The sequence below is a fragment of the Mauremys reevesii genome, linkage group 8 (assembly GCF_016161935.1).
Source record: "Mauremys reevesii isolate NIE-2019 linkage group 8, ASM1616193v1, whole genome shotgun sequence".
Taxonomy (NCBI): domain Eukaryota; kingdom Metazoa; phylum Chordata; order Testudines; family Geoemydidae; genus Mauremys; species Mauremys reevesii.
In genome coordinates this window covers 64,341,170-64,594,850 of record NC_052630.1, presented here as the reverse complement: position 1 = coordinate 64,594,850, position 253,681 = coordinate 64,341,170, and the positions used below count along the sequence as shown (strand labels likewise).

Genomic DNA, 253,681 nt, shown 5'->3' with positions numbered 1-253,681 from the left:
CAAAGAGGGTGTTTTCAAAAGAAGGTGCTTGCATCTAACCCCTGAGGCCATCAGTATGTCTGCTTATCTTTAATGAGCCCACTTGACAAGTTTCATTGTCCTTGGGTCTGGCTTCCACCCCCACTGCAAGGGTTGCAGCTGTCTGGGGGTGCTGCCTTCCCACCTTCCTCATTCACACCTCGTTCATTCAACAGGGCAATTGATTAAGGGAGTGTATGGGGGGGAAGATCTTATTCTACTTCTAGTGAAAATACATGTTTCTTCTACTTTAACTATCCTTAGGGGCTATGACATACCAAGGCTTAACACAAAGTTTCTACATAAGGCTCTGTGTGGCAGAGCTCTGACCTTGCTGCTGTGGGTCCTGCACTTCTAGGCGGTTTATGCTAGCCTCAGTGGCTCACTGTGACCCTCCATGTAGCCCTTCTCTCTCTAGGGCCAGGGTTACAGTCTACTGAGCCCTTTTCATCATAGGCCTGCAAGGAGGTTGGTGAGAGAACTCCCACAGTTTCTGTTCAGCCTCCTGTCCTGACAGGGACCTGACTTCCCCTTCCAGGAGCTGTTCCTGTAGTGGTGGGTTGGGGGGGGGAACCCGGGCCCGCCCTCTACTCCGGGTTCCAGCCCAGGGACCCTAATGGTAGCAGTTGTTGGCAGCCAACCTTTCACTGCCAGAGTTGCTACATTTCCCTGGGCCGCTTCCCCACAGCTCTCCTGCTTTTCCCTTCTTCACCCTTACCTTAGGGCTCCTTTAATGATGGTTTGAGGGTGTCTTCAGTAACCAGCCACGCTTCCTCTCCTCTGACTCCCTGACTTCCCTGCCTGACTGGAGTGAGCCCTTTTTATAGTAACAGTAGGGCCTTAATTAGAGTCAGGTAGTCACATTAACTGAATGGCCTCACCTGACTCTTTGCAGGTTAATTAGAGTCAGGTGTTCTCATTAGCCTGGAGCAGCCCCTGCTCTGGTCAGTCAGGGAACAGAAAACTGTTAATCCAGTGGCCAGTATATCTGCCTTCTGCTATTCTGCTGTACCCAACCGGCCTGGGTCTATCACACTCTGATACAAAGTTTCCATATACCAAGGCTCATCAGTGCAAGGTTTCTATGAGGCTTTGATACAAAGTCTCATGAAAACAGAGGTCACATGTGGGTAGACCCACTACAAGATTATAAGAAGAGGCACAATGTAAAGTCATATGAAAATTATCAGAGATTTATTCACACGTGCACACACATGCATAAGTAGAAACCTAAGTCCAAAGCCTGATGCAGAGCGGGGACATGAAGTCAGGTCACCCAGGTAATTCACTGATTACTAGGCAATAGGTTATTCTGGCATATGTCTTTCTCACCTCTCCAACTGTAACTGTTCCACTTTATGCCTAACTAATTAAAAAATTAATTAGACTTGAACTTGGGACTCCCACATCTGAGAGAGTCTCAGAAAACTGGGTAACTGGGCAACAAAATGGCAGACGGAATTCAATGCTGATAAATGCAAAGTAATGCACATTGGAAAGCATAATCCCACCTACACATAAAATGATGGGGTCTAAATTAGCTGTTACCACTCAAGAAAGATGTATAGTTCTCAACATCCACTCAAAGTGCAGTGGCAGTCAATAAAGCTAATGGAACATGGGGAATCATTAGGAAAGGGATAGAGAAGACAGAAAATATCATATTGCCTCTATATAAATCTATGGTACACCAAATCTTGAATACTGATGCAGATCTGGTCACCCTATCTCAAAAAAAATTTGGAAAAGGTACAGAAAGGGGCAACAAAAATGATTAGGGCTATGGAACAGCTTCTATATGAGAAGAGATTAATAAAACTGGGACTTTTCAGCTTGGAAAAGAAATGACTAAGGGGGGATATGATAGAGGTCTATGCAATCATGACTGATGTAGAGTAAGTAAATAAGGAAATGTTCTTTACTCCTCCTCATAACACCAGAACTAGGGGTCACCAAATGAATTTAATAGGTAGCAGGTTTAAAACAAACAAAAGGAACTATTTCTTCACACAACACACAGTCAACCTGTGGAACTCCTGCCAGAGGGTGGTGTGAAGACTAAGATTATAACAGGGTTCAAAATGGAACTAAATAAATTCATGGAGGATAAGGCCATCAATGCTATTAGCCAGGATGGGCACAGATGCAAAACCATGCTCTGAAGTGTCCCTAGTCGCTGTTTGCCAGAAGCTGGGAATAGCCTACAAGGGATGGGTTACTAGATGATTACCTGTTCTGTTCATTCCCTCTGAAGAATCTGGTATTGGCCATTGTTGGAAGACAGGAAACTGGACTAGATGGACCATTGGTCTGACCCAGTATGGCCGTTCTTATGTTCTCCTAACCACTGGGCCATAGAGACATTTGCAATGTCTCAGTGCAATGACAGTTTAATTATTTAATATAAAAGTGGAATGGGATCAACAGGCAAGGTTGAAAGAGAGCGAGAGAGAAATTATCGTAGAGGTCAGGGGCATGCTTATGAGAGGTAAAAGATTTGGGTTCAACTCCCTCTGCCATATCAGATGGGGGTTGTAGCGGGGTGGTTACCCACTCCAGCCCTGACAGGGTTATAACCAGCCCTGGGAGAATAGCCCAGGCTGAGTGGGAGGGAGGGGGGAGAAGTATAGTGGCAGCACGCTCAGGGGAGGAAGAGGAGGTGAGCTGGGGGGGGGGAGTGGTTCCTCTGCCCTCCCCAGGGTTACTTCCTGTGGCCCTCCTGGTGTCCCCCCACTGCCACAGCTCACCTACCTGCTCCCCTGAGCACGTCACCGCTCCTCTGCTTCTCCCCCTCCCTCCCAGACTTGCTGCAAAACAGCTGATTCGTGCAGCAAGCCTGGGAGAGATGGGGGAGAAGCGGAGTGGCGGCGCACATGGGGGAAGCAGGTGGCAGTGGAGCGGAGGTGAGCTGGGGGGGGGAGTGGTTCTTCTCCCCCCCAGGGTTACTTCCTGAGGCCCTCCCTCCACCCCAGCTCACCTCTGCTCAGGGCCAGCTCCAGGCTTTTTGCGCTCCAAGCCAAAAAAAAAAAAAAAAAGGGAGACAGAATGCCACCCCCTGGAAAGTGCTTCCCCAAGCACATGTTTGGAGCACTGGTGCCTAGAGCTGGCTCTGGTGAGTACTCGGCCAACAGGGCAAAAAGTTACAAGGTAAGGCAGCAGCAGCTCCTCCTCAGTTTTGTGTGAGAAACAGTTTCAGCATCTAATTACAGGACAAGAGTGTCAGCTGTGAATTCACAAGTGGCAAGAGATGCCTAATTTCCTTTGAGGGGTGGTATTAGGCCACACCCCACTACTTGGCATTACTATTGTTCATTGTGCTGCCTTTTTGCAAAGCCTATTCTTAGGCACCTAGTTCTCCCCATGCCTTGTATTGGAAGCCTGGATGTCTAACTCAGGCCTGTGGATTATGCTTGGTGTTGAAACTCTAAATCCCAATTATTGCTCTAAATCTGATGTGCTGCAATGAGACTGGAGTCCTCAGGCAGCTGAAAGAACAAGGTCATCTTGTGCCCTACGATAAACCATAGGGCTTGTCTTATCTTTCCCAGACCCATTGTATTGATTTAGATGGAATATATAGGCTAAAAGTATTAACATAACCCAGTCACTGTTTTTACATTAAATAATGTAAAACAATATTTGCAGTTTGGTATAAGTGTGTGTGTGAGAGGGGAGTCTCAGCTTGTTTAGTACTATGGCAAACACATTATTACAATCCTTTTAACCTTTCATTAAAGACACAGAAAAGGAAAGTGATTCAAGCATTAGAAATGTAAAGTGTTAAACCAGGTTTTCTGGTATTAAATGAGATGGACTGGAGCTGTTGTGTTGCTGTTGTTACAGTTCAATCCCATTTTGTCTCAGATTTTGGTTGAGATTCAGCTGGCACTAGTAGAGGGTTCTACTTCGAGTGGTTGTTCATGTCCATTCAAAGTAGGTGTGCGCGCGCCGCGTGCACGCCAGCCGGAAGATTTTCCCTAGCAGTGTCCGTAGGGTCGGCCCGGGCTCCGCCTGGAGTGGCGTCACCATGGCGCCCTATAAAGGGGCCTGCAGAAACTCCGCCCCCTCAGTTCCTTCTTACCACCGGTGATGGCTAGCGGTAGCAAGTCGGCAGTGTCCTATCGTTACCGTCTAGCGTATAAAGTTGTATGATAGTTAGTCATACAACTTTATATCTATAACTTTTAGATATATAGTTCTTAGTTGTTGGGGGGTCCCCCCTCCGAGCTGTCGTTGCCCACTGGGGCATCCCCGGGTTCAAGCTTTGCAAGGATTGTGGGAAATTCATGCCCAAGACTGACCCGCACTCGGCGTGCTTAAAGTGCCTCAGAGAGAGCCACCAAAAGGACCCGTGAACTCTTAAGGACAGGGCTCAGAGACTTAGAGTCCTCCTGATGGAGGCAGCACTGCAGCCACCCTCGGACCCGGAGCTGGCCAAGGCAGTGCCCAGCACGTCATCTTTGGTGTGGAGCACCCTGGCACCGACATCAAGACTTAGGGCTCAGCCCAAGTCGTCAAAGACCCGGCACCGGACAGAGTCGGGTCTAAGGAAGTCGGCCTCAGTGCGGCACCACTCGCCTTCGCCAGTGCCCGCCAAGAGAAGGAAGCCGGTGAGGTATAGGTCACCCCACCAGGATCCGAGGCCGACGCCGTCTGCGACCACAATCGGACAGGCTGGGCTACAGCCCTCGGCAGTTCCGTCAACTCCTGCACCGCAGAGAGGGCGGTCGAGTCCGGACCAGCCTAATTCTCCGGACCTCGGCGGAGACCTATGCCCACCTTCGACCCCAGAGGCGTTCGAGGCAGCTTCAGGTCTGATGGGACTCGCGGTGCCGGTCTCTCCGCACCGCAGGGAGTTGCCCACGGTGGTCCGTCCCCCAGTGCAGTTTAGGGGCAAACTGGCCATGCTGTCGCCTCCCTCCCCGCACCATGCCATGAGGTCGGCACCGGACCAGTTGAGAGGCCCGCCGCTGCCTCTGCACCGCTCTCCATCGGCACCGGGTGCCGCTCCCCCCCCAGGTCCTCATACTCAGAGGCAGACTCCTATCGCTCCAGCCGGTCATGGAGCAGGAGATCGGAGTCGGGGGCGAGCCGCCACCGTTACCCACAGTGGCAGCAACAATGGCAGCCACCATCGCAGTGGCTGTTTTGGACTCCCTGGGCCTACCACCAGTTGGTAGGCCAAGCGTTCGGCCCGTGATCAAGATCGGCTTCGGTTTCCTCTACTTCGGGAGCCCCAGCGCAGCTGCCTCCTCCACCAGCACCGTCGCCGAGCAGGGGTGTGCCTTTCTCAAACACAGCACCCCCTAGCAGGGCAGCGGCACCGGCGACGGCTTCAGAGCCGGCTCCGCAGGCACCGCATGATACGCCAAGCCGTTCGCTGGCGACCCCGGGACCGGTCGCGGTACCGCGTTTAGAGGAACCGGCACCGCAACCACGGTACCGTGTGCCGCAGGACCCTGAGGGACTGCACGCAATGCACGAAGGACCGCTCCAGGTGCTCTCTTTGTCGTCCTCCCCGGATGAAGCAGTTTCGGGCACGGCCGCGGCACGGGCCGTCGAGGACACGTGTATCCTCCAGCAACTGCTCTGCAGAGTGGCGCAGAGCCTCGTGATCCAGGTGGAGGAAATCGAGGTGGACGTGGACCCTGTGGTGGACAATCTGGGTCCCACGGGGCCGTCCAGGGTGGCCCTCCTGCTAATAAAGGCTATAACAGATACGTCCCGCACCCTATGGCAGACACCAGCCTCATTGGCCCCTACCGCCAAGAGGTCCGAGCGGCGCTATTTCGTCCCCTCGAAGGGGCATGAGCACCTGTACACCCACCCCCCTCTGGAATCCCTAGTAGTGGATGCGGCCAACCAGCGGGAGCATCAGGAGTTTCAGAGGGTCAGCACCAAAGAGCAGGGATGCAAAGAAACACGAGCTCTTTGGGCGAAAGGTGTACTCCATGAGGGGCCTCCAACTCCTCATTGCCAACCAACAGGCGGTTGTAAGCCGATATGGTCACAACATGTGTTCGGCCACGTCAAAGTTTGCGGAGCTCCTTCCCCAGGATTCGAGGCAGGAGTTTTCGGCCCTAGTGGAGGAGGGCAAACTGATTTCCCGAGCCTCCCTCCAGGCCGCCTTAGACGCGGCGGACTCAGCCTCACGCACCCTGGCCACAGGCTTGGTCATGCGGCGGGGAGCCTGGCTCCAGGTCTCGGGCCTGCCCTATGAGGTCCAGCAAACAATTCAGGACCTCCCCTTTCGAGGGGCAGATGTTATTTTCTGAAAAGAGAGATAAACACCTGCATAGCCTAAAGGACTCGAGGGCCACGCTTCGCTCACTAGGCCTGCATACCCCTGCGACCCAGTTTAGGCCGCAGGCGGCCCCCCGCCCGTACCAGCTACAGACTTGCCAGGAGCCGAGTCACAGGCGGGGCAGAAATGACAGGAGGCACCCCCAACGCCACCCATCCGGCCAGGCGTCAAACCAGTCGAGGCCATCATCGGGGCCTAGACCCCTATTTGATGGTACGGTCGAGGGAGACCTACCAACTGAGACTCTGGATCATTCCACCTCTACCTTTGGGTCACGTCTGTCCCCCTTCTACTATGCCTGGTCCCGCATCACGTCGGACGAATGGGTGCTCCGCACAGTAGAGAGGGGATACTCTATCCAGTTCTCCTCCCTCCTGCCCCACCAACCCCCCACCCCCGCCCTCTTCAGGGACCCATCTCACAAGCAACTTCTAACTCAAGAGGTGAAGTACCTCACGGAGGCAGGGGCGGTGGAGGAAGTCCCACAGGAGCTCAGGGGAACAGGCTTCTACTCCCGTTATTTCCTCATACCAAAGGCGAAAGGGGGCCTAAGGCCCATTTTAGACCTGCGGCAGCTGAACAAGTTTATACGAAAACTCAAGTTCCGCATGGTTTCCCTGTCCTCGATCATTCCCTCCCTGGATCCAGGGGATTGGTATGCCGCCCTCGACTTAAAGGACGCCTATTTCCACATTGCCATAATTCATCGACACCATCGATACCTCAGGTTCGTCATGGCCGGTACCCATCTGCAGTTCACGGTGCTCCCGTTCGGCCTGTCGGCCGCTCCCAGGGTCTTCACGAAGTGCATGGCAGTCATGGCCGCCTTTCTCCGCAGACTGGGCATCCAGGTGTTTCCCTACCTGGACGACTGGCTCATAAAAGGTCGTTCCAGGGGGCAGGTAGAGACACAGGTGTCGTTCATCAGGCAGACCTTTCTCGACCTCGGCCTCCTCTTAAACAAAGCCAAGTCGACCCTGTCTCCGACACAACAGATAGAGTTCATAGGCGCTGTTCTGGACTCCACTCACGCCAGAGCGTATCTGCCGGAATCCAGGTTCCGTGCGATTTCCGATCTCATCCTAGATCTGCACCATGCCCCGGTAACCACGGCGCAAGTGTGCCTTTGGCTGTTGGGCCACATGGCGGCATGCACCTATGTGGTGGCCCACACCAGACTCTGGCTTCGCCCGCTACAGTCCTGGTTGACGACAGTTTACTGCCCGGCCAGGGGCCCTCTGGACTTGGTGGTGTCCATTCCCATTTTGGTGCTCAGCTTACTGCGGTGGTGGCTCGACCCGTGGGACGTGTGCAAGGGTGTCCCCTTCGCTGCCCTGCAATCCTCCCTCTCCCTGGTGATGGACGCCTCGGATCGAGGTTGGGGAGCGCACCTGGGTCACCTCAGGACGCAGGGCTTGTGGTCGCTGGAGGACCTCGAGTTGCATATCAATGTCAGGGAGCTGAGGGCGGTCTGCCTGGCTTGTCTGACCTTCCGGTCCCACCTGGCCGGCAGATGTGTTTCAGTCCTTTTGGACAACATGGCGACAGTCTTCTATATCAACAAACAGGGGGGTGCACACTCCTCTCCCCTGTGCAGGGAAGCCCTCGCGCTGTGGGATTTCTGCGTTCTCAATGCCACCCACCTGATGGCGTTCTACCTCCCGGGGGAGCAGAACGGTTGAGCAGACACCCTCAGCCACTTGTTCCGGGGTCACGAGTGGTCCCTTCGAGTGGATGTTGTGTGCTCAATTTTCCAGCTCTGGGGTTTTCCCCGGTTAGACCTGTTTGCTTCAAGGGAGAACAGGAAGTGCCGACGGTTCTGCTCCCTCCTGGGGCACGGCCGGGGGTCTGTGTCAGATGCCTTCCTGCAGTCCTGGGTGGTCGGTCTCCTCTACGCCTTCCCTCCGTTTCCCCTGATACACAGGGTGCTCCTGAAAATTCGCAGGGACCACGCGAGGGTAATATTGATATCCCCGGCGTGGCCGCACCAGCATTGGTACACATCTCTCCTGCACATGTCAGTTCAGGCGCCCCTGTCGTTGCCCCTGCTACCGGACCTGATCACGCAGGACCGGGGCTCCCTCCGCCATCCGAACCTCGAATCCCTTCACCTCACAGCATGGATGCTCCATGGCTGAACCAGGCGGAGTTACAATGCTCCCAGAAAGTTAGGCAGGTGCTGCTGGGTAGCAGGGAACCATCCACTAGGGCTACCTACTTGGCAAAATGGAAGTGCTTCTCCATATGGTTGGGCCAGCGAGGTCACAACCTGCTGGTGGTCCCAATCCCAATTGTCCTAGACTATTTGCTTCACCTAAGACATCTGGGCCTCTCCCTTTCCTCCATTCGTGTTCACTTGGCGGCCATATTCGCCTTCCACCCAGGGGAAAGGGGTGCCTCGGTGTTTGTGAACCCGCTGGTTGGGCGTTTCCTTAAGGGTATGGACAGGCTCTTCCCGCATGTGAGTCCACCGACCCCTGCTTGGGACCTGAATCTGGTTCTCTCCGTCCTCTCAGGGCCTCCCTTTGAGCCTCTGACTTCGTGCTCCCTGCTATACCTGTCATACATGACCGCCTTCCTGGTGGTGATCACCTCGGCCAGACGGGTGTCGCAGCTTCGGGCACTAACATCTGAGCCCCCGTACACTGTCTTCTACAAAGACAAAGTCCAACTTAGACCTCACCTGGCCTTTCTACCTAAGGTCGTTTCCCAGTTCCACATGGGCCAAGATATATTTCTCCCGGTGTTTTACCCGAAACCACACTCCTCCATGAGCAGCGGAGGCTCCACTCCCTGGATGTCCGCTGGGCCTTGGCTTTTTACATAGAGTGTACCAAGCCCTTCAGATGCTCAGCTCTTCGTCACAGTGGCAGAGAAGATGAAGGGTCTCCCGGTGTCCTCTCAGTGTATCTCTTCATGGATTGCGATCTGCATCCGGGAATGCTACCATATAGCTAAGACCCCGGTCCCTCCGGTCACGGCCCACTCCACCAGGGCGCAGGACTCCTCTGCGGCATTCCTGGTTCAGGTCCCGACTCAGGAGATTTGTAGGGCGGCCACGTGGTCCTCCAGTCACACATTCTCGGCTCACTACGCCATCACGCAACAGGCGAGGGATGATGCAGCCTTCGGTTGTGCAGTCCTCCAGTCAGCAGTGATCTCTGACCCCTCCTCCTAAGGTTAGGCTTGTGAGTCACCTACTTTGAATGGACATGAGCAACCACTCGAAGAAGAAAAAATGGTTACCCACATTTTAGTAACTGTTGTTCTTCGAGATGTGTTGTTCATGTCCATTCCAATACCCACCCTCCTACCCCTCTGTCGGAGAGCCGGCAAGAAGGAACTGAGGGGGTGGAGCATCGGCAGGCCCCTATATAGGGCGCCATGGTGGTGCCACTCCAGGGGGCGCCTGGGCCGACCCTACGGACGCTGCTAGAGAAAATCTTCCGGCTGGCGTGCACGCGGCACGTGCACACCTAGTTTGAATGGACATGAACAACACATCTCGAAGAACAACAGTTACTAAAAGGTGGGTAACCGTTTTTTAGCTAATCATGTTACAGTATGTTAGGATTGGTTAGGTAAATTTTAGTAGAATAATTGGTTAAGGTATAGCTAAGAATATTACTATATAACAGTGGTCCCCAACCTTTTTTTGACCAGTAGCACATTCATGTTTTCAGAAGAGTGTGGCGGGCACCAACAATTTTTCGAGGCTTATTTTTTATTTGTATGTAACCCTTCTGCCGGGCTGAAACGATAGCAGCAAGGGCTGGGTTCAATACATAGGGGTCCCTTCCCCACAACATAATGCAAAACCAGCTCGAGCCCCCACCCAGTGACCTGGGAAAACCTTACACTCACCCCTGGGCGCCTCGAAGAGGCAATACTTCCCCTCTCGCAAGCACAGAGTCTTGGTGTAGCAGAAAAGGTTTAATTACATAAGATAAACAACAACAAGCATTAAATCTGGAAAATACCTTAACTAGAGATCATGGGTCAAACCGTGAGCAAAGACCCACCCCAGCAAATTGGGCCGTGTCCTTCTTTCTGGGCCCTTGAGTCCAGCAACCCCCCAAATCACCCACAGTCCCAAAAGTCCCACAATCCAACAGTCTCTGTCCCGGGTCAGTGCAGCCCCAGAGCTCAAGAGTCTCTTTGCAGAGGTCCCCTCCCAGCCTGGGTAGAAAAGGGGCACCTTACGTGGTTCGGGGCCAACTGCCCTGCCTCTTCGTGGGGTTCTGCTTCCACCAGCCGTCCCCGCAACCGCTCAGCTCCGCTGGCTCTGTGGGCTGCTCTGCTCTGCCAGCTGCTCTGGTCCACCAGCTGTCCTGTGATCTGCTCCGACCGTCCTCGCGAGCTGTTTGGTTCCACTCACCCAGGGCTGCACAAACTGCTCCACTCCGCTCTGCCAGCTGCTCTGCTCCACGGTATTGCTTCAGGCTCCCCCACTCATAAGCACAGTACTCAGTGCTCTCAGCTCAGCAAGTCCAGCTCAGCAAGTCCAGCTCTTTAGTGATTTCAGCTCTTAGAGATTCCAGCTCGTAGTAGAGGAGCCCCAGTGAGTTCAGCTCAGTAACCTGTATCTAGATTCTTAAGGGAATCAAACATTAACTCTGACATTCCACAGTGGAGAGAGGCACAGGTGGAACTGGTGCACCTGGCTCACACACAGAGCCTGCACCACCAAGTACAGATCTCTGTCCCCAGCCTCTCTCTTTCCAATGGGTTTTGGAACCCATGTGCCCCATCTAGCAAGCGCTATCCAGCTGACAATGAAACCCCCCATCACAAGACAATTTTGTAGTTCCCCATTTACCCAATCAGGGTGACAACATTTCATTCCTCCTGCCCCAATAACAACGAAATTGGGGCTCCCCACAGCTGTGAAAATAACCATCCCATGCTGCTTTGCGGTATGCTAAGTGGGGTGGGAGTGCCCATGCAAATAACTGAAATACCAATGCAACACTTTCCGCACTCCCCATAATTTACCACCAGATGTCAGGGTGGGGCTCATCCTGACTCTGCTTACATCCTCCCCCCAGCCGAGAATTTGTCGTCCCGATAAATCACATTCCCTACTGTACCAACTTACTGGCCCCCGTCAAACGGCCTCAGATAGCCCACTTTAGCTTCCACAAGCCTGTGTGCTAAATGTATTGGCTCCTCACTAGTCACCCCAGGTGCATCATAAGTTAACTGTTTCACTGGTCTTATTACCCTGTCTCGCCTATTGAGAATCTCTGTTGCTGTGGCAGGGGGGACATCCTCTTGAGTAGCGGATGGGGAAGTTTCCTGTGAGTCCCCCTCAGATACTGGCATAGGCCCCTGCATTTCTAGTTTTAACAGTGGAGGGTCGAAGGTGCTTGGGACATCTTCCATCTGTATGTCGCCACTGTCCAATAATCTGTGTAGGTCATCACACGGGGGTTCCACCAGTGGCTCAGGAGTGTCAGGAATGGGCCTAAATACTTCTGCCATAGGGTTTAGGGTGGAAGAGGAGGTACTCTCTGTTGATTCAGCTGATTGAGACTGCAATCTTGTCTTCATCCTAGGATACACCATGGTTGTGTCTTCCTCCTCAGACTCACTCTCAGATGTGCTGAGTAGGGGTAGGTTAGCTGCCGGGGGCTGGCTGTCCACGTTGGAAGGTGGCTTTGGTACAGCACCTTCGTTCTGCCCAGTTGCCCTGTTGTGGCCCATCTCATAAGGGCTGCCCACCAATTCCCCCACCGGGAGCAAAAGGTTTCTATGCACAGTCTTTGTCTGCCCTGGACCCTCTTCAGGTTTGATCTTGTAGACCGGCAGATCTCCTAGCTTTTCCATCACCAAGTAAGGTATTGCCTTCCATCTGTCAGCTATCTTGTGTTTGCCAGCAATACCCAAATTTCGCAGCAGGACTCTGTCCCCTGGCTGGAGCTCTTGCAGACGTACCCTAGCATCATATCGATGTTTGTTGCGGTCTGCATTCTTCCGAGCTGCAGATGCAGCTAAGTGATAAGCATCCCGCAGCTTTTCTCGTAGTCGGGATACATATTGCTGATGAGTTTCATAGCTATCTCCATCCTCAGATACGCCAAAGCACAGGTCTATGGGTAATCTTGGTTCTCGCCCAAACATCAAGAAATATGGGGTGACTCCCGTAACGTCGTTCTTGGTGGCGTTGTAGGCGTGCACCAGAAATGCAACATGTTGGCTCCAGGTTGCCTTCTGCTCTGGCCGCAAAGTCCCTAACATATCTAACAGAGTTCAGTTGAACCTCTCTGGCTGAGGGTCACCCTGCGGGTGATACAGCGTTGTCCTTGACTTTTTAATTCCTGCTATCCTTAGCACCTCCTTTAGAAGGTGACTCTCAAAGTCTCGTCCCTGATCCGAGTGTATCCGGGCTGGGAATCCATAAACTGAGAAATATTTTTCCCACAGTACTCGTGCGACAGTGGTGGCCCTCTGATCACGTGTTGGATATGCCTGCGCATATCGCGTATAATGGTCGGTCACTACTAGAATGTTCCCAATATTCCTCTTGTCCACTTCTAAAGACAAGAAATCAATGCAAACAAGCTCCAGAGGTTTGTTGCTGGTGATGTTCTTCAGATATGCAGCCCTCGTGGGCAGAGTTTTCCTTTGGACACATCGAGCACAGGTCTCACATTTCCTGCGAACATCTTCAGCCATCCGGGGCCAATAGAACCTACTACGGATAAGTTCCAGGGTCCTCTCCATCCCTAAATGTCCAAAGTCATCATGCAGGGCCCTCATGGCCAGGCCTCTGTACTCTTTCGGCAGCACTAGTTGGTTCCGTTGCCTTTGTAGAGAGTCTGTGGTCGCACGGTGTAGCACTCCCTGAATCAGTTTTAGCTTGGTCCATTCTCTCAACAGTAGTTTGCCCTCTGGGGTAGGTGGAACAACCGCAGCTGGGCCTCGCCCCTCCCTTTTGGCAAGTAGTGTATCACGAATGGAAATATCTTGCAGCTGGGCTTCCTGCCAGTCAGCCGCATTGAGCACGGGCAGGGGAGATTGGTCCAAAGCAATATAGTTCACTGAAGCAGAAGGCACGCATTCAGGGGGCAGGCCCAAAGCTTCAGCAACGCATCCATGAAGGCTCTCATGGGTCTCCGGCTCTCGGCGACTCACACTGCAAATAGCTCTCACTCCATCTGTGGGTATCACAGCAACTCCTGGTGCTTGTGGACGCCTGGACAATGCATCTGCATCTACATTGCTTCTCCCTGATCGGTATTGAATGCTGAAGTCATAGCTAGCCAAAGCGGCCACCCATCTTTGCCCTGTAGCATCCAGTTTAGCACTTGTTAACACATAAGTCAGTGGGTTGTTGTCTGTCCACACCTGGAACTGAGCACCATACAAGTAGTCTCGAAATTTCTCAGTGATGGCCCATTTCAAGGCCAAGAACTCCAGCTTGTGGGTGGGATAGCGGGTTTCACTATCAGACAGTCCTCGGCTGGCAAAGGCTACAGGCTTACGCTTGCCTTCCACCTCCTGGTACAGTACTGCTCCCAGACCCTCCAAACTGGCATCAGTATGCAGGATAAATGGCTTGCTTGGGTCAGCAAAGACTAGGACAGGGGCATGAGTTAGGCAAGTAATGATTTCTTGAAAAGCCTTTTCACATCTCTCATTCCACCGTGGCCCAAAGGGTTCGAAGGGGCCATAGTGTCTCTGCACAGAAGGCCCTTTATTCTTGGTCTTAGATTTGTTCTTGCTGGACTGATATCCCCTGGTAAGATCATTGAGGGGTTTTACAACTGTAGCATAGTTTTTCACGAATCTGCGGTAGTAGCCACTAAACCCAAGGAAAGTCTTGAGTTCTCTGTAGTTGCTTGGACGGGGCCATGTAGTGAGTGCTTCTATTTTATCAGGATCAGTACTCACACCCTCTTGGGACACGATGTGGACCACATACTTCACCGAGGTCCTGCAGAATTGGCATTTGTCAATGGAAAGCTTCAAACCATACTCCTCCAACCTATCAAGCACTTTAAGAAGTCTTTCCTCATGCTCTTCCAAAGTTCTTCCAAACACAATTAAGTCATCTAAATAAACTAACACTTGCAGTAAATTCATGTCTCCCACAACTTTCTCCATAAGACGTTGAAATGTGGCAGGTGCTCCAGAAATCCCTTGGGGCATGCGTTCGAACTGATAAAACCCTAATGGGCAGATGAAGGCTGTCTTCTCCTTATCTTCTTCACCCAGAGGGATCTGGTAGTATCCACTCCGAAGATCCAACACAGAGAACCACTGGCTTCCCAGCAAACAGTCTAAGGCATCTTGGACTCGAGGCATTGTGTACTGGTCAACCACAGTACGGCGGTTCAGGGTGCGGTAGTCAATACACATCCTGATTTTCCCATTCTTTTTACGTACCACCACAATGGGCGAGGCGTATGAGCTGCGGGACTCTGTAATGATGCCGTTTGCAACCAGCTCTTGAAGATGTTGTCGCACATCTTCCATCTCGGAGAGAGCAAGCCTCCTAGATCTCTCTCTGAAAGGTCGGGAGTCATGTAGTCTGATGTTGTGCTCTACTCCTTTTGCGCATCCCACATCCCACTCATGCAATGAGAACACCTTGGGTCTTTCACAAAGTTTCCTCCTCAGGCGATCTTTCCACTCCTCAGACAATGGTGAATCTCCAAAGTCAAACTTTGCTGGGTCTATTGTCGGAACTTGAGTCTCACACTGGGGTTTTACAATTGATTCAGGCTCGAAGAGATCTGCTATCTTTTGTCCTTGCTTCACAACAACATCTCTACTTGTTTCATTGGCAATCAGTATAGTCACCTTTTCCTGGGCTTCAGCAGGTAGGGTTATGACTCCACTGGGGACCAGCACTCCTTCCGGGAGCTCTCCTTCAACTGGCTGCTCTATCATTGCTAGTGCCCCTCTACTGCCTTTCAGCCTGGTACTCATGACAAGCACTTCTTGCTCTGTCCTTGCGGGCACTACTAAGGGGGTTGTGCCCATGTACTTCAGTGCCCCAATCGGTAGCTCAGATGTCTCCTTTTTAGCACTCTCAATTTTCCTATAGGCTTCAGCACAAAGCGTGTGGATCATCAGGGTACTCAGGTACTGGTCCCCAGCCCGTCGTCTGCAGTAATCCGCAAGCACCTTGAAGAGACTGGAGTTGGTCCCTATCAGCACAGACACATCAGAGGTCCCTTTAGGGTCAGGGCATATTAAGGCAGCTGTGTCTACCTCTTCCCTTACCCCAGCAACCTCCTCTGGGAATTCCAGGTGCACTATGACATACCCTTGGTAGGGGTATTCATCCATGCTGAGGCCACACAGACCAATGCCAGTCAGTGGCTGTATAGGCAGGTGCCTAAGCATCTGTTGATAGAATGACTGAAATATAATAGTCACTTGAGATCCAGTGTCAAGCACGGCTTTACACTCCGCCCCTTCAATCCTCACCATGACCTCTGCTCGCGGCCCTATCAGTCCTGCAGGGATCCCAGCTGGACGGTCTCTTTTGGGGGAATCTTCAAATCCTGTAGGTCTAGGTGGTCTCCGTCCCCAGACCTTCTGGCCGCTACTGGGTCTCTCCCAACTGCTCCTCAGCTTTTCATACACTAAGGAGGGGTTCTCTTCCTTATGGCAGTTAGCAGCACTGTGCCCATCCTGACCACACCGGTAGCAAAAGAATTGCCCTTTCCCCCTTTGCCAGGGTGGGACAGTGGCTCTAGATACTGACTTCTCCATTGTCACAGTCTGAGGCTCCTTATTCCTGGAAACCTTAGCTCGGTCAATGATGCCTTGCAGCTCAGCTATCCGTTTCGTCAGGACCTGCATTTGTTGGGCAAGTTCCTCTGTGGTGCTCACCATCAGTACACCGGCCATTTGCAGTGGCGTTGTGCTACCTGGTTCCAATGTTTGGGCTTCCCAACACTCGCTGGCAGTTTGCCTTTCTTCCTCTTCCCTGACCTCCTTTATCAGCTGGGAGTAACTTGGGGGATGTTCCTGCCGTTCTCTTAGTCGGAGATGAAGTAGGATCGGGTTCTGATATTGAGTCCCTCTTACAACTTGAGCCAGTCTGGTCTGATCCATCTGCTCAGCAGTCACTGCTCCCCTCATAACAGCTCTTTGAAGCAGTCTTTCCAGCCTCTGTATATAGGCTGAAATTTTCTCACCCCTTTGCTGTCGGGAACCAAGGAATTTACAGTAACTGTCTTCAGGGCTCTCTACGCTCCCAAAGGTATTATCAAGGGCCTTTAGGCAGTCCTGCACGCTAACCCCAGGGTCAATTAGCTTCAGGGTGTGAATTACATCTAGTGCTGGGCCACTAAGGCTCTCTATTAGACATCTTCGCTTTTCTAAATCGGGTACGGCCCACTCCCGCAGCATTTCAGTGGTATGCTCCAACCAGGGCTCAAACTCCTCTTTCCCATCAAATAACCTTAACTTACGACACGAGTTTGACGTAGCATATGCCAGCACAATCTTTTCCAATATATGCCCCAGTGCTTTTGCCCAATCATAGGCTGCGGCTGCTGCCCCTGAGCTAGAGGCTGCAGGACTGGGGCCCATCAGACCCGACATATTAGCCATTATACCAACAGTAATTTCCTCAAAATATAAACACAATTATTTCCCAATACAGTGGAACACTCAACATGTGCTTGCGAGGGGTACTGACCCAGGGATCCCGGACGAGCCCCCATAAATGTAACCCTTCTGCCGGGCTGAAACGATAGCAGCAAGGGCTGGGTTCAATACATAGGGGTCCCTTCCCCACAACATAATGCAAAACCAGCTCGAGCCCCCACCCAGTGACCTGGGAAAACCTTACACTCACCCCTGGGCGCCTCGAAGAGGCAATACTTCCCCTCTCGCAAGCACAGAGTCTTGGTGTAGCAGAAAAGGTTTAATTACATAAGATAAACAACAACAAGCATTAAATCTGGAAAATACCTTAACTAGAGATCATGGGTCAAACCGTGAGCAAAGACCCACCCCAGCAAATTGGGCCGTGTCCTTCTTTCTGGGCCCTTGAGTCCAGCAACCCCCCAAATCACCCACAGTCCCAAAAGTCCCACAATCCAACAGTCTCTGTCCCGGGTCAGTGCAGCCCCAGAGCTCAAGAGTCTCTTTGCAGAGGTCCCCCTCCCCAGCCTGGGTAGAAAAGGGGCACCTTACGTGGTTCGGGGCCAACTGCCCTGCCTCTTCGTGGGGTTCTGCTTCCACCAGCCGTCCCCGCAACCGCTCAGCTCCGCTGGCTCTGTGGGCTGCTCTGCTCTGCCAGCTGCTCGGGTCCACCAGCTGTCCTGTGATCTGCTCCGACCGTCCTCGCGAGCTGTTTGGTTCCACTCACCCAGGGCTGCACAAACTGCTCCACTCCGCTCTACCAGCTGCTCTGCTCCACGGTATTGCTTCAGGCTCCCCCACTCATAAGCACAGTACTCAGTGCTCTCAGCTCAGCAAGTCCAGCTCAGCAAGTGCAGCTCTTTAGTGATTTCAGCTCTTAGAGATTCCAGCTCATAGTAGAGGAGCCCCAGTGAGTTCAGCTCAGTAACCTGTATCTAGATTCTTAAGGGAATCAAACATTAACTCTGACATTCCACAGTGGAGAGAGGCACAGGTGGAACTGGTGCATCTGGCTCACACACAGAGCCTGCACCACCAAGTACAGATCTCTGTCCCCAGCCTCTCTCTTTCCAATGGGTTTTGGAACCCATGTGCCCCATCTAGCAAGCGCTATCCAGCTGACAATGAAACCCCCCATCACAAGACAATTTTGTAGTTCCCCATTTACCCAATCAGGGTGACAACATTTCATTCCTCCTGCCCCAATAACAACGAAATTGGGGCTCCCCACAGCTGTGAAAATAACCATCCCATGCTGCTTTGCGGTATGCTAAGTGGGGTGGGAGTGCCCATGCAAATAACTGAAATACCAATGCAACACTTTCCGCACTCCCCATAATTTACCACCAGATGTCAGGGTGGGGCTCATCCTGACTCTGCTTACATGTACATTAAATAATACAAAAAAAAATTTAATATTACATCATATATAAATCCAGAGAGAAGAGAGAAGCTGTGAGGACAGAGAACACTGGCGCCCGCAGCCCCGGAGTACCTCTGTCCCCAGCAGGCGCGGGGTCCTGGATTCTCTCCCCTGCTGGGCACTAGGCGGGTCCCGCGCCTGCCGGGCACCGAGAACACTGGCACCCTCAGCCTGCAGCCCCGGAGCTCTCTGTCGCTGGCAGACACGGGGACGCAGCTTCTGTCCCCTGTGGGGCACTAGGCAGGCCCCGCACCTGCCGGTAACACTGCGCCCGCAGCCTGAGTTCTCTGTCCCCGGCAGGCGAAGGGCCGCTGCTTCTCTCCCCTGCTGGGCACCAGGCGGGCACACGTAAATGCCCCAGAGGGTGCCATTGTGCCCGTGGGCACCACATTGGGGACCACTGCTATATAAATTAGGGGCAAACAGGAAGTAAGTTGGGATTTGAAAATAAGGAAAAAGGAACTTGGATTTAAGCTTGCTGGAAGTTCACTCCAATAAACATCGAATTGTTTGCACCTTCGGACTTCGGGTATTGTTGCTCTCTGTTCATGCAAGAAGGACCAGGGAAGTATGAGAGTGAAGGAATAAGCTCTCTAACATTATGCCCACCTACTTTAATCCAACGAATTAAGAAAAAAAACATTATCCTACCCAAGCACTTTGGTGGAGGTGTCCATTTTTCTCCATTGCATGTTATCCTTTCAGATCCTGCCAGAGTACATCCTGGGTAGCACCTGTACTGAACAACATCACCCTCCCGATATTCTGCTTTCTCCCCACTGACAATTTCTGCCAAATCGATGTCAGGTGGATGTGGACACTCTTGAACTGCAACACACACATGCAACACACACCTATTACTGATGGGGGTCGAGGGGGAACAGAATTGAAGAAGCAACAGTGTTACATCAATTTTATGTGTTAAGTTCTTTGGGGTAAAAATTGTCTCTTATGTTAGATGCTGTAGAAACACAATGAGGCCCTGATCTTGACTGGGGTCTTTGTGGTTAGAACAAAACAAATAATAATTAATGGGGGATATTTCCATCATCAAAATTGATTAAAATAAAAGTCTGACGTGTGAGAGCTTCATGAATGTTCGATGGGTAACTTGAAGAAACACTGCTCCTTGCATTTCCTGTGTTAGAACATTATTTCCACTGATGTATATCATAAGAAGCTCCAGTTAATTGACATAAGAAAAGAAGTAATATTGTTTCTGTTTGCAATTAATGTCTTGACCTTAAAGTTGATACATCATTAAGTGATGAGAATAGATGTAAGGGGATCTAAATACAAGTTTAAGCTAGGATATGGTGATCTAATTTACACCACCGTACAACATTATCTTTGAATATTCCTTATAAAGGGTCATGTTCTTTATAAGCTTTCCACATCACCACACTTTCTTATATTTCTAAGGCCCAGATCCGGCACCATTAGAGTCAGTGAGAGCTTTGACACTGACTTCAGTGAGTACAGGATCAAGCTCTGAATGAATAGCAGCTATATTTTAAGGTAGGAAGAATGCCTTCTTGCCTCTCAGTTTGGGATAATTGCTTAGAGAGGTAAGTCCTCCTCAGCACTTGTGTTGATCCAGAACACCAGTCTAACCCTTTTCTTGGGGGAGGCAGAATAGCATTCCAGTATTTCTGATAATTGAAAAGGAAACCAATGATTATTCATGCTAAAATATTGGAATTTTCATTGGAGTGCTAATTCCAGCTTTTTGCCAGCGTCAGTTTATCAAAAAGACACATGATAAATTGTCTAATTCATAAATATATAATGCTGTCAGAAAAAGGGTGTCAAAGTGTGTGAAGGCCTGGCTTGTCCATATGTGAAGAAGTGGCTTGCAAAGCATCGATCAGCAGAAGACACAAAATCATGGAAAAAGCTACCCGAAGAGACAGCACAAACAGCAAACTGATATCATATTTGGGTAGACAATGAAGAATATCTTTCAGGTGTGCAATAAAAACGTACATTACTATTATAAGATATTCTTGCTGTTGAAATTGTGTGTTCTGGCACTTTTTTTTTTTAGGATTCAAGCTCTGGTTCTCCTTCATTTTAGGTACTGTGAGAAATTTTACTTGGTTTTGTATTACCAACCTGGAGAGTTTGGTATCTGTTTTAAGAACACATTACATGCCACATTATTTATACAACTGAATGATTACATCGAAAGGTTGTTTTTTCTTCAACTTTGTCCACTATTTTCCCATTTTCTATCCTTCCACATTGTATTGCTGAACAAAAACAGAACAACATAATAAAAAAGACTATTGCAGATAATACACAGGAATACATGGTGTATTGTACACAACATATTGTACTACCATAATAGTTAGCACTGCATCATTAGTAGAGGTGGTCGATCTAGAAAAATAAGTGTTTGACATCTGTTTTCTCAAAAAGCACAAAATATTTTGTGAAAAAACTTGTGATTTTATGACAAGTTTAAATGAAATTTTTTGAAGTGTCACCCAATTTTTTGTTGTTGAAAACTTTAAGCATTTTTTGAACAGGGTTAAAACTTTTTAAAGCACCTGGACTTTCTACAGTGACTTACACACTCAGGACCCAGAGTCCCATTGGCTTTCAGTGGTAGTTAGGAGCTGTGGTGTTGAAGTCACTTTGAAATTGGGCCTTAGGCTTTAACTCATCTGGGTGTTTCTGAAAACATGACCCCAGATACTCTGGATCTAATTAAGTCACTGACAGAAAATCAAAGTTAATTATAGCTCATATGAAAGTACTGGAAACATGAGCTGACAAAAATTCTGTTGACTCTTAAAATACACCTATTGTCAGGGTCCTTGATTAAAACATGGTTGCTCTCTAAACTGAGTTGCAATTTATAGCATAAACTGGACGTTACCTGTCTCTTGACTAAACTTTGGCTTGACTAAGTGAAGGCAAAGTGAAAACTCTCACTAATGAGCAAATTCCCTTTTAAAAACAGGAAGAGCATCCAAATGTAACTACCAAGTACATTAAATTATTAGAGTTTGTTATCCTTCTACACGTTTCTACAGTGCCTAGCATAAAACAGCCCCGATTCTGAGTGGGGCTATCACAATACAAATAATAAACAATAATACTGATACAGTAAAGAGAAGGAGCTCTCTCCTCTAAAATTGTTGCTTGATTTATTCAAGTTTTTTTGACCGATTAGGATTGAATGTGTTCAATAATGCTAGATGAGGTAATGCTGCACATTACCTGTAGTACTTAAAGTTAAATACAATGACAATAGCATTCTAAAGTATGTTGTTTTTTCATTTAAAATCTCTGGTTGAGATTTGTCAAATCTAGACAGGTTTTAGCCATATAAACGTCCCATAAATTAATGGGAATGATGTGGCTAAATCCCCTCACTGGCTTTGAAAATTTCATTCATTATTTTGTTTTGTTTAATCCATTCTACAATATCTTGCTATCAACCTAATCACCAAAATGTAGGTGCTATATTAGTTTTATTTTTATAATAGCACTATTTTGTCTAATTTTGTACATTGTTGGCTAATTTTTGTGTAGTCCTAATTTTTCTTTTAGATTGTGTTTGTGATATTATTAGTGTACACATATATTGCATTATCCCTAAAAGGCATCAAAACCGGTTAAGAGACCTGTATGGCTTAAGAATGTAAATGTAATGTAAAGTCATACAAAATGAAGTGTAATGATATTCAAAGAATCACATATGTACAGAGTGCATATAATTTTCTGCTATCATTACTGTATCAGTTTTGGTCACTTTGTAATAGGTATTGTGACAATTTGGAGAAGTGGGTTGGATAATTTATGGGTTTTGGCTGATGTTATGAAATTATGAAATTGCCGTATCAGGGAATGCTTCCATATGGATGTGGAATCCACCATTTGCTGATAAGGCTGTAAGTGAGGAGTGTGGGAGGGGGCTCAGGGCAGGAGGTTGGGCTGCAGGAGGGGGTTGGGGTGTGGGCTCCGGCCTGGCACTGCTTACCTGGAGTGGCGCCGGGGTGGCACTGGCACCCACAGGGGCCAGTGCAGGCTCCCTGTCTGCCTTGGCCCCATGTTGCTCCCGAAAGCAGCCAGTGCCATGTCCCTGAGGCCGCTGGGAGGGGTGGGGGGCAGAAGGCTCCGCGTGCTGCCCTCGCCTGTGGGTACCTCCCCTGATGCTCCCATTGGCCGCTGTTCCCCATTCCTGGACAATTATTCAAAAAAGCGGCTTCCAGGGTGTGTCAAATGGTAATTACAGATTCAACCCAATCTCCTACACCTTCTGTATCTACAATGATAATTGATGTTGATAATGATGACGCTGAGACACTGCAAGATCCTGAAGTGCCTTCTGAATCATCAAAGATTAAATTATGTTCAGTATAGTTTTAGTATTAAGTGTATTTTTAGTGATCTGGGTGTACACAATGCGCTGCCCATAGTGATATATAGTGTCATAAGATAATACTTAACGCTAGGCAAATACCTAAGTGCTTCAAGAAGCCAAGTTGTCTGCAGTGCAGTACTACTACTACTATACTTTATCCATTTTATTGTATTCTAATTCTTTGAAAATTGGTATTCCATTGGTAAGTAGAGCGCTTAGTTAACCAGAATTTTTGATGAACTGGCACCCCCCATTCTCCCAACATGCCAGATAACAAAACTTTTACTGTATATTGTTCTTCATTTTCATGATGCAGATGATTTGGTGGGGGAGCTGTGGAAAACAGTAAGAGAATTTGCCCTCTACCTTCATCTCGTAATTACAGCTGATCTGTGTTGCAGAGTTGATTCCGGGGAACTTGGCATTGGTAGTTTGCTGAGAATTCCGGAAAAGGGGGTTGACTGAGTGTCCTTTGTGACTGCTCTGTTCCAAGACTGGTGTATATAATGAAAGTAAATAAGCAGCATACGGCCCATGTACAGTGGGTAAGTAGATCAGTACATCTTGTACTATAAAAACTGCAATGTATCTCTCTCTTTTGAAGGACAATATAGAGGAAATTAACCTTTTTTAAAGCTCACTTACGAATGCATCTGGGTACAGGAGACCATCCTGAAGAAGTACACTCAATTCTGTTGTTGTCATTTTCTGCTATATACCCGGCATTACATTCAAATGTTCTTTTTCTTCTCTGGAAGAAGAAACTTGGCTTTACCCTCCCATTTTCTATGTTACCACATGAAATAGCTGAAAGCAAAGTAAATACATAAACTCAGACATACTGCATGTAATCTGAAATCTCTGGTTGTATATTCTGCTGATATTACTTAGCACCGCTTAATACATTTAAAGAGAATGAAAAAGGATTTAAACTTGGTTGGAGCCATTTAGAAAAGCTGAGGAACGTCTTCTGGGTGAAACGAAATGAAAACTCTCCTAGTAAAGGTTTAAAATGAAAACACTCACATGGGTAACTAACACTGGAATTACTAACGAAAGTTAATTAAGACATAAAAATAGGCAAAGCAGTTTATATAGCATGACTTTTTTTAAATTGAGCTGTCACCATTGCTAATGAATCCTGCTTGCTGTCCTGATTTTCCCAAAATGCACTAATGCAAATATGGTTAGGCAGCATGCAACATATGGACAAACACACACAGTCGTGGTAGCAGAGAAGTTGCTGTCAGAGAAGTTGCTGTATGAACACTAGAGGTAAGGCAAATAATGGATTTTTCATCTTGGTGACAAAAAAATTTGAAGAAAAATGTTTTGGATTGAGCTAAAAATGTCCCCCCTCCCAAATTTGAAGCAAATAAAAATACCCCAATACTGTTTTGGGTTGAACAAAATGTTTCATTTCAATTTTGAGCATTTTGTAACACTTTTAATTTTTAAAGTAAAATGCAAGAAAAATTTGAAACAAGGTTTTATTTTTTTGGAATAAAAAATTGTAACAAAAAAAAAAGTCCAGAGAAATGATTAAATTTTTTTGAGAATCTTTAAAGGTTTTTTTATTGAAACAATTTGGCAAAATCAACACAAATTTATGAAATGTTGCAAGTTGCTAAATCTGCATATTTCACTGAAAGCGGTTTTGGTTGAATGATTTCACCCAGCTCTAATGAATAGAACTCACCTGTGGTTGGTGGAACTGGGTGAGATGAGCATGTCAAGACCATGTCACAATAACTTGGTGATGCTTAATCTATGTGAAATATTATGGAAAGGGGGCAGCAGTGATGCAAAGAATTGTGCATTTCTGGCATAGTCAGCTGGTATGAACTAACTAACAGCTAAATTTGGAGAGGAAGAATTTTCTGTACAGCTGTTACACATACAAAATGACAGTTACTCCGTTAGCATCTTCAAAACAGGCTCTGCCCTTGAAGCAGTGTCACTGCTTTACCTTGCCCCTCAGTTGTACTACTAAGTCACCATCAGCCTTTCCTACCCCAATAGGCCTAGGTGGTGGTATGTGCTCAAAATCTTTTCCTTTCAGTTATCTCTCTACCTTAACATGGTCTTTTTACAAGTCTATATTTTGTTTGTATCTGAACATCTTACCAAATGCAGTGGAGCACGCCCATAATACCAGAATGGCAGTATATCCAAGCTGCGTCATCTCTGTGCCTCAAAAGTTTGGCCTGCAATTTTAAAGTGCTGGTGTAGTGTAGTGCTGTGCCCTGGACTCTGTCCTTACCAATGTCTTTTAATGGCTGACCTCTTGTTTATAATCCCTTCACTGCTGGGCCCCACACTCTGTCAATATTGCATCACAGATGTATGCAAATTTTAATTTAAAAGGCAGTCTTAGTGGTTCAAAAAGATCAATATTATCCAGTAATTCCCCTCCCACATGTTTCCTTGAACAAGTGAGCCAACTGACTCCCATCCAGCTGTATGGGCTCCAGGTCAGTAAGGTTCCTAGGAGCTAGGACAGGTTTTAAATCTAAGTATTATGGTATCTGAACAAGACTGATCTGAACTAGAGTGAATACAATGATAGATCCCACTGCCCTTGATCTAATGCCTGTTGAAGTCAATGGCAGATCCTATTGATTTTAATGGCTTTTGGATCATGCCAACTAAGTGGAGAGTATCAGAGGGGTAGCCGTGTTAGTCTGGTTCTGTAGAAGCAGCAAAGAATCCTGGGGCACCTTATAGACTAACAGACTTTTTGCAGCATGAAAACTAAGTGGAGAGAAATTCAATGTAATGCAAAAGAAGCACTTACAATAATTTGGACTGTATTCTTCATAAAACTCACTTAAATTCTCTTTCTGTACCTTAATGTTTAAGGTGAGGTGGTGGAGAAGATTAATATTCAGTCTCCAAAAGCATTTGTTGAGAGCAATATCCAGAGCCAAGTGCAACAGTTCATTAGCCTCAAAGTCCTTGGTTTACTTTGTTGGGCACTGAAATGATATTGGTGAGCTTTAGTGTCATTCATGTATCCTAGATTTTCTGTACTGTGCACTAAAATGATTAAAATATTCAGTGGACCTAACTATATATAGTGAAACCTGTACTTATTAGGCAATCTCCTGTCTTAAGACCACCCTGAAGTATCTCCAGACATGTTGAGTGCAGTCATCTTGTACCTTCATTAGGACATCACCCCCTGTTGAGCAAATAATTTTTTGTCAGTTACTTGAACAGTTTTTTTAAAACAGGCTACACTGCAATTTGATACTGAGATCATGGGTTGGGACTGTCATCCTTTACTCAACCAAAAACAGCATGAAGAAACCACACAAGCACAGCGGGGATCCCAAATAGCCATGTTTACAAAAATTATAAAAGCATACAAGCCCTAACTACAAAGATACTGATGTTCTGACTGAATTCTGGTAGGTTCTAAAAGATAACAAAGTGAGCTCCACTAGAGAACTCACAAAGTATTTAAATGGATACTACACTGTACACTAGTGGGAGTGTGGGTTCAGTCCAGGATGGAGGCTCACCTTCATCTTTCAGCCTGATTTTTCCCATGCCCACTAGTACTATAATTTTTTTTTCAAATAGTGGGAGAGAGGAGAAGAAGGTTGATAGAGTAGGGAACAAAATGGAAATAGAGTAAAATTCTGGATCCAAGGAGGTTAATGAGAGTTTTTGGTCTGGATTTCTCATAACAATCAAGGCTTAAGGCCAGATTGCAAAGGTATTTAGGTACCTAGTTCTTTTTCAGTTTCAATGGGAATTAAGTGCCTATGTGCTTTGGAGTATTCAAGTAGGAATTTATCTGAATCTTTATTGACATAAGTCTCACTGAAACCAAAAGCAGTTAGATGCCTAAATACGTTTAAAAACTGGCTCTTAATTGCTCTTTGTGAAATAGTCACACTTATGAAATACTTAAAGCTAGGCAAATATTTTTGAAAGCTGATTCATTAATACTTTCTCAAATAAAATCGGAGTTCATGTTTGCTGTTGAATGTGTATTATTACATTTTTGGTAGACACTTTCTTTCTGAATATTTGTTATTTGTGAAAACATCTTAAAATCCTGCAAGCTTTACAAATTGCAACACAAATGGTTATGAAATTCACTTGATATGTGTTTTGTTAGTTTTTGCTATTTGTTACTCATTAACCTCCTTCTGAAATGTTTCAGTCATCAAATCGGTGAGCAGAAACAATATGGTGGTTTCCAAAAGGAGATTAGGAGTTGTCATGCATGATTTGACCAATAGTCCAGCTAGCGTAACATACTATTCCTGGCAGTGCTCAGTGCTTTAGGGGGAAGATTTAAGAAATCCCATAAAGGGCAATTACAGAATAATTTGCTCATAGGGGAAATTTCTTTCCAACCCCCTATAGTTGGATTTATGCCCTGAAGCATGTAGGTTTATATGTGCCCAATCTAATGTTCATTGACGGAAAGATTCCTTTTGACTTCAGTGGACATTGGAATAAGTAAAAACAAGGAGTCCTTGTGGCACCTTAGCAACTAATAAATTTATTTGGGAATAAACTTTTGTGGACTAAAACCACCTCATCAAATGCATGGAGTGAAAAAGACAGTAAGGAGCATATATATTCTAGCACATGAAAAGATGGGAGTTGCCTTACCAAGTGAGAGAGTCAGTGCTAATGAGCCAATTCAATTAAGGTGGAAGTGGCCTATTCTCAACAGTCGACAAGAAGGGGTGAATACCAAGGGAGGGAAAATTACTTTTGTAGTAAAAAAAACAGGAGTACATGTGGCACCTTAAAGACTAACAAATTTATTTAAGTATGAGCTTTCGTGAGCTAAAGCTCACTTCTTCGGATGCATAGAATGGAACACACAGACAGGAGATATTTATACATACAGAGAACATGAAAAGGTGGAAGTATGCATACCAACAGGCAGAGTCTAATCAATTGAGATGAGCTATCGTTAGCAGGAGGAAAAAAAACTTTTAGAAGTGATAATTAAGATGGCCCATAGAAGGTGTGAGGAGAACTTAACATAGGGAAATAGATTCAATTGGTGTAATGACCCAACCATTCCCAGTCTTTGTTTAAACCACAGTTAATTGTATCTAGTTTGCATATTAATTCAAGTTCAGCAGTCTCTCTTTGGAGTCTGTTTTTGAAGTTTTTTTGTTGCAAAATTGCCACCTTCAAGTCTGTCACTGTATGGTGTGCGGTTGCTGGTGAGTATTTGCTTCAGGTTGGGAGGCTGTCTATGCCACCTACTACAGGACAGGCCTAAAAAAGAAAATAACAGAACACCACTAGCCATCACCTACAGCCCCCAACTAAAACCTCTCCAGCGCATCATCAAAGATTTACAACCTATCCTTAAAGATGATCCCTCACTCTCACAGATCTTGGGAGACAGGCCAGTCCTCGCTTATAGACAGCCTCCCAACCTGAAGCAAATACTCACCAGCAACCGCACACCATACAACATAAACACTAACCCAGGAACCTATCCTTGCAATAAAGCCCGATGCCAGCTCTGTCCACATATCCATTCAAGTGACACCATCACAGGACCTAATCACATCAGACACACCATCAGGGGCTCGTACACCTGCACATCTACCAACGTGATATATGCCATCATGTGCCAGCAATGCCCCTCTGCCATGTACATTGGCCAAACCGGACAGTCTCTACGCAAAAGAATAAATGGACACAAATCTGACATCAGGAATCATAACATTCAAAAACCAGTGGGAGAACACTTCAACCTTTCTAACCACTCAGTGACAGACTTGAAGGTGGCAATTTTGCAACAAAAAAACTTCAAAAACAGACTCCAAAGAGAGACTGCTGAACTTGAATTAATATGCAAACTAGATACAATTAAAAGTGGTTTAAACAAAGACTGGGAATGGTTGGGTCATTACACCAATTGAATCTATTTCCCTATGTTAAGTTCTCCTCACACCTTCTATGGGCCATCTTAATTATCACTTCTAAAAGTTTTTTTTCCTCCTGCTAACGATAGCTCATCTCAATTGATTAGACTCTGCCTGTTGGTATGCATACTTCCACCTTTTCATGTTCTCTGTATGTATAAATATCTCCTGTCTGTGTGTTCCATTCTATGCATCCGAAGAAGTGAGCTTTAGCTCACGAAAGCTCATGCTTAAATAAATTTGTTAGTCTTTAAGGTGCCACAAGTACTCCTGTTTTTTTTGCGGATACAGACTAACACGGCTGCTACTCTGAAACCTGTCATTACTTTTGTAGTGTTAACGAGGCCAATGCAATCAAGATGGCCCATTTCCAATAGTTGACAAGAAGGTGTGAGTATCAGCAGTGGGAAAATTACTTTTTCTGGTGAGCCATCCACTCCCAGTCTTTATTCAGGCCTAATTTGATGGTGTTCAGTTTAGAATAAGTGTTAATCTAGCTAATAAAAAAAACCAAGGAGTCTGGTGGCACCTTAAAGACTAACAGATTTATTTGGGCATAAGCTTTTGTGGGTAAAAAACCTACTCCTTCAGATGCATGGAGTGAAAATTAAAGATGCAGGCATTATTATACTGACAAAAAGAAAAGGGAGTTACCTCACAAGCAGAGAACCCGTGTTGACAGAGTCAATTCAGTCAGGGTGAATCATAGAATATCAGGGTTGGGAGGGACCTCAGGAGGTCATCTAGTCTAACCCCCTGCTGAAAGCAGGACCAATCTCCAGACAGATTTTTACCCCAGTTCCCTAAATGACCCCCTTAAGGATTGAACTCACAACCCTGGGTTTAGCAAGCTAATGCTCAAACCACTGAGCCTTGGATGTAGTCCACTCCCAATAATTGATGAGGGGGTGTCAATTCCAGGAGAGGTAAAGTTGCTTTTGTAGTGAGCCAGCCACCCCAGACCCTATTCAGGCCCAAATTAATGGTGTTAAATTTGCAAATGAATTTTAGTTCTACAGTTTCTCTTTCAAGTCTGCTTCTGACATTTTTTTGTTCAAGTATGGCTACTTTTAAATCTGTTATAGAATGTCCAGGAAGATTGAAGTGTTCTCCTACTGGCTTTTGTATGTTACTATTCCTGATGTCTGATTTGTGTCCATTTATTCTTTTCCATATTCTTCGTCCGGTTTGGCCAATGTACGTGGCAGAGGGGCATTGCTGGCACATGATGGCATATATCACATTAGTAGATGTGCAGGTGAATGAGTCCCTGATGTGGCTGATGTGGTTGGGCCCTCTGATGATGTTGCTAGACAAGATATGGGGACAGAGTAGGCAACGAGGTTTGTTACAGGGATTGGTTCCTTGGTTAGTGTTTCTGTGATGTGGTGTGTAGTTGCTGGTGAGTATTTGCTTCAGGCTGGGGGGCTGTCTGTAAGTGAGGACTGGCCTGCCTCCCAAGGTCTATGAGAGTAGGGATTGTTTTCCAGGATACGTTGTAGATCATTGATGATGTGCTGGAGAGGGTTTAGCTGGGGACTGTACGTGATGGCCTGTGGTGTTCTGTTGTTTTCCTTGTTGGTCCTGTCCTGTAGTAGATGACTTCTGGGTACCTGTCTCACTCTGTCAATCTGTTTTCTCACTTCACCAAGTAGGTATTGTAGTTTTAAGAATTCTTGATAAAAATCTTGTAGGTGTTTGTCTTTGTCTGAGGGATTGAAGCAAATTTGGTTGTATCTTAGGTCTTGGCTGTACAGTGGATCATGTGATGTGTCCTGGATGGAAGCTGGAGGCATGTAGGTAAGTATAGCAGTCAGTAGGTTTCCAGTATAGGATGGTGTTTATGTGACCATCACTTATTTGTGCTGTAGTGTCCAGGAAGTGGATCTCTTGTGTGGACTGGTCCAGCTGAGGTTGATGGTGGGGTAGAAATTGTTGAAATTCAGGTGGAATTCTTCAAGGGCCTCCTTCCCGTGGGTCCGTATGATGAAGATGTCGTCAATGTAGTGCAAGTGGAGGAGGGGCGCTAGGGGATGAGAGCTGAGGAAGCGTTGTTCTAAATCAGCCATAAACATTTTGGCATACTGTGGAGCCATGTCGGTACCCATAGCAGTGCCTTTGTAACTGTTGGATGCTCTCGTTTTTATGGAAGTGCTGGTCATGGCTCCATAGTTAAGGTGGTGTTGGAATTTGTACTGAAAGCAGGACTAAACCGCCTTTGTTACATAGTTTAAATAGTTATTTTGCACTAAACGTGGCTCAGTTTTTCTTCATAGGTTAATTGAAATTTCTACATCATTTCCTTGACAACAGGTATTTTCAGGTTTATTTTGAAAGGCTTAATAGCTAAAATATTAGCAAGATTTTTTTTGCAAAGTTTGCATAATGTATCTGTGCAGATAAAAAGAGACTATTGCGTGTTGTAAGAGGACTAGGGGAAGTGATTACTGAAGTCAGGGAATAAAACTTTTTACAGGGACAGTTCCAGGAGGCATTTGTGAGTGAATGTAGCTTAGTGCAACAGAAAACACTGGCTACCATTGTAAATGTGTCTGGTCTGTTTCTGAGATGCTGATACAGCAGAGCTATCCTGTTCTGCTGCTACTATGGACACGTATTGCACAAAAAGGAAAGTTGTTAAAATGAAAGACATGCCCTTAGCTGATAGATAGTAAGTGTCTTGTAAAACTTATTGCTACAATATTTGACAAAGTATAAAGAAAAGTTTGATATAAATTATTTCAGAAGTCATCTTTAATAGGGAGTTCTGTGACTTAGAACCTAGAGGTCTGTTTATCTTGGGCCATCCAGCCAGCTTCTGACATCAAGATGCATCAATGTGATGCCATATTGTAGAAGTCAGTGAGCCCTAACTGAGACCTGATTTTCAGAGGTACTGAATGCTCACCATTCCTATTAAGTTTATCTGGAGCTCTGGAGACTCAGCACTTTTGAAAATTAGGCCCCTAGTTTAATAATTCCTGTCCATATTAGTTATGGAGAAAAATCCTTTCAAATAAGAACTTTGTGCTAGACTCAATAGCTTCATTCATCATTTTCTTGTATGACCTCCTTCTTCCCCCACAGATTAGTAAGAATTGCAGCAAATTGAACAAAAACCTTGTACATTGGGAGAGAGAGTCTTGGGGGTCTGACTCATTACTGAGTTATTCTAGTTTTGTGTACAGATAACTTCACAACCAATGAATTTATAATGGCATAAAACTGGAGTAGCCCAGTGGTGAATCAGCCCCTTCATATTAATTCATTATATTTGAAAACTTTATTTAAAATATGGAGTGCTATATATTTACTGGTACACTCCAACTGCCTTATGCTGGTCTGGCAATGAAAAGCAGCCATAAACCTGGTTTAATCTATCATTTAAACTGGGATTACAGATTATTTTTTGTCAATGGAGCAGTACAAAGCAACTGGTGATTCAGGCCCAGAATAAGTAGTGGTGTTGAAGTTGTTCTTCCTAATACTACGAGAGAACAATGATTCTTACTGGCTTTTATACAGAGTGCTGATCCAAAGTTTGGTATAAGCAGAGCTCCATAGTAAAGATATCTGTTTCAGAGCTTTATTACTATTATTTTTTGTTCCTGTGCAAAGCAATAGATAAGAAACTTAATAGGATGGGGAAAGAAAAAGCCACGGAGAAAATATTATTTCATTCTCTAGATTGAAGTTTTGGGTTATTCTGTGTATTGGAATAACAGGAAATCCCTTATATTGTTTCAACTTTAATAACATCACATATCCCATTGATGCAGAATACTGCTATGTTTTAACATTTTATATTTTGGTTACCACCTTTTGGTAAGATATCAGATGCTCAGCCAAACAAATGTTTGGGAGTGTTAGGCAGATGGATTGAGCAAAGAAATCCCTCCCTGTGTAGGTAAATGTTAATCTTTTCTCATACCAGTTTTTATTATATGACTCCCTATCTGGTATTATGAGAGAGAATAAATAGCAGATTACTTATCATTCATTATTTAAAATACATCAATCCCATTCCCTCTTATTCATCTCTCAAAATTAAAGTCCCAATTTTTCAATCTCTTCATATGGAAGCCTTTTCCATGGCCATCATCATTGTTGTTACTTCTCTCTAGACCTCTTCTTTCTTTCATATATAAAACTTCATATAACTATATATAACTACAGTTGAACCCTGTTATGTCGCCGGCCCAGGGGGTTGCCAAAAATAGTCGAGATAACCGATGATCGAGATAAACCCCTATCCACCCCTCCCACCCCTGAACTCCCCTGCCCTCTCTCCAACACCACCTCCCTGCCCCCTTACCGTGGTGCCTGCACGTGGCTGGATCCGGCAAAGCGGGACGGGGAAGTGGGGCCGGGCGGCCGTGGACGGGGACCCGGAGCCGGGCAGCCAAAGAAGCAGGACCCGGTAAGTGGGCGGGCGGCAGGCGAAGCGGGACCGGGTAAGCGGGGCCGGGCGGCAAGCGAAGCGGGGACTGGGTAAGCGGGGCCGGGCGGCAGCCGAAGCGGGGACCGGGTAAGTGGGCCGGGCGGGTGGGCGGCAGGCGAAGCAGGGACCAGGTATGCGGGGCCGGGCGGGGCCGGGCAGGGACCGGGTATGCGGGGCCGGGCGGGCGGCGAAGCGAAGCCGGGCGGAGGGGCGGGCGGCAAAGCGGGGACCGGCGAAGCGGAGCTGGGCGGGCAGGCGGCAGGCAAAGCGGGGACCAGGTATGCGGGGCCAGGCGGGGACGGGCAGGGACCGGGTATGCGGGGCCGGCCTGGCAGGGACGGGCAGGGACCGGGTATGCGGGGGCGGGCGGGCGGCTGGGGACGCGGGGAGCGGGCGGCTGGGGAACCGCGCGGCTGGAGAGCCAGGGAGCGGGCGGCTGGGGACGCGGGGAGCCAGGCTCGAGATATTAGGGTTGGGCAAATCGACATAACAGATGAGAAGCCCATAAGATAAAGAGGGAGTTTGGCGGTTCCACTTGTAAAACCTCGAGTTAATAGGATTGGCAAGTTAACCGAGGTCGAGATAAATGGGTTCGACTGTATATATATATAATTTCTGTTTGTTTATAAATGTGTGTATGTATGTGTACACATACACTCATGTCTATATATATAAAAAGATATCTGTTTATCTATCTCCTGAGGGAATTCTATGCTACTATGTGCATAATTAATGAGCCCCACAGACTTTTAATTTTTTGCACAGAAAAAAGCTTCTGCCAAAATGTTGCTGCAGTTCTGCCTTTTTCCCACCAGAGGGCACTGTAGGGATAGAACAAAGCAGCAGCTCCGGGACAGCTAAGGAAGAGAGAGCCTGACTTCTTCATAGCACCTGTCAGGCCAGGTCAGGAGACAGGGGCTATGGGGAGACAGACAGTGTGATGTGCTGGGGGGGTTAAACAGGGGCTCATAAGGGCCAGTGGGGGAGGACAGATTGGCGCAGGGGCTGAATGGGAGCGGAGGCACAGGGACATGGGGGGAGGGAGTGCAGAGCTACATAGGGACAGGGGGTGGCCGACTGGGGGCACAGACATTGGGGACAGGGGGAGGGAGTGCAGGGCCACATCAGGTTGGGGGGAGGGGGTGTCTGAGTGGGGGTGGAGGGACACATGTGGACAAAGGTGCAAGGACACATGGGAGTGCAGAACACATGGGGCCAGGAGCAGATGTGCCTGATTAAATGGGAGAGGCAAGGGGTCAGCCAGGGTCTGCACAGGGTATGCGCCCTAACAATTCCCCTCCCCCCCAAAAAAACCCTGGTCCATACTTTTCCCATCCATCCCCAACAACCCTCCAAGTTCACACCCAGGCTCCTTCCCAGCAATTTACGTCCCTCTCCCTCAGCTCCTCTGTTACCCCCAACTCCCCCAAGCCTTTGCACTGCTTCTGAGGGGTGCACAAAATACGGTTCTGTATTGTAGTTTACATGAATTATTACTCAGAGTTTTGCATTAGTATGCCTAGTAAGGAATCTATTTGTCAAAAAACATTTCCTGAATCTTTTTCTGGTCTGTATTGTTACAGACATACTTGCTAACAGATATTTTGAAATAAATGACCAAAATAATTGAAATTGTTGTGATTATATTGTGTCATTTTGACAAATAAAGTATGCAGTATTTTGCAGAATTTTAAAATATCGTGCACACAATTTTTAGTTTTTTGGTGCAGAATTTCCCCAGGAGTAATATCTATCTATGCACAATCAGTAAACAGAAAAACATATATATATATATACTTTTTTCTCCTTATGCATCATTGTGACAGCTAAGATCAGCTGGAGCACTGTTGCAGATAGTCGCTTGATGTGCACTTTTGATGGTTGGAGGCAGGACATTCTTGGATGTGGAGGGTGTACGACTATGGTGCTCACTCCCTGTGGTGATAAGTCAGTGCTCTGTTGCTGATGTTCAGTGAATGGTGCAAGGCTCATCAATTCAGCCCAAAGTGCTTTGTTTAATTGAAAGCACTTTTCTCCTTTTCTTTGCTCCCTTTTGCTGTCAGGTTATTTCAGTGACTGAGAGTTACATGTGTTTCTTGAGTAATGTTCCCTGGTACTGTGGTGATAGATGAAGTATCAATTATTAAAATAGATGAAGTATTCAAAGTCACAAGTAAGGCTTCTTCTTCGAGTGATTGCTCCTATGCATTCCAGTCAGGTGTGCGCGGCGCGCGTGCATGGCTCTTCGGAAGATTTTTACCCTAGCAACACCGGCGGGCCGGCTGGGTGCCCCCTGGAGTGGCGCCGCTATAGCGCTAGATATATACCAAAGCCGGCCCGTCCGCTTCTCAGTTCCTTCTTCCCACCCGTGACGGCCGTTGGAACAGTGGAGTGCTCGTTTGTCCTCCACATCCCTAGCTCACCTCGGTTCTAGTTTTGTAGTTAGTGTATATAGTAGTAGTTAGTTAAGTAAGTTGTTAGGTAGATTTAGGGGAATTAGGGGGGCTTAGCCCCTCTTTTCCCATCCGGTGCGGGCGTATGCCCAAGACACCGGGGTTTAAGCCCTGTGCGGCTTGCCAGCGGCACATGCCTATTGGGGACCCTCACGACGCCTGCCTGCGTTGTCTTGGTGAGGCCCATTGACCAGATAAGTGCCCTATTTGCAGATCGTTCAAGCCTAGAACGAAAAAGGAGCGTGACATTAGATTAAGGCAGCTCCTAATGGAATCGGTGCTTACCCCTGCGGTGCCGACACCATCGGCTCCGCCGTCGTCCTCGGCGCGGAGCGCTCCAGCGGTCCCCGACTGGTCCGGTACCGAGACTCTTAAGAAGCAACCGGCACTGAAGCCCCGGCACCATTCCCTCTCACCATCGGGGAAACGGAAGCCGCAGCCAAAGTCTGGGAAGACTGCTGCATCGAGACCGCTTGTCCAGCAGCCAGTGTCGACCCCCTCGGTACTGACCTCGACAGCGCACGGACCGTGCGCGGTACCGTCGACTCCGGCGCCAACAGGGCCATTGAGTCCGGTACCTCTGCACTCCCCGGTGCAAACCGTGGTCGAGCTGCCTCTCCCGTCCACGCCCGAGACGTTCTCGATGGCGAGGGAGCTCATAGAGCTAACAGAGGCACCTAGCCTCCGGCCCCCGGCACCGCCGGTGCGGGCTGTGCAGTCAGGGGGCAAGCCGGCCATGATACGGCCTCCTTCCCCTGACAGACGGGATAGAAGGCGATCCAGGTCCCGCTCCCGATCCCGATCTCGGAGACGGTCACCTTCACGCCGATCCAGGTCCCGGCACCGGTCACCATCCCGGTACCGCTCTCCGTCTCGGCGCCGGTCGCAGTCCCGGTACCGCTCCTCATCGCGGTACCGGTCGCACTCCCGGAGGCTATCCCGGTCCCGGTCTCTGGACCGTCGGCACCGAAGAAGGTCCGGATCCCGGCACCGCTCCTGTCGCCGTTCTCGGAGCCGCTCCCATCGACGACGGTCGAGATCGCGGTCGACCTCCCGGTACTCACGCGGTCGAAGGTCCCGCTCTAGCTCCCGGTACCACGACGATCGGCACCGGTCCCCGGCACCATACACGGACAGACTAGCGGCATCGACGGCGCAGTCCCTGAGCGCCTCTGCCCCCCCGTGGCCTTCCCGCCAACCGTCGGTCGCCTCGCACGAGGGCAGCGGTGGAGATCACCGGGCAGACCCCCAAGGACAGGACCACGGTCCACAGCAATGGGGCTTCTGGACCCCCTGGGCCTTTCACGAGGCTCAGGGCGCCCCCTCCCTCCAGCGACCCAGGCCCTCCGACCACAGGGTGCCTGAAGCCACTGTCAGCAGGCCACCTCCATCACCTCCGGTTGAGGTTCCGCCGCCACCTGTACCGGCGGAACATCCCGTAGAGGCGGAGGCTTCGCACCCCATGGATGAACCACAGCTACAAGCCATGGGTCAGGGCCATTCCTTGTCTTCCTCGCCAGATGAGGCAATGGCGGGGTCCTCATCATCGGACCCCCACCGATTGACTTGCGTGCCCATCAGGACCTCCTCCGTCGGGTGGCACAAGCCATCAACCTCCCGGTCACAGAGGTCACTGAGGACGAGGATCCGGTTACTAATGTGATTGGAGCTGAGGCCCCGATGTGAGTGGCACTGCCCTTCATTCGCACAATTCAGAAAAATGCCACTACAATCTGGCAATCACCTGCGTCCATCCCTCCCACTGCTCGAGGCGTGGAGCGAAAGTACTCAGTGCCCCCGACCGGGTACGAGTACCTGTATACGCACCCGACCCCAGACTCCCTCGTTGTGCAGTCGGTGAATGACCGGGAAAGAAATGGACAGCCCGCGCCAGCGCCGAAGTCCAAGGACGCGCGCAGGATGGACCTGTTGGGCCAGAAGGTCTATTTGGCTGGCGGCCTTCAACTACGGATATCCAATCAGTTGGCTCTCCTTAGCCGCTATGCCTACGACAACTTCGTGGCTCTAAGTTTACGGAGTTGATTCCCACAACCTCCAGGCAGGAGTTCTCTGCCCTGCTAGAAGAGGGCAAGAAAGCCTCCAGGTCCTCCATCCAGGCCTCACTGGACTCTGCAGATTCCGGAGCCAGGACTTTGGCATCAGGAGTGACCATGAGGAGGATCTCCTGGCTGCAATCGTCTACCTTGCCGCCAGAAGTCCAGTATACCTTGCAGGACCTGCCCTTCGATACCAAGGGCCTATTCTCGGAGAAGACAGACTCCAGAATCCAGACCCTTAAGGATGGCCGTATTGCCATCCGCACCCTGGGCATGCACACGCCTGCTACCCAGCGGAGGTCCTTCAGGCAGCAGCCCTATCGGCCATTTAATCAGTCCAGGTCGAGGCCTGATAATGGACGCAGAGGCAGACTGAACCGCCGTAGACCATCGGGCAATCGGCGTACCCAGTCCCAGGCGCCCTCTAAAGCCCTTCAAGGGCCGAAACAGGCATTTTGATGGGACGCCCGAGGACAGCCCATCAGTCTCATTACCGGATCCTTCCCCATTATTTTTCATCCGTCTTTCCCACTTCCTCCCGGCATGGTCCCAGATTACAACGGACAACTGGGTGCTACGCACGGTAGAGTCCGGTTACCGTCTTCAGTTTGTTTCGCCCCCTCCCTCTCACCCACCCACCCCGTCCCTCTTCAGGGACCCCTCTCACGAGCAAGTCCTCTTACAAGAGGTCAAGTCTCTGCTGAGCTTGGGTGCCATAGAGGAGGTGCCAAGCGATATGCGAGGCAGGGGATTTTATTCCCGATATTTCCTAATCCCCAAGGCGAAGGGAGGTCTACGACCCATACTCGACCTCCGAGAGCTCAACAGGTACCTGCTCAAGCTCAAGTTTCGCATGGTGACCCTGGGGACTATCATCCCCTCCCGGGATCCGGGAGACTGGTTTGCCGCCCTCGACATGAAGGACGCATATTTCCACGTCGCGATTTACCCTCCTCATCGACGCTACCTGCGTTTCGTTGTCAACAGCACGCACTACCAGTTTGCAGTGCTACCCTTCGGCCTCTCCACAGCGCCGAGGGTCTTCACCAAGTGTATGGCAGTGGTTGCCGCGGCCCTCCGCCGTCGTCGGATACACGTCTACCCGTATCTCGACGATTGGCTGGTCCGTGGACCATCCCGCCAACTGGTAGCGAGTCACATGACCACGATCCTAGCCCTGTTTCAGCGCCTAGGACTTATGATAAATGCCGAGAAGTCAACGTTGACTCCATCGCAAAGGGTGGAGTTCATCGGAGCGGTCCTGGATTCCAATTTGGCCAGGGCCTGCCTGCCCCAACCTCGGCATCAGTCTCTGGTCTCCCTAGTTCGGGGCCTACAACCCTTTCCAACTACAACGGTGCGTTCCTGCCTCCGCCTCCTGGGCCACATGGCTTCGTGCACGTTCGTCACTCCGTACGCGAGGTTGCACCTTCGCCCGTTTCAAACTTGGCTTGCGTCGGTGTACCGGCCCCACCGCAACTCCATGGATATGGTAGTCACGCCCACGAAGCCGGTCCTCGCTTCGCTCACCTGGTGGCTGGACCCAGAAGTGGTGTGTGCCGGAGTCCCATTCTACCATCCTCAACCATCCGTCACCCTGACCACGGATGCTTCAGAGCTAGGGTGGGGGGGCACACCTAGCCGACCTGCACACCCAAGGTCTCTGGTCGCCCCGAGAACTCTCCTTACATATCAATGTCAGGGAACTGCAGGCGATTCGCCTCGCGTGTCAAGCCTTCCGCTCCCGTCTCCAAGGGCATTGTGTCGCGGTGTTGACGGACAACACAACGGCGATGTTTTATGTCAACAAGCAGGGTGGGGCCCGATCCTCCCTACTTTGCACAGAAGCGATGCTCCTGTGGGACTTCTGCATAACCCACTCAATTCACCTGGTAGCGTCCTATCTTCCAGGAGTGCAGAACACGCTGGCCGACCGTCTCAGCAGGTCGTTCCTTTCACACGAGTGGTCGCTGCGTCCAGATGTGGTGTACATAATTTTCCGCAGGTGGGGGTTTCCCCAAATAGACCTGTTTGTCTCCAGAGAGAACAGGAAGTGCCACCAGTTCTGTTCTTACCAGGGTCGCGCCCCGGGCTCCCTGTCGGACGCATTCCTCTGCTCCTGGACGGGTCACCTCCTATATGCCTTCCCTCCATTCCCGCTCGTACATCGGGTGCTTCTCAAGCTTCGGAGGGACAAGACCCACCTCATACTCGTCGCTCCGGCCTGGCCGAGGCAGCACTGGTACACGCTGCTGCTCGAGCTCTCCGTTCGGGATCCCATTCCCCTCCCGTTGTGGCCGGATCTGATAATGCAGGACTTCGGCAGGCTCCGCCACCCGGACCTGCAGTCCCTCCATCTTACAGCCTGGTGCCTGAGTGGTTGACCCACGCGGAGTGTGTCTGTTCGGTGGCGGTCCAGCGAGTCTTGCTAGAGAGCAGGAAGCCCTCCAGTCTCTCGACTTACCTCGTGAAATGGAAGCGATTCGCAATCTGGTGCGATCAGAGAGACCTGAATCCGTTCGTCGTCCCTATACCAACGATCCTGGACTACCTCTGGTCACTTAGGGAGCAAGGTCTCATGGTCTCATCGTTGAAAGTGCACCTAGTGGCCATATCCACCTTTCGGCCGCCCGTTGGTCACCGGTCCATCTTCTCTGATCTGACGGTTTCCCGCTTCCTCAAAGGCCTAGATCGCTTGTTCCCGCCAGTACGGCGTCCTACTCCGTCCTGGGATCTGAATCTGGTTTTGACCAGGCTCATGAGAGCCCCCTTTGAGCCCTTGGCCACGTGTTCCCTGCTCCATCTGTCGTGGAAAACAGCATTCCTCGTCGCCATAACCTCAGCGAGGCGAGTTTCCGAGCTTCATGCCCTGACGGCTGGTCCACCGTACACCATCTTTCATGCAGACAAGGTTCAGCTTCGGCCACACCCGGCCTTCCTCCTTAAGGTGGTGTCGGCCTTCCATTTAAACCAGGACATTTTTCTTCCTGTTTTTTTCCCGAAGCCTCACGCCTCGAGTCGGGAACAACAGCTTCACACCCTGGACGTCCGCAGGGCCCTTGCTTTCTACATAGAGCGAACAAAATCCTTCCGGCGTTCGCCCCAACTATTCATAGCAGTTGCGGAGCGTATGAAAGGCAAGCCGGTCTCCTCTCAGAGGATTTCCTCCTGGGTCACTGCATGTATCTGAGCATGCTACGAGCTTGCTTGTGTACCAGCTAACCGTCTCACCGCTCACTCTGCGAGAGCTCAAGCCTCGTCTGCCGCCTTTCTGGCCCATGTCCCCATCCAGGACATCTGTAGAGCAGCCACCTGGTCTTCTGTCCACACCTTCGCTTCCCACTACGCGTTGGTGCAGCAGTCCAGAGACGATGCAGCCTTCGGCTTAGCAGTCTTACACTCTGCCACGTCTCATTCCGACCCCACTGCCTAGGTAAGGCTTGGGAATCACCTGACTGGAATGCATAGGAGCAATCACTCGAAGAAGAAAAGACGGTTACTCACCGTTGTAACTGTTGTTCTTCGAGATGTGTTGCTCCTATCCATTCCAGACCCGCCCGCCTTCCCCACTGTCGGAGTAGCCGGCAAGAAGGAACTGAGGAGCGGACGGGCCGGCTGGGGTATATATCTAGCGCTATAGCGGCACCACTCCAGGGGGCGCCCAGCCGGCCCGCCGGTGTTGCTAGGGTAAAAATCTTCCGAAGAGCCGTGCACGCGCGGCGCACACACCTGACTGGAATGGATTGGAGCAACACATCTCGAAGAACAACAGTTACAACGGTGAGTAACCGTCTTATTCATTAGTAAGCAGAATAATTTTACAAAATCTTAGAACTTTTCCCTACACCCAACAGTAACAATAATGTCTGTGCAGCTATTGAAACTCTAGCATGTGAAAAGCCACTTGCTGTTGATTTTGGAGGGATTGTTAGTGGTTAGCAATCAGTGTATTGCGAGAGTGACAAAGTGCAGTACAAGTGAAATCCTGGATACACCCTGATGGGACCTGAATGGATCACATGCAGTGGGAAAATCTGGACACCCACACCAAATGTCTGGGTAAGAGGAACTGTTCCTTTGTTCTTTCCAATAGATTGGATCTCTTTAGAGATGGACCCAAACCAAATTTCGAAATCTAAGCACTCTCAAAACTAGATGAGTGGTTCCTGAATTTGGATTTAAATGTCATGGCTGATCTCTAATGGACAAAACATGATCACTGCATCCAAATATCCCTGATCTGGATCTGCATTTTGTGGCTTGAAACCATGTCTAATCTCTAGGATTTTCTATTAACGAGATCTTTGCAGCTAATTTGAAAGTTCCAAATAGCATGAAATGATGAATTACAGAATGAACCCAGCATGCCAAACTCTGAATTAGGTGGGTCTGTGTTATACTCTTGTAATAATTTCTAGATTTAGTTTTTAACAATGCAACAGAATTTCCCTCATTTGATTAAATTCCATGAAACAAATGTTTGTTATCAATAACCCTAACAGTGTGTATTGACACAGAACTTGAATACTAGTTAAAAATAACCATGACAAGGAATGTGAAAAGGAAACTGCATTGTATCTATCAGAAGGGGATAGAGATTCAGCATTAGGGTCTGTGATGATTCCTTATGAGTCAGTGTCCCCTGCATAGCTGCATTTTTATGCACGCTATGTTCATATTATGTACATATTCACTGCTTTCCTTCCTGCATAGCAATGAAAAATCCAGTGATTGGGAGGGTCTGCTAACTACATATGCCTACATATAAATAGGATAGTACTATGCTGGGCATGCAACAAGATTAAAAACAGCAGCCAGTGGTATAAAGACGTGGGATATATACTGTATGTGAAAAGATGCATATAATCACCACTGTTTGGTTAAAAATTATAAAATGGCACTAGGAAGTCATATATTTTATAGAGCCACTAATGTTTGTATTAGAGTTATGTTGTGGATTATATATTTGATGCAATTCAGTAAGCTAATGAGTTTTGACCCCTATCCCTTGCCAGGCTAGCACTATAATATAAACTAGAATGAACACAGGTCCCCAATACATCAAACTTGCACACTAATGCACAACCTTAACAGTGATCTCCTATGCTCTTACATAAATTATACAAACAGACTGGCACATCTGACCATCAGACTTTCTTCCTCAACACTGCTAAGGTTTTGCGTTAAATGCAAGTTTGATGAAGCTGGGAAATGTAATGTTTTTGGTTCATGTTGGAGATGAAAGTGAAAGCCTTATGGAGAGCAGGAGCATATATCAATAGCACTGTAGGCAATATGAAAGTGGAAACATTAACAAATTTTCCACCTGAACTTATTCATGCTTCAGATTTTGGATGGATGGGGTGTGTTCTGCTGCCACCTTAACTGTAACTAAATGTAGGTTTGGCTCGCTAATTAATTTTCTGGATTTGTTATTGTTCATTGAAATCTGTGCTTGCCATGTGCACATATATTCTGTTAAATGATTAGGTTGTTACAATTTTTTATTTACTTTGAGGGCATTTTAAGGCCTCTTTTCATGTCATTTGCCTGATGCACATATTATTAGTGCAGAAGAGTGGAAGATGGAGGCCTTCCCATCAGTGAATGGCTAATTCAATAAGTATTGGAAAATATGAATCTATCTACAGGATGGAGAAACATATAGCCTTCCTTAGGTCTCAGTCTTGTTCCCACTGACTTCAAACAGGAACAAGAGTAGACCCTATATCCAAACTTGAGGTTCACTCCTGCAACTCTTACTCTCAGAAGTGTTCCTTTCATTTTCATCTTTCTTTTTCCTTGTCAGCTTTGTGAATTTTATAGCTGCATTTATAAATATTATTTAACTTAGACTTGAATTAAGATATTGGGTCTGATTCTCCAGTGTCATGCGCCTTACATAGCGCTTTACACCCTGCAGAGGGAGTACAATACAGAACTATTTTACATCCTTTGCACAGAGATAAATGGGCGTAGAAGGTACAAGGCACTGGAAAATCAGGTCCTGTCATTTTCAGATTTTTTTGGTTTAGCACCTTGTAGCCTCACTAAACAGCCACTGGAGGCAAAAAAATTGCTTCTCTCCAATGGCCGAAGATGTGCACAGCTGATTCAAGGCAACCACACAGTGGAATTTACATGCAGTGAAGGATACACCCTCACAACCCCTGCAGTCAGGAAGTGTGTTAATGGGCACATGGACTTACCTTCATGTATCTCTGGTAAATCTGCACCGTATTCTGATCATTTTAGTTTCTCAGTTGTATTTGATCTCTCATGTACAGTCATTTGTGTATGTAGCCTGTATTGTACTGTGTGTGTACTAGACTGTGGCCCCTACCCCTTCCATTAAAGATAGAAGTTCTGTCTGCATGCTAATCCTTATCATGCATATTCACTGTGATACCATCTTTAATTACGTTACCAGATATTGTATTTTCCACCGGGCTACTGCCTCATTCAGGGTGAAACTCATTGCTGTGCTGAGGGTCCTGCACAGGATAGGGCTTAAGCAATGAGCCTTATGCTTCTCCTCTGTACTGGAGTGACAGTAACCCTCAATGAGCAGATTATAGCTGAATGAGAATAGATTGTGTAGCAAATGAGTGCAGGGGTACACTAGACCACTGTAACTGTAGTAGTTGAATAATGTTAGTGAGCAAATCGGGGACCAATTACGCCCTTAATATTGTGCCTAATTCTAACACACGCACATACACTGCTCATGGGGTATCTTGTCATGACTTCAGTAACACTAGACAAGGAGGCCTGAGAATTTTTCATATGTCATAAAAAGCCAAAAATGAACCATTTTAACCTAAGATTATCATAATTGTCATTTTTTCTTTAGAAACAGGAAAAAAATGTATCCATCCATCTATTGTTGAGAATGGAGATGTAGCTACTTTATCTGAAAAAGAATACACATCTGGCTCCTCTATGGAATTCAAATGCCAAAAGGAAAGGACAGAACAGATCTTTCTGCAACAATGGAATCTGACAAAAGCACCAGTTTGTTTAGGTAAAACTTCATAATGTTTTCTTAGGCCTTGAGAGCTTTTTAGTGTTTCACTGGACCCAGTTCATCTCTTGTGTAAATCATAATTTCAGTGTGCTTACCTGGGGTTTACCAAGACCACTATTCTCTTTTGCTTATATAACATGCTGTTTAAATTCCTCATTTTCTGCAGAACTGCATTTCACAAGATTCTGTGGTGCAGTAGGATAAACATGTAAACTGCAGTATGTAACAATATTTTTCTTTTTCTTATTTTACAGCCATGTGCTATGTCAGTGAAAGAAATGGAAAACCGGATGGTAGAGTTGAATGGGAGAGCAAATGAGAACTTATTGCAATGTGTGTACCTAGAATGTCCTCTCCATGGATCATCACCTTGTAGTGGTGGAGAGGCTTGCGTGTCAATGACCCCGAGAGCAATGCTGCCTGGAGTGATATACTCCCTTAGGGTCACCGATGGCAGAATGGTCAAAGGCAGGGGTCCAAACAAGGTGTGATCCAAGAAGCCCCTAACAGCAGAGCAGACGGAGGATAACTGCACAATGGAGGTGAAACTATTGTGTAATGTTACAATGGCTGTGAAAGTGGATGAAGGCTGCAGCAGATAGAGGGTCTCCAATCATCATGGTGTCCATGCCATTGGTTTCAAATCTTCTATCTGTCAAGGGTAGTGTGGTGACTGTGGTGCACCAGTCTCCCTACTTTAAAATAAGTCCCGCACAGGCATCTTCCAGTTTTTGGGAAAATAACATTTGACTTGGGGAAAAGTACGGTGGCGATCAGCGAGTGGCAATGGGAACAGGACAGTGAAATCCAGAAGTTCATAGTCATACACCGACACATGGGAGGCGGGTGTGTGATACAGTCATCTTGCTCGAGGATTGAGGTGGGTCGAGCATCTTGGCAGCTGCACCAATGACTGAGCAGTCCTTTTTAGGATCCACTCTGCTCACCCCACATGAGGAGGGGGTTAGAAAAGGTACCCTAAAAACAGTCTTGCCTCTGTTTTTTCCTCGCTGGATAGCCGCATCCAGCAGGATCATTGGTTGGCCCTATCTGAGGTGGAAGAGTGGTTAACTCCACTCAAAACCCCAGGATAAGTTGCCCAAGAGGCCTCCATGATGACAATTTTTCTCTCTCTAGCCTTCAAAACATGATTTACCACACAGTGCTGCTTCTCGCCAGAATTCAAAGTGTCTGTTTGGCCAATGAACTTCTGATCAATGTTTGATAAACACTTGTGCTTGCATAATGCTATCCTCCAAAGCCAAAACGTATGTCTTAGGACTTGGCTTCGCTAGAGTTTTTTACTGCCAATTTACTCCAGGACTTAATACGAGCATAAAGGGTGGTTTGGACACTTCCCAAAGGTTTGTGGTTAACCAGAGGTAATGATGCCTAGACTGATGCCATGGTCAAATCATGTTAGTATTCTGGGACAAATTTTTGAGGAGAGTTCAGACTAGCTTTTACAGACTTTAACTAGCTTTAGTTAACTGGTAATGAATTGATTTGAGGTAAAAACTCTACTATAGATATACCATCACTGTTCTGTCTCCTGCACCTGCCAGCCCAGCTATACCTCATCCTGCTACCTTTTGAGGAGGGGAAAGCACTGGGGCCCATACAAGTGTATCCTGAAAATCCTGCCACCTTCAGAGAGAGAGAGACCCAGCAACTTGTTAATCAAAAATTGATGTATGTGTGTAGCGGGGCAGTAACCCCACTCCTGCCCTGAAGGGCTTAAAATAGCCCTGTGGGAGGGCTGTGGTGGGGAAATAATAAGCCTGGGATGATTGGGGAAGTAGCTGCATCTGGGCCACGCCCCAGTCAGGCTGCAGCTGGCCCTATAAAGGCGCTGCTATGCTGGAGCTTGGGAAGTCTCTCTCTCTCTCTCTCTCTTTCGCTGTTGAAGGAGATGGGCCTGGCTGCTGGGAGCCCAGCAGGGTACCTAAAGTGGAGCAGGGCTGGGGAAAGGCCAGAGGCTGGGGAGGGGAGGCTGGGGAGCTCCATCCTGGAAAACCTCCAGGCTGCAGGCCTTGTTAAAGGCCGAGAAGGTACAAGGGTAGGCAGAGTCAGCAGGTCCAAACCCTCCTTGCCAATGACGAATGGCAAATATACTGTAGTCCGCCTCAGTGAGCGGGGGCTAGATGGTGACTGGCAGTAGCGATTGAGGAGAGGTGGGGATAGGGGGTTGGGGGTTCCCCGGGGAGGGGAGACCCAGCGAGACTGAATAAGTCATGAACTCCCTTTCCAGCCTTTCAAAATGCCAGGTCTCTTCAGACCCACAGAAACTCTGCATGAACCCCTAGGTGAGCAGACTGTAGTATTTAAACCCTGGTGGTAAAGAATTAATTGCTCATTTTGCATAATGAAGCTTTCTGAAGACCAAAAATATATCTTAAGCAACCTGTGTTTATCAAAGATTTATACATGAGGGATGTCTCTGAACGCTGAGTATTTGATACCTTGCGTTTGTCTCAGCAGAAATATCTTTGACATCATACTGTGAGGGGAGAAATTCCATGTAATCAAAGAGAGCAATGGAAAAAAACAGATTGGACAGTAATCCCAGTGGAGTTTACATATGTTATCTCTGGTATCCTGATGTTGAAAGAGAGGTAATAGAGAGAGAGAGAGGTATTGAGTGGGAGTAGAACGCATGATCAGTCTTCAAAGCAGTTGCTGAGGACAGAATGCAGAGAAGCGCAGAACTCAACACCAGCCATTACAAGTATTGGATTTAATTGGTCAACCCTCAGAATGACTTTGCTGAGCTGTATCATCATTCAGATACTCTGGGCTTTCTCTGCTAAGGGACAAGGTAAGATGCAAAAGGAACCAAATATTCAACAACACTTTAACTTAACACTTCCCTGGTGTGGGGTGATATTAAATATGTTCAATGCTGCACATAGTCAAGTGCTTGTTACAGTGAACTCTCAAATACACAATTTGAGCTCATGTCATTTGACGGAGACATCCCCAACCCCTCTTTACAAGGACAAAACAATCCAATGTACAGTAAACAGGAGACAGCCATTAACAACAGAGTGAATGAAAATCTTTGAAGGCAGAAGTTGAGTTATTGACTCTCATTTTTGGGTAGTTCTAGAGAATATTTCCACTTGTTAGCGCTTCTGCCTGTTAAAACAGGGCTGAGTGCATCCCCCAAAATATAGCATCGTTCAGAGTGTAAAAGCTGAGTACATCTGTATGTGTTACTTCTGTTATCAGAACAGCTGATGAAATTCACTCGTATTCATATATCTCTTATTTATGCCACACTATATGAATTGTAATTATATTCATTGTGTTCTGGTCTGTTTAGAAATTGTGTTTTGTGCCACTCCCAGATTCAGTGTTATATGGATGGAAGAAAACACTCTGGCATGTGGGCTTGATTTATAGACACCATGGAGACAGGAACCTTACATATGTGTATAGAGTGAGTGGGCATTTTGATTTCTGACACCAGACATGCTTTGTCCATTCCCACAATGTCATATAGTAAAATATGTCTTGGAGTGATGACTTTCCAGGAGACTGTGGGGTTACTGAGCAGATAAGGGCTATTTATGTTTAGTGGCAGGAAAGGAGGATCCATCTGAAACCTAATTTTTAAAGGGAACATGCTCTGGGGATAAATCAGGGTTGAGCAGTGAAGGAGTCTTGTTTGTAAGATGCTTGTTTTATTTGACTACTAAGGATTATGTTCAGCATTTCTGACCTCAGGGTTAATCCTGCCAGGGTCTACTCTACTCACAATTAAACCAGCCTATCTGTTTAGAGGAAGGGGTAGACCTTCCACCTGGAATGAGCAGGGAGGGTTCTGCTCCCGGAACCCGCATATTGCGGGTGGTCTCCTGATCTTGATCACAAAGCCAGTAGTAGATCAGGTCCCAGCTACACTGGAAATCCCATCTGCATTTTTGACATGGCAAGACTGTTGCACTGCTCTGGGATAATGCCATCACCAGCCAAGGAGTGTGTGTGAGCGGGATATAAGGCACTTTTGGAGAAAGGGTTCCAGCTGTGGGATGAACTTCCAGAACAGATTAGACAAATAATATCTGTCCAACTTTTGGTGTCACTGCAAGACTCTCCTTTTTTGATAAAGCTTTTACATCCTAATCAGAATGATACTTATAACAACAACTACCTGCTCCCCACCTAAAAAATAAAATAAAATACCCTAAGCAGATCCTCCCAGCAGCAAAGATAGGAGAAGAGCTATAGACTTCATCAAGTCCACAGAGATCTCACTTTGACAGTCTTATGCAGAAAATGCTTCTATAATGCAATCCTTGGAGTTAGGGAAAAAAGGTTGGATATAAATAATGTTAATTGAAGGGAATTTACAGCCTAATGCCCTGTTTCCAGTTAAACTTGTTTGTCTTTTTTGTTTAGTAATTGCATGTGATCCTCTAGCAGTAAATAATGAAAACTACCACCTTGAAAAGAATGTTCAGAAAAGAGGATATAATCAGAGTAGAATCTAATTATAGATTTCACTTTGATTCGGACAACAGGGAAAAGACCACGGAATGCACAAAAAATGGCTGTTACCTATTCCAAGATGTGCCACAAGAAGCCTGCTCTAGCATCCTATCAGACAGGAGAAGTGTGTGCCTTATACTATCTGTTTGGGTGGTTGTAGCATGTTCCTCTGGGTGTTGTGAAGTGTGCTGAAGTGATGGCTCCGCCTTCCAATTTCTGTTATGCTGTAATTTCTAAAGCCGTCATTTCCTGACTGGTAGGAAAAGCTTATAGGGGTGAGAAATAAAATAACTCAGACCATCAGATTGTATATGTCCGGGAAATGGGCTAGTCACTAAATGTCACAATTTGGCTGGATTATAGATGGCTCAGGTAGTGACGCCTATTAATAGGATGCCCAACACTTTCCATTATAAGACCTAGTTTTCAGTTGCTTATAACTTTGTCAAACTTTAATCATTCTGGCTGAAATTGTTTATGCTGAGTGTCATCCTCAGTTTGAATTTTGTTTGGAAAGTTTCTGTTAAAATAGATATTTCAGCCATTTATAACAACGAAATGAGAGAAATATTTTGTTTTGCGTGTGTTAACGTATTCTTACAAATGTTTGGTTAAGGAGCTCTAGCACCCATGTTCTTTGGCGTAAGAAATTGAAATCTGGCTGGGATTTCCACCTGGTGTCAGGGATGTGACTTTTTCTATGCTTCCCAAATCTGGCCAAGTTATAAGCATAGGAAAATCTCAGTTTGCACAGTAGAGACTTGTTAGCGTTTGACGGATAAATTCTCTCAAGATTCTGTCTGCACTGCACATGCTCCAGGGCTGCAGGTGTTGCGCAGGACTTTCCTGATAATTGCTCCTCCCGATTTTTAAGGGCCACTTTTGTGCCAGGAGCCAAAACTGAGAGCAGGAGCACAGGGAGCAGAGATGGGGAGTGGAGTGGGGATAAGGAGAAACAGGTGCAGGCTGAGAATTATTACTGTTATTTATTGCACCCAAAAATACAACTGGCTCTTCACAGAAGATAAGAAAATACCTCATACCTGTTCCAAGGACTTTACAATCTAACTACTAGATATGACACAACCAGTGGGGGTGACAAACAACAGGAATGGACTGAGTGAGGAAGGGCAAATATCACAGCAACATGATCGCACAGTTGCTCATGTCAGAAAGGTACATGGCCATAACAAGTCTCCTGCTAGAATTGGTATTTTTGTGTTTTTCTTAGGCAGACCAAGATAGTAACATGTTTAGAGTTTTTAAACAGGAACACAGTAGAACATAAATGCTACTTACTGTTGTGGAGGCATCTTGGAGAAGGCAACCAGTTGTTTTTTGTGCATATAACTTTGGTGTGCAGATTTTCAGGACTATATTCATGAACACACACACACATGAAATTTCATCAATTTTGTAGTAATTTTCCCCATAGTTATATATAAATTTACCACCTTCCAAATGACTGACAACACTTTCCTAAAAACAAAAAGGTTAAGTGCATCTAGGAACTGGGCATCTTTTCTAGCAACTGGGCATTTTTTTCTTTAAAGTATCCTCTGACTGTTCTTGAAGCAATTCCATTCCCAACTCATCAGCTGTTACCCAAGGACGAAAACCAGACCACACAGAAGTCAATAGGAGTTTTGCCATTGACTTCCATGGCACCAGGATTTCATCCCAAGCTCCTAAGGCTTCATGCTAAGTCATTATTCACCCACTTATCACTGACTCTGAGGGTTTGGCTACACTTGCAGCTGTACAGCGCTGGGAGCTAAAGCTGTCTTCGTACAGCTGAGTAGGGAAAGCGCTGCAGTGTGGCCACACTGACAGCTACCAGCGCTGCAGTGTGGCCACTTTTGCAGCATTTGCAGCGGTGTTGGGAGTTGTGCATTATGGGCAGCTATCCCAGAGTTCAAGTGGCAGCAACGTGCTTTTCAAAAGAGGGGGGTGGGGTGGAGTGGAGTGTGACAGGGAGCGTGGGGGAGACAGAGAGAATGGATTTTTGGAGCTGACACTGTGTCAGCTCCCTGCCTTGCAAGTTCTAAGGACTTGAAGATACACAGCACCAACCTTCAATCATTTTAAAAGTTTTGACCCCTTCCCCCACCCCTCTCTCATTCACTAAATGCAAATAGTCTTCAGACCAGATAAGCAGCTGCTCCAAAACAGACCCCCCCATTCCCTCCCCTCCAGGCTGCTTCTCTCCTCAAGCAAACACTAGCTGTGGACATTCATCCCCCTGCCTGTCTCTGCTCGAGCAAACAGTAGCTGTGTTTCTTTTTAGATAAGCAACTCTGGGAGCCCCGAGTTCACAACAAAACAAAGAGAGGCATCACAACAAAACAAAGAGTGTTATCTTTACTTAAAAAGCATTATGGGAAGGTTCCAGAGGTCAGTTACAGTGTAGTAAGATTAATCACTGTTTACACTGGCACCCCAGCGCTGCAAGAGCAGCGCTGTTCTCTTTATTCCTCTCGTCGAGGCGGAGTACGGCCAGCACTGTAGCTAGGGAGATACAGCGCTGTATGTGCCTTGCCAGTGTGGATGGGGAGTAAGTTACAGCTCTGTAAAGCCACCACCAGCTCTGTAACTCTCAAGTGTAGCCAAGCCCTGACTCTAGGTCTGAAGATTTGCTACAGAGAAACACAAGTTGCTCCTTTCTGCCAAGATCCTAACCAAGAGCTAAGCATGCTGACTCCATAGCCTACCATGCCCCTTAGAGCTGGGATGCAAAGAACAAGGCTCAAGACCAAAATTCTGATCCCCTGAATATTTTTTAACCCTTTCTCACCCACCTGCATGAGTCATGAGTGGCAGGAAGGTGTGATTGTGATTGAAGCGTGAGATTCTTGTGGTTTTGTGCCTCCTATCAAGACAGTCCCAGTGAGAGAGCCAGCTACTCTGTGCAGAAAGGATCCTCTACTTCAGACCCCCTCCTTAGAATTCACCTCTTCTACTGTCACTTTCTTCATTATTTTAACCACCAATGTCTCTGAGTCTACTGTCCTGGTACTAGAACTGCTATCCTGTGCATTGTGATGGTCTGAATTTGACTGTAACACTTTGGAGAAGGGACCTTGTCCTTGTTTGAGCCCTGTAAAGTACTGTGCATACTCACAACTCTATTTCATTCAGACAGAATCCAGTTATAAGTATTGTTTTGACCCACTCCTCTCTTCTAAGTTTTCACAGGCAGTAGTGATTCCTGACAGCAACTTTATAATTAATCTAAGGGGGATTTTCAGGTAGTTTTTTAAATGTAGAAAAAAAACCTTTTCAAACATCCAGGCCTCAAAAAATGAGTCTTTTTCTAAAAGCAAAAGTAAGAAAAAAAACATATTTCTGCCATTTCTAGCTGTAAGACAGAATAGTTCATATGCTCAAAAATCCATACAGTGCCAATTATTGTACAGCCCCATGCCTAGTATAAGCAATTATAATTTCAGTTTTGAAATTAGAAAGTTATGATTGTCTGTGTAACCATTAGCCAGGCCACCCTAAATGCTGAAGTGCTCACTGGTTAAACTGTTCATCACTGAGGGCACAAAGCTATAAGTGCAAATCTCTTAGTATTTATCATTTTAACTACTACAGCATTGAACCGCATTCCAACCTGCTAAGAGTGTGGGGAGGCAGCGAGGTGGGGCATTGAATTAGGGGAGTGTGGAGCAGGCCAGGCAGAGGGGGAGAGGATGTGTGCTCAGTGCAGCTCCCAGCTCCAGTGTGGAGATACATTTTGGTGGCTGGTGGACCTGGTAAAGTCTCATGGAGGAAAGCAGGACCACTCTTCCTGCAGACTTTCAGCACCCTCAAAGGAGGTGATTTGTTCCCTCAGTGATTAACAGTGGAAGAGCTAGTGTAGATTTGGCATGACGGTATCGCAGGAGAAGGGCTGACTTGGGACTGGATTCAGACCTAGAATTAGGACATATACTGAGGTAGCTGAGGTGCAAGGCTGCAGAAGTGGGGGAGCAAGAACTGGCATGGGTCTGGGATCAGGCTGTGATGAGTGGTGATGGAAACAGGGCTGGAGACTTTCTGAAGGGCCAGGGAACAGGGCTGGCCAGACTGTAATACATTTATAGGTGCTCCATGAAACACTCTGAGTAGCAGACTGAGAAAACTTGGGTGTAGGTCACAGGTTTCTCCAACTGAAAATCAAAGCTTTCCACTTCATGCAGTAAGGCTCTAGCTTTATGAAAACTAGCCTGAGAAAGCTCTTTGGCTCTTTCTGTCTCCCCAATTAGTATCCATCCCAGAAGCAATCTTCCAGGTACCCAGCCTATATACATTATTTATGTGTGGTTTCAAGATGTTGATAGAGAATACGTGACCTTGAAGGGTGAGGTTGTGTGGGAATTGTGGGAGCAAGACTTCCTTTGCTTTAGATTATAACATTTTCAACATCACACAACTCTCTGGTGGTCTTTTGTGACCTCTCTTGGAGGTCACAACCCTCTGGCTGAGAAACACTGGTCTAATGAGTAGGACACAGGCATGGGAATCAGGAGACCTGGGTTTTACTCCTGACTCTGCCACTGACTTGTTGTGTGAACTTTGGAAGTCAGTTCACCTTTCTGTGAGACTTTTTTTCCTCCCCTTACAATGGAATATTCCCAAGCACTAAAGAGCCTCTACTCCTGTTAAGAAGATTTCTCAGCCTACCATACCCCTTCCCATGGGTCTCTACCCACGCAGGTTATGATTGATCATTCTAAACCTACCAGACCTGAGCTCCTCTCCGCAACTCTTACTCTCAGAGAATATCAAGTCCAACCTCATCCCCATCCCTTTGTTTCAGGGATGGAAATGCTGGTTGAGGGTCCAGCACTGGGGAGGAAGGAAAAGGAGAGAAAAAAACCCAACCCCTCTCCAAATCCCTCAACCTGTGTACGTAAGGTCTGTCCCCAGCCCTGGTTCCTTCTAATTCTGCTGCTCCAGGTATGAGGAGGAGTCTTTTAAAGAGATGCTCATGCTCCTGGATGACAACTTTGGCAGGGAAGTGTAGGTACCAGAATAGAGCAGTGTTGTAACACCCTGCCCTTCCCCCACCCCACCCCAGTCCTTGTTCCTGCCAATGCTGCTGCTGCTTTATGTAATTATTAGTATATATAGCACACTAAGACATTTAAGAAATTAAGGCAAATATACATTTACTTACTAAGGCATTTTGGCATTGGATCCCAGCCCTCTTTAGATTCCACCTGTCCTTGCTTTTAGATATGTAACCATCAAGATATCTGTAGTACATTGATACACCTAACCGTGCTGGAAAGGCTCATTCTTTGTAGTATTCATAATAGTTAATGCTCCATTTTCTAGATATGGGTAGCCACAGGGTCTCACTTCAAAAGAAAAGTTTAAAACATATAATATTCCAAAGTACATGCAAGAAATATTCCATTTGATAAATTCTGAATACTCACTCATCAGTTCTCACTTCAGCTTTAGTACTTTATTATTTGAATGTATGTTCCTTTCTTCTGTATGTAACCCTTCTGCCCCTCTGAGTTGGCAGCAACAAGGGCCGGGTTCAGTATCCAGGGGTTCCGTTTCAATAACACAATGCAAAACCGGCTCGAGCCCCCACCCAGTGACCTGGGACAATTACATACCACCCCCCCTGGGCGCCTCTAGGAGGCAATACTTCCCTACTCGCAAGCACAGAGTCCGAGTGTAGCAAAATCCTTTTAATAAAGGAGGGGAACAATGCGGCATCTCGTTGGAGAGACACCACAAACAGGACTATACACAAACCATAAGCAAAAAACCCACCTCCAAGTACATTTGGCACTGTCCTTTCCCCCTTAGGGTCTTAAGTCCAATCACCCCAAAGTCCAACAACCCAAAAGTCTCTGTCTCTGGTCAGTGCCACCCCAGAGTTCAAAAGTTTATCTGCAGAGTTTTACCCCTCCCAGCCTGGGTGGAAATGGGGGTAGGGCACACACAGAGAGTTAAGGGACACCTCACGTGGGCCGGGGCCGACTGCTCCGCCTCTCCGTGGAGTTCTGCTGCAGCCTTCACCACAACTGGCTCCACTCCTCCAGCTGTGCCGCTCCTCCAGCCGACCTGTGAACCGCTTCAGCCGTCCCCACAAACTGCTCCACACTGCTCACTGGGCTGCTCCAACGTGCTGCAGACTGCTCTGCTCTGCCAGCTGCTTAGCGATAAAGCTTCGGGCTCCCCCACTAGTTAACACAGCACTCAGTGATCTCAGCTCAGTAAGCTTAGCTCTTTTAGTGATTTCAGCTCTTAGTGGTTTCAGCTTGTAGTAGGGGATCCCCAGTGCCAGTGCAACATTGGCCCAATGTGAATTCAGGTCAGCAGCCTCTAGATGGAGTCCTAAAGGATTCAAAATTAGCTCTGCTCTTTAACAGTGGAGAGAGGAGGATGTGCAATTGGTCTTCCGGGCCCATCCCATTAGGTACACACACCAGTCCCCAGCCTCTCTCAATTTACTGGGTTTTGGAACCCATGTCCCTTGTCTAGCAAGTACTATTTAATATAGGTTGAGTCATTTCTGTCATAAAGCAATCTCATAGTTCCTCATTCACATAATTAGGGTGACAGCACTTTTTTTTCCTTCCTGCCCCAATAACAAAGAAATTGGGGATCCCAGCTGTCAAAATAACCATCCCATGCTGCCGTGGGCTATTGCAATGCAAATCCTTGCCACTCCTTGAAATTCTTTCCACACTCCCCATAATTCACCACCAGATGTCAGGGTAGAGCTCATCCTGACTATGCTTACATGTAGGGTGGAGAAAAGGGACCATAGGAAGAAACCCAAGATACCTAAGGCAACAATAGTGAGTAGAAAGAGTTCTGAAACTCTAGTGCTTTACATAAAATTTATGTCCTTATGATTTAAATAAAATCAGACACTGGCAGTAAGTTCTATTATTTATGATGCTGACACCTTCCCAAACAATAGATTGTGACTTGTCAAAGTAAGAAGAAACAATTAAAGAAAGATCCAGACATAATCCTAGGATCCCTCAGTGACGTACATTTCCCCATATGAACCTCAAACTTTGTCCCATACATGAGCACAATGCTCATCTGATGGCCAGGAAGAAAGGACCAGTGTGGCAAAGGTAGAGAGTTCTTCAACCATTACATACTCATGGAAACACTTTGGTAAAGGAGCCCATCCATCTTTAAGGCACTGTGTAATCCACCCTACAGAAGAAAGGACAGCATGTATCAATTTAGTTGGTAAACAAGGACCAGACCATCAAGTGGGATAAAAGAGGGGTCAATATTGGAGCCCACATTATATAATGCAGTGAGACCTCCATATTTATTGTTGTATGCTGCTTTCCACCCCAGCCCTGTTATACATATGAGACCCAATTCATCTCCTGCTCATCTACTTTTGACTGTAACCCAACATTAACTCCATTGGTTATATTTGTAATCCACAATCCATTTTTTTCTCCTACATTACAAGGACGTTTATGGAAGAATTGCAAAGGGGCTTTTACCCATTTCAGAGAATACTGTTGTGGGTCTGAACAAAGATCTTCTTTGGAGCAGGACCATGCAGCATATTAATAACGTCTTCATGGTCTCAATTTTCTGGCTCTTTTCATGCTCCTCATCATAGTTGCCTGTCTCTAGACCTCCTCTTTCTGCTATATATATATATATTTGCTGTATAGTGATCAGTTCCAGATGTTGGTTTTAGTCTATAAAACCATACATGGTGTGACACATGGGCGGCTCCTTCTGTCCTTATATACCATTGTGACAATTCAGATCAGCTGAGGCACTGCTGCAGACAGTCCCTTGAAGTGCACTCTTGGGGACTGGAGGCAGGACATTCTTGCATATGGAGGGTCCACAACTGTTGTGCTCGTTCCTGTGGTGATGAGTCAGTTCTGTGTTGCTGATGTTCAGTGCATGGTGCAAGGCTCATTAGTGCAGCCAAACTTTAGTCTAATGTAAAGCATCTCTCTCCTCTTTTCTGTCAGGTTATTGCAGTGACTGAGCGTTGTGTGTGTTTGTGCAGTAGTGTTCCCAGGTACCATGTTGATAGATGAATTATAAAATATTAAAATAAATGAATTGTGAAAGCCACCTGTAAGGTGTTCATTAGTAAGCCAAATGATCTTAGAACATTTCCCTACATCAAACAACAACAATAATGTCTGTGCATCTATTGCAGCTCCAGCATGTGAAGAGCCGCCTGCCATTGATTTTGCGGGTATTGTTAGTGATGACAAACTGGAGTATAGGAAAGGTGACAAAGTGCAATACAAGTGCAATCCTGGATACAGCCTGATGGGAACTGAATGGATCACATGCAGTGGGAAAACCTGGACACCTGCACCACAGTGTTTGGGTAAGGGGAACTGCTTCTTTGTTCTTTCCCACAGGCTGGTTCTTTAGTAAAGATGGACCCAGATCAAGCCTATGAATTCAAACGCTCCTCAACTATGGGGGACAGGGAAAGTGGTATCAGAATTCAGAGCTGATTCATGTCTCCGATGGACCACACTTGATCCTTGGATCCAGCTATCTCGTTTATGGCTCAAGCCATATCTGGTCCCTAGGAGTTTCCATTAATGAGATCTCTGCAGATCACCAAATAGTTTCAAATATGAAGTTTGAATTAGGTGGTTCTCTTTTATAATAAGACAACAGAACATCTAAATTTATTTATTTATATTACAGAAGAGAGAATTTTCTCCATTTTATCAAATTCCAAGATTTTTGTTGTTAACCCTAAATGCGAGCAATGACACAGGACCTGACTACTGGAGGCATGGTGTAAAAATATCCATAACAAAGAATATGGAGATGAAACACCATTGTATCATCATAAGAAAGAGAAGAGAGCTGCAACATTAGGAGAAATTGGCAAATAATATCAATCAAGATCCTTATTTCAGTGACCTCAAAGGAGTTGATGGGCCCCCTAAGGCTGTACCTTGGAGAGGGGTATAGAGGGGTGCATCTCTCCATTTATCATGGCCTGCTTCACTGCTAAAAGTCCTCCCCTGAAAGCAAGGAAAAAGCCACTGAGTGAGGGGGATGTTCTAACAGGATATGCCTAGATAAACCTGGGGATGTGCACTATATACATACTACAGCTACAGTGTGTAAAGAAGTGAAATATTCAACATACCTGCAAAGGTCCAATGCACTATTGTTTATTTTTTACATATGCATTATTGTAATAGGCATGGAAGTGATTAAAATTCCAAAATTCTATTAGAAAGTTAATGAATTCTATATTAGTTGTTGCAATTAAAGACAGGGTGTGGGTTGATTTTCTTTTAATGTAGTTTACTAAACAAATTAGCTGATATCCTGCTAGTTTAGCACTGTAATATTCAGGACACTGAACGTATGCGATATTTTTACTTACACTGTGTTATATCCTTGGGGACAGCCGGTTTAGGAAGAAATCACTTGAGGCCAGAGAGCAGACAGCTAACAAAACTACCATTTTATTTACAGACACAGAGCTCACTCAGCCGGCCGAAGCTGGCTGAGCTATCTCCTAATAATCTAACTCAGTTGCCATAGGAACAAAAACCATGACAACCAACTACACAACATATTGTGTAAGGGGGAGTCTTATTAAAAGCAAAGTATCCTAGAACTACTTGCTATTGTACAGGGGCTTCTCATCCTTTTAGGGGATATTCTAAGATTATACTGCTTGTTAGGACCTCAGATAATTGAAATCCTGGCTACTTGACTTAGACAAAGTTATATACAAACCAGATGGATGTGTATCTGGGTTATTCTTTGAGCGATTGCTCATGTGTATTCCACAATAGGTGTGCGTGCTCGCCATGTGCACCAGTGCTGGAAGTTTTTCCCCTAGCAGTACCCATAGTGGGGAGCGCCCCCCACAACCCCTGGAGTGGCGCCTGCTTGGTTCAGTATAAGGGGAGTTGTGCATGGGCGCCGACTTATATGGGCTCCTGGGGCTTTAGCCCCAGGAATATTCACAGACAGGGGCTCTGCTCCAGCAATATTTGGAGCTAGGTTTCTCCCCTGCTGTGCGCTGCCGGCAGCCCAGAGCCTTTTAAATCCCAGCCGGGGCAGGGAATCAGAGGGCTCTGGGCTGCCTGCCACGGCGGGGAGCCCAGAGCCCTCTGATTCCCGGCCGCGGCTGGGATTTAAAGGCTCTGGGCTGCCCGCGCGGGAGCCCAGAGCCTCTGATTCCCAGCCGCGGCTGGGATTTAAAGGCTCTGGGCTCCCGCGGTTGCAGGCAGCCCAGAGCCCTCTGATTCCCGGCCGCGGCTGGGAGTTAAAGGGCGCTGGGCTGCCCGCCGCAGCAGGCAGCCCAGAGCCCGCTGATTCCCCCCCGCGGCTGGGATTTAATGGGCTCTGGGCTCCCCGCGGTTGCAGGCAGCCCAGAGTCCTTTAAATCCCAGCCGCGGCTGAGATTTAAAGGGCTCTGGGCTCCCCGCCGCAGGGGGAAGCACAGAGCCCTCTGATTCCCAGCCACGGCTGGGATTTAAAAGGCTCTGGGCTCCGCGCGGTTGCAGGCAGCCCAGAGCCCTCTGATTCCCGGCCGCAGCTGGGATTTAAAAGGCGCTGGGCTGCCCGCCGCAGCAGGCAGCCCAGAGCCCTCTGATTCCTTAGCACCGTGTAGTCTCACAAAACAGCAACTGGAGACCAAAAATCTGCTTCTGTCCAATAGGCGAAGACATGCACAATTGATTCAGAGTGAGCACACACTGGAATTTATGTGCAGTGAAGGATATATCCTCACAATCCCTTCAGTCAGGAAGTGTGTTAATGGGCACATGGACTTGCCTTCATGTATCTCTGGTAAATCTGCACTATATTTTGATAATTCAGTTTCTCAGTTTTATTTTGAAGGACATAAATCCACACCATGTAGAGGTCAAACATAGGAATTTATTACACACAGCGCTGGCGGAGTGTCGTCTTGCTTGTTAGGCTCAGAGACACTGTCAATCAATTGATTACAATAGAATATGTAGATTTTCCATGGACGGGGGAAAATGATAGGGTAGGCAGTTCCACACCCCGGGATAGGTTTTGCAGCAAGACAAGATAGCACATTAACCAATGGTTAAAAGGTTACATAATGTCTCCGCCCATGGTCTCAAGTTAGCAAGTTAACATTTAATTAATACTTTGATGAAATGTTATTAGTATAAAATATATATGTTGAATTCTGATTTGGGGTCCATAAGAATGGAGCAACTCCTTTGATTGTCCAACAGGTACATTCCTAGGGGTTAAAGCAAAGAAACAGTGAAAGTATATGGCAATAAAGATTGTCCCCTTCATATCTTAAGGCAGGCATTGGTCCCTGGGAAGGGAGGTGAAAAGATGCCATATCTTATACTAACGTGCCAATTTTCATAAATTCAAGGTTAGATCTGTGGGAAGAACGTTCCCTACAGAAGAGACTGACACAATAAGAACAGAGATCCTTTGTTCTATTTGCAACTTTGCATACGAAACAATGATTTAGTTCTTAGCTCCAACGCCTGGCAATTTGCTGACCAGGCCTATTTTAGCAAAACCAGATTATCTGTTTACCCCAGCTTTCTCTTAGCTAATCACTATTTGCTAGGCCTCTGGTCTCTTGACCAAACTCTGGACTTTGGGTCTGAAAAAGCTGGCATAATCCATATACCAGATTGTTATATAAAATGCACATGGATTTTAACCCTTCAATTTGATTTCTTGTGTGCAGTCAAGTAGGTGCATGTAGTGTTCTGGACTGTGATACCTGCCCTTTCCATTAGACATAATCACTCATGAGGCACTGCACCACCCTCTGTAGGCATCACTTACATGATGGTATTATGTATTTTCCACAGGGCTCCTGCCTCATTCAGGGTGAATTAATTGTTGTTCAGAGGGCCAGCACAAGGTAGGGCATAAATGGTGTATAGACCTTGTGCTGCTCTTCTGTGCAGTGATGAATTTCTCCTTCAGTAAGCAGATTAGATGGTAAATGAGAAGGTTTTTTGACAGCATCCCCTGCCATTTGCCCACTTATCCATCTCCCTGGATCTGCTTCTAACAACTGAAAACACTGTGCAGCTTCACATTTAGTATCACTTGTTTGGGATGGCCTTCCTCCTGCCTTTGGCATTTGTGAGTAATGTGGCCAATAAGACAATGGGCTGTACGTAGAAAGATGAGGATGAAAAGTAATACTGAATAGTTATCTCATTCAGTGAGCACTGGCCAGCCTGTGCACTGAATGAGGCAGAGGTCCTGCAGGAAAAATAGGGTGTGATCAGGTGACTAAAGACTTCAGTGTAATCCATATGCATATTTTGAATGCTTCACTTTGCAATCTTAATAATCTTTTAACATAGATTTTTATGGTGTTTTGTATGTAATACAAATATGTATAATTGAGAGTGTGAAAGAGAAAGGTACATACAAAATACAAGATATACAATTAAATACATTGCTTGTATCTGAATTAAGTGAATAAAACCCAAGAAATTCAGAGCCCCATCCTCAGCTGGTGTAAACTGACATAGCCCCATTGTGTTCAGGTGAAGTAACACTAATCTACACCAGCTGAGGATGAGGCCCGTAGTATTTTGGTCATTGTGCCTACCTCAGCCACATGAGGTTTTTAGAAGTGGTTTCCCTAACATTGGACAAGGAGCCATTTTACACGTGCAGTATGAAAGCCAAAAAATTACATCATAACCATTTTTGCATAAGATTATTATAATTGTCATTTTTTCCCTTTAGAAACAGGAAAAACTGTAGCCGTCCACCTACTATTGAGAATGGAGACATAACTACTTTCTTGGAAAAAGGATACACATCTGGCTCCTTTGTAGAATTCAAATGCCAACTATTTTATGCAATGGAAGGACAGAACAGATCTTTTTGTGACAATGGGAATTGGACAAAAGCACCACTTTGTTTAGGTAAAAAAAAATACTGCTTTCTTAGGCTTTGAGGTTTATGTAGAAATTCACTGAATCAGACTCATCACTTGTGTAAACACAAGTGCTTACTTGGGGGGTTACCAAGACAACCACACCTTTTTCTTGTTTTAGAGCCATGTGCTATCTCAGTGGAAGAAATGGAAAACCAGAAGGTAGAGCTGAATGGGAGACCAAATGAGAATATATCGCAACGGGTGTACCTAAAACGTGGTGATTTTCTTGAGCTTCGCTGCAAACCAGGATATGTACTTGCAACTAATTTATCTCAATCTACTTTTATGGTGCAATGCAATGGAAATCCAATTGTCTATCCAGAATGCAAAGGTAGGTGAAGACGGGCTCTAGTGGGTATCTCAAATATCCTGCTTTCAGTAGAGGGCACTCTGCAATGACACGAATAAGTGAACGGGAAAGAGCTGCTTCTTTGCTCTCATCACTACAGTGCAGCGGGGAAAGCCTTCCAGACTGGACTTGTGTTAAGCTAATTACTTTTCAGGGGCTAATAGACACTGTGAGGCAGATTCTCCCTGGTCCACTCTGGCCCCTCGAGTTAATTTAATAACCAAGTGGCATTTATTTGTCATACAACAATTGTAAAAATGTAAATGAGTTACTATCTGTTACTAGGCATATCTAAGGCTATTTCAGTTGTTACTGAATCTATTCACGGAGTATTTAATGGCAGTACTCAGAGGCCTTCTCAGAAACACAGTGTTGGTAGCAGCTCTGCCCTCTTCTGATAACAGAACTGAGGTCTATAATGGGAAAACTGAGCTTGGTTTGTCGGTATTGGGTATGAAAGTGCTGGGAGTGGGAGCAGTGTACAGATGGTATGCAGTGGTGGATTAGTCACTGGGCCAATGGGGCCCATGCCCAGGGGCCCTGGACAATTGGGGCCCTGGAAAATGGGCACCCCTGTAGCCCGTCCCACTCTGTCCACCCAGCGCTCCTGCCTGAGGGGGAGCCCCATGCCCCACCTCTGGTCCCTGGCAGGAGCACTGGGTGGGCAGAGCTGGGCAAGCCCTGCGCCTGACCTTGCTCCCGGCAGGAGCACCTGGTTGGATGGGGGTGACTGCAGGTGGATGGGGTGACTGCCCACTTGCTCTAGCCCAGGGCTCCACAAAAGGATAATCTGCCTCTGATGCTATGGTCAACTGCTGGGTGTAACAGTTTGTAACTACAGGATAACACAATGTCCTTTAAATTTCTAAGCTACCAGCCCTGAGACAGCATATTTACCAGAGCTGGACTGAAAAATGGAGAAACAATTTTGTGAAAAGTGTTGACATCTGATGGTTTTACCATTTTGCAAGGTTTGAAATAGAGCAATTTTCATTTTAATGTTTTCCCCACAAAATATATACATTTTAACTTCAGTATATTTAATGTTATTTTTTCCCATCAATCCTCCCCATTTTTTTTTTTGCATCTTACTGCAAAGAAATGAATAATGTCCAGGGTTCTTCTTTGAGTGATTGCTCAGGTGTATTCCACAGTAGGTGTGTGTGTGCTCACCACGTGCACCGGTGTCGGAAGTTTTTCCCTTAGCAGTACCCATGTGGGGGGAGCAACACTGCGACCCCTGGAGTGGCGCCTCTATATTGCGCTATAAGGGGAGCTGTGTGCTCCCCCCACCCTCAGTTCCTTTTTGCTGCCAGTGAAGGTAGTCGGAACTTCTGCTCCAGCTTTGCTGCAGCCTTTCTAGTTGACCCTAGTGGTACTGTTAGTTTGGTTTTGTTAATAGTTTCAGTTGTTAAAGTGGGATCGGGGCATGCCCCAGGTTTCAAGTCCTGCAAGTCTTGTCTCCGTTCTATGCCAAGAAGTGATCCGCATGCTGAGTGTCTCTGCTGCTTGGGAGAGACTCACGTGAGTGAACGCTGCAAGATCTGCAGGTCATTCAAGCCACGGACTAAGAAGGAGAGGGACATCAGGCTTCTCGCTCTCCTGATGGAATCGGTGCTGGCCCCAACTCCGGCACGCCGACCGGACTCGGGGCGCCCGCACAGCGCCCTCAGTGCGAAGTGAGGTCCTCTCCACTAGCTGGCACCACTTCCCTTCCAAGAAGCAGGGGAAGACATCCACGTCGCAGTCGCGCCGAGAGAAAGAGAGGGGTGAGGCTGGTCCCATGCTGGGCAGCCCTTGGTTTCCCAAGCCCCTCCCGCCCCAGGCCCAAGGTCTCTGGCTCGTGTTGAGTGGAGCAGCCTGGTACCGTCCGCGTGTGCCTCTCCTGCCGTCAGGATGCCGTCGACACCAGAGGCCCTGCAGGCCACACGAGACATCATGAGCTTACCGGTACATGGGGTGCCTCAATGATAAGGTTAACTGTAAAGAAATAAGAAGTGATGGAATGGATAAGACATAGTCTGTCTGGGCAAAAATCACATTGGGAAAGAAAGCTACTAGAGCCTCCCCTGAGATAGTGCTTGGGGTGTGCTACAGACCGCCAGGATCTGATTTGGATATGGATAGAGACCTCTTTAATGTTTTTAATGAAGTAAACACTAATGGGAATTGTGTGATTATGGGAGACTTTAACTTCCCAGATATAGACTGGAGGACAAGTGCTAGTAATAATGATAGGGCTCAGATTTTTCTGGATGTGATAGCTGATGGATTTCTTCACGAAGTAGTTGAAGAACCAACAAGAGGGGATGCCATTTTAGATTTGGTTTTGGTGAGTAGTGAGGACCTCATAGAAAAAATTGTTGTAGGGGACAACCTTGGTTTGAGTGATCATGAGCTAATTCAGTTCAAACTAGATGGAAGGATAAACAAAAATAGATCTGGGACTAGGGTTTTTGATTTCAAAAGGGCTAACTTTAAAGAATTAAGGAAAATAGTTAGGGAAGTGGATTGGACTGAAGAACTTGTGGATCTAAAGGCGGAGTAGGCCTGGAATTACTTCAAGTCAAAGCTGCAGAAACTATCAGAAGCCTGCATCCCAAGAAAGGGGAAAAAATCATAGGCAGGAGTTGTAGACCAAGCTGGATGAGCAAGCATCTCAAAGAGGTGATTAAGAAAAAGCAGAAAGCCTACAAGGAGTGGAAGATGGGAGGGATTAGCAAGTAAAGCTACCTTATTGAGGTCAGAACATGTAGGGATAAAGTGAGAAAGGCCAAAAGCCATGTAGAGAGATGGACCTTGCAAAGGGAATTAAAACTAATAGTAAAAGGTTCTATAGCCATATAAATAAGAAGAAAACAAAGAAAGAAGAAGTGGGACTGCTAAACACTGAGGATGGAATGGAGGTTAAGGATAATCTAGGCATGGCCCATCTAAACAAATACTTTGCCTCAGTCTTTAATGAGGCTAATGAGGCGCTTAGGGACAATGGTAGGATGACAAATGTGAATGAGGATATGGAGGTAGATATCACCACATGCGAGTAGAAGCCAAACTCGAACAGCTTACTGGGACTAAATCGGAGGGCCCAGATAATCTTCATCCAAGAATATTAAAGGAACTGGCACATGAAATTGCAAGCCCATTAGCAAGAATTTTTAATGAATCGGTAAACTCAGGGGTTGTACCGTATGACTGGAGAATTGCTAACATAGTTCCTGTTTTTAAGAAAGGGAAAAAAAGTGATCCAAGTAACTAGGCCTGTTAGTTTGACATCTGTAGTATGTAAAGTCTTGGAAAAAATGTTGAAGGAGAAAGTAGTTAAGGACATTGAGGTCAATGGTAATTGGGACAAAATACAACATGGTTTTACAAAAGGTAGATCATGCCAAACCAACCTGATCTCCTTCTTTGAGAAGGTAACAGATTTTTTAGACAAAGAAAATGCAGTGGATCTAATTTACCTTGATTTCAGTAAGGCATTTGATACGGTTCCACATGAGGAATTATTAGTTAAATTGGAAAAGATGGGGATCAATATGAAAATTGAAAGGTGGATAAGGAACTGGTTAAAGGGGAGACTACAACGGGTCGTACTGAAAGGTAAACTGTCAGGCTGGAAGGAGGTTACTAGTGGAGTTCCTCAGGGATCAGTTTTGGGACCAATCTTATTTAATCTTTTTAGTACTGACCTTGGGACAAAAAGTAGGAATGTGCTAATAAAGTTTGTGGATGACACAAAGCTGGGAGGTATTGCTAACACAGAGAAGGACCGGGATATCCTATAGGAAGATCTGGATGACCTTGTAAACTGGAGTAATAGTAATAGGATGAAATTTAATAGTGAAAAGTGCAAGGTCATGCATTTAGGGATTAATAACAAGAATTTTAGTTATAAATTGGGGATACATCAGTTGGAAGTAACAGAGGAGGAGAAGGACCTCGGAGTATTGGTTGATCACAGGATGACTATGAGCCGCCAATGTGATATGGCTGTTAAAAAAGCTAATGTGGTTTTAGGATGCATCAGGCTAGGTATTTCCAGCAAAGATAAGGAGGTGTTAGTACCGTTATACAAGGCACTGGTGAGACCCCATCTGGAATACTGTGTGCAGTTCTGGTCTCCCATGTTTAAGAAGGATGAATTCAAACTGGAACAGGTTCAGAGAAGGGCTACTAGGATGATCCAAGGAATGGAAAATCTATTTTATCAAAGGGCTTGGCTTGTTTAGCCTAACCAAAAGAAGGCTGAGGGGAGATATGATTGCTCTTTATAAATATATCAGAGGGATAAATATTAGGGAGGGAGAGGAATTATTTAAGCTTAGTACCAATGTGGACACAAGAACAAATGAGTATAAACTGGACACTAGGACGTTTATACTTGAAATTAGACCAAGGTTTCTAACCATTAGAGGAGTGAAGTTCTGGAACAGCCTTCCAAGGGAGTAGTGGGGCAAAAGACATATCTGGCTTTAAGACTAAGCTTGATAAGTTTATGGAGGGAATGGTATGATGGGATAGCCTAATTTTGGCAATTAATTTGGCAATTGATCTTTGATTATCAGCAGGTAAGTATGCCCCGTGGTCTGTGATGGGATGTTAGATGGGGTGGGATCTGAGTTACTACAGAGAATTCTTTCCTGGGTGCTGGCTGGTGAGTCTTGCCCACATGCTCAGGGTTTAACTGATTGCCATATTTGGGGTCGGAAGGAATTTTCCTCCAGGGCAGATTGGCAGAGGCCCTGGAGGTTTTTCTCCTTCCTCTACAGCATGGGGCACGGGTCACTTGCTGGAGGATTCTCTGCAGCTTGAGGTCTTCAATCCACAATTTGAGGACTTCAATAACTCAGACATAGGTTAGGGGTTTGTTACAGGAGTGGATGGGTGAGATTCTGTGGTCTGCATTGTGCAGGAGGTCAGACTAGATGATCATAATGGTCCCTTCTGACCTTAAATTCTATGAGTCCCGCGACAAGCCACCGCTGGGTGCTCATCAGGCATCCCCGAACAGCACAGCCCTCACTCTGAGACCCTCTCCTTGCCTCATTTGGTGTGGTCATCTCACAGCTTGCGTCAACCATCCACACCTGTCAGGCCAACAGGCTCGCCACCAGAACGGTTGTCTCGAAGCCCCTCCATGCCACGTAGTGATGGGCACAGGCACTGAGACAGGCGCCGAGATGCTCCTCTTCACGTTGCAGCTACTGCAGCTGGTCCCGCCATCATTGACGTCGATGCTCACGTTCCAGTTCCTGCTCGGCCGGACGTTGCATGTGGGGCTCCCCTCACCATTCACCGGCACCAGATCGCCATAGCTCCAGACGGCGGGTCGAGTACCAGAGCAGCAAGTCTGCAGGGTACTTCTCCTCGACGTCGAGGTCCTGATCCCGTGGAAGGCACCGTAGCAGCCACCATCGTTCTCGCTACTCCTATGGGACCGTGGCTAGACGGTGACCTCAGCATCGGCAACCAACCACCCAACTCTGGGTTGTGCAGCTCAGCCGGAACAGCTGCTGCCACAAGGCTCCCAACTTGATCAGTGGTAAGGGGCACTGTGGCAGGGACAGTGGTGTCAATGGGCACTGTGGCCACAGATGCCCGCCCAGACGGGATTCCGTTCGGTGGTTGGGAATCCCAGGCTATGTCGGCTTTCCCTTCCCAACAGAGGGACGGGTCAGCAGGCCCTGGGTCGGCGGCTCCGTGCCCGGACTGTGACCTGGGACTTGACCCCCAGGTACTGCCCGAGGCCCTTGGCTCCATGCCGGCCCTTTTCCCGGTACCGGACGACACCACAGCGGCACCACAGCCCACTATTCCACAGGAAGATTTCAAGGTGAATCAAGACCTCCTGAAAAGAGTGGCATCCAACCTCCAACTCCAAGCTGAGGAGATGGAAGGTCCATCTGACTCGCTTTTTAATGTGCTGTCATTCTCGGCACTGGGCTGCCTGGCCCTATCCTTGCACCAGGGCGTGGCCAACATCTCTAATACCTTGTGGCAGACTCTTGCTTCCTTGGCTCCATGGGCGCCGACTTATATGGGCTCCTGGGGCTTTAGCCCAGGAATATTCACAGACAGGGGCTCTGCTCAGCAATATTTGGAGCTAGGTTTCTCCCTGCTGTGCGGTGCCGGCAGCCCAGAGCCTTTAAATCCCAGCCGAGCAGGGAATCAGAGGGCTCTGGGCTGCCTGCCACGGCGGGAGCCCAGAGCCCTCTGATTCCCGGCGGCTGGGATTTAAAGGCTCTGGGCTGCCCGCCGCGGCAGGGAGCCCAGAGCCCTCTGATTCCCAGCCGCGGCTGGGATTTACAAGGCACTGGGCTCCCCGCGGTTGCAGGCAGCCCAGAGCCCTCTGATTCCTGGCCGCAGCTGGGATTTAAAAGGCGCTGGGCTGCCCGCCGCAGCAGGCAGCCCAGAGGCCTCTGATTTCCCACCCGCGGCTGGGAGGTAAAGGGCTCTGGGCTCCTCAGGTTGCAGGCAGCCCAGAGTCCTTTAAATCCCAGCCGCGGCTGAGATTTAAAGGGCTCTGGGCTCCCCGCCGCAGCGGGAAGCCCAGAGCCCTCTGATTCCCGGCTGCGGCTGGGATTTAAAAGGCTCTGCGCTCCCCGCGGTTGCAGGCAGCCCAGAGCCCTTTAAATCCCAGCCGCGGCTGAGATTTAAAGGGCTCTGGGCTCCCCGCCGCAGCGGGAAGCCCAGAGCCCTCTGATTCCTGGCTGCGGCTGGGATTTAAAAGGCTCTGCGCTCCCCGCGGTTGCAGGCAGCCCAGAGTCCTTTAAATCCCAGCCGCGGCTGAGATTTAAAGGGCTCTGGGCTCCCTGCCGCAGCGGGAAGCCCAGAGCCCTCTGATTCCCGGCCACGGCTGGGATTTAAAAGGCTCTGGGCTGCCCGCCGCGGCGGGGAGCCCAGAGCCCTCTGATTCCCGGCCGCGGCTGGGATTTAAAAGGCTCTGGGCTCCCCGCGGTTGCAGGCAGCCCAGAGCCCTCTGATTCCCGGCCGCGGCTGGGATTTAAAAGGCTCTGCGCTCCCCGCGGTTGCAGGCAGCCCAGAGCCCTTTAAATCCCAGCCGCGGCTGAGATTTAAAGGGCTCTGGGCTCCCCGCCGCAGCGGGAAGCCCAGAGCCCTCTGATTCCCGGCTGCGGCTGGGATTTAAAAGGCTCTGCGCTCCCCGCGGTTGCAGGCAGCCCAGAGCCCTCTGATTCCCGGCCGCGGCTGGGATTTAAAAGGCTCTGGGCTGCCCGCCGCGGTGGGGAGCCCAGAGCCCTCTGATTCCCGGCCGCGGCTGGGATTTAAAAGGTTCTGGGCTCCCCGCGGTTGCAGGCAGCCCAGAGCTCTTAAATCCCAGCCGCGCTGAGATTTAAAGGGCTCTGGGCTCCCCGCAGCGGGAAGCCCAGAGCCCTCTGATTCCCGGCTGCGGCTGGGATTTAAAGGCTCTGGGCTCCCGCAGTTGCAGGCAGCCCAGAGCCCTTTAAATCCTGCCGCGGCTGAGTTTTTAGGGCTGCGGGCTCCCCGGTTGCAGGCAGCCCTGATCCTTTAAATCCCAGCCGCGGCTGAGATTTAAAGGGCTCTGGGCCTCGCCGCAGCGGGCAGCGCAGAGCCCTCTGATTCCCGGCCGGGGCTGGGATTTAAAGGCTCTGAGCTCCCACCGCGCGGGCAGCCCAGAGCTCTCTGGTTCCCGGCCGCGGCTGGGATTTAAAGGCTCTGGGCTCCCGCGGTTGCAGGCAGCCCAGAGCCCTTAAATCCCAGCAGCGGCTGAGATTTAGGTTCTGGGCTCGCCGCAGCGGGCAGCCCAGAGCCTCTGATTCCCGGCCCAGCCGGGATTTAAAGGCTCTGGGCTCCCGCGGTTGCAGGCAGCCCAGAGTCCTCTGACTCCCAGCCGGGCTGGGATTTAAAGGCTCTGGGATCCCCGCGGCTGCCAGCAGCCCAGAGCCCTTTGAATCCCAGCCTCTGTCCGCTGATTGCCCCCTCCCAGACCTCTGCCCCAACTGCCCCCAGAACCTCCACCCCTATCTAAGCCCCACTGGTCCTTGTTCCCCGATTACCCTCCCGATACCCCTGCCCCTAACTGCCCCTTGGGACCTCAGCCCCTATCTAAGCCTCCCTTCTCCTTGTCCCCAACTGCCCCCTCCTGAGACCCCACCCAACTTCCCCCCCCAGGACCGCACCCCCTACCTGTCCCCTGATAAACCTCTTAGACTCCCATGCCTATCCAATTGCTGCCTGTCCCCTGACTTCCCCTTCGAACCTCTGCCCCATCCCACTCCCCCTGCTCCGTGTCCCGTGACAGCCCCCGAACTCCCTACCTCTTCTCCAACCCCAAACCGCTTACTGTGCCACTCAGACCAGCGTGTCTGGCTCCGTGCAGCTCCAGACCGTTGCTGCCATGCTCCCCCATGGAACCCACAGCCCTCTCCCACCCCCAGCACCTGCCTTCCAGATTTGAACACCTCAAAATTCAGGAGTGCTCAAGCTCGGTTTGGGCAGCTTTTACTTCATTTCTCCCAAATCAGTTTCCTGCAAGGTGCCAACGGAAGGGGTTGGAGAACAGAGAGATCAGGTGGCCTCCTAATGCCTGGAAAAGAGACAAAGGCCGGAGGAGGGAGTGTCAGTGCCTGTGCGGACTTCTGGGAAGTGCACGGTGTGGAAGGAATGCTGTGATGCTTTGGAACATCTCCATACAAAGCCAGTCAGGACTCTGGGGAGCCTCCTCTCGGAGCATACTGTCTCCAGGGCAAGAAGCTTACACCTTCCTGGGTCTGACCTCGGAGCATTCAGCATGCCCTTCCATGTCATGCACTTTCCAAAGTGAGTCTGCCCAGGCTGGTCCTGGGGCAACCAGAGGTCGCTGCACCCCAACTCCGCAGTCAGATGTGACTCTCAGCCAGACAGTAAAACAGAAGGTTTATTAGATGACGGGAACACAGTTTAAACAGAGCTTGTTGGTACAGAAAACAGAACCCCTCTGTCAGGTCCATCTTGGGGGGTGGGGAGCCCAGAACCAAGTTCTGGGTCTCTCCCAATTTCCCCAGCCAGCTCCAAACTGACACTCCCTTCTCTGGCCTCTGTGTCTCTTCTGGACAAGGAGGCCACCTGATCTCTTTGTCCCCAACACCTTCAGTTGGCATCTTGCAGGGGAAACTGAGGCACCCACACAGTATTCAGAGAAAATATTAAGAACATTCCCACTTCATCACAACAGATGCAACAAAATATAATACTGTATATTGAAGTAGGCAAGTGCTGCTTCTGACTTTCCACTTTTAATTGACCCTTGTAATCTTGTGGCACTGACGCGTTGTAGCTTCATTTTATATCGGCTTACAGGGCGGGAGCGGGGGGGCACCACCATTTTGGGCCCCACCAAAAATTATACAAACCTGCCGCCTATGGAGTTGTGTGCTCCGCACTCCCCTCAGTTCCTTTTTGCTGCCAGTGAAGGTGCGTCGGAACTGCTCTGCTCCAGCTTTGCTATAGCTTGTCCCCAGAACTGTTCATTCATTCAACGTTACTACCTGTAGTTAGTTAGCTGTTTAGTTAGTTTAGGTAGTCAGTGAGCCCGCCCCGGGGTCTTGCAGGTATTCTATGCCAAGGAGTGACCCGCATGCAGACTGTTTGCGCTGCTTCGGAGAAACCCATATCAGTGAAAGGTGCAATATTTTCAAGTCGTTTAAGCCTTGGACCAAAAGAGAAAGGGACATTAGGCCATCCTAATGGAATCGGCGCTGACCCCAACCCCGGCATGCTGCTCCGAACCAATACCCAGCACCACAGCATCGGTACGCAGTGACCCTCTGGTACCATCGACCAATCAGCCCCACTCCCCATCCACAGGGTATTCCAAGAGGGCCAAGAAGACTACCTCTTTGCAGTGGCACTGTGGGAAATCTGGGACAGAGGACAGAAGGTGGGTGGGCTCCTAGGACTAGGAGTGATAGAGGCGGTGCCTGAGGAGTTCATGGGCAAGGGGTATTACATCTGTTATTTCCTTATCCCAAAGGCCCAAGAGGGGCTCAGGCCCGTCCTGGACCTCTGAGGCCTGAACCAGTACATCGTGTAGCTCAAGTTCCGCATGGTCGCCCTGGCCTCCATCATACCCTACCTGGATCCTGGGGACTGGTACTCTGCCCTCAAGCTACAGGACGGGTACTTCCACATCCACATATTCAAGGGGCACAGATGCTTCCTCCTTTTCGTGGTGGGACAGAATCATTACCAGTTCATGGTCCTCCCATTTGGTCTGTCCACTGCCCCCAGGGTGTTTACAAAATGCCTGTTGGTGGTAGCGGTTTACCTCAGATGGTGGAGGGTCCAGATATTCCCCTATCTGGATGATTGGCTTGTCAAGGGCACCTCCCGGTCGCTGGTGAGGGATCACGTGGTGGTCCTCCTGTCCACATGTACTGCCTTTGGCCTGTTGGTAAACAACACCAAGTCCACGTTAGTCCCAGTCCTACGCACAGAGTTTATTGGGGTGCTCCTGGACGCAGAATCAGCCAGGGCCTCTCTCATGTCGGCATGCACGTATGTGGTCTGTCACACCAGATTCAGGATGAGGCCCCTCCAGCTCTGGTTGGCCTCGAAGTTTTCCCAGGCCACGGACAGGATGGACAAGGTCCTCACCATGCTGGACTCTGTGATCGCCTCCCTACGGTGGTGGTCTGCCCCAAACAACAAGCCCCTGTTCAGGGGTCCTGTTCAGGGACCAGGGCCCCGTCATTGGAGCTGTTGTCCAATGCGTCGGACCTGGATTGGGGGGACCATGTGGGGAATTTTCAGACCCAAGGTCTGTGGTCAGCTCAAGACCTGATCCTACATATAAATGTCAAGGAACTCAGGGCTGCGTGGCTGGCATGTATGACCTTCCACTCGCACCTAGAGGGCAAGGTAGTCAGAGTCCTCACGGACAACATGGCCTTGATGTTCTATATCAACAGGCAAGGCAGAGCTCAATCCTCTGCCCTCTGCTGCAAAGCCCTCAGGCTGTGGGACTTCTGTATAGCCCATGCATCCACCTGAAGGCCTTCCACCTACTGGGTGCCCAGAACAAGAGCGCGGATCACTTGAGCAGGGACTTTTCTTTGCCACACGAGTGGTCCCTCCACCCGGAGATGGCCCACCGGCTCTTCCAAAGGTGGGGAACTCCCCAGGTGGACCTATTCGTGACTCGGCAGAATGGGCGTTGCCCCTGGTTCTGCTCCAAGGGGAGCCTGGGGAGGGGCACTATCTCTGATGCCTTTTTCCTGTCTTGGTCAGACTGGCTTCTCTACGCGTTTCCCTCATTCCCACTAATCATCAGGGTCCTGGAGAAGATAAAGTCAGACAAGGCCCGGGTCCTCCTGATTGCCCTGGTGTGGCCCAGGCAGCATTGTTACAGGACCCTCACAGGCCTGGCGATAGTTCCACCGTGGCCGTTGCCGCTCCACCTGGATCTGCTCTCTCAGGACCAGGGCCGCCTCCTCCATCCCAACCTAGCGTCTCTTCACCTCACGGCGTGGCTGCTCAGTGGTTTGGTGGAGAGGAAAGGACATGCTTGGACCAGGTTCAGCGCATCCTCCTCGAAAGTAGACGGCCTTCCACTCGCTGCACTTATTTGGCCAAGTGGTCCTGGTTTTCTAGGTGGGCAGCGGACCAGAGCATCTCCCAGTAACTGCCCTGATCCAGCTTATCCTTGATTATTTCCTCCACCTGAGGACCCAGGGTCTGGTGCCCTCATCGGTCAGAGTGCACCTGGCAGCCATATCAGCCTTCCATCTGCCGGTGCAAGGGCACACAGTATTTTCCCATGCTATGACTGGCTGATTCCTTAAGGGTTTGGGCCGTCTTTTTCCATATTCTAGACCCCCGGTCCCACAGTGGGACCTGAACCTGGTATTGGCTTGTCTCACGGGGCTCCCGTTAGAACCACTGGCCACGTGCTCCTGGTCTAACCTCTCATGGAAGGTGGCCTTCCTGATTGCAATCACATCGGCCAGGTGAGTCTAAAAGCTCAGGGCCCTGACCTCCAAGCTGCCGTACATGGTCTTTCAGAAGGACAAGGTCCAGCTCTGCCCACACCCCGCGTTCTTCCTGAAGGTGGTGTCTGCCTACTACATGGGTCAGGACATTTTTCTACCGGTCCTCTGCCCCAAGCACCACGCGTCCAGTGAGGAGCACCATCTCCACATGCTCGATGTGCAGCGGCATCTAAGCCATTCAGAAAGTCCTGGCAACTGTCCGTCACCTTGGCTGAGTGTGTGAGGGGCCAGCTGATTTCCACCCAGCTGATTTCCAATTGGATCACATTGTGCATCCGTTCCTGTTATGAGCTGCTGGGTGCTCCCCATGCCCCACGGCTAGTCGGCTGCCTTCATGACCCACGTCCCCATCCAGGACACTTTTAGAGCCGCCACGTAGTCTTCGGTTCACACGTTCACTTCACATTATGTGATCATCTCCCAGACCAGGGAAGACGCCGGGTTCGGCAGGGCTGTCCTCCATCCTGAGAACTTGTGAACTCCTACCTACCTCCAACAGATATAGCCCTTTTCATGTCCAAGTCTGTATATAAATTTTGTGCATGATGTAGGTAGGATTTTAGAACTTCTGTTTCTATCTGACAACTTTTTAGTGCCTCTTTTCATTCCACATAATTGATGCACCTTTTAGTAGTGTAGCAAGAGGAGGGCTGAGGCCTTTTCATCAAGAAATGGCTAATTTCAGCAAGTCCTGGACAATACCAGCTACAGTATAGAGGAACAAATGGACTTGCTTACAAAGTTTATACCTATCTTGTTCCCACTGACTTCACCAGCAGCAAGAGCAGGCCTTAGATGCACTCCTGCAATTCTTATTCACAAAAGTGCTCAGAATGTAAGTAGTCTCATCGGTCTCAGTGGGATCTCGTGCATGCGTCCGGTCTGCAGGAACAGGCCCTTGCTTGTCATTTGCAGAAAGAATAGACTTTGGCCAATAAACATACATCATCAGTTTCTCCTCTTTAGGGATTACTCTCTTTTATGGCTTATTTCCTTGTCAGCAATGTGAATTTTATAGTTGTTGTTAGAAATACATTTTAATCTATATATTGATGAAGATAATGGGTCTGATCCTCCACTGTCTTGCATCTTACAAAGCACTTTACAGAGAGAGAGAGAGCGTACAAAACTGAACGGACATGTTTTGCAGTCACTAACGACAGAGCAGGTAAATGGCTGCACAAGATGCAGGACACTGAAGAATCAGGCTCTATCATTTTCATTTTTTTCTGTTTTTTCCTTAGCACCGTGTAGTCTCACAAAACAGCAACTGGAGACCAAAAATCTGCTTCTGTCCAATAGGCGAAGACATGCACAATTGATTCAGAGTGAGCACACACTGGAATTTATGTGCAGTGAAGGATATATCCTCACAATCCCTTCAGTCAGGAAGTGTGTTAATGGGCACATGGACTTGCCTTCATGTATCTCTGGTAAATCTGCACTATATTTTGATAATTCAGTTTCTCAGTTTTATTTTGAAGGACATAAATCCACACCATGTAGAGGTCAAACATAGGAATTTATTACACACAGCGCTGGCGGAGTGTCGTCTTGCTTGTTAGGCTCAGAGACACTGTCAATCAATTGATTACAATAGAATATGTAGATTTTCCATGGACGGGGGAAAATGATAGGGTAGGCAGTTCCACACCCCGGGATAGGTTTTGCAGCAAGACAAGATAGCACATTAACCAATGGTTAAAAGGTTACATAATGTCTCCGCCCATGGTCTCAAGTTAGCAAGTTAACATTTAATTAATACTTTGATGAAATGTTATTAGTATAAAATATATATGTTGAATTCTGATTTGGGGTCCATAAGAATGGAGCAACTCCTTTGATTGTCCAACAGGTACATTCCTAGGGGTTAAAGCAAAGAAACAGTGAAAGTATATGGCAATAAAGATTGTCCCCTTCATATCTTAAGGCAGGCATTGGTCCCTGGGAAGGGAGGTGAAAAGATGCCATATCTTATACTAACGTGCCAATTTTCATAAATTCAAGGTTAGATCTGTGGGAAGAACGTTCCCTACAGAAGAGACTGACACAATAAGAACAGAGATCCTTTGTTCTATTTGCAACTTTGCATACGAAACAATGATTTAGTTCTTAGCTCCAACGCCTGGCAATTTGCTGACCAGGCCTATTTTAGCAAAACCAGATTATCTGTTTACCCCAGCTTTCTCTTAGCTAATCACTATTTGCTAGGCCTCTGGTCTCTTGACCAAACTCTGGACTTTGGGTCTGAAAAAAAGCTGGCATAATCCATATACCAGATTGTTATATAAAATGCACATGGATTTTAACCCTTCAATTTGATTTCTTGTGTGCAGTCAAGTAGGTGCATGTAGTGTTCTGGACTGTGATACCTGCCCTTTCCATTAGACATAATCACTCATGAGGCACTGCACCACCCTCTGTAGGCATCACTTACATGATGGTATTATGTATTTTCCACAGGGCTCCTGCCTCATTCAGGGTGAATTAATTGCTGTTCAGAGGGCCAGCACAAGGTAGGGCATAAATGGTGTATAGACCTTGTGCTGCTCTTCTGTGCAGTGATGAATTTCTCCTTCAGTAAGCAGATTAGATGGTAAATGAGAAGGTTTTTTGACAGCATCCCCTGCCATTTGCCCACTTATCCATCTCCCTGGATCTGCTTCTAACAACTGAAAACACTGTGCAGCTTCACATTTAGTATCACTTGTTTGGGATGGCCTTCCTCCTGCCTTTGGCATTTGTGAGTAATGTGGCCAATAAGACAATGGGCTGTACGTAGAAAGATGAGGATGAAAAGTAATACTGAATAGTTATCTCATTCAGTGAGCACTGGCCAGCCTGTGCACTGAATGAGGCAGAGGTCCTGCAGGAAAAATAGGGTGTGATCAGGTGACTAAAGACTTCAGTGTAATCCATATGCATATTTTGAATGCTTCACTTTGCAATCTTAATAATCTTTTAACATAGATTTTTATGGTGTTTTGTATGTAATACAAATATGTATAATTGAGAGTGTGAAAGAGAAAGGTACATACAAAATACAAGATATACAATTAAATACATTGCTTGTATCTGAATTAAGTGAATAAAGCCCAAGAAATTCAGAGCCCCATCCTCAGCTGGTGTAAACTGACATAGCCCCATTGTGTTCAGGTGAAGTAACACTAATCTACACCAGCTGAGGATGAGGCCCGTAGTATTTTGGTCATTGTGCCTACCTCAGCCCCATGAGGTTTTAGAAGTGGTTTCCCTAACATTGGACAAGGAGCCATTTTACACGTGCAGTATGAAAGCCAAAAAATTACATCATAACCATTTTTGCATAAGATTATTATAATTGTCATTTTTTCCCTTTAGAAACAGGAAAAAACTGTAGCCGTCCACCTACTATTGAGAATGGAGACATAACTACTTTCTTGGAAAAAGGATACACATCTGGCTCCTTTGTAGAATTCAAATGCCAACTATTTTATGCAATGGAAGGACAGAACAGATCTTTTTGTGACAATGGGAATTGGACAAAAGCACCACTTTGTTTAGGTAAAAAAAAATACTGCTTTCTTAGGCTTTGAGGTTTATGTAGAAATTCACTGAATCAGACTCATCACTTGTGTAAACACAAGTGCTTACTTGGGGGGTTACCAAGACAACCACACCTTTTTCTTGTTTTAGAGCCATGTGCTATCTCAGTGGAAGAAATGGAAAACCAGAAGGTAGAGCTGAATGGGAGACCAAATGAGAATATATCGCAACGGGTGTACCTAAAACGTGGTGATTTTCTTGAGCTTCGCTGCAAACCAGGATATGAACTTGCCACTAATTTATCTCAATCTACCTTTACGGTGCAATGCAATGGAAATCCAATTGTCTATCCGGAATGCAAAGGTAGGTGAAGATGGGCTCTAGTGGGTATCTCAAATATCCTGCTTTCTGTAGAGAGCACTCTGCAATGACAGGAATAAGTGAACGGGAAAGAGCTGCTTCTTTGCTCTCATCACTACAGTGCAGCGGGGAAAGCCTTCCAGACTGGACTTGTGTTAAGCTAATTACTTTTCAGGGGCTAATAGACACTGTGAGGCAGATTCTCCCTGGTCCACTCTGGCCCCTCGAGTTAATTTAATAACCAAGTGGCATTTATTTGTCATACAACAATTGTAAAAATGTAAATGAGTTACTATCTGTTACTAGGCATATCTAAGGCTATTTCAGTTGTTACTGAATCTATTCACGGAGTATTTAATGGCAGTACTCAGAGGCCTTCTCAGAAACACAGTGTTGGTAGCAGCTCTGCCCTCTTCTGATAACAGAACTGAGGTCTATAATGGGAAAACTGAGCTTGGTTTGTCGGTATTGGGTATGAAAGTGCTGGGAGTGGGAGCAGTGTACAGATGGTATGCAGTGGTGGATTAGTCACTGGGCCAATGGGGCCCATGCCCAGGGGCCCTGGACAATTGGGGGCCCTGGAAAAATGGGCACCCCTGTAGCCCGTCCCGCTCTGTCCACCCAGCGCTCCTGCCTGAGGGGGGGGCCCCCATGCCCCACCTCTGGTCCCTGGCAGGAGCACTGGGTGGGCAGAGCTGGGCAAGCCCCTGCGCCCTGACCTTGCTCCCCGGCAGGAGCAGGGGGTGACTGCAGGTGGATGGGGGTGACTGCCCACTTGCTCTAGCCCAGGGCTCCACAAAAGGATAATCTGCCTCTGATGCTATGGTCAACTGCTGGGTGTAACAGTTTGTAACTACAGGATAACACAATGTCCTTTAAATTTCTAAGCTACCAGCCCTGAGACAGCATATCTACCAGAGCTGGACTGAAAAATGGAGAAACAATTTTGTGAAAAGTGTTGACATCTGATGGTTTTACCATTTTGCAAGGTTTGAAATAGAGCAATTTTCATTTTAATGTTTTCCCCACAAAATATATACATTTTAACTTCAGTATATTTAATGTTATTTTTTCCCATCAATCCTCCCCATTTTTTTTTTGCATCTTACTGCAAAGAAATGAATAATGTCCAGGGTTCTTCTTCGAGTGATTGCTCAGGTGTATTCCACAGTAGGTGTGTGTGCTCACCACGTGCACCGGTGTCGGAAGTTATTCACTTAGCAGTACCCATGTGGGGGGAGCAACACTGCGACCCCTGGAGTGGCGCCTCTATATTGCGCTATAAGGGGAGCTGTGTGCTCCCCCCACCCTCAGTTCCTTTTTGCTGCCAGTGAAGGTAGTCGGAACTTCTGCTCCAGCTTTGCTGCAGCCTTTCTAGTTGACCCTAGTGGTACTGTTAGTTTGGTTTTGTTAATAGTTTCAGTTGTTAAAGTGGGATCGGGGCATGCCCCAGGTTTCAAGTCCTGCAAGTCTTGTCTCCGTTCTATGCCAAGAAGTGATCCGCATGCTGAGTGTCTCTGCTGCTTGGGAGAGACTCACGTGAGTGAACGCTGCAAGATCTGCAGGTCATTCAAGCCACGGACTAAGAAGGAGAGGGACATCAGGCTTCTCGCTCTCCTGATGGAATCGGTGCTGGCCCCAACTCCGGCACGCCGACCGGACTCGGGGCGCCCGGCACAGCGTCCCTCAGTGCGAAGTGAGGTCCTCTCCACTAGCTGGCACCACTTCCCTTCCAAGAAGCAGGGGAAGACATCCACGTCGCAGTCGCGCCGAGAGAAAGAGAGGGGTGAGGCTGGTCCCATGCTGGGCAGCCCTTGGTTTCCCCAAGCCCCTCCCGCCCCAGGCCCAAGGTCTCTGGCTCGTGTTGAGTGGAGCAGCCTGGTACCGTCCGCGTGTGCCTCTCCTGCCGTCAGGATGCCGTCGACACCAGAGGCCCTGCAGGCCACACGAGACATCATGAGCTTACCGGTACATGGGGTGCCTCAATGATAAGGTTAACTGTAAAGAAATAAGAAGTGATGGAATGGATAAGACATAGTCTGTCTGGGCAAAAATCACATTGGGAAAGAAAGCTACTAGAGCCTCCCCTGAGATAGTGCTTGGGGTGTGCTACAGACCGCCAGGATCTGATTTGGATATGGATAGAGACCTCTTTAATGTTTTTAATGAAGTAAACACTAATGGGAATTGTGTGATTATGGGAGACTTTAACTTCCCAGATATAGACTGGAGGACAAGTGCTAGTAATAATGATAGGGCTCAGATTTTTCTGGATGTGATAGCTGATGGATTTCTTCACGAAGTAGTTGAAGAACCAACAAGAGGGGATGCCATTTTAGATTTGGTTTTGGTGAGTAGTGAGGACCTCATAGAAAAAATTGTTGTAGGGGACAACCTTGGTTTGAGTGATCATGAGCTAATTCAGTTCAAACTAGATGGAAGGATAAACAAAAATAGATCTGGGACTAGGGTTTTTGATTTCAAAAGGGCTAACTTTAAAGAATTAAGGAAAATAGTTAGGGAAGTGGATTGGACTGAAGAACTTGTGGATCTAAAGGCGGAGTAGGCCTGGAATTACTTCAAGTCAAAGCTGCAGAAACTATCAGAAGCCTGCATCCCAAGAAAGGGGAAAAAATCATAGGCAGGAGTTGTAGACCAAGCTGGATGAGCAAGCATCTCAAAGAGGTGATTAAGAAAAAGCAGAAAGCCTACAAGGAGTGGAAGATGGGAGGGATTAGCAAGTAAAGCTACCTTATTGAGGTCAGAACATGTAGGGATAAAGTGAGAAAGGCCAAAAGCCATGTAGAGATGGACCTTGCAAAGGGAATTAAAACTAATAGTAAAAGGTTCTATAGCCATATAAATAAGAAGAAAACAAAGAAAGAAGAAGTGGGACTGCTAAACACTGAGGATGGAATGGAGGTTAAGGATAATCTAGGCATGGCCCATCTAAACAAATACTTTGCCTCAGTCTTTAATGAGGCTAATGAGGCGCTTAGGGACAATGGTAGGATGACAAATGTGAATGAGGATATGGAGGTAGATATCACCACATGCGAGTAGAAGCCAAACTCGAACAGCTTACTGGGACTAAATCGGAGGGCCCAGATAATCTTCATCCAAGAATATTAAAGGAACTGGCACATGAAATTGCAAGCCCATTAGCAAGAATTTTTAATGAATCGGTAAACTCAGGGGTTGTACCGTATGACTGGAGAATTGCTAACATAGTTCCTGTTTTTAAGAAAGGGAAAAAAAGTGATCCAAGTAACTAGGCCTGTTAGTTTGACATCTGTAGTATGTAAAGTCTTGGAAAAAATGTTGAAGGAGAAAGTAGTTAAGGACATTGAGGTCAATGGTAATTGGGACAAAATACAACATGGTTTTACAAAAGGTAGATCATGCCAAACCAACCTGATCTCCTTCTTTGAGAAGGTAACAGATTTTTAGACAAAGAAAATGCAGTGGATCTAATTTACCTTGATTTCAGTAAGGCATTTGATACGGTTCCACATGAGGAATTATTAGTTAAATTGGAAAAGATGGGGATCAATATGAAAATTGAAAGGTGGATAAGGAACTGGTTAAAGGGGAGACTACAACGGGTCGTACTGAAAGGTAAACTGTCAGGCTGGAAGGAGGTTACTAGTGGCGTTCCTCAGGATCAGTTTTGGGACCAATCTTATTTAATCTTTTAGTACTGACCTTGGGACAAAAAGTAGGAATGTGCTAATAAAGTTTGTGGATGACACAAAGCTGGGAGGTATTGCTAACACAGAGAAGGACCGGGATATCCTATAGGAAGATCTGGATGACCTTGTAAACTGGAGTAATAGTAATAGGATGAAATTTAATAGTGAAAAGTGCAAGGTCATGCATTTAGGGATTAATAACAAGAATTTTAGTTATAAATTGGGGATACATCAGTTGGAAGTAACAGAGGAGGAGAAGGACCTCAGGTATTGGTTGATCACAGGATGACTATGAGCCGCCAATGTGATATGGCTGTTAAAAAAGCTAATGTGGTTTTAGGATGCATCAGGCTAGGTATTTCCAGCAAAGATAAGGAGGTGTTAGTACCGTTATACAAGGCACTGGTGAGACCCCATCTGGAATACTGTGTGCAGTTCTGGTCTCCCATGTTTAAGAAGGATGAATTCAAACTGGAACAGGTTCAGAGAAGGGCTACTAGGATGATCCAAGGAATGGAAAATCTATTTTATCAAAGGGCTTGGCTTGTTTAGCCTAACCAAAAGAAGGCTGAGGGGAGATATGATTGCTCTTTATAAATATATCAGAGGGATAAATATTAGGGAGGGAGAGGAATTATTTAAGCTTAGTACCAATGTGGACACAAGAACAAATGAGTATAAACTGGACACTAGGACGTTTATACTTGAAATTAGACCAAGGTTTCTAACCATTAGAGGAGTGAAGTTCTGGAACAGCCTTCCAAGGGGAGTAGTGGGGGCAAAAGACATATCTGGCTTTAAGACTAAGCTTGATAAGTTTATGGAGGGAATGGTATGATGGGATAGCCTAATTTTGGCAATTAATTTGGCAATTGATCTTTGATTATCAGCAGGTAAGTATGCCCCGTGGTCTGTGATGGGATGTTAGATGGGGTGGGATCTGAGTTACTACAGAGAATTCTTTCCTGGGTGCTGGCTGGTGAGTCTTGCCCACATGCTCAGGGTTTAACTGATTGCCATATTTGGGGTCGGGAAGGAATTTTCCTCCAGGGCAGATTGGCAGAGGCCCTGGAGGTTTTTCTCCTTCCTCTACAGCATGGGGCACGGGTCACTTGCTGGAGGATTCTCTGCAGCTTGAGGTCTTCAATCCACAATTTGAGGACTTCAATAACTCAGACATAGGTTAGGGGTTTGTTACAGGAGTGGATGGGTGAGATTCTGTGGTCTGCATTGTGCAGGAGGTCAGACTAGATGATCATAATGGTCCCTTCTGACCTTAAATTCTATGAGTCCCGCGACAAGCCACCGCTGGGTGCTCATCAGGCATCCCCGGAACAGCACAGCCCTCACTCTGAGACCCTCTCCTTGCCTCATTTGGTGTGGTCATCTCACAGCTTGCGTCAACCATCCACACCTGTCAGGCCAACAGGCTCGCCACCAGAACGGTTGTCTCGAAGCCCCTCCATGCCACGTAGTGATGGGCACAGGCACTGAGACAGGCGCCGTAGATGCTCCTCTTCACGTTGCAGCTACTGCAGCTGGTCCCGCCATCATTGACGTCGATGCTCACGTTCCAGTTCCTGCTCGGCCGGACGTTGCATGTGGGGCTCCCCTCACCATTCACCGGCACCAGATCGCCATAGCTCCAGACGGCGGGTCGAGTACCAGAGCAGCAAGTCTGCAGGGTACTTCTCCTCGACGTCGAGGTCCTGATCCCGTGGAAGGCACCGTAGCAGCCACCATCGTTCTCGCTACTCCTATGGGACCGTGGCTAGATGGTGACCTCAGCATCGGCAACCAACCACCCAACTCTGGGTTGTGCAGCTCAGCCGGAACAGCTGCTGCCACAAGGCTCCCAACTTGATCAGTGGTAAGGGGCACTGTGGCAGGGACAGTGGTGTCAATGGGCACTGTGGCCACAGATGCCCGCCCAGACGGGATTCCGTTCGGTGGTTGGGGAATCCCAGGCTATGTCGGCTTTCCCTTCCCAACAGAGGGACGGGTCAGCAGGCCCTGGGTCGGCGGCTCCGTGCCCGGACTGTGACCTGGGACTTGACCCCCAGGTACTGCCCGAGGCCCTTGGCTCCATGCCGGCCCTTTTCCCGGTACCGGACGACACCACAGCGGCACCACAGCCCACTATTCCACAGGAAGATTTCAAGGTGAATCAAGACCTCCTGAAAAGAGTGGCATCCAACCTCCAACTCCAAGCTGAGGAGATGGAAGGTCCATCTGACTCGCTTTTTAATGTGCTGTCATTCTCGGCACTGGGCTGCCTGGCCCTATCCTTGCACCAGGGCGTGGCCAACATCTCTAATACCTTGTGGCAGACTCTTGCTTCCTTGGCTCCATGGGCGCCGACTTATATGGGCTCCTGGGGCTTTAGCCCCAGGAATATTCACAGACAGGGGCTCTGCTCCAGCAATATTTGGAGCTAGGTTTCTCCCCTGCTGTGCGGTGCCGGCAGCCCAGAGCCTTTTAAATCCCAGCCGGAGCAGGGAATCAGAGGGCTCTGGGCTGCCTGCCACGGCAGCCCGTCCCAGGCCTAGGAGAACTGGGAGGTTAGCCAGAGCTGGAGGGGCCTCATTCAGAGCCTGGCATGGCAGACCACATACGTGCCCCAGGATCTGAAGGCACGCTCTCTTGCCATTGTCACCAGGACAGCCGTGACCAAGGCGCTGAGACCTTTGAGGATCACGAACCTGCCCAGAGGGAGAGAGGCTGTGGCCCTTAGGGAGTCCAGCAGTGCCCCAATGAATTCTATGTGCTGCACTGGAACTAACATTGATTTGTTTTCGTTTACCACTAGGCCGAGATCTGCACATGCAGACAGGAGCAGTTCCACATAGGCCTGTACCTGGGACCGAGAATTGCCCTTGAGAAGCCAATTGTCCAGGTATGGGAAGATCTGCACACCTTCCCGTCGGAGATAGGCCGCTACAATCGCCATACATTTGGCAAAGACCTTGGCGCTGTGGACAAGCCAGACAAAAGGACCGTAAACTGGTAGTGGTCCAACCCTACCAGGTATCGGAGGAAGCATCTGTGCCCCTCAAATATATGGATGTGGAAAAATGCATCCTGGAAGTCCAAGGCCACGTACCAATGCCGCAGGTCCAGAGAGGGAATAATAGAGGCTAGTGACACCATGCGGAACTTGGAGCGGACCAGAAACCTGTTGAGGGCCCACAGGTCCAGGATGGGCCTGAGATTGCCCTTCGCCTTGGGGATCAGGAAATATCTGGAGTAGAAGCCTCTGCCCTGGAGTTCTACTGGTACTCTTTTGACCGCCCCCAGGTGCATCAGACGCGCCACCTCCTGCCCTAGGAGGTGGGCCTGCTCCAGGTCCCTGGGACCAGCTGGGATGGGGAGGTGGGAATTAACTGAACTGCAACATGTAGCCCTTTGAAACGGTGTTGAGGACCCATTGGTCCAACGTGACCTGGGACCATGCCACTCGGAAGGTAGACAATCGATTGCAGAACACAAACTTTATTAATCGGGGGGGTCTCCCTGGCAACAGGCCTGGTGCCCCCCTGCCGATAGTCATCACCGCCTCTTTCCCTGCCTCTTGCCCTTGGAGGGTCCGGGCTGCGGAATTGATAGTGAGGCTGATGCCTCTGGTCTCTCGGTCTCTTCGATGGGGGCTCATATCTGCTTCGCACAGGCGGAGCCAATGCTTGCGGCCTGGGCTAGTCCTTAGCTGGAGGAACATAGAGGCCCAAGGTTTGCAGGGAGGTACGGGAATCCTTCATCCCATGCAGATGGACATCCATCTGGTTGGCAAACAGTGCTTTCCCATCAAAGAGCAGGTCCCGCATAAGGGACTAGACCTTCGCCGACAGCCCGGACAGGAGGAGCCACAATGCCCTGCGCATGGAAATCATGGAAGCCATCGAACGGGCTGCTGTATCTGCAGCGTCCGATGCTACTTGAAGGGTCACTTTCACCGTCGCCGCCCCTTCCTCTACCAGAGCCTTGAAGTCCTTTTTGTCCCGCTCTGGGAGGAGAGGTTCAAACTTGGGTAGGGACCCCCATAAGTTAAAATCATACTGGCTCAGCAGGGACTGATGGTTGGCCACCCTGAGCTGGAAGCTTGCCAAAGAATAAACCTTCCTTCCAAATGCATCTAGTCTCCTGGCATCCTTATCCTCCCGATGGTTTACAGATTTCACCACAAGTGAGTTAGGTGCCAGGTGGGAATATAGGTACTCATGGTCCTTAGCCGGCACAAAGTACCTCCTCTCCACCTTTTTGGAAATAGGAGCCAAGCATAGGCGGCAGGTTTGTATAATTTTTGGTGGGGCCCAAAATGGTGGTGCCCCCCCGCTCCCGCCCTGTAAGCCGATATAAAATGAAGCTACAACGCGTCAGTGCCACAAGATTACAAGGGTCAATTAAAAGTGGAAAGTCAGAAGCAGCACTTGCCTACTTCAATATACAGTATTATATTTTGTTGCATCTGTTGTGATGAAGTGGGAATGTTCTTAATATTTTCTCTGAATACTGTGTGGGTGCCTCAGTTTCCCCTGCAAGATGCCAACTGAAGGTGTTGGGGACAAAGAGATCAGGTGGCCTCCTTGTCCAGAAGAGACACAGAGGCCAGAGAAGGGAGTGTCAGTTTGGAGCTGGCTGGGGAAATTGGGAGAGACCCAGAACTTGGTTCTGGGCTCCCCACCCCAAGATGGACCTGACAGAGGGTTCTGTTTTCTGTACCAACAAGCTCTGTTTAAACTGTGTTCCCGTCATCTAATAAACCTTCTGTTTTACTGTCTGGCTGAGAGTCACATCTGACTGCGGAGTTGGGGTGCAGCGACCTCTGGTTGCCCCAGGACCAGCCTGGGCAGACTCACTTTGGAAAGTGCATGACGTGGAAGGGCATGCTGAATGCTCGAGGTCAGACCCAGGAAGGTGTAAGCTCCTTGCCCTGGAGACAGTCTGCTCCGAGAGAGGAGGCTCCCCCAGAGTCCTGACTGGCTTTGTATGGAGATGTTCCAAAGCATCACAGCATTCCCTTCCACACCGTGCACTTCCCAGAAGTCCGCACAGGCACTGACACTCCCTCCTCCGGCCTTTGTCTCTTTTCCAGGCATTAGGAGACCACCTGATCTCTCTGTTCTCCAACACCTTCAGTTGGCACCTTGCAGGGGAAACTGATTTGGGAGAAATGAAGTAAAAGCTGCCCAAACCGAGCTTGAGCACTCCTGAATTTTGAGGTGTTCAAATCTGGAAGGCAGGTGCTGGGGGTGGGAGAGGGCTGTGGGCTCCATGGGGGAGCATGGCAGCAACTGTCTGGAGCTGCACGGAGCCAGACACGCTGGTCTGAGAGGCACAGTAAGCGGTTTGGGGGTTGGAGAAGAGGTAGGGAGTTCCGGGGCAGTCAAGGGACAAGGAGCAGGGGAGTTGGAGGGGGCCGAGGTTCGAAGGGGCAGTCAGGGGACAGGCAGCAATTGGATAGGCATGGGAGTCTAAGAGGTTTATCAGGGGACAGGTAGGGGGTGCGGTCCTGGGGAAGTTGGGTGGGGTCTCAGGAGAGGGCAGTTGGGGACAAGGAGAAGGGAGGCTTAGATAGGGGCTGAGGTCCCAAGGGGCAGTTAGGGGCAGGGGTCTCGGGAGGGGTAATTGGGGAACAAGGACCAGTGGGGCTTAGATAGGGGGTGGAGGTTCTGGGGGGCAGTTGGGGCAGAGGTCTGGGGAGGGGGCAATCAGCGGACAGAGGCTGGGATTCAAAGGGCTCTGGGCTGCTGGCAGCCGCGGGGATCCCAGAGCCCTTTAAATCCCAGCCCGGCTGGGAGTCAGAGGACTCTGGGCTGCCTGCAACGCGGGAGCCCAGAGCCTTTTAAATCCCGGCCGGGCCGGGAATCAGAGGGCTCTGGGCTGCCCGCTGCGGGGGGGAGCCCTGAACCCTTTAAATCCCAGGGGCGGCTGGGATTTACTGGGCTCTGGGCTGCCGGCCACCGGGGGGAGCGCAGAGCCTTTTAAATCCCAGCCGCGGCTGGGATTTAAAGGGCTCTGGGCTGCCTGCAACCGCGGGGAGCCCAGAGCCCTTTAAATACCAGCCGCGGCCGGGAATCAGAGGGCTCTGGGCTGCCTGCAACCGCGGGGAGCTCAGAGCCTTTTAAATCCCAGCCGCGGCCGGGAATCAGAGGGCTGAGATTTAAAGGACTCTGGGCTGCCCGCCGCAGCGGGAAGCCCAGAGCCCTCTGATTCCCGGCTGCGGCTGGGATTTAAAAGGCTCTGCGCTCCCCGCGGTTGCAGGCAGCCCAGAGTCCTTTAAAGCCCAGCCGCTGCTGAGATTTAAAGGGCTCTGGGCTCCCGCCGCAGCGGAAGCCCAGAGCCCTCTGATTCCCGGCCGCGGCTGGGATTTAAAGGCTCTGCGCTCCCGCGGTTGCAGGCAGCCCAGAGTCCTTTAAATCCCAGCCGCGGCTGAGATTTAAAGGGCTCTGGGCTCCCTGCCGCAGCGGGAAGCCCAGAGCCCTCTGATTCCCGGCCACGGCTGGGATTTAAAAGGCTCTGGGCTGCCCGCCGCGGCGGGGAGCCCAGGGCCCTCTGATTCCCGGCCGCGGCTGGGATTTAAAAGGCTCTGAGCTCCCCGCGGTTGCAGGCAGCCCAGAGCCCTCTGATTCCCGGCCGCGGCTGGTATTTAAAGGGCTCTGGGCTCCCCGCGGTTGCAGGCAGCCCAGAGCCCTTTAAATCCCAGCCGCGGCTGGGATTTAAAAGGCTCTGCGCTCCCCCCGGTTGCAGGCAGCCCAGAGCCCTTTAAATCCCAGCCGCGGCTGAGATTTAAAGGGTTCTGGGCTCCCCGCCGCAGCGGGCAGCCCAGAGCCCTCTGATTCCCGGCCCGGCCGGGATTTAAAAGGCTCTGGGCTCCCCGCGGTTGCAGGCAGCCCAGAGTCCTCTGACTCCCAGCCGGGGCTGGGATTTAAAGGGCTCTGGGATCCCCGCGGCTGCCAGCAGCCCAGAGCCCTTTGAATCCCAGCCTCTGTCCGCTGATTGCCCCCTCCCCAGACCTCTGCCCCAACTGCCCCCCAGAACCTCCACCCCCTATCTAAGCCCCACTGGTCCTTGTTCCCCGATTACCCCCTCCCGAGACCCCTGCCCCTAACTGCCCCTTGGGACCTCAGCCCCTATCTAAGCCTCCCTTCTCCTTGTCCCCAACTGCCCCCTCCTGAGACCCCACCCAACGTCCCCCCCCAGGACCGCACCCCCTACCTGTCCCCTGATAAACCTCTTAGACTCCCATGCCTATCCAATTGCTGCCTGTCCCCTGACTGCCCCTTCGAACCTCTGCCCCATCCAACTCCCCCTGCTCCTTGTCCCTTGACTGCCCCCCGGAACTCCCTACCTCTTCTCCAACCCCCAAACCGCTTACTGTGCCTCTCAGACCAGCGTGTCTGGCTCCGTGCAGCTCCAGACAGTTGCTGCCATGCTCCCCCATGGAGCCCACAGCCCTCTCCCACCCCCAGCACCTGCCTTCCAGATTTGAACACCTCAAAATTCAGGAGTGCTCAAGCTCGGTTTGGGCAGCTTTTACTTCATTTCTCCCAAATCAGTTTCCCCTGCAAGGTGCCAACTGAAGGTGTTGGAGAACAGAGAGATCAGGTGGTCTCCTAATGCCTGGAAAAGAGACAAAGGCCGGAGGAGGGAGTGTCAGTGCCTGTGCGGACTTCTGGGAAGTGCACGGTGTGGAAGGGAATGCTGTGATGCTTTGGAACATCTCCATACAAAGCCAGTCAGGACTCTGGGGGAGCCTCCTCTCTCGGAGCATACTGTCTCCAGGGCAAGAAGCTTACACCTTCCTGGGTCTGACCTCGGAGCATTCAGCATGCCCTTCCACGTCATGCACTTTCCAAAGTGAGTCTGCCCAGGCTGGTCCTGGGGCAACCAGAGGTCGCTGCACCCCAACTCCGCAGTCAGATGTGACTCTCAGCCAGACAGTAAAACAGAAGGTTTATTAGATGACGGGAACACAGTTTAAACAGAGCTTGTTGGTACAGAAAACAGAACCCCTCTGTCAGGTCCATCTTGGGGGGTGGGGAGCCCAGAACCAAGTTCTGGGTCTCTCCCAATTTCCCCAGCCAGCTCCAAACTGACACTCCCTTCTCTGGCCTCTGTGTCTCTTCTGGACAAGGAGGCCACCTGATCTCTTTGTCCCCAACACCTTCAGTTGGCATCTTGCAGGGGAAACTGAGGCACCCACACAGTATTCAGAGAAAATATTAAGAACATTCCCACTTCATCACAACAGATGCAACAAAATATAATACTGTATATTGAAGTAGGCAAGTGCTGCTTCTGACTTTCCACTTTTAATTGACCCTTGTAATCTTGTGGCACTGACGCGTTGTAGCTTCATTTTATATCGGCTTACAGGGCGGGAGCGGGGGGGCACCACCATTTTGGGCCCCACCAAAAATTATACAAACCTGCCGCCTATGCTTGGCTCCTATTTCCAAAAAGGTGGAGAGGAGGTACTTTGTGCCGGCTAAGGACCATGAGTACCTATATTCCCACCTGGCACCTAACTCACTTGTGGTGAAATCTGTAAACCATCGGGAGGATAAGGATGCCAGGAGACTAGATGCATTTGGAAGGAAGGTTTATTCTTTGGCAAGCTTCCAGCTCAGGGTGGCCAACCATCAGTCCCTGCTGAGCCAGTATGATTTTAACTTATGGGGGTCCCTACCCAAGTTTGAACCTCTCCTCCCAGAGCGGGACAAAAAGGACTTCAAGGCTCTGGTAGAGGAAGGCGGCGACGGTGAAAGTGACCCTTCAAGTAGCATCGGACGCTGCAGATACAGCAGCCCGTTCGATGGCTTCCATGATTTCCATGCGCAGGGCATTGTGGCTCCTCCTGTCCGGGCTGTCGGCGAAGGTCTAGTCCCTTATGCGGGACCTGCTCTTTGATGGGAAAGCACTGTTTGCCAACCAGATGGATGTCCATCTGCATGGGATGAAGGATTCCCGTACCTCCCTGCAAACCTTGGGCCTCTATGTTCCTCCAGCTAAGGACTAGCCCAGGCCGCAAGCATTGGCTCCGCCTGTGCGAAGCAGATATGAGCCCCCATCGAAGAGACCGAGAGACCAGAGGCATCAGCCTCACTATCAATTCCGCAGCCCGGACCCTCCAAGGGCAAGAGGCAGGGAAAGAGGCGGTGATGACTATCGGCAGGGGGCACCAGGCCTGTTGCCAGGAGACCCCGATTAATAAAGTTTGTGTTCTGCAATCGATTGTCTACCTTCCGAGTGGCATGGTCCCAGGTCACGTTGGACCAATGGGTCCTCAACACCGTTTCAAAGGGCTACATGTTGCAGTTCAGTTAATTCCCACCTCCCCATCCCAGCTGGTCCCAGGGACCTGGAGCAGGCCCACCTCCTAGGGCAGGAGGTGGCGCGTCTGATGCACCTGGGGGCGGTCAAAAGAGTACCAGTAGAACTCCAGGGCAGAGGCTTCTACTCCAGATATTTCCTGATCCCCAAGGCGAAGGGCAATCTCAGGCCCATCCTGGACCTGTGGGCCCTCAACAGGTTTCTGGTCCGCTCCAAGTTCCGCATGGTGTCACTAGCCTCTATTATTCCCTCTCTGGACCTGCGGCATTGGTACGTGGCCTTGGACTTCCAGGATGCATTTTTCCACATCCATATATTTGAGGGGCACAGATGCTTCCTCCGATACCTGGTAGGGTTGGACCACTACCAGTTTACGGTCCTTTTGTCTGGCTTGTCCACAGCGCCGAAGGTCTTTGCCAAATGTATGGCGATTGTAGCGGCCTATCTCCGACGGGAAGGTGTGCAGATCTTCCCATACCTGGACAATTGGCTTCTCAAGGGCAATTCTCGGTCCCAGGTACAGGCCTATGTGGAACTGCTCCTGTCTGCATGTGCAGATCTCGGCCTAGTGGTAAACGAAAACAAATCAATGTTAGTTCCAGTGCAGCACATAGAATTCATTGGGGCACTGCTGGACTCCCTAAGGGCCACAGCCTCTCTCCCTCTGGGCAGGTTCGTGATCCTCAAAGGTCTCAGCGCCTTGGTCACGGCTGTCCTGGTGACAATGGCAAGAGAGCGTGCCTTCAGATCCTGGGGCACGTATGTGGTCTGCCATGCCAGGCTCTGAATGAGGCCCCTCCAGCTCTGGCTAACCTCCCAGTTCTCCTAGGCCTGGGACGGGCTGGACAAAGTCCTCACAGTACCATCCCCGGTAGTTTCCTCCCTACAATTGTGGTTACACCTGAACAACATGCTGCGAGGGGTTCCCTTCCAGGAGGTGTCCCCGTCATTAGACCTGATGTCTAATGCATTGGACTTGAGCTGGGGAGCCTACATAGGGAACATGCAAACCCAGGGAAGATGGTCGGTCTCAATTTGTCCCTCCACATAAAGGTCAGAGAGCTCAGGGTGATACGCTTGGCATGCATAGTTTTCAGCACGCACCTTTGCGGGAAGGTGGTCAGAGTCCTCACGGGCAACACTGCCACGATGTACTATATCAACAGGCAAAGCGGGACTTGTTCCTTGGTCCTCTGCCTGGAAGCCCTGAGCCTATGGAAGTTCTGTATAGCCCAAGATATCTCCCTTTCGGCTTTTCACCTGCCCAGTGTACGCAATGTGCGAGCCGATCACCTCAGCAGGATTTTCTCCCACCAGTACAAGTGGTCGCTCCACTTGGAGGTCGCTCTCCAGCTCTTCCAAGGCTGCAGAGTTCCCCATGTCGACCTCTTTGCAACCCGTCAGAACTGGTGTTGTCCCCAGTTCTGCTCCAAGTGGGCGGAATAGAAAGGGGGATAATCTAGTCGCCTTCCTCCTGCAGTGGTCGGGATAGCTTTTCTACTCCTTCCCGCCCTTTCCCCCTCATCAGCAAGGTCCTGCAAAAAGGAAAAGCAGACAGGACGTGTGTCACCCTCACAGCCCTAGACTGGGCCCGCTAACATTGGTACGGGACCCTCCTGCACCTACTAGTGGTCCCCCCGTGGAGGTTACCGATTTGCCCGGACCTCCTCTCCCAGGACAGGGGCCGCCTACTCCATCCCAACCTAGCAGCACTCTATCTGATGGCATGGTTGCTCAGTGGCTAGACGAGGAGGAGGGGAGATGTTCAGAGGAAGTCAGACGGGTCCTGCTGGAAAGCAGGAAGCTGTCCACATGAAGGACGTACCTGGCTAAGTGGTCCAGGTTCTCTAGGTGGGCTGGGGAGTGGAGAATCTCCCCATTGCCCACACTGCTCCAGCTCATCCTCGAGTACTTCCTGTCCCTTAGACCCAAGGGCTGGCTCCTGCCTCTGTCAGGGTACATTTGGCGGCGATATCGGCCTTCCACCAGCCGGTGCAGGGCCAATTGGTCTTTTCCCATGCTATGACCTCCTGCTTTCTGAGAGGTCTGAACCGGTCATTCCTATATGCTAGGCCCCCTGTTCCACAATGGGACCTAAACCTAGTGTTGTCCTGTCTTATGGGACCTCCCTTCGAGCCCTTGGGCACGTGTTCCTGGTCTCACCTCTCATGGAATGTAGCATTCCTGGTAGCAATCACGTCAGCCCGATGTGTCTCGGAGCTGAGGGCCTTAACCTTGGAACCGCCATATACAGTATTCCACAAGGATAAGGTCCAGCTTCACCCACATCCCGCATTCCTCCTGAAATTGGTCTCCACCTCCCATATGGAACAGGACATTTTCCTTCTGGTACTCTTTCCCAAGCCCCATTCCTCCAACGAGGAACATCGTCTTCACAAGCTCGTTGTGTAGAGCACTGGCCTTCTATCTAGACGGGACCAAGCCATTCTGGAAATCTGCGCAACTCTTTGTTGCCTCGGCCGAGCATATGAAGGGGTAACCAATTTCTACCCAGCAACTTTCTCGCTGGATCACCACGTGCATACGTACGTGTTATAATCTGGCATGGGTTCCCCCTCCACCGATTATAAGGGCACACTCAACAAGGGCTCAAGCCTCATCGGCTGCTTATGTAGCCCACGTCCCTATCCAGGATGTTTGTAGGGCTGCCACACAGTCCTCTGTCCACACGTTTTCTTCACATTATGCAATCATCTCCCAGGCTAGGGATGACACCGCATTTGGGAGGGCAGTACTGCATCCCGGAAACCCCTAAACTCCTACCCACCTCCATCAGATATAGCTTGGAGGCACCTACTGTGGAATACACATGAGCAATCACTCGAAGAAAGGACAGTTACCTGTTCCGTAACTGGCGTTCTTCAAGATGTGTTGCTCAGGTGTATTCCACATCCTGCCCTCTTTCCCCTCTGTGCGGCAAGAAGGAACTGAGGGTGGGGGGAGTGCACAGCTCCCCTTATAGAGCAATATAGAGGCGCCACTCCAGGGGTCGCAGCAGTGCTCCCCCCATATGGGTACTGCTAAGGGAAAAACTTCTGACACTGGTGCAGGTGGCGAGCATGCACACCTACTGTGGAATACTCCTGAGCAACACATCTCGAAGAACGCCAGTTACGGAACAGGTAACTATCCTTTTCATCTCACTTTTTCCTTTTTCCACTCTGGAAATTTTGAAAACTTCCTTTGACAGTACATAGAACTGACAGGTACATTTGTATTATTTTGTCATTTACAAAATGGATTGGGTCTGTATTCAAGGTCATTTATTTTGTAAAATAACTTATTTTTCTTGCCTGTAAAATAAGGGATGTGACAAAAGCTATGGATGAAACTGGGGAGTGTATAAGCAAATGTAGATGTCTCCAATCAATATATATAGTAGGCTGCTGACTTGGTAAAATGCACTGGGATCAGTCAGATGGCAGGATGTCAGGCAAGATACAGCAACTTCCAAAACTGGAGGATGACCTTTCCTCTCCATGGCTTCACCCCACACCTTTCCACAACAACAACTGCTCCTTTTTCTGTGGGATGCTCTCCCTACATCGGCCTGAAAAACTCAGGAGGGTGCCTCCGACCACAGAGATCAAGTCCAATTCTGGCGATATCAGTACTATGGACCTGGTGCTGGGGCACAGGCAAGGAAGCAGGAGCATAATCATGTCAGTAAGTCTTCCTCCAGGCTACACAGGACCATGCGCTTTCCATGAATTCCAGCCATGGAGAAGCGGTGCATTCCAAGGCTCACAAACAGGATAAGAAATCATGTAGACTGGCAAACCTGCTGGTACCAAGCACCGAGCCGTGCACACCTTCCATATCAGGCCCTCCTTAAGTCAAGAGAACTGCCGGTTCTTCTTGGAGTAGTGTCCCTATGGGTGCTCCACTGTAGGTCTTTCTGTGTCCCTTTGCTGCTGATCGGAAAACTTTGGTAGCAGTGTCCGTTCAGTCCGCACATGAGCTGCTTCTCTCCTGCCATGAGGCTAGCCAGCATGAGTGGGCTAACCCTCCTCAGTTCCTTCCCAATTGCCACTGGCTAGAGATGGAGCTATAGCTGTCTTTTCACAGATTAACTCTTTTAGAATTTCTATTTTTTAGCTTCCCTTTAAGCCTTTTTTCTTTGTTTATTTCATTTATATTTAATTTTGGTTGCTGCCCTCCTCCCTCCCCCCCTGAAAAAAAAGAAAAAAGAAAAAGACTTTGTCTTCCTGTGTGTGGGGGGAATCCCCTGGAAAAGGGTATGCCTATCTCCCTGGGCTTCAAAAAGTGCCTCAGTTGTAAGGAAACTATCCTGGTGACTGATGGACACTCAGAGTGCGTTCGCTGCCTGGGAGAGAAACAAATTGCACAAAAATGTGGCTTGTGTCAGCAACTAACGTTCAGATCCAGGAATGACAGAGAATTGATGCTCAAACTCATACTCACAGAGTTATCCTTCCAACCTCTGGAGTTCTGACAGGAGCCCTCACCACAACCCTCTACTTCAAATGGAGGTGAGCCCAGGGAGATGTTGGTGAGCCAGTCTTGTAAAGCCTCTAAGTAAAGGTCCATGAGTCCCCATAGTGAGCCCTGATCAAGCTGAAAATGATCTCTGGCTCAATCAGTATCATCGGTAACAACGGCACGAAAACTATCTAAATCTGGTACCCAGGGTATGCTTGATACTGAACTGACAGAGGAAGTCAGGTTGCCTGAAGACCCAGTGGGCACAGGCAAGGAAGTACCGGTATCATGGGGGTGCAGAAAACATAGAAGATCCACCCCAAGGTAAGCTTCGTCAGTATGGATATTAACATCTGTACTACATGTGGTACGCCAGGCACCAACAGACCTCGCTATCAACCCCTTTGGTAGAAGCCTCTCGGCACTGACAACCACTGCCAGTACTTTGTCTGATGCACTGGACTTGCCCCTGCATAGTAGTGGGGTCCCAGTACTGAGATCACACAATGCCCTTGACTTTCCGATGACTTCCTGCCACATACCATCCTTTTTGTTGTCAGAGTCAGAAAGTGAGCAAGAGGACATGGTTTCCCGCCACTCTTCTCACCCACCATATAGGGCCTAGTGTCAATAGGACAGCAGGCATATCGCCCCTCTGATCCACAGCCTCCCTGGTTTGATCAGCCATGGTACTAACCATCAGGCCCCTGGGGTCAGTCCCTCCGGGACTGGGGTGACCCTGTGTCCTAGGGCACTCCCTCCCTCTACTGTAATTACTAGAGAAAGAATAAAGTATTTGATTTTGCTGCACCCAAAGAAAAAGCGAGAACTGAGTTTTTCTCTGACAATTTGGGGGCTCGTCCGGGATGGCAACGCCCACGGACCCACAGACGGCTACTACGGATCGTTCCCCTTCAAACCCCATGGCGCCACAATAGAGGTAAGAGACCTTTTGAAATCTCTATTGGGGTGTCGGAGGAGGACTGTCTGTGGGGACGTCTGTCTCTGTTGGGCTCACGCCATCTGAACTTATTGACTGTGCAGCAAGATCAGATGCAGAGTGGTATTGGGGAAAGGCCCCAAAAAGGTTAGTTTATAGCAGTATTGGGAACTGCTGAGTTGGCCAACAAGGTAATGCATAGGTAAATGCATTAGAATGCACCGGTGCTGAGGGGTTTTTTACTGCCTCAAGAGGAGTTGTCATACCGCCTCATGGTATTGGTCCGGACCAGGTAAAGATGCATCGTGGTTTAAAAAAAAAAAAAAAGAGGTTAAAAAAAAAGGGGGGAAAAAAAAAGAGGCCTTGGTGTGTGTGTGTATGTACACCAGTGTGAGTGACTGTTACCGGAAGACGCCCAGAGTACCCTGTGAAGCGAAAGCTCATGACCAGGACTACTCTAACGCAAGCCCGGTAACTAGTGGATCTTTAGGAGATCCGACCCACGGTGGGCTGACTCGGCCTGGCATAGTCCGGCAAGGAAACTACCTGGGTCTAGGAGTGTGTGAACCCATCTTCCCTTTCCCTTCCGTGTGGGCTACTGACAGTCTGATCATCTCACTGGATGAAATCAGAGTAAGCGGTGCCGTCTCCCAGAGACTAGCCAACGCTCTTTGCTGAAGGGAGGTGTAGGAGAGTCATGGTCTTCCTCGTTAGTCTCTCCTGTGTGAGTACCCTGTAGGGAGAGATCCTCAGTTTATGATCCGCTAGCGCGGACAGGGCACCCCCCCCCGGGTTTGTGTGATTGGAAAATGGGGGAGGGACAGTCTAAACATTCCACCTTACCCCCTAAGGGTACCCCAGCATATTACATGTACGTACATTATGGTCCTAAAACCTGCAGGTATTTAAATGATTGGAATCTGTACACGCGTGAAAATTCATTTAAACAATGCCCATTAGAAGGTACCTTTGAGATAGATAAACTTACATACCTCAGAGGAACCCTTACTTCACAAGCCTCTGATGCGCAGTGGGAGCAGTTTATGTATTGGTGGGAGGAAGCAACAAAGAGACTCCATGAGTCTCGGGTGAGGAGTCTAAAGGACTCCCAGGAAAAATTAAAAACTGAAGTACAGGATTTGAAACTTAAATGTAAGACATCCAAATGTCTTCCTGCTCGAGCGAATCCCTCTGCTTCTCTTTATCCCCAATTAGTTAAGGCTGAAAGTGAGGAGACTGCTGAGGACATAGTGGATTTTTTTAGCAGCATTCCACAGCCGCAGCCAGTACCTCCCACTGCCTTCCCTACTCAGGCTATGCCGGCGGTGGTAATATCGCCACCGCAAGTATCAACTGCACAAATTGTTCATTCTCCTTCTTCGGAAGAATTCTCTTCTTCACTACTGAGTGATTCCAGTAGCCCAATCAACCCTGATTCTTCTGATAATAATGCCCGCTACTTTCTTAGAAGCATGGCACAGACACTCCAGGCTCCTTTGAGAGACTTGCCTGGAGCTGTAGGGGGGTTAGTTAAGGTGCATGCCCCTTGGACACCTGGAGATCTTAGAAACGTGGTAAAAGAATTTCCTAAAATCAGGGAGGAGCCAGAAAAGTTTAGAGAAGAGCTCCAGACAGTGATTCAGTGCTATAATCCATCTTGGGCAGATATTAATCAACTTTGCGGCGGTACTGCCAGCTGAAGTTCAACAACGGCTTATCAGACAGGCAGCTTGGCCTGATACCAACCCTGGAATTGAGCGTGAATTGACAGAGGCAAGGAACCGTCTCTTAACCTCTATTACAGAGGTTTGTCCTAAGAAAACAGATTGGACATTACTAACTTTAAACAGAACAAAGGAGAGTCCCCTGCTGATTATCTAGATAGACTGACAAAGGTCTTTGAACAGCATTCGGGAATTGCTAATCCAGCTGAAAATGCCAGAGAAGTGGTAGGAGCTGCTTTTGTTCAGGGACTCTTACCAAAAGTTCAGCAACCATTAAGAACTATTTGTATTGGCTGGCAAACTAAACCCCTTTCAGAATTGGTGACAGTTGCCAATCATTGTACAGCTTGCATAGAGCAGAAAAAAGAAAATACTGAAACAAAACTTATGGCTTTGCAATTACAAACTTATCAAAACAGGGGCCGTGGGGGAATACAAAGAGGATGAGGATGAGGTCGTGGGCGAGGTATGGGAAGGGGTCCCTCGTATCCTGCCCAGAATCCTGCCCCCACTGGGAGCACTGCATGCCACTTTTGTGGTCAGGAGGGACACTGGAGAAATGAGTGTCCAAACCGACTATCTCAAAACCCTCCTCTGTTCCCAAATCCTGAAGTGCCTGCTTTTTCCCCACAGAATACCCCTTACTAGGACAGCCTGAGGGAACGTAACTGCATCATGAATCCTTTAATTCCTATTAATCAGGAAGGCCCATATGTTAATTGTAAAATTGCAGGAAAATCTGTTACTTGTCTTGTGGATACCGGAGCCAGTAAACCTGCTTTAAGATCCTCAGAGTTTCCCTCTGTTCCTTTGTCAGCGTTGTCTGTTAATGCTGTAAGCATTTCAAACTGTCCTGTTTTGCATCCTGTCACAAAACCCCTTGCTGTTTTGCTAGGGCCCCTCGCTGATGAGCACGCGTTTTTGCTCAGCCCCTCCTCTCCCGTGAATTTGCTGGGAAGGGATCTGTTGTGTAAATTAGGTTGTACCATTTATTGTACACCAGATGGCGTATTCTTACAAGTTCCTGATGAGAATACTAACCTGGTGTTGGCCACACTCCATATAGCAGAGCCAGCTAAATCAACAATACCTCTTAGCCCTGACCTTGTGCATTTGTTATCACAAGTGCCCCCCCATCTCTGGTCTCGTCATGCAAATGAAGTGGGACAGATTAGGACGGCCGAGCTGGTTAAAATTCTTATTGACCCTGCTAAAATTTTACCAAGAGTTCCACAATACCCACTGCGTCCTGAAGCAGAGGAAGTAATAGTTCCAGTCATAGAGTCTTTATTACAACAGGGTATTATTGTTCCCACGATTAGTTCTTGTAATACTCCTATCTTTCCTGTAAAGAAGCCAGGAAAGAACACCTATCGGTTTGTTCAAGACCTCCGCGCGATTAATGCTGTTGTTTTGCCTTCTTTTCCTGTGGTTCCAAATCCAGCTACAATTCTTTCTTGTATTCCACCGTCAGCCACTTATTTTACTGCTGTGGATTTGTGTTCAGCTTTTTTTTCTATTCCCATTTATCCAGATAGTCAGTATTTGTTTGCCTTCACTTACAAAGGATGTCAGTATACCTGGACCAGATTACCCCAAGGATATACTGAATCTCCATCCCTGTTTTCCCAGATCCTAAAGAAGGATCTGGATGATGTGGTTTTCCCCGGTAAATCAGTGCTTATACAGTATGTGGATGACCTTTTGCTGGCATCTTTCTCTTTTGAATCTTGTAAAACTGACACTCTGACACTTTTAACTGCTTTAGCTGCCAAAGGTCACAAAGCATCCCAGGAAAAACTCCAACTGTGTCAACCCAAGGTTCATTATCTTGGTCATGATATTTCTCATGGCACGCGTCATTTATCAAATTCTCGTATTTCAGCTGTTTTAAATATGCCTAGGTCTGGTACTATTTCTCAAATGCAGCAAAGAATCCTGTGGCACCTTATAGACTAACAGAAGTTTTGCAGCATGAGCTTTCGTGGGTGAATACCCACTTCTTCGGATGCAAGCAGTGGAAATTTCCAGGGACAGGTGTGTATATATAAGCAAGCAAGAAGCAAGCTAGAGATAACGAGGTTAGATCAATCAGGGAGGATGGGGCCCTGTTCCAGCAGCTGAGGTGTGAAAGCCAAGGGAGGAGAAACTGGTTCTGTAATTGGCAAGCCATTCACAGTCTTTGTTTAGTCCTAAACTGATGGTGTTAAATTTGCAGATGAATTGGAGCTCAGCAGTTTCTCTTTGAAGTCTGGTTCTAAAGTTTTTTTGTTGTAAGATGGCCACCTTAACATCTGCTATTGTATGGCCAGGGAGGTTGAAGTGTTCTCCTACAGGTTTTTGTATATTGCCATTCCTAATGTCTGATTTGTGTCCATTTATCCTTTTCCTTAGAGACTGTCCAGTTTGGCCGATGTACATAGCAGAGGGGCATTGCTGGCATATGATGGCATATATTACATTGGTGGACGTGCAGGTGAATGAACCGGTGATGGTGTGGCTGATCTGGTTAGGTCCTGTGATGGTGTTGCTGGTGTAGATATGTGGGCAGAGTTGGCATCGAGGTTTGTTGCATGGGTTGGTTCCTGAGCTAGAGTTACTATGGTGTGGTGTGCAGTTGTTGGTGAGAATATGCTTCAGGTTGGCAGGTTGTCTGTGGGAGAGGACTGGCCTGCCACCCAAGGCCTGTGAAAGTGTGGGATCATTGTCCAGGATGGCTTGTAGATCCCTGATGATGCGTTGGAGGGGTTTGAGCTGGGGACTGTATGTGATGGCCAGTGGAGTCCTGTTGGTTTCTTTCTTGGGTTTGTCTTGCAGAAGGAGGTTTCTGGGTACACATCTGGCTCTGTTGATCTGTTTCCTTATTTCCTCGTGTGGGTACTGTAGTCTTGAGAATGCTTGGTGGAGATTTTCTAGGTGTTGGTCTCTGTCTGCGGGGTTAGAGCAGATACGGTTGTACCTCAGTGCTTGGCTGTAGACAATGGATCTTGTGGTGTGCCCGGGATGGAAGCTGGAGGCATGAAGGTAGGCATAGCGGTCGGTAGGTTTTCGGTATAGGGTGGTGTTAATGTGACCACCACTTATTTGCACCGTGGTGTCTAGGAAGTGGACCTCCCGTGTAGATAGGTCCAGGCTGAGGTTGATGGAGGGGTGGAAGCTGTTGAAATCATGGTGGAATTTTTCCAGAGTCTCCTTCCCATGGGTCCAGATGATGAAGATGTCATCAATGTAGCGTAGGTAGAGAAGGGGCGTGAGTGGACGGGAGCTGAGGAAGCGTTGTTCCAGGTCGGCCATAAAAATATTGGTATATTGTGGGGCCATGCGGGTGCCCATAGCAGTGCCACTGATCTGGAGATATATATTGTCATTAAATTTGAAATAGTTGTGTTAATACTTTCTCTGATACTTTCTCAAATGCGTACTTTTCTGGGCATGACTGGGTACTGCAGACAGTGGATTTTAGGTTATGCAACAGTGATTAAACCCTTACAAGATCTGACTAAGTCAGGTACCCCTGAGCCACTTCCTTGGCCCCCAGAGGCTGAGAGAGCTTTTGTTGCTATCAAACAGAGACTATCCAGCGCACCGGCTCTGGGGCTTCCTGACTATACTAAACCATTTACTCTTTTCTGTCATGAACGTAATGGGTTTGCTTTGGCTGTACTAACGCAAAAGCACGGAGACAAACACCGTCCCATTGCTTATTACAGTACTACCCTAGACGCTGTGGCAGTTGGATTTCCTCCTTGTCTTCGGGCTGTGGTTGCAGCAGCCATTTCTGTTCAGGTGTCTGAATCTATTGTGTTAGGATCTCCTTTGATTGTTGCTGTTCCTCATGCTGTGGCTGCACTTTTGTTAAAATCTAAGACACAGCATTTATCCACTTCTCGTCTTACAAAATATGAGCTCATTTTGCTATCTTCATCTCATATTACTTTGGCTTGTTGCTCTGTTCTTAATCCAGCCTCTTTGTTGCCTAGGCCAGAAGATGGAGAACCACATGATTGTGTGTTTGTAACATCTGTCCTTACTCGTCCTAGAGATGATTTACTAGATGTGCCTTTGCAAAATCCTGATCTCCTTTATTTTGTGGATGGCTTGTGCTTGCGAGATTCTAAGGGTAAATTGGTTGCTGGTTATGCTGTATGTACTGTCTGTGCTGTTGTTGAAAGTGCTTTCCTTTCTTCAGTGTTTTCCTCTCAAGTAGCTGAACTTGTGGCTTTAACTCGAGCTTGCATTCTAGCTAAAGATCAAACAGTTACTATCTATACAGAGTCTCGTTATGCTTTTGGAGTGGTACATGATTATGGGTTGCTTTGGAAATATAGAGGTTTCCTTACATCCACTGGTTCTCCTATTAAGAATGGTTTTTATGTATCTGCTCTTTTTGTTGCCTAAAGCTATTGCTGTTGTTAAATGTACTGCTCACAAGACCCCTCATGATGAAGTTACCCATGGAAATGCTTTGGCAGACTCTGCAGCCAAAGCAGCGGCCCTTTCCGTACCTCAGGCTGAAAATACTTGTGTCCTGATAGAGCAGCCTTCACTAGCCTCCCTTGAGGATCTGGCTAAGATCCAGCAGGCAGCATCAAGAACCGAGAAACACTCTTGGAGTGCTGCTGGATGCATCTTTGGCATGCCCCGGATGGTCGCCTGGTGGCACCGAAGATGTTACTGCCCTATCTTGCTCGCATATACCATCGAATGGCACACGTGAGCAAAGGGGGGATGGTTGCTGCAATTAACCGAGATTGATGTGCACCCAGTTTCCCTTCTCTAGCACATTCCTACTGTCAACACTGTGTGATTTGTCAACAGCACAACATTGGTAAAGCTGTTAAAGCTAAGCGGGCAGCCCACCCTCCCCCTTGGGGACCTTTTGTAAATATTCAGATTGATTTTATTCAAATGTCTAAATGTTGTGGTTATGAATATGTATTAGTTTTAGTTGATGTATTTACCAATTGGGTTGAAGCTTTTCCCTGCAGGAAAGCAGATGCCAGGACTGTTGTGAAACTTCTGCTTAAAGATTTTGTACCATGTTTTGGCATCCCTGTGAGTATCAACAGTGATCGTGGAACTCACTTTACTGGACAGATTGTAAAAGAGTTATGTGCAGCTTTGCAGATCCAACACAACCTTCACTGCCCTCATCACCCACAGTCTGCTGGGACAGTGGAACGCCAGAACAGGATTTTAAAAAATAAACTGGCCAAGATTTGTGCTGAGACAAACTTAAAGTGGCCAGATGCCCTTCCTTTGGCACTGATGAGTATGAGAGCCATTCCCAATCGAAAGACTGGACTCAGCCCTCATGAGATTTTGACAGGACGCCCAATGCGACTACCAACTGCACCCCCACTAACCCTAGCTCAGATGGACATTCATTTGATGGATGACATAATGCTTAAGTATTGTCAGGCACTAATGAAATGTGTTAAGTCTTTTTATACACAAGTGAAGGAAGCATTACCGAAGGATCCTGTGCAACCTTGCCACTTGTTGGAACCAGGAGACTGGGTCTATATAAAGATCCATCAACGAAAGACTGCCTTGGCTCCACGCTGGAAAGGCCCTTTCCAAGTCCTGTTAACCACCAACACTGCTGTGAAGTGTCAAGGACTACCTGCCTGGACCCATGCATCTCACTGCAAAAAGACCCCTCCACCTCGGGAGGACACACATTACAATGGCCATACTGGGAACGTTGGCAGTTACCTCTAGTGTGACCTACCAGCAACCAAGTAAACACCATGCTTCAGCTGCTGCTTCAAGGGCTTCTGAACCCCCTGAACAGGCAAAGGAGGAACTGAAGGCCGAAGTTGAGGAGGAAGTTACTCCTCAAGCCCCCTTCTCATCGTTATTACCAGATAAGATGCTGATGCCCCCTCTGCCATCTATGGCAGATAATTTTAAACTTTTCCAGGACTTGGAACAGAGGGTGGCAGAAGCGCTACAAATACCTTTGCAAGAGATGACAGAGTCATATCACAAGTTGGTGGATATTTTACATTCCTCCATCTCCTCCAGAGTGGCCCTCCCTGTTAATGAGGCACTACTAAATCCCACCAAGGTCATATGGCAGACCTCCGCATCTGTCCCACCAACATACAAGCAGGCTGACCAGAAATTTACATGCCAGTGGAAGAAAGGGAATTTCTCTTCTCCTGCCTGTCTTCCAATTTGATCATTGTGGATGCAGTTAATGCTAAGGGCTGCCAATACCAGTTTAAATCCACTCCTTATGACCAGGACTGAAAGCGCTTGGACCTTTCTGGCGGGAAAGCATACTTCTTGGCCACCCTTCAGTTGCAAACTATGAAGCCTTATTGGCAAAATACGACTATCAGAACCATGCAAAACTCAATTCTTTTATTGAGTAGCTCTCCAATTCTCATAAGTAGCAATTTAAGTCCATAGTCAACAAAGGCCAATTGGTGGCTAAGACATCTTTCAGTTTGCACTTGATGCGGCTGACACGGCAGCACATTCAATGCCTACTGCCATTGTGATGAGAAGGGCCTCGTGGTTTCATCTGTCTGGCTTCCCAGAGGAGGTCCAATGACCATGGAGGATCTTCCTTTTGAAGGGATAAAGTTATTCACCAAGAAGACCGATGCCTCCCTGAACACATTAAAAGATTTCCAGAACCACTTGTCGGAGAAAAACTCAGTTCTCGCTTTTTCTTTGGGTGCAGCAAAATCAAATACTTTATTCTTTCTCTAGTAATTACAATAGAGGGAGGGAGTGCCCTAGGACACAGGGTCGCCCCAGTCCCAGACAGGTCTCTCAACTGGTAAACAATTACAGCAAGCCTTTATACCTTTGTTACAGACAATAACTAGCAATAATACAGACAATAATGGGCAACAACTGCATTTTGTTTATACATAAGCCATTCTGCTATCTTATTTGTCTCACTCCTAGAAAACGCAAGCCTGCATATTTGGTTACCAGTACAAGGTCGTAATAACTTTTTACACAGTTCTTTTCCTCTTGCCTCACACTATCCTTGCTTCTACAAGTCTCACGTCATTAGGGTTACAGCTAGCCTAACTCTTGCTAACTGACTGACATGCATTAAAATTCCCTTCAAATCCTTGTTAATTCTTTCCCTGCTTCCACACACTCTTTGATCCCTCGGGATCTATACACCTGGTTACAAAAGAAAATATAACTCTCAGCCACCATTCAAACCTCACTCATCACAATATTCATAACAGAAATCATATGAACCCCAGAGGAAGAAGCCCAGGTTCCCCAGGTGGAAGACATCAGGATCTCAGCTCACTTCCTCTCAACCCTCCACCTCAAAGCCACAGTTTTGACAGGTTGATCAAAGTGCCCATAGAACATTCTCCTCATCGTTATCTCATGCTAGAAAACCCCACCCATCCCTTCCAAGTCTGTATCACCCCATTCTGTAGCACCTGGGAATGGATAACCTCTGACAAATTGGTGCTGGAGATCATCCGGGATGGATACCACATCTATTTCTCCTCCCTCTCAAACACTCTTCCCTGTCCCTCTTCAGGAATCCTTCTCATGAGAGCCTGCTACATCAGGAGATAAACCATCACCTCAGCGTAGGAACTATAGAGCCAATGCCCACACATCTAAAGGTATGTCTACACTACAAGAGTAGTTCGATTTAACTTAGGTCGAATTTGTGGATTCGACCTTATGAATTCGAATTTGTGTATCCACACTAAGGACACTAATTCGACTTTGTGAGTCCACACTAACGGGGCAAGCGTTGACATTGGAAGCGGTGCATTCTGGGCAGCTATCCCACAGTTCCAGCAGTCCCCGCTTCCCATTGGAATGCTGGGTAGAGCCCCCAATGCCTGCTGGGGGAAAATGTGTCGAGGGTGGTTTTGGGTAACTGTTGTCATTCAACCGTCACTCCCGCCCTCTCTCCCTGAAAGCGCCGGCGGGAAATCTGTTACCGCACTTTTCTGGTCAGTGACAGCGCAGACGCCACAGCACTGCGAGCATGGAGACCGCTGCGATCATCGCTGCACTTATGGCCGTTGTCAACTCCTCGCACCTTATCGTCCACCTCTTCCACAGTCAGCTGCTGAGAAATCGGGCGAGGAGGCTCCGGCAGCGCGGTGAGGACATGAAGTGTCAGAGTGGCACAGACCTCTCACAAAGCACGGGATCCCGCGCCGCGGAGATCATGGTGGCAATGGGTCATGTTCATGCTGTGGGACGGCGATTCTGGGCCCGGGAAACAAGCACGGACTGGTGGGACCGCATAGTGCTGCAGGTCTGGGATGAATCACAGTGGCTGCGAAACTTCAGGATGCGTAAGGGCACTTTCCTTGAACTGTGTGACTTGCTGGCCCCTGCCCTGAAGCGCCAGGACACCCGGATGCGAGCAGCCCTGACTGTGCAGAAGTGAGTGGCCATAGCCCATTGGAAACTTGCCACGCCAGACAGCTACCGGTCAGTAGCGAACCACTTTGGCGTGGGCAAATCTACTGTGGGGGTTGCTGTGATGCAAGTAGCCCACACAATCGTTGACCTACTGCTCTCAAAGGTAGTGACCCTGGGAAACGTCCAGGTCGTCATAGATGGCTTCGCCGCGATGGGATTCCCAAACTGTGGTGGGGCTATAGATGGCACTCACATCCCTATCCTGGGACCGGCCCACCAGGCCAGCCAGTATATTAACCGAAAGGGCTACTTTTCAATGGTGCTGCAAGCACTGGTGGACCATAGGGGATGTTTTACCAACATCTACGTCAGGTGGCCGGGCAAGGTTCATCACGCGCGTGTTTCCAGGAACTCTGGTCTGTTTAGACGCCTGCAGGAAGGTAGTTTCTTCCCGGACCACAAAATAACTGTTGGGGATGTGGAGATGCCTACAGTGATCCTCGGGGACCCAGCCTACCTGCTAATGCCCTGGCTCATGAAGCCGTATACAGGCACCCTGGACAGTGACAAGGAGCTCTTCAACTACCGGCTGAGCAAGTGCAGAATGGTGGTGGAGTGTGCTTTCGGACGTCTCAAGGGGAGATGGAGGAGCTTACTGACTCGCTCGGATCTCAGCGAAACCAATATCCCCATTGTTATTGCAGCTTGCTGTGTGCTCCACAATCTCTGTGAGAGCAAGGGGGAGACCTTTATGGTGGGATGGGAGGTTGAGGCAAATCGCCTGGCTGCTGATTACGCTCAGCCAGACACCCGTGCGATTAGAAGAGCCCAGCGGGAAGCGCTGTGCATCCGGGAGGCTTTGAAAGCTAGGTTCCTCAGAGAGCAGGGTAACCTATGACTGTCCAGTCTCTTTACAGAGAAGCTGAACCTGCCCCTGTTTCAGTTACTATTGACTTTTTTCAGCGGTTACATACCCCGTTCACCAGGTTTCCCCCCTTCCAACAGACGTTTAAAAATAAAGTTATTGGAACATTTTTAATTAACAAAGTTTTCTTTACTAACGAATTCACGTTCAAGGGTTCAAACAGGGACGCAGACTGTGGTGGGTACGGTGTGCAGTGATGTACAGACCGCTTCTACACTCGAGGACTGACAGGCTCCTTCTCCTACAGCGGTCTCTGGGGGGAGAACGGTTACAGGAGGGTGTGCAGGAAGGGGTGGGTTTGCAGGAAGGGGTGAGGGGTGTGTGGGAAGGGTGAGTAGGTGTGGGGGTATGATGGCTCTAGCTGGGGCTCAGGGCATCGGAGAGGTTCATGGCTAGGGTGGAAGGGCATGGTAAGGGCAGCCTGCCTTGCCATTTGTGGATTCCAGGCGCTCGGAACCCTGGGGCAACATACACCTCCCAGACTGACCTGGGGCAGCAGACACCTCGCAGAGTGACCCGGGTGCCTAGTGACTGCACTCTGTGTGTGACCTGCTGTTGATCCTGCCCCCATGTCTGTACCCTGTTAATGGTGGCTGTCCTATGCAATTAACAAACCCCTCCCCCCCTTCACACAAAGTCTTCTGCAAAGAAACATGATGGAAACAGTAATGAACTGCAAACTATTTTTAATACTCAACTACACAGTTGGGGGATGAAACTGGGATTTGGGATCGGGTGAGCCAAGAAGGGAAGCAATTCTCATACTTTAGGGAATGAGAGCTGTTTGGTACATGAGCGCTCTGCTGGGGTGGAGTGACAGTTTTCACGGCCCCTAGCGCCCCTCCTTCTTGTGATTTTGGGTGAGGGGGGGACAGAACTTTGTGGCGGGGGAGGGCGGTTGCAGATACAGTTCAGGGGGGCTCTCTGCTCCTGCCTGCGGTCCTGCAGAACATCCACAAGGCGCCGGAGCGTGTCCGTTTGCTCCCTCATTAGTCCAAGCAGCATTTGAGTCGCCTGCTGGTCTTCCTGCCACCACCTGTCCTCCTGTTCGCTGTGTGAGCGCTGCTGCTGAGAGAGGGTCTCCCTCCACTGGCTCTGCTGGGCCGCCTCAGCTCTGGAGCAGGCCATCAGTTCAGCGAACATCTCATCCCAAGTCTTTTTCTTTCGCCGCCTAATCTGCGCCAGCCTCTGTGAGGGGGATGCCGGGGCAGTTCGGGAAAGAGCCGCAGCTGTGTGATGGGAAAAAGGAAGTGATTTCCTTGCAAAGATACATGTTTGCGAACACTGAACACCGTCTACTCAGTATCTGTGAACAAGACCATACAGGGCACCTAATCTCATGTGCTCTCAGGACAAGTTTGAATTTTCAGCATTCGCTTTCATTGCCTGGGGTCTTGCACTGGAGATCGGATAGGCGGGGCAGGACAGCAGAATCCGTGTAGCAGCCAGGCCTGGTAAGCCGTAAACTTTAGGCTGCTTAACAGTTAATGGATAGCAGTGCCCTCCTGCTGCAGGCAATCTGGAAAGCATAAAGTCTGACCCTGTTCCAGCCCCTCGCGGCTGTCCCCGGGAAAGATCCCTGTATGCTTTTCCTTTGCAGCCTCCAGCACGTGGCTGTTAAACGACGGTCATTGTTATGCAAAGGAAAAGTCAAGCATTCATAATAGTAACATTAAAGTAATTCCCCTAATTAGATGCAGCAGTCGCCGAGCGAGATCACCCTGAGGCGGGTCACCAGGAGAAACAGAGAGCGCATGCTGCGTGAATCCCTGCACAGACCAGGGCCCTATGCTGCCATGCTGGTCGAGGCAATTCTCCCACTATACCTCAGGATGGCCTGGCACGGAAGAGTGTGCTTCCACGGAGCACCCAATAAGGCATCTCTCCCCAGGAACCTCCTGCGGAGGCTTTTCGAGTACCTCTACGAGAGCTTCGTGGAACTGTCCCAAGAGGATTTCTGTTCGATCCCTATATGCATTGACCTTCTATTCATATAGTTTTTATTCCTGTTTTTAAAAAAAATAAATGTTTACATGTTTATAGCACTTACCGACTGATCCTTCCCCTGATTCACAGTCCGGGTTAACGGCCGGGGAGGGTTGGTAGGGGATCTCTGTGAGGGTGATGAAGAGATCCTGGCTGTCGGGGAGAGCAGTATTGTAAGCGCTGTCACCTGCCTCGTCCTCCACAAACCCTTCCTCATCTTCCCCATCCGTGAACATCGCCGAGGAACTGCCCGTCAACACTATCCCATCCTCAGAGTCCACGGTCACTGGTGGGGCAGTGGTGGCAGACCCACCGAGAATGGCATGCAGTGATTCGTAGAAGCGGCATGTCTGGGGCTGGGCTCCGGAGCGTCCGTTTGCCGCTTTGATTTTTTGGTAGCCTTGTCTCAGGTCCTTGATTTTCACGCGGCACTGCGTTGCATCCCGGCTGTATCCTCTGAGTGCCATGGCTTTGGAGACCTTCTCGTAGGTCTTTGCATTCCGTTTTTTGGAGCGCAGCTCTGAAAGCACAGACTCATCGCCCCACACAGATCCAAGACTTCCCGGTCAGTCCATGCTGGGGCCCTCTTTCTACTCTGAGATTGCATGGACTCCTCTGCTGGAGAGCTCTGCATCGCTGCCAGTGCTGCTGAGCTCGCCACGATGTCCAACCAGGAATTGAGATTCAAACTGGCCAGACAGGAAAAGGAATTCAAATTTTCCCGGGGATTTTCCTGTATGGCTGATCAGAACATCTGAGCTCGGACTGTTGTCCAGAGCATCAACACAGTGGTGCACTGTGGGATAGCTCCCGGAGCTACTAAGTTCGATTTGCATCCACACCTAGCCTAATTCGACATAGCCATGTCGAATTTAGCGCTACTCCCCTCGTCGGGGTGGAGTACCGAATTCGAACTAAAGAGCCCTCTAGGTCGAATTAATTAGCATCCTGGTGTGGACGGCTGCACGGTTAAATCGAATTAACGCTGCTAAATTCGAATTAAAGTCCTAGTGTAGACCAGGCCTAAGAGTCAGAGGCTTCTACTCTCGTTACTTCCTGATACCGAAGAAAAAAGTGGGTTGGAGACCCATACTGGACCTCGGAGTGCTCAACAAATTCATCAGGGCTCAGAAGTTCAAGATGGTCACTTTATCAATGATTATTCCAGCATTAGAGAAATGTGATTGGTTCTTGGCTCTTGGCCTCCAAGGTGCATACTTCCACATTTTGAATATACCGAGTCACTTACATTACCTCAGGTTCACGCTAGACCACTACCAGTACAGAGTACTCCCTTTTGGCCTCTCATTGGCTCCCAGAGTATTCTCCAAGGTCCTCTCAGTTGTGGCAGCCCACTTACACTCTCAGGGCATCATGATTTATCCTTACCTGGACGATTACCTTCTCAGGGCACATTACTTTGCCCAAGCCCAGCAAGTCACCCAGACCACACTGGACCTGTTCCAGAATCTGGACCTACAAATCAAAGCACAAAAATTGTCATTAAAACTAATTGACATTAATAGAGGTTAGAATTCATAGGAGCCAACCTCTAGTCCATCCAGGCGAGAGTGCTCCTTCTACATCACAGATTATTCAGTCTCTCTATGCTGATACAGTGCAATCCAGCCCCACAGTTTCAGCCAGATGTTATCTCCAGCTCGTGGGGCATATGTTATGGACACAATGTTATAGCTCATGCCAGACTGCGCATGAGATGCCTCCAAGCAGGGTTCTATTCAGTTCAGTTTGCAGGCTGAACAGAAACAACATAAACCACTATCGATGCCCACCAAGGTTAAGCAATCCTTGGACTGGTGGAAGGACCTAGTAAATGTCTGTATGGGAATCCCTTTTGTCCAGCCTTCCAACATCATTACTCCTGACCACTGATGCATCCCTCAGAGGATAGGGTGTGTATCTCAACAGTCTCACAGTGCAGGGCACAAATGATTTCCATCTGAGACGTGCCTTCACATCAACCTGCTCAAACTCAGAGCAGTCAGAAACACATGTACTCACTTCCTCCCACTGATCAAAGACACAAACACAAAAGTCACAATGGACAATATGGCCTGCATGTATTACATAAACTGAGAAGGAGGTGCTAGGTCACCCTCCCTGTGCATGGAAGCACTAAAATTATGGAACTGGTGCATTTCCCACAATGGCATGATATCAGCGGCCTACCTACCAGGAGTACACAACATGACAGCGGACAGTCTCAGCCGCAAATTTGTACACAACCATGAATTGGAAATGGATTCGGTGGTTCTCAACAACATATTCAGACAATAGACCTGTTTGCTGCTTACCAGAACAGGAAATGGTCACAGTACTGCACCAGAGTGTGGATCAGACAATACTCCATGGGAGACGCTCTCCTCCTTCCATGGGACAAGGATCTTCTTTATGCCTTTCCCCCATTCTCTCTAATACTGAAAATGCTGTTGAAAGTGAAAAGAGAAAAAGCAAACATCATACTGACTACTCCCACCTGGCCTAGACAGATGTGATACCCTTACCTGTCACAGCTGGTCCACTATGTCCACCAATGACTCTTCCAATCACTCCTTACCTTCTATTGCAGAACAAGAGATGCAAATTCTGCAGCTCAAAGCCTGGATCCTTCATGGTTCCAGCACATATAGACATCTTGCTCTAAAGAGGTACAAGAGGTGTTATTACACACTGAGAAAAGAGCTACTCTTACCCACCTACAAAAATGGAAAAGATTCCAAATCTGGTGCCAGCCCAAAGGTGTCACCCTGAATACAGCCACCCTACCAGTAATCTTGGACTACTTGTTGACTCCCAAGAAATTGGGACTCTGTTAGTTCACTAACAGTTCACCTAGCAGCAACTGCAACCTTCCACCAGCAGGTAGAAGGGTACTCAATCTTCTCCCATCTGACTATAAAGAGATTTCTCAAAGGCATAGCGAACATTTTCCCCAACCCACTCCTCAGTGGGATCTCAACCTAGTGTTAAAAGGACTGACCAGATTGCCATTTGAACCCCTGACAACTTGTTCATTAACTCACCTTCCCAAGAAGATGGTGTTCCTGATTGCCATCACCTCAGCAAGAAGGATAGGGGAGATAGCGGCTCTGGTGGTGCATCCTTGCTTCACTGTGTTCTTCCCTGACAAGGTCACTCTTATACCACATCCAACGTTCACTCCCAAGGTGACGTCCGCATTTCATATGAATCAGTTTATTCAGCTTCCAACCTTTTATCCCAAACCTCATCAGGATAATAGGGAAGCCATCCTCCATACACTTGACATGAGGAGAGCCTTGGATCTTCAAGACTCTTCCTCTCCATTGCGGATAGGTCAAAAGCTACAGTGATTTCAGCACAGACTCTCCAAATGAATTTTGACGTGTATCGAACTCTGTTACCAGATGTGCTGTAGAACAACCCCATCTTCAGTATGCATGCACTCTATGAGATTGGCCTCCTCTTCTGTCGCCTTCTCTAGGGTTATCCCTATGCCAGAAATGTGCAGGGCAGTTACCTGGGCATCTGCACACACATTTGCAGAACACTATGCCATCCTGGGGATTCAGCTGCAGATGCCATATTCAGTGCCACAGTACTATTACCCATAACAGATTCAACTCTGAAGCCCAGCCTCCAGTGGTGGGCACTGCTTGGGAGTCACCTGCAGTGGAGCACCCATAGGGATACTACTCAAAGAAGAATAAGAAGTTACTTGCCTTGTGCAGTAACGATGGTTCTTTGAGATGTGTGACCCTATTGGTCCTCCATGCCCCTCACACACACCCTAAACTTTGTAGTTCTTGTCTTTGACTCTGAAGTAGAGAAGGAACAGAGAACGGTTCACTCACGCATGCTGACTAGCCTCATGGCAGGTGAGGAGCAGCCCATGTGCAGGCTGAATGCACACTGCTACCAAAGTTCTCCAATTAGCAGCACAGGGATGCAAACATACCTACAGTGGAGAACCCATAGGGACACACATTTTGAAGAACCATCATTCTTGCACAAGGTCAGTAACTTTGTTTGGTACAGTTCTCCAGCTCCGGCTATGGAGCGTGTGCCACTAACACTGGGGAGGTTACAAATGGGCCCTGGAGCTACATGAACTCTTTGCCTTTGGAGAACCGAGTTCTCCATGCCTTCCTCTGCCATCTGTGCCTGGGGAAGTACAGGTCCAATCCAGAATTTGCCTCAGTCAAGTCGTGCTTCCAGCCATTCTCCTATGATTTATATGGTTTATATGGTGCTGCCATAAATACTGGGATCTGAGTTCTCATCATCTGAGGATTAGGATGGAGCGCAAGGGCAGCCCATCCCCTACTGCCACTACGTGTACCCTAAGGGACCACCCGCTTCATGGCAGTGTCCTCTTTTCTCTCAGCAGAGAAGCCACTGGTATCCCACTCCATGAGGCCCTCCACTGCGTCCGCTTGATCAGTCCTGTTGGCCGCACTAGGGATCCTGGCCTCAATATCCATCTTTGGAGCCTTCCTGTTCAGCACAAAAGGAATTCACCCCATCCCCACTTCGGGCATCATCAAAGTAGGCATTCAGAACCTGTTTTGGAGGATGAGCCACTTAGTTTGGTTCTGGTGGTACTGCCAGAACAGGAATGATTCCCGTCGTCCTCTCCAGATGCAGCTGTGACCTTGACTCCCCATTTGCCTCCAGATGACTTTTGCTAATTCCAGAACCCTCTTTGAAGGATGTCTGAGGACCTTCACATTCCACTGGAGGAAGTACAGGGCAAACAGCATCAGCTTCTGGACATCCTTCATGCCTCGGTACTGACCAGGATGGCTCTACTAATCAGCAATGCCACTCTTCAGCTGGCTTGAACTGTTTGACATACTGTGACCACTTGTTCACCTATTCCCAACCATCATAAAAGAGATACTACATCCCAGCTAAGGCATCTCAGTTTCTGTTCTCTCATCTCTACCCAATTCCCTCATGATCAAAGAAGCAATGGAGAGGGCCAGAGAGCAGCACCCACGCTCCATCCTGGTTGACAAGGAGGGCAAGGGGCTGGATTTCTGGGTTGCAAGGTCTTCTTCTCATTGGCTAGTCTTCAGTTCCGGATCTCGAACTACCAGGCCTTATTTGTCAAATATGACTTTTTCAGTTATAGTATAGGATTTTGCTGACAAATGCCCCCAGCAAGATTGGGCCTGTTTCAGGTTATCCTGAAGGAGAGAAAACTGGTTGTGAGAATGGTGCTTCCATCTGCTGTGGATGTGGCTAATACCTCTTCACGTACGATGTCTATGGGAATTGTCGCAAGGAAGGAATTGTAGCTGCTTTCTTCTCTTTTCCCCAGAAGGTACAAAAGACCATAGAGGACCTCCCTTTTGATGAGACTCACCTGTTTAACCAGAAGACTGATGATTCTCTCAACTCCCTCAATGTTTCCACAGCCACACTATGATACACTTGCACCCAAGTGAAAATTCTGCTGTCTGCAATCTGCCCAACTGTTCAGGGCTACCCAGTTCTTCCAGTGACCCTATAAACCACCTTGCAAGTGACAGAAGACCCTGTGATCACATCCCCCAGGACTGCCTTCAGTCTTCCCAGAAGTGATATTTCTGAATGCATCTAGAGAGCTGCCACTCACTTTGCCTCCTGCTGTACACCCGACCCACCCCCTTTGGGGGTCATCTAGCACTCTTTTTACCAGCTTGGTGTATGATAACAATGGAAAAGTGGGTCCTGAATGTCATTCAACACGGCTATACAATCAAGGTCAAAATGCTACCTCATTCACATCCCCCGTCCCAATCCCCCTCTCACAAGAGCATCTTTGCTCTTTAAGTAGACTCCTGCTGCAAAGGTGAGTGATAGGCTGGAGGAATGTGTTCTATTAGGGCACAGGGTTTTATTCAACTTATTTTCTGATACCCAAGAAGAAGGGCAGGTGGAGACCAATTCTGGACTTCCACAGCCTGAATTGCTTCATCTGCAAGCCCAAGTTTCATATGGTCACTTTAGCAGCCATCATACCATCACTAGAAAGAGGCATGTGGTTTATGACTCTCGATATGCAGAACACCTATTTTCCTATAGACATCCATCCACCCACCCACCCACAGAAGTTCTCCTGAGATTCACAGTAGGCCCTCAGCACTTCCAATGCAGAACCCATTTGTTTGGACTCACCATTGCTCCATGAGGAAGACCAAAGTTTTCTCGTTGTAGCAGCCCACCTACAGTGTCATGGGGTCCTTATATTCCCTTATCTTGCGTACTGGCTGTGATAGCAGCATGATCCAGGGATGAGGCTTGAACCTCGACCTCCATGCTACTTAGACTCCTTTTCTCCCTGGGGGTAAGTGTAAATATTGAAAAATCTATTTTGGTTCACACACAGTGTCTAGATTTCATAGGGGCCTCCATCGATGCAGTCTCAGCACAGGCTTACCTACCAAGGAACAGGTTCCAGACCCTACAGGAACTCATTGCCTGAGTGGTCAATAGTCTAATCAGGACTTGCCTATCCTTCCTGAGCCACATGGCACCTGCACATACATCACTGCCTTTGCTTGCTTCCACCTGTGCTGTCTTCAGATATGGCTTCAGAGTCTATTCACCCATGCAACATACCTTAGACTTTCTGTTGACAAACCCCCTAAGGTGCTCTCCTCCCTCCAGTGGTGGACAGACCGGAGACAGATTTGTGCTGGGATGCCTTTCCTCCCATCTTCCCTGATCACAGGTGCATCACTTGCCCTTCCCAAGCTCCTGCCCTGAGGCGCACCCCCCAGCAGCAGCTCCCCCCCTCCGCCCTGAGGCTCCCCCCCGCGGCAGCTCCCCACCCCCCACCCTGAGCCCTGAGGCGCGCCCCCGCCCCAGCTCACCCCTGCTCCGCCTCCACCCCCAGCACGCCATGGCGGCTTCCCGTCTCCCGCCTCCCAGGCGGGCGGGGCCGCAGCTGCTTGGCGCCGCAAGCCTGGGAGGGGGGAGAAGTGAAGCTGCTCACCCCTGCTCTGCCTCCTCCCGAGCATGCCAATCAGCTTAGGCGCGCAAGCCTGGGCGGTGGGACAAGTGACGCAGCCACAGCGTGCTTGGGGAGAGGTGGGGCAGGGGTGAGCTGGGGTGGGGAGTTCCCCTGCGTGCTGCCCCCACCCCGTACTTGCTGCAGGCGGCCATCCCCGTGCTCCACGGCTCCAGCTCCCTCCGCCGAAATGCTGGCGGCGACCAGGGCGGCGAAGATCCGGCGCGCGGTCGCTGCCGAAGAAAATGCCGCCCCAAATCCTAGCGCCCTGACGACCGCCTAGGTCGCCTAAATGATTGCACCGTCCTGTCTCCGCCACTGCATAAGATGTCCAGAAGAACAGAAGCAACTGTAAATGTTGGTCTCACACAGAGGCAGGAACTAAATGACATCAGCAACTGAACCCCTAGTATATTTAGCTCTGGTGTTTGTTTAATTTTTGGACAGATTTTTACCAGTACTCATGTTGTAAGTTTCATTGCCCACCTACATCTTACTGCATGTTTGTAGGTTCTGGTTTCAACCTTTATTTAAAATTAGTGATCTTTATCTGGTTATATACTGTGTTACAAAGGGCTTAATTACATAAGGTGGGTACGGATGTGTGTGTGTGTGAGGGGTTGGGCTCTGAGAGGAAGTTTGGGTGTGGGAGGGGGTGAGGACTCTGGGAGGGAGTTTGGCTGCAGAGTGCAGGCCAGTGGGAGCTGCGGAGTTGGTGCTCAAGGTGGGGGCAGCGTGCGGAGACCCCTCGCTCCCCTTCAGGGACCATAGGGCCATTCTGGATGCTTCCCAGAGTGGCGCAGAGTGAGGGCTGGCAGGAAGCCTGCTTAGCTGCACTGCATTGCCGGCAGTGGTGCCCTTTGTCCCCCCAGTCAGTGGACCTGCTCACTGGTGCTGGTATAAAGGGCCCAGCCAATCCCAAGTCCTCTCAGTTCCTTCTTATTGCCCAGGACTTTAACTGGAACTGTTCTTCTTGCTTTTGCAAATACTTTCATTGGACTGTGTTCTCTTGTATTTATTGTAAATAGTTTAGTATTATTAAGGTTATTAGTGTTAATTAGTGAGTTAAGTTTTACCCCATCTGAGGTTTTGGTTGATTCCCAGTGCCAAGCGATGCCTCAGTCAGCAGGCTTCAAGGCCTGCTTTTCCTGTAACAAGGTTATGTCCATGAGTGACCCACACTCAAGTTCCTGGAAGTGCCTTGGGGAAGCTCATACTGGGGAGTGTTACCAAATTTGCAGGGACTTTAAGCCGAGCATGAAGACTGATCATGAAGCCAGGCCTCATGAACTGTGAATGGAATGGTACAGGCCTGCACTCACATGCCTCAAGCCTGACCTTTAGGGACACCTCTACAAGTGAAAGGAATATTTTAGTTTATGTGCCCAATCCTTGGCCATTCTTCTTCATATGCTAACTAGTGTCAATTGTGATGCACTTTTATAAAATATAGGTACCTGTCCAGTAGGTGCCAAAGAAAGCCTAATTCTTTTCATCATCAACCAACCAGCCATGATATTATTACTTTTGGTAACTATCTAACTGGGTCATATTCAAACCAGAGGTGAAAGGATCTGTATTTCCTACAAATCTCCCAATCCTCCCGTCCTCTATGTGATGCATTCTTAATTTTTTAAAATTATCTACAAAACGAATGCTGTAGTTTCTATCCCATTCAGTTCCTACAAGCTTATGACGCTATGAAGAGGTGAAAAGCTCACAATCCTGTTTAACTCATCTCTCTAACTCTAGGGGATCCAGCTGCATCAATGACAATAAAATAAAATAAAATAAAATAAAATAATCTTGCATTACAGCTCATTAAAGCACTTTGCTTCCCCATCAGGACCACTCATAGCAATCTAGGCATCTATCACCTCCAGATTGGATCATTATGTTTTGCTGAATACAAAGCTAAATATGAAAATAATGCAAAGGTTACAGCCAAAGCATAATGTTGTAACCTGCCTTCTCTCTCATAAATATGTCAAGAGCACATAAAGCCAGCACTCTGGTTCTTTCCCTGGCTGCAAAATATTTCCAATCCCAGTTCAAGGCTTTGATCCTGATCACAAAGCCATTAATTGATCAAGTCCCAATTATAAAACAAATTTATGATCTGCTAAGAGAGTTGCATTGCTCTGGGAAAATGTCAATCACCAAGCCTAGGAAAAAGTGCATGTGAGCCAGATAGAAAGCATTTTTGCTGTAAGAAGTGTTGTAATAATTGAGCTCTAGCAGGCCTACCCCAATTGTAAGCTTAACTTTGAAAAAGTAGGAAAAAAGCTTATAAAATGATCCTATCACTCATTAAAAATATTGATGGGGAAAAATTACACACGGAAGACAAAAGACATATTGATGTAACTAAAGGATTGTGTTAAGATCATATCTGGTAAACAAGAGGAGTGTGGGAATGAAAATCATTGGGGAAAAAATTGGTGTGGCAGAAAGTAAGCCTACTTGATGGACAAAATAATGAGGGGATGGGCTAGTCAACCCTTTTCTCCTTTTTGGGGTCTGTGACAAAGTATTTAGCTGTAGCACTGTGGTCACTTGGGTATCTGTATAACAGAGAAGATTATGGTTTTATTGGAGTAAACCTGTTGTGGTGGGGACTGTTGACTTTGGTGGCAATGGTTGGGCTAATTAAGTTGCTAGCTCAATAAGGGGACAATATACACCTCTACCTCGATATAAAGCTGTCCTCAGGAGCCAAAAAATCTTACCGCATTATAGGTGAAACCGCATTATATCGAACTTGCTTTGATCCACTGGAGTGTGCAGGCTGCCCCCTCCCCCCGAGCACTGCTTTACCGTGTTATATCCAAATTCGTGTTATATCGGGTCACGTTATATCGGGGTAGAGGTGTATAATTGACAGGAACAGAAAGTAAGGAGGGAGAGATTGGAGAGTGAGCTGGGGTGTTGCAGAGAAAGTTGGGTGGTTGAGGATCTTCCTGACACATGCCTGTGCTATGTTCTGCAGTGCTTGGAATCTGAAAGATTAAAGGTACACATGGAGGAAGAAATGGACTGTGTATGTTCTAAGAGAACATACAAATGGGCCAGGCAGTCAGCACACTGGTAACTGAGAAAGCATCCTGTGACTGGGCCCATTTCCCCCCCTAAGACTCCCAGAGCGATTTCTGGCTGGGTGGGAGATGGGTGGACTGGAAGGAGTGAACTTCCATCGTCAGGTTTGCAACGCACACCATCTCCTGGGATACCATGACACCATTAGGCTTTCATCTTGATCCTGAAAGATGTCCTGACCAGACTGGGACAAGGAGACAGACCCAGAAGACACCGCCACCTTCACCATATCCCCCTAAATCCTGGGTTGTGAGAGACTTTGGTTCCTGCTCTCAGACTCATTCCCTCTTTCGTGTCATTTTCCACCCCGTCTTATTCTCTTTTCTGTCTGTCTCTCTCTCATTCTGCTTTCTGTTTTGTAAGTCTGGCTTAGCCAGTCAAGACTGTATATTGTGGAACAGTGCCGTGAGCCTGTGACCAAAAAGGCAGCTAAAAGCAACGCCCTAAATAGCCTGCTGCTGGCATAAGTTTGTGAGGTCTCTAATAAGCAAGTATGCAGTGCTTGTATTTCTCCAGCAGAAAAGTTGCAAGTAAGAGTCAGCACCAGAAACAAAAGGTGCATTTTCTATTCCTCTATTCTGTTCTCCCCTCTTTTGTGTGTGTTTTTCTTGTTTCATCTTAAAGGAAGCAGGATCAGACTTTAACAACAGCAGCAGTAAGGTCCAGCCCATCTCAAATAGCTCCTCTTTTCCTCATAAAGACCAGTTATTATCATCATTAATACTGTCTAAAAGACAGCCAAACAGAGGGGATTTCTTCTAAAATCTCCCTATAGCTAAAGGGAAAAGGAATAAAGGATATTGTTAAAGTAAAAGCCGTACTTACAACTTTACATTTCAAATGCTTTAACTGTGTGATCACCTTTAGGTCTCACTGCAAGGCTTCCTTTTTTTGGTAAAGTTTTTCTACAATAGTTAGAATGACACTTATAACAACAACTGACCCCTTCTCACCTCCAAAATAAAATAAACTACCCCAAGCAAGTACTCTGATCTCTAAAGATGGGTAAAAAACTGTAGACTTCACCAAATCCATAGGAATCTCACCATGCCAATTTTATGCAGATGATGTTCAAATGACAGTGCTAGTAAAGCTAGGGAAAAAGAGATAGATACAGGAAAACTTAATTAAAGGGAGGACTTACAGCCTAAAGTCCTTTTTACAGTTGTTAAACTTGTTCATATGTTTCTGTTTAGAAATTAGATGCGATCCTCCGACAGTGGCTAACGGAACCTACCACCCCAAAAAGAGTTTGTTCAGAGAATTGGAAGCAATCAGAGTAGACTGTAATCAAGGATTTCACTTTGAAACGGACAATAAGGACAGGAGAGCAGAATGCACAAAGAATGGTTGGTTACCTATTCCAAGATGTATCTGTAAGTTACTTTTATTTTAACACATTTTTAAAATATCAAAGCCTAAACTATTATATAATGATTATACAATTTCTGAAGCTGAGAATGTAAACAGAAATGAAACAGGTATATTTGCAGGAGTTTTCCTTTTACAAAGTTTAAGAACATAAGAATGGCCATACTGGGCCAGACCAAAGGTCCATCTAACACAGTATCCTGTCTTCTGACAGTGGCCAATGCCAGGTGACCCAGAGGGAATGAACAGAACAGGTAATCATCAAGTGATCCATGCCCTGTCGCCCATTCCCAGCGTCTGGCATACAGAGGCTAGGGACACCATCCCTGCCCATTCTGTCTAATAGCCATTGATGTACCTATTCTCCATTAATTTATCCAGTTCCTTTTTGAACCTTGTTATAATCTTGGCCTTCACAACATCCTCTGGCAAAGAGTTCCACAGGTCGACTGTGCGTTGTGTGAAGAAATACTTCCTTTTGTTCGTTTTAAACCTGCTGCCTTTTAATTTCATTTGGTGACTCCTAGCTCTTGTGTTATGAGGAGTAAATAACACTTATTTATTTATTTATTTTCCTTATTTACTTTGATGTGCTTGGATAAAGCACCTGTGAAAATAAGATGATATGGTATAAGTTAATGGCGCTATCAATAACTATACAACCAACATATACACCATGATTTCTTTGACAAAATGTGCTAGACTCAACCCTTCTACAGGGAAGATTTGTAGCTGTGTATTTTATCCATCCAAATAATAGCATGCCAAGCACAATACCATTACTATATGAATGGTATAAAAGAAAATGAAAACCTATTATCATAGTTGGATTCTGAGTTACTTACATATACCACAGCTCTAGATTTGTACTATCCATTTTTGTTTCCTCATTTATTCTGAACTGTCACAGTCTCTTCCTGAAGAAGAGCTCTGTGTAAGCTTGAAAGCTTGTCTCTCTCACAAACAGAAACTGGTCCAATAAAAGATATTACCACACCCACTTTGTCTCTCTAATATCCTGGGACTGACATGGCTACACCAACAATACATACAACAGATTCTTCCAGACAGTTCTTTTCTCTGTGCAAAATCAAGAAGTTCTTTCTCAAATGTTTACTCAATCTTTCTTCGGTAAAATCCCAGTGGCAGCAATGAGAGTAGGGACTGAGGAAAAACTTATCAAGGACTTCAGAATTTGGCTTTGATAATTAGAAACAAATGAAAGGTGTCTAAAACTGGAAGAGGTGTAAGTGGATTTGGAGTCCAGAAATGGTGTTATAAATTAATTCTTTGGTAATGGGACTCAGATGTCTTGGATAACATGAAGTTAATCCAAAGAGCTGGATCTTCACACAAAGAGAACCTTTAGTATGTGGATCATGTCCTGTCTTGTGTGGAGGAAATTCAGTCACCTCTGTGACATTATCTTGCCAACTGGGGGATGGCCCTGTATCATGAGGAGATCCCACACAACATGTGGGTTCTGGGGGCTGGAAACCCTGCCTACCAGGTGAAAGCTCTATCTCGTGCTCCAATGGAACAATTCGAGTAAACTCTGACTGTAACCTTGCAGGGCTCTTCTCTCCTTCCAGCTCTTCGCATGAGTGTACACAGAAGGAGGCAATTTTTCTTGCATGTACCTTGTAATATTATACATTTTAAACATTTTTTTTAAAGTGAGACCCTGTGACTACCCAAATATAGAAAATGGAGCATTAACTGAATATTATGAAACTTACAAAGAACGAGCCTTTCCAGCACAGTTAGGCGTGGGAATTTACTACAGATGTCTTGATGGTTACGTATCTGAAAGAGAGGAGAGGTGGCTTCTGATCAGATGTACTAAAGAGAGCTGGTCTCCTGCGCCAAAATGTCTTAGTAAGTAAACATGTTTGTATTATTTTCTTAAAAATTCAATTGTACTATAACTAATGATTATATACAGCAATGGACAGAACCAGGACCGTAAGGGAGGGTGGGTGTTACTACAACGCTGCTCCATTCTGGCCTCTTGACTCCCCCAGCAAATACTGTCACCCAAGGACATGAGTGTCTCTTTAAAAGGATTCAAAAGGATTAGTAGGAGCCAGTATTTGGAACAGGCCTTCGATAAACCGGTTGTATTTGCAGAGGGGTTGTTTGCATTTTGTTCTTTTTTTCCCCTTCTTTTTGCTTTCTTCTTATTGCTGATCCCTGAACCAGCATTTCTGTTTCTCTCACAAGGAAATAGGGTATGAATTGGTTTCCATCTGAGAGTGAGAGTGTTAGCAGAAGGTACTGAGATCTTGTGGATTTAGAAAGGGTGAGCAAAGATCAATAATAACCTGTGTGGAGAGAGACCTAAGAGGAGGGGTATTTTGTGTTGTGAAATTTTCTACATGAAGAGAGGCTTAGGTGGTTCTTTTGTCTTTGGGATGTTCAGTTGTAAGAAAACTGCCTGTGAGAGTGACAGAACTATAGGAATTCTTTTCTCTTTTGTGCCATTGCCCATGTGTGCACTTGCGTACACGCACACTCTCACCTCCTGCAGTGTGGGAATATATTGTTTCTTAGAAGACTTTTGCAGCTTGCCCTGGAGATTACTATTTGAGGCTGCATATCTTATCCCTTTTTCAGGGCTGCTCTTTGGTGGCAAAGAGAGTGAAGTGCCACTGCCAGATGCTCTGAATATGGAGACCTACAGTTGGTGATCCTGACATGTGCTAAGTCTGCTTTGCAACACTCTAGCCATACAAAGCAGATTTAAAGCTGACCTAAGTAGCCAGCTGAAGTCTCCTCTATATCATTCCACTTTGGAGTCTAAGGACATCCATCAAGTGTGATCCACTCCTTGAAGATTTTCATTCTTTTCACTCATGATACTTGTGTTATTGTATGACTAATCTCTGCAGTTTTCAATAGCATTGTTGTCATTTGCATCCAATAAACTGTTCATAGTCTGGAAGAGCAATTTGCCAATCTGGTTTTCAGTTGGTATAAACCTAATTAAGTCACCATGTAAGCAGTAGCATAAAATGACAGATAACTGATTTCCATGGGTGATATCAGGAGTTGAATCTACTATCAAAGAGTAGTATTTTGCCTATTTGACTTCAGTTACAATGAATTCCAAAATCTTATGTCCCAATAGCAGGGGTGGCTCCAGACCCTAGCACGCCAAATGCGTGCTTGGGGCAGCACGCCGTGGGAGGCGCTCTGCCGGTCGCCGGGAGGGCGGCAGGCGGCTCTGGTGGACCTCCCACAGACGTGCCTGCGGAGGGTCCGCTGGTCCCACGGCTTCGGTGGAGCATCCGCAGGCACGCCTGCGGGAGGTCCACCGGAGCCGCGGGACTCGCGACCGGCAGAGCGCCCCCCGCAGCGTGCTGCCGTGCTTGGGGCGGCAAAATGGCTAGAGCCGCTCCTGCCCAATAGCTCAATGAATTCATCACAGTTTGTTTTCGACAAGTAGGATGGGTGACCTTTCCCTTTGTTTCCATAGTATTTAATATGCTCTCTTACAAACTGGTCAAATTTGATGATGGCTTCAAGAATATCTAGATAATTTCCATTCTGAGGAAAGCCAATAATTTCCTCCCTTCCTCTAAATGCTAAACCACATTCCGCAAGAAGCTTAATAACTGTCACAATATGCCTTAAAATGTCTTCCCAGTAAGCAGTTTGTGTTAGATGCAGCTGTACCATCTCCCTGTCAATGTGATTCTTGCCTTGTGAATGTGCTAGCCATGCAACTATGGTGTTCCAATGTTCCACACTGTTTTCATGAGAACAACTCATCTTCTCTGCTTTTTTCCAGTTGGAAAAGCCTGGGGTTATGAAGGTGCTAAGATTATTAGGCAATGAAAAGAGTTTTCACATAAAATTCCTGTGGATTTAGAATGCTTCAACCAATGCCTCTAGTGGTGCTCTCCATTTGGTAGTTTTCATTCAAAAAGAAGAGGTGAAAGATACCATTTCTGATACTCAGAAACTATAACTTTGTCATTGCGATTCTGAAAATAGAGCAGATCTTTCTCAATACATGTAGTACAAAACTCTTCCATTATCAAAGAAGGCCATTTAACTGGATTTTGTTCAACAGTAACAGCAACATCATCCTCTTTATCACTACTGTTCATTCTACCTTCTGTATGGACAGGTGTTAGAAAAAGTGGATCATTTTCATCATTAGTTTTGTCCTTGATTTCAGGAATGCTTGCCTTTTCTTCTGAAGTCTCCTGAGGGAACAAGTTCATACTCATATCTTTGCTTTGATTATCATTTTCTAAGAAAGATGATCCACCATCATGGAAGATGATTCTGAAGCAGTACTAACAGAGAAATAGTTAGCAAGTTTGGGTAACTTGCTTACAATATTCTCTTTCTAACTTAGCTTTCCTTTTTGCTGCTCTGCTTTGCAATTGTCAACTGGACATCTTGTTTAAGCAAGGTTAAAACAGTACTGTAGTTCTGTAATTATCACCCAGCAATGGCAATTAACACTGCCAATTCACACCCTCATTACCAACAATTCAAAATCTAAAAACATTAATTAAACTTTAACTGTGAAAGCTTCAGAAATTGGGACAAAATCAATAGCAGGAGGGTGCATAAATTAGTTTTTTTGTTCTTTTCTTTTTAGTATTAGCACAAATATGATGAAAATCTCCCTTTTTATAATGTATATTTCAAGGATTGGCAGCCCCTCAGGAAAGCAGAGGATTGGGGCTGCATCCCCCTTACTCCTCACTCTCCAGTCCAGCTTCTGTGCTCAAACTACTAGGCTAGGATTTCTCAACCAGAGGGTCATCATGACTCCCCCCCCCACTCCCCGAAGGGTTGGGAAAGGCCATTAGGGCATTGTGAAGTATTGAATATGCTATTACAATCTAAAAGAGAAGACATCTTGTTCCCCCACTCCCTGCACACCCTTACTCTACCAGGTCAAATATTTTCTATCAAACTTTTGAAGCACACACACACACACAAATGATGTATATAGTCTGGGTAGCTGGAGACTGGTTCTGGCAGGTAGGGGTAACTAATTGGGGTAATGAGAGGTTGGTGAGCAGAGCTGGAGAGGCAGAGAATCCTTAGGGTATATCTACACTACAAAATTAGGTCGATTTAATATAAGTTGATTTTTTAGAAATCAATTTGATACAGTCGATAGTGTGTGTCCCCATTTAAGACCATTAAGTCGGCAGAGTGCATCCACAGTACCGAGGCTAGCATCGACTTTCGGAGCATTGCACTGTGGTAGCTATCCCACAGTTCCTGCAGTCTCCGTCGCCCATTGGAATTCTGGGTTGAGCTCCCAATGCCTGATGGGGCAAAAACATTGTCACGGGTGATTCTGGGTACATGTCATCAGCCCCCCCTTCCCCTCCCTCCATGAAAGCAACGGCAAAAAATCATTTCTCGCCTTTTTCCCTGGGTTATCTGTGCAGACGACATACCATGGCAAGCATGGAGCCCGCTCTGCTCACTGTCACCGTACGTCTTCTGGGTGCTGCTGGCAGATGCGGTATTGCAGTGCTACACAGCAGCAGCTCCTTGCCTTTGCAAGTTAGTGAAGATGGTTAGCAGCCCTAATGTACCGTCTGCTGCTGTCTCCTGGTACCTCCTGGCCGGCCTTGTTAAGGTCGGTCGGGGGCTCCTGGGCAGACATGGGTGCTCCTGACCCACCTCGCTGACACCACCTATCATCTTGATCCCGCCACCTGTCCTCTTGCGCGTCCCTCTTGTCCTCGTGTTCATTTTGTGCTTTCCTGCACTCTGACATTGTTTGCCTCCATGCATTCTGCTGGGCTCTTTCAGTGTGGGAGGACTGCATGAGCTCAGAGAACATTTAATCACGAGTGCGTTTTTTTCACCTTCTAATCTTCGCTAGCCTCTGGGATGGAGATGTTATGGGAAGCGTTGAAACATTTGGAGCTGCAGGAGGAAAAAAAAGGGAGAGTAGTATTTAAAAAGACACATTTTAGAGAACAATAGGTAGACTCTTTCACAGTGAACCAAGCTGTTAACATTACATAGCACGTGTGCTTTCTTTACAAGGTCGCATTTTGCCTCTTATATTGAGGGCCTCCTGGTTTGGTGTGAGAGATCAGACATGTAGGGCCAGCAGGCAACAGAATTCGGCTTGCAGGCAGCCATGGTAAGCAACAGTCTTTTGGCTTCTTTAACCTTCATACCATGTGGGAATGGTTTCAAACAGCAGTGCCCTCATGTCCCATACCAAGCAGCCGTTGGGTTGGCCATTTAAAAGGAGGGACTGCGGTTTTTGGGTTAACATGCAGCACAAACTCAACTAACCCCCCCCCACACTATTCTCTGGGATGATCGCTTCATCTCTCCCCCCAAGGCATGGCACACAGCAGGGATGATTTCTGTTCAGCCACAGGCAAACAGCCCAGCAGGAATGGCCACCTCTGAATGTCCCATTAATAAAATTCCCCATTTTAACCACGTGACCACGAATGATATCACTCTCCTGAGGATATCACAGAGAGATAAAGAACAGATGTTGCTTGAATGCCAGCAAACACCGGGACCATACACTGCCATGCTTTGTTGTGCAATGATTCCAGACTATGTGCTACTGGCCTGGCGTGGTAATGATGGATGGAATCAGTCTGCCCTCCTCAGAAACCTTCTGCAAAGGCTTTGGGAGTACATCCAGGAAGGCTTCATTGAGATGTGCCTGGAGGATTTACACTCCATCCCCATACACATTAATGGACTTTTCCAGTAGCTGTACTGGCCGCGAATGCATCCCAAATCTTCAGGGCAAATTAATCATTAAACACACTTGATTTTAAATCATGTACAATATTTACAAAGGAACACTCACCAGAGGTCCCTTCTCTGCCTTCTAGGTCTGGGAGCCTGCCTTGGGTGGGTTGGGAGGGTACTGGCTCCGGGGTGATAAACAGTTCCTGGCTGTCGGGGAAAATGGTTTATCTGCTTGCTTGCTGTGCGCTATCTTCAACCTCCTCCTCCTCCTCATCTCCCTCATTCCCAAAATCCGCATCCCTGTTGTGTGAGAATCCATTGACGGAGTCCATGCCCAGGGCTGGGGTAGTTGTAGGGGCACCCTCTAGCATGGCAAGCAGCTCATCATAAAAGCGGCATGTCAGGGGCTCTGACCCGGAGTGGCTGTTTACCTCTCTGGTTTTTTGGTAGGCTTGCCTCAGCTACTTAAGTTTCACACTGCACTGCTGTGGGCCCTGGCTGTAGCCTCTGTCCTTCATGCCCTTGGAGATTTTTTAAAATGTTTTGGCATTTCGTCTTTTAGAATGAAGTTCTGATAGCATGGATTTGTCTCCCCACACAGCGGTCAGATCCAGTACCTCCCATTCGGTCCATGCTGGAGCTTTTTTGCGATTCTGGGACTTCATGGTCACCTCTGCTAACGAGCTCTGCATGGTCACCTGTGCTGATCAGCTTGCCACAGTGGCCAAACAGGAAATTAAATTCAAAAGTTTGCGGGGCTTTTCCTGTCTACATGACCAGTGCATCTAATTGAGAGTGCTGTCCAGAGCGGTCACAATGGAACACTCTGAGGCCAATTGCATCCACACTATCCCAAATTCGACCCAGGAGGGTCAATTTCAGCGCTAATCACCTCGACTGGGAGGAGTACAGAAATCGATTTTAAGAGCCCTTTAAGATGACAAAAATGGCTTTGTCTTGTGGACAGGTGCAGGGTTAAATCGATCTAATGCTGCTAAATTTGACCTAAACTCATAGTGTAGACCAGGGCTATGAGTCCACAAAGTCTTTAGCTAATGCCCAGGCTTTCTCAGATTAGTGCACAAAGCTTTTTACAAAGCCAGATTCTTTCTACTTTAAGGGGAAAATGTTGAATGCCAGTTGAAGAAAATTTACGAATCTTATCTATTATGTAGAATTATTGTCTGACCAGCTGTTTTCATTGCCCCTTAAAAGATACATCTGCACAGTTCACGACAGAGAACCTCTGAGTTTATAACAAGAGATTTGGGCTTGCAGAGGTTGCAGTGCCACAGTAAAAATATCTGTATAGAGATTACAGCTGAGTCTGGAGTTTGGGTTCTGAAGCCCACCCTGCCCAAGGCATCAGAGCTCAAGTTCCAGCTCAAGTCACACTGTCTACACAGCTATTTTTAGCATGGTAGCAGGCGCACCATGAGCCTGAGTCTGTCAACCCAGGATTGGAGGCTTGTTGCCGCGGCCTTCCACTCATTGTGTAGATATACACAGAAAGGCTCCGGTTCTGTTGCCCCTACCAGTTGTCATAGCCTGACATGAGTTCTTGCTCCTCTTCTGTGCCCTTGCAGCTCAGTTGCAGTCCCCAGCATATGGCCTAATTCTAAACCTGACTCCAATCAGGGGCCAGCCCTTCTGCCTGGCTACTTCCATGCCAATCTACTCTTCCCCTTCCACCTCCTGTGAAGATGCTAAAGTTTGCCAGAGGAGAGATCTGCTTCCCTCCAACTTAGCAGGCTCACTAGCCACCAAACTGTGCTTTTATGCTGGAGTTGCACTGAATAGACATCCTATGACCAAAGCCTCTCCCTGATCTGCTCCAGATAGTTCAATGCACCCATATGACTCATCCCCTTCCCCCCGCGTTCCTAGTAGTTTAGAATGCAGTTCAGTAGTAGTTAAAACTATAAGTGCTAAGAAACTAGAAAGTACAATTTTATGCCCCAGTGATCATACTTTTATAGAGTGGTGTGATTGGTGTGAACACAATCAATTGACATTTTAGTTTGAAAACTGAAATTCTAATGAGTAGACATGAGGATGTATAAATATCTGCCTGTATGAATTTTTCAGTTTGTAGCTTATTCTATTTTCAAGTTAGAAGTGGCAGGAATATTATGAATGGGTTTTGTGTGGTTTTGGTCTGGTTTTATTTATTTATATAATTATTTATTTTTACTTTTCAGAAAGGGCTCACTTTTTTGGTCTAGGTGTTTGAAAATTGTTATTCAACACTTGGAGAGTTGGGGGGAGGGCAGGAAACCATCCCTTATATTAGTTATAAAATTGCTTCTTGAAAAAGCTACTTCCCATGAAAAGTTAAAAGAGAGGAGTGGGTCAAAACAATGCTTGTAATGGAAATATTTTTATCACAACCTTGAGTGTGGAATCGTGAATAAAATAGTGCTGTGAATGTGCATAGGACTTCCACAAAGCACAAAAAAGAACAGTTACTTTTCCAAACACCTTGCAGTTGAATTCAGACCAACATATTAAACAGGATGACAATTCTAGTACAAGGTCAAAAGACTGAGACTCTTGTGGCAAGTTATTTTTAATGAGGGATCTGAAGCAGAAGGACAGTTGGTTCACACAGTGGGAGGCTTTCCAAGTACAGTATAGACAGTGTCCTGACAGAAAATGCAAAGTCAGAAGTACTCCACAACTTCAATCACACTGTAATTGCCAGTCACACTTTCCTGGCATTCACAGCTCATGGAAGTGGTTGGAAAAAAAAAGTTAAAAAATATTCAGGGAATCAGAATTTTGATACCAAACCTTGTTCTTTGCTCCTAGGCTGTCAGGTGCTTAGTGAGCTGTGAAGGCAGCATCTTTAGCTCTTGGCGGGAGGGACCAACTTGTGCGGCTCTGTAGCAAAACTCCAGGCTTAATCTGAGTTAGTGGTAATGGGATCCACAGTAATTTACCATGAGGCCTTAAGGCTTTGATGGAAAATCCTGCCTCCACTGAGATCAATGACAAAACTGCCGTTGAATTCACCAGGTTCAGGGTTTTATCCTTAAGTGATAACTGAAGAGTGGGAAATGGTAGATCTCCCAGAGAGCTCAGAGGAAAGGGAAAAAATGCCACTGGCCAAGAGCACTATGTTATGCTGCTAGGTAATATTGGGAAGGGAAAAAACTCAGGTCTCATAATGTGACAGGAACAAGAGCTAGGATTGCCAACACTCCAGGAGTGCCCTGGGGTCTATAGGAATTAAAGATTAATTTTTAATTGAAGAGTATGTCATCTGATGAAACCTCAAGGAATTCACCCAACCAAAATTGGCAACCCTAACAAGATCCCAAACCCAAACCTGTCTGAATAATACATTTCAATCTGCTGCATGAAACAAACATTGTGAATTTAGTTTGGAGGGCTTAACACAGTTACCTTTACACTTCATCATATTTCTCCAGTGACTGAGCATGGGGAGAAGGAAAGTAAGAGGTGCTTCCTTTGGCTGTTGTCCGTCTCCTGTCACCTGGTTTATCCTGGGCTGATGATGTGATTGCCATTACAATGGCATGATTTAAACAGTCCCATTACACATGACTTTGGTTTTTATTTTGGATTAATGGAACTTTTCAGCTAGTGCCTGAGCCTGAACATAAACCCAATCAACAGAATGGTATCTACATGTTGGTGTTTCAATACCTGTATCATTTGGTTTGTGTAACGATGCTTTTTTGTTTTAATAATCAGATTCAATGAGCATCGTAGTGATATCTATACATAAAATAACTTGAGGGAATAATATGATTGATAACATCTTCTGGAGGCTAATGCTGTAAATGACTCTGTGCAGACACCACTACTTAAGAAACATATTGGGCAAGATTTTTTGGCGGGTGTAAATCAATGTAGTTCCATTGAGGTTGATGGAGCTTGCTGTTTTGCACCAATTGAGAATCTGGACCATGTGACCCAATGCTTTACTGCCTTGCATCTTGTGTAATTGTTTACACCTGTGCACAGTTGATATAACAAATTTCAGGCCGGTGGAAAAATCAAGCGCTTTGATTCGTATTTGAAAAAAAAGGTCTTTTCAGTATAAAGTACTACAGTACTATGCAGCAAGAAGATCATATTTGAAATATTTTTTTCAAATAAATAGCTAGTTTTGAAGAGGGTGGTTTGTTTTGTTTTTTCTTTGTTAAATGTCTGACTTCCATTTGCTAACCGAATGTAATCTTTTCTTTTTTCCTTTAGAAAAGTGTTCTCCTGGTCATTTGGAAAATGGTAGATTTCTGTATAGCTATTGGAAAACCTACAAAGAAGGTGATGAAATTTCATATGTGTGTTCTCCTCATAATCTGGAAACCAAAGTTACATGCACAAAGAATGGCTGGTCACCTACTCCAACATGTACTTCTACCAGTAAGGAACATTCATGTTCTATTGATCAGCTTGTTAAAAAACTTGTAGACATATTACTATCATCCTCTGCCTGAAATGAAAACAAAAATACCAGTCCTAGCAGGTGACTTGTCATGACAATGCACATTTCTGACCTGAGTAACTGTGTGATCATATTGCATTGACCTTCAAAGTTCTTCACCCACCCCTGCTTGTTGTATGTACTGTGACTAGGTGTCCGGTTTTTGACCAGAACACCTGGTCAAACAGGATCCTGGCAGCTTCAGTCAGCATCACTGACTGGGCTGTTAACTGTCCAGTTGGCGGTGCTGCACAGCCTTGGTGCTGTTCCCGGGAAGCAGACAGCATGGCCCCCTCAGGCTCCTATGCATAGGGGCATCCAGGGGGCTCTGCATACTGTCCCAGCCCCAAGCGCTATTCCCACAGCTCCCACTGGCTGGAAACCATAGCCAATGGGAGCTGCGGGAGTGGTGCCTACAGACAGGGCAGGCTGCAGAGCTGCCTGGCTGCACCTCTACGTAGGATCCTGAGGGGGGACATGCTGCTGCTCGAGGTAAGCACCACCCGAAGCTTGCACCCCTGAACTCCTCCTGGGCCCCAAACCCCTACCCCAGTCCTGACCACCCGATTGCCCTCTGAACCCCTTGGTCCCAGCCCGGAGCACACTCCTGCACCCCAAAACCCTCATCCCTGGCACCACCCCAGAGCCTGCACTCCCTCCCACACCCCTCCCTGCACCCCAACCCCCTGAACCAGCCCAGTGAAAATGAGTGAGTGAGGGTGGGGAGAATGAGTGACAGGGGGTGGGGGAGGAGTGTGTGAGAGGCCTTGGAGGAGGAGTGGGGCAGCGGGCAGTGCAAGGCTGTTTGGTATTGTGCCAGTGGAAAATTGGCAACCCTAGTTGTTTCATTTTTAAAAGTTAGATTGTTAACTCTTTCGGACAGGTACCAGGCATTTCTTTGTCTTCTGTGTAGAGATGAGCATATCTTTTTGTAATAAAATAATAATAATAGTCCCCAACCCCTCTGCCCAACCCTGTTCTTCCTTAACTCAACCCCATCCCCATTCTTATTCTCACCTCTCAGCACTAAAAATAAAAATGTAGCTGTGGCCACTTGAGCTGTGGGAGGAGCTAGCCTCCGCACATATGATCCTGTCAAAGATCATAGGTATGTACTGAGGTGGCTAGCCACTTGCATCACCGCAGCAGTACTCCTATTTTTAATGTGCTAGTTTGATTGGAGCTAAAGCTAAAATATGTCTCTTCATGCTAGAATGTACAAGTTTCCAACTCTTATGTAGACATACCCACAGTCTCAGTGCCTGGCATGAGTGTGGCCCCTAGGAAAGTTCTGCTCAGCCCCTGCCACCTTGGGCTTGAGCATGTTCAGTACAGATGGAATCTTCAGAGAATAATCAAGCTCCAAATCTGTACTTTCATAGGTTTATAACATGTTTCAATTTGGGTGCATTTTTCTGAGGACAAAAAAAGGTGAATCTTTGACAACAGATGGACACCACAGCCAAATGTTGAATCCCTGCTCCAAACCATGGAAGTGCTAGAGGTTCTCAACAAAAGAGCTCTAACAATAACTTAGCATCGACAAAACAGAATATTTTGCTCAAACATCAGTCTCCGAAACAGCGAAACCGTTTCAGTTTAAACTTTTCAAAACAAAACAAAAAATGATGCTGAGGCAGACACCAGACATGGAAAATTTCAATCCAAATGGTTAAAGTCTAACAAAGTTGCAAGCAATAAGAAATGGGATTTTATCATTCAGAGAATCAGGCAAATTTAATAAAAGATGTTACTATTAGCTCCACCTAATATTTATAAATTGTGACATTTAGCCACTGATTTGGCCTGTGTTTAGGGATAGTGTGGAGGCAAATTTCAGAGTGTTACCTGTGTTAGTCTGTATCAGCAAAAATGACAAGGAGTACTTGTGGCACCTTATAGACTAACAAGTTTGTTTGGGCATAAGCTTTTGTGGGCTAAAACCCACTTCATCAGATGTAAGGCAGATCCCGTCTTTTCATGTACTGCTATATATATCTTCCTACTGTATTTCCCCCTCCATGCATCTGATGAAGTGGGTTTTAGCCCACGAAAGCTTATGCCCAAATAAATTTGTTAGTCTATAAGGTGCCACAGGTATTTCTCATTTTTGTTGAGGCAAAGTAATCCAGGGAGCAGTTGTGCTCAAGGAAATCCTGTCTTTCTGTTCTTTACCAGGCATGAGTTGTGTGTGCATTACACCATCTTTTGGGATAATGCAGCTTGTTCCTCTGTCTATACCTGGTCAGCACTTCTGGGTGTTGCAAAGTGGGTTAAAGCCATGGTTCAACCTTGCCCCTCTGCCTCCCCTTCCTCCATGGAGTGGCTTGCACAGTTTGTCTGGTAGCTCTGGGTGCTTGAACATCAGTTAAGATATCATGTGTAAAATCAAGTCATCAACCTCCATAACAAAATTCAGACAAACACATCCTGCCTCAAAGCCTCATTCCCTCCCTATCTCTACTCTCCCCAAATGCCCAAGAAAGTAGATGGGCTGTGCAGTGTATCCTGGAAGTCAGCAAATTCAGGGAGAGAGTGAATTCCAAAATTGAATGCCTCTCCAGGATAATGCCCTGCTATAAACACCCTCTCCTTTAAACTGAGGGGGCCTAGCATGAATGCTCTATTGATCACAGCTGTGGAAATATTGCAGTGAGTGAGGCTGTCTCTGAAGAAGGCAGGTTAAGTGATGATTTCTGTGTGATGTTTTATCCCTGTCTTTCTCACTTATGAGCCCCTTATGATTTGAAGGTGCTTCACCAAATTACTTATACATACAGCACATACAATACAAAGAGAGAACTTTTCCCACAAAATAAGAGCTGGCAGTGTCAGACTCAAAATGACCATTTTCAGTTCAACCGTCTTTTAGATTGGCTTTGAGAAATCAGTATCAGGAATGATTGTGAGAGATAAGAAACACTGATATACACTATGATTTCTTACCTTCCCCTCCCACTCTCCAAAAGTATGAAGGAACTTCTTGTTCAAACATTTTTTAAGTAGTGTTCCTCCATTTCATTTCAGGTGTACCTCTTCTCGCGGTCACCCTATACCTATGAAAAGCATGTTAATTAACAGTGTTTATCTTGAGATAATGTCATACTCTCTCTATTTTAGAAATCTGTGAAAAAGTTGAGATACAGAATGGTTATTTCTCTGAAAGTAAGAGCAGATTTAATTTAAACGAGGAAGCAACATATGGGTGTCAGATTGGTTACATGACTCCAGAAGGAAAAGTGATGGGGAAGACACAGTGCCTTCAAGAAGGATGGACTCCTTTACCAAAGTGCATTAGTGAGTAATTTAATGATTGAAGAACTCTCTACTTTGCTCCTTTTTTCCCAAGTAGAGGGTGAGCACCATGTTCAGGTATGGAGAGAAGCTTGAAGCTTCATGTGGGGAAACTTACAAGGCTGAGGCTCCTTGGGTTATGCCTTACTATGACTGGACAAAATTGATCTATTATTTGGGGGAGGTATTACCATCATAAATAAAATAACTTACCATTGGCTGATCAGAATTCAAATCATAAAGACTTAAATTTTATGTAAAAGCATCAGAGCACAAAATTATAAAAACTTTCTTCCAATTGTTGTCACTTTAGGTATCTTAGTTATAGTGCTCTGGTTTCGGGAGTCCCTTCTCTCCAGATGAGAGGAAATATGGTGATTAAAGTGGACAATTAAATCTCCCACTTTTGTGGGACAATAACTCCAATATTAACCCAGTCCAAGTGGGGATCATCTCTTCCTTTTATATCAGGCTGCCTTATTTCCTGGCTATTCCTCTTTTTACCCTATTAGTATCCACATACACAGAACATAAAAGAACTTGCTTATAATTTGTCTTAAAATGAAGTCCATTCCATCAAAGAGTATTAAATAAACAGCATAGCTACCAAGACCTAGAAAATCCCATCTACATTATCTGACTGTGAAATACAGGGACTTTAAGTTGTTTGCAGTTCTGGCTCTGCAAAGTGGTGTCCCGTACGATAGCACCTGCAATAACTCTTGCACACTGGGATGTTTCACACAGAATAGTCTACAAAATTGGCTCAATAAATGAATAAACCTTCCTTTGGATGCATGGCTCTTTATAAAGTAGTCTCCCATATTTCCAGTCAAGAATAATTCTCATGTTTCTACAGGGACAAGATTCCCTGCAATTTGTGACTCATTTGGAAATTAGTAGGGACATGTTTGACTTTTGTGGTGTTCATGAATGTTTTGATTTGAAAATAAAGGCCGTGAAAATGACAGTGCCAGCGCATGGATTAGTTTGGTTGGTAAACAAGGACCAGACCCTCAAATGGGATAAAACAGGGCTAAGTATTAGGGACACATAATTGAATGCAGTGAGAACTCCTTATTTACTGTTGTATGCTGCTTTCCACCTTTGCCTTTTTATATGTATAAGGCCCAATTCTCCTCCTGTTCCATCTGCTTTGCATAGTTCTGACTGCAGAAAACAGCCAAAAAAATAGTTGGTTGGTTGGAATTCCCCCCAGATATAAAGGTGTGACTAAGGAAAAGGCATCATAACTGGGATGTCCTGGCTCTTCTGGCTGCTGAAATGACCCTTTGGGGCCATAGAGAACCAGCATAAAATAGCTTGAAGAAGGAGGAACAACCTGAGGATCTGGAAGGCAGAAAGTTGGCTTGAAGTTATGTTTGTTCTATCCCTTGATCCGGTTCCTTGCTCAGTATAGCTGGACCAGACCAGAGAATCTGTTCCCTGGCTTCCTTACACTGGAGCAGAATCTAACCCTTACAGATGATTCAAGGGATCATGACTACAACCTAATTGTAACTATCACAGTAACAATGGGTATGTCTACACTACGGGATTATTCCGATTTTACAGAAACCGGTATTTGGAAACAGATTGCATAAAGTCGAGTGTACGCTGCCACACTAAGCACGTTAATTCGGTGGTGTGCATCCATGTACCGAGGCTAGCATCGATTTCCGGAGCGTTGCACTGTGGGTAGCTATCCCATAGCTATCCCATAGTTCCCGCAGTATATCCCCCGCCCATTGGAATTCTGGGTTGAGATCCCAATGCATGATGGGGCAAAAACAGTGTCGCAGGTGATTCTGGGTAAATGTCGTCAGTTAATCCTCCCTCCGTGAAAGCAATGCCAGACAATCATTTTGCGCCCTTTCCCTGGGTTACCTTGGCAGACACCATAGCACAGCAACCATGGAGCCCGTTCAGACTTTTTTCACTGTCACTGTATGTCTATTATACTAGAGATACTATTATAGCAGTCATATTGTACTGTCTGCTGCTGTCATGGGTGCTCCTGGATGGCCTCGGTGAGGTCGGCCGGGGGCACATGAACAAAAATGGGAATGACTCCCCAGGTCATTCCCTTCTTTAAGTTTTGTCTAAAGGTAGAGTCAGTCCTGCCTAGAATATCAGGCAAGTCTACTTCAGAACCAGATACGCAAACGGCCGCTCCGGGTCAGAGCCTGAGACATTGCGCTGAAATGATGAGCTACTTGCCATTCTAGGAGGTGCCCCTGAAATAACCCCACCTATTGCTTCCCTCCTCCCCCACCCCTCCTGGGCTACTGTGGCAGTTATCCCCCCATTTTTGTGATGAAGTAATAAAGAATGCATGAATAAGAAACTGACTTTATTGCGTCTGCAATCAGAGATAAAACGGGGGGCAGCCTCCAGCTGCTATGATATTCCAGGCAGGACTGAATCTCCATTAGACAAAGCTTAAAGAAGGGAATGACTGGAAGTCATTCCCATTTTTGCCCAGGCGCCCCCAGCCGACCTCACCAAGGCCAGCCAGGAGCACTCACGGGATGATGATGACGAATATCAGTCATATTGCACCATCTGCCATCAGGAAGGGAAGGGAAGGGAAGGGGATGCTGCTGTTTAGCGCTGCAGCACCGTATCTGCCAGCAGCATCCAGTAAACATATGGTGACATTGAAAAAAGGCGAGAAACAATTTTTTCCCCTTTTCTTTCATGGGGGGGAGGGGCTGACGACCTATACCTTGAACCACCCGCAACAATGTTTTTGACCCTTCAGGCTTTGGGAGCTCAGTCAAGAATGAAAATGATTTTTGGAGAGTGTGGGAACTGTGGGATGGCTAGAGTCCTCTGTCTCCCCTCTCTCCCTCCCTCCCTTCCTCCGCGAGCGTCCATTTGATTCTTTGGCTTTCCGTTATGCTTGTCTCAGCTCCTTAAGCAGCACTGTGTTGAGTCCCTGTTGTGGCCTCTCTCTATCATAGCCTTGGATATTTTTTCAAATGCTTTGGCATTTCATTTATTGGAACGGAGTTCTGATAGAACAGATTCATCTCCTCATACAGAGATCAGATTCAGTATCTCCCGTATGGTCCATGCTGGAGCTCTTTTTTGATTCTGGGACTGCATGGTCACCCGTGCTAATCGGCGCTCCACGCTGGGCAAACAGGATATGAAATTCAAAAGTTCACGGGGCTTTTCCTGTCTACCTGGCCAGTGCATCCGAGTTCAGATTGCTGTCCAGAGCGGTCACAATGGTGCACTGTGGGATAGCGCCCGGGGGCCAATACCATCAAATTGCGGCCACACTAACCCTAATCCAAAATGGCAATACCGATTTCAGCGCTACTCCCCTCGTCGGGGAGGATTACAGATACCGATATTAAGAGCCCTTTATATTGATATAAAGGGCTTTGTTGTGTGAACGGGTGCATGGTTAATGCGATTTAATGCTGCTAAATTTGATATAAACTCATAGTGTAGACCAGGCCAATATGTAGTGAAGCACCTGAAAGAAGGAAATTATATTCAGTTTCAAATGGTAGGAAAAAGGCAATGGCCTGAATCCAAGGAAGGAAAATTTTTATGCTAGACATTAGGAAGATATTCTGAATTTTAAGAGCATTAGTGTTGACTCTCAAGGGAAAGGTTTGAGTCACTATTATCACTGTAGATTTTCAAAGACAAACATGTCTGGTAAACATTAGTGGGAATGATGTAAGAAGCAAGCATGCAAAATGCAGGTATATATTTATTTCCTAAATGTTTTGTTCTAGCCTTGCCTTCAAAATCTATGAACACTTTCTTTTCACCACCACATATTCCTAAAGAAAAATTAAGGAGATACAATGTGTGTAGAATTTTTCATTTTTTACTATACTGGGGCCCAAATTCACAAAGGTAGATATAATGAGAATGCTTTAGAATACCAGAGTTTCTAATTAAGAAAAAAACCTAAATTTCTCTGATTCTACAGAAACATGTGAAAAGCCTCGTTTCGAGCATATTAATTTCTGCACAACTCAAATGGTGTTTCTGCCTGAAGAAATACTGGAATATGAATGTGCGGATGGATACCAAACTGTAAATAAAATCACAACAGGTTATACAGTGTGTGGCGTAAATGGATGGACTCCTGAGCCCCAGTGTCTTGGTAAGGTGTTTTTGTTTTTTGTTTAATTAAACTACTACTCTGCAGAATGAATTCCCTTGACTGTTCTAGTTGCTATATTGATTACTAGTTTAAATAGCTCTGATGTAGGTGCAGGTTACATTGTGGATAATGACTGGGTGGGAAGTGTTCATGTCTGCTGGGACAGTCAAGAATCATTTATTGCATTCAGTGAGCAATCCCCAGGAAAGTGTGTTCTTCATAATCTTAACCTTTCCAGATTACTGTACATCTTTCAGGAATCAGATTTGTCTTGCAAACCTCCAAATTTCACCTCCTTGCAAAATCAGACATAAAAAGTCCACTATTACTGAAAAATGGCTAACTTTCTCATTTTTACCATATAATAATAAAATAAATCCATTGGAATATAAATATTGTACTTACATCTCAGCTCTACAGGGAGGGACTGGCTGTTTGTGCAGCGTCTGGTGCCGTGGGGTTCTCCACATGTACTGGACACCCCAGACACTACTGCAATACGGACAATAAATACTGTCCCCCTGGGTCAGGCTCTGAGGGAAGTCTGAGGAGGGTTGGAGGGGCTGGGGTATCTCTGCTCTGCACCCATCCAGATTCGCTGGTATTGAGAGCTTCGTGGTCTGCTCAGCAATAGCTGCATCTGTCTGTTCCAGACTCCGGATGGAGCAGCTCTGATTCAAACAGAGTCCAGATTAAATTAAAAATTAATGGAACCATTGGGAAATAAGAGGTAGTCAGAGCACTGGAAACTGCAGAATTATTATTGTACTATGAAAGTCAAACAAATCTTACAAAAATTTTGAACAAGTAATAGTTGTATTTTAAGTCATGACAAATAACAATCCAGGTTGAAAAGCCAGCATCATTAACTGATTATTTGGTGTATTCCAAGTGTGATTTTTCTGAGTAAGGATCTGTGGCTATGAAAACTACCAGTTTCTAAATTCCTTGCAAAATGTTTATAGTTAAATTAATAGAATGTGGGGGGAAGATTATGGAAAGTCACCCCTTCGTTTGGTTAAATGTCATCTTTGTTTTTCCTCCCAGTTATGTCCTATTGTGCTTGGTTTTTTTCCTACTTCCCATCTTTTCTTTCCCACCCTAGATGGAGTTCTTACTCTTTTGCAAATTCCCAGTTTTTTCAGCAAGATTCTTGTTCTTGGTGATAACCAAAGCCCTGATCGAAATCAATGGGTGCCTTTCCATGGTTTAAAACTGGTTTTTGATCAACCCCTTTTGTTCAAATCTTTTGTATTTTAAATACTTTCCCCTAGAAATATTTGCTATAATATATTTTCTTTCCTTTCCTCACCACCATCTTTAGCCATAGAATGTGAAATGTTGACATTGTCCAAAGGCTCAGTTTCCCCCCCGAAAGGTAAATACGATAATGGAGATGTGGTAACTTTTTCCTGTGCAAAAAGTCACAAAAGAGTGGGACCTGACTCCTCTCAATGCTATTACTTTGGATGGTTCCCAGCATCTCCGACATGTAAAGGTAACTATTTCTCTTAGGCTTATTTAAGTAGGATACCTATTAGTAAATCTGGCTCTTCAATACTCATAAACTCTTCTGTGGGCTCTTTCTGGATCCTAGTGTCTATCCCAAGGTGAACTACCCCATCTATCCTCATGCCAATCACCCACTGTGCCTTCATTTCCCATTTGAAACTGTGAATTTGTTTCCATCTATTTTGATTATAGTGAAACTGCCAGTTGTGTGAAGTGGTAGTAGGTTGAACTCAGGGCACTCATTTCCACTTGGGACCTAAAGTAAGATTTGAATCCAAATCTCCAGAAATAAGGTTAATTAATTCATTGGTCAGCTGTGCCATCTTTCTGCACTTGAAGCAGTGAATTTGGTTTTTTTCATTTTTTATTGTAGTCTACTTTTAATTGGAACAACTGTCTAGATATAATCTCTTTGTATTAGAGGAAACCAAAGCTTGTGGAGAACCACCCAGCATTACCAATGGGAATATTATCAGTGAACTTCATGAGAACTATCAGCATGGTGACTCAGTGGAATATGACTGTGACCTCAGCTTTAAAATTATTGGATCAAGAAAAATAGAATGTATTGATGGGGAATGGACATCTTTACCTTCTTGCACAGGTAAAATATGTGTTTTTCACACTCTTAGGATTAATATAGATTAATACTTTTCTATTTTAAACTTTTAGAGATTTTCCAAATCAAAACTATACCTACTTAAATGTAACATACTGGCCAGTGTACATAGTTTCTGTACCAGAGTCCTCTCTGAGATGGAATCAAACCCGTGCTAGTGTGTTTATTGACCTGACATCTAAAATACTTCCAACGGCCAGCTGTAATTTGCAGAGTCTGGAATCCTGGCTGATCAAAAGCACTGAAATTTCAATTTTGAGAGTCCATCCTGATAATTTACCTAACGCTGGAGAGCATCCCTTAGTATGCATATTAGCTAACATAGATTTAAAAAAATAAAATAAATGCATTATAATATCATCTTGTAGTTGCAGCATATTTAGAAATCAAACAGATATTTTTGGTTGTTCTTCGAGTGATTGCTCACATCCATTCCAGTTAGGTGTGCGCGCGCTGTGTGCATGTTCGTCGGAAGACTTTTACCCTAGCAACACTCGGTGGGTCGACTGGGCGCCCTCTAGAGTGGCGCCACTATGGCACCGGATATATACCCCAGCCGACCCATCCACCCCTCAGTTCCTTCTTATCGCCCGTGTCGGTCATTGGAACAGTGGAGCGCGGCTTAGCTGACCTCCACTTCCCTAGCTTACTTGTAGTTTCTCATTCGTTATTGTGTACATAGTTATAATTCTTCTATATTTATATCTAGTTAGTTATATTTACTGGTTTAACAGTATAGTTAGAGTAGTATTAGTTAGAGAGGTTCGGGGATTAGCCCCTTCCCCGCACCCGGTGCCGGAGCACATGCCCGGCTCCCCGGGTTTCAAGCCGTGCTCGGCCTGCCACAGGCCGATGCCGACAGGAGATCCACACGACTCCTGTTTGAAGTGCCTCGGGGAATCACACTTAACTGCTAAGTTAACTGCTTAACTGCCCCATTTGCCGAGCTTTCAAGCCTCAGACTAAAAAGGAGCGGGACATAAGACTTAGACAGCTCCTCATGGAGGCGGCTCTCACCTCTCCATCTTTGACACCGAGCGCTGCTCAGTCGGAGACCAGAAGCACCTCCTCAGCACCGGACCGTACCGGTCTGCCCAAAGCCTCTCGGCACCGGACGCCACGGGCACCGAAGTCGGCCCCGAGGCGCTCCCTCTCCCCGAGGGTAAAGAAAGTGACGAATGCTGCCGCTTCGGCACCACCCGCACCGAGGCCAGAGAGTGCGCCTAGGTTGAGCCGCCCGGCGCTGACACCCGCCGCGGCACCAACTAGGCCAGCACTGCCGACTCTGGTCCTGCAAGGGCCGTCGAGTCCGGCACCAGTGACCTCTCCAGCACCTGCCACAGTAGATCTCACCATACCGTCCACGCAGGAGGCGTTCGCAGCGGCGAGAGACCTGATTGCCTTGACAGACTCGGCATTGCCTCCACCCCTGGCACCGCCGGTGAGGGTAATTCAATCGATTGGCAAGCCAGCCCTGATTAGACCACCTTCTGTTGGCACAGCGGACTGGCACCGCTCACGATCGCGGTCTCGCAGATGCTCCAGGTCCAGGCAGCGCTCCCGCTCTCAACGCCGCTCTCAACGCCGCTCGCAGTCCCGGCACCGTTCCTTCGCACGGCACCGGTCAGACTCACGGCACTGATTGTTTTCACGTTCCCCGGCTCGCTACTCCCGGCACCGCTCCAGATCCCGGTACCACTCCAGGCACCGTACCTCCCGAAGCCACTCACGACGTCGGGATTCGAGATCTTGGTCGACCTCCCGGCACCGGTCCGGTCGCAGGTCCCGATCTCGCTCTTGGTACCGAGATGCTTCACGGCACCGATCCCCGGTGCATAGGGGAACCAGGTCTGTTGGGACATCGGCCCAAGGCTTCTCTGCTCCTCCCTGGCCATCCAGACGCACATCGGTGTCGTCTTGAGCAGACAGCTACTATGCTGAGGACTGTGATTCGGATGTGCCCGCCGGAGTTTTCCAAGAAGCCCGGCATCAAGACCAAGGTCCTCAACAATGGCCCTTTTGGACGCCTTGGGCATACCACCAGGCCCAAGCTGCTCCGTTGGCTCCCGCATGCGCTGCGTCGTCGGAGCACCGAGCATCAGAGGCCGCAGTTAACTGTCCCCCTCCAACCGGGACGGATGACCCGCTGACCCATCCTCCGAGTTCCCCGGTACCGCTGGAGCAGGAACCAGTTCAGGACCAGGAGGTCGTACAGGACCCGCTCGTCCCTGGCGTTTCATCCTCTTCCTCGCCAGATGAGGCAGTGGCAGGGACCTCCTCCTCTGGACCATCACCAATAGACCTAAGGGCCCATCAGGACCTCCTCAGGAGGAATGCACTGAATGCACCTACAGGTAGAGGAGGTCCCGGAGGTAGAAGACCCAGTGGTCAGCATCTTGTGGGCAGATATGCCCACCAGAGTGGCTCTGCCCTTTATCAGGACAATCCAAGCTAACGCTGACACCTTATGGCAGTCCCCGGCCTCCATTCCCCCTACAGCGAAGGGGGTTGAGCGTAAATACATGGTACCCTCTTGGGGGTACGAATACCTGTATGTCCACCCTCCTCCCTCCTCCTTAGTTGTCCAATCAGTCAACAAGAGGGAGCGCCATGGCCAGCAAGCACCAGCCCCAAAGTCTAAAGAGGCTAGGCAAATGGACCTACTCGGTCGCAAGGTATACTCCGCAGGCGCCCTACAACTCCTGGTAGGAAACCAGCAGGCTCTGCTGAGCCGGTATAGTCATAACACCTGGGCGGAGCTGGGTAGGTTCCAGGAGCTACTTCCACAGGACTCACACCAGGAATTTGCTGCTTTCCTGGAGGAAGGGAACCTCCCTTCAGACCTCTCTAGATGCGGCCGACTTGGCAGCCAGAACTCTGGCCTCCGGCATCACCATGAGATGCATCTCCTGGCTACAGGTCTCCAACCTCCTGCCGGAGTTAGAATATACGATCCAAGACTTGCCCTTTGATGGCAAAGGTCTGTTCTCAGAAAAGACGGACCCCAGGCTTCAAAGCTTAAAGGACAATAGGGTCATCATGCGTACCTTGGGCATGCATACACCTGTGACCCAACGCAGACCCTTCCGTCCCCAACCTTACCATCCGTACTTTGTGCCCAGGCACAGGCAAGACTTTTCTAGGCGACGCGGTCGAGGTGGGCGTAGGCATCAGTCAGAACCCCAGACGGGCCAAAACCATGGTCCCGCCAAACCTCCGGGGGGTCCAAAGTCTGCCTTTTGAAGGTTCGCCCGAGGACAGCGTACCAGTTTCTGGACAGGATCCTTTTCCTCCCTTCTCCAACCACCTTTCCTACTTCCTCCCGGCGTGGTCCCAGCTGACCTCAGACGTCTGGGTACTACGCACCATGAAACAAGGATACCACCTCCAATTTGTTTCAACCACGCCTTTCCACCTCCCATCCCAGTCCCTCTTCAGGGACCCCTCTCACGAGCAATTCCTCTTACAAGAGGTGCAGACACTCCTCACCATTGGAGCAATAGAGGAGGTACCAAAAGAGGAAAGGGACAAGGGGTTTTACTCTCGTTACTTCCTGATCCCCAAGTCAAAAGGGGGCCTTAGGCCTATCCTAGACCTGTGAGACCTCAACAAGTTCATAATAAAGTTGAAGTTCCGCATAGTCTCCCTGGGGACCATTATCCCGTCCTTGGATCCTGGAGACTGGTATGCTGCCCTCAATATGAAGGACGCATACTTTCCCATCGCCATTTTTCCTCCGCACAGGAGGTATCTTCGTTTTGTAGCTGACTATCGGCATTTCCAATTTGCGGTCCTTCCCTTCGGCCTCTCCACTGCCACAAGGGTGTTCCCAAAATGTATGGCAGTAGTTGCCGCACACCTCCGCCGTCAGGGGATTCATGTGTTCCCGTACCTGGACGACTGGCTCATCAGGGGGATCTCCGAGGCGCAAGTCATGCAGCACGTAGGCATCGTCAGGGACCTATTTACACGTTTAGGCCTGATGCTCAACACAGAAAAGTCCACTCTGGTGCCCACTCAGCGGCTAGACTTCATAGGAGCTACCCTGGACTCCACTCTAACCAAGGCCTCCCTGCCTCAGCCGCGATTCCAGGCAATGGCAGCAATCATTCGAGGTCTGCAGAACTTCCCCACGACCTCGGTTCGCACCTGTCTCGGTCTCCTAGGTCACATGGCTGCCTGCACTTATGTGACCAAATATGCCAGGCTCCGCCTTCGACCCTCCAAACGTGGCTCAATTCCGTGTATCGTCTGGGCAGGGACCCGATAGACACATTAGTCACCATTCCACAGAGCACCCTGCGCTCCCTCGACTGGTGGCTAAACCCCTCCCTGGTGTGTGCAGGATTATCGTTCCATCTGCCTCAACCCTCACTATCCCTGACGACAGATGCGTCATCCCTTGGATGGGGGGCTCACCTCGGACACCTTCTCACCCAGGGCCTTTGGTCATCCGAGGAACTGACGCTTCATATAAATGTTCAAGAGCTGAGAGCGGTCTGCCTGGCGTGCCAGGCATTCCAGAAGCATATGCACGGCCGTTGTGTCTCAGTGTTTACAGACAACACAACGGCCATGTATTATATAAACAAGCAGGGAGGGACTCGATCTTCCCCCCTCTGTCGGGAGACCATCCGACTCTGAGAATTCTGCATAGCCCACTCGATGGACCTGGTAGTGTCCTTTCTCCCAGGGGTTCGGAACACTCTGGCGGATCGGCTGAGCAGATCCTTCCTGTGTCACGAATGGTCACTGAGACCAGACATTACTCATGCGATTTTCCAGAAGTGGGGCTTTCCCCACGTAGACCTATTTGCGTCTCGCGTGAACAGGAAATGCCACGTGTTCTGCTCCTTCCAGGGTCTTTCACCGGATCTCAGACGCGTTCGTCATGTCATGGAAGCACCGACTGCTCTATGCCTTTCCACCATTCCCCCTGGTTCACAGAGTCCTGTTAAAACTCCGCCAGGACAAAGCGCATCTCATTATGATCGCGCCAGCGTGGCCCAGACTGCACTGGTACACCACACTGCTCAACCTCTCCATAGCCAGCCCAATTACTCTGCCATTCCACCTGGACCTCATAACCCAGGATCACAGCAATCTCCGCCACCCAGACCTGCAGGCCCTCCATCTCACGGCGTGGCTCCTGCGTGGCTAGACGAATCAGAGTTATGCTGCTTCGCTCCAGTACAGCATATTCTCTTGAGTAGCAGAAAACCTTCCACTCGGTCCACATATCTGGCAAAGTGGAAGCACTTCTCTTGCTGGTGTGAGGCGCGGAATGCTTCTCCCTCAGAGGTCTCCATCCCTACTATCTTGGACTACCTCTGGTCCCTCAAGCAGCAGGGCCTGGAGTTGTCTTCTTTGCGGGTGCACTTAGCGGCCATCTCCTCATTCCACCCAGGGGAGAGTGGCCACTCCGTGTTTTCACACCCCTTAGTTACTCAATTTCGTAAGGGCCTCGAGCGCCTCTACCCCCAGGCACGCCACCCTACCCCTACCTGGGATCTCAACCTAGTCCTAAACAGGCTTATGATTCCACCGTTTGAGCCATTGGCCACTTGCTCACTGCTATACCTGTCCTGGAAGACAGTTTTCCTGGTAGCCATTACATCAGCCAGGCGGGTCTCCAAACTTCAAGCGCTTATGGTGGACCCGCCATATACTGTTTTTCACAAGGACAAGGTGCAGTTGCGACCACATCCGGCATTCCTCCCGAAGGTGGTATCAGCTTTCCATACCAATCAGACAACTTCCTTCCGGTTTTCTTCCCGAAGCCTCATTCATCCCCACGGGAGCAGCAGCTACACTCCCTAGATGTCCGTAGGGCGCTCGCTTTTTATATTGATCAGACAAAGCCGTTCCGAAAGTCCCCCCAACTGTTCGTTGCAGTGGCCAACCAGATGAAAGGCCTGCCCATCTCCTCACAGAGGATCTCCTCTTGGTTGACGGCTCATGTTCCCTTGGGCCATCTCACCGCCCATTCTACCAGAGCTCAGGCTTCATCAGCCGCCTTCCTGGCCCATGTACCAATCCAGGAAATATGTCGAGCAGCTACCTGGTCATCGGTCCACACCTTCGCTTCGCACTATGCTCTGGTCCAACAATCTAGAGATGATGCAGCCTTTGGCTCAGCGGTTCTGCACTCCGCCACATCTCACTCCGACCTCACCGCCTAGGTAAGGCTTGGGAATCACCTAATTGGAATGGATATGAGCAATCACTTGAAGAAGAAAAGATGGTTACTCACCTTTGTAACTGTTGTTCTTCGAGATGTGTTGTTCATATCCATTCCAAAACCACCCTCCTTCCCCACTGTCGGAGTAGCCGGCAAGAAGGAACTGAGGGGCTGGGGTATATATCCGGTGCCATAGTGGCGCCACTCTAGGGGGCGCCCAGCCGACCCACCGAGTGTTGCTAGGGTAAAAGTCTTCCGACGAACGTGCACGTGGCGTGCGCACACCTAACTGGAATGGATATGAGCAACACATCTTGAAGAACAACAGTTACAAAGGTGAGTAACCGTCTTTTTTCATCTGAAATGAAAATGTGCATTTATAGGAAATAATTACAGATCTTTTTCTGGAATAAAAGGATATTGTGACCTAAAAAATAATAGATAAAATCCAAACTGTTAACAGATCTACTAGAGGTTCTATGATTGTCTTGGCAAGTCTAGTGATTTGGGCTTTGGCCCGCTGAAATCATCATTGGTTATGTTTCCATACTGATCAGGGGCGGCTCCAGGCCCTAGCACGCCAAGCGTGTGCTTGGGGCAGCATGCCGCGGGGGGTGCTCTGCCCGTCGCCGGGAGGGCGGCAGGCAGCTCCGGTGGACCTCCCGCAGGCATGCCTGTGGCGGGTCCGCTGGTCCCGCAGCTGGGGTGGAGCATCCGCCGGCGGATCCGCTGGTCCTGTGGCTGGGGTGGAGCATCCACAGGGACGTCTGCGGGAGGTCCACCGGAGCCGCGGGACTGGCGACCGGCAGAGTGCCCCCTGCGGCGTGCCGCCATGCTTGGGGCAGCGAAATTGGTAGAGCTGCCCCTGATACTGATCTATGAAAAATGTAAGGAAAGGGGTGTAGCTGCTGGCCTCACTTTAGCACTGTGTAAGCTGAAATTGTTTCCTAGATACTATTTTCTGTGCCTTGCCTTAAATACATGTAAGCAGAACTTTTGATGAATACCATTGGATAACAGGTCAGTTGACTATTTCACTATCATCCTAACATGCTGCTGAATGTTGTTTATTATTATTTATGGAGCACCATAGGTGCACATAGCAAGGTCCCTGTCCCAAGGAGTTATGTTAAAACACAAGTAAAATATTTCTATAGCAAGTGAAAGACAGAGAAGTATAGAAAAGGATGTTTAATGAAGGGAGAAAAAGCTGCATGCTGCCCAATCAGTGGGAAGCAATTCTATTTGTAGGGGCAATGTGAAATGAAGTACAAAGCCAAGAGTGGAATATACAATAGAGTGATTAGCAAAGAGATTTGGGATGGAGCAGTATAAGGAAATGTCATAGCCAGGGAAGTTATTCTCAGTCTTATAATTTATAGGGAGTTTCAATGTAATGCAGAAAAAGAGAGCAATAAAGGTTAGGTTTAATCAGGTACAGTGGGGTGACACGGTCGCAGCAGCGGGAGAGCAGAGGCTGCAAATTAGAAAGGGGAAAGTGTAGAATGTGGGGGTCAGGGAGCTTGCAGTTGTCAACATGGCAGCTGTGTGATTTTCACTTCTTGGGTGCGTGCACTGAAGGTGGCAGGATTTTATTTTCTTTAAATATAAAGTGAGTATTAGGGGGGTGTAGCTTTGTGTCATGATAGTAGTGAACTACTAGCAATTTGTAGTGTGGTATTGTGTTGAATGTGAGTATTGATTTGATTTAAGATTTCCTTGCATTTTAGTGTTTTCATTCTTGTGAGGGAATATAAATTAAGCATTGCTAAGTTAATGATATTTTGTATGTGGAAATAGAGAGGAATAAGAGACAACCCTTACAAAACTTAGCTGTGAGGAGAGAAAAGCTGAATACAGCTCTGGAAGATGTCGGATTCATAGAGAAGTGAGGGAGAGGAGTTTGGAAGAAAGACAAATGTTATTACAAACAAAGGGCCTAGTTCTGCGCCCATTTAAGTCAGTCAGAGTTTCACTTCTAACTTTAATGAGAGCGAGGTCAGGTCCTAAATATTTATTTTAAGTAAGGCTCTTTGATCATGTGTTTTATATATGCCAAAATTATAATATGGAATATTTATGCTCTTTTCCACAGAAGAGGAAAAAACCTGTGGACTACCACCCCTTATTACCAAAGGGAGAGCTGTCAATATAGACCGTCATCAGTACAGTCATGGAGATACAGTGGAATATGAATGTGAAAAAAACTATGTAATGGTTGGGCCAAATAAAGGGAAGTGTCTTAGTGGAGAATGGATATCTTTGCCTTCGTGTGCTGGTAAACTATTTAGATAATATTTTAAGCATTAAATTAACAACTTCATTTAAGGTTGACTAGAGATTATTCATCAATATTCAGGTAGATACAGTTTATATAGATATTTAGAACCATTCTTTACATACTACAGTATTTTCATAGTGTGTGCAAAGTTAAGCATGTGCATAAAAGCTTCCGTGGCTTTCAACAGGGTTTGCTTGACCCCACCTTTCAGTGTATCTTTCCAACAAAGGCAGCTCAGCATCTTTGAAAGCTTTACGATGTACACAAACTAAAAACATTTTTTTTCTTTGATTTCTTTCTCTTCTGGTAACTTTAGAGATCACTTATAACAATAGTAGACACAACATTCTCACATGGCCATGTATTTGCAAATTGAATGTCTGCCTTTAAATGGATATTTACTGGACACATCCTATGATTTATAGCATATTTTAATTTTTATGTTGGATTTTATTTAGATCAATCTGCTACATGTGAACTTCCAGACAATTTTGAGAATATAATCATTTTACAAACTCCCACCAACAAAAAGAGCTATAGGCACAGAGCACCTATAATGTACAAATGTAAAACAGATGGCACAAACTTTATACAAACAACTTGTAAATATGGGGAATGGACACCCAAAATTGACTGCATAGGTAAGCTTGTGTATTTATATATAAATTGTTCTTTTCTAATTATTATAATTACCAAGTATTACATCTACCTTTTAGTCTGAGTGAAGTTCAGTAGTTTTGAAAAAAACCAGCTGGTTTAATCTTTAAAACATATATCCATTTATATGCCTAAGCATAGGAAAGACAACTTGCTGCTTTGAAATTACTGGAATATTTTGACATTCTCTAAACCAGGGGTGCACAAACTTTTCGGGCTGAGGGCCATATCGGGGAATAGAAATTTTATGGTGGGCCATGAATGCTTAGTGGGTTGTGTCTATTAGGACAAGATGTTGATGATGGACATATTTCTTTGATGGAATCCTATTTATTCTCTGTCTCTCTCTCTCTGTATAAAGTGTGTGTGTATATATAGAAAGAGAGAGAGGGGGAGTCATTTTCCCCTGCATCCAGTCGGATCAAACAAAAGAAAGTTTATTTGCTCTAAGTTCCAAGCTTCTTCCAGCTTCCACTGTTCCCAAAAAGTACTATCTAGGCTTTCCCCCAAGACTGCTCCCTCCCCTAGTGCTTACTCTAGCTATCTCCTTGGCTTTCTGCACCTTCCTTCTTTGTGATGTTCCTTTTTCACACTCAGAGACATACAGCTCCCCCAGTAAATGCCCTAGCCCCTGCATTTACTTTATCAGTCCCCAGAGAAACACCTTGAGCCATGTGGTTCATCTTCTACTCAGGCCCTGCCATGTTGCCTGTGTTTTGAATGGTGCTCCTATTGTTTCAGCTATCTGGCTCCATGAAGGAGCTTAATTGTTCTTCACAGTGATCTGGAATGAAAGGTGGTTGTTTTACCCCCCAGTTTCAATGAGGTGTAACTCAATCCACAACAATAGGAATTATTAGGGTTGCTGTCTGTTTGACAAAAAGAGAATCCTGAAGACTGCTGGGGCTGCATGTTGTGTCATACCCTTACAAAGGCAACAAGTTTTGGGTTTTATTTCCTGACCTGATGCCTATTAAAGTCCAGAGCAAAGAATTTGTGTCCTCAAATGAGCATTTGGAGTAAGCAAGAGAGAGTGAGTTCTACTCAGTCTTAAATTTAATATTGCTCATGAGGAAAAAGTTAATTCTTTTGGGAGCACTAAAGTCCTGCTAGAAAATATCCATTCTGCATTGTTGTATGCTTTTTACTGTGATTTTTAAATTGGTTTGCACACCCAGTGAAGACACAGATGAATATTGTTATACCATCTGTGGTTCTCATTTTGTTTTATTCCTAGGACTTAACTGAGATATGGGTCAAATGTATTTAATTTTTTGTTTTGCTAATTTATCTTGAAGCTCAACAAAACTGAAATGTTTTAGTTGGTTGAAAGGTATTTGCAGTTTGAATTGCATCCCTGTCTATAAAGTGTCCACATACAGAGTGTGTGTGTGTGTGTGTGTGTGTGTGTGTGTATATGTATATGTATATGTATATGTATATATATTTATTGTGACAGACCCAAACCAGTGGGGTACAGGAGTCTGGTCCTATTAGTATCCAGGAAGTGGGCGGGCAAAGCCTGCCCACTGCTAAAGGACCTCCCCCCAGCCTAAGGGGAGGATCCACAGGTCCGGGACACTAAATAACTACGTGGGACAACCAATGAAAAAAACAGGATCGGGAGTGAGGTCATAGGGCTAAACGAAGGGAACCAGATGGGGACACCGAGCAGAGAACCCCGGACAACGCCCACTGCTCCTCAAAGGCGTCAAGGGAGCCAGTGGACTCCGCCCAGAGGAACTCTGCCCGGATGCGTGAACGGACAGAGGAGCGGAAATAGGCCCCACAGTCGCAGGAAATCCCGTCGGCCAACCTCCTCTCCCTGGTTTTATAGATGGCTAGTTTGGCCAGGGCCAAGAGGAGGTTGATAAGGAGATCCCGCGACTTTGTGGGGCCATGGATGGAGAGTGCATAGATAAACAGGTGAGGGGAAAAGTGCAACCAAAAACACAAGAGGAGATCCAAGAGGAGCCGGAACAGGGGCTGCAACCTGGCGCACTCTAAATAAACGTGCGCCAGGGTCTCCTTCACGCCACAAAAGGGGCAGGTGTTGGGAACAGGGGTAAACCGTGCCAAGTACACGCCCGTGCTCACGGCCCCATGAAGGAGCCGCCAACTGACATCCCCGGCAGGCCTCGGGACCAGGGCAGAATACAAGCTGGCCCACCGGGGCTCCTCACCCTCAAGAGGCGGCAGGAGGTCCCGCCATTTTGTATCGGGGCGGGACGCGAGGGTGAGGTGGTGAAGAGTGTGGAGCACGAGCGTGTACAGATGTTTTCTTGGCGCGGTCTGGAACAGAACCGGCTGCAGATCGGGCAGCCGGCTCGCAGCGAAAGGGCGAGGGGGCTGATTGGGTCCACGGGGCAGGGGCCCGATAAAAAGGTCCACGGGGTCTGGGGTGGAAGGTGGGCGGGGCGTGCCCTCTCGCAGGACCCGGTCGAGGTAGGCCTGAGCAACGGGCAGTAAAGCGGTCTTCACCTCCTGAAGTACGCGCCAGGGAGAACGAGGTCTGGAGAGCCCCATGCGCTGAGCGAGCGTCAGGGGATCCAGCCAGTCTCCCCGGTCGTAGTCCAGGAGGTCTCCGACCCTGGTGACTCCTGCCAAGACCAGCCTCTGGCGCACCGCGGGGGACTCCGCCACCTGCACACGCAGCTGGGAGTTGTGTAGCAGGGGCTCCGCGAGGAGACCAACCCCCACGGTGGCCGCCACGGACCTGGTAGTTGAAAAGAGCTTCCAGGTCCGGAGGAGGTCTTGGTAGAAGACCGGCAGCCCAGAGAGGTCTTGCAGAAGACCTCTCGGATGGAGATAAAAGAGCTGCCGGTTGTATCGGAGCCCTCGGAAGCGACGGAGGAAGGCGTGTGCCAATACACTCCACGCCGGACTACCAGCACCATACAGGAGCCTCTGCAGGGCCTGGAGGCGGAAGACGTGGACCTGAGTGCGCAAGCACTTCAGGCCCTGTCCCCCCTCCTCCAGGGGCAGGTGGAGGACCCCTGCAGAGACCCAGTGCGTTCCTGGCCAGAAGAACTCCAGAACCGCCGTCTGGAGGTTGGCCAGGAAATCCGGGGCCGGGACCAGGGTGTTCAGCCGGTACCAGAGCATGGACAGGACTAGTTGATTCAGCACCAGCGCCCTCCCTCGGAGAGAGAGGCACCGGAGTAGTCCTGTCCATTTCCGGAGCCGCACCCTCACCCCACCCTCTAAACCGTGCCAGTTCTCCGGCGGAGACGGATGTGTGGCAGAAAGGTAAATGCCGAGATAGAGCAGCGGACCCGCGCTCCACCGGATGGCCTGAAGCACGGGTGGGAGGGAGCTCGCCTGCCACCCGTCCCCGACCACCAGGCCAGAGCTCTTGACCCAGTTGACCTGGGCAGAGGAGGCCACCGAATAAATGGCCTGGCAAGCCTCCACCCACGCCAAGTCACCCAGGTCCTGGACCACAAGGAGCACATCGTCGGCGTATGCTGACAGGACCAGCCGCAGCTCTGGCTCTCGGAGCACCAACCCCGTCAGCCTCCGACGGAGGAGACAGAGGAAGGGCTCGATAGCCAGAGCGTACAGCTGACCCGAGAGGGGACACCCCTGCCGTACTCCTCGCCCGAAGCTGACCAGCTCGGTCAGGGTCCAGTTGAGCCTGACCAGACACTCCGTGGAAGCGTACAGCACCTGGAGAAAACCCACAAACTGGGGTCCGAGGCCAAACGCTTGCAGAGTGCCCAGGAGATATCCGTGGTCCATCCTGTCGAACGCCTTCTCCTGATCCAGGGACAAGAGGGCGAACGACAGACCATCCCTACACCCTAATTCCAGGAGGTCCCGGACCAGATACAGGTTATCAAAGATCGTGCGGCCCGGGAGGGTGTAGGTCTGGTCCGGGTGGACCACGTCCGCCAGCACGGACCCTAGCCGCATCGAGATGGCCTTCACAATGATTTTGTAGTCCGTGCTGAGGAGCGAGATGGGACGCCAATTCTGTAAATCGTGGAGGTCCCCCCTCTTCGGCAGTAAGGCGAGCATGGCTCGCCTGCACAAGAGAGGGAGGACCCCACCCCGCAAAGACTCGGCCCAGACGGTGACTAGGTCTGGGCCGAGGACGTCCCAGAACACGTGGTAGAACTCCACAGTCAGCCCGTCCATGCCCGGAGATTTATTGGTGGGCATGCGACGGAGGGCTTCCGAAAACTCGGCCAGAGTGAGAGACAGCTCCAGCCGGTCCCGGTTGCCCGCGCTGACCATCGGGAGTCTGTCCCAGAGCACTTTTCAAGCGTTAGGATAGGTCAGATCCGGGGAGAAAAGAGTCACGTAGAAGGCCCTGGCCCTCCCGCACATCTCCGCCGGATCCGTGAGGGGGGGTGCCGTCCTCCGCCAGAAGGCAGGTGCTTTTTGGCCCCCCTCCTTTTCTCTAGGGCGTAGAAGAAGCGGGAGCCGTGATCCATCTCCCGAAGGAGGCGGATGCGGGATCAAACAAAGGCACCCTGGGCACGATGATCCTCGAGGGCCTGGAGCTCCTCCCGCTTCTCCCAGCACGCTCAGCAGAGGGATGGACCCTCGGGGCTGGCGGCCAGATGCCTCTCCAGCTCCAAGACCTCCCATTCCAACTGCTCTATCGCCGCATCCCTCCGTCGGCTGGCGCCCCGGGTGTAGTCGCGGCAGAAGAGCCGGGCGCGCACCTTCCCCAGGTCCCACCACCGCCGCGCCGAGGGAAAGGCGTGCCTCTGCCCTCGCCAGGCCAGCCAGAACTCCCGGAAGGACGCCACAAAGCCCGCGTCCTCCAGCAAACTATTATTAAAGTGCCAATAGGCCGGCCCCGGGCTCTCCGCGCAGAGAGATGCCATCACGGTGGCAAGGTGGTGATCCGAAAAGGGGGCCGTCCGAACGCTGGAGGAGTGGGCTCATGAAAGGTGGAAACATGACAGGTAAATGTGGTCCAACCGGGAGTGGCGCGACCGATGGGCCTCCACCTGGACGAAGGTGAACGTCGAGACGTCGTCCGGGTGGTGGTTGTGCCAGACGTCCACCAGGAAGTGGCGTTCGACGATCTCCTGGAGGACATCTGCGGCGGCCAGGCACTGCTCGGTCCCTGAGCGGTCCCGTTCCTCCGAGGGTGGTGTTAAAATCCCCACCCAGGACCAGGCACTCACGAGGATCCAGGGAGCCGAGGAAGGCGGACGCCTGCTGATAAAAACGCAACTTCTCTGGGCCCGATGTCGGGGTGTAGATGTTGACGAGATTAACCACAAGCCCCTCCATGCGGACCCAGAGGTGCAGCAAGCGGCCCGGCACAGCCTCGGCAACCCCCAGCACCTCGGGCCGTAGGTCGGGGGAGAACAGGGTTGCCACTCCAGCCGAGCGAACCGAAAGGTGGCTAAAGTAGACCCTGTCCCTCCACTCCAGCCGCCAGCTAGCTTCAGCGGCCGGATCCGTATGGGTCTCCTGCAGGAATACCACAGAGTACCTCCCATCCCGAAGGAAGGAGAGCACCTGGCTCCTGCGGAGACCCATCCTACAGCCCCAGGTGTTTAAAGTGGCAAAGATGATCGGCGGCATGAGGAGGGCTGGGGGGGATCCTCGCCGGCAGACATGCCCACGGCCTCCATCGTGACCGCGCAGCAATCCGTGACCAACCCCATAGGTGAGTAGAGAGCTACGGAAGAGGCAGACCCACCGGTAGGCCGCGGCGGCCTGCTTCCCGGTCCTCTTACCCTCCCCCATGAGGGCCCCCACGGCCCAGAGGATCAGATGGAAATCCCCCCACCGCTGGAGCGCAAGTTGGACCTTGTTACAGGAGCCACGGACGTCCTCAAGGAACTCCCGCAGCTCCTCCCTCAGTGCATGGGGGGGCGGGGTAATGGACCGATGACCGTCCCCCAGCGGGGTCCCCGTCACAGCCCCGTGGCCCACTGAGGTGGGCAGGCAGGGGGCAGACCCTCGACGTGGCGTCCGATGGGCCGACGCCACGCATCCCGCCCCACTCCCCGGTTCAACAGGGGGCGGCGGAAGGAGAACAGCAGCCCCTGATGGGTCAGGGCAGGGAAAAACAACTAAGGCTGCTTCCTGGGGGGTTACCCCAGGGGCCCCAATGGCGTCATGGGAGGTGGAGGAGACATGGACGGAGCCGGCATCAGGGATAGGGCAGGAGTCAGGAGTAGGGGTGGGATCGGGAAGAGAATCGGGGAGAGGGGCAGAGGCAGGATCCTGAGCCTCAATAGTTAGGCCACAGGAAGGCGGCCCCTCTTGGTCAGGCTCAGGGATCATGGGAGCGGGAAGGGGACCCACAACGATGCCGGGTGCAGCCACGACATCTGGAATGACAGCCACGGCATCTGGAGATGGAAGGTCAACAACGGGGTCCCCGTCCGGGAAGGAGGTTGGTTGGCCCACAACCAAGAGGGGCCCCCCCTGGGAATTGGGTCCAGGCAGCGGGGCACCGGCCGTCGCCTCAATGGGCTCGGCGGCCATCAGTGAGGTGCCTCCTGCAGCCAGGCTGATGGAAGACCCCAGGGGACCCTCAGAGGCGGGAGCAGAAGCGGCAGTCAGGGGAAGGGAACCCAGGGACAGGGGGACCGAGGTGAGGTCACACAGATCGAGGCCCGCTAGCAAAGGGTCGTCCTCCCCCTGTGTAACCAGGGTCAGACCCAGGGCCTCAATCTCCTCGTAGATGGAGGGGAGATTGCCGTCCTCCACCCAGGGGCCCTCCCCGCCAACACCCGAAGTGACACCCACCTCAGTGCTCGCAGGGGCTCCGGATGGTGAGGGGGTGAGAGGGGCTCCCTTGGGAGCTTCCTCGAGAAGGGACCACGGAGCAGGGGCAGCATCACCGTCTGGTGCTGCCACGTCGTGCCCAGCCGGCACCACAAAACGGGCGTCATCAGGGGGCAAGGCGGAAGGCTCGTCATCGGCGTCCCCCTTCCTGCTCTTCTGGGGGGTCTCAGAATCCGAAGAACGTAACGGGGCCCGAGCCTTCCGCTTGCCCCGCTTCCCCTGCACTAAGGACCAGCCCTCCATGGCATCATCCGGGGACCGGCTAACAGGGGTCGGGTCTGGGGGCAAGGGCGGTGGCTCAGAGACTCGGTAAGGCAATGGAGGGGCAACAGGAATGAGGGAGGAGTCTCCCTGGGGCGGGCCCTCTCCCATGCCCGGCGTTATCTCCGCCACACCCTCCTCCACAGCGGTGGACTGAGAAGGAGGAGGGGCAGCTTCAGGTGCCGGGCAGCCAGGGGCACTGGCGGTGATAGGGCCGGCGCCATGCCGGGGCTCAGGGGTCCCGGATGCTCCTCCGTGCCGGGCCAAGGGGCAGTCCCTCCGGACGTGCCCCATCACCCGGCAGAGGTAGCACCAGGCCTCCCCCGTCAAGTAATGCACCTGGTAGCAGGCTCCCTGGTAGGGGACCACAAAGGACCCCTTGAGTGCCTCTCCGTCACGCACCGCCGGCGGCAGTTGAAGCTGCACTTGCCGGCGGAACGAGAGGATGTGACGGAGGGTGGGGTCCTTGCAGCCCAACGGGAGAGGGCTGATGACGGAGATAGGGCGCCCCAGGGCAGAAAGGGCGGGCAGCAGGGTGTCATTGGGCAGGAAGGGAGGGACGGAGGTCAGGATCAAGTGGACCCCCAGGTCTTCCAAGGGCTCTAGGGGCACGAAAACGCCCCCCACCGCCATACCCCTCTCTACCGCCTCCTGGGCGGTGGCCTCCGATGCCAGGAAGAAGACCACCCTCCCGTACATTTTGGAGGCCGCCACGATGGCCGTGGGCCCCACCACCCTCACCAACACCCGCATGTAGGTCTCCACGTGGGGCAAGGCAGGCACCAGGAGGCAACGGACGCCGTGCTTCCTGGTCAAGGCGGGGAAGGGGCCCCGGCCGCTATAGACGGTAACGGAAGCAGCAGTCGGAGGAGCAGCGGCAGGCGGGGGGGCCGCCGTCACCTGGGCATACGCCCTGGGGGCCAGGAGAGGGACACCTACGGAGCTGGTAGAGGGAACAGCGGGGAGGGATGCCGCGGCCGGTGGCGGGGCCGCGGCAGCGGGGGTAGTCCCCGCCATGGAGGGCTTGGTCTTTTTAGTGAGGCCCTTACCCTTCTTCCCACCCCGACCTTTCCCACCGGCTGGGGGGGCTCCCCCCGAATCGGAAGGGGCGAGGGACATGGCAGCAGCGGATGTCTCCCCGGTACTTGCCGCTGCAGGTGCCCCAGCGGGGGCGGTGACAGATAGACCGGCAGCGGCGGTCGAGGTAGAGGCTTGGGGAATGGACATGGGGGTGTCTGGAGGAGGGGCGGAGGGAGCATTGCGAGGAGTCTCCCCCGCCGCGTCCCCCACCATAACGAAAGCGGGGAGGGGGACAAACAGCGAGGGGAGGGGAGGGAAAGGAGGCGACCACCCCTCCCCACTAGGCTGCAGGCAGGGGAGGAGGGTGCCAGAAAGGGAAGGCTAAAGGGCGTGGGGAACAATCAAGGACCCAGGGGCGGTAGGGTGGCAGGTCACCGACCCAGAAGGGAATTCCGGCTCCTGTAGTTGCACTAGGGGATCAGGGGGGCTAACAGCATAGGGGCAAACTCAAATGGGGGAAGAGCACAAGCACATGGAAGGGGGCATGGGCGCACGAGGGGAGGGGCTAATGAGGGCTGGGGAAGCACAGAGATGGGGGGGAAAAGTTGAGCTAGGAGCGGGGCAGAGGGACCGCGGGGCAGAGGGACCACGGGGCTAGCTGCAGGGCTGGGGCAGGACAATCAGGGCCACAGAGGAAACGGGTGGGGCAGACAAATGTGGCAAAGGAGAGGGGGCCAGGCCAAGGAGGTGGGGGTGGCGGGTGCGCCCACGGGAACTTGTGCAAAAAGTCAATTGTAGCTGGCTGCTGCTGCAGGCCCAAATGGCGGAAGTGGGCGTGGCAAGCCAGGTGAGCAGCACAGTCCCAGAGGCAGGAGATTGAGGTAGAGAGAAAACAGCCAGCGGGGGTGGTGGAGGGGCAACGATGGTGGTGGGGGCGAAGGGGGACACGGATGGACCGGGGGCAGACTCCACGCCACACCCCCGGTGTCCCAACAGACACAGTCCAAACCCCCACCACAAGAACACAGTCCAAAAAATACTCAGTCCTCAAGTGCCCCTCCACAGTGGTCTTCAGAGCCTCTATGAGGTCCTCCAGCAGCAGGCGGTCTCCTCCTTCTCCTCCTCTTCGGGGCTCCAGCAGCTCCCCAGTAGCAAACACAGCAGCTCCAGGCGGTGGTCTGGTGGCCAGGCAGGAGGGACCCCGCTCAGAAGATGGCGGTGGTGGAGCCCTCAGCAACAAGGGCTGGAGCTGGGGTCCCTCACTCCCCTCCTCTGGGGAGCAGGCCAGCAGCCCCCCCCAAGGGGCTGTAGGTGGAGTAACAGCAGCACCTGGGTGGTGGTGGGGAAATCTACTAGCCAGCCAACAAGCAGGTAGCAGAGGTGGGGGGTGGTGTCTAGCCCAGCCAGGGGAGCAGCCGGAGCAGCAGCAACAGCAGCAGCGAGGGCCCAGCAGGAACAGCAGCAGCAGCAGCCCTCTCCCTCCTAGCCTCTACAGCAGGGGAGTTGAAGGGGGATCTTCTGGCCACTGGAGAAAGAGGTTTCTGTTCCCTGAGTGACCAGAGCAGGGGCTGCACTAGAGTAATCAGGAACCTGCTAGAACCAGTTAAGGCAGACAGGCTGTTTAGAACACTTGCAGCCAATCAAAGCAGGCTAAACAAGACACCTGGGTTTAAAAAGGAGCTCACTCCAGTCAGGCTGGAGGGAGCCAGAGGACAGGAAGTGCGTGTGAGGAGCTGGGAGCAAGAGGCACAAGGAACTGAGAGTGAGAGGGTGTGCTGCTGGAGGACTAAGGAGTACAAGTGTTATCAGACACCAGGAGAAAGGTCCTGTGGTGAGGACAAAGAAGATGTTTGGAGGAGGCCATGGGGAAGTAGCCCAGGGAGTTGTAGCTGTCGTGCAGCTGTTGCAGGAGGCACTATAGACAGCTGCAATCCACAGGGCCCTGGGCTGGAACCCAGAGTAGAGGGCGGGCCCGGGTTCCCCCCAAACCTCCCAACTCCTGATCAGACACAGGAAGAGTTGACCCAGACTGTGGGGAAGATCACTGAGGTGAGCAAATCTGCCAATAAGCGCAGGACCCACCAAGGTAGAGGAGGAACTTTGTCACTATATAAATATATATATATAAAATAAAACATTTCATATTTTTAGAGAGAGAGAGATAGGTGGGGGAGGGGGCGGATGGAGAGTGAGCAGAATCCTTAGAGATTCATAGCTAAGTTCTCTGAAAAGTCTCTACTGAGCATAGTGTAGTAGATTGAGGTAATGTACAGTATAGGTAGAAATTACACCAGGTTAGAAACAACCCACTGAAATAGAAGGAGTTTGCCTGGGATCCCTCTGAGCAGAGGTATGCTAAGTGCTGCAGTAGGGGGACTGCGCTGGTGAGTATCTGAGTGTCTGTTGGGGGGGGGCAGTTTGGCAGTGTGCTTGATTGTTTGATTGCTTGTTTGACCAGTGTGACCTGGGAGTGCTTTGTTCCAGCTGAGCCTGACTGTTATAAAAAGGCAGTCAGCTGCGAACCAGCTGAGCAGCGAACAGCAGAGCGGCAAACAGAAGGAGTTTGCCTGGGATCCCTCTGAGCAGAGGTACGCTAAGTGCTGCAGTAGGGGGACTGCGCTGGTGAGTATCTGAGTGTCTGTTGGGGGTGCAGTTTGGCAGTGTGCTTGATTGTTCGATTGCTTGTTTGACCAGTGTGACCTGGGAGTGCTTTGTTCCAGCTGGGCCTGACTGTTATAAAAAGGCAGTCAGCTGCGAACCAGCTGAACAGCGTACAGCAGAGAGGCAAACAGAAGGGGTTTGCCTGGGAGTTCGCCTGGAGAGAGCCTACTGAGCCCCCCCTCCCCCCGTGAAGGTTTCTCTGAGTAGCTTCTGCCACAAGTAAGGAAGCCCTTAGAAGGAAGAGACCATGGATGCTGAGCGATTTGCCGTTGTGACCTGCACAGGATGCGCCATGTTTGTCTTCCTTCCACAGGATAGAAGCGACTTTGTCTGTACAAAGTGCAAGCTGATCTCCATCTTGGAAGAGAAGATTCAAGGTCTGGAGAAACGAATAACAACCCTGCGTTCCATAAAAGAAAATGAGGATTTCCTGGATAGACATCAGGATCAGCTCCAGCAGGCACAATGTTCTGAAGATTCAGAGCGGGCTACGCAGCGGGGACAGAAGGCCAGCGAGGATAATTGGCGGCATGTGACTTCCAGAAGGGGAAAGAGTACCAGAAACATCCATGTACCAGAAACACGGATGCAGGTGAGCAACCGTTTTCATGTTCTCTCCGCAGGTACTAGTGCAGAGAGTGTAGTGGATGATACACCTGAGGGAACAGAGCAGAAGGAGACTCCACTGATTGGAAAGCATGAGATGCACCGTCCTAGGATGGGGGTTCCACGACCACCACTCCCAAGAGGAGGAGGACGAGGGTGGTGGTGGTTGGGGACTCTCTCCTCAGGGGGGGACTGAGTCATCTATCTGCCTCCCAGACCGGGAAAACCGAGAGGTGTGCTGCTTGCCAGGGGCTAGGTTTCACGATGTGACGGAGAGACTGCTGAGACTCAACAAGCCCTTGGATCGCTACCCCTTCCTGCTTCTCCACGTGGGCATCAATGATACTGCCAAGAATGACCTTGAGCATATCACTGCAGACTATGTGGCTCTGGGAAGAAGGATAAAGGAGATTGAGGCACAATTGGTGTTCTCGTCTATCCTCCCTGTGGCAGGAAAAGGCCAGGGTAGAGACCGTCGAATCGTGGACATCAACGAATGGCTACACAGATGGTGTCGGAGAGAAGGGTTTGGATTCTTTGACCATGGGATGGTCTTCCAAGAAGAAGGATTGCTAGGCAGAGACGGGCTCCACCTCCCGAAGAGAGGGAAGAGCATCCTTGCAAGCAGGCTGGCTAACCTAGTGAGGAGGGCTTTAAACTAGGTTCACCGGGGGAAGGAGACCAAAGCCCCGAGGTAAGTGGGGAAGTGGGATTCCGGGAGGAAGCACAAGCAGGAGACTGCAAGAGGGGAGAACTCCTGTCTCAGACCGAGAAAGTGGGACAATCAGCGAGTTATCTTAAGTGCCTATACACAAATGCAAGAAGCCTGGGGAACAAGCAGGGAGAACTATAAGTCCTGGCGCAGTCAAGGAATTATGATGTAATTGGAATAACAGAGACTTGGTGGGATAACTCACATGATTGGAGTACTGTCATGGATGGACATAAACTGTTCAGGAAGGATAGGCAGGGCAGAAAAGGTGGGGGAGTTGCATTGTATGTAAGAGAGCAGTATGACTGCTCAGAGCTCCAGTATGAAACTGCAGAAAAACCTGAGAGTCTCTGGATTAAATTTAGAAGTATGAACAACAAGGGTAATGTCGTGGTGGGAGTCTGCTACAGACCACCGGACCAGGGGGATGAGGTGGACGAGGCTTTCTTCCAGCAACTAACAGAAGTTGCTAGATCACAGGCCCTGGTTCTCATGGGTGACTTTAATCACCCCGATATCTGCTGGGAGAGCAATACAGAAGTGCACAGACAATCCAAGAAGTTTCTGGAAAGTGTAGGGGACAATTTCCTGGTGCAAGTGCTGGAGGAACCAACTAGGGGAAAAGCTCTTCTTGACCTGCTGCTCACAAACAGGGAAGAAATAGTAGAGGAAGCAATAGTGGATGGGAATCTGGAAGGCAGTGACCATGAGATGGTCGAGTTCAGGATCCTGACACAAGGAAGAAAGGAGAGCAGTAGAACAGAGACCCTGGACTTCAGAAAAGCAGACTTCGACTCCCTCAGGGAACTGATGGGCAAGGTCCCCTGGGAGAATAACATGACGGGGAAAGGAGTCGAGGAAAGCTGGCTGTATTTTAAAGAAACCTTATTGAGGTTGCAGGAACAAACCATCCTGATGTGTAGGAAGAAAAGTAAATATGGCAGGCGACCAGCTTGGCTTAACAGTGAAATCCTTGCTCCTCTTAAACACAAAAAAACAGCTTACAAGAAGTGGAAGATTGGACAAATAACCAGGGAGGAGTATAAAAGTATTGCTTAGTCATGCAGGAGTGAAATTAGGAAGGCCAAATCACACTTGGAGTTGCAGCTAGCCGGAGATGTTAGGAGTAATGAGAAGGGTTTCTTTAGGTATGTTAGCAACAAGAAGAAAGTCCAGAAAAGTGTGGGCCCCTTGCTGAATGAGGGAGGGAACCTAGTGACAGAGGATGTGGAGAAAGCTAGTGTACTCAATGCTTTTTTTGCCTCTGTCTTCACAGACAAGGTCAGCTCCCAGACAGCTGCACTCTGCAGCATGGTATGGGGAAGAGGTGACCAGCTCTCTGTGGAGAAAGAAGTAGTTCGGGACTATTTAGAAAAGCTGGATGAGCACAAGTCCATGGAGCCGGATGCACTGCATCTGAGGGTGCTAAAGGAGTTGGCCGATGAGATTGCAGAGCCATTGGCCATTATCTTTGAAAAATCATGGCGATCGGGGGAGGTCCTGGATGACTGGAAAAAAGCTAATGTAGTGCCCATCTTTAAAAAAGGGAAGAAGGAAGATCCAGGGAACTACAGGCCAGTCAGTCTCACCTCAGTCCCTGGAAAAATCATGGAATAGGTCATCAAGGAATCGATTCTGAACCACTTAAAGGAGGGGAAAGTGATCAGGAACAGTCAGCATGGATTCACCAAGGGCAAGTCATGCCTGACTAACCTAATTGCCTTCTACGATGAGATAACCGGCTCTGTGGATGAGGGGAAAGCAGTGGATGTGCTATTTCTGGACTTTAGCAAAGCTTTTGATACAGTCTCCCACAGTATTCTTGCCAGCAAGTTAAAGAAGTATGGGCTGGATGAATGGACGGTAAGGTGGATAGAAAACTGGCTAGATGGTCGGGCTCAACGGGTAGTGATCAATGGTTCCATGTCTAGTTGGCAGCCGGTATCAAGTGGAGTGCCCCAAGGGTCGTTGCTGGGGCCGGTTTTGTTCAATATCTTCATTAACGATCTGGAGGATGGTGTGGACTGCACCCTTAGCAAGTTTGCAGATTACACTAAACTGGGAGGAGTGGTTGATACGCTGGAGGGTAGGGATAGGATACAGAGGGACCTAGACAAATTAGAGGATTGGGCCAAAAGAAATATGATGAGGTACAACAAGGACAAGTGCAGAGTCCTGCACTTAGGACGGAAGAATCCCATGCACTGCTACAGACTAGGGACCGAATGGCTGGGCAGCAGTTCTGCAGAAAAGGACCTAGGGGTTATGGTGGACGAAAAGCTGAATATGAGTCAACAGTGTGCCCTTGTTGCCAAGAAAGCTAATGGCATTTTGGGTTGTATAAGTAGGGGCATTTCCAGCAGATCGAGGGACGTGATCATTCCCCTCTATTCAGCACTGGTGAGGCCTCATTTGGAGTATTGTGTCCAGTTTTGGGCCCCACACTACAAGAAGGATGTGGATAAATTGGAGAGAGTCCAGCGGAGGGCAACAAAAATGATTAGGGGACTGGAGCACAAGACTTATGAGGAGAGGCTGAGGGAACTGAGATTGTTTAGCCTGCAGAAGAGAAGAATGAGGGGGGATTTGATAGCTGCTTTCAACTACCTGAAAGGGGGTTCCAAAGAGGATGGATCTAGACTGTTCTGAGTGGTAGCAGATGACAGAACAAGGAGTAATGGTCTCAAGTTGCAGAGGGGGAGGTTTAGGCTGGACATTAGGAAAAACTTTTTCACTAGTAGGGTGGTGAAGCACTGGAATGAGTTACCTAGGGAGGTGGTGGAATCTCCTTCCTTAGAGGTTTTTAAGGTCAGGCTTGACAAAGCCCTGGCTGGGATGATTTAGTTGGGTTTGGTCCTGCTTTGAGCAGGGGGTTGGACTAGATGACCTCCTGAGGTCCCTTCCAACCCTGAGATTCTATGATTCTATGATTCCCCTTGTACTCTCTATGGCACTCTTGCTGGCCCATAGTTAGAATGTAGGAGAGAGCTCCCTGACTCCAATAGAGAGGGGGCACAAGCTGGACTAGGGAAGGGGAAAAAGTGTATTGGGACATGGAGCTCAGGGGAGGAGAGACTGGAGGCTGGCAAGAAGGGGAGATGGAATGGAGAAACTGGTACTTGGAACTAGGGTGGCGGGATATTGGGACTTGGGATCTAAATGGGAGAAAGGAGGGAATAGGAGCAGATTAAGGGGTGTGTGTGCGTGAGAGAGAGAGAGAGAGAGAGTTGGGGGAGACACAAAGAGGAGCCAGATCAGACAGGGAACAGAGAGAGGGGAACTGGGGCTGGCTGGGCACTATTCCTAAAGTAAACCCTATGACTAAAATATAATCTTATAAGCAAATATCTGTGAAGCACATTGGGAAAGAGTTTGTCTCATCTCCACCTAGTGCTGGTTCATATAGATGACAACCTGCCGCTGCTACCAGTTACTCCATTAACTCAAATGGCAGAGGTCTGTGCAGCAGATCTAAAGGTTCCAACTCTGTTCATGATTGATGTGGGTGTCAATAAGATGCCACATGATGGACTTTCTATTTTTATGTACTTTTAAAAAATATATAAATTACACACACATACACACACAGAGCCATGTTAAAAGAACATTAAGGTTTCAACTCAAGCACTCAAAAGTTAAGAAATGCCAGGTATTTTTTTAGCCCCATCTCTGTTGTATCTCACAATATTTAATGGAGTCATAGTGTTTAAGGGCTGAAGGGACCACTAGATCAAATAGTCTGACCTCCTGTATAGCACAGGCCATCAACACCACCCACACACTAAACCTATCAATTGCAATGAGACCCAAGTATTACAGCCCACAGGAGACTAGACTATTATGTGCTAAAGGCAGAGAATAGGTGGGACAGAGGTGCGCCAGTGCCCAAGGATCCCACAATGGAAGGGAAAATAAGTGAGATATATCCAGATAATCTTGGCAAATGACTGGAGAGGAAGGCAAAAGAACCCTAAGGTAACATCCAATCTGACCTGGGCTAAAATTCCTTCTTCTTTGTGTGCTGTCCCTGTGGGTGCTCCACTTCAGTGATAATGTGTCCTGGAGCCATTGATCGGAGATTTATGGTCTGGTCAGGCCATGCATGCGCAGCAGCTTTCTCACAGTGCCGTTGGAGTCTCTTCAGCACATGCACAGCTGACCCCCTCACTTCCATCTCAACCGTCTTCTGCTGAAGATGGAGGTTGGGGCAGTGCCACAGTTTCTTCCCCTCAAGATAGAAAAAAATGATAATTGTTAGTTTAGTTTAAATTTTTTCCATAGATAAGTTAGTTTGTTAGTTGAGAAAAAAAATCTTAGTTTTCTTCATTTCCAGGTTAACAGTTCCCTGTGGATCGCAAACCATTTAAAAAAAATGTTGGTCCACTCAGGACTTTATTTTAGACATGCCAGGCTCCCCTGGCTTCAAAAGATGTGGCTCTTGCAAGGAGGTTATGTGGAGCTCCGACAGGCAGTCCCTCTGCATGAGATGCCTCAGGGAGACACACGTACCATCCAAATGCATCCACTGCAACAATTTGAAGGTGAGAGCCAGGTGTGACTGGGATCTGTGACGCAAAATGATCCTAATGGAGAAATCACTCCAACCTGGATCTCAAAAGGACACCCCAAAGCCTTCCCCTAAGTGCTCCCCAAGTCGGTCTGAACTAACTAAGAGCACTGTTCCACCCTCTCAAGAAAAGAGGAAGCAAGTCTCGACCTCTCCACAATGGGAACCTCACAGAAAGAAACGGTCCCCCACGAAGTCATTACAAGTAGTGCCAATGGCCCCGATAGTCGGTACCTACGACTCCCCTGGCTCCTCTGGCACCAGAATGCACCACTCATAAGAACAAGGAGTTGAGACCGCAGACATGCCATGTCTCTTCCTCAGCACCGACAGTACCAACACTTGTGTCGGAGACTGTGCCGACCTTACAACCACCAGTGTCGACACAGGTCTTGGCGCAGCCACCTCCCTCAGCACTGTCGCCTCACCCAGTACTGATAGCCAGCACTGCAGTGTGGTCACTGGCCCCAACAAAGGCAAAACAGAAGACTTCTAGACACCCAATGCCTACTACTAAGACATCGGTACTGCACCTACTGGCACCACAACAATTCCTGATACAGGAGGACATCACTGTTGCATTGGTCCCAGAATTACCTCTCCTTGGCAATGCAGGATCACCTGTCACACAACCGACCTTGCCTATGGCACCATCAATGTTTAGTGACAGTGACAATGAGGACGAAGAGGAGCAAGTGTTTTCATCACAGGGCTCGCCCACATCTCAACAAAAACCTACTGGAGGCACATCATGGCATGAAATCCACCAGTCACAACCTCACTTTCCATGGTATGGACCCCCATAGATGGGTCCCCAAATGGCATTCATGATGCAGTGGCCACCATGGGCATCATACAAAGCCCAATATGCTTGGACCTTCTCACTGCCTATGGCACAGCTCCGGTCCCTTCCTGTATCCCCAGGGCTGGCAACATCAGGAGCCACGGAGGAGATGGCCAATGAACCAGAGGACGAGACTGCCCCCGAAGAAGTGTCACATGAACATATCTCTTCTCCAGATATAGCCATTATGCTACCTCCACCTACTATGGCTGATGACTTTAAACAATTTCAAGAGCTATTGAAGTGCATAGCACTCAGCCAGGACATCCGTCTGGAGGAAGTCCAAGAGTACCAACACAAACTATTAAAAATTTGACAGCCATCTTCTGTGTCAAAAATTACCCTGCCCATCCTCAAACCTGCTGGACAGTATGGCTGACCCCGGTCACTGCCCCCTCAACATGAAAAAGGTCAGACCATGAATATAATGTCACAGTCAAGGGCATGGATTTCCTGTTTTCTCACCCACAACCAAATTCTCTAGTGGTGGAAGCAGCAAACCACTGGGCCAAACACCACTCTGTGCCACAGGATCAAGACCATAAGCATCTAGACCTTTTAGGTCACAAGGTCTACACCTCCTCGATGCTATAATTCTGCATTGCCAACTAGAGTTCCTCCCTGGCTAAATATGACTTTGACAATTATGGGAAACTCTTTGAGTTTACTGTGTACATACCAGAAGACAGAAGAGCACAATTCAAATCAGTCCTGGTCAAGGGACAATTGTCACCAGGATGGCCCTACAGGCTTCCCTGGATATCGCTGATACTGCAGCCATGCCATGGCTATAGTGATAGTGTTATGCAGAGCCTCATGTCTGCTATCGTCTGGCATACCAAAAGAACTCCAACTAAAGGTTGAGGACCTACTTTTCAATTAGAATAAACTGTTTTTTTGCAAAAACTGATGAAGTCCTACACACCATGAAGAAGTGACCCCAATACACTTGGCATATAAACACTGCCCCCAAAAAGGAAGTGATACCAACCATACCAACGAAACAGGGATACTCAATACACTTGCCCTCACAGCTCACAGGTGATTCCTGTGATTCACAGTGGGACACGACCACTATCAATACAGAGTGCTCCCATTTGGACTCTACACTGCACTGAGAGTGTTCTCCAAAACCCTTGCAGCAGTCACAGCTCACCTCCTCAAACAAGGGATCATAATTTTCCCTTACGTAGACAATTGCCTTATCAAAGTATAATCATACATAGAGACAGCAAAATCACATGACTGACCATCAACCTCTTCCAAAAACTGGGGTTGCACATAAACTTTCAGGAGTTCACATTGATACCCACACAACAACTAGAATTCATTGGGGCACACTTAGCCTCAACTCAAGCCACAGCCTCACTACTGCATGTCAGATTCTTAACCATCAAACATCTCATAGACACCATGTCCATCTGTCCACGAATCGAGGCACGGACATGCCTACTATTACTAGGACACATGGCCACCAGCATGTTTGTGGTAAAACACGCTAGATTACACATGCAGGGTCTTCAGAGGTGGCTGTGTTCAGTATAAACCCACCAAACACAGCCTCAACATGATGTTAACACCACCGACCAAGGTTCTAGCATCCCTACAATGGTGGCCAAGACCGGAGAACATCTGCATAGGTGTTCCCTTTCACCACAGACCTCCTTCAATCATGATCACAACAGATGCCTGCACATGAGGCTTGGGGGCACACCTGGACCACCAAATGATGATATAAGGCAGGTGGTCGACACTGGAAACACACCTTCACATAAACCTGCTAGAACTCAGAGCAGTAAGATACACCTAGCTTCACTTCCTATCACTCAGAAGAAACAAATCAATTTGAGTGATGACAGACAATGTTGCATGCATGTTCTACATCAACAGACGAGGTGTGGGGGGGATTTCTTTCACTATGCACTGAAGCCATGAGACTATGGAAGTGGTGTATTCAGCACCACATCGACATTTCAGCTTCTTACCTACCAGGATGCAAACACACCACCGCTGACACGTTAATCAGACAATTCTCACAAGCGCACAAATGGGTACTGAACCCTACAGTCTTACAACGGATATTCTATCAATGGGAGTTCCCATCAATCGACTTATTCGCCCCAGCACACAACCACAAATGCCCGCTATTTTGTTCCAGAGTGGGACTTGGTCTCCAGTCCCTGGGGAATGCTTTCTTAATCCGATGGGACAAGACACTTATGTATGCATTCCCACAGATCCCACTAATACACGGAGTCCTACGCAAGACCAGGGAAGACAAAGCCAAGGTCATCTTGCTTGCCTGAGCATGGCCCAGACAGATTTGGTACCCTTACCTGCTGAGTATGGCAATTAATCCTCCACAAATTCTTCCAATGAGGCCAAACCTCCTGTCACAGGCCGACGGTCAGATCTTCCACCCACAACTGGAGAAGCTCCATGTGAAAGTATGGCTCCTCCGTGGTTCTAATCACATGAGTTAACTTGTTCAGAGCAGGTCAAACACGTGTTATTGAACATCAGACATGATTCCACATGCAATACTTACCTACAAAAGTGGAAATGTTTTTCCACGTGGTGCCTACATAAATGACTTACTCCCTGCACTACGCCCCTTCCACTGGTGCTAGATTGCCTTCTAGAGTTAAAGAATTCAGGGTTATCACTGAGCTCTACCAAGTACATCTCATGGCGATTAACACCTTCCATAACAAAATCGATGGATTCTCGATGTTTACTCATCAAACTACAAAATGCTTTCTTGCAGGACTCCAGAACATTTACCCTGAAGTACATCCTCTGACACTCACGGGGGATCTGAACTTAGTCCTCAGGGAACTCATGAGGCCCTCCACCCCTTCAAACTCCTAACTATCTGCTCCTTACTACATCCATTCTAACCTGGGCTAAAATTCCTTCCCTACCCCACATACGGTGATCAGTGAGACCCTGAGCATGTGAGCAAGAACCAGTCAGCAAAGAGAGAGCATGTGAGCAAAAACCAGTCAGCAAAGAGAGAATGCTCAGTGCCACCTCAAAGCCCTGGCCCCACTCCCACCAATATCCCACCTCCAGCCATGGTCATCGCCTGATGCTTTAGCGGACAGTGAAAACACCTTCCCAGAATACATTGGGAGAGGGGGGCAAAAATCCCTCCCCGGACCTCTGACAGTGGCTGGCTGAACCCCTGAAGCATGAGCTTCTGGAACATGGGACTTAAACCAGAAGTGAGCTCTAGGGTTGTTGAGACCTGCCCCCTACCATCAGAAGCAACCCCATCTTAAAATTGCACTAAAAAGTTTGTCCAGATCTCTGGTAAAACTAAGGAAGTTGTTTGTCTATTTGGAAGCTGTTTCAGAACTGCATCCCTCTGATGGTTAGAAACTTTCCTCTAATGTTCAGCCTGAATTTGTTCATGGCAAGATTTACATCCACCACTACTTTTCCCATCATTGTCATGTAGCTTAAATAGTTTTTCACCATCCCTGAGAATTACCCCCGTAATGAATTGATAGAGAGCAACCATATCCCCATCTAACCTCTTTTTGTGAAACTAAACACACCAAACCCTTCCAGTCTTTTCTCATAAGATAGGCCCTCCATTCCCCTGATCATCCTAATAGCTTTTCTCTACACCCGTTTCAGTTTAAATTAGTCTTTCTTGAACATGGATGGCCAGAATTGTACACAATAATCCAAGTGAGGTCTTACACTTTAGTCCTACTGGAAATGCTTTACTGTGTACATTTTAAGATCATATTTGCCATTTTCACAGCTGCATCACATTGGTGGCTCATCATCATCCTATGATAAATCTACACAGTAGGTCTTTATTCTCCTTTGTTGCTTCCAACTGATGTGAGCCCCCAGCTTGTAGCAGAAATTCTTATTACTACGTGCATGACCTTGAACTTTGTCCTATTGAATTTTATCCCATTTCTGTCACTCCAGTCTTCAAGGTCATCCAAGTCTTCCTGTATAATGTTTCCATCCTCCTCTGTATTGATGATGCCTCCCAACTTGGTATCATTAGCAAATTTCATTAGCACACTTGACTTTTTGTGCCAAGGTCATTAATCAAAATATTGAATAATATTAGTTGCCAGATGGAGCCATGAGTAGCTCCTCTAGTAACCTCCCTCCAGTCCATTAATTCACCTTTCAGAATAACCCATTACCTTCTCCCCTTTAGCCAATTTCTTATCCACTTTGCAATACTTGTACTAATCCCCATCTTCCCTAATTTAACAAATTTCTCCTGAGGCTCTGTGTCAAAATGCTTTGTTGAAGTCCACGTATATTAGATCTACTGCACGTCCCTTCTCTAAAAAATCAGTTATTTTCTCAAAGAAGGAACTCAATTTCTTGCATTTATTCTTGCTATGCCCCTGTGAAGTAGGGAAGTCCCAGTATCCCCATGCTGCAGATGCAGGACTGAAGCACTGAGATAATGGCCTCAGCTCATACAGAAAGTCTGTGCCAGAGTAAGGATGTGAATCCGAGGGCCAGTCTACACTGGCAGCGCTGTCAAGGCAGTGCTTTAACGTGCCTTGTGTGGTCTCAGTGCAGCGCTGGGAGAGAGCTCTCCTGGCACTCTAAAAATCCACCTCAGTGAGGGGCATGGCTCCCAGCACTGGCACTTTACAGCTGCAACTTGCTGTACTCAGGGGAGTGTTTTTTTCACACCCCTGAGCAAGAAAGTTGCAACACTGTTAATTGCCAGTGTAGACAAGCCCCAAGTCTCCCAAGACCTAGGCTAGCACACTAAGCACTGGACCATCCTTCCTCTGTGGAATCTTAATTCAGCCCCCTTGGGATACAGTCATTAGTAATATGATCACATACCATCCATTCTGTGTACTGAATGAGGTAGGGGTCATATGAAAAAAAAAACAGGTGTGTCGATTAATTACAGTTAACTCACGCAATTAACACAAATTAATTGCAATTAAAAATTATCTTGATGTAATTACAGTTTTAATCACACTGTTAAATAATAGAATACCAATTCATCACTGTTTCTGTAACATATTTTGTTTTTTACAGGTCAGGGTTGTTAGCCCTGTGCCTAACCCCCAACCTGGAGGACCAGGGTATCTGTTTTGTCTGGCCCCTCCCCCATAGACCAATCCAGCATGGTTGAACCTACCAGGAGCAAAAATCCCCCCACCGACACACACTCTGGGAATCTTTAGAGTATGCAACCTGTTCCGCCATGATAAGGCAGGGATACCAGAGAACAGAGAATACTAATTGAAATGTATTAAATATTTTTGGATGTTTTTCTCCATTTTCAAATACACAGATTTCAATTACAACACGATATACAAAGTTGACAGTGCTCACTTTATATTAGCTTTATTATATTACAAATATTTTCACTGTATAAAATAGCAAACAAATAGTATTTTTCAATTCACCTCATACAAGTACAGTAGTGCCATCTCTTTATCATGTACATGCCACTTACAAATATAGATTTTTTTTTGTTACATAACTGCACTCAAAAACAAAACAATGTAAAACTTTAGCGCCTACAAGTCCACTTAGTCCTACTTCTTGTTCAGCCAATTGCTAAGACAAACAAGTTTGTTTACATTTGCAGGAGATAATGTTGCCTGCTTCTTATTTATAATGTCACCTGAAAATGAGAATAGGCATTTGCATGGCACTTTTGTAACCAGTATCGCAAGGTATTTATTTGCCAGTTATGCTAAACATTCATATGCCCCTTTATGCTTCGGCCACCATTCCAGAGGATATGCTTCCATGCTGATAATGCTCATTTAAAAAAAGAATGCATTAATTAAGTTTGTGACTGAACTCCTTAGGGGAGGATTGCATGTCTCCTACTCTGCTTTACCCACATTCTGCCATATATTTCATGTCATAGCACTCTTGGATGATGACCCAGGACTTGTTCGTTTTAAAAACTTTCACTGCAGATTTGATAAAACACAAAGAAGGTACCAATGTGAGATTTCTAAAGATAGCTAGCTCACTCGACCCAAGGTTTAAGAATCTGAAGAGCCTTCCAAAATCTGAGAGGGACTAGGTATAGAGCATGTCATAGAAGTCTTAAAAGAGCAACATTCTGATGTGGAAGTCACAGAAACCAACCCACTAAAAAAGAAAAACAACCTTCTGCAGGTGGCATCTGACTCAGATGATGAAAATTAACATGTGTCGGTCTGCTCTCTTTGGATCATTATCAGTCAGAACCCGTTATCATAATGGACTCATGTCCTCTGGAGTGGTGGTTGAAGCATGAAAGGACAAATGAATTTTTAGTGCATCTGGCACATAAATATCTTGCGACACCAGCTACAACAATGCCATGTGAATGCCTGTTGTCACTTTCAGGTGATATTTTAAACAAGAAGCGGAAGCATTAAGTCCTGCAAATGTAAACAAACTTGTTTGTCTGAGCGATTGGCTGAACAAGAAGTAGGACTGAGTGGACTTGTAGGCTCTAAAATTATACCTGGTTTTATTTTTAATGCAGTTATTTTTGGACATCATTCTACATTTGTAAGTTCAACTTTCATGATAGAGATTGCACTATAGTACTTATATTTGGTGAATTGAAAAATACTTTCCCTTTTTTTACAGTGCAAATATATGTAATGAAAAATAATAATATACAGTGAGCACTGTACATTTTGTATTCTATGTCACTGAAATCAATATATTTGAAAATGTAGAAAACTTACAAAAATATTTAAATAAAGGGTATTGAATTATTGTTTAACAGTGCAATTAATCACACAATTAATCATGATTATGTTTTTATCACATGATTAATCATGATTAATTTTTTTAGTGGCTTGACAGCTCTAGAAAAAAATACTCTGTGCTTATGTAATTAAAGACGGTATCATAATACAAACACACAAGGTGTCTGAATCAAAGTTGCACAGGCAACAGGTATCTTTAGTTCTGGCATTTACTAACTCTTGAGTACTTGACTTTTGCAACCTGAATATTCCTTTTACACTTTGCTTTTCTGGTGTGTGTGTGTGTGTGTGTGTGTATTTCTGATGGATCTCAGTTTTCGATTAAATTCTGCTAAAGAGTAGGATTCCTTTTTCTCCAGAGGCCACACTACAGAGTAAACTATGTGAATCCTTACACACACCTCCCTCCTTAAGAAGTGGCGCTTCTGGCACTGACCCTCTCCCACCCATCTATGTCTTGTTTCCTCCTATCTCGCTTAACTATCATGCATGCAGATCCCTGCATAGCTCAGCTCTGTGCCACAATAGACAATGTGCATCTCTTGTATGACTGCCACACAGCATACTCTTGCACCTCCCCCAGTTTCCTCAGTGGAGTGACTCTGGTTTCACCATTCAGGAAATAGGCTGGATTAGAGCCTTGAGCAGTTTACAGCATCTGAGGGTATGTCTACACTACGAGATTATTCCGATTTTACAGAAAGTGGTATTTGGAAACAGATTGTATAAAGTTGAGTGCACGCAGCCACACTAAGCACATTAATTCAGTGGTGTGCGTCCATGTACCGAGGCTAGCGTCGATTTCCGGAGCGTTGCACTGTGGGTAGCTATCCCATAGTTCCCGCAGTCTCCCCCGCCCATTGGAATTCTGGGTTGCATGATGGGGCAAAAAGAGTGTCATGGGTGATTCTGGGTAAATGTGGTCAGTCAATCCTCCCTCCGTGAAAGCAACGGCAGACAATCATTTTGCGCCCTTTTCCCTGGATTGCCCTGGCAGACGCCATAGCACAGCAACCATGGAGCCCATTTAGCCTTTTTTCACTGTCACCGTATGTCTACTGGATGCTGCTGACAGACACGGTACTGCAGTGCTACACTGCAGCATTCACTTGCCTTTGCAAGTTAGTAGAGATGGTTACCAGTCCTATTGTACTGTCTGCTGCTTTGGAAATTGGCAATGATGGTTACCAGTCCTATTGTACCATCTGCTGCTGTCATGGGTGCCTACTAAAGAACCAGAGAGGCAAATGGCCGTTCCAGGTCAGAAGCTCAGACATCGTACCGAAATGATGAGCTGCATGCTATTCTAGGGGGTGCCCCTGCAACAACGCCACCCATTGCTTCGCTCCTCCCCCACCCCTCCTGGGCTACCGTGGCAGTTATCCCCCCATTTGTGTGATGAAGTGATAAAGAATGCATGAATAAGAAACACTGACTTTATTGAGATAAAACGGGGGAGGCAGCCTCCAGCTGCTATGATATTCCAGGCAGGACTGAATCTCCATTAGGAAGGGGAGGGGATGTTGCTGTTTAGCGCTGCAGCACCGCATCTACCAGCAGCATCCAGTAGACATACGGTGACATTGAAAAAAGGCGAGAAACGATTTTTTTCCCTTTTTTCTTTCACCGGGGGGGGGGGGGGACAGATTGACGACAGATACCCTGAACCACCCGCGACAATGTTTTTGACCCTTCAGGCATTGGGAGCTCAGCCAAGAATGCTAATGGTTTTCGGAGACTGCGGGAACTGTGGATTAGCTTGAGTCCTCATTGCCCACTCCCTCCTCCATAAGTGTCCATTTGATTCTTTGGCTTTCCGTTATGCTTGTCACACAGCACTGTGTTGAGTCCCTTCTGTGACCTCTGTCTATCATAGCCTTGAAGATTTTTTCAAATGCTTTGGCATTTCCTCTTTTGGAACGGAGTTCGGATAGAAAAGATTCATCTCCCCATACAGAGATCAGATTCAGTATCTCCCGTACAGTCCATGCTGGAGCTCTTTTTTGATTCTGGGACTGCTTGGTCACTCGTGCTGATCGGCGCTTCACGCTGGGCAAACAGGAAATGAAATTCAAAAGTTTGCGGGGCTTTTCCTGTCTACCTGGCCAGTGCATCTGAGTTCAGATTGCTGTCCAGAGTGGTCACAATGGTGCACTATGGGATAGTGCCCAGAGGCCAATACCGTCGAATTGCGGCCACACTAACCCTAATCCAAAATAGCAATAACGATTTCAGTGCTACTCCCCTCGTCAGGGAGGATTACAGATACCGGTATTAAGAGCTCTTTATATCGATATAAAGAGCTTCGTTGTGTGGACGGGTGCAGGGTTAATGCAGTTTAACGCTGCTAAATTCGATATAAACTCGTAGTCTAGACCAGGCCTGAGTTAACTAGAAAAATAACTTCAATTACAATAAAGGTTTTTTTACTGTATGATGGTGTGTTATGCTCTTGTTATGGAGCAGGAAGAAGAACTGCTCACAACGAGAGGCCATTACAAAATGTCTTATTTTAAGCCCACATTTATACTTCATTGACTATAATGCAATTCTTTGAGTCAATGCAATATGATTATGATGCTAACTAAATGCTGAGAATAGTTAATAAGGATCTGTGGACTGCACATGTTTCTATCTATTAACTGTTCTGGTTTGTAATGAACTTTTACATTTACCATTGTTTGAATCAAAAGATCTAACTGAAATATCTTTTGCTAAAGAAAGAAAATGCCCACCTCCACCTCAGCTCCCGGGTGCCATCAAGATCACAGAGACACGAAACTATGCGAGTGGTGAAAAAATAGCTTTTACGTGCCTAGAGCATTTTGAACACCAAGGAGTGAAAGAAATAATGTGTGAAAATGGGAAGTGGCAATCACCACCGCACTGTGTTGGTCAGTATGGGAGTTTATTTATATTTCTTTAGGTGCATCAGTCAGTGGAAATGTACAAACAATATCAGTAACAGAACAACTGCCATGTCACTGTTAGCCCCTTACACATTGTGGTAGTTAGTGTTCATGTATTTTGTAAGAAGTCATTATCAATCGTTTTGTGCACAAAAGCATTGAAAAATAAAATGAACAAAGTAATCAGACCTATAATACTAGACTAATGGGTTAAAGGATTTGAATCATATGCAGTATGTTGTTAATGGGTTAAAAATTAACTAGGGTCTGAAAAATGAATATAGTAATGTCAAAAAGTACAATCTGATATCAGAACCTAATCATTTTTTGTATCCTACCACTAAGGGTGAAAGAAGGGACTATTAAAGCACAGATGAGACTCTCAATGTTTATTTAATAAAATTAAGTGCTGTGAAAAAACATATACAAATGTTGGTATGTTTTGTGTGTATGTGTGTGTGTATACTGAGCCTCATATACATACACACAATATTTATATAATTTAATGTTGCAAAATCAAGCATTCAAAAATTAGGAAAAGCCATAATTAAGGCTGGCTGTGCAACCTTAATTTAACCCCCTTGTGTGTATTCATTATGTTAATTTTAATTACATGATCACACACAATTTTTTTCCCCACAGAATCTCTGCCTTATCCTGTGAAAGGATAGTTGCTCACCTAATGAGCAGCCAATATTTTGTTTCATCCTCATTACCCAGTAGTCGATCTAGTGTTTATTTACTGCATGCTACTCAAACCTTGCTAGAAGTACACAATTTTATATTTCCTCCTCAGCTTTTATGTGGTACTTATCACTATATCTGCTGAATGCTTTGCAAATATGAATTAATTTATTTTCACAACACCCCTCTGAATTGTTTTGTGTATATGTGAGTGTATGTATAGCAGGAATTATGAAGATATAACTAGTGACTAGATAATTAAGGCTGTGCATTATTTTTTGCAATTTAAACTGGTTTAAAATTCCTCTCTTTCAAACTTTAATTATTTAATTTAATCACAAAGTTTAATACCGTGGTTCTTCAAGGGAAAATGTATTTAATTTTATTTTATTTTTTGGTGGGGAGAGGGGAAAATATTTATTAACTTTTAGAGAGGGAACTTTTATAAAATTTATTCTTTCTTTCAAAATTGTCCATGAGATTCAAAGCATCTTTTCAGGTCCCTGCAGCTAAAGGCTCACAGTCCCAACAAATTTCAAACCAGATGCACAATCTCAGAACATCAGGCATATGTCAGTTTTCAGGGTTGTTGTTGTTTTTTTTTCTTTTTTTGGTTTTTTTTTAAGTTAAACTTGAAAAGTTATTCTCTTATTCCTCACAAATTAAAGTAACTTTGTGGCCTGGAAGGAACTGAGGATACAAATCAGCTAATGCCATTCTCCAGCGCAGCCTTCCTGAGCTCACTAGCCTTCCTGATTTATTTCAAAAACTCTTCTTGAGATTTCTCTTTCTCTTGGAAATTTGAGTATTCTGAAGCCACGTGGACATCCCTACTCTTTCTTTTCATCCTGTTATTTCTTTTCTGTGTACCTTATGGACAAATGGTGTTTCTCCTGGTAACCAGCAGAACTTTAAAATTATTTATAAAAATATTTTAACTGGCCAAAAATATAACTCCATTCAAGCTGATGTAGAAAGCCTCACAGATAGCATTGCTGTACATTAGTCAAAACCAATACTTCTAATGCAAGCTGATCTGTTTACATATCAGTTTATAATTCATTGTCCATTGCTTCTGTGTAACACATACTATCTCCTTTAGAACTAGACTTGCAATAGATCCCATCCATTTTCTGTTAATGAATCAGATTCAGATTCTCATCAGAATCCAACTGATTTTACTATATAATTCAGTTTTAGAGTGGCCCTTGCTGTCTGATAATGATCTCCTGACTAGATCCTTTAAAACAAAGAATTGTGAAGAATCAAAAATGGATCTAGTTTCTTCATAATATTATAGTGACACCATTTTCCATTTTTGCTAACCCATTCAGATTTATACTCCGGGATCATATCTGATCCCTAGCAGAACTCTCTGAGAAAAAATTGAATTTCCTCCTCCTCCATCCTGATTGATAATCAAACAGAATTTTGAATGGATTTAAGTGTCCCTCTCTTGTTAAACCCAATATAACTATCTAAATCCCATGTAATATATTCATTCAGGAATACTTGGCAAACTCAACATAATTCACTGAAACCAAACAAGTGCACACAGAATGACATGACTGAAATCTCTCATTCATCTAGAGTAACCTTAGGAGTAAAAGGTCTTTTGGCCCCCATTAGAACATACCTACCTGTTTCATCAGGGCTCAAAAGTGATCTAGGGGTTTTGATCCTCCTCGTGCAGAGGTTGCATCTACACTATAATATTTTATAGCTCTCCCCCAGGATAAGTGCATTTCCAGTAATTGAGCCTCTTCTGGTCTAGTATTTTTAACATCAAATCATGAAATCGTTTACGTTACCATGCACTGTTGCAATTTCACTTGTTCTGGAATATGAGTACAAAAACTTTAGTGTAGACAAAGCATTAGAGACTTCCTTTTATTTCTGAACTCCTACAACAAGAGGATACGACACCACGTGCACTGCACTGCTTGTAATGAATGAACCATGTTTAATAGACTATAGGCATTTAATGGACCCCTGCAGTATGGTCTAGAATCCACCTATTATTTGGTGCTTGAGGCAATGGGAAATCATGTTTAGGGTGGGTGAATCTAGAATGTTCACCAGCCTTAAAAAATCACCACAATTTATTTTCACTGCAGTTCACTGTTACTTTCTCTTTGAGTTTTAGACTATAGGTGCAATTGACATACTAATTTTATTTTTTTCCAAAACAGAAGAAAAATTATGTTTCCAGCCACCTTCCATAGCAAATGGTGAGATTCTCAGTCTAGAAAATCAGAACTTAAGACAGGAGCAATCAGCAACAGTGACTTATCGGAATGGTACCATGTTAACGTACAGTTGCAACTCTGGCTTCATGTTACGTGGACTACCTGAGATAATTTGTAAGGCTGGAAGATGGACCTCAGCTCCTACATGTGTTGGTAATTACATTGTGTAGAATTTTCAAAAGCAGTTCATTTAGTGGAGAGGACAATAAGTTTCAACTGGAGGCTAAATTATAGGAAAGAATGATTCTGTATGTAACCCTTCTGGCAGGTGGAGCCAGCAGCAACAAGGGCTGGGTTCAGTATCTAGCGGTTCCTTTTCAACAATACAACACAAAACCGTCTCGAGCCTCCACCCAGTGACCTGGGACAATTACACCCCACCCCCCGGGTGCCCCTAAGTGGCAATACTTCCCCTCTCACAAGCACAGAGTCTGAGTGTAGCAAAAACTTTTAATAGAAGGAGGGAAGTAACTCAGCAATAATTTGGGAAAACACCACAACCAGGATTCATAAATACAAACCATGAGAAAAAGACGCACCCCCAAGTAAGTTTGGCAGTGTCCATTTCCCCTCAGAGTCTTAAGTCCAGCAATGGGGGAGGGATAGCTCAGTGGTTTGAGCATTGGTCTGCTAAATCCAGGGTTGTGAGTTCAATCCTTGAGGAGGCCACTTAGGGATCTGGGGCAAAAAAAAATTGGTCCTAGTGAAAGTAGGGGGCTGGACTCAATGACCTTTTAAGGTCCCTTCCAGTTCTAGGAGATTGGTATATCTCCAATTATTACCGTTACCTTTAACCCCAAAAGACTCTTTAACATTCCATCCCTTCTCTGTACCCCACTCTCAGTTGCTGTCCTTGGCTGGTGCAGCCCCAGAGTTCAGAAGTTCATCTGCAGAGTTCACCTCTCATCCTATGTGTAAGGCCGGGGTGGGGTAAAGAGGCACCTTACAAGCTGTATTGTTCAAGCACTTGGTCATCACCCAAACAGCTGTTTGCCACACCTCAGCAGGGCTCTGCTGCCCATTTGCCACACCTCTCCACCAGCTGCCCCACACACTTAACACATCTTTCAGTGATTTCAACTATTAGTGGGGAAGCTGCACTGCTAGTGCATAGAGGGCAGTCTCTTGCAATAGAGACACTATCCCAAAGTAGGTCTAATACTTAGATCTAAGTATCACTGAGTTCAGCTCTACATCATGTAACAAAACTTTCAATTGATTCTAAATTAGTTCTTTCATTATACCATGGAGAGAGAAAGGATCAAATGGTGTCTAGGAACCTTAAACAGGGCCAACATCACCAGGCACAAGTGTCTGTCCCCACCCTTTCTTAACTCATTGGGCTTTGGAACCCATGTCTCCTGCCTAGCAAGTGGCATTGAGTTGAGGGTGAGTCCCTCCATTGGGGTATGCCAGGTATAGTTCTGCTGCCCTCGGTTTGCACAACAAGGATAACATCCCTTTATTACTGCTTCCCCAATAACAAGGAGACTGGGGATCCAACACCAGCCACAAGTGATCATTTGGGCAAGCAATCCCATCATGCTGAGTACCTACGCAGGGAGGGTGTGTCCATGCAAATGAGATCAGCTTCTGAAGTCTTTTTCCACAGCTCGCCACTAGATGTCAGGGGAGAGCTTATTCAGACTGCTTACATATATATTTGTTCAAATTGCTGTAAAAGCTTATTTTTCTTGCTGAGGGTCTTTAGAAAGCTTCTGATGTGTGACAGCTTCAGGATTTCTGGTTAATTGGTTGTTTTTGGTTTGTTTTGAGTAGTTTTAGTTTTTAAAAGCTCCCAACTAGGACTCAAGAGGTCTTCATTCAGTTCCTGGCTGAAATGCACTAACTCCCTTTATAGTCTTGGACAAGTCTTTTTATCTCTGTGTCTCAGCTTCCCATCTGTAAAATGAGGATAATAGTATTCTCTATTTGATAGTGGGGTTGTGAGGATAAATCCATTAATAGTTGTGAGGCACTTACCTATTACAGTGACAGGGGCCATATCAAGTTCCTACATGGACAGTGTATTTTCATCAAAGTTCTGTTGAAGGAAGCAGACACACCGCTGTATGAGGTGTCCAGAAGAAGAGCAGTAGCTGCAATTATTGGTCTCAGACAGAGGCACAAACTAAATTTCATTAGTAACTGAACTCCTAGTGTATTTAGGGCTAGTGTTTATTTAATTTTCAGATGGATTTTTAACAGTGCTCATGTTGCAAGTTTCATCGCCCACCAACAACTTAGTGCATGTGTTTAGGTTCTGGTTGCAACCTTTATTTAAAATTAGGCATCCATATAAAGAGTTACAAAGGGCTTAAGTAAAAAAGGTGGTTTGTGAGGGGGTTACACTCATTTTGATCTTGTCTCTTTTCAGAAATGCCATGTACAGGTGTTCCAAATATTATCAATGCTCAGATTGAAGACAGAGAGAAGCATAGTTATAAGCCTGGTGAAACAGTACGTTATCAATGCCATCCTGGTTTTACCATCAGTGGACCATCAGAAGTTACGTGTAAAGCAGGGAAGTGGTCCACACAACCTGTATGTAAAGGTACAGTGAATAATTTGATCTAACTTTATAGACTCTAGTTACTAATTTTTTTATTATTATTATCATTATGGGCACTCAGAGACCACCTGGATGGGTCAGACAGATAGAATAGATTACAGAATGCTGATGCAGAAACAATAAGTAGCCAAATCATGCACTGATAATTTCAAATACAGAGGGGATTGGGAGGAATCAGTGTTTGCCGAAAGGGGTGGGGGGAGGAAATGGTAGAACAATAAATCTTTTTTGCAAGCTGCTAAGAATATAAATTTAAAATAAATTTTAAAAATATAAAATCTGTGCTCACTCTCTTCCATTTTAATTTGTTACAATTCACAGATGTACATGTCAGTATACAGAGGTCAGTTCAGCAGTCATTTCTCTCCTTTAAATCATTAAAGTCAATGGGTGTTTTGTCTGGAAATCAGAGCCTTCTTCATGTCCGACTCTGGGTCCTGCTACTCAAGCAGTCAGGGATTTAAAGGCATTGCTGATCGAGAAAGACAGACGGCTTATTACAGCATCAAGAGCCATGTTATCAGCCCTGACTGTGTCAATTCTGAAGAAGGTGGTAAGGGAGAAGATGACCACTGTTAGCAGTGCCAGATCCCATAGATCAGAGTTTTCAGATTTGTCTGATTCTAAGAGTGCCTCTATATAGCTCTGGCTCTGAAATCCAGGCCAGTCTAATTTCAGCTTCAAGGACCAAGTGGGTGGATCTGAGTATTTCACCAGATCCTGTGCCATTCAGGTCTTCCACTCTGACTTCGACACCTGCTCCAATTTCAGGTCCATCTTTGGATCCAAAGAGGACTTTTACTTCAGTGACTGATGTACAATCATTCAGTTATAAACACTCTTCAGATCTAAGTGAGAAACAAAGGGTATTGAGGAAGGCACTTTTCACCAATTCCAAGGTCTGATCATCTTCATCTGAAAAAAGAAAGGCAGAAACTATTAGTTTCTCTCTTGATCCATCTCTACCTCCTTCTCCTCCTCAGCCTCCTACATGGTATCCACAAACAGCTTTCTCTCCATTTATTTCTCTCCACCCTCCAGGTCCATTGCTGTCTCCATTACACTCCATCACACATCCAAAATCAATTCCATTATTTATATGAATATAGAGGAAGGATAAAGGGAACTGTTTCTTCCCAGTTTGTGCCTCCTCCTGTGGATATGTTCTCAATACAAGTTGCTGAGGTGACTGGCAGCCCGAGGCTCCATGGCCTTATTGAGTGCTGATGCTGTAACTTTATAGCTGTTCTCCATATGGATGGAGATACAATGATTCACCTATAAAGGATCTGGCTGCAGAGAATCCTTGCGTCTGGTTACAAAAATGGATCTGTCTGCATCTCAGACAGATACTCTGTCTGCTGCCTGATACTCTGTCTGAAGAAGATGAGGAGATCAGTCCTCTTTTTAAATAAAAACATGCTGACACAGACTACTCTTCTGATTTGTCACCAGATGAGAATGTCGGGGAGAATTCTACCTCTTCCCCTTCTCATGGCAGCAGAGTTTCATGACCTGATGGATCACATGGTGTCCATGTTGAACTTATATTCCATAGCCATGGAAGAAACCTCCCCTCTAGTGTTTGGAGGAAGCTTTTGGTGCCACCTCCAAGAGTAGGATGTCACTACCAATTCTTAATGTTCTGCTGCAGCCCGCTAAGATTATTTGTTCCACTTCTGCCTCTTGCCATCTTATTTCTAAGAAGAAAGTCAAATTATATAAGATAATCAGGATGAGGTGTTTTCATATTTTCACACACATCCTCTATCTAATTCACTGGTGGTGGCTGCTGGTAGCAGTTTGAGGTCTGGACAAGCATATTTCACTCCTGCTGACTGGGGGAAAAATATTGATTCCTTGGGAAGAAAGGTGTTTTCTTCTTCCTTTCTTAGTCTTAGGGTGGAAAGCTATCAAGCAGTTATGGCCTGCTATCAGTTCCACCTATGGGAAAAGATAGTATTGTTTCTGCAGGATTTGCCAGATGACAAACAGAATTTGCCAAATGAAATCCTAATGGAGGGTCAAAATGTAGCAAAACACACACTCAGGGCCTCCTTTAATGCTTCAGACTCTTCTGCCAGAGCATTGGCTTCTGAAGTTACTCTGAGGACACATGCTTGGGTTTGCTTTTTTACTCTGGCTCTCAATACTAGAATAAAGGTAGAGGAAGTCCCCTTCGAAAGAGATGGTCCTTTAAGTAAAAAGACTGACATGTTGCTGGGAAAACTGAAGGAGACAAGAATGACAGCTTGCTCTTTGTGTTTGTGTTTGATTTCTTCTGTTAAGATTATACTTTCTACCCCTTCTTTCCATAATCAGAGACATTATTATCCACAATCTTCTTTGGCTTATTTCTCGTCAAATCAAAGATGTCGGCAACGGGCTACATTTCTCCAGAGGTAACACAAGAAGCAGTTTTTCAAATTGAGGCCTAAATCAAAATAATTTGCTTCTTCCCCGTCATCTTCATTGAACACCAGGCTTCCGCTTTGATGTGATGATAAAAAGTAAAAATGAAATTGCAATGACTCGTCCCTTCCTCTTATGGAGAGAGGCTAACCCATCATTTCAGTAAATGAAGGCTTAGTACATTAGATAAATGGGTCATAGAAATTAGAGAGAAGAGCTATGCCATTCGGTTAGGGAAACTAACCCTTTCAAGTGCCCCATCATCCCTTTCCAGGGAACCATTTCACAAGGATCTGCTACTTCCAGAAGTGTAGAAATTACTGCTTATATGTACTGCCAATAAGGTATCTGAACAGCAGAGAGACCAGGGGTTTTATTAAAGATACTTTCACATACAGAAAAAAGAGTGGGATGTTTCATCCAATTTTAGATTTCAGAAATCTGAACAAGTAGATTTGGATGTTTTGGTTCCACATGTTAACTCTGGCTTCCATAATGCCTTCACTTTCAGCTATGGATTGGTTTGCGACCCTGTATTTAAAGGACAAATATTTTCATATTTCTATCTGACACAGTCATTGAAGGTATTTTCATTTCATGGTGGCAGGATGCCATTTCCCATACAAGGTGTTTGCATTTGGCCAATCCACAGCACCAAGAGTATTTATCAAATGTCTCTCTGTGGTAGCATCACATTTGAGAAAACAGGATAGTTATGTTTACATATTTGTATGATTGGCTGTTGAAACGTGGGGCTACATCTGAATGTCAAAAAGTCAAATCTCTACCTAACTCACATAATTTTATTTGTGTGCTCCTTAGTGCACACAGCATCAGTGAAAAATCTTCTTACCAGAGAACAGATTTTTTAAAAAATAGTGCAATATGTTTTAAACATAAAAAATGTCAACCTTAGAAAATAATTTTCTTCCTGAGTCTCATGGTCATGACTACTTGTATGACTCCATTTGTGCATTTCAGAATAAAGCCAAATAAGCCAAAATAAGGCCAATAAGCATTGGATGTCTCAGGTCTACAGGCCAAATCTGAACAATGTTCTAACACTAGTCATCCTGCCTTCTGGACTTGTGGTCGTGGTCAGTCAGAGCAGTTATCCTCTTAGGAGTCCAGTTCAGTTCCTCCTTCACCATCAGTGAGAGGAAATTCTGATGTATCAAAGGCGGGGGAGGTCTCATCTGAGTCATCATACAGTTTGAAGTCATTGGGCTTATTTGAAATAGTCCAGATTTTTGACTTGGATGCAGGAAAAATCTGATTCTCCTGTCTCAGCTTCCATACCTTGTGTTGTAGGTGATTTAATATAAAAACTGAAGGGTTATCTAATTAATCTTTGAAAGTTTATTTTGCAGTTATTATAGCGTATCACGTTTTAGTTTATAGTAGATTGCAGTTGGGGCATAATATGGATAATACATTTGAGAAGAAAGTATCTAATATGTATGCTCTTTGAGGGATCTTGTCCCTTCTTGGAGTCTTAAACTGGTTTTATCAACATTTCTGAAACCACCGTTTGAACCCTTGGCTGAGTATTTTTTTATTTTTGATATCTTAAATCAGCATTCATTATTGTCATGTCATCAGCCAGAAGTGTGAGTGAATTAAAGGCCTTGATTCCCCCTTTAAGTCTTTTCATAAAGATAAGGTGGTTCTTAGACTTGATCCCAGGCTTTTGCCAAAATGACTCTGAATTTCACATAAGTCAGACAATTTCCTGACATTTTTTCCAAGGCCACATACTAAGCAGGGGCAATCTGCTTTATGTACTTTGGATTCAAGAAGAGCTCTTGCATATTATTTAAATGGAATTAAAAGGTTTTGAAAATAATCTAGGTTATTTGTGTTTTATGCTAAAAGTTTCATGCATCAGACCTTATCTCTCTAGACTATTTCTAAAAGGATTAAATAATGAATTGTTGAATGTTACATGTTAACAAATTCTTGTACCTCGGATACTTTGATCTCATTCCATGTGATAGTGTCTTTTGCTTGCCTTAAGCAAGTCCCTTTTCTTTCAATTGGCAAAGTTGCAATGTGAACTTCTGTGCACACTTTTACTAATCATTATGTTCTCAATTAGGCTTCTAGGGCAGATACTAGATTTGGTAGAGCAGTGGTCTGTGATGTCCTCCAGTTTATTTTCCTCACTGCTTTTCAGACTACCCATAAGTGGGGATATGCAGAGCCACTGGAAGAAGAAATGAAAGTTACTTACTTGTAAAACAGAGTTTTTTGAAATGGCTTTTCATATTCACACGTCGCACCCACTTTCCCCTCTTTCTCAGGGTGCTTTTGGGCTGTATCTCTGGGTTGGCAGTGAAAGGAACTGAGGTGATAGTGTGCCCATGACCCATTATATTGCTTCATCCTCAGAATGTTCAGAGATGGAGAGGGAAGGTTTTAGAAGGAGTGTGCATAAGCAGATGCTGCTTGGAGAAGGTTCAACCATTAAGCATAATTAGGCAGCACAATACCCCACATGTGCAAATATGCAAAGAACTTCCAATATCTCAAAGAACTTCAATTATAAGCAAGTAACCTCCACTTATATAAGTGCACTTTTTGATGGAACATAACATATTTCATGAAAATAAGATACTACATTAATAGAGTTTCACTACCAGTATGTTTATTTGTCTCTCTCCCTTTTCAGATGCAACATGTAGCGCTCCACGTAAAGTTCCCAATGCTGATATTGTAAATGATAAGGAGGGAAGGTATCTGCCTGGTGATAGAGTGCAATATAAATGTAGGGAAGGATTTGAAAGTATGGAATTGAATTATGTAATTTGTGAAGATGGAGAATGGTCACAACCACCAATTTGCAAAGGTAGGTGTTTGTATTTTAATTAAAACAAGTAAGACCAGGTGCACTTTGGTGAGCTGGGAGCATACAGTCATAGGGCTGGAAAAGAACTTGAGAGGTTGTCTAGTCCATCCCCCTGTATTGAGGCAGGATTAAGTATACCTAGATAATCCCTGACAGGTAACCTGTTCTTAAAACCTCCAATGATGGGGATTACACAGCCTCCCAAAGTAACCTGCTTCAGGACTTAACTTTCTAACTATGTAGACAGTAGTTAGGGTGGAACATTCACCTTTCTTGTTTTACATATGACATTCCTATTAATACTTCCCAGAATGACATTTGCCCTTTCCACAACAGCATCACACTTTTGACTCATTCAATTTGTGATCCACTATAGTCCCTGCATCTTGAAGTGCTTGCACCTGTCCATTCCACTTTGATTGTGTGTGCACTAGTTCATCGAAGCCAGAGAACATATTCCCATAGTGGTACCTGTCGAGGTGGTACATGCACTTTTGCTGCACACTCATGCTTGTAACTAAGGGCATAATTGTGCAGAGCTGCCCTAACCCTCTCAGTTCCATAGATGGACCGTGTGAGTGTCACATACACATTTTTGTAAAGTAATGCACATTGGAAAAAATAACCCCAACTATACATACAACATGATGGGGGCTAATTTAGCTACAATGAGCCAGTAAAAAGATCTTGGAGTCATCGTGGATAGTTCTCTGAAGATGTCCACGCAGTGTGCAGAGGTGGTCAAAAAAGCAAACAGGATGTTAGGAATCATTAAAAGGGGATAGAGAATAAGACTGAGAATATATTATTGCCCTTATATAAATCCATGGTACGCCCACATCTTGAATACTGTGTACAGATGTGGTCTCCTCACCTCAAAAAAGATATTCTAGCACTAGAAAAGGTTCAGAAAAGGGCAACTAAAATGATTAGGGGTTTAGAGAGGGTCCCATACGAGGAAAGATTAAAGAGGCTAGGACTCTTCAGCTTGGAAAAGAGAAGACTAAGGGGGGGATAAGATAGAGGCATATAAAATCATGAGTGATGTTGAAAAAGTGGATAAGGAAAAGTTATTTACTTATTCCCATAATACAAGAACTAGGGGTCACCAAATGAAATTAATAGGCAGCAGGTTTAAAACAAATAAAAGGAAGTTCTTCTTCACGCAGCGCACAGTCAACTTGTGGAACTCCTTACCTGAGGAGGTTGTGAAGGCTAGGACTATAACAATGTTTAAAAGGGGACTGGATAAATTTATGGTGGCTAAGTCCATAAATGGCTATTAGCTAGGATGGGTAAGAATGGTGTCCCTAGCCTCTGTTCGTCAGAGGATGGAGATGGATGGCAGGAGAGAGATCACTTGATCATTGCCTGTTAGGTTCACTCCCTCTGGGGCACCTGGCATTGGCCACTGTCGGTAGACAGATACTGGGCTAGATGGACCTTTGGTCTGACCCGGTATGGCCGTTCTTATGTTCTTTCCCATTATAAATCTTTTTAGCATTCTTTTATTGTAAATGGTTTAGCATAGCTGTAATTTAGATAGTGGTACTCATTTTCAAATATTTTCTTGTTTTTATCTTGTTCTTCAAGTTTTATTTCCAATACCAGGGCATGTCTTAATCCTTGGGATTTAAGTGCTGTTTGACTGTAGCAAATCTATGATGGTCACCAATTCTCACTCCTACTGCTTGAAGTGGGAAGGACACATTAGGCATAAATACCCTATTTGTAGGAGGTTTAAAACCAGATCAAAGAAGCTGAAGGCAGTTTTACTTTGAGATGTCCAGCTGGAAGCAGCTTTGTGTCCCCATTTGGAACCCAGCCACTTGGCCATACAGGGATTCAGATTCGACTCTCTAAGCACACTGCCAGACTTTGTGGCCTCCCCGCGTCAAAAAGAGCCAGGACGAAGACATCATTCTTTGTCATGCAATCAGCAGAAGTCATCCAGCACCTCAGCCTCTTCAACCAGAAAAAGTCGTCATCGTCTTCATTGTCGTCTTCTTCAAAGAAGACCACTAGTGAGGTTAGAGCTAAACCAGCTCCTGTGAGGCTCTTCCCCATAGTCCCACATTCAATCAATTCAGAGTTGTCATCTCCAACACCTCATGGCCAGTCAAGACCTTCGACAGCATAGACTTCTGCTGCAATGCATGTTACTGTTTTGGTATCTACAACACCTGAGGTGTATGCATCAGCCAGTGATATTTTATGCCTGTTGGTGCTGGATTACCAGTGCAGAACAATGTCCAGGGTCTGCCTATTCCCCTAACTATGGTACTGGCATCCTCCTTGGCACTGACATATTCAGTGCCATTGGGAACTGAGCCTTTGTAAGTAGTGCCAGAGTGCTGAAGCTCTATTGTCCAGCAGATCTCTTCATTAGGAAAGCCCCAGATGCTTCCTCTGGTACTCTCTATCTTATGTTGGTTCAGGTCCCACAACCCATCTGCTCCACACAGTACCTTGCCAGCTTGGCATTCCAATGCTGTCTCTTCTTCAGACTAGAAGTGGGATCGTAAATATTGGGATCTCATTACAGGAGATCTTAAGCATCTCCTTATTCCTGATTGTGCAGGTCAAGGCCCTGTCACCATAACTTTTACAGGAGCAGATTGAGACATAGCTTCCTTTGGAGTTGAGCATGGTATTGCATGAAGTACAGCAGTGGACTTTCTGGAATCTGAGGGGTTTCTCCAGACTCCAGATCATCTTCTCATAGTCAGCATTCTGCTAGGGCTCAATCGAAGTGCCATTCTCTAACTGTTACCATTCTGTGTACCAGCACTGGTACCCAGCAACTGAAGGAAATTATCTCTCCAGTTTCTGATCCTCCTGTTATAGATGTTCAGCAGACAGTAGAGCAGATTGACACTATTCCTTTCACTCAACACTTCTTCATTATTTACAGATGAGGTTCCCGTTTCATAATCATCTTCCCCTGACCTAGACGATTATAAAGTGTACCAGGAATTTATGAAAAGGGTAACCACCTCTCAAGGAATACAAACTGAGTTGGTTCAGGATAATCCACACAAACTGGTGGTGGTTCTTTGAATAGTGTCCCTATAGGTGCTCCACCTTAGGTGCATCTGTGCCCCTGCACCTGTAATGGAAGATTGTTGGTAACAGTGTCTGTTGAGCCCACACATGGGCTCTTCCTCCCTCATGGTCTGTCTCAAGGCTATCTAGCACTGCAGGAGTGAAGCCCCCTCAGTTCCTTCTCAACCTCCTTTCTCCTTGAATGGAGCAAACAGTTTTCCCTTCCTTATCTGCGTCATTAGCATAAGTAGTAGTAGTTTTTGTTTCTTTTGTTCTCCTTAATAGTTAGTGTTTCCATTTTACCCCATTGGGATTAAAAAAAGAAAAGAAAAAAAGAATTTGTTTCCTGACCTGTCTGGGGTGATTTTCCCCTCCCACGGAGCTTTTAGAAGACACTCTTTAAAAAAAAAAAAATAATATAAAAAGGGGAGGAAAAGAAAGAAGACAATTTCTTTTGCATCCCTCACTGTTAGAGGATAATAGCCCCCCGTAGAGGCATGCCTGGCTCTTCCGGCTTCAAGAGGTGCCTCTCCTTCAAGGAATTGATTCCTGTAATGGACAGACACTCTCACCGTGTCTGGTGCCAGGGAGAGTCCCATATCCCTTGGAAGTGATCCCCCTGCCACTTCCTAGCATACTTGCCTGCAGCAGGCTGTGCCTGTGTGAGGTAAGCCAGGGGCACTTCCCAACCACAGTACAGTACTGTACAGTATACAGTATAATGCCTTTTGTCTGCCCTCCAAAAATTTCCTTGGAACCTAACCCCCCCGCTTTTACATTAAATCGTATGGCACAATTGGATTCGTTTAACATTGTTTCACTTAAAGTTGCATTTTTCAGGAACATAACTACAACGTTAAGTGGGGAGTTGCTGTATGTTGGCAGCCATTTTACTAGCTGAACCAAACTATTAGTAGCTGTAGTGAGCTGATTCAGATAAATGTTGCTCTTTGTATTTTACATTTTTATCCCCTTCTGGGAGTTTTATGCAGGAGCCAGTCCCACCCTTTCACCATGGGTCAAGCTGGGGGTTGGAGAGTTGGTGGTTCTCTCTTAATCTCTACTCTCTTGGTATACCAAGGTGAGATGTTACTCTCAGGAGATTCTGCAGATGCTGAAAACATGATTGCCTCATAGCGTGGTTTTCATACACCTTTGGGCAGGGCTGGGTTAAAGCACAGGCACAAATAGGAACTTACTCTCTGGCTCTCAGGGTCCTATGTTGCCCTCAGAATCTCAATCTTCATTAAAACATATTGGTTCTAGTCTGCATGGTCTTGAAAACATTCAAATGAGCATAACTGATTTTGTGAGCCTGCATGAGTCTGCAGCAAGAGGCAGGGAAGAATCCTCATGACCCCACAATTAGAGGTTGGAGGTTGAGGGGGTAGAAAGTGGTAGCTATCTCCCAAATGCCATCCATTCTCTGTCAATTGTACAGTTCTGTGATACTCTTTTGGTTATTTTACCTGTTTTGATGACCAGTGAAATCACCTGCTTTAATCACCAGTTGGGCATCTGAGCCAACCCCATTTAGATTCACAAGATATTCACCTCATAGAAATATTGTTTCAAGCTAAGCGCAGAACAAGGCAGGCATCTCGGCATCAATTACACTCATTCAGTTATTTTTATAGTTTTCCTCATGATCTTTACTTTAGTTTTCCACATGAAAGCTCAGAGTATGAAGCATATAAAATAACCACCCCGCATCCCACCCAAAAAGTGCTGACAAGCCCAATTTGAGCACTGCTTCCCATCAATTGTTTTCTGCCAGCTGGCCAGATGATACGGTGCATTTAACTAAATGGTAATATTCCCCCTCATCCAGTTGCTGGAATTGCTGTCTGTACCTCCTTCCCATTATTGCAACCCAGATTGAAACAGGAACTAAACAGCTAAAGGCTGCAGCTTCAAAAGAAAGACTCTTCTCACCTATGCAAATAGAGTTGTGCTGTACCCTCAGCTGCTTGTCCTTTCAAAGAAGGTGCAGCATATGCTTATACGCCTCACCACAAACCTAGCTCTGCCCAGATTGGACTGCCTAGCTTTTGGAGAGCTGCCAATTTTGTGAAGCCCTTGCACTCAGTGCAGTTGCAGCTCCAGGGCCTTAACTGGTTCCAGTGCCAATGTCTCTTGGGAAAGGTGGTGGTCTGTCAAGCAGGTAGGTCATTCACTGATCATTAGGTGTAAATATATAAACAGTATCTTATTATAGTAAACTAGCAGTGCTATGACACAGAACAGTCAAAAGAGGAGGAGGATTTGATGCTCCAAGGGAGAAACCCAGCTCCCTTTTCTCTTTTTACAATGATCTTTTAAGCAGAGCTGACACTGGCCACTAGCACTCTGTGAAGTCTCCTCATGGATTTGAGAACCATTAGTTGGACACATGTTAGATCTGTGTGGTCGGGGCCAGAATGAAAACTGGGAAGACAAGTGGCTCCTGCAAAGACACTCCTTTCCTCTGGCTAGTCACCTGAGAGCTACAGATTTGGAGTCCTGAAGGCCCTACTACCTTTGCATGGAAGGGAAACAGAAGAAGTTATTGCAGAAGCTTACATGACATTGCCCTTGTTATTTCTGGGGGAGATCTTGCTAGAGTCTAGTTGGCATAGACACCTCAGCCACAGAGCATAAACTGTGAGTGGGTTAGGGAGGAAGAGCACAATATGATGTGTAGAGAGCTCGTCAGAAAGTTTCCAACAGAATAAAGATTGATTTGTCAAGCATGAAGTGTTTTCCAGAAACTTGATGATTTTGTTTAACTTGCATCTTAACACATCCATGCATCTTAACCCAAAATAATTCACTATTGGATAGCCTTTTTGTCACCTCCCTGCAATTTAAAGCGTTCTGTTAAACAGGACTGGTTAATCACTAGAGGATTTGACTAGAATTTGTACACAACTAATGCAATACCGTAAGTGCTAACCTGATGGCCTTCATGGGAATGTGTCAGTGACTGTGTTTTCATGTGTCTTTTCAGATATGAGATGTGGACCTGCACCAGAGATTTCTGATGGTAGGATTCTAGGTGCTAGGCAGCGAAGGTATTTTCCTGGTGATAGAGTACTTTATCGATGTACACAAGGTCTGAGCCTTATTGGGTCTCCGATGGTAATATGTAAACAAGGGAAGTGGTCCCAACCACCAGAATGCAGAGGTATTTTACTTTCCTATTTCTAAAATAGCCCAATAGTGATGATATTGTTAGAATAAAAAACTTCACTCTCATTCAGAAGAGTTTGCTTTCCTATTATCTTTTATTTTAATGCACAACTTTATGCTCATTTGAAAGCCAGAAAGCAAATCTATTTCTAGTCTGTGATGTTTTTGGCAATCGTAATGTGGAGCGTTAATGAGAAAATTCTCACATTGGGCCAGACCCTCAGCTCCTTATTCCAGCAAACCCTCAGTGGATTTTAGTGGGAGTTTGGCCTGAGTAACTTCTGAGTAAAGGTTGAGGGCCAAATTTTGCCACCTCTGCTCATGTTGAGTAGTTAACATTGACTTCAGTGTACCTAGTGTTGTAACCCACACACCTGGGTGTGATGGTTTGTCCCATCTAGTGGCACTGAGACCACTTAGAGATTAATGAGTCTGCTACAGCCTTAGCTAAGGGGCATATGGCTTTTAGCTCATGCCATAGAGGCTCATGCATTTAGCTTCAGAGATCCCAGGTTCAATTCTGCCCGGCGATGACTGGGGTCTGTCAGAGTTTCACTAGTCTGATGTGAGATTTCAGGATTTGACCCACAATATAATGTGAATAAGGTTGCACGATAGTGCTCTTTTTTGTATTTTAGGACCACAGTTTCACTACTACTTCCAAATGAGCTAGATAATACATGAGACAATTAGTGAAATGTTCACTCCATTGAAGTCAGTGGAAGAAACTTTGTTTGACTTCAATAGGACCAAGATTTCACCATGTATCGTTAAGCTTCCAGAAAAAAAGTGGTCACTCTACTGGTTCATTTTAATTTTTTTTTGACATACCAGGATTTCATTGGCTGTCTGGGTGAATATGAATATATATATATATATATATAAAAAATCTGCAGTGTTACAGCACCTTTTTCTGAAAGCCAAAATTGTGATTCTAAAAACTAACTAGATAGTAATCTGCAACTATTGTTTACATTCAGTGCTACCATGACTAAAGCTAAGATTATGTCACAAGGTCACGGAATTCATGGAATCCATGACTTTCAGAAATGTAGTAATGGCAAAACAAATTGTGAAATACATAGATGTTAACATGCATTATTTCTAGAGCTGTCAAACAGTTGAAAAATTAATCACAAAATTAAAAACATCACAATTAATCCCAGTTTTAATAGCAGTCCTCTAGATTGGTGGTTGAAGCATGAAGGGGCATATGAATGTTTAGCATTTCTGGCATGTAAATAAATTGCACTGCCAGCTAACAGTGCCATGTGAACGCCTTTTCTCACTTTCAGATGGCATTCTAAATAAGAAGTGGGCAGCGTTATCTCCCGTAAATGCAAACAAATTTGTTTGTCTTAGTTATTGGCTGAACAAGAAGTAGAACTGAGTGGACTCGTAGGTTCTAAAGTTTTACATTGTTTTGTTTTTGAGTGCAGTTTATGTAACAAAAAACAAATCTCAGTTTGTAAGTTACACTTTCATGATAAAGAGATTGCACGACAGTACTTGTATGAAGTGAATTGAAAAATACGGTTTCTTTTGTTTATCTCTTTTTTACAGTGCAAATATTGTAATACAAATAATATAAAGTGAGCACTGTACGTTTCGAATTCTGTGTTGTAATTGAAATCAATATATTTGAAAATGTAGAAAAAACATCCAAAATATTTATAATAAATTTAAATTAGTATTCTATTATTGCTTAACAGGGCAATTGAAACTGTGATTAATCACGATTAATGTTGTTAATTGAGTTAATCTGTTTTGAGTTAGTTGTGTGAGTTAACTGCGATTGACAGCCCTAATTATTTCATTTTATTCAGCTAGTACATTTCTAAATAAAGCCGTAAGGTCAGAGCAATAAAGAAGAAATGTTAATATATATAAAATCAGAGGTTTAGCTGAAAATATTCTTACACATTTACTGTATATTTAAATAGTCATTAAATAATTATACAATGTCTTAATGATAGAGGCATGAGGGAGAAGTGTTAATACATATATAGAATGCTGTGCTTTTAGTAGAATATATGCTTTTTATGCAACTAGTGCATTTCTAAATAGTCATTAAATAATTTAATCATTCATCAATAATTCTTTGTGGAATTGTTTAATCAACTTTTTATTTAGAATTGTACTAACTGCATACATTTTTTTAAAAAAATAATTCAATATATTCTCCTATAAAAATGTTCTATTAAAATATTTTCCTCTGAAAATGAGGAATATTCATGTTCATCTGAGTCTTAACACTTCTTTATTCGGCCATTTCTAAGATTTCTGTAAACTATTAATGTACTAACTCATTTTTCGCTAAAGATGCATGTTAGCCTCTCTTATTTTTTTGTTAAAACTTTACACTTCTTTACTAGATTTTATTTGGATTTGCATTAAATATATACAAATGTTCTTGCTAAAATGAGGAAAGGGCCAGAAACATATTTCTTTAATTCTAATGCATCTAATAAGAATAAATTAAATAGAAAGGCAAAACTTTTTTTCAAAATGGCCACCAGTGCCAGAAATGCACATTTCTAAAAATGAGACCTAGGGACATGGGTGAAAGTAACTTAAAGGACTTACCGGTACTCTGGAGTCTTTAGGAGGGAGCGAGGCCTCTAGCGGAAGAGGCGGGGCCTTTAAGTACCTGGGTGCTTTAAATCAGGATTTAAAGGGCCCAGGGCTGGGGCTGTGGTAGCAGCATCTGGGAGCCCTGGGCCCTTTAAATCACCCCTGGAGCTACCAGCTGCAGAGGTGGCTAGAAGCCCTGGGGATGATTTAAAGGGCCCGGGGCTTCAGGTGCTACTACTGCAGTGGAGCCCCAGGCACATTAAATCACCATCAGAGGAGGTCCTGGCCTCTGGCGGAGCTTTAAAGGGCCCAGGACTACGCTGCAGTAGTGGCAACCGGGAGCCCCTAGCCCTTTAAATCACCGCCAGAGCCCCGCTGCCGCTACCCCAGGGCTCCAGCAGCGGGGTTCGGGTGATGATTTAAAGGCCCCAGAAGGTAGCAGCAGTGGGAGCCATGAGCCCTTTAAATTGCCACCCGAGCCGCGCTGCCGGAGCTCCAGGGTAGCTGCGGCAGCCAGGGGCTCGGGAAGTGATTTAAAGGGCCCAGGGCTCCCGCTGCCACTACCACCCTTGACCCTTTAAATCATCCCCAGAGCCCTGCTTCCGGAGCCCTGGGGTATTGGTGACCGTGCTCTGGTGGCAATTTTAAGAGCCAGGGCTGTAGCGGCTGCTGCAGCCCCAGATCCTTTAAATAGCCACTGGAGCCCCACTGCCACTACCCCATGGCTCTGGGGACGATTTAAAGGGCCCGGGGCGATAGCTGTGGTAGGCACCCTGGGCCCTTTATATCACTGACCAAGTCCTGCTGCTTCCCCATGGCTCCAGCAGCAGGGCTCTGGCGGCAATTTAAAGGTCCCAGGGCTCCAGCTGCTGCTGGGAGCCCCAGGCCCTTTAAATTGCTGCCAGGGGAAGCCGATCCGCCCAGGTATGGCACACCAGCTCTTGCCGGTACACCATACCGGGGCATATTGTCTTACTGTCACCTCTGTCTAGGGATGAGACATAAGGCAAAAGAACTGGGTCATAAAGCAAAAAGGGCTCAAGGAAACCTCTCAAATTATATGATCAGTACAAGTAAAGCTTTTTTACTACTCGTGTTAATTTGTAGCCTTAGCGTTTTCAAAATTTTACCTTGTTTACCCTAATCCCACATCCCTTTCCATGAGAAGAGAAGCAGAGAGAGGAAATGGGAGCTGGAATTTGAAAGTAAATTTCAAATTATGAGTTTGGCTTCTCTATTAATTATTTTTAAAATCCACCTTCCTGAGGGCCTTTTCCAAAGGGCAAAGCTTAGCTACATTTTTGAGTTTATCAATTATAGGGACATCAAGAGGCTTCCCTGTCCTCAGATTCATACTTTCCTTTCTCCCCTCATTTTTATGGTATTCATGCCAATTTATTTCTCTAGGGTTATTCTGAGTTTCATATTCCACTCCTTTGGCCTGTATTATTCCAACTTCTATTTAGCCGGTGTCCTTTTATCACTATTTTACCCTCAGTCTTGCTCTTCTCTCAGTATTCAGATACCATGGTAATGTTATAATTCACAATACTCTGAGACAAGTGCTGGGTGCATCAAACACCCTACATGGTAATATGGTCATAGAGTGAGTAGGTACTGCACATGGTTGCACTCCTCAGTGACAAAAAGCAGACTGATTGGTCCACATGAGCCTGAGGAAGGGAGAAATTGGGCCAAAGCCTCTCACTTTCCATTTCCCCACTAGTCAGTGTTTAAGGCAGAATGGTGGGATTAGTAGGGCAGAGATGATTGACCTAAAAGATCACAAACTAACCTAATTCTCTGCTTGAAAAGCAACCTGAAATCAGGTCTTGACAAAGCTAGAGTAGCTAGTTACCTATTTTGCCATCAGTTCCGTAGTTTCGGTTGTTAATAAACAAATATCATGCTGCTTCAACTATAAAGATAAAACTTTTAATCTTTTGTGTTCAGTTCCAATATCAGGCTGATTCTTTTTTGCTTTTCCCTTGGGATTTTTCTGACTCTGTCAGAGCATATTGATAGTGCTTTTGTGTAATATTTGTGAACTTACAGCATTTACTGTAAATAATCGCTGATGCAAATATTCTCTATTTCTATACTTACTTTTAGAGGCTGCTGGAAAGTGTGGGCCCCCACCTACGACTGATAATGGAGACACCATTGTCTTTGCACAGCCAGTATATGAATCAGGTTCAAGAGTGGAATATAGATGCAAAAGTTTACACATAATGAGCGGATCTCAATATGTTCACTGCGAGTCTGGCCAATGGACAAACCCACCAGTTTGCTTAGGTAGGTACAAAAATCTATTATATGAAAAAGAACTGTGGTGAGTATATATTTTCCATATTATGAGCCCAATTCTGATGTCACTTGTACTGGTGTAACACCACATTAATTCTATCAGTCTGAATGGAGTTACTCCTGATTTAGACAGGAATATGTTAGGGGACAACTCTCCTTCTTTTTAGGGATATCACTGCAGATTTTTCTTTAAAAAGATCAGGAAATGGCAAACAGCCATGCCATTATAAGTATTTAGAATGTATTCCCAAAATAATATCTCAATTAAAACCTGTAAAAACCCACTACAATAAAACCAATGTTTACTGTAAGTGAAATGATGTATTCAAATATATTTTTAGTTGAAAATCTTTCAATTAGAGTAAATGTTATGAACTAAAATTCAGTAACTTATGGAATGACATGAGGAATATTGGTCATTGCTCCTTAGTGCTAGGAGTAGACAGATGCTGTCATGAGCAGCAGCAGATTCTGCTTTTGCCTAGGGGGAGCTTTAATGGCAAAAACTAATGCAGTCTGCTCTACACCAGTGTCTTTCTAATCTCCGTAAGCTCAGAGTGAGAGGAGGGAATGGCTGGAGTACATTGTGGTGCAGTGTTCCAAAGCTGTGTGGTTCTTAAATTATGGTGAACTTATCTTGTGGGCTGGTTTGTCCTCCACCTGACTTCACATCTCAGGAATAATCTGACATGTCCCCTTTCTCTTCTGCCATGCCACCTATACAAAAGGGGTGGGGGATGACAATGGGGAGCCCAATTTGCTAGCTTTATACTAGCAAAGAGCATCCTTCCACATGGAGAGTATTCTGTTGGCCAGGTATGGTTAAGTTCTGGCCCATTTGCATCAGCTGAGTGGCACAAAGGGGCCACATAGTAAAATGGAATAAAATCCTCTCTGTTCATCTACCCCAGTCTCCTCTATGTCCCTTCCCACAATATCACACTGGTTGGTGTGAAAGCCTCCTTCTCTAGAGTTCCTTTTTGTTCTCTCAACTGTACAATCTCTCCTTTACTTTTCAAATCTTGTCAGAAAATATTTCCCTGTTTTATTTAACTGTAAAGCATCTGGGGACAGGGTCAGTGTCAATATAGTTAGTGAATAAAATTTTCAAAAATAGATCCACATGTACATAATGACATTACATTTTTCTTTTTCTAGAGCCATGTATAGCATCCCTAGAAGAGATGGAGAAAAATAATATTGAGCTGAAATGGAGGGGGACCACTAAATTGTATACAGAAAGTGGAGATGTTATTGAATTTAACTGTAAAAGGGGATATGAAAGGGATCCAACATCTTCTGCCTTTAGAGTACAGTGTATGGAGGGGAAATTAGCATATCCTAAATGTAAGAGAAGAGGTAAGTGATCTCTAATTACACTACAGTACTGGTGAATATTCTGACTAAAGATTTCTTAATGTTTACTGAGAAATTCTAGAGTTTAGAAAAATACAAAAGTGCATGGGAGAGAGGCACTATTGTGATGGGTACCATATAAACTCATGGGAAAACATGGATCCCGACCCAGACCTCTTGCAATCTAAATAGATAAGACAAATGGGAGTAAAGAGATGCAGCTCGCAAGCAAAGTGACCACACTACTACTTGAGTTGGGACAATCACCCTCTGGCATCTAGGCTTCTGTGAGTTACAGACAGGATAGAAACATTTTGCAAGTGTCTTGTCTTACCCAACTTCTCTGGCTGGCCCAGTTCCTCATCCAGAAAGCTGACTTCCATTGTGGTCTGCAGTCCTTTGATAACCCTCTGACACTGATTTTTAGCTCCTAAATCCTTGCTTCAGCAAGCACTGTTAACAGGTTACATGTTAGGCAAAACTACCTGGTCTTCTCTTCCTGGGAAACCTTCTGATCCATGGGAATCAGTTTGCTTGTCACCTCATTTATCTGCCTTGCCATTCCAGAGTGGGAGTGTTGCAGCTGGGCTTCTCAGTCTGCCCAGATACTTAGTAGCTGCTTCCTGAAGAAAGATTTAGGCCAGGTCTATACTTACATGCTGACAGCAGCACAGTTGTACCAATACAGCTGTGCACTGTCACAGTGCTCGCCTAGCCTCATTATGCCGATGGGAGAGAGCTCTCCTGTCGACATAGTCAAACCAGCTCAGTGAGATCTCTCATTGACATCGCTCTATGCATGCGTGTGCTTATGATGGCAAAAGTTACGTTGTTTGGGGGGTATTTTTTCACACCCCTGAGCAACAAAATTTTACCAACATAACTATTAGTGTAGACATGGCCTTAGACTGCATGTCATCTCTCAGTCCTTTCTGGTAAACCTCCCACTGTCGCTTCAATACCTTTTGCAAAGTCTCCAGCTCTTGTTTTAGCTGCTGTTTTAATTCCGTTTGGCCATCTTTGACTTTGCGCTTTTTAGCCTAAGCCTTTAGCCAATATTCAGGGTCTTCCACCATTTTTTAAGTTGAGAGGTAAAAATTGGTGTAGTATCAAATATTTCCATGACACAGCCCTTGTTATTAACAAAGAATGGACACAAAGTCCTGTTTCTCTGAACAGTTGGCTCAGACAGCAGGAGGCAGTTTCCTTGCTCACAATTCCCAGCCTAACTTTACATTCACCAGTCTGACCAAAAAGATCTTTTCTGTCAGGGCCATGCTACCAATACGTCTATTGCTGTCTCTCCATAGCTTTCTGGCATGCTCACACATTCACACGTGCATGCACACACACTCCATCCCTCCCTCATTTAATCCCCAGCCCTCCCATTGTCAATCCCTAGAGAAACCACTCAACCAGAATTGCTCTAGCCTTTGCCCACACCTTGCATATGGTCTAGTCCATGGGCAGTGGTTTCCATTGTGTCAGCTATCACTAGACAAAGGGGCATGTAACTGCTTCCTCATTTAGCCTGAATGAAAGATGAGTATCATGCCCATCAGTTTCACTGAGGGCTGTGACTCCCCATCAATCAGACCTGCTTACTGTAAGCTACTCTATCTCCAGTACAACAATACTATCAAATGTATTGATGGAAAAATCTATTTTGTCTTACATCATTCTAGTTCTCCTGTCTTCTGATAAAGAATATTCATAATTGCTGATCTTCCAATATTAGGATGACTATATCATTGTTGCAATTCCCACATCACCTTTTGTAAACTAGTGTGAGAAATGACACCTCCTTTCTAGCATTATGGGATCAGAAGCAAATAATTCATGCATACATACGAAGAAGGCTGGCTGGAACCAGCTGATAAGTAGTCATGGAATGAAACTGGTTCAAGATCCCTGTTCCAAAAATTCCATCACTTTCAAGTGCTAATAACTGCACCATGGATACTTATAAAAAAACCAGTAGTATGTAGTAAATCAATGTATGGTTTTCTGTGCTACTTTCAAGTTCCACTTCAAAATAAGTAATCATTTTTAATATGAAAAGTAGTTGAACCATCGCAGTTCAAGGGTAACTGCAATTATGTTTGATGGAGTTTGTTCCCATTTACTTTCCAAAAAAGGTTAAAACCATGCAGTATGAGTTTCATGCCATCCTGTTGAAATCAATATTCTGTTCCTGTGCAGTCCATAGGGGATTTGTATGTAATATTTGTTTAAAGAATTTGACATGTACTAAACTGATTTTGCTAGTGTTTGTTCTCTCCCTGACAGGTACTTCAGGATGAATAAAAAGAAGAATCAAACAGATAATTTTAACTCTGATCTGAGGATCAAAATCCATTGACCAATTATTTGTAATGTTCACATATTATGTCCTTTGTCAGTATTTTAGCTTAAATTGATTATATGTATCAGTTCAATACCTTTTTTATCATTGTTAACAATGGTTTAAAATATACAATCATAAAATAGTAGCAACAGATGGGCAAATAAATTCAAATTCAGATCAAACTACAGCTTTTTATGATATTTGGAAAAAGAAACTTTAAGGGGAATTGTACATATCTGCACATCCTGAATTACACACTTCTTGCTCGCTGAAACAGAAAGCAGCAGTATTTCCCTCTGGCCCAAATCAGGAACTCCAGGAAGTCTCATTAGAAACATTAATCTTGAGAGATTTTTAGCCTAATCACCACATCAGAAAGTTTGGGATATGCATGGAGGCTTTTTTGGAGTTCTGCCCATCACTATTAGCTGTTGGTGATCATTCTTCCAAATGTTTTAGGCCATGCAACCAAAAAATGATCCTGTCATTTAGCACAGTTGTACTGAAAACATTGACTTCTCTGGTTAAAGTTGAAATTCATAGCGTCTTTAATTTTAAAAGGGAAAAATAATTAAGATTTGTATGATTAATTTACCACTCTTCTTAAAAAGAGTATTATTTGGACTTTTCATGTTTTTGATTAACACCATCATCTGAAGTGAAGAGGGAAGGAATCTTAGGATTTGTAAAAAAAAAATGGAGACAAAGATGAAAGCCTGCAGCTAATTTGAATATCAACATGACACTATGCATTTGGCATTGTGTGAATAAATTGTCTATTCCTATTTTCCACTGTATGTAATAAACTAGAAATTAGACTAGTGCTGTGACAGAGATGAATCATTACCAAAATCCACACAGACAGACAAATCCCACATATTGAGGGGATGCTATATATGTAGGGAATGGATCAAATTCTGGACCTGTGGTACACACAAATAAGCACACTTACAAAAAAGCACACTTATAAAAGCTGAAAAAAACTGCATTTATCTTCCTCAAAAATTATGTGAATGTTGGAATTTTTCACATTATTGCAAAACTGCCTGTAGCACTTATGTTACATATTCTCCTGTTGGAATCCATAGTCCAAATTTAGTCACCCAGGCTCCCTATTCAATGCAGGGGGAGAGTCAGTGACCCAAGGGTACATCTATATTTGAGCTTGGAGGTGTGATTCCCTGCTTGCATAGACATACTTGCCGTAGCTGTGCTCAAGCTAGCACTGCATAGGCACCAGCTCAGCCTAGTTTCCATGAGTACAACACTCATGCTACCTACTTGGGTGGCGAACCCAAGCTATTGCCGGTGCTGCAGCACCACTGGCTACTTTTAGGTGCCAGGTTAGGCTGAGTTAGTGTGGGTACATACATGGGAGCTGGGCACCACATGTACCTTTAGTCTGGGATTCACAAAAGCCAGTAGGTTGAGCAAGAAGGCACCTCAGCCAGACTGTAGGGAATTCCAAGGACAAGATTGTGGTCTAAGCCTTACCCCTCAGGTGCAGTTGAGCGCTTTTATCAACTCAGGATACACAGTTGTGAACTCTTTCCTGGAGTTAAGCACCTAAGTCAGGTCAGCCCTTTCTCATAAAATACACAGCACTAGGTGGTGGTACCATTATACCCTACAGCACGATCTTTTCGGGGGAATAAGGTAAAATGCCACATTTATGAGTAATACATGTAATTAACACTGTATCATATGCATATTATATATATATATATATATATATATATATATATATATATATATATATTACACTCATGCACACTCACACACACACAAGCACATTCCGTCTTGTTATTGTTACCAATTATTTGCTCCCCCTAACTGCACTGGCCAGGTGAGTTAGATAGGGGAGGGGTGGAGTTGGGCTTCTCCAATCCAGATTGATGCTCCCATGTTGACAAGATGAGACCCGGGGTCCTGTGCAAGACACCTTATATTTATAGCAGCTTTCCTCTTACGCAAATCTGTACCAGATTCAAAATCTGTGTCTGTGTTCGTTGGTCCTTTGTCCTGCTTCCTTCTGGGTATTGTTCCAATGCTGCAAAGAGGGTGTTTTCAAAAGAAGGTGCTTGCATCTAACCCCTGAGGCCGTCAGTATGTCTGCTCATCTTTAATGAGCCCACTTGACAAGTTTCATTGTCCTTGGGTCTGGCTTCCATCCCCACTGCAAGGGTTGCAGCTGTCTGGGGGTGCTGCCTTCCCACCTTCCTCATTCACACCTCGTTCATTCAACAGGGCAATTGATTAAGGGAGTGTATAGGGGGGGGAAGATCTTATTCTACTTCTAGTGAAAATACATGTTTCTTCTACTTTAACTATCCTTAGGGGCTATGACATTATACCAAGGCTTAACACAAAGTTTCTACATAAGGCTCTGTGTGGCAGAGCTCTGACCTTGCTCCTGTGGGTCCTGCGCTTCTAGGCGGTTTATGCTAGCCTCAGTGGCTCACTGTGACCCTCCACATAGCCCTTCTCTCTCTAGGGCCAGGGTTACAGTCTACTGAGCCCTTTTCATCATAGGCTGCAAGGAGGTTGGTGAGAGAACTCCCACAGTCTCTGTTCAGCCTCCTGTCCTGACAGGGACCTGACTTCCCCTTCCAGGAGCTGTTCCTGTAGTGGTGGGTTGGGGGGAACCCAGACCCACCCTCTACTCTGGGTTCCAGCCCAGGGACCCTAATGGTAGCAGTTGTTGGCAGCCAACCTTTCACTGCCAGAGTTGCTACATTTCCCTGGGCCACTTCCCCACAGCTCTCCTGCTTTTCCCTTCTTCACCCTTACCTTAGGGCTCCTTTAATGATGGTTTGAGGGTGTCTTCAGTAACCAGCTGCGCTTCCTCTCCCCTGGCTCCCCTGCCTGACTGGAGTGAGCCCTTTTTATAGTAACAGCAGGGCCTTAATTAGAGTCAGGTAGTCACATTAACTGAATGGCCTCACCTGACTCTTTGCAGGTTAATTAGAGTCAGGTGTTCTCATTAGCCTGGAGCAGCCCCTGCTCTGGTCAGTCAGGGAACAGAAAACTGTTAATCCAGTGGCCAGTATATCTGCCTTCTGCTATTCTGCTGTACCCAACCGGCCTGGGTCTATCACACTCTGATACAAAGTTTCCATATACCAAGGCTCATCAGTGCAAGGTTTCTATGAGGCTTTGATACAAAGTCTCATGAAAACAGAGGTCACATGTGGGTAGACCCACTACAAGATTATAAGAAGAGGCACAATGTAAAGTCATATGAAAATTATCAGAGATTTATCCACACGTGCACACACATGCATAAGTAGAAACCTAAGTCCAAAGCCTGATGCAGAGCAGGGACATGAAGTCAGGTCACCCAGGTAATTCACTGATTACTAGGCAATAGGTTATTCTGGCATATGTCTTTCTCACCTCTCCAACTGTAACTGTTCCACTTTCTGCCTAACTAATTAAAAAATTAATTAGACTTGAACTTGGGACTCCCACATCTGAGAGAGTCTCAGAAAACTGGGTAACTGGGCAACAAAATGGCAGACGGAATTCAATGCTGATAAATGCAAAGTAATGCACATTGGAAAGCATAATCCCACCTACACATAAAATGATGGGGTCTAAATTAGCTGTTACCACTCAAGAAAGATGTATAGTTCTCAACATCCACTCAAAGTGCAGTAGCAGTCAATAAAGCTAATGGAACATGGGGAATCATTAGGAAAGGGATAGAGAAGACAGAAAATATCATATTGCTCTATATAAATCTATGGTACACCAAATCTTGAATACTGATGCAGATCTGGTCACGCTATCTCAAAAAAAAAATTGGAAAAGGTACAGTAAGGGGCAACAAAAATGATTAGGGCTATGGAACAGCTTCTATATGAGAAGAGATTAATAAAACTGGGACTTTTCAGCTTGGAAAAGAAATGACTAAGGGGGGATATGATAGAGGTCTATGCAATCATGACTGGTGTAGAGTAAGTAAATAAGGAAATGTTCTTTACTCCTCCTCATAACACCAGAACTAGGGGTCACCAAATGAATTTAATAGGTAGCAGGTTTAAAACAAACAAAAGGAAGTATTTCTTCACACAACACACAGTCAACCTGTGGAACTCCTGCCAGAGGGTGGTGTGAAGACTAAGATTATAACAGGGTTCAAAATGGAACTAAATAAATTCATGGAGGATAAGGCCATCAATGCTATTAGCCAGGATGGGCACAGATGCAAAACCATGCTCTGAAGTGTCCCTAGTCGCTGTTTGCCAGAAGCTGGGAATAGCCTACAAGGGATGGGTTACTAGATGATTACCTGTTCTGTTCATTCCCTCTGAAGAATCTGGTATTGGCCATTGTTGGAAGACAGGAAACTGGACTAGATGGACCATTGGTCTGACCCAGTATGGCCGTTCTTATGTTCTCCTAACCACTGGGCCATAGAGACATTTGCAATGTCTCAGTGCAATGACTGTTTAATTATTTAATATAAAAGTGGAATGGGATCAACAGGCAAGGTTGAAAGAGAGCGAGAGAGAAATTATCGTAGAGGTCAGGGGCATGCTTATGAGAGGTAAAAGATTTGGGTTCAACTCCCTCTGCCATATCAGATGGGGGTTGTAGTGGGGTGGTTACCCACTCCAGCCCTGACAGGGTTATAATCAGCCCTGGGAGAATAGCCCAGGCTGAGTGGGAGGGAGGGGGGAGAAGTAGAGTGGCAGCACGCTCAGGAGAGGAAGAGGAGGTGAGCTGGGGGGGGGGAGTGGTTCCTCTGCCCTCCCCAGGGTTACTTCCTGTGGCCCTCCCGGCGTCCCCCCACTGCCACAGCTCACCTACCTGCTCCCCTGAGCACGTCACCGCTCCTCTGCTTCTCCCCCTCCCTCCCAGACTTGCCGCAAAACAGCTGATTCGTGCAGCAAGCCTGGGAGAGATGGGGGAGAAGCGGACTGGCGGCGCACATGGGGGAAGCAGGTGGCAGTGGAGCGGAGGTGAGCTGGGGGGAGGAGTGGTTCTTCTCCCCCCCAGGGTTACTTCCTGAGGCCCTCCCTCCACCCCAGCTCACCTCTGCTCAGGGCCAGCTCCAGGCTTTTTGCACCCCAAGCCAAAAAAAAAGGGAGACAGAATGCCACCCCCTGGAAAGTGCTTCCCCAAGCACATGTTTGGAGCACTGGTGCCTAGAGCTGGCTCTGGTGAGTACTCAGCCAACAGGGCAAAAAGTTACAAGGTAGGGCAGCAGCAGCTCCTCCTCAGTTTTGTGTGAGAAACAGTTTCAGCATCTAATTACAGGACAAGAGTGTCAGCTGTGAATTCACAAGTGGCAAGAGATGCCTAATTTCCTTTGAGGGGTGGTCTTAGGCCACACCCCACTACTTGGCATTACTATTGTTCATTGTGCTGCCTTTTGCAAAGCCTATTCTTAGGCACCTAGTTCTCCCCATGCCTTGTATTGGAAGCCTGGATGTCTAACTCAGGCCTGTGGATTATGCTTGGTGTTGAAACTCTAAATCCCAATTATTGCTCTAAATCTGATGTGCTGCAATCAGACTGGAGTCCTCAGGCAGCTGAAAGAACAAGGTCATCTTGTGCCCTACAATAAACCATAGGGCTTGTCTTATCTTTCCCAGACCCGTTGTATTGATTTAGATGGAATATATAGGCTAAAAGTATTAACATAACCCAGTCACTGTTTTTACATTAAATAATGTAAAACAATATTTGCAGTTTGGTATAAGTGTGTGTGTGAGAGGGGAGTCTCAGCTTGTTTAGTACTATGGCAAACACATTATTACAATCCTTTTAACCTTTCATTAAAGACACAGAAAAGGAAAGTGATTCAAGCATTAGAAATGTAAAGTGTTAAACCAGGTTTTGTGGTATTAAATGAGATGGACTGGAGCTGTTGTGTTGCTGTTGTTACAGTTCAATCCCATTTTGTCTCAGATTTTGGTTGAGATTCAGCTGGCACTAGTAGAGGGTTCTACTTCGAGTGGTTGTTCATGTCCATTCAAAGTAGGTGTGCGCGCGCCGCGTGCACGCCAGCCGGAAGATTTTCCCTAGCAGTGTCCGCAGGGTCGGCCCGGGCTTCCCCTGGAGTGGCATCACCACGGCGCCCTATAAAGGGGCCTGCGGAAACCTCCGCCCCCTCAGTTCCTTCTTACCGCCGGTGATGGCTAGCTGGAACTTCTCTTGCGGTAGCAAGTCAGCAGTGTCCTATCATTACCGTCTAGCGTATAAAGTTGTATGATAGTTAGTCTGTATATAGTTCTTAGTTGTTTGGGGGTCCCCCACCCCGAGCTGTCGTTGCCCGCTGGGGCATGCCCGGGTCCCCCGGGTTCAAGCTTTGCAAGGATTGTGGGAAATTCATGCCCAAGACTGACCCGCACTCAGCGTGCTTAAAGTGCCTCAGAGAGAGCCACCAAAAGGACCGGTGCTCTATCTGTAGAGGTTTCCGCCCGTGAACTCTTAAGGACAGGGCTCAGAGACTTAGAGTCCTCCTGATGGAGGCAGCACTGCAGCCACCATCGGACCCGGAGCCGGCCGAGGCAGTGCCCAGAACGTCATCTTTGGTGTGGAGCACCCTGGCACCGACATCAGGACTTAGGGCTCAGCCCAAGTCGTCAAAGACCCGGCACCGGACAGAGTCGGGTCTAAGGAAGTCGGCCTCAGTGCGGCACCGCTCGTCTTCGCCGGTGCCCGCCAAGAGAAGGAAGCCGGTGAGGGATAGGTCACCCCACCAGGATCCGAGGCCGACGCCGTCCGCGACCACGAGCGGACAGGCTGGGCTACAGCCCTCGGCGGTTCCGTCAACTCCCGCACTGCAGAGAGGGCGGTCGAGGCCGGACCAGCCTAATTCTCCGGACCTCAGCGGAGACCTATGCCCACCTTTGACCCCGGAGGCGTTCGAGGCAGCTTCAGGTCTGATGGGACTCGCGGTGCTGGTCTCTCTGCACCGCAGGGAGTTGCCCACGGTGGTCCGTCCCCCAGTGCAGTTTAGGGGCAAACTGGCCATGCTGTTGCCTCCCTCCCCGCACCATGCCATGAGGTCGGCACCGGACCAGTTGAGAGGCCCGCCGCTGCCTCTGCACCGCTCTCCATCGGCACCGGGTGCCGCTCCCCCCAGGTCCTCATACTCAGAGACCTCAGACTCAGAGGCAGACTCCTATCGCTCCAGCCGGTCATGGAGCAGGAGATCGGAGTCAGGGGCGAGCCGCCACCGTTACCCACAGTGGCAGCAACAATGGCAGCCACCATCGCAGTGGCTGTTTTGGACTCCCTGGGCCTACCACCAGTTGGTAGGCCAAGCGTTCGGCCCGCGATCAAGATCGGCTTTGGTTTCCTCTACTTCGGGAGCCCCGGCGCAGCTGCCTCCTCCACCAGCACCGTCGCCGAGCAGGGGTGTGCCTTTCTCAAACACAGCACCCCCTAGCAGGGCAGCGGCACCGGCGACGGCTTCAGAGCCGGCTCCGCAGGCACCGAATGATACGCCAAGCCGTTCGCTGGCGACCCCGGGACCGGTTGCGGTACCGCGTTTAGAGGAACCGGCACCGCAACCACGGTACCATGTGCCGCAGGACCCTGAGGGACTGCACGCAATGCATGAAGGACCGCTCCAGGTGCTCTCTTTGTCGTCCTCCCCGGATGAAGCGGTTTCGGGCACGGCCGCGGCACGGGCTGTCGAGGACACGTGTATCCTCCAGCAACTGCTCCGCAGAGTGGCGCAGAGCCTCGTGATCCAGGCGGAGGAAATCGAGGTGGACGTGGACCCTGTGGTGGACATCCTGGGTCCCACGGGGCCGTCCAGGGTGGCCCTCCCGCTAATAAAGTCTATAGCAGATACGTCCCGCATCCTATGGCAGACACCAGCCTCGTTGGCCCTACCGCCAAGAGGTCCGAGCGGCGCTATTTCGTCCCCTCGAAGGGGCACGAGCACCTGTACACCCACCCCCCTCTGGAATCCCTATTAGTGGATGCGGCCAACCAGCGGGAGCATCAGGAGTTTCAGGGGGTCAACGCCAAAGAGCAGGGATGCAAAGAAACACGAGCTCTTTGGGCGAAAGGTGTACTCCATGGGGGGCCTCCAACTCCTCATTGCCAACCAACAGGCGGTTGTAAGCCGATATGGTCACAACACGTGTTCGGCCACATCAAAGTTTGCGGAGCTCCTTCCCCAGGACTCGAGGCAGGAGTTTTCGGCCCTAGTGGAGGAGGGCAAACTGATTTCCCGAGCCTCCCTCCAGGCCGCCTTAGACGCGGCGGACTCAGCCTCACGCACCCTGGCCACGGGCTTGGTCATGCGGCGGGGAGCCTGGCTCCAGGTCTCGGGCCTGCCCTATGAGGTCCAGCAAACAATTCAGGACCTCCCCTTTTGAGGGGCAGATGTTATTTTCTGAAAAGAGAGATAAACACCTGCATAGCCTAAAGGACTCGAGGGCCACGCTTCGCTCTCTAGGCCTGCATACCCCTGCGACCCAGTTTAGGCCGCAGGCAGCCCCCCGCCCGTACCAGCTACAGACTTGCCAGGAGCCGAGTCACAGGCAGGGCAGAAATGACAGGAGGCACCCCCAACGCCACCCATCCGGCCAGGCGTCAAACCAGTCGAGGCCATCATCGGGGCCTAGACCCCCTATTTGATGGTACGGTCAAGGGAGACCTACCAACTGAGACTCTGGATCCTTCCACCTCTACCTTTGGGTCATGTCTGTCCCCCTTCTACTATGCCTGGTCCCGCATCATGTCGGACGAATGGGTGCTCCGCACAGTAGAGAGGGGATACTCTATCCAGTTCTCCTCCCTCCCGCCCCACCAACCCCCCTCCCCATCCCTCTTCAGGGACCCATCTCACGAGCAACTTCTAACTCAAGAGGTGAAGTACCTCACGGAGGCAGGGGCGGTGGAGGAAGTCCCACAGGAGCTCAGGGGAACAGGCTTCTACTCCCGTTATTTCCTCATACCAAAGGCGAAAGGGGGCCTAAGGCCCATTTTAGACCTGTGGCAGCTGAACAAGTTTGTACGAAAACTCAAGTTCCGCATGGTTTCCCTGTCCTCAATCATTCCCTCCCTGGATCCAGGGGATTGGTATGCCGCCCTCGACTTAAAGGACGCCTATTTCCACATTGCCATAATTCCTCGACACCATCGATACCTCAGGTTCGTCGTGGCCGGTACCCATCTGCAGGTCACGGTGCTCCCGTTCGGCCTGTCGGCCGCTCCCAGGGTCTTCACGAAGTGCATGGCAGTCATGGCCGCCTTTCTCCGCAGACAGGGCATCCAGGTGTTTCCCTACCTGGACGACTGGCTCATAAAAGGTCGTTCCAGGGGGCAGGTAGAGACACAGGTGTTGTTCATCAGGCAGACCTTTCTCGACCTCGGCCTCCTCTTAAACAAAGCCAAGTCGACCCTGTCTCCGACACAACAGATAGAGTGCATAGGCGCTGTTCTGGACTCCACTCACGCCAGAGCGTATCTGCCGGAATCCAGGTTCCGTGCGATTTCCGAGCTCATCCTAGATCTGCGCCATGCTCCAGTAACCACGGCGCAAGTGTGCCTTCGGCTGTTGGGCCACATGGCGGCATGCACCTATGTGGTGGCCCACACCAGACTCTGGCTTCGCCCGCTACAGTCCTGGTTGGCGACAGTTTACTGCCCGGCCAGGGACCCTCTGGACTTGGTGGTGTCCATTCCCATTTTGGTGCTCAGCTCGCTGCGGTGGTGGCTCGACCCGTGGGAAGTGTGCAAGGGTGTCCCCTTCGCTGCCCTGCAATCCTCCCTCTCCCTGGTGATGGACGCCTCGGATCGAGGTTGGGGAGCACACCTGGGTCACCTCAGGACGCAGGGCTTGTGGTCGCTGGAGGACCTCGAGTTGCATATCAATGTCAGGGAGCTGAGGGCGGTCCACCTGGCTTGTCTGACCTTCTGGTCCCACCTGGCCGGCAGATGTGTTTCAGTCCTTTTGGACAACATGGCGACAGTCTTCTATATCAACAAACAGGGGGGTGCACACTCCTCTCCCCTGTGCACGGAAGCCCTCGCACTGTGGGATTTCTGCATTCTCAATGCCACCCACCTGACGGCGTTCTACCTCACGAGGGAGCAGAACGGTCGAGCAGACACCCTCAGCCACTTGTTCCGGGGTCATGAGTGGTCCCTTCGAGTGGATGTTGTGTGCTCAATTTTCCAGCTCTGGGGTTTTCCCCGGTTAGACCTGTTTGCTTCAAGGGAGAACAGGAAGTGCCGACGGTTCTGCTCCCTCCTGGGGCACGGCCGGGGGTCTGTGTCGGATGCCTTCCTGCAGTCCTGGGTGGTCGGTCTCCTCTACGCCTTCCCTCCATTTCCCCTGATACACAGGGTGCTCCTGAAAATTCGCAGGGACCACGCGAGGGTAATCCTGATAGCCCCGGTGTGGCCACGCCAGCATTGGTACACATCTCTCCTGCACATGTCAGTTCAGGCGCCCCTGTCGTTGCCCCTGCTACCGGACCTGATCACGCAGGACCGGGGCTCCCTCTGCCATCCGAACCTCGAATCCCTTCACCTCACAGCATGGATGCTCCATGGCTGAACCAGGCGGAGTTACAATGCTCCCAGCAAGTTAGGCAGGTGCTGCTGGGTAGCAGGAAACCTTCCACTAGGGCTACCTACTTGGCAAAATGGAAGCGCTTCTCCATATGGTCGGGCCAGCGAGGTCACAACCTGCTGGTGGTCCCAATCCCAATTGTCCTAGACTATTTGCTTCACCTAAGACATCTGGGCCTCTCCCTTTCCTCCATTTGTGTTCACTTGGCAGCCATATCCACCTTCCACCCGGGGGAAAGGGGTGCCTTGGTGTTTGCGAACCCGCTGGTTGGGTGTTTCCTTAAGGGTATGGACAGGCTCTTCCCGCATGTGCGTCCACCGACCCCTACTTGGGACCTGAATCTGGTTCTCTCCGTCCTCTCAGGGCCTCCCTTTGAGCCTCTGACTTCGTGCTCCCTGCTATACCTGTCATACATGACCGCCTTCCTGGTGGTGATCACCTCGGCCAGACGGGTGTCGGAGTTTCGGGCGCTAACATCTGAGCCCCCGTACACTGTCTTCTACAAAGACAAAGTCCAACTTAGACCTCACCTGGCCTTTCTACCTAAGGTCGTATCCCAGTTCCACATGGGCCAAGATATATTTCTCCCGGTGTTTTACCCGAAACCACACTCCTCCATGAGGAGCGGAGGCTCCACTCCCTGGATGTCCGCCGGGCCTTGGCTTTTTACATAAAGCGTACCAAGCCCTTCAGATGCTCAGCTCAGCTCTTCGTCACAGTGGCAGAGAGGATGAAGGGTCTCCCGGTGTCCTCTCAGCGTATCTCTTCGTGGATTGCGACCTGCATCCGGGAATGCTACCATATAGCTAAGACCCCGGTCCCTCCGGTCACGGCCCACTCCACCAGGGCGCAGGACTCCTCTGCGGCGTTCCTGGCTCAGGTCCCGACTCAGGAGATTTGTAGGGCGGCCACGTGGTCCTCCATTCACAAATTCTCGGCTCACTATGCCATCACACAACAGGCGAGGGATGATGCAGCCTTCGGTCGTGCAGTCCTCCAGTCAGCAGTGATCTCTGACCCCTCCTCCTAAGGTTAGGCTTGTGAGTCACCTACTTTGAATGGACATGAGCAACCACTCGAAGAAGAAAAAATGGTTACCACATTTTAGTAACTGTTGTTCTTCGAGATGTGTTGTTCATGTCCATTCCAATACCCACCCTCCTACCCCTCTGTCGGAGAGCCGGCAAGAAGGAACTGAGGGGGTGGAGCATCGGCGGGCCCCTATATAGGGCGCCATGGTGGCGCCACTCCAGGGGGCACCTGGGCTGACCCTACAGACGCTGCTAGGGAAAATCTTCCGGCTGGCATGCACACAGCACGCACACACCTACTTTGAATGGACATGAACAACACGTCTCGAAGAACAACAGTTACTAAAAGGTGGGTAACCGTTTTTTAGCTAATCATGTTACAGTATGTTAGGATTGGTTAGGTAAATTTTAGTAGAATAATTGGTTAAGGTATAGCTAAGAATATTACTATATAACAGTGGTCCCCAACCTTTTTGTGACCAGTAGCACATTCATGTTTTCAGAAGAGTGTGGCGGGCACCAACAATTTTTCAAGGCTTATTTTTTATTTGTACATTAAATAATACAAAAAAAAACATATTTAATATTACATAATATATAAATCCAGAGAGAAGAGAGAAGCTGTGAGGACAGAGAATACTGGCGCCCGCAGCCCCGGAGTACCTCTGTCCCCAGCAGGCGTGGGGTCCTGGATTCTCTCCCCTGCTGGGCACTAGGCGGGTCCCGCGCCTGCCGGGCACCGAGAACACTGGCACCCTCAGCCTGCAGCCCCGGAGCTCTCTGTCCCTGGCAGACACAGGGACGCAGCTTCTCTCCCCTGTGGGGCACTAGGCAGGCCCCGCACCTGCCGGGAACACTGTGCCAGCAGCTTGAGTTCTCTGTCCCCGGCAGGCGCAGGGCCGCTGCTTCTCTCCCCTGCTGGGCACTAGGCGGGCACACATAAATGCCCCAGAGGGTGCCATTGTGCCCGCGGGCACCACGTTGGGGACCACTGCTATATAAATTAGGGGCAAACAGGAAGTAAGTTGGGATTTGAAAATAAGGAAAAAGGAACTTGGATTTAAGCTTGCTGGAAGGTCACTCCAATAAACATCGAATTGTTTGCACCTTCGGACTTCGGGTATTGTTGCTCTCTGTTCATGCAAGAAGGACCAGGGAAGTATGAGAGTGAAGGAATGAGCTCTCTAACATTATGCCCACCTACTTTAATCCAACGAATTAAGAACCAAAACATTATCCTACCCAAGCACTTTGGTGGAGGTGTCCATTTTTCTCCATTGCATGTTATCCTTTCAGATCCTTCCAGAGTACATCCTGGGTAGCACCTGTACTGAACAACATCACCCTCCCGATATTCTGCTTTCTCCCCACTGACAATTTCTGCCAAATTGATGTTAGGTGGATGTGGACACTCTTGAACTGCAACACACACATGTGTTAACCTATTACTGATGGGGGTAGCGGGGGAACAGAATTGAAGAAGCAACAGTGTTACATCAATTTTATGTGTTAAGTTCTTTGGGGTAAAAATTGTCTCTTATGTTAGATGCTGTAGAAACACAATGAGGCCCTGATCTTGACTGGGGTCTTTGTGGTTAGAACAAAACAAATAATAATTAATGGGGGATATTTCCATCATCAAAATTGATTAAAATAAAAGTCTGACGTGTGAGAGCTTCATGAATGTTCGATGGGTAACTTGAAGAAACACTGCTCCTTGCATTTCCTGTGTTAGAACATTATTTTCACTGATGTACATCATAAGAAGCTCCAGTTAATTGACATAAGAAAAGAAGTAATATTGTTTCTGTTTGCAATTAATGTCTTGACCTTAAAGTTGATACATCATTAAGTGATGAGAATAGGTGTAAGGGGATCTAAATACAAGTTTAAGCTAGGATATGGTGATCTAATTTACACCACCGTACAACATTATCTTTGAATATTCCTTATAAAGGGTCATGTTCTTTATAAGCTTTCCACATCACCACACTTTCTTATATTTCTAAGGCCCAGATCCGGCACCATTAGAGTCAGTGAGAGCTTTGACACTGACTTCAGTGAGTACAGGATCAGGCTCTGAATGAATAGCAGCTATATTTTAAGGTAGGAAGAATGCCTTCTTGCCTCTCAGTTTGGGGTAATTGCTTAGAGAGGTAAGTCCCCCTCAACACTTGTGTTGATCCAGAACACCAGTCTAACCCTTTTCTTGGGGGAGGCAGAATAGCATTCCAGTATTTCTGATAATTGAAAAGGAAACCAATGATTATCCATGCTAAAATATGGGAATTTTCATTAGAGTGCTAATTCCAGCTTTTTGCCAGCGTCAGTTTATCAAAAAGACACATGATAAATTGTCTAATTCATAAATATATAATGCTGTCAGGAAAAGGGTGTCAAAGGGTGTGATGGCCTGGCTTGTCCATATGTGAAGAAGTGGCTTGCAAAGCATCGATCAGCAGAAGACACAAAATCATGGAAAAAGATACCCGAAGAGACAGCACAAACAGCAAACTGATATCGTATTTGGGTAAACAATGAAGAATATCTTTCAGGTGTGCAATAAAAACGTACATTACTATTATAAGATATTCTTGCTGTTGAAATTGTGTGTTCTGGCACTTTTTTTTTTTAGGATTCGATCTCTGGTTCTCCTTCATTTTAGGTACTGTGAGAAATTTTACCTGGTTTTGTATTACCAACCTGGAGAGTTTGGTATCTGTTTTAAGAACACATTACATTCCACATTATTTATACAACTGACTGATTGATTATTAAAACACTTGATATTTTTCAAATAAACACAGTGTCTGGGGGAAAAAGAACTAGCAGAAGTTAATCTTAAATGAAAGCTTTCTTACCAATACATCTAGGTACTGGAGACCAGCCTTCAGAGGTACAGGTAGTTTCATTAATTCCATTTTCAGATTTATATCCATGATTACATCGAAAGGTTGTTTTTTTTTTCAAGTTTGTCCACTATTTTCCCATTTTCTATCCTTCCACATTGTATTGCTGAACAAAAACAGAACGACATAATAAAAAAGACTATTGCAGATAATACACAGGAATACATGGTATATTGTACACAACATATTGTACTACCATAATAGCACTGCATCATTAGTAGAGGTGGTCGATCTAGAAAAATAAGTGTTTGACATCTGTTTTCTCAAAAAGCACAAAATATTTTGTGAAAAAACTTGTGATTTTATGACAAGTTTAAATGAAATTTTTTGAAGTGTCACCCAATTATTTTTTTTTAAACTTTAAGCATTTTTTGAACACGGTTAAAACTTTTTAAAGCACCTGGACTTTCTACAGTGACTTACACACTCAGGACCCAGAGCCCCATTGGCTTTCAGTGGTAGTTAGGATCTGAGGTGTCAAAGTCACTTTGAAATTGGGCCTTAGGCTTTAACTCATCTGGGTGTTTCTGAAAACATGACCCCAGATACTCTAGATCTAATTAAGTCACTGACAGAAAATCAAAGTTAATTATAGCTCATATGAAAGTACTGGAAACATGAGCTGACAAAAATGCTGTTGACTCTTAAAATTGTCAGGGTCCTTGATTAAAACATGGTTGCTCTCTAAACTGAATACTACCATGGTTGCAATTTATAGCATAAACTGGATGTTATCTGTGTCTTGTAACTTTGGCTTGACTAAGTGAAGGCAAAGTGAAAACTCTCACTAATGAGCAAATTCCCTTTTAAAACAGGAAGAGCATCCAAATGTAACTACCAAGTACATTAAATTATTAGAGTTTGTTATCCTTCTACAAGTTTCTACAGTGCCTAGCATAAAACAGCCCCGATTCTGAGTGGGGCTATCGCAATACAAATAATAAACAATAATACTGATAAAGTGAAGAGAAGGAGCTCTCTCCTCTAAAATTGTTGCTTGATTTATTCAAGTTTTTTTGACCGATTAGGATTGAATGTGTTCAATAATGCTAGATGAGGTAATGCTGCACATTACCTGTAGTACTTAAAGTTAAATGCAATGACAACAGCATTCTAAAGTATGTTGTTTTTTCATTTATAATCTATGGTTGGGATTTTTCAAATCTAGACAGGTTTTAGCCGTATAAACGTCCCATAAATTAATGGGAATGATGTGGCTAAATCCCCTCACTGGCTTCGAAAATTTCAGTCATTATTTTGTTTTGTTTAATCCATTCTACAATATCTTGCTATCAACCTAATCAATAAAATGTAGGTGCTATATTAGTTTTATTTTTATAATAGCACTATTTTGTCTAATTTTGTACATTGTTGGCTAATTTTTGTGTAGTCCTAATTTTTCTTTTAGATTGTGTTTGTGATATTATTAGTGTACACATATATTGCATTATCCCTAAAAGGCATCAAAACCAGTTAAGAGACCTGTATGGCTTCACAATGTAAATGTAATGTAAAGTCATACAAAATGAAGTGTAATGATATTCAAAGAATCACATATGTACAGAGTGCATATAATTTTCTGCTATCATTACTGTATCAGTTTTGGTCACTTTGTAATAGGTATTGTGACAATTTGGAGAAGTGGGTTGGATAATTTATGGGTTTTGGCTGATGTTATGAAATTATGAAATTGCCGTATCAGGGAATGCTTCCATATGGATGTGGAATCCACCATTTGCTGATAAGGCTGTAAGCGAGGGGTGGGCAAACTTTTTGGCCTGAGGGCCACATCTGGGTGGGGAAATTGCATGCAGGGACATAAATGTAGGACTGGGGCAGAGGGTTGGGGTGTGGGAGGAGGTGTGGTGTGCAGGAAGGGGTTCAGGGAAAGGGGTTGGGGCAGAGAAGGGGTGCGGGGTGCATGAGGGGTCTCTGGGATGGGGGTGGGGATGCAGGAGGGGGCTCAGGATAGAGGTGCAGGGAGGAGTGTGGGAGGGGACTCAGGGCAGGAGGTTGGAGTGCAGGGGGTGTGGGGTGTTGGTGGGGGCTCAGAACAGGGGTGTGGGGTGCAGGAGGAGTGGGGCAGGGGGCTCAGGGCCGGGGGTTGGGGTGCAGGAGGGGGCTCAGGATAGGGGTACAGGGAGGAGTGTGGGAGGGGGCTCAGGGCAGGAGGTTGGGGTGCAGGAGGGGGTTGGGGTGTGGGCTCCGGCCTGGCACTGCTTACCTGGAGTGGCGCCGGGGTGGCACTGGCACCCACAGGGGCCAGTGCAGGCTCCCTGTCTGCCTTGGCCCCATGTTGCTCCCGAAAGCAGCCAGTGCCATGTCCCTGAGGCCCCTGGGAGGGGTGGGGGGCAGAAGGCTGCGCGTGCTGCCCTCACCTGTGGGTACCTCCCCTGATGCTCCCATTGGCCGCGGTTCCCCATTCCTGGACAATTATTCAAAAAAGCAGCTTCCAGGGTGTGTCAAATGGTAATTACAGATTCAACCCAATCTCCTACACCTTCTGTATCTACAATGATAATTGATGTTGATAACAATGACCCTGAGGCACTGCAAGATCCTGAAGTGTCTTCTGAATCATCAAAGATTAAATTATGTTCAGTAGAGTTTTACTATTAAGTGTATTTTTAGTGATCTGGGTGTACACCATGCGCTGCCCATAGTGATATATGGTGTCATAAGATAACCTACTGTATAGAAAACTTTTACCTGTATACCTAAGTGCTTCAAGAAGCCAAGCTGTCTGCAGTGCAGTACTACTACTACTATACTTTATCCATTTTATTGTATTCTAATTCTTTGAAAATTGGTATTCCATTGGTAAGTATAGCGCTTAGTTAACCAGAATTTTTGATTAACTGGCAACCCCATTCTCCCAACATGCCAGATAACAAAACTTTTACTGTATATTGTTCTTCATTTTCATGATGCAGATGATTTGGTGGGGGAGCTGTGGAAAACAGTAAGAGAATTTGCCCTCTACCTTCATCTCGTAATTACAGCTGATCTGTGTTGCAGAGTTGCTTCCTGGGAACTTGGCATTGGTAGTTTGCTGAGAATTCCGGAAAAGGGGGTTGACTGAGTGTCCTTTGTGACTGCTCTGTTCCAAGACTGGTGTATATAATGAAAGTAAATACGCAGCATACGGCCCATGTACAGTGGGTAAGTAGATCAGTACATCTTGTACTATAAAAACTGCAATGTAGCTCTCTCTTTTGAAGGACAATATAGAGGAAATTAACCTTTTTTAAAGCTCACTTACGAATGCATCTGGGTACAGGAGACCATCCTGAAGAAGTACACTCAATTCTGTTGTTGTCATTTTCTGCTATATACCCGGCATTACATTCAAATGTTCTTTTTTTTCTCTGGAAGAAGAAACTTTGCTTTACCCTCCCATTTTCTATGTTACCACATGAAATAGCTGAAAGCAAAGTAAATACATAAACTCAGACATCTGTGGGGTAAGTGACTGTCTGTAGTGTGTGTTTGTTTGTGTTTGGGGGTTACTTGCTGTGTGCTGAGCTTGTGTTTGTCAGTCTGTTTGTTTGTTTGGTTGTTTGAGGGACCGTGTGCTCTGGCTGGCAGTTGGAGGCAGGTTTGAAAGCTCGAAGCCTCTGGTAATTGGCTGAGCCTTAATCAGTGGGCGGGGCATTCACTCAGGCCAGGGCTTTATAAAGCCGCGCACAAGCGACCAGGGGCTGCTAACAGGGAGTTTCGCAAGGGAGTTTAGAAGGGGAGTGGGAAGGGAGTAGGAGCCCCTCGCCAGCCCTAACCCCTTCCCCGTGGCCCCCCCCTAAAACCTATAAACCGAACCACATTCCAAAACTACTTTCCGTAAACCACCCTTTCACTAACTAGGAGACAATGCAGGCAGAAGCCCAGCAGCAGAGTGGGGGCTATCCAGTTTATTGCGCTGACTGTCGCATGTATGATTACCTGCCCTGTGGGCGGGTGGCGTATGTGTGCAGTCGGTGCAAGGAGCTCCTGGCTCTCAGAGACCATGTATGGACTTTGGAGGCCAGGGTGGCGGAACTGGAGGAGCTGAGAGAGGCAGAGAGGTATGTTGATGAGGCTTTCCGGGACACTGTAGAATTGTCCCACCTCCGCTTAGACAGCTCCTGTGCTGTTGAGGAGGAAGAAGGGCCCAGGGAAGTAGAGCAGTCAATGGGAGCAGAGGGAAACCTTCCCGTAGTTGGGACCCTCCTTCCAGATGGTGCTGGGGTTGCCTCTCGCACTGAGGTTGCCTCTCCGGGGGAGGGAACTCCAGTTTCTAGGAAAAGGCAGGTGTTAGTAATGGGAGATTCGATTATTAGAAATGTAGATAGCTGGGTCTGGGATGACCGGGAGAACCGTATGGTGACTTGCCTGCCTGGTGCGAAGGTTGCGGATCTCTCGAGGCATCTAGATAGACTTATGTGTAGTGCTGGGGAGGAGCCGGTGGTCGTGGTACATGTAGGTACCAATGACATAGGGAAGGGTAAGAGAGATGTCCTGGAAGCCAAATTTAGGCTGCTAGGGAAGAGACTGAAATCCAGGACCTCTATGGTGGCATTTTCAGAAATGCTCCCAGTTCCATGCGCAGGGCCAGGTAGGCAGGCAGAGCTTCAGAGTCTCAATGCGTGGATGAGACGATGGTGTAGAGAGGAGGGGTTCACGTTCATTAGGAACTGGGGAAACTTCTGGGATGGGAGGAGCCTATACAGGAGAGATGGACTCCACCTAAACCAAAGTGGAACCAGACTGCTGGCACTAAACATTAAAAAGGTTGTAGAGCAGTTTTTAAACTAGGAGATGGGGGAAAGCCGACTGCTGCAGAGGAGCGTGTGGATCGGACACAGACAGGGGAGAGTCTGATGATAGAGAATCTCCAGGTTATAGTCAGGAGCAGAGGAATGAGAAGTATAATGTAAGGGCCGGATCAGATGATAAACAGTCACATAAAAAAGAATCTGGCACATCAGAAAAAGGCAGGCTAATAAACAGGGACAAGTTTTTAAAGTGCTTGTACACAAATGCCAGAAGTCTAAATAATAAGATGGGTGAACTAGAGTGTCTTGTGATAAAGGAGGATATAGATATAATAGGCATCACAGAAACCTGGTGGACTGAGACCAATCAATGGGACACAATCATTCCGGGGTACAAAATATATCGGAAGGACAGAACAGGCCGTGCAGGGGGAGGAGTGGCACTATATGTTAAAGAAAGTGTAGATTCAAATGAAGTAAAAATCTTAAGCGAATCCACAGGTTCCATAGAGTCTCTATGGATAGAAATTTCATGCTCTAGTAAAAATATAACAGTAGGGATCTATTATCGACCACCTGACCAGGACAGTAATAGTGATGATGAAATGCTAAGGGAAATTAGAGAGGCTATCAAAATTAAAAACCCAATAATAGTGGGGGATTTCAATTATCCCCATATTGACTGGGAACATTTCACTTCAAATGCAGGACAAAATGCAGAGATAAAATTTCTCGATACTTTAAATGACTGCTTCATGGAGCAGCTGGTACGGGAACCCACAAGGGGAGAGGCGACTCTAGATTTAATCCTGAGTGGAGTGCAGGAGCTGGTCCAAGAGGTAACTATAGCAGGACCTCTTGGAAATAGTGACCATAATACAATAGCATTCAACATCCCTGTGGTGGGAAGAACATCTCAACTGCCCAACACTGTGGCCTTTAATTTCAAAAGGGGGAACTATACAAAAATGAGGGGGTTAGTTAGACAAAAGTTAAAAGGTACAGTGACTAAAGTGAAATCCCTGCAAGTTGCGTGGGCCCTTTTTAAAGACACCATAATAGAGGCCCAACTTCAATGTATACCCCAAATTAAGAAACACAGTAAAAGAACTAAAAAAGAGCCACCGTGGCTTAACAACCATGTAAAAGAAGCAGTGAGAGATAAAAAGACTTCCTTTAAAAAGTGGAAGTCAAATCCCAGTGAGGCAAATAGAAAGGAGCACAAACACTGCCAACTTAAGTGCAAGAGTGTAATAAGAAAAGCCAAAGAGGAGTTTGAAGAACGGCTAGCCAAAAACTCCAAAGGTAATAACAAAATGTTTTTTAAGTACATCAGAAGCAGGAAGCCTGCTAAACAACCAGTGGGGCCCCTTGACGATGAAAATACAAAAGGAGCGCTTAAAGATGATAAAGTCATTGCAGAGAAACTAAATGGATTCTTTGCTTCAGTCTTCACAGCTGAGGATGTTAGGGAGATTCCCAAACCTGAGCTGGCTTTTGTAGGTGACAAATCTGAGGAACTGTCACAGATTGAAGTGTCACTAGAGGAGGTTTTGGAATTAATTGATAAACTCAACATTAACAAGTCACCGGGACCAGATGGCATTCACCCAAGAGTTCTGAAAGAACTCAAATGTGAAGTTGCGGAACTATTAACCAAGGTTTGTAACCTGTCCTTTAAATCGGCTTCGGTACCCAGTGACTGGAAGTTAGCTAATGTAACGCCAATATTTAAAAAGGGCTCTAGGGGTGATCCTGGCAATTACAGACCGGTAAGTCTAACGTTGGTACCGGGCAAATTAGTTGAAACAATAGTAAAGAATAAAATTGTCAGACACATAGAAAAACATAAACTCTTGAGCAATAGTCAACATGGTTTCTGTAAAGCGAAATCGTGTCTTACTAATCTATTAGAGTTCTTTGAAGGGGTCAACAAACATGTGGACAAGGGGGATCCGGTGGACATAGTGTACTTAGATTTCCAGAAAGCCTTTGACAAGGTCCCTCACCAAAGGCTCTTACGTAAATTAAGCTGTCATGGGATAAAAGGAAAGGTCCTTTCATGGACTGAGAACTGGTTAAAGGACAGGGAACAAAGGGTAGGAATTAATGGTAAATTCTCAGAATGGAGAGGGGTAACTAGTGGTGTTCCCCAAGGGTCAGTCCTAGGACCAATCCTATTCAATTTATTCATAAATGATCTGGAGAAAGGGGTAAACAGTGAGGTGGCAAAGTTTGCAGATGATACTAAACTACTCAAGATAGTTAAGACCAAAGCAGACTGTGAAGAACTTCAAAAAGCAGCAAAGAATCCTGTGGCACCTTATAGACTAACAGATGTTTTGAAGCATGAGCTTTCGTGGGTGAATACCCACTTCTTCGGATGCAAGCAGTGGAAATTTCCAGGGGCAGGTGTGTATATATATGCAAGCAAGAAGCAAGCTAGAGATAACGAGGTTAGATCAATCAGGGAGGATGGGGCCCTGTTCCAGCAGATCTTTGTGAGATCTTAAAAAAGATCTCACAAAACTAAGTGATTGGGCAACAAAATGGCAAATGAAATTTAATGTGGATAAATGTAAAGTAATGCACATTGGAAAAAATAACCCCAACTATACATACAACATGATGGGGGCTAATTTAGCTACAACAAGTCAGGAAAAAGATCTTGGAGTTATCGTGGATAGTTCTCTGAAGATGTCCATGCAGTGTGCAGAGGCGGTCAAAAAAGCAAACAGGATGTTAGGAATCATTAAAAAGGGGATAGAGAATAAGACTGAGAATATATTATTGCCCTTATATAAATCCATGGTACGCCCACATCTCGAATACTGTGTACAGATGTGGTCTCCTCACCTCAAAAAAGATATTCTAGCACTAGAAAAGGTTCAGAAAAGCGCAACTAAAATTATTAGGGGTTTAGAGAGGGTCCCATATGAGGAAAGATTAAAGAGGCTAGGACTCTTCAGTTTGGAAAAGAGGAGACTAAGGGGGGACATGATAGAGGTATATAAAATCATGAGTGATGTTGAGAAAGTGGATAAGGAAAAGTTATTTACTTATTCCCATAATACAAGAACTAGGGGTCACCAAATGAAATTAATAGGCAGCAGGTTTAAAACAAATAAAAGGAAGTTCTTCTTCACGCAGCGCACAGTCAACTTGTGGAACTCCTTACCTGAGGAGGTTGTGAAGGCTAGGACTATAACAGTGTTTAAAAGGGGACTGGATAAATTCATGGTGGCTAAGTCCATAAATGGCTATTAGCTAGGATGGGTAAGAATGGTGTCCCTAGCCTCTGTTCGTCAGAGGATGGAGATGGATGGTAGGAGAGAGATCACTTGATCATTGCCTGTTAGGTTCACTCCCTCAGGGGCACCTGGCATTGGCCACTGTCGGTAGACAGATACTGGGCTAGATGGACCTTTGGTCTGACCCGGTACGGCCTTTCTTATGTTCTTATGTTCTTATGCATGTAATCTGAAATCTCTGGTTGTATATTCTGCTGATATTATTTAGCACCGCTTAATACATTTAAAGAGAATGAAAAAGGATTTAAACTTGGTTGGAGCCATTTAGAAAAGCTGAGGAACATCTTCTGGGTGAAACGAAATGAAAACTCTCCTAGTAAAGGTTTAAAATGAAAACACTCACATGGGTAACTAACACTGGAATTACTAACGAAAGTTAATTAAGACATAAAAATAGGCAAAGCAGTTTATATAGCATGACTTTTTTAAAATTGAGCTGTCACCATTGCTAATGAATCCTGCTTGCTGTCCTGATTTTCCCAAAATGCACTAATGCAAATATGGTTAGGCAGCATGCAACATATGGACAAACACACACAGTTGTGGTAGCAGAGAAGTTGCTGTCAGAGAAATTGCTGTATGAACACTAGAGGTAAGGCAAATAATGGATTTTTCATCTTGGTGACAAAAAAATTTGAAGAAAAATGTTTTGGATTGAGCTAAAAATGTCCCCCCTCCCAAATTTGAAGCAAATAAAAATACCCCAATATTGTTTTGGGTTGAACAAAATGTTTCATTTCAATTTCGAGCATTTTGTAACACTTTTAATTTTTAAAGTAAAATGCAAGAAAAATTTGAAACAAGGTTTTCTTTTTTTAGAATAAAAAATTGTAACCAAAAAAAAAAAATAGTCCAGAGAAATGATTTAATTTTTTTGAGAATCTTTAAAGGTTTTTTTATTGAAACAATTTGGCAAAATCAACACAAATTTATGAAATGTTGCAGAGTTGCTAAATCTTCATATTTCACTGAAAGCGGTTTTGGTTGAATGATTTGACCCAGCTCTAATGAATAGAACTCACCTGTGGTTGCTAGAACTGGGTGAGATGAGCATGTCAAGACCATGTCACAATAACTTGGTGATGCTTAATCTATGTGAAATATTATGGAAAGGGGGCAGCAGTGATGCAAAGAATTGTGCATTTCTGGCATAGTCAGCTGGTATAAACTAACTAACAGCTAAATTTGGAGAGGAAGAATTTTCTGTATAGCTGTGACACATACAAAATGACAGTTACTCCGTTAGCATCTTCAAAACAGGCTCTGCCCTTGAAGCAGTGTCACTGCTTTACCTTGCCCCTCAGTTGTACTACTAAGTCACCATCAGCCTTTCCTACCCCAATAGGCCTAGGTGGTGGTATGTGCTCAAAATCTTTTTCTTTCAGTTATCTCTCTACCTTAACATGGTCTTTTTACAAGTCTATATTTTGTTTGTATCTTAACATCTTACCTAATGCAGTGGAGCACGCCCATAATACCAGAACAGCAGTATATCCAAGCTGCGTCATCTCTGTGCCTCAAAAGTTTGGCCTGCAATTTTAAAGTGCTGGTGTAGTGTAGTGCTGTGCCCTGGACTCTGTCCTTACCAATGTCTTTTAATGGCTGACCTCTTGTTTATAATCCCTTCACTGCTGGGCCCCACACTCTGTCAATATTGCATCACAGATGTATGCAAATTTTAATTTAAAAGGCAGTCTTAGTGGTTCAAAAAGATCAATATTGTCCAGTAATTCCCCGCCCACATGTTTCCTTGAACAAGTGAGCCAACTGACTCCCATCCAGCTGTATGGGCTCCAGGTCAGTAAGGTTCCGAGGAACTAGGACAGGTTTTAAATAAGGGTATGTCTACACTACAAGACTATTTCGAATCAACTTAAGTCGAATTTGTGGAATCGACCTTATGAAGTCGAATTTGTATCCACACTAAAAACACTAATTCGACTGTGTGAGTCCACAGTAATGGGGCCAGCGTCGAATTTGGAAGTGGTGCACTGTGGGAAGCTATCCCACAGTTCCCGCACTCCCCGCTGCCCATTGGAATTCTGGGATTTCCCCCCAATGCATGCTGGGGGAAAAAATGTGTCGAGGGTGGTTTTGGGTAACTGTCATCATTGAACCGTCAATCACACTCTCCCTCCCTCCCTCCCCGAAAGCGCCTGCGGGCAATCTGTTCGTGCACTTTTCTGCTCAGTGACAGCACGGGCACCACAGCACTGCGAGCACGGAGCCCGCGGCAGTTATGGCCGTTGTCACCTCCTCGCACTTTATCATCCACCTCTTCCACAGTCAGCTGCTGAGAAATAGCGCTACTTTTCAATGGTGCTGCGAGCACTGGTGGACCATGGGGGACGTTTTACCAACATCAACGTCGGGTGGCCAGGCAAAGTTCATGACGCGCGTGTTTTCAGGAACTCTGCTCTGTTTAGACGCCTGCAGGAAGGTAGTTTCTTCCCGGACCACAAAATAACTCTTGGGGATCTGCAGATGCCTATAGTGATCCTCGGGGACCCAGCCTACCCACTAATGCCCTGCCTCGTGAAGCCCTATGCAGGCACCTTGCACAGCGACAAGGAACTCTTCAAGTACCAGCGAGCAGCGTGACCTGTGACTGTTCAGTTTCTTTACAGAGAAGCTGAACCTGCCCCTGTTTCTTTACCAAGTTACTGTTGACCAGCATCTGCAGTTACACACCCCGTCCACCCCGCTTCCCCCACTTCCAACACACGTTTAAAAATAAAATACATGTTCCACTGTAACTTTACAAAGGTTTCTTTATTGATGACTTTGCATTAAAGGGTTGAAACTGGGACGCAGACTGTGCTGGGTAGGGTGTGCGGTGATGTAAAGACCACCTCTAAACTCGAGGAATGACAGGCTCCTGCTCCCAGAGCGGTCTGCAGTGCCGGACTGGTTGTTTCAACGGAGCCTGCCATCCCTCCTTTTTGGGACTCTGTGTGAGGGGGCTATGTGGCCTTGTGGCGGGGGAGGACAGATACAGATTCCTCTGCTGCGTGGTTCTGTGGTCCAGGACAGGGACCGTTGCATGAGATCTGTAACCCCCCTGCCCCGCTACAAAGTCACGTACCCCTCCACCCACATAGAACCTGCAAACCACCACCCATACTGACCAGGGTGCCTACTGACTGCACTGCGTGTGTGACCTGCTGCTGATCCTGCCGCCGTGTCTGTACCCTGCTAAAGGTGACTGTCCTATGCAATACCCTACCCCCTTCCCCACCCACCCCTTCAAACGCAGCGTTGTGTAAAAAGCACGACGGAAAAAGTAATTAACAGCAAAGTATTTTTAATAATTAACCAGACAGTCAGGGGATGAAACTGGGATTGGGGCTATGGTGAGTCAGGAAGGGAAGGAATTCTCAAAAATTAGGGTATGAGAGCTTTTGGGTACTTGAGCACTCTGCTGGGGTGCAGTGACAGTTTTCACGGCCCCTGGCGCCACTCCTTCTGGTTACTTTGGGTGACGGGAGGTATGGGACTTTGTGGCGGGGGAGGGCGGTTGCAGATACACTGCGGGGGGGCTCTGTCCTCCTGGCTGCGGTCCTGCAGAACATCCACAAGGTGCCAGAGCATGTCCGTTTGCTCCCTCATTAGTCCAAGCAGCGTTTGAGTCGCCTGCTTGTCTTCCTCACGCCACCTCTCCTCCCGTTCGCTGTGTGAGCGCTGCTGCTGAGAGAGGGTCTCCCTCCACTGGCTCTGCTGGTCCGCCTCGGCTCGGGAGCACCCCATAACTTCAGCGATCATCTCGTCCCGTGTCTTTCTCTTTCGCCGCCTAATCTTTGCCAGCCTCTCTGAGGGGGATGCTGTGGCAGGTCTGGAGACAGTCGAAGCTGTGTGATGGGAAAGAGGGAGTGAATTCCTTGCAAAGATACATTTCTGTGAACAATGAACACAGTCTAGTCTGTCTGTGAACAACACCATGCACAGCACCTATCTCGTCTGCACTCCTGCAGCAGGCAATCCTGAAAGCATAAACTCTGCCCCTGTTCTACCCCATCGCAGTGTCCCCCGACCCTTGCACTTCTGGGTTGAGATCCCAGTGCGTGATGGTGCAAATTTCATTGTCGCGGGTGGTTCTGGGTACATGTAGTCAGTCATTCCTTCCTCCAGGAAAGCAATGCCAGACAATCATTTCAAGCCCGTTTTCCCTGGATTGCCCTGGCATACGCCATAGCGTGGCAACCATGGAGCCTGTTTTGCCTTTTGTCACTGTCACCGTATGTGTACTAGATGCCGCGGACAGAGGCGATTCAGCAGCGCTACACAGCAACATTCATTTGCTTTTGCATGACAGCAGAGATGGTTATCAGCCATATTGCACCATCAACCATGCCAATGTAAATTGGCAAGGTGATGACGGGTAGCTGTCCTATTGCACTACACCTTCTGCTGCTGTCATAGGTGCCCCTGGCCGAGATCGGCCGGGGGCTCAAAAGACAAAACTGGGAATGACTCCCCGAGTCAATCCCTCCTTTATGGTATCTAAAAATAGAAACAGTCCCGCCTAGAATATGGGGCAACTGTACTAGGGTTTTAGTGTATCAGAGAACTACAGAGCACAGCTGCTCTGTGTCAGATCCCACAGGAATGACGAGCTGCGTGCCATTCACAGGGGGTGCCCCTGCAACAACCCTCCCTGTTGCTTCCCTCCTCCTCCAGCCTTCCTGGGCTACCGTTGTAGTGTCCCCCCATTTGTATGCTGAAGTAATAAGGAATGCAGGAATAAGAAACAGTGACTTGTTAGGGAAATGAAATGAGGGTAAGGCAGCCTCCAGCTGCTATGATAGTCCAGGCATTACAGAATCTTTTCTTTACACATGAAGGGCGGGGGCTGATGGAGCTCAGCCCCCTGTTGCTATGATGAAGACGGTTAGCAGGCCGTCTACTTATGGGCTGATGATGAGGACAGGTTGCAGTCCTATTGCACTACATCATCTACCGCAAGGCTGATGATGAGGACGGGTACCAGTCATTTTGCACCATCAGTCACCCATGAGGCGGGGGAGGGGGGGCGAGGATGCTACCGTAGCGTGCCGCAGCATCGCGTCTACCAGCAGCATCCAGTACACATAGGGTGACATTTACAAGAGTCAAGAGACGATTTCTTTCCCTTTTCCTTCTGGGGGTGGGGGGTGGCTGTACATTGACGAGCTATGCCCTGAACCACCGCGGACCCTGTGTTTGACCCTAGAAGCATTTGGAGCTCAGCCAAGAATGCAAATGATTTTCGGACACAGCGGGAACTGTGGGATAGCTTGCGTCCTCAGCCCCCCCCCCCCTTCCCTCCATGAGCGTCCATTTGATTCTTTGGCTTCCCGTTACGCTTGTCACGCAGCAGCGTGCTGACTCTCTGCTACGCTGTCTGTCCGGAGATTTTTTTAAAATACTTTGGACCGGGCGTAACATTACGGTAATTTTCCTAATTAGATGCAGGAGTCGCCAAGCGAGATCGCCCTGAGGAGGGTCACTGAAGGAGATAGAGAGCGCATGCTGCATGAAAGCTAGCACAAACCAGGGGCCTATGCAGCCGTGCTCGGGGAGGCAATGCTCCCTGAGTACCTCATGAAAGCCTGGCACGGAAAGGTGTGCTACCACGGAGCACCCAATAAGGCAGCTCTCCCCAGGAACCTCCTGCGGAGGCTTTTCGATTACCTCCAGGAGAGCTTCGTGGAGATCTCCCAGGAGGATTTCTGATTTATCCCCATATATATAGAGACCTCCTTTTCACATACTTCAGATTCCTGTTATATTAAGAATAAAAGTTTACATGTTTAAAGCACTTACCGAGTGATCCTTCCCCTGATTCAGGGTCCGGGTTAACGGCCGGGGAGGGTTGGTAGGGGCTCTCCGTGAGGGTGATGAAGAGATCCTGGCTGTCAGGGAAACCAGCGTTGTAAGCGCTGTCGCCTGCCTCGTCTTCCACAAACCCTTCCTCATCTTCCCCATCCGCGAACATCGCCGAGGAACTGGCCGTCGACACTGTCCCATCGTCAGAGTCCATGGTCACTGGTGGGGCAGTGGTGGCAGGCTCCATAGCGTCTGTTTGCCGCTTTGATTTTTTGGTAGCCTTGTCTGGGGTCCTTGATTTTCATGCAGCGCTGCGTTGCATCCCACCTGTATCCTCTGTCTCTCATGGCTTTGGAGACCTTCTCGTAGGTCTTTGCATTCCGTTTTTTGGAGCGCAGCTCCGAAAGCACAGACTCCTCGCCCCACACACCGATCAGATCCAAGACTTCCCGGTCAGTCTATGCTGGGTCCCTCTTTCTATTCAGAGATTACATGAACTCCTCTGCTGGAGAGCTCTGCATTGCTGCCGGTGCTGCTGAGCTCGCCCCGATGTCCAACCACGAAATGAGATTCAAACTATCCAGACAGGAAAAGGAATTCAAATTTTCCCGGGGCTTTTCCTGTGTGGCTGGTCAGAACATCGAAGCTCGGACTGCTGTCCAGAGCGTCAGAGTGGTGCACTGTGGGATAGCTCCCGGAGCTACTAAGTTCGATTTGCATCCACACCTAGCCTAATTCGACATAGCCATGTCGAATTTAGCTCTACTCCCCTCGTCGGGGAGGAGTACAGAAGTCGAACTAAAGAGCCCTCTATGTCGAATTAAATGGCTTCCTGGTGTGGACGGGTGCATGGTTAATTCGAATTAACACTGCTAAATTCGAATTAAAGTCCTAGTGTAGACCAGGCCTTAGTATTATGGTATCTGAACAAGACTGATCTGAACTAGAGTGAATACAATGATAGATTCCACTGCCCTTTATGGAGCACTGAAATGATATTGCTGAGCTTTAGTGTCATTCATGTATCCTCGATTTTCTGTACTGTGCACTAAAAATGATTAAAATGTTCAATGGACCTAACTATATATAGTGAAACCTGTACTTATTAGGCAATCTCCTGTCTTAAGACCACCCTGAAGAATCCCCAGACATGTAGAGTTCAGTCATCTTGTACCTTCATTAGGACATCACCCCTTGTTGAGCAACTAATTTTTTGTCAGTTACTTGAACAGTTTTTTAAAACAGGCTACACTGCAATTTGATACTGAGATCATGGGTTGGGACTGTCATCCCTTACTCAACCGAAAACAGCATGAAGAAACCACACAAGCACAGCGGGGATCCCAAATAGCCATGTTTACAAAAAATATAAAAGCATACAAGCCCTAACTACAAAGATACTGATGTTCTGACTGAATTCTGGTAGCTTCTAAAAGATAACAAAGTGAGCTTCACTAGAGAGCTCACGAAGTATTTAAAAGGATACTACCCTGTACACTAGTGGGAGTCTGGGTTCAGTCCAGGATGGATGCTCACCTTCATCTTTCAGCCTGATTTTTTTCCCATGCCCTCTAGTACTATAATTTTTTTTAAATAGTGGAAGAGAGGAGAAGAAGGTTGATAGAGTGGGGAAGGAAATGGAAATAGATTAAAATTCTGGACCCAAGGAGGTTAATGAGAGTTTTTCCAATTGATTTTAGTGGAGTCTGGATTTCTTATAACAGTCAAGGCTTAAGGCCAGATTGCAAAGGTATTTAGGTGCCTAGTTCTTTTTGGTTTCAATGGGACTTAAGTGCCTATGTGCTTTGGAGTATTTAAGTAGGAATGTATCTGAATCTTTATGGACCTAAGTCCCACTGAAACCAAAAGCAGTTAGATGCTGTGGCAAAGTCCCGTCTCAGTCTCCCCAGCCTCTGCTGTTTTTAGCTCTGGTGAGACCGGCTTGGGTAATGCAGTCCCCCTTAGAACTTAGGGGAAGTCTGTCCCCTGTCTTCCCATCAGTCTTAGTTAAAGTATTTTTTACCCTGCCTTGTAGGAGAGCGTCCTGCCGCTCCTCCTAGGGAGGCTTGCTGCTTCAACACTCCTGGCAGCCGGGCTCCTTCTCTCTCTGCTTTTTCCCCCCGCTTCCTTCCTCCCAGGAAGGGGTTTAAAAAGGTCTCAGGCAGCTCCAAGTTGGAATCAGCTGGTCCTAATTACCCTCAGGTAGCTCCCCTCAGCTGATTCTAATTTGCTACCTTGGTAACCCTTTCTCAGCTGAACCTGGTTGACCTGTAGTTGCCTCTCAGTTGATAAGGAGGAGGGCCTTTTAACCCTCTGGGACTGACTCCTCCCCCCCTCTTGCAACTGTCTGTCCTGAGTTTATCACACATCCCCCCCCTGCTCAACACTACAGGGTTGGGCTACTTGGGTCGGCAAACAGTGTACCCTCGAAAGGCCCTCCGCGTTGCCATGCTTGATTCCAGACCTATGTTGTACTCTGAAGTGGAAGGGTTGTAGCGACAGGAACCACCTGGTCACTCTCGCATTTTTCTCTTTGTTTTGGTGCATCCACTTCAGAGGAGCATGGTCCGTGACAAGGGTAAACTTCCGTCCGAGTAGGTAATAGCGAAGACTTTCAATGGCCCACTTTACAGCCAGGCATTCCTTCTCTACTACGGCATATTTACGTTCCCTGGGCAGGAGTTTCCTACTGAGGAACAGGACGGGGTGTTCTTCCGCTCCAACCAGTTCTGAAAGCACCACTCCCAACCCAACCTCTGAGGCATCCGTTTGCAAGATAAACTCCTTCTCCCAGTCTGGAGCTACCAACACTGGGTCGGTGCAGAGCGCGGTCCGCAAATCTGCAAACGCCTCCTCAGCCGCACTAGACCATCTCACTATATCCGGGCCACGGGCTTTCGTTAGGTCAGTTAGCGGGCATGCCCTGGTGGTGAAGTGGGGGATGAACCGCCTGTAGTACCCTACCAGCCCCAGGAATGCTCTGACCTGTTTCTTCCGGACAGGTCGGGGCCAATTCTGTATTGCCTCTAACTTGTTGAGTTGGGGCTTCACCACACCTCTCCCCACTATATATCCAAGGTATTTGGCTTCTGCTAGCCCAATTGCGCATTTGGAGGGATTTGCAGTCAGCCCCGCCTTCCTCAAGGTGTCCAGGACTGCTTCCACCGTCCCCAAGTGCGTCTCCCAATCCGGACTATGTATAATGACGTCATCAAGATAGGCGGCCGCATACCTGCCATGTGGGCGCAACAGTTTGTCCATGAGCCGTTGGAAGGTTGCAGGAGCCCCATGGAAACTGAAAGGGAGGACAGTGTATTGATACAGTCCCTCTGGAGTTGAAAAGGCCGTCTTCTCTTTGTCAGCCCTGGCCAAGGGAATTTGCCAATAACCCTTAGTCAGGTCAAGGGTGGACAAAAATCGTGCTTTCCCAGTCGGTCAATTAGCTCATCTATCCGGGGTATAGGATACGCATCAAATTGGGACACCTCATTCAGTTTCCGGAAGTCATTGCAAAATCTCATACTGCCATCCGGTTTAGGTACTAGGACCACGGGGCTTGACCATTGGCTATGAGACTCTTCAATGACCCCTAACTTCAACATTTTCCTGACTTCTGACTTGATCTCTTCCCTTTTTGCCTCCGGGACCCGGTATGGCTTTACATTCACCTTCACTCCAGGCTCTGTGAGGATGTGATGGTGAACCTCAGTAGTCCAGCCTGGCTTTTCTGAGAACACGTCCTGGTTGCATTCGATCATGTTGATCACCTCCGCTCGTTGGTCAGAGGTCAATTCTGGGGATATTCCCACTTGGCCAGGCAGGTTGCTCTCGGGAGGAGGTGACCCTATAGTGACCACATGCGCTTCTCTGTCTTGCCAAGGTTTCAACAGGTTCACATGATAAATTTGTTCCAGCTTCCGGCGTCCGGGCTGTCGGACTTCGTAATCGACCTCTCCAACGGCTTCTATTATCTCATACGGCCCCTGCCATCTGGCCAGGAGCTTGCTCTCTGCTGTGGGTACGAGTACCATCACCCGATCTCCCACCTGGAATTTTCGGATCGTCGTCTGGCGATTGTAATATGTTTGTTGGGCCCCTTGTGCCCTCTCCATGTGTTCCCGCACTATGGGAGTGACTTGGGCTATCCTGTCTTTCATCTGCAACACATGCTCGATGACGTTTCTCCCTGGGTTCGGCTGTTCCTCCCAACTTTCTTTGGCAATGTCCAGTATGCCACGGGGGTGGCGACCATATAACAGTTCGAACGGGGAAAACCCAGTCGAAGTCTGAGGCACCTCCCTGATCGCAAACATTAGGTATGGTAGCAGGGTGTCCCAGTTCCTCCCATCCCGGCTCACCACCTTTCGTATCATGTTCTTCAACGTCCTATTAAAACGCTCGACGAGGCCATCGGTCTGCGGATGATAGACTGATGTCCTTAGGGTCCGTATGTGGAGCATTGCACATAGATCCTTCATTAATTTAGACACAAAGGGAGTTCCTTGATCTGTCAGGATCTCTTTGGGTATTCCCACTCTAGTGAAAATTTGGATTAACTCTTTAGCTATGGTCTTGGACGTAGTGTTCCGTAGGGGAATGGCCTCGGGGTATCGGGTGGCATAATCTAGCACCACCAGTATGTGCTGATGGCCTCGGGCTGATCTTTCTAACGGCCCTACTAGGTCCATAGCTATCCGCTCAAAGGGGACTTCAATAATCGGGAGAGGTACCAAAGGTGCCCTTAAGCGTGGTCAGGGCCCGTGTAACTGGCATTCTGGACAGGAGGCACAATATCGTCGGACCGCCGCATATATTCCAGGCCAAAAAAACCTCTGCAGAATTCGGTCCAGGGTTTTATCTACCCCTAGATGTCCCCCGAACAGATGGCTGTGGGCTAGCTCCATCACGCCCCTCTGATGTTTCTGTGGTACTAGGAGCTGTTCCACGACTTGCTCTTGGATACGGACTTGGTACAGCAAATCCTTCTTGATCATATAATACGGCCCTGGGCCCTTGGCTCTCCCTTCCACAGGGACCCCATTCACCTCCACTACTTCTTTGTGAATGTTCTGGTATACTGGATCATTGGCCTGATCCTGTCCAAAATTTTCTAGTGAAGGTCCAATTTGCCCAAACTCAGGGGGTTCTATTTCCCCCCCCCCCCTTCAAGGGAGGTCCCTGGGGAACTGGGCCCGGCTATTGGCTCCCCAGCCTCCTGCCTAGTCCCCTTGTCAGTTGGGCCAACCCTCTCCCCTACGAGTATAGGCTTCTGGTTCTGGGCCAAGATGCTCGTTCCCCTCCTCTTATCTGCCCTTCTTTCTCGCCGAGTCTTCCTGGTTTTCCCAGGGGGCGAGAATAAATCCTGGGCAAATTCTTGGAAGGCTGGGGGGTTGCCAACTATTGAGGCCACCCCATTGCTCTCTGGGGTGTTATCTTCGTCTGGCTCCTCTCCAGGAAGTAGACTGCCAAACCCTGGGAAGTCTCGTCCTATGAGGACTGGGTAGGGGAGTTTCGGGACCACCCCCGCCATCACCTTAGTGGGGTTTCCTTGGACCTCTATTTTCACTCGGATGGTCGGGTAGTAATTGACATCCCCGTGGACACAGGATATTCCTGTGCGCTTGGCCCGGGATAGTTGATCATACCCGACCAGCTTTCCCGAGACCAGCGTGACCGCACTTCCTGAGTCTACTAACGCGGTGGTCCTTATACCATTCATTTTAACTTGCCTAGTATATCTATGAGGGACCATCGCTACTCCTACTAGACTTATCAGGTCACATGGCTCTTCTAGGTTTCCCAGGTCGCATTGCATGGGCTCCTCTAGGTTTGGGCATTGGGCAGCTATATGCCCTATCTCTCCACATGCATAGCATCGGTACCCTCCTCGGGCAGCCCCTTAATTTTTGGGCTGTGAGGCTTTACCCCCCGAGTCTCTCTCTCCCAGTCCCCAGGTCCCTCCGAGTACTTTGGCCGCTCTTCATCCTCCTTCTTCCCTGCCATAGTTCGGCCTGGAGCTATGGCAACTCGGGCCCTTGGTAGATAGACTTATCTCCTATCCTGGCGCTTCCCTTCCCCAGTGGTCCGAGAGAGTTCCTGTGCTGCTAGGCGTCTCTCTACGAGGGCAACTAGCTCATCATAGGAGGAGGGATCGTTCTGACTGACCCATCCTCGTATGTCGGGCGGTAGCCCTCTCATGTACCTGTCCACAACTATGGTCTCCACGACTTCCTCCGGCCGGCGGGTCTCGGGGCATAGCCACTTCCGGGCCAGATGGATCAGGTCGAACAGCTGGGACTTCGGGGCTTTGTTGGCTCGGTATTTCCACTCATGGAACCTCTGCGCCCTTATAGCTGTCGTCATGCCAGACCTCGCCAGGATCTCCGCCTTTAGCTGGGAGTAATCTGAAGCTGCTTCTGTTGTCATATCAAAATATGCTTTCTGTGCCTCCCCACACAGAAAAGGTGCCAGGATACTGGCCCACTGGTCTTGGGGCCAGGCCTCCCGCCGGGCCGTCCTCTCAAACGCGAGGAGATATGCCTCCACGTCATCATCCATCGTCATCTTCTGTAAGTAGTGGCTTGCCTGCAGGGGCCGAGTCCCATGGGGGCCGTGCGTTAGGGTGGTCAGGGCCTTTAGCTGGTTCACAACCTCATGCAAGGTGGCTCGATCCTGAGCTGCCTGGCTCATCAGGAGTTGATTTGTCTCCTGCTGCATTCGCACCGCCTCCTGCTGGGCAGCCATCTGCACCCTGGTAGCTTCTTGTTGGGCTGCAGTAGCCTGCACCAATGCCTTCACTAGATCTTCCTTTTTTTTTTTTTTTTTTTGGGGGGGGTGTTTTACCCTGCCCCGAGACGGTTTGCCACAAAGTCTCACTTGTATCCCACTCCTGACACCACGTGTGGCAAAGTCCCGTCTCAGTCTCCCCAGCCTCTGCTGTTTTTAGCTCTGGTGAGACCGGCTTGGGTAATGCAGTCCCCCTTAGAACTCAGGGGAAGTCTGTCCCCTGTCTTCCCATCAGTCTTAGTTAAAGTATTTTTTACCCTGCCTTGTAGGAGAGCGTCCTGCCGCTCCTCCTGGGGAGGCTTGCTGCTTCAACACTCCTGGCAGCCGGGCTCCTTCTCTCTCTGCTTTTTCCCCCCGCTTCCTTCCTCCCAGGAAGGGGTTTAAAAAGGTCTCAGGCAGCTCCAAGTTGGAATCAGCTGGTCCTAATTACCCTCAGGTAGCTCCCCTCAGCTGATTCTAATTTGCTACCTTGGTAACCCTTTCTCAGCTGAACCTGGTTGACCTGTAGTTGCCTCTCAGTTGATAAGGAGGAGGGCCTTTTAACCCTCTGGGACTGACTCCTCCCCCCCTCTTGCAACTGTCTGTCCTGAGTTTATCACAATGCCTAAATACTTTTACAAACTGGCTCTTAATTGCTCTTTGTGAAATAGTCACACGTATGAAATACTTAAAGCTAGGCAAATATTTTTGAAAGCTGGTTCATTAATACTTTCTCAAATAAAAACCGAGTTCATGTTTGCTGTTGAATGTGTATTGTTACATTTTGTTAACAAATATTCAGAAAGTTTGTGAAAACATCTTAAAATTCTGCAAGCTTTACAAGTTGGAACACAAATGGTTATGAAATTCACTTGATATGTGTTTTGTTTGTTTTTGCTATTTGTTACTCATTAACCTCCTTCTGAAATGTTTGTCATCGAATCGGTGAGCAGAAACAATAATGTGGTTTCCAAAAGGAGATTAGGAGTTGTCATGCATGATTTGACCTGGCAGTGCTCAGTGCTTCAGGGGGAAGATTTAAGAAATCCCATAAAGGGCAATTACAGAATAATTTGCCTATAGGGGAAATTTCTTTCCAACCCCCTATAGTTGGATTTATGCCCTGAAGCATGTAGGTTTATATGTGCCCAATCTAATGTTCATTGACGGAAAGATTCCTTTTGACTTCAGTGGACATTGGAATAAGTAAAAACAAGGAGTCCTTGTGGCACCTTAGCGACTAACAAATGTATTTGGGAATAAACTTTCGTGGACTAAAACCCACCTCATCAGATGCATGGAGTGAAAAAGACAGTAAGGAGCATATATATTCTAGCACATGAAAAGATGGGAGTTGCCTTACCAAGTGAGAGAGTCAGTGCTGATGAGCCAATTCAATTAAGGTGGAAGTGGCCTATTCTCAACAGTTGACAAGAAGGGGTGAATACCAAGGGAGGGAAAATTACTTTTGTAGTGTTAACGAGGCCAATGCAATCAAGGTGGCCCATTTCCAATAGTTGACAAGAAAGTGTGAGTATCAGCAGTGGGAAAATTACTTTTTGTAGTGAGCCATCCACTCCCAGTCTTTATTCAGGCCTAATTTGATGGTGTCCAGTTTAGAATAAGTGTTAATCTAGCTAATAAAAAAAACCAAGGAGTCTGGTGGCACATAAAAGACTAACAGATTTATTTGGGCATAAGCTTTTGTGGGTAAAAAACCTACTCCTTCAGATGCATGGAGTGAAAATTAAAGATGCAGGCATTATTATACTGACACAAAGAAAAGGGAGTTACCTTACAAGTAGAGAACCAGTGTTGACAGTCAATTCAGTCAGGGTGCATCATAGAATATCAGGGTTGGAAGGGACCTCAGGTCCAACCACCTGCTCAAAGCAGGACCAATCCCCAGACAGATTTTTTTACCCCAGTTCCCTAAATGACCCCCTCAAGGATTGAACTCACAACCCTGGGTTTAGCAAGCTAATGCTCAAACCACTGAGCCTTGGACATAGTCCACTCCTAATAATTGATGAGGGGGTGTCAATTCCAGGAGAGGTAAAGTTGCTTTTGTAGTGAGCCAGCCACCCCAGACTCTATTCAGGCCCAAATTAATGGTGTTAAATTTGCAAATGAATTTTAGTTCTACAGTTTCTCTTTCAAGTCTGTTTCTGACATTTTTTTGTTCAAGTATGGCTACTTTTAAATCTGTTATAGAATGTCCAGGAAGATTGAAGTGTTCTCCTACTGGCTTTTGTATGTTACTATTCCTGATGTCTGATTTGTGTCCATTTAGTCTTTTCCGTATTCTTCATCCGGTTTGGCCAATGTACGTGGCAGAGGGGCATTGCTGGCACATGATGGCATATATCACATTAGTAGATGTGCAGGTGAATGAGTCCCTGATGTGGCTGATGTGGTTGGACCCTCTGATGATGTTGCTAGACAAGATATGGGGACAGAGTAGACAACGAGGTTTGTTACAGGGATTGGTTCCTTGGTTAGTGTTTCTGTGATGTGGCGTGTAGTTGCTGGTGAGTATTTGCTTCAGGCTGGGGGGCTGTCTGTAAGTGAGGACTGGCCTGCCTCCCAAGGTCTGTGAGAGCGGGGGATTGTTTTCCAGGATAGGTTGTAGATCATTGATGATGTGCTGGAGAGGGTTTAGCTGGGGACTGTACGTGATGGCCTGTGGTGTTCTGTTGTTTTCCTTGTTGGTCCTGTCCTGTAGTAGTTGACTTCTGGGTACCTGTCTCACTCTGTCAATCTGTTTTCTCACTTCACCAGGTAGGTATTGTAGTTTTAAGAATTCTTGATAAAAATCTTGTAGGTGTTTGTCTCTGTCTGAGGGATTGAAGCAAATTTGGTTGTATCTTAGGTCTTGGCTGTACACAGTGGATCATGTGATGTGTCCTGGATGGAAGCTGGAGGCATGTAGGTAAGTATAGCAGTCAGTAGGTTTCCAGTATAGGATGGTGTTTATGTGACCATCACTTATTTGTACTGTAGTGTCCAGGAAGTGGATCTCTTGTGTGGACTGGTCCAGCTGAGGTTGATGGTGGGGTAGAAATTGTTGAAATCCAGGTAGAATTCTTCAAGGGCCTCCTTCCCGTGGGTCCGTATGATGAAGATGTCGTCAATGTAGTGCAAGTAGAGGAGGGGCGCTAGGGGATGAGAGCTGAGGAAGCGTTGTTCTAAATCAGCCATAAAAATGTTGGCATACTGTGTAGCCATGTCGATACCCATAGCAGTGCCGTTGTAACTGTTGGATGCTCTCGTTATTATGGAGGTGCTGGTCATGGCTCCATAGTTAAGGTGGTGTTGGAATTTGTACTGAAAGCAGGACTTAACCCTCTTTGTTACATAGTTTAAATAGTTATTTTGCACTAAACTTGGCTCAGTTTTTCTTCATAGGTTAATTGAAATTTCTACATCATTTTCTTGACAACAGGTATTTTCAGGTTTATTTTGAAAGGCTTTATAGCTAAAATATTAGCAAGATTTTTTTGGCAAAGTTTGCATAATGTATCTGTGCAGATAGAAAGAGACTATTGCGTGTTGTAAGAGGACTAGGGGAAGTGATTACTGAAGTCAGGGAATAAAAATTTTACAGGGACAGTCCCAGGAGGCATTTGTGAGTGAATGTAGCTTAGCGCAACAGAAAACACCAGCTACCATTGTAAATGTGTCTGGTCTGCTTCTGAGATCCAATCTATTTGAAAGAACAAAGAAACAGTTCCTCTTACCCAGACATTGTGGTGTGGGTGTCCAGATTTTCCCACTGCATGTGATCCATTCAGGTCCCATCAGGGTGTATCCAGGATTTCACTTGTACTGCACTTTGTCACTCTCCCAATACACTGATTGCTCACCACTAACAATCCCTCCAAAATCAACAGCAAGTGGCGTTTCACATGCTAGAGCTACAATAGCTGTACAGACAGTATTGTTACTGTTGGGTGTAGGGAAAATTGCTAAGATTTTGTAAAATTATTCTGCTTACTAATGAACGCCTTACTTGTGACTTTGCACACTTCATCTATTTTAATAATTGATACTTCATCTATCACCACAGTACCAGGGAACATTACTACGTAACTCTCAGTCACTGAAATAACCTGACAGCAAAAGGGAGAAAAGAAAAGGAGAAAAGTGCTTTCAGTTAAACAAAGGCTTGGCTGAATTGATGAGCCTTGCACCATTCACTGAACATCAGCAACAGAGCACTGACTTACCACCACAGGGAGTGAGCACCATAGTCGTACACCCTCCACATCCAAGAATGTCCTGCCTCCAACCATCAAAAGTGCACATCAAGCGACTATCTGCAACAGTGCTCCAGCTGATCTCAGCTGTCACAATGATGCACAAGGAGAAAAAATTATATATATATTCTGTTTACTGATTGTGCATAGATAGATATTACTCCTGGGGAAATTCTGCACCAAAAAATTAAAAATTGTGTGCACGATATTTTAAAATTCTGCAAAATACTGCATAATTTATTTGTCAAAATGACACAATATAATCCAGTACAGAGGAGAAGCATTCATGAAGTACTGGAGTGACTGTAACCCTCAATGAGCAGATTATAGCTGAATGAGAATAGATTGTGTAGCAAATGAGTGCAGGGGTACACTAGACCACTGTAACTGTAGTAGTTGAATAATGTTAGAGCAAACCGGGGGCCAATTACGCCCTTAATATTGTGCCTAATTCTAACATACGCACATACACTGCACATGGGGTGTCTTGTCATGGCTTCAGTAACACCAGACAAGGAGGCCTGAGAATTTTTCATATGTCATAAAAAGCCAAAAATGAACCATTTTTACCTAAGATTATCATAATTGTCATTTTTTCTTTAGAAACAGGAAAGAATTGTATCCATCCACCTATTGTTGAGAATGGAGATGTAGCTACTTTATCTGAAAAAGAATACACATCTGGCTCCTCTGTGGAATTCAAATGCCAAAAGGAAAGGACAGAACAGATCTTTCTGCAACAATGGAATCTGACAAAAGCACCAGTTTGTTTAGGTAAAACTTCATAATGTTTTCTTAAGCCTTGAGAGCTTTTTAGTGTTTCACTGGACCCAGTTCATCTCTTGTGTAAATCATAATTTCAGTGTGCTTACCTGGGGTTTACCAAGACCACTATTCTCTTTTGCTTATATAACATGCTGTTTAAATTCCTCATTTTCTGCAGAACTGCATTTCACAAGATTCTGTGGTGCAGTAGGATAAACATGTAAACTGCAGTATGTAACAATATTTTTCTTTTTCTTATTTTAGAGCCATGTGCTATGTCAGTGAAAGAAATGGAAAACCGGATAGTAGAGTTGAATGGGAGAGCAAATGAGAACTTATTGCAATGTGTGTACCTAGAATGTCCTCTCCACGGATCACCACCTTGTAGTGGTGGAGAGGCTTGCGTGTCAATGACCCCGAGAGCAATGCTGCCTGGAGTCATATACTCCCTTAGGGTCACCGATGGCAGAGTGGTCAAAGGCGGGGTTCCAGACAAAGTGTGATCCAAGAAGCCCCTAACAGCAGAGCAGATGGAGGATAACTGCACAATGGAGGTGAAACTATTGTGTAATGTTACAATGGCTGTGAAAGTGGATGAAGGCTGCAGCAGATAGAGGGTCTCCAATCGTCATGGTGTCCATGCCATTGGTTTCAAGTCTTCTATCTGTCAAGGGTAGTGTGGTGACTGTGGTGCACCAGTCTCCCTACTTTAAAATAAGTCCCGCACAGGCATCTTCCAGTTTTTGAGAAAATAACATTTGACTTGGGGAAAAGTATGGTGGCGATCAGCGAGTGGCAATGGGAACAGGACAGTGAAATCCAGAAGTTCCTAGTCATACACCGACACATAGGAGGTGGGTATGTGATACAGTCATCTTGCTTGAGGATTGAGGCGGGTCGAACATCTTGGCAGCTGCACCAATGACTGAGCAGTCCTTTTTAGGATCCACTCTGCTCACCCCACATGAGGAGGGGGTTAGAAAAGGTACCCTAAAAATAGTTTTGCCTCTGTTTTTTCCTCGCTGGATAGCCGCATCCAGCAGGATCATTGGTTGGCCCCATCTTAGGTGGAAGAGTGGTTAACTCCACTCAAAACCCCAGGATAAGTTACCCAAGAGGCCTCCATGATGACAATTTTTCTCTCTCTAGCCTTCAAAACATGATTTACCACATTCAGTGCTGTTTCTCGCCAGAATTCAAAGTGTCTGTTTGGCCAATGAACTTCTGATCAATGTTTGATAAACACTTGTGCTTGCATAATGCTATCCTCCACAGCCAAAACGTATGTCTCAGGACTTCGCTTCTGTAACGGGTTGGGACTCACCCCAGCGGCGCCTCCTACTGGTTCCTCTGGGAATTAGCTCATTCCAGTGGAGCGCCTCTTCCTGGTGGTGTCCCGTCCGTCGTTCTGTCCTCTGTTATCTCTGGACCCGCATTGCTGCGTGCTCGGCAGCGTCCTCTTCGAGGCCACTGCCCTCTGGCAGTGCCCCTTAGTCCATCTGCACCCCCTTCCGGGGGTTGGTGCTCAGCAGTCCCACACCTCAGTCACTATATTCCACCGCCCTCTGAGTCTAATCCCTCTTGTCAGGGATCTGGCGTAGCAATATGGCCGCTCCCTACGGCCAATGGCTGGGTGCACTGCAAGGGGTGAAGGGGGGGACCCAGGCCCGCCCTCTACTCTGGGTCCCGGCCCAGGGACCCTCTGGCATCTGCCTCGCTGTCCTTCTCTGCCCGTCCACTGTCTGTTTCCCTGGGCTGCTTCCCCTACGGCCCCTTGCACCTGCTAGGCCCTTCCCTTCAGGGCCTGCAGCCTGGCAGGCTACGGGTTCAAGCTCCCTAGCCTCCCCGAGCCTGGCCAGCACTGCGCTGTCCACGGTGCTAGTCTCCTCTCTTAGAGACTGACCTTCCCCTGTCGAAGGCCTGGGACAGACTGACTGCTCCTGCCCTGGGCAGCCTTTATATATGCCTGAGCCTGGCCCTGATTGGCTGTCTCCAAACTGGGCCCTGATTGGCTCACAATAAGCCCCTCTCTGATTGGCTCACTGTCTGCGCAGGCACCCTGGCCTGCCGCAGCCCATTCTCACAAGGAGTGGGGCAATCCACCCCACTACAGCTTCGCTAGAGTTTTTTACTGCCAATTTACTCCAGGACTTAATGCAAGCATAAAGGGTGGTTTGGACACTTCCCAAAGGTTTGTGGTTAACCAGAGGTAATGATGCCTAGACTAATGCCAAGGTCAAATCATGTTAGTATTCTGGGACAAATGTTTGAGGAGAGTTCAGACTAGCTTTTACAGACTTTTACTAGCTTTAGTTAACTGGTAATCAATTGATTTGAGGTAAAAACTCTACTATAGATATACCATCACTGTTCTGTCTCCTGCACCTACCAGCCCAGCTATACCTCATCCTGCTACCTTTTGAGGAGGGGAAAACACTGGGGCCCATACAAGTGTATCCTGAAAATCCTGCCACCTTCAGAGAGAGAGAGAGAGACCCAGCAACTTGTTAATCAAAAATTGATGTATGTGTGTAGCGGGGCAGTAACCCCGCTCATGCCCTGAAGGGCTTAAAATAGCCCTGTGGGAGGGCTGTGGTGGGGAACCATTAGCCTGGGATGATTGGGGAAGCCGCTGCAGCTGGGCCACACCCCAGTCAGGCTGCAGCTGGCCCTATAAAGGGGCTGCTAGGCTGGAGCTCGGGAAGTCTCTCTCTCTCTCTCACTGTTGAGGGAGATGGGCCTGGCTGCTGGGAGCTCAGCAGGGTACCTAAAGTGGAGCAGGGCTGGGGAAAGGCCAGAGGCTGGGGAGGGGAGGCTGGGGAGCTCCATTCTGGAAAACCTCCAGGCTGCAGGCCTTGTTAAAGGCCAAGAAGGTACAAGGGTAGGCAGAGGCAGCAGGTCCAAACCCTCCTTGCTAATGATGAGTGTCAAATATACTGCAGTCCGCCTCAGTGAGTGGGGGCTAGATGGTGACTGGCAGTAGCCCAAGGCTGAGGCAAGATGGGGATAGGGGGTTGGGGGTTCCCCGGGGAAGGGAGACCCAGTGAGACTGAGGGGTACTGCAGGGGGCAGAACCCCAAAAGAAGGGGCACTGGGGTCCGGGAGGGACACCAGCAGGAGGCGCTGCAGCGGTGAGTCGTCGTCCCGTTAAAATGTGCAAGAGAAGGGAGTCTGTCATAAAGCAAGAGAGAAAGGAAATATATTTTGGGATCCAGGAGATCCTAGGGAATGTCATAGGGAAGAAGGGAGAGTGTTTGCAACGTTGAGGGTAATCCCAAAAAGTTCAGCTCACCTGTGGCTTCTGAACATTGCTTATAAGGCAGCTCCTATCTAAGCCTGAATCAGAATTTCTCTTTTTGGTCAATTTTTGAAGTTCTCTAAAATCAACAAGCATAGGGAGTTTGCCTTGAAAATTGCTGTGACATTTCAGGTGTAGGACTAGAGCATATGGAGCAAATTTGGTGTAAATTTGTTTAAGGATTTCCAAGATACATTCACCCCCCCCCCCGAAAAAGACTCTGCTTTCTAAAATGGCAGGTTCTTATAATGCTTTTGTGTACACTGGTTCAGAACAAATGATGGAGGGGGACCACACAAAACTCATATCCCTGAACTCCCCCAGTACTCAGCTTGTTTACCGCACCTGTCTCTGAAAATGCATTCATCAAAATATTAGCTATTTTGTTCAGTTCTGTGGAGCGAGTGGTTTTTGGCCAGACAGTACAATGGGCTAGTCCCGAGTGAGTGTCCACACCAAAAAATCCCCTGTTGCCTTGTGGAAGAGGCATTGATCTGGGTAACCTATCTGCTTGTCTCCTCTTGTACTTCACCTGTTTATGTTGCTGTGCATCTCGGCTGTTCTTCTTCTTGTTTGCAGGTAAAGTAAGTGGGAGTTTGTACAAGGTCAAATCTGGCAGCACTGGGATGAGTATCAAGGTTTCTTACACTGCAGACTGAAATCTTTCAGAGAGTCGCATTGCTTTTTTGAAATGCATGTGCCAGATGAAATAGACCGACATGATTGAATTGGAGCTGGGTGAAGAACTGATTTGGTGGGTTGGCTGGCAGTTCTGAAAAACTGGAAAAAACATTTCAGTAAGGGCAAATGGAATCCAAGAACTTTGAAAAACTTCAGCAAACTGGAAATCTTAACAAAGAGGGCATTTCAATTCAAATGAAAAGTTTTTAGTTTGGAGCAACTTCAGCAACCAAAGTATTTCACTATACCACATTTATTTGAAATGCTTGTGCCAAATGGAATAGTCAGGCATGTTGGAATATCAGTTTAGTGATTGTATGTAGTTCCTGGTTCTGAAGAAATATGGTTTATAAAAACTGGTAGTTACATCAATTATTTTTCTAAATGGGAATTTTTTGAAAATTCCACCAAACAGTTTTTGTACACGTGGTTCTCGTTTTTCCCAAACAGGGGCGGCTCTAAGTATTTTGCCGCCCCAAGCACGGCAGGCAGGCTGCCTTCGGCGGCTTGCCTGCGGGACGTCCCCGGTCCCATGGATTCGGCAGCACGCCTGCAGGAGGTCCGCTGAAGCCGCGGGACCAATGGACCCTCCGCAGGCATGCCGCCGAAGGCAACCTGCCTGCCGCCCTCGCGGCGACCGGCAGAGCGCCCCCCGTGGCTTGCCGCCCCAGGCATGCGCTTGGCGTGCTAGTGCCTGGAGCCGTCCCTGTTCCCAAAGCCAGGAAATCTCTCTTTTAACATTTGAATAAGTCATGAACTCCCTTTCCAGCCTTTCAAAATGCCAGGTCTCTTCAGACCCACAGAAACTCTGCATGAACCCCTAGGTGAGCAGATTGTAGTATTTAAACCCTGGTGGTAAAGTATTAATTGCTCATTTTGCATAATGAAGCTTTCTGAAGACCAAAAATATATCTTAAGCAACCTGTGTTTATCAGAGATTTATACATGAGGAATGTCTCTGAGCCCTGAGTATTTGATACCTTGTGTTTGTCTCAGCAGAAATATCTTTGACATCATACTGTGAGGGGAGAAATTCCATGTAATCAAAGAGGGCAATGGAAAAAAACAGATTGGACAGTATTCCCATTGGAGTTTACATATGTTATCTCTGGTATCCTGATGTTGAAAGAGAGGTAATAGAGAGAGAGAGAGGTATTGAGTGGGAGTAGAACGCATGATCAGTCTTCAAAAGCAGTTGCTGAGGACAGAATGCAGAGAAGCGCAGAACTCAACACCAGCCATTACAAGTACTGGATTTAATTGGTCATCCCTCAGAATGACTTTGCTGAGCTGTATCATCATTCAGATACTCTGGGCTTTCTCTTCTAAAGGACAAGGTAAGATGCAAAAGGAACTAAATATTCAACAACACTTTAACTTAACACTTCCCTGGTGTGGGGTGATATTAAATATGTTCAATGCTGCACATAGTCAAGTGCTGCTACAGTGAACTCTCAAATATACAATTTGAGCTCACGTCATTTGACGGAGACATCCCCAACCCCGCTTTACAAGGACAAAACAATCGAATGTACAGTAAACAGGAGACAGCCATTCACAACAGAGTGAATGAAAATCTTTGAAGGCAGAAGGTGTGTTATTGACTCTCATTTTTGGGTAGTTCTAGAGAATATTTCCACTTGTTAGAGTTTCTGCCTGTTAAAACAGGGCTGAGTGCATCCCCCAAAATATAGCATCGTTCAGAGTGAAAAAGCTGAGTATGTCTGTATGTGTTACTTCTGTTATCAGAACAGCTGATGAAATTCACTCGTATTCATATATCTCTTATTTATGCCACACTATATGAATTGTAATTGTATTCATTGTGTTCTCTTTTGTTTAGAAATTGTGTTTTGTGCCACTCCCAGATTCTGTGTTATATGGATGGAAGAAAACACTCTGGCATGTGGGCCTGATTTATAGATACCATGGAGACAGGAACCTTACATATGTGTATAGAGTGAGTGGGCATTTTGATTTCTGACACCAGACCTGCTTTTTCCATTCCCACAATGCCATATAGTAAAATATGTCTTGGAGTGATGACTTTCCAGGAGACTGTGGGGTTCCTGAGTAGATAAGGGCTATTTATGTTTAGTGGTGGGAAAGGAGGATCCATCTGAAACCTAATTTTTAAAGGGGACCTGCTCTGTGGATAAATCAGGATTGAGCAATGAAGGAGTCTTGTAAGACCGTTGTTTTATTTGACTACTAAGGATTATGTTCAGCATTTCTGACCTCAGGGTTAATCCTGCCAGGGTCTACTCTACTCACAATTAAACCAGCCTATCTGTTTAGAGGAAGGGGTAGACTTTCCACTTGGAATGAGCAGGGAGGGTTCTGCTTCCGGAACCCACATATTGGGGATGGTCTCCTGATCTTGATCACAAAGCCAGTAGTAGATCAGGTCCCAGCTACACTGGAAATCCCATCTGCATTTATGACATGGCAAGACTGTTGCACTGCTCTGGGATAATGCCATCACCAGCCTAGGGGTGTGTGTGAGCAGGATATAAGGCACTTTTGATGAAAGAGTTCCAGCTGTGGGATGAACTTCCAGAAGAGATTAGACAAATAATATCTGTCCAACTTTTGATCTCGCTGCAAGACTCTCCTTTTTTGATAAAGCTTTTCCGTCCTAATCAGAATGACACTTATAACAACAACTACCTGCTCCCCACCTAAAAAATAAAATAAAATTACCCTAAGCAGATCCTCCCAGCAGCAAAGATAGGAGAAGAGCTATAGACTTCATCAAGTCCACAGGGATCTCACTTTGACAGTCTTATGCAGAAAATGCTTCTATAATGCAATCCTTGGAGTTAGAAAAAAAAGTTGGATATAAATAATGTTAATTGAAGGGAATTTACAGCCTAATGTCCTGTTTCCAGTTAAACTTGTTTGTCTTTTTGTTTAGTAATTGCATGTGATCCTCTAGCAGTCAATAATGAAAACTACCACCTTGAAAAGAATGTTCAGAAAAGAAGATATAATCAGAGTAGAATCTAATTATAGATTTCACTTTGATTCGGACAACAGGGAAAAGACCACGGAATGCACAAAAAATGGCTGGTTACCTATTCCAAGATGTGCCACAAGACGCCTGCTCTAGCATCCTATCAGACAGGAGAAGTGTGTGCCTTATACTATGTGTTCAGATGGTTGTAGCATGTTCCTCTGGGTGTTGTGAAGTGTGTTGAAGTGATGGCTCCGCCTTCCAATTTCTGTTATGCTGTAATTTCTAAAGCCGTCACTTCCTGACTGGTAGGAAAAGCTTATAGGGGAGAGAAATAAAATAACTCAGACCATCAGATTGTATATGTCCTGGACACGGGCTAGTCACTAAATGTCACAATTTGGCTGGATTATAGATGGCTCAGGTAGTGACACCTGTTAATAGGATGCCCAACACTTTCCATTATAAGACCTAGTTTTCAGTTGCTTATAACTTTGTCAAACTTAAATCATTCTGGGTGATATTGTCTATGCTGAGTGTCATTCTCAGTTTGAATTTTGTTTGGAAAGTTTCTGTTAAAATAGATATTTCAGCCATTTATAACAATGAAATGAGGAAGAAATATTTTGTTTTGCGTGTGTTAACATATTCTTACAAATGTTTTGTTAAGGAGCTCTAGCACCCATGTTCTTTGGCGTAAGAAATTGAAATCTGGCTGGGATTTCCACCTGGTGTCAGGCATGTGACTTTTTCTATGCTTCCCAAATCTCGCCAAGTTATAAGCATAGGAAAATCTCAGTTTTCACAGTAGAGACTTGTTAGTGTTTGGCGGATAAATTCTCTCAAGATTCTGTCTGCATTGCACATGCTCCAGAGCTGCAGGACTTTCCTGCTAATTGCTCCTCCTGACTTTTAAGGGCCACTGTTGTGCCAGGAGCCAAAACTGAGAGCAGGAGCACAGGGAGCAGAGATGGGGAGTGGAGTGGGGATAAGGAGAAACAGGTGCAGGCTGAGAATTATTACTGTTATTTATTGCACCCAAAAGTACACTTGGCTCTTCACAGAAGATGAGAAAATACCTAATACCTGTTCCAACGAGTTTACAATCTAACTACTAGATATGACACAACCAGTGGAGGTGACAAACAGCAGGAACAGACTGAGTGAGGAAGGGCAAATATCACAGCAATATGATTGCACAGTTGCTCATGTCAGAAAGGTACATGGCCATAACAAGTCTTCTGCTAGAATTGGTATTTTTGTGTTTTTCTTAGGCAGACCAAGATAGTAACATGTTTAGAGTTTTTAAACAGGAACACAGTAGAACATAAATGCTACTTATTGTTATGGATGCATCTTGGAGAAGGCAACCAGTTGTTTTTTGTGCATATAACTTTGGTGTGCAGATTTTCAGGACTATATTCATGAACACACACACACGAAATTTCATCAACTTTGTGGTAATTTCCCCATAGTTATATATAAATTTACCACCTTCCAAATGACTGACAGAACACTTTCCTAAAGACAAAAAGGTTAAGTGCATCTAGGAACTGGGCATCTTTTCTAGCAACTGGGCATTTTTTTCTTTACAGTATCCTCTGACTGTTCTTGAAGCAATTCCATTCATAACTCATCAGCTGTTAACCAAGGGCGAAAACCAGACCACACAGAAGTCAATAGGAGTTTTGCCATTGACTTCCATGGCACCAGGATTTCATCCCAAGCTCCTAAGGCTTCATTCTAAGTCATTATTCATCCACTTATCGCTGACTCTGAGTCTGAAGATTTGCTACAGAGAAACACAAGTTGCTCCTTTCTGCCAAGATCCTAACCAAGAGCTAAGCATGCTGACTCCACATCCCACCATGCCCCTTAGAGCTGGGAAGCAAAGAACGAGGCTCAAGACCAAAATTCTGACCCCCTGAATATTTTTTTAACCCTTTCTCACCCACCTGCATGAGTCATGAGTGCCAGGAAGATGTGATTGTGATTGAAGTGTGAGATTCTTGTGGTTTTGTGCCTCCTATCAAGACAGTCCCAGTGGGAGAGCCACCTACTCTGTGCAGAAAGGATCCTCTACTTCAGACCCCCTCCTTAGAATTCACCTCTTCTACTGTCACTTTCTACATTATTTTAACCACCAATGTCTCTGAATCGACTGTCCTGGTACTAGAACTGCTATCCTGTGCATTGTGATGGTCTGAATTTGACTGTAAACTCTTTGGAGAAGGGACCTTGTCCTTGTTTGAGCCCTGTAAAGTACTGTGCGTACTCACAACTCTATTTCATTCATACAGAATCCAATTATAAGTATTGTTTTGACCCACTCCTCTCTTCTAAGTTTTCACAGGCAGTAGTGATTCCTGATAGCAACTTTATAATTAATCTAAGGGGGATTTTCAGGTAGTTTTTTAAATGTAGAAAAAAAACCTTTTCAAACATCCAGGCCTCAAAAAATGAGTCTTTTTCTAAAAGCAAAAGTAAGAAAAAAAACATATTTCTGCCATTTCTAGCTGTAAGACAGAATAGTTCATATGCTCAAAAATCCATACAGTGCCAATTATTGTACAGCCCCATGCCTAGTATAAGCAATTATAATTTCAGTTTTGAAATTAGAAAGTTATGATTGTCTGTGTAACCATTAGCCAGGCCACCCTAAATGCTGAAGTGCTCACTGGTTAAACTGTTCATCACTGAGGGCACAAAGCTATAAGTGCGAATCTCTTAGTATTTATCATTTTAACTACTACAGCATTGAACCGCATTCCAACCTGCTAAGACTGTGGGAAGGCAGCGAGGTGGGGCGTTGAATTAGGGGAGTCTGGAGCAGGCCAGGCAGAGGGGGAGAGGATGTGTGCTCAGTGCAGCTCCCAGCTCCAGTGTGGAGATACATTTTGGTGC

At 47.1% G+C, this 253,681-nt stretch overlaps 1 protein-coding gene and 1 long non-coding RNA gene across 4 annotated transcripts; one reads left to right on the top strand and one right to left on the bottom strand.

Moving 5' to 3' along the window:
- Positions 1-20,531: 20,531 nt before the first annotated feature.
- LOC120370160 lies at positions 20,532-24,992 on the bottom strand. The gene is made up of 3 exons (XR_005583653.1): positions 24,859-24,992; positions 23,377-23,538; positions 20,532-20,608 (listed from the first exon to the last, which is right to left on the bottom strand). It is a non-coding gene; the product is annotated as an uncharacterized LOC120370160 (long non-coding RNA).
- A 22,320-nt stretch (positions 24,993-47,312) lies between these two features.
- Positions 47,313-204,289, top strand: LOC120370158 (complement factor H-like). 3 transcript variants are annotated; one of them, XM_039484433.1, is made up of 22 exons: positions 61,866-62,029; positions 62,162-62,374; positions 75,648-75,836; positions 77,764-77,946; positions 78,079-78,291; positions 121,024-121,203; positions 122,876-123,076; positions 132,140-132,307; positions 135,489-135,665; positions 139,621-139,797; positions 141,122-141,295; positions 141,731-141,913; positions 150,205-150,387; positions 150,849-151,031; positions 177,941-178,114; positions 181,006-181,215; positions 183,440-183,616; positions 188,718-188,894; positions 194,929-195,105; positions 199,797-199,979; positions 201,150-201,350; positions 203,637-204,289. In XM_039484433.1, exons 1-22 carry the CDS (start codon positions 61,966-61,968, stop codon positions 203,648-203,650), a joined length of 3,801 nt encoding a protein of 1,266 aa, XP_039340367.1. In that variant the 5' UTR covers positions 61,866-61,965; the 3' UTR covers positions 203,651-204,289. The 3 variants fall into 3 exon arrangements, with proteins under 3 accessions (XP_039340370.1, XP_039340367.1, XP_039340369.1); XM_039484436.1 differs by lacking the exons at positions 61,866-62,029; positions 62,162-62,374; positions 75,648-75,836 and adding exons at positions 47,313-47,445; positions 57,295-57,471 and having other exon boundaries at positions 203,637-204,288; XM_039484435.1 differs by lacking the exon at positions 135,489-135,665 and having other exon boundaries at positions 203,637-204,288.
- Positions 204,290-253,681: the final 49,392 nt, after the last annotated feature.

Excerpts from the sequence above, each read along its gene's own strand:
- LOC120370158 (XM_039484433.1), top strand. The coding sequence starts at position 61,966 with ATGGAAGGACAGAACAGATCTTTTTGTGACAATGGGAATTGGACAAAA. Across the intron at positions 151,032-177,940 it reads ACCCAAAATTGACTGCATAG|AAAGAAAATGCCCACCTCCA; the intron begins GTAAGCTTGTGT and ends CTTTTGCTAAAG. Across the intron at positions 199,980-201,149 it reads AAACCCACCAGTTTGCTTAG|AGCCATGTATAGCATCCCTA; the intron begins GTAGGTACAAAA and ends TTCTTTTTCTAG.